Raw genomic sequence first — 279,688 nt, forward strand, 5'->3', positions numbered from 1 at the left:
CACCCTGCAGGGGAGACAAGAGTGACATTTTAGCTCACCTCAGACTCCAGGCCCTCTCACACCAGATGCTCTGGGCAGGGCAAGAGTCACCAGTTTGTGCTCCCCCTTTCTCCAGACCTGGGTGCTCAATGTAACTTTATAGTGACTTCTGAAACGTAGTTGCTGACCATTAGCAGGTAGAACACCTCTGCTGGGAGTAAAGGCCAGGGCCACCACCGCCAGTGTCTGGTTATCACAGGCCCTTAGCGACCTTTCGATTCCCAGCACAAGCAAGTCACCGAACCGCCAACCTCCCCGCCAGACCTTAGTCCTTTCCTCCTTTTATAGGTGGCAAAGTGGACAGCGTCGGAGGACAGAGCTGGGGCATACCTCTAGGAAGCGAGTGTGCAGGGCCTGCTCTGTGATGTCCAGCACCTCTGGGCTGTAGATGCTGCCATTGTCAAACACCTGCTGGATGATCAGCCCGAAGGAGAAGGGGGAGATGTTCAACATGTTCAGCAGTGTGGCTTCGCTGGCTCCCACCTTGTCTCCAGTCTTTATCAGCTGCACATCGCTCTGAGGAAGAGAAGAGCAGTTACCACCCAGACACACAGAAGGTCCAATCCCAAGGACTCTGCAATACGGAGTTACCACTGCAAGCCATGGCTACTCACCAGGATTTCAATGGTACCTCTGGAGATTTTAGTGGTGATGCCCAAAGCTTGGAAGAAAGAGGTCTTCTCGGGCCCCAGACCGGTGTTCTGAGCAGGTACTGTGACCTCACACGGGGCGATGGCACCGGCTCGGGCAGCAGCTGGCACCTAAAAACAGAACGAAGGTATTCTGTGGTAACCCCAACTCGTACACCGGAGCACAGCTACCTCCTCTCATCCGTCCTACCGCCCCTTACCTTATTGGCCAGCAGCATGTCCCTAATCTCGGTGAGGTCCTCCTTGGTGAACACAAAGCCCACGTTCCCCCGGATGTGAGGCAGCAGCTTCTCCAGAGCGGGGTTGTTCTCCAGGTGGCCCCGGATGGCCTTGCGCATCATGGTGTTCTTGCCCATCAGCACCACAGCCTTCCCGCGGAGGGACATGCGGATCTGCTGCATCTGCTTGGAGCCCACATTGTCTGCTCCCACAATGAAGCATTTTGGGTAGTCATCCAAAAGTTGCTATGAAGAAAGCCAGAAAGACACCAAGTTTGTGCGGGGAACAAAACCCAGCCAAACCAAACCGTGCAACCACTAGCCACCCACTGCTTCCAACGCTTAAGCTACATCGCTTCTCAGCAGGCACCAGCGGCCTGACCTTAACATCTGCCTTATCAGATATAACTCACCTGCTGGTTATGAATAGCACAAAATTCCCAACACAGCCAAAACTTTTAGCTGGGTGTGGTGGCACATGCCTGTAATGCCAGGTGAGGCTTAGTTGCCAATTCCAGGCCAGCTCTACGGAGAGGCTCTACCTCCAGTAATTGAGACTGGGGAACCTCACGGAGATTTTTTTTTGGTTCTTTTTCTCGGAGCTGGGGACCGAACCCAGGGCCTTGCGCTTCCTAGGCAAGCGCTCTACCACTGAGCCAAATCCCCAACCCCGAGTTTTACTTTTTTAACATAAGGGACGCCTGGCTGCCCAAAGTGACTGACCAGGGAACGAGACTCAGAGCCCAGAACTTAGGTTGTGAAATATCAAAGGCTCATGCCTGGTTAAAAGCCGCCTCAAAGGCCTCTGATAACTAAGTCTGGACACCAGTCTGGCAGGTCTCAGGTGTGCAACAAGAAGCCTAACTTAAAGATGAATCATTCCAGTCTCAGCCCCTTGCACAGACCGGAAGGGTTCCTCTGGGTGAGTGAGCTAGTTCCGAAAAGGGGAACCTGAGATGATGGAACTCCCCACAGAATGCCTAATTCTCCTAAGGAGCGTGGCAAGCGACTGCCCCACTAAGACCGGGGCGGAAGCGGAGAGTCCACGGCCCGCTCCGCACTTACGATGATCTTAAGGAAGTAGTTGGACTTCCAGGTCGCCCTGTCTTCCCTGGGCATCACGGCGGTGCGTCAGGGATTGCCACGCGGGGTTTAAAGACGATGTCACTGGGGAGAGAGGGGCAGCGTAAGCCAGGTAAGTCCGACACCAGCACCGATCCGAGGCCTAGGCCTAGCCCGCCACGCGGAGCTGGGCCCGCGGCTGCGGCCGCCAATAGCGCAAGCCGGTGAGCTGGAGAGGCCGCAGGAGGGACGAGCAGCCCGACCCCGAGCCTCCCCGAGCCCATCGGTCCCGACCCCGGCGTCCCCATGCTACTGCCGCCCTCCCGCAAACACACACACACAAACACAACGCGAACCTCTAATGAGGACGCCTGGCGAGAGAAGTGCGGTGCGGTCACCAGTGCCTTTTATAGGAGAACCAGGAGGCCTCGTAAACTAGGACGACGTCCATGCCTATTGGCTGGCGCCATCAACCGTCCCGCCTCACTAGTTAATCTACGCAGCTATTGGCTGATGCGGCTGCCACTCCGACAAGTGGGTAAAGTAAAGACCGCACCGTGTTGTAGGAGGAGCGCTTCCAGACCTGCTGCCCTCTGCTGGGTCGGAGCCGCCCTGCAGCGTCGCCAAATCAGTACAACGAAACCAACTTCTGGAAAATCTTAGCAGATGCTCTAGTCCCCTCTTGTTCTTCCTTTCAAAACCTACATCCTCACCTCCACAAAACTCATCAAAGGTTCCCGCTTTCTCTGAGTAAAAGCCTAAAACGTAGCCTATATTCAAGGTCCTACCGTTTCCACCGTCGCCATCTGGTTTCTTGCTTTCCTACTGATGTGTCTGTCTCTAACCTGATCTCTTTGCCCTCTCTCTGCCCCTTCAAGAGTATTCCTTTATTTTAGGGCTTTTTCCCCCCCAGTCCCGCTGCAAATGCTATCTACTCAAGAAGATCTGCCCTGGCTGTTGATTTCGAATTCTAAGGGCGGGGGCAAAAACCAAACTACCGGGGTTGGGGATTTAGCTCAGTGATAGAGCGCTTGCCTAGCAAGCGCAAGGCCCTGGGTTCAGTCCCCAGCTCCGAAAAAAAGAAAAGGGAAGAAGAAGGAGAAGGAGAAGGAGAAGAAGAAGAAAAGAAGAAGAAGAAGAGAAAAGAAAAGAAAAGAAAACAAAAACAAAAACAAACTACCTTCCTTCGGAGAAGAAGAAGAAGAAGAAGAAGAAGAAGAAGAAGAAGAAGAAGAAGAAGAAGAAGAAGAAGAAGAAGAAGAAGAAGAAGAAGAAGAAGGAGAAGAAGGAGAAGAGGAGAAGAGAAGAGAAAAGAAAAAAAAACAAAAACAAACTACCTTCCTTCACTCTCCTGCCTTCTCCCGCAGCACTTACACCGTCTAACTCGCTGTATAATTCACCACATTATGTTTGTCAGCCTCCCTACAAAAATGTAAGCTCCACAGAGGCAGAGTTCTGCCACTTGCTGTGTTGTCTTAAGAAGTACTTCCACTTTATTGACCACCTTTTCTCCCTTCCTGGGATACAGGAGAAAATAATCGATACATGTTAGCATATATGTATAATATAATATATATCATATATATGTTCATTTAACATTTATTTGGATAATTGTTTTACTTTGAGACAGTCTCACTCTGTAGCGTGCCCCAGCCTTGCACTCCTGCCCATCACAGTATGCTGAGACATACGTTTTAATGTCCCCTCTGATATCCCACAGCCTCACACACGTGACACACTGGGTCCTACTCCAGCAGATTCTGCCCGGACAGGGGCTGGGAACACATGTGTTTGTGAAACTTCTAAGCCCTTTACTTGGGTTTGGGGACAGTGTGAAAAGACGTCTCCTGCTCAAGAAAGCAGCAGTAAACTGGCTAGACTGGATATCAGAATCCTGAGCCCCACCCTTGCTAGCCTAGGGGAAAGGAACATTTTGACAGGTGGAATGGGACCCACAGTCATAACAAATATTTGTTGGTCACAAGTGGCCTTGGACACGCTCAACAGAGATTCTCACTTGCTCAGGTAGACTGGAGATAGGAGGAAAAACTGTCCTAGTTTTAGGAACCAGGAATGTGTGTGTTTGTGTTTTTTTAAGGGCTTGATGTGCATTTATGTGCCTGTGTGTGAGTCTGAGCAAATGCATGCCACGTGTGTGAGGCTGGGGGATGTCAGAGAAGAGTCATGTGTTTGGGAGCTTTCCGACATTGGCTGGGAACTGAACTCGGGGCCTCTGAGAGAACAGAACTCTTTCTTGCTGTCTCTCCAGACCCATAAATAAATAATTATCTCTATATAAATAAATGTGTATATATGGGGGAAGATATTGAACCTAGGGCCTTGTTCTCACTAGACAAGCAGTCTATTGTTTTAAAGCTTCCTGATGCCTTTGAAGATCGGCCCAGTCTGAGAACTGCTGGAATCAGTGACTGCTGAGGTCGCTCTTTAATGACCAGGATTCTGCATGCTCAGCACTGTGCTAAGTACTGGCACGTGTTCCTGACATTTCATTGTCTCCCTCAGTCCTGAGGTGCAACACTGTATCCACAAGAAAACTCCCAGAGAAGCTAAATCATCTGATGATTTCAGAAGGAAGGATCCAGAAACAGGTTCAGGGGCCTCGCTGTGCTACACAGTCAAATCCAAACCCTTCGTCTGTCTTTCTCTAAGTGCACTTTTCTAAGTGCATACACCTGACGATGGTGCACTTCCAAAGACATCCTGGCTCTGACGATATAAATACCATCCCTAATTGATGTTACACTGATATAACATCATGCTATGGAGCCATTAGAAATGGTGCAAATCTATACCCAGTGGCATGGGAAGGCATCCTCAAAGCATCACAGAGAAAGCCAATCACACTCATTTCTAGAAGAATGAGACATTGGGGTGGGGAAAAGAAACCAAGTCATTACCTCTGAGTGGGTGTCAAAGGTCACGGTCACTTCCAAGCTCACCGTAATAGAGTCCATCATTCAGAATACCATTTACCGTACTGCCTGGAAACCTGCTCTAAAGGACAGGGAGACTGAACCTAAGAAGAATGAAAACTTCCATCCAATTTTGGGGCCCAGGCCTGACAGGAGGAAGCCTGCATATACGGGCATGACCACAAGGGGGCAGTAGAGATTGACCAGCTGCAGGAAGTCTCTGGTATTGCATAGGGAAAGGGTTAGTTACACCAAGGTGTTCTCTGGAACTTGTGATCTCCGCTCTGTTCTTTCTCCATGATCACAGACTGGAAGGTCACCCAACAAGCCCTCAGGGAGACACCTTCGGTGAGTCCACGTGATAGCCCTAGAGCAGGACCTGCCCCTGTTGTGGGCTCAGTCAGTACTTCCGAGGCTAGACCAGTAAATCTCAGTAGGACCCACAGCCACCGCAAGCTCCCAGGATCCCACTCTCTGGCTTTCTGGAACCCCAGGAAGAAAACATCAATTGTCCGCCTTCTCTGGAGGACTCTTCTGCGTCTACAGAGATTCTGGTTTCTCTGTTGTGGCAACTAGACCAAACTCCCAAGAAATAACACCAGATCGGGTGAAAATCATGGCAAACTTTATTGGCATAAATCACAGGAGTTGAAATGGGAAAAGCCAGGTTAGAGGTTTAAGGTAAGGAAAAAAAAATCAAATGATCATATATCCATGACCCAGAGAATGGCCCTCCAGGTACCCCAGTCTCTTCTTGGAGGGGCCTGGAGCAGGTAGGTCACTGTAAACAGAGCAGTAAGGCCTGTGGGTGGAAGTGTCGGTCGGTGTCGTCTGCAGCGCCCAAGCTGACCTTGAGCTGGGCTGCTGCTAGCCCAGTCCTGACTGAGGACCCTTGTCTGGGACCCCATCACACTGGGCCTCTGCTAGGAAGCTGATGTACTGTGTAGGTCCCCAGCCTATGGAACCTTCCAGAGTGCCTTTTCCAGGAGCTTTTTTTTCCAAGCTGGCTGCTCCCATCTCATCCTTTGGAATGGGAGCTCTGGGACGGACTTCCTGTTGCTCTAACAACGGGATCGTGTCCCTTTGCCCCAAACCCTGCCAGCTTCCCTCATACCAACTTGGAACATTCTTCTCAGACGCCCGTGCCCCAGACATGCCCTACTGTGAGAGGGAACAAACAGCCTTTGCCCCGGTCACCGGAGTTTGAGGGAGAGATGCACCCAGTAGAATTGAGAATAGAGACCCTTTATGATCTTCCTAGTCAAAGTCAGACACCAGCTTTCCTGAGAAGGCAGAAGAGGGAGCCCCAGAGAAGCAATGAGGCGGGTTCTCCTTGTTGCCAAGGAGCTCACAGAGAACAGAGGCTGGCTCCCGATGGCTTACGTAGGCAGGATGTCTTTCCCCTTTGCCTGCCTTGGGAACAGGACACATGAGGTTCAAAATTCCAGGTCCAAAGGGCTGAACATTCTTGGACCAGTTCTTAATGAAAAGTGTTGGCCTGGGCAGTAAGGGAAGGGTTTGAGAATACAGCAGTTTAAAAAACAGTCCTGGGAGCTGTGAGGTTACAGAAGTCATTACAGAGCTGCTCCCAACTCATTGTGCTAAGAAATAAAATAAGATACAAACTGTTTCCCCACCCCAAGCTCAGTACAAAGCGAAGTCCACACCAAAACCAAGGCCACTGGCTGAGCCAGCGGCAGCGGGCAGACGAGAGTACAAAAGGGGCGTTCTTTAAATCTCTTCAGTCATCTTGTGGAGATACATAAAAGCAACTTAGCAGTACGAAGTTGGACCTCAGTGTAGAAATCTATCAAAGTTGGTACAGTGATGAGGGGCGGGTGACACTCCCACCTCACGCCGTCCCCAGAGATGAAGCGTGTGTCTATATAAAATGTTATTGCTGGAGAAACCTTTCTCGGAGACCCGGGGCAGTCACAGACTCTGGGAGACTGGGTGCTGGCACCCAGGGTGCCTTCAGTGGCCTGTGGGTGAGTTTATGCTGGCACTGTCTACAAGGGCCCGGTGTCCCCAATACACTAGGGTAATGAGGTTTGGAGACGGATAAAAGAGCTCCTAGCTGACCCTCTCTGCCCTCCTAGCGACCGCACTGCTAAAAGGTGACTATGAATGGCTCCAGTGTGGGGTGCTGGCTCTTGGGGACATACACGGGGACAACTGGGTTGCAGCTTCCACCTCTGGTGAAGATGAAGTGCACAGAGCCCAGGAGAGCCATGGAGGGGGAGGAGGCCCCTTTGGCTCTGGTAGGGATGAGAAACAGGCAGGACAGCCACAGTGTCCTACCCTACGCCTGCTGAGGACGAGTTCCAGTTTGTGTTGGATTGGCCCGTCACCCCTGGGTCACAGTGGCAGTGGGTGGCGCTGGCTGGGGAGGGGCGGGTGGCAGGAATGGGCCTAACAGAAGAGCTTCAGGAAGCAGCTCTGACAGTAGGGCTTGTCGTTCTGCTCCTTGAAAGTGCCCTTGTTGAGCTGCTTGAGGCAAAAGGCGCACACGAAATGCTCGGGGTGGAACTTCTTGGCCATGGCGGTGATGCAGCGGCCGGTGATGGGCTTCTGGCAGCCGGAGCACAGTGAGCCGCGACGCTCGTGGTAGTGCACCTCACAATATGGCTGCCCGTCGTGCTCGAAGAAGCTGCCATTGACGAAGGGTGTGAAGCACTCCTGCCAGCAGAAGAGAGGAGGCTCAGGAGCCGTCCTGGGCGATGCTCAAAGGACCGTGTCACCCTCGTAATGGAGGACCGTCACCCTCATAATGGAGGACTGTCACCCTTGTAATGGAGGACCGTCACCCTCGTAATGACCTGCCAAAGGACCGTCGTCACCCTCGTAATGGAGGACCGTCACCCTCGTAATGGAGGACCGTCACCCTCGTAATGACCTGCCTTTGCTCACCGTTTCCTACGAGCTAGGCTAAACCCTTCACTGTCCCCCAGAGGGAAAAGAGGCGTGTAAGTGACGTGATCCAGCCACACTCGCTGCTAAGTGCACGGCCTACAACCAGAGGTGTGAGTTCTGGATTTACACAGGTGGCCGTAAAAATGTTACCAGAAACGGACACACTTACTTCACCTTCTGGACGCCCATTTAGATTAGTGTGCACACGCAGGACGACAAGGTTCAGGCCTACAGCAAGTGTTCCAGAGGCCCTTGCTGGGGACCTGTTACCCCACAGATCAGCTTAGAAGCAATGCCCGCTCCTGGGAAGCCTCAGGATTCATTATGCGTCATTTGAGTGTCACAGCTCTGTCCAGTGTGAGCACGGAGGCTTACACACTAGAGTGCAGAACACCTCGGCCTGGCTCGTCTCAGCCCAGCTGGCCTTTTGGGACTTGAAGCATGCGGACCCCAGCCCTGCTCACTCCCTGAGAGCCCTAAACACAGGCACTACCAGAAAGACCCCTGTCCCACTGCCTGCTCCCAGGCTCTCTGGCTGAATGGAGGCACCCCTTACCCTGCACACAAAGCATTCAGGGTGCCAGAGGGTGTTGAGGGCCGAGATGTAGTTCTCCAGGATGGCACGGGCACAGCCGCCACACTTGGGCGCGAACATGTCGAAGTAATCCTTCCGACAGTAGGCTTTGCCATCTTTCTCGTGGAACCCTGATGATCGCAAGTGGGTGGTGTTCAGAGGTAGACATGAAGCCACCCCAGTCCTGCATCAGCCAGCTCCCCCCACCTCCTTCTGGGACATCCCAGGGCATGATGGGCAGGCCTTCCAACCCAGCCGTACCTTCTGGACCAAAGAAGGCTCCACACTGGGCACAGAAGAAGTGTTCCGGGTGCCACGTGCGGTCCAGCGCTGTCACCACTTTCTGTGAAAGCAGAAAAAAGACACATGGAGAAGGCTTTCCTTCCCACCGCACCCCTGCTCACAGCGAGGGAGGAGCAGAGCGCTCCAAAGGCTCTGCTAACTGCAAACATTAAGTGTTCAGAGCTGCTGAAGGGTGTGACTGACAGACACACACACCTCTGACTGACAGACACACACACACACACACACACCCCTCCAACTGACAGACAGACAGACAGACAGACAGACAGACACACAGCTCTCCAACTGACACACACACATCTCCGATTGACACACACACACACATCTCTGACTGAGACACACAAATACAACTCCAACTGACAGACAGACAGACACAGACAGACACACACACACACACACACACACACACACACCCCTTTCTGCTCAAACTTCGAGCTCAAATTCATGGGTTCACTGGTTGATTGTGACCCTACTCTCTAAATAAAGGAACAGACTCTGGAGCGCCCCCTACAGCACAGACTGTGGGAACCCACCGGGCACCCAGCCCACTGTGCACCAGGACTCCAGGGTGGGAGGTGGAGCCACCTAACAGGCACCTGGGCTGCTGGGGTCACCAGGTCAGACTCTCAGCCCTACCCTACCATCTCCTGCCTGGGTAAGCCTTGGGGTTACACTCTTCAGAAAGAGGACTGCCGACCACAGAAGATAAAAGGAGCAGACGGCCCAGAGCCCAGAGGCGCAGCCCCCCGCCCACCGCGCACGCTCACATCCAAGATGGGCCCGTTGCAGTAGTAGCAGCGTGGGGAGAAGAGGCTGTGGTAGTCCTTTTCACAGTAGGGTTGTCCGTCCCGCTCGAAGAAGTTCCGGGATCCAATCTCTTCCTGGCAGTGGGTGCACACAAAGTGCTCGGGGTGCCATGTCTTCCCCATGGCAGTCACCACCTGACAAGACAGACGCAAAGTCACTCAGGCTGAGGTCAGAAGCAAGGTCCCAGTGCCCACCTCCCCTGCTTACCTGCCCAGCAATGGGCTTCTTGCAGGCTCCACAGACCCCTTTGGCAACGGTGGCGACCCCTAGCTTGTTCAGGTCGGACTGCAGACTCCCCAACATGCTGTCAAGCTGGCTCCCAGGTTTTGAGAGGCCCCCAGGAGGCGAGCTGCTCCCGGTTTTCCCCTGGGCCATGAACTGTGGACACAGAGAGAGCAAGTCAGATTTCCAGGGCCTGGTGTGGGCAACTCAGAGCCGAACACCCATGAGGCTCTCTACCCTCAATAGACGGGCTGACAGCCCTCAACAGGGCTGACTGAGGCAAAAGGCACACTGTCCTGGGGGGGGGGGGTGGCATCAGCAGGCAGCTGGAAGTCGAGCAGGGCTGCCGGCACCCCACTGGATGACCAAGCCCACAGACAACATGCCAAGCAAGGACTCAGCCCCAGGCAAGCACTGACCCCTCCCTCGTCCTGCCCTTCAGGGCTGCTCTGCCTGCTGCTGGGGGGCCAGCCGGCTGCCCACTGCCGCTCTACATCCACTCTCTGTTCCAGGCCCTGCATCTTAGGTGGGAAAGAGAGGAGAAGACACTGTTTAACCACTAAGACTGAGAGGCCTCGTCTGGATTATTCCACACTGGCAATAGCAGAAAGGAGGGGGGAGGGGTTGGGGAGACAGAGAGAGACAGAGAGACAGAGAGAATATATATCTCGAACAAAAGAACCTGAGACAGAGGCCTAGGAGAAAGGGGGAGGCAGAAGGGGTGAGCCACACAGGTAAACGTTGAGGCCTTAACAATGGCCCAGGCCAACAAGGGCTGAGGAACCGGAGGGAATGGGTCGGGGGTGATTTGCTGAGGTGGGGCCTAGATATCAGGGTCAGGAGGACCCAGGGGCAGACTCTAAGGAAGGACTTCAGTTACTGCATGAGTACGGTGAGTAGGGTGAGGTCGGAGGACGGAGCCCTCCGTGCCTGTGTGAGTGCAGGCTTCTGTAGCTTCCTCAGAGTCGGGAGGTGGTTCGGGATGGACAGGGCACGGGTGTGAGGTGTAGGGTGAGGTTCCGGGAGGCCTGCCTGCATCGGGTGGAAGAGTGGGTCCTCATTGGTCTGGCAGCCCACAGACCTCACGGTGTGGGGCACAGAAGTGAGACCAGGAGGGCCGCGCCCACCCTCCTCCTGGGGCTTTTCCCCTGCAGTCTGGACCCCAGAAGAAGCAGAAGAACCAGCCAAGGGCCCTGGACAGGAGGGAGTGGGCAGGCTGGGCTGGAGAGGAGAGCTGCTGGCCGAAGTGTCAGGGTGATTCTGGAGCAAAGGGGCAGGAGGAGGAGGAGATACAACAGAGGTGGTTCTTCTCAGGGGGATGGGGGAGTCAGGAGGGTAGACAACCTGGGAGGGAGAGAGGGGAAAGAGACAGGAAGGTAAGAATTCAGCAGCAGTAGAGGGTGGAGGGGTGATGTCCAGCCTTGTCATAAGGCCATAAAATGCAGAAACCGGCCCACCACCCCAAAATCTTTTTCAGTCAGCATTAGGGCTGAGGGAGCCTCCAGACCCCCACTACCCGGGCTCCGGCCCACATCGGCTGGCTACCTTCTCTACCAGCTGCCCCCCGGCCTGCCTCCCTCGAGGCTGCACGGTGATAACTACGCCTTCGGTCAGCCAGTCCTGGGCAGAGGCCCCGGCCTCCTCCTCTGCCGCCAGCTGGATACCCAGCCGGCCCTGCAGCTCTGCAATGAGCTGCTCCTGGGATGGGTTCCTGCTCAGGGTGGCAGGGTCCAGCCTGCGGCGAGGGGAGGGTTCCCGGGACATGGGATGTACGTGGCCTGTCTCCCGGCTCCTCCTGATCACAGAGCGGATCTGGGGGAGGAGGACAAAGCCGTCACCATCCCATTGCAAGCTAAGGCAGAATGCTACTCAGTCCACACGAGGGGTCATGGGAGGCCAAAGCAGAACAGCACAGAGGCAAGCTGGGGTAGGTGACAGCAGGAAGCAGCCAGAGCTGAAGAGAGTCCCATCACCCAGCGTTCACTCCCAAGTCAGCCTCTAACCATGGGCAAAATACTTGTAGGATGTCAGCTGCTCTCTCCTTGACAGGAGTCAGCAGGATGTTCCTACCCGTCCCTCGCTTCTCTCCTCACAACTTAAGTAAAAGATGGAGGCTTCTCCTTTTAGCCAGTGTTGGTGTGTAGTTTATGTATTAAAGCTTACAATTTGTATGTTGGGGGAAAGGGTTTGGGAAGAAGGCATAAAGTCAGAATCCTACAAGAAACACTTAAGAGCCAGGCATGGTGGCATGCAGCTATAGTCCCAGCACTGAGGAGACTAAGGCAGGATGGACAGCCAGCGGTGGAAGGAAGGAAAATCATGCATTCGCTGAGTTTTGCCCATTTTCCAGGGATTGCCTCAGTTAGCCCTCTGCATAAGGAAAGTGTGCTATCCATGCTCCCATTTTAAAGACGGGAAAGCTGAGCCCCTGGGTGGCCCCCAAGTTCACATGGGTAGTGAGTGGTGTCAGAGCGTTGTCCCCAGATCCATGCGTCTAACCATTCTGTGCACTGCAATGCCAGGGCAGCCCCTCTAAAGGACATCTTAAGAAACAGGAGATGGGGCATCACCAGACGCAAAGCTGGTAGCCCAGGATCACTGCCAAACACATCTTCAGGGCCATCGCCCTGGCATTTTCTGCCCAGGCAGACGTTCATAAGGGCAACATGCAGTTAGCAAGGAGTGGCCCACACTCAAGCCCTGCCAGAGCCATGCCTAGTGACTGTGCGAGCTGCTGCCTGCCTGCCCAGAGGTGGAAATCCTCTCCGAGGTGCTGGGGGTCCCCAGGGCCATGGCACGAGACAGCTCCGGCTGCTCCTTCCTGGGCTCCAGAGCAGCTTCCATGGAACCTTCTGGCTTCCCTGGGTTCTCGAGGGCCTCAGTGGGTCCCCCAAGGCCTCCCTTCCAGGGACGCTTCCCACCTAGCTGCTCCTTGTGCCCCAGGGCAGGACACGAGCTTCCCAGGCCCCCTGGTTCTGACTGCACTCTCTCCTGCAGGCCACACTCCTGGGTGAGAGCCCAGGTGTCAGGGAGGACAGCCTGCCTGTCCACTGCCACAGCGGGTGGCTCAATGCCTTCCTGAAAGCTGTAAGTCACTCCATGGGGAATCTCAGGCTTGGACGCTGTCAAAGCCTGTGGCCATCTCCCAGTGGGACCCGCAGTCTCCTCTAAACACACATGGGTGGCCACTGGCCCCTGGGATGCTGTGCTCCCAGTAGGGTATGGAGTATGGCATGGGGGAGTCCCAAAGGGCGGCCCCATGGAGCCTGAGAGGAGAGGCCTGACTTGAGCCTGGCTCTTTGCATCACATGACTGCCGAGAGGCCACCACAGAAGGATGCCTTGAGTTCTGAGTGTCAGATGTCTCCTCAAGGCTACCCAACCCTAGCCATCTGGGAGCCACAGAAGGTGAAAGGACCTGACCATTTCCTTCTGTGTGGAGGACCTCTGGGGTGTGGTCTTCAGGGGAGGATTTAGTGGGAGGAGGAGGAAGGGTGAGGGGCAGAGGTGGAGTAGAGCCGGGCAGCAGCCCTTGGGAGCTCAGCACCATAGCAGAAGTGCTAGTCTGGAGGAGAAAGACAAAGGGAAAGAGAGAGAAATGGGGAGGGGTGAGCAGGGCGCAGGTGTGGACCAGTGCTCTGAGAACCACCATCTACACCAATCCTAAGGCACAGGGTCTCTGGAAAGGCTCCAACCCCAGAAATGCTTGTCTGAGCTGCTCTGGGTCTCCCTTGCACCTTAGAGGACCCAGGCATCAGAAAGCAGCCACAGGGCCATGCTCACAAAGTCACCCAGACTAACCATATAGGGGACTTACAGTGAGGTGCAAACCCAGGGGAAGCTGGCCACGGGCACCAGCTTCATGCACTGCCCACCCGGCCGTCCCTCCCAGCCCACTCCTGTGTCAGAAAGTCCTTTCTCTAGTGCTCAGCAGAAGTGTGGCTTTTCCTTGAGCGGCTCTGGACTACAAGGTCTACAACTACGGCGTTTGGGATGAGAGCCAGCACAGTCACTGGGGATCCTGACTTGCTTCCCACCACTCAGAACCATGGCAACGAGGTTTACAAGTCTGGACTGCCACAGCACCCAGTCTCCCACCTCTGAGCTCCACGCAGGAGTATGGCTGAAGAGAGGCAGGAAGCACCTTTCTGGGCCAAGAACGGACAGGCTGCCTGGCTCCGTTCTCAATTCCCTGAGCTGCGCCCCAAAGGTCTCTGGCTGACACACATGGAGCTGAAGTCAGCAACTACTGGAGAGTTCTGTCAGCATTAATCCCTACCGAGGCACTACATATTCTACATAAAATGCGTGGACTGGCGGACCTGGTGGGCCTGGGAGGGAAGGAAGGTGGGACAATGCCTGCTGATGGGCCGAGGCCTGGCAGGCTGGGTTTCCCACAGACGGGGCTCTTGGGGACTCAGGCCCCAGGAGGACAGTGGAGGGCAGAAGGAAGCTGGCAGCAAAGGCTAGTGAATCCCATCCCCACTGGCAGAAAGAGAGCGGTGTTCTGAGGACAGCTAGCGTGGGAGATCCAGTCCTGGGGCAAGTGACCTCTCAGACATGGGATGCTGATCCCACGGGCCCAGCAGGACACACCCTCCTCCAGCAAGCGCAGCTATCAACACAGGGCCCTTTGTCTGAGTGTCCATGCCTCCCGAACCCCTTGACCTGGGCGGCTGGGAACACCAGGAGAGGGAGGAATGCCCCAGCTAAAAGAGGCTCTGGTTTCTCTGCCTTCACTGGCTTCTAAGAAGCTCATGTACTACCTCGCCTCTTTCCCCGAGGGTGCTGTGAGGCCACAGGCCAGCTCTGCCCCTCCCTGCCCCCCCCCCCAGATTGGAAAATGGATGGGGACAGAGAAGACAGGGATCACCTTGAAATCTGACAATGAAGCCATGAGCTCGTCCAGCTCCCTGGTGGCAGAGGAGGCTGAGATTCTGGTCTGCTGCTGGCTGGAGGTGACTCGCTGTGGACTGCTCATCTCTCCCTGGTTCACAGTGATGGCCGGGCTGCAAGGCAAGCGCTCTGTCAGTGGGGAACCCAGGGGGCCAGACTCAAGCTCCACAGGGGATCAGGCGTCGAGCACCCAGTATCTTAGGGACCCCTATCCCTGACAGAGTACAACCAGGGAGGTGACCAGAGAAAAGGGCAGGTGGCTCAAACAGGACCCTTACAGGAAGAACCCTTGCCAGGGAGGGGCAAGCTCACCTGTTAAACACAGGGAGCACCACTAAGTCCCCTCTACAAGGCTGTACAAGGTGTGAGGTTATTACGCATGATGACATCAAAAGCACTACAGTTAAGGCAGGCAGGCAGGTGAGGTGGTTCACACTTGTAAACCCAGCATGCAGGAGGCTGAGGCACGAGGGTTAGTACCTAGTGAGTTCCAGAACAGTCTGTGAAGTGAGACCCTACCTCTGAATGAACAAGCAAGACCTAACATTAGCAGGCATGTCCCGTGAGCGCCAGAGCTGTGAGCCAGGCCTCCCGTCTCCTTATTCCTGTCTGCGTAACCTACTTTACAGTTTGCTTCCTGTTTTTAAGACAAGGGCTCGTGCAGTTTGCACTGACCTGGAACCCACTGTATAGCCTCAACTGGGCTTGAACATGAGATTCCCCGTGGCCATGGGTCCCTGATTCCCCGTGGCCATGAGTCCGTGTGCCTCACTTTCGCTTATTCCAACTAACAGAGGGAACAACAGACTTGAGAGCTGACCGCAGTAGTCAGCAGTAGTCAGTAGTCGCTGAGTCGCTGGCACAGCCAGGATGTCAGCCCTCTGGGACATTAGCAAACCTGTGCTAACAGTCTGACTGATGGCTGGCACAGCAGGGGTGGCACCCGAGTGACTCACCGTATGCCCAGGGCCTCAAGTAACAGGCACTTAAGGGGACCAGGTGACTCTAGGCTGAGTGACGGGCATGATAGCCTGGAGCCTGTCTGGGCAGGATCTCCAGGAGTGAGCGCCCAGCTCGGGGACAGCCCAGCAAATACTCACACGGGGCTGGGCACAGAGTTCTCCAGCTCATCCAAGAGGCTCTCCACACTGGGCCGCACATCCTCCAGCCCCCGGCCTCCGTTTCGCTTTGGCTTCTCCTTCATGAGCGGCCCTGCTTTGCCCCCCAGGAGATTGTTACTCTCCGGGACGCCATAAAGGGGACTCAGGGCACCGGGCAATGGGGGGCTCGATTCTGCTTCATCTTGGAAAAAAGGGGACAAAATGATTGCTCGTCCCTCCGTCCCCCAGGAACCCAAAGGCTCACGAGAGGCCTGGACTGACACCATACCTGCAGAGAAGCCGGAAGGACTACGCTGCACTGCGTTCAGCTCCAGTAACAGCCGGTCCAGCTCAGAGAGGTTGCTGCCCAGGGAGGAGCTCATCACGGTGGGTGACGGCTCTGCTGACTTCTGCTTGTTGGGGAAGCTTCAAGAAGCAGAGGAGAGAAGTGAGACCTCACCACCTTCCACTGGATGTGGCAGGCCCCAGATGCTCATGGCCCAAGAGGTGGAATGTTAAAGTCTCCTCAGCACGGAGGCGGAGGGCAGGGAAGGAATGTGGTGAGGCAAGGAGGAAGGAAGCTTTGCTTCAGTTCCTCAACTGCACAGATGCTGTGACAGCCCAGCCCGCCATGACATGGCAGAGGGAGCCGCTGACAGGCACAGGGCCTGGCAGGGGCCTCAGGGCCTCTGTAGTTAAGCCAGTGGCGCGGGGTGCTGGCTCTGTACCTGTAGACGTGTTCCTCCTCGCCTGCTCGGGAACAAAGGGAGCCGACACTGTCCTGAGGGTTGGAGGCACTGGAATTTTTGGTGCTGGAGCTGTATATGGGCGATGGGGATGGAGGCTGCGGAGGGAAGAGTGATCAGGCCCTGTCCCCACGGACAGGCAGGGACAGGAGACAGGAGCAGCCGGCCCCCAGGCAGCCCCTGCTCACAGCCGTCTCACCAGGGAATTTCCGAGGCTGGTCAGGTGATTAATACTTGGCCACTGGTCCCTCACATGGTGCATAGGAAGGACTGTGTATTACTGTGGACAGTCCATTCCCCCAGCCTCTTCTCTCCAGTGACTTGACTCATCCCTGGGAGATCAGCTCCTTTTACCCCAAGTCCCTAAGGGCTTCTCAGATACCCACCCCTTACCTGCTGGTGAGCGTATCTGGAACCACTAGGCTGCCATTGGTCTAAGGGGTCCAGGACTGTGCCATTGAGGGCCTCGCTGGATGGGGGCGGTGGGACCGGAGGTGGCACTGCAATCTCCTGGTAAGTGTGGTTTCCAGTTGGGTAGGAGTAGGGGGGCTCCTCTGACAAGAACACTGGCCGTTTGGAGATGTGGGAGGTGGTGGACTCCAAGTCTGCCAGCAGGGCGTCTGTAACGAGAAGGTGTCAGCCTGTGAGAGCTGGCCCTCCCTCAGGTTCACATCTGCTGTGCTGTCCCCGGCCCAGACTGAAAGAGCTCTGGAGGCTTTCTCGGGCTCATCCCTGGGGGTTAGGTGGTTAGCTCTGCATTCCTCCTGACAGGGCTGTGCTGAGGCTGCCGTAAGCTTCTATAAGCCTGCCTGGAACTTCTGACTCCACGGGGTGACTGGGAGAACCAGGGGGTGGGGGGAGTCCTGAATCACGGCACAGGGAGTGGCTGGGTAGACAGAGCCAGGCCAGGAGGTAGCCCTAGGGTGCACCTGTCCTCCAGTTGAGGGGGACAGAATTCCATGCTCTAAGCTCCTCCCTAGGCTACAGGCTACAGGTAAGGTATGCAAAGAGGCTGGGCACTGGCAGGAAGCCAGCTCAGCGCTCACCACCCCCTCAACAGGCCCGTTTGGGGGTGGGGGGGCAGGACTGTTCTGCTGACTGCCTCTGCCAACTGGCAAGGAGCCCGACTTAGAGGCTCCAGGGCCCCATGACTGTTTAACTGTAACACAGGGGCCCAATCGTCCCTCGAACGCAAGCTGCCATTACCCCAGCATGCGGTAGCCTACAAGGCTCAGGCTCTTGACAGGAAGAAAACGGCTAGAGAGGCAGAAGCTGGAAGTGTCGACCTTCCTGCCTTACTCCTCCTGTGTTGAAACCCTCTACAGTGCTGTGGCCTGGGTAGAGTCCAGCCCTGAACGCCACACCCTCCTTCCTGGACTGCTCACTGACCTGTTTATGCTTAGCTTCTAGTGATCTGCTACCCTGGCCCTCACAAGTGACAATCACAAGCGCAGTGGCCGTATTCCACACCTACTGGGCACCGTGTGAGGCATTTACACACGTGGTCACAGGTGACCCTTCTGGTGACCTAAAAGGATAAAACTACTCTCTTCAGAGCTGAGGAGAGTGGGCTTGGAAGCTCTGGGTCCCTGCCCCAGGTAGCAGGGCAGGAAAGGACAGGGTCACATGACTTCTTAGCCTCCCCAGGCTCCAGAGCCCAAGCCTCCAGGAGACTACTGTGCTCATACTCACACGGTGACAAGATGGTGCCAAACCTAAGGAGCTGGAGCTTGCCCGCCCAGCTGTCAGTCTGACCTTTGCTGCAGCCCTGTCCCCAGCCCCATTCCCACTCAGAGGACAGGGAAGCGAGGACTTCATCAGGCCTCTGAGACCATGCTTTCTCCCAGCAGCCCTGCTTACCAACAGCACTAGGGTGGGCACACCTACCCCTGGCTCCTGCCGTACAGTTGGACGAGAAGCTGTTCCGAGGCCCAGACCCTGGGTCCCAGCCTCCCAGGCTGGAAGAACTCAGCTCCTGTGGACCCACCCCTTCCAGCTCCCCTGGAGGAGTTCTGACTTCCTGCCTCCAACAAACCGGAACTCCAGGAGTCTCTCTGTGTCTAGGTAAGGGCATAAAAGGAACTAAGGTCCAGGCCAATCCCAGAGGCGTCTCCAGGGCCACACCTGCTGTCCATTTCCTCTGGGCCCAACCCACCGTAGGCGGAACCCCTCTTTCTCCATCTTGAGGCTACTGGGGAACCCTGTATGCTGCACAGAGAAGGCAACAACAGATGCAAACCCTGGTGGGGCTGGTGAGAGCAGCTGCCAGTCCTGAGCCACCGCTACCAGGGCCGGGAGCTTCACATACGGATGGACCCTGTCGTCCTCCCCAACAACAGAAACGTAGAAGGCTAGGCTGAGGTCCCCGTCACCAAAGTCCCCCTTTACAATTCCCCGGGCTCCAAACCCTCCGAGGTAGACAAATGCCTTCCCTGACAGACGGTGAATCAGGGATCCCACTGCCCACACATGGCCCCCTGTGCCCTGTACCGGAGCTGTGGTCCTGCATCTGGCTTTCTTGGTGTATGGGCTGGGTTTGGTTTTTTGGTTTTTTGTTTGTTTGTTTGTTTGTTTGTTTTCTATTCTATTTTCATGGCCCTAGAGATAGAACCTAGAGCCCCTCGCAGAGTCAACCCCACCACTGCCTCTAGGTGGAGCCTAACGCTTAGGCTGAGACAGGCTCTGCTTATGTAGGCCAGGTGGCTCCAGACTCAATCCTCCTGCCTCAGCCACCACACTTAGCTTCCACGAGCTCTTTCCACTTGTTTGTTTTCTTCCGTGTGTGCGCGTGTGCGCCCGAGCCTGTGTGTGTATGTGTGTGTGCGCGTGTGTGCGCGTGTGCGCCCGAGCCTGTGTGTATGTGTGCGTGCGCGTGTGTGCGCCCGAGCCTCTGTGTATGTGTGCGTGCACGTGTGTGCGCGTGTGCGCCCGAGCCTGTGTGTGTATGTGTGCGTGTGCGTGTGTGCATGTGTGCGCCCGAGCCTGTGTGGACATTGGAATCAGTGTCTGCTGTGTTCTTTATCGTGTTCCACTGTTTCTGTAGGTTGTCACTTTACATTTTTTTTAAAGATTTGTTTTATATTATATGTGTCTAAGAGTTTTTTTTTTATTTGTTTCGTTTTGTTGTTTTGTTTTTTAGAGACAGGGTTTCTCTGTGTAGCCCTGGCTGTCTCGGAACTCTCTCTGTAGATCAGGTTGGCCTGAAACTCAAGAGATACCCCTGCCGCTGCCTCCCAAGTGCTGGGACTAAGGGCGTGCACCAGCGGCCACCACCCCCACCCCGCTCCTAGGACAACCTTGTGGAGTTAGTCCTCGCCCACTTCTGTAGTGTTCTGGGTTACACTCGACTCACCATCCCAGCAGCTCAGCTTCTGTTGCTTTCAGAGTCACACGTGGTCTCTCTATGCAACCCTGGCTGTCCTACAGCTCTCTGTGTAGACCAGGCCAGCCTCCACACCTTGTCTTTTGAGGGGGAAGGTGTCACTAAACTGGCTGGCCACAGAGTCCCCGGGGTCCGCCTGTTCCCACCCCCATGGCACTGAAGGCATAGACTTGCACTGGCACACGGGGCCGTCAGTGGGAGCTGAAGACTCTGGCCCTGAGTTTGCACACCACGCCCTTTAGCCACTGATTCACACACACACACACACACACACACACACACACTACTTGTTTCCCTCCTTCTTTCCTTTCAGTTTATGAAGAAGAGTGGTTTGGGGCCAGCGAGATGGCTTAGATGCTTGCTGCTAAAACTGCTGCCTTGAGTTTTATCCCTGGAACCAACATGGTAGACGGAAAGATAACTCCTGTAAGCTGTCCTCTGACCAACACACACACACACACACACACACACACACACACACACACACTCACCCACACATACACATGCGCACACGCACATCAAACAAGATATGCTTAAAAAAAGGAGGCTGAAGAGACAGCTCGGGTTAAGAGCACAGACAGTTCATACAGAAGGCCCAAGTTTGGTTTCAAGCACCCACAGCAGGTAGCTTATATCCTGCTATAGGGGTTTCCACAGCCTTTGGCCTCCGTAGGGACCCTCACACACGCACACAAACACAGAGAGACACAGACACACCGAAAACTAAATTGTAAATACAAGAAAAAAGACTCGTCGAGTTTACAGAAGAGTTGTGTGTCACATGAATCCAGATGGACGGACCGGGCCCTGAACTCGGGCCCAGTTCAACTCCAGGACTACTGACCTCTTGTCTTTAAGGCCCAGTCTAATCAGTCAGGTGTCTGTGTTGGAGACACCTCCACAGTAAAGCCACTTGGCTACTCTTGCAGAGGACCTGGGTTCAGTTCCTAGCAGCCACGAGGTGGCTCGCAACCACCAGCAACTCTAGTGCCAGGGGAACCCCACCTCCTCTCAGACTCTGTGGGCACCACATGCATTTAATCCACTTACATAGATGCAGGCAAAGCACCCATACACATACGATTTTCAAAGTTACCTTTATTTATTGTCGATTTGTGTGCACGTGCACACGAACGTGGCCATCAGGGGAATACGTGCAAGAGCCCACCCTCCCCTTCCCATCTGTGACGGGATCTGCACTGCGCATGTGAGTTTCTGTGCTGGGGTTGCAGACTCACACCACTGTCTGGGTTCACACGGGAGCTAAGGATCTTGGGCTTGCCTAGCAAATGCTGTTACCCACTGAACTATCTCTCTGGCCCTCGCTGTGAGTAATTCTTACCCTGCAGTGTCAGTGAGCTTTACAAGGGCTGGCCCACAGTGAAATGCACCAGTTGCCAAACATCAGACCTAGTTACTCTGTGACATCTAGAAAAGGATCCTCCTTAGTCTTTCCTGAGTAAAACCGGCTTCAGCCATGAAAAGAGTCTGGACCAGAGACACAGAGGAAGAAAGGAACATTCAAAGCCATGCGTGACAGTGCATGCCTTTAATCCCAGCACTCAGGAGGCAGAGGAAGGTGGATCTGAGTTCAAGACCAGCCTGGTCTACATAGCAAGATCCAGGACAGCCAGGACTGCACATAAAAACATTGCCTCAGAAAACAAAAACAAAAAAAGAAAGGATCATTCAAAACGCTACGTATATAGGTATGCATGCGTGCACACATGCGTGTGCCAAGGAGAAAACACACCATTTCCCAATTTCCTCTAAATGTCTGCCTACTGTAGAGAGAGAAAACTTTAGCAGGTGCCTACCCAAGCACAGCCATTGACATGGCTTCCTCTTCTGTACCCTTACGTAGTCCTTGCCTGGTAGCTAGTATAGGAACTTGGAGTCCCCATGCCGCAGGGCCCCTCACTAGTTGCTAAGGTGACATAGGAGGCAGGCGAATCACTAAGGCTCTGGGTCCTGTGCTGTAGACGCACAGCATTTCCCATGGCACAAACTGTGAAAGGCTAAGTCCCCGAACACTGCCGACTCCTCCCCTGGCTTGAGTAAACACAGTCAGGGTGAGGCTTCACTCAGCAACCTCCAACCTGCCCAGATTCCTCAGTTCAGCCTTTTGCTAGCTCTACGTTTACAAGAGATGTTGGAAACTCCTTCAACTCACACCCCAACGGCCCCTTCCTTTAGTATAGGGGTCAGACACAGATCCACCACCTCTGTCCTGCTTCTAACATGCTACAGGAGTCGGTGCTGGGGCACCTCAAAGTGCTTCAGCCTCACCCAGGGAACTGTAGGGTCCGGGCCTGACACCGCTTCAACTAAAGCCGGGGCCAGAAGCTTGAACCCACTGAAGGGGAAAGCAAGGGTCACTGGGCAGGACTGTGCAGCCCTGGGTATGGATGGGCAAAGAAGGGCTGGGTGCAAAGTACCAGCTGGCCAGGGGGACAAAAATCACAGTGCTAGGTATGCACAGTAGAGTGAGCATGCAGGCCGTTCCCTGCTGACCACCAGAGGGAGCCGTTGGTCCATCACCTTCCTGCCAGCAGGGGTAACCTCGTGCAACCGCAGAATTTTCTTGCTGAGCTGGGGAAAGACTAGGGAGTCCCCGGCCATGGTGGGAAGTTTCAGTCTCAAGAGAAGCTAGAGCCTAAGGCACAGAGCTGGCACAGAAACCAGCCTGGGTGCCAAGACGCTGGGCACACAAATTGGGACATCTGGGGTGCAGTCAGGGTGGCATGAAGTTCAAGGGCTCCACAGACCAGAGGGACAAACACTTCCATTACCTCTTCTGCAAACGCAAGGCACAAGCCTGAAACAATACCAGCTTCAAGCCCGGAGCCTGCCCTGGAGCACAGCACTCTACAGAGAGTACCGGTGGGACTGGGAGAGATCTTGGTGGCAGCACAACTCTCTGGGTTTTTAGTTTTTAAATTCGCTTATTGGAGGAGGAAGAGCATGCGCGTGCCAAGGGGTGACGTGCAGGGCAGAGGCCAACGTTCAGGGAGTCAGTTCTCTCCCTGTACCATATGGAGCCCCCGCAGAAAGGAGAGCCAAGAAGAGAATCCACAAACCCTTCCCGCCCCCACTCCCATGCAGAGCTGTTTCCCAAGCTGTGCCCCCTGGGTCCTGGCTGCCCCCAGCCGTCTTAGGTATGTGATAAAATCTGTCAAAAGGCAGAGAGTCCTGGCACTGGCTGGATGCCAAGAGTGGTGAGCTACAGGTCCACCCAGGGTGGTTCAAGGTCTATGGCCGGAGCTGGGGCCCCAGCCATTCCTCGGGGGGGGGGGGGGGGGCTGGGCGTTATGGCCTGCACACAGGGATTTTGGGCACACACTGCCTGCTCACTGGGTGAACTGCCTGGACGGGGCTTGTGCCTCAACTGTCCTGCCTGCCCCACGCTTCCAGGAATTTTAAGCTTAGGATTCAAATCAAACAAGAAAACCGGGCTGGAGAGATGGCTCAGTGGTTAAGAGCACGGACTGCTCTTCCAGAGGTCCTGAGTTCAAATCCCAGCAACCACATGGTGGCTCACAACCATCTGTAAATGAGATCTGATGCCCTCTTCTGGTGTCTGAAGACAGCTACAGTGTACTTATATGCATAAAATAAATAAATAAATCTTTAAAAAAAAAAAAAAACAAGAAAACCAGCACAAAGTGCCTACTGGGCACTGGGATTGAATCATCCTCAGTCAGTAAATGGGAGGTGCTGGACAGACAGGAGTGCCCTGCTAGAGTACCCTCAACTCTGAAGACAAGGAGCGTCCTATCTAGTGCTGGGGCAGCAGTCGGAGAGAGAGCATCATTCTGCCCAAAGCAATGCCTTGGAGCAGGACCTGAGCGGCTGCAGCTCTTGGTTGTCAACTTGACTGGAATTAATAAAGCCCAGGCAGCTGGGGTCACCTGTGAGGAATGTTCGCTCAATTACATGATTTGAAGTGGAAAAACCCAGTTTTAGTCTGGATTTGTTTGTTTGTTTTTAAACTTTGAACTAGTGGGCTCTGGAAATGCTCTTGGCCAGTGAGCCATCTCTCCCGCCCCCCTCATGCCAATCTTCTGAGGTGAGAAGATCTGCTCTTAAGCTGGACCACACCATCTGTGGGCAGCCTATATAAAGGGATGGCTCGAGCTCGCTCGCTCTCTCTCTCTCTCTCTCTCTCTCTCTCTCTCTCTCTCTCTCTCTCTCTCTCCCCCCCCCCCCTGCCTCCCTCCTTCCCTCCCTGCTGGCAAGTCCATTCCTTACTGGCATTAGAGCCTACTTCTTGGGGATTGTGGTGTGTAGAGGAATGTTATGCACACAGGTTCGCCTCTTCAGGGGAAGGGATGTGTACCGGTTTCCCACCCGGAAGGCTGGAGGTGGATGTAGTTAATACCCAGCCCATACCCCAATCCCCCAGACTATCAGGCCTATCCCAGACTCTTCCTCCCCAGACCTTTATCCTGAACACTGTTTCTCAGTCAATAGAACCCATCCCTAGGGTAGGTGTCACATGGACTTTGTAATTTGAAGGCCTCTCCAATGACCTAACCGCACCAGATCCTCCCCTGGGCCCTTAAGCTGTAGCACAGTTAGCAGAGTCACTGTGCTTGCCTTGGCGCTCACAGGGACCCCCACACTGGTGTGTACCTAAGACCAGACCAGCTGAGATAGCCTACCTTGTGGACTAAACAACGTCTAAATTCTTAGACCTTTTGATGGTAGACACCATTGTCGGGCTAGTGGGAATACAGCCATAAGTCACTCTAATGTGTGTGCGCGTACATGCATGCAAGCGTGCGAGCATTGAATATGTATTCCCTGGGTAAGTTCTGTTCCTCTGGAGAACCCTGACTAACACACCTCCCCATCAGATCTCCAGTTCTGAGCCCACGGCTAGAACAGAATGCACTGGGTCACCTTTCTTGCCCTGTCCAGCTACAGGCTGCCTGCCTGGGCCCTCACCGTGCCTGGCCCACTGTCCACAGCCCCATGCTGGAGCAGAGAGCTGGTTCTCAGGGAGACCCACTTCACCATGCCTTGTATCCCTGGGGCCTGGCCAGGCACAGCACACAGCATTCTTCCCATCACCTTCCTGCATCAGATGGACGGAGCAGCCACATGCCCCCTGAGAGCCTGGGCACAGGGGCTGCCACAGCTGAGGACTTTGCCAATGGCCTGCAGTCTATGCGTCAGTGCTGTGTGAGGCCTGAATCGCAGTCAGACAGAATTAGGAGCATAAGTACCTGCTGTCCAGAGCCAGAAGACACGTAAGGAGCTTGTTACCCTGTTATGCCCCCAAAAGGGCTCAGTCTCCTGCTGATCACCTGGGTGGCCCAGGTAGTAACCTAAGGGCCCTTACATCTGCTCAGACCGAGGGACCTACGCAGTGGGTGGGCTCAGCCTTACCAAAGAAGGAACTCAGGAATGGTCCACCATCTCACCCCCTGGGTGAGACTTCTCCATTTGGAAGGAGGGAGGAGCTAACGGCAGACCTGCCCCTCCCCCTCCTGTGACTCCAGCCCAGTCCCTGTCCCCTCAAGCCACCAGAGACCAAGAGCAGTTAGAGCAGAGGTAATCTAACCCATGGCAGGGTACTTTTCTTCAGTGAGTAACTCCCCAGGAATGGAAAGCTGGTATATTTATCCTGGTAACTGTTCTATCCAGGGAAGACGGCTGTGGCCGGCATGCCAATACCGGATGAAGCCAGATCTCTGTCCTAGCCAGCCTAGGGACCTAAGGCCTCGACACTCAGTAGGAATTCAATTGTTCCCCCCTGAAGCTGAGGACTGAACCCAGGGCACCACTGAGCTAAATCCCCAACCCCGAATTCAATCTTCTAGAGGGAGTTTCCTTCACAGTTGGATTCTATGCCCTCATCAACTGTCCCCTCTCAGAGAATTAAATTCTAGAGATGGACAACCTCACTCTGTCTTGCTGGAAGAGACACTGGAAAGGATGGGAACAGCCAGCATAAAGGAGGAACTGGGCTATCCTGTCAGTCTTCCTGGCCATGGCCCTGCCTATCAAAGTGGATGTAGTTTGAGCTGCCCCCATTTCTGAGCAGGTTCTAAGGAGGGGAAAGGATGAGATGATATTTATACAGCAAGTGAGCTCATCAAGACTTTGTCTCACTCCAAGGCATCACTACTGTCTGAGCCCCAGACAGGAGCTGCTCTCCCAACCCGGGCAGGAGAGCCGGCTCCATACCATAGTGTCATCTGAATATTTAACAACCATGCCTGCAGGCTGTGAAGACTCAACCGCCAAGTTTCCCTAGCTGACTCACGCTTTGCTCAACAGGAGCTGCCCTGAAGGAAGTGTGGGCTGGGTGACAAACAGGAAACCAGGGGAAAAGGTCTACAGGTCTCCAGCCGGCAGCAGACAGGGGCTGCCTGGTACAGTTGCCTCTTCCCAGCTCCCACATGCCAAAAGCAGATTTCCAGTTTTCAACCGGGCCCTGCCTTCCGGAGGCTCACACAACTGGAGTATGCAGGCCGGTCCCCTCTCTTTATTGGATACCTGGCTTGCACCCAAGGGCACAAGGCACAGGTGAGAGGAGATATAAGAAAATAAAGGCTGGGTGCTTCTGTGAGGTCACCCTGAGCTCTAGGCAGACTTTACCAGGGCCCTTATGAAGTAGGTACTCACGTGCACACCCCAGACCACAGCTGCCGTGGTCGCCTCCAATCCATGTCTGTACGTGCCTGCAGCCAGACCCAGCCACACACCCAGGTGAGGGCGTAGCAAACTCCCACCTTAAGAACTCATCATGAGAGCCCCTCCCCCACGGTCCCAGAATGCCTAGACACACTTCCTTGGTCAGATCTTAGTGCCTCTTCAACTCACCCACAGACTCTAACCCCACCCCCCATTGTTTTTCTACTTAGCCCTGGCACTTGCTCTCACTCTAGACCAGGCTGTCCTCAACTCAGAGCCACCCAGCCGCCAGCCTCTGCCTCCCAAGTGCTGGGATTAAAGGTGCGTTGCTGACTGGAGCCCAGGGGATTCCTGTCCTGGAAATGTCCCTGGTCTGTTCCAGCATGGCTCCAGGCCCTTCCTGCAATCCAGGCTCTTCCAAGTCTACAGCCCAGCGAGCAGGGCGGCTCCTCGGCTGCTCCCCCTGCTAATCACCAACAGAGGTTAGGAGGGGCTCAGCGGTGAGTCATCTCTGGCCCCACAGAGACCTGAACAAAAAGTTCAAAAGTTTGCCTGTTTCTGGGATGAGCTGTAGTCTCTCCACAGTGTTTATGGACTTAAAGACACAGTTCTGCTCTTTCTTTACTCGTCAGATTCTGACTGGTGAACGCAGCCCCAAACAACTGAGACAGCTCCCATGCTCGTCAAGCGGCTGGTTTCTGCTCACCTGGCTACCCGCCCTCCTCTGGCTCCCACGTGCAACTGGGAGGTCCCCACTGGGCCTCTCCACATCACAGCCACTCTTTCTCATTATCATCTGAGCCAACAATACGGTCAATTGAGCATCAGAAACCAGGCTCAGTCCCTTGTCAGAGTCTCTGTCACCTCCCAGGGTTCTGCTAAGCCCACTTCCAGTAGACAAAATGGTTTGAACTTCCTGACTGCCCTCCCCACACACACACACTTTTTATTTTGAAGCTATGGTTCCTTACACAGTTCAGGTTGGCCTGAGCCTTGGCTCCGCTGGGCTCCGCTTTGCTGAGTGTTAGGATTGCACCACTCCCAACTAAAAGCCCACCTCTTCTGTGTGGGTCCCCACTTCACCCTCACCCCGCCCCAGAATCCTGTGGAGGAACTTCCTCCCACCCTTTCTGGCCTCTCAGGAGTGAATGTGTGCTGGGAAAAGCGTGGAGTCACAATACAGTCCTGGGCGTGCAAGCCCTCCATGCTCGGCCCCCTGTAGGAAATGGTGTGTAGTGTGTGCACATGGCCCAGGCACGCCTTCCTGAATATGCAATGGTTGAGTTGGCGTCGGTCTTGAGACAGTTCGCTGTATTCCTCAGGCTGCCGTCACTAGGACTCAGCGTCCTGAATAGCTGGGATTGCGAGCAGGAACCACCATGCCCAGTGGCTTATGTGCTATTTTGTTCTACATTTTTCAAGGGTTGCAGACATGGCTCGGCAGTTAAGAGCGCGCACTGCTTTTGCAGAGGACCCAGGTTCATTCAGTTCCCAGCACCCACTTGGGGCTTCACTTCCCAGGGGACCTGAGTCCCTCTTCTGGCTTCCTCAGGCACCAGGTAAGTTAGGAACCTGCTAAGCTGTCATCCTCACCCGCCACTAGATGGACTGTGTCTGTGTGGGCACACCCATGTGAGTGTGCGAGCCTGCAGAGTCCATCTCCGGGGGCAGATTCCCCTTGGGGCTGCAGTTACAGGGGTAAGAAGCTGTCAAGGGAGGTCCTGAGAACCAAACTCAGGTCCTCTGCAAGAGCAGTACACACTCTTTTTTTTTTTCCTTTTCTTTTCTTTTTTTTTTTTTTTTTTTTTCCGGAGCTGGGGACCGAACCCAGGGCAAGCGCTCTACCACTGAGCTAAATCCCCAACCCCAGCAGTACACACTCTTAACCACTAAGCCATCTCTCCAGCCCCAGATGGGATTTTAAGATATTTCTTTTCCCCATTTCCCCAGTGCAGGACTTAGGACCTCATGCAGTGTAAGAGCTACAGCACTGCGCTGTGTTTCCTGGCTCCAAATATTTCTGAACCCTCAAGTATAAGGCCACAGATGCAGAGGGCAGACACTCCCAATGCCTTCTTTGTCTTTGCCAAGGGTAAGGACAGAACCCCTGCAGTTGACACTCCCATCTTTGAGCCTCTCAGAAAGTGAAGCCAAAGGGCCCTCACTCCCTGCTTTGGCCTTGATCACAACTTCCCTCTTTAGCAGGACTGGGACTCCCACCCCGCCCTCCTGCCCCCACCCTCTTCCAGCCTGTGTGTGTGTGTGTGTGTGTGTGTGTGTACAAACAATATCAAATGCAGTCCAACCTCTCCGTCCTCCAATTGCCTGTTACCTTCATGTTCATATGTCCAGGATACAAAGGAGAGCAGGAGCCCACTAAACCTTAAGGAAAACCCAGAAGGCCCTCTGGGGACCAAGTTAACACAGAAGCAAGAAGTCGAAGTCACTGTCTTAAATCAAACTAGCAAGGCTGGGTTCTGGAGGCAATGAAACTGCAATGGGACAGACAGACAGACAGAACAGACAGACAAGCAGAGGCAGAGACAGAGACAGAGGCTTCCGAGAGTCCTTTGCACACACTTGGGGCCTTCGGTGCACAGGTTCACACAGCATCACAAGGCCCTCACTGTCCCCACATAAAGCCACGCTGTATGCGTCACAGATTGGGCTGCTCTGGTGTCACGTGGCTCCTCTGTACACCCTCCTGGTGACCACCCCACCCCACCCACCCCCGCCAGGCACTTTGCCACAGTGGAGGTAACAGCCTCCCCAAGAGAGAAGCAGGTGACGCGATCCTTGCTCACCAGCTGGTGAGCGTTTACTAGACTGTTAGGAGCTTCCGCTTACCACGCGTACCTCACAGAGCTCACTGAGTAATGGGTGAGAAGCTTGGAGAAAGTCATCATGGTGGCTGGCCTCCCACTCTAGCACAGAGGCACACGATACATAAATCTGCTTCACTGATGGTCATGTCCCCTGGAACAGCACAGGGAAGGAAGGAGCTGGAGCCAGGGATGGCAGCCAGGGATCCTGAGAGCTGTGGCAGGCCATCACTAACTTGGGCCTTCTTGCTGAGCAAACCACTGACCTCACCCGTTTATGACTGGGGTTCATTCCAAGTCCTCCTTGGAGAACATCAGCTGAGCCCAGCAGCCTCCAACTCACTCCTCAGCAGAGGCGGGACAGAGGAGACAGGGCCTTCCGTGCTCCCCACTCCTCCCCACTCCCCGTCCACTGCAACTGGGCCTGAGAGCCCTGCGACTTTGAATCTGGAGCTACCTAAGCTCCAAAGGCCCTGAGAAGTTAGGCCAGGAAGGAGCAGGGAGAGTGCAGAGTGTCACAGAGGGACCACAGACAGGGCTACACGGCAAGGCAGTTGCTCGGGAAGGGAGAAATAACCCTTCCAGCACACCTGCCTGATCTGTGGTACACCAGGTCAATCGCAGCCGCTCCTTTATCTGAGCACTGCCAAGCAAAGCAAGGACCCCCCAGGCACAGACCTGCAGCCTCACAGATGAGGCCACAGGCAGACAGAGCTTCCTATACACACCACACCAGGCAGAGAAGGATGAGACAGACAGCTGGCTCGAACACGCGCGTGCATACTGCGCACACACACACACACACACACACACACTCCAGGTCGTTCCAGGTTTGCCCTCTGTAAATGCTCTTCCCACAAGGGCACGAGCATGCCTGGGTAAGAGAGGACTCAGCCAAGAGCTAACCTTGGCCTCACCTCAGGCCTGATGTACAATCAATCAAGAGGTTGGCCAGCAGTCATCAAGTACTGACATATGTGACAATCTGCTTTTACTGTGAAAAAAAATCAACTCAAGTGGGTTCAAGATGGCACCACCAAATTTCCTACATATGTACCCAATGAGAGAGAGCTCAGAGACCTCAGAACCGCCCCCCCCTCCTCTAGTCAGAACTTGAGTTGAAACAGCCATCTTGGATAGCCAGGTGTTCTAAGAAATGAGGAAGCAGCAAACTGGCTGCCCGAAGAATTCCCTCATCAACCCTCAATGACACCTTTGCTTCCCTAGAGGAACTGACACCATCCAACCCCGGGTCCCCTCAGTCTTACAATTTTAGGAAGCCATCTGCTGAGCTCAGAGCTCCAGGAAATGCCGGGGCCCCTTGACAGCTGGTGTCACCACAGACAGTTGGCACCTCCTGAAAAAGAGCCATCCCACGCAGAGGCTCTCGGACTCTTCCCAGACTCCTGCCCACAAGCCTCACTTGCTAACAGGTGACCCGCAAACTCAGCAGGAGGCCCTGGTGGCGGTGACAGTGCCTCCCACAAAGGAAGAACAGCTCCATCCTGTCCCTGTCCTGAAAGGGTAGGGCAGGTCTCACTAGAAGGGCAGATCGTCTCCAACTCTCACAGTGGGAAATCTGCCTCTTCCTGGACAGGAAGGAAGCACGTGGGGGCTGCAGTCACACTGGGGAAACCACACAGGAGGAAACGGGAAAGCAGGCCTTCCTGAAACAAAATGCGTCTGCGACCTCTGTGCTCGCTCCGCCTGGCTGGCAGGACTCACATGCAGGTGAAGTAAGATGCAGGGAGGATGAAGCAGAGCGGGGGCAGCGTAAGGTCATGTGACCAGCCTGACCGAGGCCCACCAGCCCTGAGCTGCAGCCTCAAGCCAAGCACCAGCCCAAGCTCACTCACACCAGCCAGCGCTCACTCATACCATCGCTGGAGGAGTCTGTGACCGGCTTCAGAGGCAGAGGGATCCAAGGCCTCTGCTTGGGTTGGCTCAGCCAGCCTACCCTCCCTGCTGGCTACCCCAGGAGATCAAGGGGAGCAGGGAGTGGGGGTCAGAGCAGGGTGGGTCCTACCACATCCCCAATCTGGATTTTCCTGCAGGAGACGGTCTGGGGCTCAGGGAGCCCAACCCAGCAGAATGAGGACAGATGGTCATAACAGCGCCTGGCCGAAATGCCCAGAAATATCACACAGGAAGTCCCCAGTGTACACACAGGGAACATTCCAAACGCTTGTTTGTCTGTTGGATTTTGAACTGTAGAGACAGTCTTCTAAGGGAAGCCGCGTTCTGAAGGGAAGCTGGGCAACCGTCCAGGCAGGCTGTCGCCTCACCTGAGCCACAGGTGTGTCCTACGCACGCTGTCTAGAATGAGGTGTGGGAGACACAGCTCACCTGGGCTGGGCTGGCTGGAATTCACGTAGAGCACCTGAACTTCCTGCTTGGCCACGTATGGACACAGCTGTCTAGGAAACTGCTAAATCCCCCTACGACAAATGGGACAACTGCAAATCCCACAACTCCCTCACAACTCTGGGAGACAGGGGCCCAGCAGTTAAGCAGGCGACCTCTGTCAGAACAAAGCTGTGAGCCAGGGCAACCACTTCTCCTGCCAGTCTCGATGCCCAGACAGGAAGTGGTCACCACACAAGTCGGTGAGCTGATCTCTATCCCCTGCTCCACTAAGGAGTCGTCTGAGGTCAGCCATTTCTCCTTTACGAACCAAGGAAGTTTCTTTCCGCGTCTCCTTCATGCTGTACCCCAAACTGTGATACCCGCCTTCATGGATGCTATCCCCTCCAAGTTTTGAGATATACCTAGATGATGTCCCAGCCAGGAGAAGAGTGGTCCAATTTCTCTGACCGTAAACAAGATCTCCTGTTCCTCATGAAAACAAATTCAAACCCAGACAAAAGAACAAAGGTGACATTGACCTAGTACCCAAGTCCTCTGCCAAAAGGCACTGTGGGAAGGGGGCAAGGAGGCTCCCACGCTCCCCTGAGGATCTACAGACACTCAATGCTTGGGCTCCACTTCCACAGTGGAGCCACTGATGAAGTGGCCATGCTCCAGTAAACGACCCCTTACTGGTGCTCCTATAAGTAAGGCTAACAGAAGTCATTAGCTCCCCGAAATAACAAAGAACAGGTGACCAGTGGGAGTCGACAAAAGGGGAGTGGTGCGGGTAAACATAAGACGTTATACACATGGATAAAATGTCATCACTAAATACATAAGTCGTTATACACATGGATAAAATGTCATCGCTAGGGGCTGGGGATTTAGCTCAGTGGTAGAGCGCTTACCTACGAAGCGCAAGGCCCTGGGTTCGGTCCCCAGCTCCGAAAAAAAAGAACCAAAAAAAAAAAAGAAAAAAAAATGTCATCGCTAAACATATTGTGTATATTTGATATGTGCTAATAAAAAACAAAGACACCAGTGACTGCTAATCCTAAGAGTCAGTGTGTGGTACGCACCGGTGTGTGCGAGTGTTCGTGTGTGTGTGTGTGTGTGTGTGTGTGTGTGTGTGCACGTGTGTGCCTGGTGCACACGTGCCTACACAGCTCCGCACAAAGCTGGTGGGTAGGTGTGGGCACAGGATAGAGTGTGCATCTGTCCCTGGCACCCTGGTCTGTGACCTCAAGCAAACAGGTAAACCAGGTTCCAATACTCCCCATGAGATTGGGTCTGCCCATTTTGTGCCCAGCGACCTGTGGTAGCTTGTGGAGTGTGTACTGCTGGATATGTTCCATTCCAGGAATCCTTCACCTAAGGCTGACATGACACCAAAAGAGCTTTAGCCCAGCACCGCACTCGCCCTGACATGAAGCAGTGAGGTGTGAGCGCAGGGCCATGCTATCGTCAGCCCTGACCAGGCCGGTGCTTTCCCATCTCCTTTGCACTGTGACTATTGGGCGCTCCCTCCCCAGGGAAATGTGGTGGGGACCCACTGCAAAATGGTCTACAGATCTCCTGGAGGTCATCACCGTGTCGGTTGCTACTGTAAAAATCATATTCCTTTCTGGAGTCTGGGGGAGGGTCTCCATCCTTTCTCTGGAAGGGAAGACCAGAAAACAGTGGTCTTGCTTGAGGTCTGTCCATCCCTCCTAGGAGGCAGCCTCCGCACCTCAGCACCTCAATACTTAGTTGGTGGCCCCAATACCTTCTGACTGAGCACAGGAAGGACAAACACAGTCTGTACTGGAGAGCACTACATAGTGGGAGCCTATTATAGGATCAGCCGAGGTGGGAGTGGGGGTTTCTAGAAAGGTAGGAATAACCTGGGAAAGTGTCAGAACAGAGAATGAAGCCCAGAGTACAAGTCCCAGCGCAGCAGAGGGGAATCGAGGGCCCAGGGCCTGCAGAGTCTGGACTTACAAGGGCTTCCACAGAGGGTAGATGGCAGGGGAAGGCAGGCCCAGGCCTGCCTTTTCGATTGCTCAGTCAGGGTATGCAAACAGGATGGGAGGGAGGCCGGGCACAACCACAAGAACAAAAGTTACAAGGCTCTAAATGAAACAAGAAATCACCGAGATTGGGTGGATGTGGAGGAGGATGATCTTCCCCATGTGTCCTGTAGGGAGGACAGACAGGAACACTAGGGTCCCCCTCTCTGCCTGCTCCCATCTGTGCTGGGGGCAGTCTCAGCAGTCCACAGGCAGCTCCACAGCTCCCTTCCAGGAAGAAGGCTCAGCCCAGCACAGTATCAGGGGAGCCAGGTCCTTCCTTCTACAAGCTGACCCCAGAGGCCCTTCCAGGATATAATCTCAGGTGCCCTGCTCTCGTAGAGACCCCTCAGAACTGGCTGGTGAGTCAGGTACAGCTGAGCCTAGGGAGGTTTGACCCACATGAAGCAGCATCACACTGGAGGCTGACAAACACCGATGTCTAAGCCTCAGCTCAGCTGCTGTAACAAGGCTACCCCTAAAAGGCCACTCTATGGAGGAAGCATAAACGGGTGACTTCCTCACCCCTGTGATTCAAGCTGGTTGACTTACTTGAGATGCCCAACTAGGAGGACACAGGTACCAAGTCACAGTGAACGACCCCATCGCACGGTGAGTCCAAGCACACACAAGTACGTGAGCCTCCTCCCTCCAGGCCTCTGTGCTCCCACCCTCCTCAGACCACCCGCCCATCTTGTTTACCAGGTGAAATCTTGCCTTATCTGTTGAATCTCACACCCTGGTTTCCTCTTTGGCAACACAGGACTGAAAGAGTTCAATTTGTCTACCTAACAAAAAAGGAATGTGTTGGCCAAGGACCTCTTGTTAGAAGCTCTCAAATATTATCTCAGATCGGCCATTTCCTTAAAAGATGAAAGCCGGGGTTGGGGATTTAGCTCAGTGGTAGGGCGCTTGCCTAGCAAGCGCAAGGCCCTGGGTTCGGTCCCCAGCACCGAGGAAAAAAAAAAAAAAGATGGAAGCCTTTCGAAATGTCCATGTTTGTCTGCGGCGATGCTACCCAAGACAACCTGTCTCCTGTAAATACCCGTGTTCCAAGTAAAGTGAGCTTGGACAGCAATACAGAACCACTTCCTCCCTGGCCTGATTCTGTACTTGGTTTAAAGCCTTGCTTCTTTGCGCTCCCAAAGCTCTTTCTGGTTGAGAGCACATGTCAAAGTAGTAGGGACTGTGCGCCAATCTCCTTTAGCCCCTGAGCAGCTCAGAGAGGGCAGGGGACAGACAGCAGCACGCTCATGCTATCCCTCAGCCTAGGACAGTCAGACACTCAATGAACACCAGAAAAAATGAACCAACGACCCTGGCCAAGCCTCTGGCTGCAGCAGAGATCTGCCTCTCTACCTCAGTTCATGCTACCCCTCGACCCTCTGTGAGCACCCCACCCCGACCCTCTCCACCCTGACCCTCCATGAGCACTCAGTATATATGAAGCACAGAGAAGGCGAGTGCAGAGCAGAGCCCTGTGTCAGGAAATGCTCCATCTACTATGACCAAGTTACTACCTACTCCCCTCCAACCACATTACCCCTAACTCTGAAAAAAGAGGAAGGAAATGGAAAAAAGAAAGCAAAGGACTACTTCACAAGCCTCTGCGGCCGGAGCATAGCCCCTTGTGGGTACTTAAGGTTTCAGCTCACTGTGTGGCCCGCCTGGTTTCCTTCAAAGTGGGGGAGGGGAGCTCACTCCTCAGGAATTCGGGCACAGGCAGGGGCAGGGCCTGCCACTGGGCAGCACCTTGGCCTGGCGCTGAGCGGGGAGGGAGTCCTGAGGGGCTGATGGTCACCCCTATCCTGGTAGAGCAAAAGAAAGCAAACACGGTGAGCTGTGTTTTAGGGAACACTGCTGGAATGTGGGCTCCTGTGGGCTCTGCAGCCCAGCCTGCCCCAGGAGGTGGGTCTGAGTGAACTGAGGACTCAGCCAGGGAGGAAGACATTGTTTTTACATGAGAAACTGAACAGGAAAGTAAGGGGAAAAAAATGTTAAATTCTCTAGAACGTTTTGTTCTTTGTTTTTGGTGCTGATGACTGAACCCAGAGACCTACGGATGCCAAACACGCAGACTACAGTGATGTACAGTCCCAGCCACCCTCACACTGCCCCCCCATGCATATACACACGTATGTGTATGCACTTGTGTGTGTGCATGTGTGCGTGTGTGTGCATGCATGCATGTGTGCATGTGTGTGTGTGCATGTACGTGTGCATCTGTGTATGAGACAGAGTGGGTGGGGGGGCTTACTATCACTATGTAGCTGTCCTGGAATTCCCTCTGTAGACCAGACTGGTCTCAAACTCAGAGATCCACCTGCTGCTGCCTCCCAAGTGCTGGGATTAAGGCGTACGCTGCCGCCGCCGCCGCCGCCGCCGCCGCCGCCGCCGCCGCCGCCGCCGCCGCCGCCACCACCACCACCACCACCACCACCACCACCACCACCACCACTACTATTGCCAGGCAACTGAGAACAAATTCCAAAGGACAGACCACACTGTGTGTGTTTTATAATGTATGCAGGGGAGAATTATGACACAAAAAGCACAGAGAGGAAAACAAAAATTCACTATAATAAGAGCTTTTTATATTAATCAGGAATAGTTAAATATGGTTTGAAAGCAACTGATAGGTTAAACCTGCAAATAATTAAAATAATAAACCTATAAGTTCTAGCTAAATAAGTCTAGAGAAGAGAAAGCAGAATCCTAAAACTAACGACTCTGGAAGGCAGAACAAGAAAGGACAGAAGGTATGAACGGAGGACAAATGACAGATGAGGACTCAAGTCCCTGGCGGACAGTTAGATGTTAAAGCCCACAACGTCAAGTTAAATGTTCTCAGACCAATTAAAACACAACTTTGATTATGCTGGCTGTAAGAAACAAACTCTGAGGATAAGACAGATTCAAACACAATAGGGAAAGATGGATGGATGGATGGACGGGTGGATGGATGGATGGATGGATGGATGGATGGGTGGATGGATGGGTGGATGGATGGGTGGACGGGGCAAAACTCCCATGTTGGACAAGCCCGAGGCCAGCCCAGGTCTGTGGTGGAGGCTCTGCTCAGCAGAGGTTGGTCAGGTGCTGAATCCTGTATCCCAGGGCCTGGATGCTCTGGACGTCACAGATCCTCACGGATACCGGCTTTTACTGTGTAGACCTTGCCTACCAAGTTATCCAGGGTTGGTGAATAAAAACGCCTACCGCCAGAGCGGGGCAGAGGAGAGGTAGGCGGTGCTGAGGGATCCCAGGCTTCTGGTCTCAGGGAGAAAAGAAGGGAAGAACGGCCATGAGGGTCAGCCTGTCAGAACGTGGCAAATGATGTCTTGGGGTTATTGACAGGAAAGTAGACAAAGTAGTGTAGAGGGTGCTATCTACCCAGCTCTAGTGCTCTTAAGACTTACTATACATACATATAAAGGGTTGTGTCTTTTATTTGGGAACAAAATTATCTAATAATATTTAACAGGACACTGTTCCTCCCCACTAAAATCTGTCAGAGTGTAACTGACCTATGTGTCCACCCCTTGGCACTTGAGAGACTGATGGAGGGGGGCACTCTCCCTCAAGCCTAAGACTACAGTAAGGTCAGCCTGAGCAACGTAGGGAGACTTTGTCTTCCAAAAGAAAAAGTTAAAAGTGGCCCCCTGAGGAGGACACAGTGGCAGCTGGAGGGAGTTCCAGAATGCCCCTGCCTACTCCTGACGTGCAGTCATTCACTGTAGCCCAGGAACAAGTCATTCAGGAAGCCATGCTGCAGCCATGGCTTTGAGAGACGGCACTGAACAGGGGTGACCATTCACCCAAAGAGTGTGTCTTTATGGGCCACAATGCAAAAACAAACAAACAAACAAAACCGGAGGAGGCATGGTCCAACTTACTCAGGACTGGAAAGTCTCTCAAGTTCAAGGACCAGTTTGGAAGCCTCCCACAAGCAAGGAAAGTTCCTGTGAGAAATGCGGTAAGAGTGGGATTGTTTCCAGATGAGGATCTGCAGCCACAGCCCTGACCCGCTGTCCTACCGGGCTGTGGAACACAGTCCACACTTTATGCCCTTCTGCAGAGCCAAGTGTCCAGGCTGAGGTCACCACTGCAGGTGCGCCCAACGACTAATTCTTAAACTGAGGAGCGAGGAAGAAGGGGGACCAGGAAGAGAAAGGACAGAGAGCTTCAGAACCTTCTGTTATTCACACACAAGGTAAGACTCCATTGTAACTATGAAGGCGTATCAACCACAAGAAGTAACTATTCTACAGATGTGTTGGCCTGCAGCGGGACTCCAAGCAGAGGAAGCAAGAAGTCACAGGGCTGAAAGGGAAAAACAAAGAAAAAAGTCAGAAAAAGTAAGGGACAAGGAACAGGCAAGAAGACAGAGGACCAAGAGGCTGTTGTTAGTGTCTTCTTCACTGAGGCATGGAGGGAGGAAGACTGGGCTGGTGACAGAAAAACTCCTCCCCCAAGCACCAACCCACACACACTCCTTCTCCTCCCATGACGGCAGGCCCCTGCCTCAGTGGCAGCATGCCAGGCAAGCTCCAATCGATCCACAGATGACTTTCACACACACAAAATATACAGATGCATGCGCCCCAGAATGTCCTCCCCCAATGCCAGCCACCCCCTCATGACAAGTGGGAATCAAAGTCCAGTGTGACCAGAGGGTACACTGTGACAGCAGAGAGGGGCTGTATGGACCGGCAGTTAAAACACAATCCCCAAACTGGGTGCTGCGGCTTTAAGCCCAGCACTTGGGAGGCAGAAGCAGGAGAATTTCTGTGAGTTCAAGGGCAGTCTGGGCTACAGATTGAATTTCAAGACAGCCAGGGTTTCACAGAGAATCCCTGTAGCTGAAAAAAGGAGGAGAAGGAAGGGGGGGAGAAAAAGGAAGAAGGAAGAAGAGGAGGAGGAAGAGGAAGAGGAGGAAGAGGAGGAAGAGGAAGAGGAAGAGGAGGAGGAGGAGGAGGAGGAGGAGGAGGAGGAGGGGGAGGAAAGAATAAAAGTAACAAAAGACACCAAGGTGTATCCCAGCACCAGCTTAGTGCTGTGAGGCCTGGGTTCAACTCTCGGCACGGTGGGAACAGTCACAGCATAGGGCAGCTATGGTGCCTCAAGTCTGTAATCCCGGCACTGAGGCAGGAGGATCAGAAGTGCAGGGTCCTCCTTGGCTACATAGTAAATGATGTGAGGCCCTCCTGTGACTCTTGAGGATCCTCTCTCAATAGAAACAAAGGGAACCACCCACCAAGCCCTCTCTGAAACCCAGCACATAAGCAGGGAGAGGTCAAAGCAGGGAGAGGTTAAGCCGCTCGACTGAGGGAGGCGAAGGCTAGGGAACCACAGTTCTGGGAGCAGAGAAAGGCTGCCAGCATCCAGCACTAGAACACTCAGGGGAAATGTCCCAGGCAGACAGAGTAGGGAGAGGAGAGTGTACAAAACCAGGACGGGACAATGCCCAACAATCTGCCACCAGCTTTGTCTACCACAGCCACAGTCACAGCCACACAGCAAACGGTGCCCCTCTGAGAGAGGATGATCTCTGACACCCTGGCCCCACACTCAGCCTGAGGGCTGGGTGCGGCAGGGAACAGATAACCTGCCTCCCGGTCAGAAGTTCTACTCCACAGGCACAAACAGGATGTTTGGGAACAGATGACTACAAGTGACCACAGGAAGCTGTGACAACTACCTCCAGGTGACGCTTGCTTGTTCCCGCCTGGCCCCTTCAGCAAACCAACTTCATACTCAGACTTCTAAAGACAGAGAAGGGGCAGGAGTTCCTGAACAGCTCAGGACTCGGCAGCAAAGGCCAGCTGAGGTAGTGAGGCAGGAGAGTGGCCACCGGCTGTCTAGCAGCTGCCTCGGCCCAAACACGAAGCAAGGCTGACATTCAGGAGGGCGAAGAGACCACACAGTCACTCCTGCGGCAGAGAACTTTCCAAGACAAGCAGCAGATGACCAAAAGAGCTCAGGCCAGCCGCCAAGGAATGAGCATAGAGGCCCAGGCACTGTAGCAGCTCCTTCACAGCAGCCCCAGAGCCGCCAGAGTGAGGCTCATCTGGGATGAGAAGGTGCCCTGAGCAGCCGACGAGCCAGGAGGCCACAGGAACCGAGTGTGGACCGCCAACACTCCCACTTCTACCCGAAGAAGAGGCACATTCCTAGAAACGGACAGGCAAGCTTGCTCAGGACGCTGTGCCACTCCCAACCTGAACAGAGCCCAGGGCAGCCCCCGAAAGATTAGCTGCCCTGAGAGATGGGGATGGCCCCTGGGCCAGCTCCTGTGTCAGGCCTGTGTCCACCCACCCAGAGCCATTCCAGGTGCCCATCCTAAAAAACAACACTCTCCCTTTCCCTTTTAAAAGTTTTTTTTGGGGTTGGGGATTTAGCTCAGTGGTAGAGCACTTCCCTAGCAAGCGCAAGGGCCTGGGTTCAGTCCCCAACTCCGAAAAAAAGAAAAGAAAAGAAAAGAAAGAGGGGCTGGGGATTTAGCTCAGTGGTAGAGCGCTTGCCTAGGAAGCGCAAGGCCCTGGGTTCGGTCCCCAGCTCCGAAAAAAAAAAGAACCAAAAAAAAAGAACCAAAAAAAAAGAAAAGAAAGAAAGAAATAAAAGTTTTTTTTAATTTATTTATTTGTATGAATATTCTGCCTGTATGTATGACGCATGTATATATATATGATTATATATGTATCATGATACATGTATGATGCATGTACTATTAATGTATGTGTATGTATGATTTATGTATATATATGATGTGTGTATGATTTATGTATAATGTATGTATGTTGTGTGTATGTATGATGCATATATGTGTGATGCATGTATGTATGATGCATGTACGTATGTATATATGGGCACTACATGCATTCTTGATGCCCATGAAGGCCAGAAAAGGGCACCAGATGTCTTAGAACTGGAATTGTGGATGGCTGTGAGCCACCATGTGGGTTCTGGGAACCAAACCCCAGTCCTGTGCATGAGCAGCCAGCATGAGCAGCTGCTGAGCTGTCTCTTCTGACCCTGTTGTTTTGCTCTTTCTAATGCAAGATTTCTTTCTGCTTCCCTGGCTGGCCTGGAACCCATGACAGTGCTTCTGCCTCCGCTCCCCAAACACTAGGATCATGGGTGAACGCTCACACCCAGCTTACGTCTCCCTTGCCCTATGCTAAAGGAGCCTCAGTGCAGCATACTCTGGGAGGCCTCGTAGGTGCCACAGTGTATCCTTCCCAGCCCAGGGCTGCCCTGGATCCCAGATCAGCCAGCTACAGCAGCGCTCAGATACCAGGGTTAGCTGATGGGTTAGTATTAGCCAAGCTAAGGAACATCCTCCTCCCTACTTCTTTCCACTCTAAGCCACCAGAGAGGCTCAGGAAAACTGAAACACCACATAAGGAAACCAACCGCACACCACCAGCACTGAAGTGAGACCAGCACACCTCCAGGGCACAGCCCCATGGTGCCAGGAGGTGGCCAAGTTATGTTCTCTTAGGGAGCCACCAAGTCACATTCTGCAGGCAGCTAAAGAGCCCAGGGGGCACAGGTATACTGATGGCCATTGCCAAGGTCACAGATGTGTGGTAGAAGTTTAAAACAGGGAGGGTGACACCAAGGGCCAAACCCTGGAGTGGAGTCTAGAGGATTCCAAGAGCCAACGTTAATCATTACCACTGACCCAACACTCAAGAGAGTCTAAGCCAGGTGCTGTGGACTATCTACCCCTATAGCACCAGGACTCAGGAGGCTGAGGCAGGAGGACTACTCCGGGCTTGAGGCCATCCAGAGCTACAAAGCAAGACCCTGTCTCAAGAAACAAAAAAATGGGGGCTGGAGACATGGTTCAGCACACAGGCTGCTCTTCCAGAGGACCAGATGTCCATTCCTAGAGTCCACATGAGGGTTCACTACCGTCTGCAACTCCAGTTCCAGGGACTCCAATGCCTTCTTCTAGCCTGTGCAGGCGCGCGCGTGCGCACACACACACACACACACACACACACACACACACACCACACACACACACACACACACACACACACACAGGCGAAACATTCACACACATTTTAAAAGTTAGAAATGGCCGGAAAGATAGGCGGCACACACCTTTAACCCCAGCACTCTAAAATAAATTAGAAACACACATCTCAACAAGAAGAAAGTGTTGTTTCCGGGAAAGTTCCTGTTTCCTGGGCGTGAGGGCAGAGGCTCGGGTGAAGCGGCAGCAACGGCAGCACCAGAAATCGCAGAGACTGGGGGCCTGAACCGCCCAAACCCAGAGGAGCCCACTCCATTCCACCAGAGAAGGAAGTGGTGTGTAGACTCACAATGGGTACCTGCCGTTCTTGCCCATTTAATCATCAACCACCGTCAAATACTGATCCACTGAATACCGCAGAGAGCACAGGGCAGGCCATGGTGGCTGGCACACTTGACAGGCAACAGGCACCCTGTCCTGAGAAGCACACAGTAGGAAGACAAAAAGAAGTCCAGGGGGTTTGCTCTTTTTGTTTGTTTGGTTGGTTGGTTGGTTTGGGTTGGGTTGGGTTTTTGGTTTTTGAGACAGGGTTTCTCTGTGTAATAGTAACAGCCTTGGCTAGCCTGGAACTCTGAACTCACAGAGATCTGCTTGCCTTTGCCTCCTGAGTGCTGGTACGTGGTTTATGCCAGCTGATGGTGGCACATGCCGAAAGGCAGGCAGATCTGAGTTCAAGGCCAGCCTGATCTACAGTGAGAGTTGCTACAGAGATACATAAAGAAACCATATCTTGAAAAACAGAGAGGGGGTGGGTTATGCCATGATGGTGGATAATGGTGAAGGTTAATCCCAGCACTTGGGAGGCAGAGGAAGGGAAATTATAAAGTTAAGGTCAGCCTTGCCTGTAGAGCAAGTCTGAAACCAGCCTGAGCTTGGTGAATCCTGTCTCACCCCAACCCCCCATGGGGAGTACCCGAATGAGAGCTCAAAAGGAGAGGGTGTCCGAATACCAGAAGGTCAAGTTCCTTCCTTGTGGTCCCCACACTCTAAGTCCTGTGAGCTTTGGTTTCGCTTCCTCATTTGCAGGCTGGGATCACTGCCTCCTACCTCAAACCCTGTCCTTATCTAAACAGAGGCCAAGAAGAGAGCAGTGGGGCCATACACAGCTCCCACGACAGCTGAGGCCTCCGAGAGAGAGCGAAAAGGAAACAAGTTGGGTCTTTGCTGGCCTGCAAACCGGAAGAATCAGGACAATAGAATCCACCTCAGGGGTGGGGACAGAACTTTGGGAGTCGCCAGCACAAAAGTTCTAAAAGGGGTCATGGAAGCAGATAAACAAGAGGAAAACAACAAACCCAGGAAAATCTTCAGGGAAAACGGGGAGGCGCTCCCACTCAGGGCACCTAAGGAGGGAAGCGGAGAGGACAGGAGGTTCTGGAGAGACACGTGCAGCTGAAGGGGAGGCAGAGAAAGCACACCCATCGGCATAGGAAGTGTGTCAGCAAGTGGGCAAGGAGGTCCCAGGCTGTGTCAAAATCTGAAAAAGAGGAAACTGGATCAGGGGCCAAGACGAATAAAGACAGACTGGGACCGCAAGGCCACAGGGGACAGTGGGCCAAACTGATGCCACTGGGTGGGGTCAGGGTCACCCACGCTGGACAACCCAAGTTCAATCCCCGGGACACACATGATAGAAGGGAAAACTCGAGCAAGGTATCCTCTGACCTGCACACAGTCGCACAGGCATGCACACACTCACGCACACAGGCGTGCACACACATGATAAGTAAATGCAATTTATGAACAAATGAAAGTAAAAAAATAAGTGTAATTTTTAAAATCCAAGGCACTTCACTGAGAAGGACCTGTAGGAGGGTCGGCAGTCAAAAGCTGTTCTTCCAAAGGACACGAGTTCAATTCCCAGTAATTACATCAGGTGGATCATCTGACCGCCTCTTCTGTGTAGGCGCTTGCATAAACTTGGTGTGCATACGGACAAGTAGGCACACAAATACATACGGTAAATAAAAAACAATAATCAACCTGCCTGCGGGGCTGGCTGTGAGGATGAAGTACGCTGTGTAAACAAAGAGATTTTCCCTGAGGCCCTTCTGCTGTGTGCTCAGCATCCATCCCGTGTTCTGCCCGCACATCCTCCTTCACAGCCTGCTTCCAGCAGGGTTTCTCTGTTGCTACGTCAGGAAGACACTCTGGTACTGGGGCAGGGTAGCTCAGTGGCAGAGGGCACACTCTTTGAAGGCAAGGCCACGGGCTGGATCCCCATAACGCAGGAGACATACTGACGTCCAAGAAAGACTGGGGCGGCCTGAATGAAGCTCCCTGACCCCGCTGAGGAAGGAGCGCCCCAGTGGCTTCCGCCCACCTTGCTCCGCTCACCCGGAGTCTATGATTCAAAACAGCTGGAAATATATACCCCGAGCTCCTCAACAAGAAAACAGACCAGAACATGGCTGTCTCTGCCAAGTGAGTTCTGAATAAGCTGCATTCCATTTCATTAAAACAATTACCTGAGCTCCAGCCAAGGATCACACAGAGCTTCCTCCAGGCCCCATCCCCTCCCCCACAAAGCACACACACATCAGGCTACTTCTGAGATCGGCAGTGTAAGGCCCTGACACGCCACATCCAGACCTGGTTAGGAAGGCTCCATGATCCCTCCCAGCAGTCAAGCAGATGGACACAGACCCTGTCCTACCCCACCTCCTGCCTTGAGGCACTGACTTCCAGAGCCTGTTGATGGCTCAACGTGTTTGGAGACACGAGGGCCTCTGAGGCAAAAGGGCCACTACTGCTAGACTCTAGTCATCCATGCTACCACTGTCACCAGTCAACTTTGACTCAGCACACTACACAAGTGGGACCTGAAGAATGGAGATGCCGGAGAGCTGAGAACACTGGGAAACCGGAAGGGCCACACTAAGCTGCAAGTAAGGGCTGGGGACCCAGGCCGACAGGCTAATGACGCTGGCCAGCCACAGGCTAACAAGATGTCACCGTGCCAGGCACACGCGCACACACATACCTGTCCCCAACATCCTGGGCTCATACTGCCTGTAACCCACTGGCCCATACAACCCTTTACCTCCAGCCAGAGACCAATATCTCTCTTGTCCTGACTCCATCTGATTAATGTCGACTCTGCCCCTACAGCACGGCCTGTCCCTCTGGTCCCCTTTGCTGTTCTGTTTCCGTTTGTCTTTGGTTTTCTTTATCTGTTTGTTTTTGTTTTCTGTACAGGTCACAGCGCTGTGACCTACCTCCCAGGTGACAACATTACCTCCTATCTGGTTCTCCTCCCACCACCTACAGCGCCATACGGCCGACACCGGCAGACACCAGTCAGCACCCGGCTCTACTACAACTCAGAGCCCACCAAGGGAAGGGCGCCTGTGAACTCTTGTTCAGCACCTGCCATCGGTGCCTAAACATGCGGAGAGTGGAAACCCCAGCACAGAAGCACGCGCCTGCCTTCCACTCAGATGCAGATGTTAGCGCTCGGCCACCCCGTGCAAATGTACGGGCCGTGCTTTCCACGCACACGCCTCTCCACATCCATTCAGGTATAAATCCCTGCACAATCGGCCGCCTGCGCCCACAGTGCCACATCTGCAGATTCACCGAGAGAGGACAGGGAAATACGGAAAGCACTGCATCAGCTGACTTCACAGTCATTCTGAGCACAGAATCCTCTGTCGTCCTTCCTCCCTGAACAGCGCAGCACAGCCATCATCACAAGCGCTTACGGCAATCAGGTAATCCAGGTAATCGGGAAGTGCTGTAAGCTGGGGTGTGTTTCCATGTATGCAAATGTTCATATGTGTGAGGGTCTGCGTCCATGTGGAGACCAGAGGTTGAAAGGTGGGGTTTTCTGTCACTCCCCTTTAAAAAAAAACTGAATATTAATTTATTGGGGGGGGGGGCTGAGACACACGCCACCGCACATCTGTGGAGTTCAGGGGACAATCTGTGAGAACTGGTTCCCTCCTTGTACCATGCAGGACCTGAGATCGAATTCAGCCTGTCAGGCTTGGCAGCAAGCACCTCTACCCACTGGGCCATCTCGCCAGCCTGAAAGAGTTTTGATTCTAAAGTTTACAGGAGGAGCTCAGGGGCATAGCTCATTGACAGAATGCTTGCCTCACTGTACAAGGTTCCAGGTCTGGTCTCCCTCTGCGTAAACTGAGTGGGGTGTTCTCGTGATCCCAGGACCTGAGAGGAGGCAGCGAAGGCTTGAGGATCAGAAGCTCGAGGTCATTGTCTCACCTGCTACTTGGTAAGTCTGAAGTTAACCTGGACTACAAGAAACTGTCTTTAAAAATAAACATGGGGGGAGGGGGCTCGTGGGTTAGGAGCACTGGCAGTCCCTACAGAAGACCCAGGTTCAATTCCCAGTAGCCACATGTCAGTTCACAGCAGCCTGTAACTCATCTCTAGGGTGTCCATGATACATAGACATACGTGTGAGCAAAACACTCGTGCACATAAGGTAGGCAGATGCTAACGAGTGTGCTTCTGGAAAAGCACACGGGAAGGTCTGTTTTTAGGGACCTGCGCATGGGTGGTGGAGAAGCACTGGGCCAACCAGTCCCCTACACAGTCCAAAGGACTTTGGGGGTGGATTGGGACTTTTTCTTTATTGTATCGTTTAAAACACCCTTCTACTCCCAGCCCTCGGAGGCAGCCAGATCTCTGCTGAGTTCCAAGGCCAGCCTGGTCTACATAGTAAGTTCCAGGAAACAAACAAACAACAAACAAACAAGAAGTAAGGCTTCATGACACTCCTACTTTACCCCTCCCCCTAAGGAAGACGATCCCGTAAACCATAAAACCACAATCACATCAGAAACAAGCCTTAAAGCCCATCTTCACCAGACTATGCGGCCGCTGGGACTGTGGTAGCCTTCCCAGTGGCACATCTGCCTGCTGCTGGCCCAGTGTCCGAAGCCTCCCTAGGGAGGCCAGTGCTAAGCTCCACTGGTCAGGCACTCAGTCAGCTGGAAGCTCATAGGGAGATGGATGTATACTGAGGCCAGTGGTGAGGCAAGCGGAGAGGGGCTTTTGCTTGGAGAGGAGACAAACCTCCACTTTCCCTTTCAGTGAGTTGTTTAGTCAACATCTCTCAGCTTGGAAATTCTCCTCCCCGCCTCCCAACCCCCAACTTCTCCTATCCCTACAGACGCCCTCCCTTCTCTTCCTTTGCTTGACATTCACTATGGAGCCCCAGCTGGCCTGGAACTCCCTATGGAAACCAAGCAGGCCCGGAACTCACAGAGATCTGCCTGCCTCTGCCTCCGGAATGCTATGGCTGAAGGCCTACGCCACCACATGAAGCCTACCACGGTGGTTTTTAACAGCTTCTCCACTAGAGATGGATGTCTCAAGTGACAGAGAGTGTGTATGCCCAAATGAAGATGAGGAATGTGTCCATGCGGGCAGGGCAGGACCTACAGCACAGAGAGAAAAGCTGCTACCCTGGGGACACTGACATCTGGCAGCTGGCCTCTAAGCCCACAGCTCTGTGTCAAGGGTACAGGTGACTGAGCTGGTCAGAGCTGAATGGAACCCTGTGTCCATCAACAGACACAGCCACCCATGCCGTTCAGCTCCTCCTGACCATGAAAGGACGGAGAGAAGGGAAGTGGGGACTGAACAGATGAGGACACAAAGACTAACAGAAAAGATTTCTGGAGCCAGGCCCGGGGATACAGACCTCTAATCCCAGCTAATCCAGAAGCTGAGGCAGAAGGTTTACATGTTCAACACCAGCCTGGGCTGAAAGAATCAGTTGAAGGGCAGCTGAACAACATGATGAGAGCCTGTCTAAAATACAGAGTGAAAAGAAAGCCGGACATGGTGGCACAGGACTTTAGTCCCAGCACTGTAAGTCAGAGAAAGGTGGATCTCTGGGAGTTCCAGGCCAGCCAGGATTAGGTAGACAGACCCTACCTCAAGATAGATAGACAGACAGATGATAGATGATAGGTAGGTAGATGGGTAAGTAGTTATATACGTACGTACATACATACATAGATGGATAGATAGATGATAGATAATAGATAGATAGATAGATAGATAGATAGATAGATAGATAGATAGATCAACAATTTCTACTCTACAGTCAGTCGCCCTGGATTGGATTCTTGATCCTGCCCCTCACTAGCTGTAGAACTCAGGCGAGTGGGCTCCCCCCAAGCTTTGGTGTCCTTTCAGAAGTGGGGAGTGGTGACTACTCAGGACAAGAGAGTTTACTTCATATAAACTCTGTGGCTGGGGCTGGAGAGATGGCTCAGCGGTTAAGAGCATCTGACTGCTCTTCCAGAGGTCATGAGTTCAATTCCCAGCAACCACATGGTGGCTCACAACCATCTGTAAAGAGATCCGATGCCCTCTTCTGGTGTGTCTGAGGACAGCTACAGTATGCTTGTATATAATAAATGAATAAATCTTTAAAAAAAAAAAAAAAAAAACAACTCTGTGGCCAAAACAAGAATGGGCGAAAGATGCAAGTCTAGTACTTGCAAGTAAGGGCAAACGAGACGTCCCGGGAAAGAGTTCTGTGCGTGTGGTTTTTAAAAACAATGTTCTGAAATGCCACAGAGTTGCGCACATGGTTTTAAAGTGTTCTGCACATGAGATGGGGCTCGTTTTTTGTTGTTGTTGTTGTTGTTGTTGTTGTTTTTTGTTTTTTTTTTTTCCTTTTTCTTTTTTTCGGAGCTGGGGACCGAACCCAGGGCCTTGCACTTGCTAGGCAAGCGCTCTACCACTGAGCTAAATCCCCAACCCGGGGCTCGTTTTTAATCCCAGGACTTGGGAGGCTGAGGTGGACCTCTGCAAGTTCGAGGCCAGCCTGGTCTACATAGCAAGTTCCAGGACAGCCTGGTCTACATAGCAAGTTCCAGGACAGCCACAGTTGCATAGAGAGACCTTGACTTTAAGAAACAGTTTTTTAAAATGCGCTCTGTAAATGTTATTTTTATTCATGAAGGCCCTGAGTCCGGAACAAGCCCAGTTGAAGACTGGTTGAGACAAACGTCTCTGGCCTTGAGACAAGGTAAAGACCACAAGAAGCTCCACGAGACATGGGTGCAGAGGGAAGAGGCCACGAGGGGCCGCAGCAGCGACTCTTGGCCTCCGTCAGACCCCTCCAGTCAATGACCGGCCCAGTCTGTGCAACACAGGGCCACCCCTGAAGAAGCAGAGGAGGAACATGAACATGCAGAGTCCCTCAGAAAGCTGTCACCCTCTGTGGGATAGCCGTGTCCTGCCCAAAGCCCACAGCTTCCCATCCCTTCCACCCATGGTGTCCTTTTCAACCTAACAATCGAACACAACACGGGGTTTCAATCTAAGCCAGGCACCCTTACCAGCAGGCACCTCACAAGACATCCCTCAGGAGGGCCCTGCTGCCCCACCACCAGATGCTGCCTCTGCCACGGGTCCAGCAACTGTCCTGACCGAGGCCTAACACCCAGAGGTCCCACATACAGGCAAGCCCTAAAGCCAGATTTTCCATGGAGACTAGGCAGCTCTGTAGCCTGGAATGCCCCGGGGGCAACTCCCTTACTCCCCCTAGCATCACCCCCAAACACAATGAGGCACTGTTTTCCAAAGGGTCAAGACTGCTGAGAAGCTGGAAGGAGACAGGTCCAGATTCCAGCAGACTGGACACGGCCAACAGTTGGCTGTGTCCCCCACTATGGAAGAGAAGGCAATGCTATCACAGCCACTTCCTGGGGACCTCCACGATCAGTACCAGCTCTTGCTGCTTTACGACTGAGACAACCAGATCCAGAATTGGATCAGTCGAGGTTCAAACCCCAGCCAGCTCAAAGAATGGCCCAGCTCAGGTTTCTCCATCAGAGAGAGAGAGAGAGAGAGAGAGAGAGAACACCTCCCTCTCAACAGTGTAAAAAAAAAGAAGAAGAAGAAGAAGAAGTGCTGAGCACAGGGCCTGTCTCCAGCCGAGCGAGAGAGATCCCTGTCAGGCCACACTGTGGTCACGGCCTCCCCCAGTGCATTACCGACGTGAACATGGAGAAAGGGGAGAGCCGGGGCATAATGGAAGTGCATCTGTGTTGTGAGAACTCTGTCCAGGAAACTCCGGCCAGAACTCGAACAGAATGAGCTCTGGGCCAAACCAGCGTCTAAGCTCTAATGAGAAAAGCCACCAAGCAGCCGCCCCACAGCACAAAGCGCAGGGAATGAAGGCGCAGAGGAGGCAGGACACGCTGTGTTTACCTTTTTTTTTTTTTTTCCTGCCCGATGAGCTACAAATTTGTAACTTATTAAACAGCGCACAGCGACTCTCTCACCCACCACCATGAGGAGGGGGAGAGTCTTGCTATTTATCTTTTTTTTTCTTTTCCTTTCAAGCCAAAAACACAGTTATCAGTTATCGTGGAGGCTATGTACGTGCCCCACGGCCTTGCCACAGGGAGATCACCTAAACTAATACACACACACACACACACACACACACACACACACACACACACACACACACAGTGTTAACCGACCAGGAGGTTCACAGCTGAGATCTCTCTTGGGACACAAATAAAAACAAGAGGGCTGGCCATCGTAGCCATCCTAACTTTGGAAAACAGCTGACGGGCAGTGTGCTGAGCAGCCATCCAGACAGCTGACCGCCCGCCCGGGCCGAGAAGCAAATTCCTCTCCCCTCCTGCATATCCACTCCCCCCAACCCTGAGCTCTGATCAGCCAGGCATAACGGCCCCCGAGAACTCAGACTGAGGAAGTGGAGTAGTGTGGATCAAGCAACTGGAGGGTCTAGAGCAGGCAGCAGAAGTCACAGGTGGCAGCCACCCGCCCCCGCCTCTCCTGCGAGCGAGCGCCTGCTTGCCCCCTTCAGGAATGTAACATGGAGCTGTACAGGGACCAGGCTTCCAGGCACAGACTTATTTGTTCTTGGCTGTGCAGCCTTGGGTGAGAAAATCAGCCTCTCTTGGTCTCTTCCTTCTCTGTTTGTTAAAAAGAGGTACTGGTGGTAGCAATGGCCTCGGGGCAATGTTACAGAAAGACCTTTGTGAGGACAGGACAAACCCAGGCATGGGTAAGCACTCCATAAACAGCCCACTTCATCCCTTCAATTCCTTTCAAAGACAACTCAGTGTGCTGGCCCTAAATAGAAGACAGTCAGAAGTCTGGGATTCTGGACTTTGCAGGCACCTCAGAGACTTTCTCAGTCCTTCAAACAGCCCCGAGGGCTGTCCAGAAACAACAGGGGCCCCCAACCAGCACGGGAGGTGCTGTGACTGGGTTTCAGCTCCCTAGTTCCCATGAGGGAAAACACTGACAGTTTCGGATGCCTGCTCAAAAGCACAATGCCCCAGCCTCTCTCTAGCTTAAGTATTTTTATGTGGAGAAATAAGAATTAAAAATACCTGCCTGGAAGCTTCGCCAATCTGGAGGGAGTGCATTGGGAATATACAAGTCAAGCCTGACCCAAAGGCATAACTATGTTCAGCCCTGAGCCCACTCCAGGGAAACAAGCAGGACCCAACACCATCCCCCAGCTCTGGGATGTTTCAGGGGCTCCCTGATCACACAAGGAAACGGGCAACCCAGTGACTGAAAATGGCCGGTCTTAGTTAACTTGGTACCCTTCACTGCTTGAGGGGATTCTCAGTCTTATCTAGTGAATCTGCTCCTCAGAGCCAGGGACACGGGTGACACCAGTGGTCTGTCACACAAGCCATCCACAGTCCAGAGAGTGAAGACAAGGCTTCTACAGAGAAGGCACTTATCCCACACACACCTCCTCAGCTGAGGGGCCCTACAGGGAGGGAAAGACAGGGGCTCCTTCACTCTAGGGTTCACAGGGCATTACCTAGAACCCTTGAATCAACCCCCTCAGGTTTAAAAATCGACTTTCAGGAGAGTCATTCTTTTTTTCTCTCTGTCCTAACACCGGACCAAGTGTGGACTGAAAAGAACTGCCTCCGGGCTCCAATAACAGGAGGACAGTGAAACTCTGTTCTGGGCATTCTGTCCTCTTTACCTGTGGGGCTTCCTGCAATCCTGATGCTGGGGGTGGAGGACCTTGCCAGCCAGGACACGTTGGCTGTAGCCTGAGGCCCATTCCCCTCCTCATTCCTCTGGCATTTCACCAGGGTCTGGGAATGGTGGGTGAGAGGTGGGAGTCATAAGCCACCACCACCCCCAAACTTGCCTTTCTAAGTTTAGACTTGAAGGGGAAGGGCTTGATCTTGAAATACAGGGTGACAAGACTTGAGTCGGTGTGTGGTGTGGGGAGGGGGATGTCTGTGCTGTAGCCCGGGACACTTGTCATTAGAACGGGGGTGTGGTCCTCACAAGCTCTCCAGTAGGTGGTTATAGGACACGGGTGGGCTCTCGAAACCGGCTATAATCCCGAAGCGGGGGCCAGTGTGGGGGAAGTCTGCAAAGTGGGAGGTGGCCTGGAGCGAACAGAGGGGAGTCACAGAAGAGACAGACAGCCTCTGAGACCGAGTCCGGTAGGCAGCCGCTCTGAGGTGGGGGTGGGGAAGCGAAGTGAGGGTCCCGTAGCTGAAGAGGTCTGCCCGGGGAACGGGGCGCCTTTCCCCGAGGTGAGTCCCTGAACCCCAGTATGAGATCGGAGTCTCAGGCGCCGCAGCTTAGAGCGAGCGGCCCGCACAGCTCCGGGCCGCAGGCACCGCAACCCAGCCGGGCGCCAGGGTGGGATCCACGGCCGCCGGGCCCCGACCGCTCCGCCCTCCGCCTCCCGCACTCACCGAGGTCGTCCATGGCTGGTCCTCAGACGTCGGCCCCCGGCTCGATGTCGCCCTCGCTGCCCGTCTCCGGGCTGCTCCTCGCCGCCCCGCAACTTTTCCGCGTCCAGCCTCGGCCCGGAACGGAACCCGCTGCCGCGCCGCCTCCTCCGCCACAGCCGCCACCACCGCCGCCGCCGCCGCGCGCGCCCGCGGCAGGCTAGCCACGCCCCCGTGCGCACGCTGGCCACGCCCGCCGCCGACCCCGAGCACGCCCAATCCCGCGGTGGAGGGGGGGGATAGTGAACGCTGAGCGTGGTGGTGGCGCCCCCTGGCGGCTGAGTGTGCTAGAGGTTTCTCCGGGCCATGAACCGCTGAGTTCGGCTTGACCGACCTTCAGGCCGATTTGTCACTGGGCTACAGAGTCGGATTTATCCACCTATCCATCTATTTGAGTCCCAGTGGGACACCTCCCAGGAGGTTTAAATCGGCTTGCCTGGAGCCTCGGGACGATCCTTGGGTTGCCCTCTGTACTGATGGCAGTGCTGGTCACCCCAGAGTAGTATCCCAGAAGTGTACTTTTTTGTGAAATAGGATAAGTAAGGTCTCTTTGGACCTCCAGCCAGCCTGGAATCTAAGACCTTTCTGCCTCAGGTCTCCTGACTGCTAAGATCAGCAGTGTCTGCTCCAGCCCCAGATCCGGTACTTGGGAGATTATGAAACCTTTAATTTTACCCTTTTCCCCCTTCCCCTTTCTAGAGACTGCCAAAATTCTGCACGGGGCAGAGAGACACGCACATAACATCAAAGCAAAACTACCAGAAAGTCATTCCCGGGTCCTGGCAGAGTTGCCCTGGGGATCTGGTCCCCTACACTCAGAAACTGGATGACAAAAGCTTGGTGTAACGACTCAGGGCTATATCTCAGCTAGTTGGCAGGCTGAGGCAAGATTTCAAAGGTTAGTCTGGGCTACAGAAAAAGGAAAGACCAGCCTGGGCAGCTTATGGGGAGACACTTGTCTCAAAATTTTGAAATTTTGAAAACTTTTTCAAATAAACACACACACACACACAAACTGAGTGTGGTGGTGTGAGGTTTTGATCCTAGAACTTAGTAGATAGAGGCAAGTTGGTCAGGAGTTCAAGGTCGTCCTTGAACCACAGTCAGTTAAGTTCAAAGCCAACCAGAAAGACCCTGTCTCAAAACATACACACACACCACACACACACACACACACACACACACACACACACACGCACACACGCACGCACACACACACACACGACTTTAGTCCTAACCCTTAGGAAGTGGAAGTAGGAGAATTAAAAATTCAAGGCCATCCTTGGCTACATACTGATTATGAGGCTAGCCTCCACTATATAAGACTCTATCTAAAATAATTGAGAAATATAAAATTAAACTCTTGGTCAGGTATAGTGGCACATATATTTCATTCCTGTACCCAGGAGGTAAAGGCAGGTAGAACTCTGTGAGTTCCAGGACAGCCAGAATGACATAATAGAAAAACCCTGTCTCATAAAAACAAAATAAAATTTTTTGGTCTCAGTGACAAAGCACCTGCCCAAAATTCCTGAAGGTTTAATCTGCAATATTCCCGTACCTAATAACAGAACGAAAGGGAGCACTGTGGTGGTCTGGATGCAAATGGCCCCATATGCTCATATATTTGAATACTTGGTCCTAAGTGTGGAACTGTTTGGGAAGGATTGGGAGGTGTGGTCTTTGTTGGAGGAGGTGTGTCACTAGGAAGCAAGCTTTGAAATTTCAAAAACCCACTCCATTCCCACTCTCTGTCTTCTTCCTTTTTGAAGATCAAGACCCAAACTCTCAGTTATGGCTCCAGCACCAGGCCCGACTGCCTGCTGTCATGCTACCCACCTCGCTGATTGTGGGCACGTGCCCTTGGAAACTGTAAGCTTCAGATAAACTGCTCTATAAGCTGCCTTGCTCATGGTGTTTTGTCACAGCAATTCAAAAGTAGCAAAGACAAGTGTCTCAGTCAGGGTTTTACTGCTCTGAGCAGACACCATGACCAAGGCAACTCTTATAAGGACAACATTTAATTGGGGCTGGCTTACAGGTTCAGAGGTTCAGTCCATTATCATCAAGGTGGGAACATGGCAGCACCCAGGCAGGCATGGTGCAGGAGGAGCTGAGAGTTCTACATCTTCATCTGAAGGCTGCCAGGAGAAGACTGGCTTCCAGGCAGCTAGGATGAGGGTCTTAAAACCCACACCCACAGTGACACACCTACTCCAACAAGGCCACACCTACTCCAACAAGGGCACACTCACTCCAACAAGGCTACCCTTACTCCAATGAGGCTATACCTTCTAATTGTGCCATTCCCTGGGATAAGCATATACAAACCACCACAACAAGTGATTTTAAAAAGTAAAAATAATGAAGAGGAACTGAAGAGATGGCTGAGTGATTAAGAGCACTGACTGCTCTTCCTGAGGTCCTGAGTTCAATTCCCAGCAATCACATGGTGGCTCACGACCATCTGTAACGAGATCCGATGCTCTCTTCTGGTGTGTCTGAAGACAGCTACAGTGTGCTCATATACATAAAATAATTTTAATATACATAATCCTTTTTAAAAAATGGAGAGGAAGGGGTTGGGGATTTAGCTCAGTGGTAGAGCGCTTGCCTAGGAAGCGCAAGGCCTTGGGTTCGGTCCCCAGCTCCAAAAAAAAAAAAAAAAAAAAAAAAATGGAGAGGAAGCACCTAGCCTCACAGAATCTTGAAGTGCCAGGGTGGGGGGTATACCCAGGGAGCATTCTGTCTACTCAGAGGAGAAGGGGAGGGAGGATTTGGAAAGAATTGTGGGAGGGGTGACAGGAAGGGTCAGTGAGTAAGATGTAATATGTTAGAGAGAGAGAGATGGAGAGAGATGGAGAAATGGCTCAGTGGTTAAGAGCGGTTAAGAGCACTGTCTGCTCTTCCAGAGGTCCTGAGTTCAATTCCCAGCACCCACATGGTGGCTCACAACCATCTGTAATGGAATCCAATGCCCTCTTCTGGTGTGTCTGAGGACAGCAACAGTATACTCAGATGTAAAAAATAAATATTTTTAAAAAGAGAGAGAAAGGGGCTGGAGAGATGGCTCAGGGGTTAAGAGCACTGTCTACTCTTCCAGAGGTCCTGAGTTCAATCCCCAGCAACCACATGGTGGCTCACAACCATCTGTAATGAGATCTGGTGCCCTCTTCTGGTCTGCAGGCATACATGCAGGCAGGAAGCTGTATGATGTATACATAATAAATAATTAAAAATAAATAAATAAATAAATAAAAGAGAGAGAAAGAGAGACTATGTGAATAAAATTCCAGTCCGACTACCAATCGATCAATCAATCAATAAAATCTGTTATTTACTAAGTACAGTGCACACGTACTGTAACTATTACCTAAGTTACCAGTGAGGGTGATGGTAGCCTGTGGGTTGTATATGAAAACTCCCGCGCATACACACAAGTTCAGCTCCCCTTGTTCCTCAGGAACCGAGACACCAAGTCTTCCTTCGTCAAACCAGGTTCTCTAGGCAGACACTGAGATCATATTAGGACATGATGCTTGTGAAAGACAAGGAGGACGGAAACAGGACGGAGCAAGCAGAAACTCAGAGCCTGCAAACACAGGCCAGCCCACCAGAGAGCCTGGATACCAAAGCCAAGAGATAAGGGTAAGGGTAGCAGAAGTCCAGTCTGTGATCTGCCCGCCGCGGGAATACCAAGAGAGATGCAGTCTTTACTCAAAGTCCCTGCACCTTGAGCTCACCCTAGCGCTGGAGACAAGCAATTCCACTGAGCCACAGCCCTGATCCCCAGTGCACTGGGAACTTAGCAGCATCCACTAAACGCAGAATGTAAGCCACAGTCGGATGCTGGTACAGACCTTTAGTCCCTTTAGTCCCAGCCCTTGAGATATTGATCTCTGTGAGTTAGAGGGCAACCTGGTCTACAGAGCAAGTTCCAGGACAGCCAGGGCTACACAGAGAAACCCTGTTGGGGTTGGGAGCACTGACTAGACACAGAGAAACCCTGCCTGGTCTTTGTTTTTGCTTTTTTGTTTTTTGTTTATTTCACTGATTAGTTTGGTTTTTGATTTTTGGGTTGTTGGTTTTTTTTTTTTTTTTTTTTTTTTTTTTTTTACTTATATGAGTAGTACACTGTCAACTTCTTCAGGCACACCAGAAAAGGGCATCACATGGGAAGAGGGCATTACAACCTGTTACAGATGGCTGTGAGCCACCATGTGGTTGCTGGAAATTGAACTCAGGTCCTCTGGAAGAGCAGTCAGTGCTCTTAACCACTGAGCCATCTCACCATCCCCGGTTTTCAGTTTTTCAAGACAGTGTTTCTCTGTGTAACCCTGGCTGTCCTGGAACTCACTCTGTAGACCAGGCTGACCTTGAACTCACAGAGATCTGCCTGCCTCTGCTTCCCAAGTGCGGGAACTAAAGGTGTGCCCCACCGCTGCCTGACTGTAAAATGCCACTTTTAAAAAAATAGAGGGGCTGGGGATTTAGCTCAGTGGTAGAGCGCTTGCCTAGCAAGCGCAAGGCCCTGGGTTCTGTCCCCAGCTCCGAAAAAAAAAAAAAAAAAAAAAAAAGAATTAGAAAGCTGGAGAGATGGCTCAGCGGTTAAGAGCACTGGCTGCTCTTCCAGAGGTTCTGAGTTCAATTCCCAGCAACCACATGGTGGCTCACGGCCATCTGTAATGGGTTTCGATGCCCCCTTCTGGCCTGTCTGAAGATAGTGACAGTGCATTCATATACATAAAATAAGTAAATAAAACTTTTTTTTTTTTTTTTTTGGTTCTTTTTTTCGGAGCTGGGGACCGAACCCAGGGCCTTGCGCTTCCTAGGTAAGCGCTCTACCACTGAGCTAAATCCCCAGCCCCTAAATAAAACTTTTTTAAATATCAAAATTTAAAACGCGGGCCAAGTGGTGCTTACCCATAGTCCAGCTCAGGAGATAGAGGGAGGAGGAGCAAAGCAAACACAGTCTGCCTGATCTGTCTACGCAGTGAGTTCTGGGATAGCCAGGGCTAAAGAGTAAGCCTCTGTCTCCCAGGATATGAGTGTATGGATTGCATATTAAACAGCCATGAATCAGCAAAGTGCTAACTGACTCTGGGAAGACAGAGGGAATTAAGGGGGGCGGGGAAAGCATGGAAGAGTAAAGTCCCGGAGCTTACAGTATAGATGTGCAGTCCTTACATGTTGTAGGGAAAAGATCTCAATAACACAGAGGAGGGGGCCCCAGGTTTGAGGCTCAGCACTCACGTGGCCACTGAGATCTGTCTGCCCTCTTCTGGCCACTGTGGGTACTGCATGCAGGTGATACACAGACATACATGCAGGCGGAAACATCTGTGTACACTCAAATCTGATCCTCTTGCTAGGCTAAGAATTCGGGTGTGGGGCTGGGGATTTAGCTCAGTGGTAGAGCGCTTACCTAGGAAGCGCAAGGCCCTGGGTTCGGTCCCCAGCTCCGAAAAAAAAGAACCAAAAAAAAAAAAAAAAAAGAATTCGGGTGTGGTCCACCATGTCTGGTTCTGTGCAGTACTGAGGACTGAACCCACAGTTTCATAAACGCTGGGCAAACAAAAACTGACTGAGCTACCCCCAGCCCCAGCTCCAGTTTCTAGATCAGCAGTACTCAACCTGTGGATCGCCATGACTTTAGGGCATCAAACGTCCCTTTCACAGGGTCGCTTAAGACCATCGGGAAACAGTTATTTATGATTCATAACAGTAGCAAAATTACAGTTATAGGGTAGTATCAAAAATTATTTTATGGCTGGGGGTCACCACAGCATGAGGAACTGTCATTTCCAGCTTTAGGAAGGTTGAGAACCCCTGCCGTGGATCGTTTTTCTCGCCAGCATGCTGTTTTCAGAGTTTGTGAACTATGTTTTTTTTTTCTACTCCTTACAACGCCTTCTGCACCTCATCGAAAAGCCTCATTTCCTGAAGCGATGCAGCAGTGCTGAGTGAGTTACCTGAGCCAGCATTTACTTAACCAACGCCTTAGTTAAATGGAATTTTCTCCACGCTGTCCCCGTAATTAACGAGGCTGAGGAGACCTCCCCTGTAGCTAGATCTTGGAGCACAACCTTCCTGAAGATCATCAATTCCTGCCTCATTGGAAGTTAAACGTAAGGGGTTTGGGTGTGGCTCGATGGTGTACCTTGGTAGCTCCTGCTTGTCTAGCATGCCCAAGACCGTAAATTCAGCCGGATCCTTAAAGAGATTATGTGGCAGACTATGAGGGAAGGTGATTCGCACTCCATCCTCAGTCGCCTCCATATCAGAGCGGGGGACACACGTTTGCCAGGCACACCGCTGTCCCTGAGCCCTCCTCCTCACCTCCTGCCACTACAGAGGAGCCTCTATCGCTCCCCCATTTCTACTTCTACTTTCTGTTTTTTCTCTCTAGTGACTCTACCATCCTCCTGCCTGGACAAGTAATTAATTAACCTCCAAATTAAACTGAATGCTCCAGCAAGAAGCCAGTGCCATAACTCTTATTTATTTTGGTTTTTGGGGGGGGGGGACTGTTTCTTTGAAACAGGATTTCTCTTTGAAACCCTGGCTGTCCTGTAACTCACTCTGTAGACAAGTCTGGTCTGAACTCACAGAGATCCACCTGCCTCTACCTACTGAGTGCTGGGATTAAAAGGCCCACCATGCCCACCCCACAATGTCGTCTTTTTTTTTTTTTTTTTTTTCGGAGCTGGGGACCGAACCCAGGGCCTTGCGCTTCCTAGGCAAGCGCTCTACCACTGAGCTAAATACCCAACCTAATGTCTTTTTTTAAAGCCACTTTTCCTGAGGTATGATTTGTATCTAATGAAATGTAATTGGTGCTCTAATAATGAACAAATGCAATAAATGCACTTTACCCTGCAGACAGATCCTTGTGAATCGGAGGGCAGCCCTCAGCTATAGCGGGAGACCCTGTGTCAAAACAAACAGCAATTGTAAGTGTATGAGGCTCAGTGAGACCTATAGCTTTGTGTAACCACCGTCTCCATCAAGATCCAGAACATTCCATCTGCCCTTGCTGCTGCCTTTGCTCCTCCCGTTCTCCCGTGTCATCATTGATTTGTTTTCTGTCTTTATAGATTAGTCTGAATGTTTTGATTGTTTGTCTTGTTTTTCAGACATGTAGCCCAGGGTGGCCTCAAAACTCCCCATGTAGCCAATGATGACCCTGAACTCTTGACCCTCCTGTCTCTCCATCTCTTGAATTTACCTCCATGTCCACTTTGCATGTTCTCTCTTTTTTGGGGTACGCAGGGGAGGTCTGCCTTCTTGGGCACAGCATGTTTATGAGCTTCATCTCTATTAGGTATCAGTAATTTATTCTTTTTTACTGCTCAGTAGTACTCCGTTGTATGGATGTACCAGAACCTGTGTCTGTGCTGTGCTGTTGATGAACATGAACTTTTCCAGTCTGGTCCGCTAGGAATAAATTTGCTGTCACATTTGGAAGTCTTCGTGTGGACATATGGTTTCATTTCTCTTGGCTAGGTCCCTAAAAGTGAAACAACTAGCTTACAATGTAACGTTCAGAAGAAAAATGCAAATTAGGTCTTGTCTGCTTTACTCCAGCAGTTTGTTACATTTGGGACAAAACCCACACTGCTCACAGGGTTTTTCACCTGGAATCTGTTCTTTATCCAGTCTTCCCGGCTCATTCTGTCCGAGCCAAACGGCTGTTCATCCTGTTTGAAGGCTCGCAAACGCAGCAAGTGTTTTTTCCTTGCATCATGCCTCAAATCCCTTTCTGTGGCTTGTTTTCTTCAGTTGCGTAACAAATTGCCACACACTAAGCAGTTTACAGGCATAGGATCGGTGGCCCCAATTTCTGCAATTTGGGAGCTGGAGGCAGAGTGTGTGAACTCGGCTGAGGTGTAGGTCCTGACTGCCCACATCATCATCTGAGGGTTCCCCTCAGGAATGATCTGTTCCCAGGATCTCTTGAAGGGATCTTCACTGTGTGGCCACTTTGCTCTGTTGCTCTGGGTAGGATATGGCAGGAACCATGACGCTGCTAGAGGATGCTGTTCACCTCAGAAGGCTTCAGGCAAGAGCCAAAGCAATGTCTTCAGACTTCCCAAGGTCGGGAGTAGAAGAGAGTCTTCACTAAACATCTTTCGTTCTATTCTGATTCGTTTTGCTTGTGGACAGAGTTTGGCTGTTTCTCCCTGGCTGGTTTTAAACTCAAGACCCTCTCCCTTCTGCCTTGGGGTGCTAAGATCATAGGCCTGTGCCACCAGGCCTGCTGGGAAATGGCTTTTCAAATCTCTTAAATTTTGAGCCACACATGCTATTTCACTGGTTCCCAACATGAATCTATACTTTGAAAATAAATTGAAACTGTATCTTTTTTTTTTTAATGGCACAGCAAGGATGGTCTCAGATCACAGGCAGGAAGCATGTTTGACAAGGGTAAAGTCCCCTGTTCAATTCCCAGCATAGTGGGAAGGAAACACCATCCAGGTAGAACGGGGTATGTTAAAGTAAAGGCCACGTTTTCGAGAAACACTTGGACTCCTGCTTTTTGTGCTGGAAGAAGGGGAGGAGGGCATGAGGAATGTTCCTAAAGCCTGCCAGACTGTCTGCAAAAAGTGTGGTGAGCACCAAGCCACACATTTGCACCACCAAAGGGCACAGTGCGAAGACAAGGACCTTCTGTCTGCCCAGGGAAAGCAGGGCTGACAGGAAGCAGAGTGCTCACAGTGGACAGATGGAGGCCATTTTCCACGAAAAGCTGAGACTACGAAGAGGATTGGGCTAAGACTGGAGTTTGTGAAGCCCCACCTCAGGTCTGAGGGATGCAAGCCCTGGGGTGGAGAGATGGCTCAGTGGTTAAAAGCTCTGGGTGTTCTTACAGAGCACACAGCTCCAATCCCAGGACAGCAACAACATGGCGGCTTATAACTGCCTGTAAATCCCATTCCAGGGACTCAGGCATACTCATCTGGACTCTGCAGGCGCAGGGCACACACATGCACATGTATGCATGCAGGTAAAATGTTCACGCACATAAGTAACATGTAAGAGAGGTACGAGTGTTTTTGTCTTTTTTTTTTTTTTTTTTTTTCTTTTCCGGAGCTGAGGACCAGGACCGAACCCAGGGCCTTGCGCTTGCTAGGCAAGCGCTCTACCACTGAGCTAAATCCCCAACCTCAGTACGAGTGTTTTAAATTAGGATGGTAAGAGAAAAGGCCAAGTGACTTGCATCTAACCTGGTTCTGTTATAAAGGGAATAAAATTATAATGTTATGGAAAGAAAGAATGTGTCTTAGTCAGGGTTTCTATTCCTGCGCAGACATCGTGACCAAGAAGCAAGTTGGGGAGGAAAGGGTTTATTCAACTCACACTTCCACATTGCTGTTCATCACCAAAGGAAGTCAGGACAGGAACTCAAGCAGGTCAGGAAGCAGGAGCTGATGCAGAGGCCTCGGAGGGATGTTACTTACTGGCTTGCTTCCCCTGCCTTGCTCAGCCTGCTTTCTTATAGAACCCAGGGCCACCAGCCCAGGGATGGCTCCACCCACAATGGGCTGGCTCCACCCACAATGGGCGGGGCCCTCCCCCCTTGATCACTAGTTGAGAAAATGCCTTACAGCTGGGTTTCCTGGAGGCATTTCCACAACTGAGGTTCCTTTTCTGTGATAACTCCAGCTTGTGTCAACCTGACACACAAAACCAGCCGGTACAAAAGGAAAAAGAAGGGAGGAAGGGAGAAAGGGCGGTAGGAAAGAAAGAGGGAGGAAGAAGGGAAGAGAAGGGAAAGAAGAAAGGAACAAAGAGGGAAGGAAGGAGAAGGAAGGGCTAACTGTGACTTTGGTTTTTAGAGGAGAGGCTGTGGGAAGAACATTCCAGATTTGCCCAGCAAGTCTTGTTACATCAAGGATGAGACAGATGGATATCTGGGAGTTCAGAGATGGCCTAGTCTACATAGAGAACTCTAGGCCAGCCAGGGGTATAGAGTGAGACCCTGAATAATAATAATGATAATGGGGGTTGGGGATTTGGCTCAGTGGCAGAGCGCTTGCCTAGCAAGCGCAAGGCCCTGGGTTCGGTCCCCAGCTCCGAAAAAAAAGAACCAAAATAATAATAATAATAATAATAACAACAACAAGAAGAAGAAGAAGAAGGAAAAGTAGCAGAAAGGAAGGAAGGGAGGGACAGACAGAAAAATATATATGTTCATCCCAAGAAGGAGCCCTGTCCCTCAAAGGATGGGTCCTGGTGGAGACTGACCTCTGGAGGAATCCCCCCTAGTGTCTGGCAAACCCACGTCAGGTCAGGGTCAACTCCTGGATTCCTGGCTCTGCGCCTGCCTCTTGTGTATCGTCCCCCACGCAAGCCTCAATGTTCTCATCCACACAGTGGGAGCGCAACTCTGCAGGGCTGGGACTCAGTGGCTGTGTGGTGTGAACATTCTCCGTCTCACCTGCTTTAACTATAGAGATCGATCACCTCTATCCCAGCTAGGACATAACTCACTTGGGAGAGCAAACAGAGCCCTGGGCTTGATCCCCTAGCACAAACACAGACCAGCGCTCGGGAGGCAGAAGCTGGCTGATCTCTGAGTTCAAGGATAGCCTGGTCTACAGAGTGAGTTCCAGGACAGCCCCAGGGCTACACAGAGAAAACGCTGTCTCAAAAAACAAGCAAGCAAGCAAACACCCTACACATATGAAAAAAATCAGTCAGCCGGGGTTGGGGATTTAGCTCAGCGGTAGAGCGCTTGCCTAGCGAGCGCAAGGCCCTGGGTTCGGTCCCCAGCTCCGAAAAAAAAAAAAAAAGAAAAAAAAAAAACTGCATTCTACACCCTAAGCTTGAGCCCTGAACAGAGGAACCTACCTCCTCCCAGAGCCAAAGACTCCTGGTTCCACAGATGCTAAAACCCTGCTAGAATCCACCCTCTTTGTCCAGGCAATCCCCTCTCCTTCTTCAGTTCACCAGCTTGCCTACCCTCTCCTCCAGGCAGCCTTCCGTGACTGCCACCAGGACTTGAATTCTCGGCTCCACAACCTCATGACCGTGCCAGGCAGTACTTTGGCAAGCTCCTTCTCTAGGCTGCACACTATGCCTTGGCATCGGAGGTACATTCTCACTACCTGGGAAGTTTATTATACATATCTTATTTGCCCAGACCCAGTCCCCAGACACTCTGAGTTAATTGGTCTGGAATGTAGTCTGGGTATTTGGACTTTTTTTTCCCTCTTCCTCCTCTTCTTCTGTGTCTTGGGATAAGGGAAAAAAAAAAAAAAAAAAAAAAAAAAAAAAAAAAAAAAAAAACGCTCGGTACACAATTGGCAGACAGAGTAGAAGCTCATGGCCTCTGAGAGAGAACCATGACACCCCTTCTATAGTCATGGGCACCAGGACACAGAGGCACTAATTGTGTGGCCTAGGGTCACAGATCTAGTGAATAACGGAGCCAGATTAGAACACAGAAAGTCTGACTTCAAAGTATGACGGGGGTGTGCGTGGGTGGGGGAGGGGATCAATTGGTCTCCTCAATTCCCCTAGTGACAGAGAAGCCATGGGACTGTGAGGCAGCTCTGTTCTGAGACAGACTCAGGCCCCTCCAGCATGGGATATTTTTAACCTAGAAGCTGGTTCTTGCAAACATCCTGCAGTGACTTAAAACACTGAGCAAATTGTTTGGGGGCTGCTGGGCCCTTTCTCGGCTGAGGTAGCCCTGGAGCCGGTCTGTTCCCATTTCCTGGAGCCAGTCAGCGGGGCCCAGGCAAGCTGTGAAGACAGTGTGGGAGGTGTGTGTGTGTGTGTGTGTGTGTGTGTGATGATCGAGAGAGGGTCAGTTTGGGATGTGTCCAGATTCCTCCTCCCCTCAGAGACAAAGATTACTTCATCCAATCCAGCCTTCGTCCCTGCTCCCAGCCTAGAAAAGAGCCGGAGAACAAACAGACACGGGATCTTAATGTCACAGGCAGCAGAATGGGCACAGTTCTTTCTTTGCTCTCTCTCTAGCGGGAAGGCTCTATGGCTACAGACAGCTTCCATTTCCGATCTCCCCAGATCCATCAGAATGGTGGGGGGCTCACACCTGAGATTCCAGCCCTTGGCAGATTGAGGCAGGAGGATCAGGAGTTCAAGGCCAGCCTGGACTAGATAGCAAGACCCTGGCTTTTTAAAACACACCCAAAAGACCATATGTGTTGCACTTGTTTCTCTCTCCAGCCATGGCTTGTGGCCCAAATACATCAGCAAGCGTTCAGATGCCAGGCTGGAAGTATGCCTGCCTTAAAATGCAAAACAAAAACAAAACAAAACAAAAAAACATATAGGAATTTCCCCTCAAAATGTCCCACAAGGAAGCCAGACTCGGTGTGTGATCCCAGCACTTGGGAGATGGATGTAAGGGGATCGGGAATTTGAGGCCATCTTCAGTTACATAGAGAGCTCAAAGCTAGCCTAGGCTACATGAAACTGTCAGAGAAAGAGGGGAGGGGGAGAGGGGGAGAGAGGGACACACACACACACACACACACACACACACACACACACACACACAGACTGACTCATAGAGATGACATAGCCACAAGGACATTCATTGTAACTTGCTTACAACATTCCCACTGGACAACCAAAATGTCCGTCAACAGAATGATTAACCTTGGCAGGGTACAGCCACTGAGGAAGAAAGCCAAACTGCTTGCTGACATGGAAAATATGTCCAAGGCACATTGCTTGGTGGGAAGAGAACGGAAGTAACAACGTGTACCAGCAGCCATAGGCAGGCGTTGTGGTGCACAGGGGCCGGGAGGTAGGGTGTGGGACAAGATCTCTGTGAGTCCCAGGCCTGCCAGACCTACATAGTGAAACTGATGAAGTCTTGAAAGGATGGCCCAGGGTTTGCTTTCTCTGCCAGTTAAAGAATTAAAGGCAGGAAAAACTGAATTGCAGCCAGCAGTAGATTCAGGGAGAACTCAAGCACCCTGGACAGAATCTGTAGTTAGGACAGAAGCACACTTGTTGGCAGTGAGGAAACAGCAGAAACTGCCCCTGGCAAAGCAGAGGGGACATTCTGGAAGCCAAAAACCCCCTCTTCTTCAGGACTAGGGCTTTATTTCTCATTTTTAATATTATTTAATGCATGAGTGCTCTGCTGCATGCCAGAAGAGGGCATCAGATCCCCTTATAGGTGGTTGTGAGCCACCATGTGGGAATTGAACTCAGGACGTCTGGAAGAGCAGTTGGGGCTCTTAACCGCTGAGCCCTCTCTCCAGCCCCGCGACTGGGACTTTAAAACCCCCTGAAGAATCTTCTTACTTCAGGGTTCCTGAGCTTGGAGAAGGCAGGGATGGCTGATTGCCCCAGACTGGTGTGTGATGTGTCTTGATGTGTCCTTAAACTTGTGGAGATAGTTCCCGGGAAGCCCCCTGCTGGTGGGAGACAAAAAGCTCTCAAGCTTTTCTCTTTTCGGAGCTGGGGACCGAACCCAGGACCTCGCACTTGCTAGGCAAGCGCTCTACCACTGAGCCAAATCCCCAACCCCCATGGCTATCTTTTATTACATAGCCATGCCATGGCCCCTCTGTGGGAATCCATCTCATTCCCAGTCTCTTGTTTGAGAAACCAACCCAAAACAAACACAAAATCAAGCAGGGACCCGGAGGCAGGAGCTGCTGCAGGGGCCATGGAGGGGCGCTGCTTACTGGCTTGCTCCCCACGGCTTGCTCAGCCTGCTTTGTTGTAGAACCCAGGACCACCAGCCCAGGGATGGCTCCACCCACAATGAGCGAGGCCATCCCATCAATCACTAATTAAGGCTTATCTTCAACCTGATCTTATAGTGACATTTTTCTCAGTTGGGGTTCCCTCCACTCAGATGATTCCAGCCTGTGTCAGGTTGACATAAAATAAATCAGCACAACAGGGCAGGAAAAAAAAAAAACCTGGGTTGGGGATTTAGCTCAGTGGTAGAGCGCTTGCCTAGCAAGCGCAAGGCCCTGGGTTCGGTCCTCAGGTCAAAAAAAAAAAAAAAAAACGGGCTGGAGAGATGGCTCAGTTGTTAAGAGCACCCGACTACTCTTCCAGAGGTCCTGAGTTCAATTCCCAGCAACCATATGGTGGTTCACAGCCATCTGTAGAGATCCGATGCCCTCTTCTGGTGTATCTGAAGACAGCTACAGTGTACTTATATATAATAAGTGAATAAATCTTTTTAAAAAAAACTGAAAAAAAAGCCCACAAAACAGCAACAAGATTAAAAAGAAAAAAAAAGAAGAAAAAAGTATCTCCCCAAAATACTAGTTAATGTCCTGTACAAAATAAAATCGGGAGACAGCCACACCAGCGGTGGCAGAGACACTTACGACGTGCTTATCCACAATTTGCCCCTTCAGAATCACATTGACCTGGAAAAGTCTCTGCCCCACACAGGAGTGCGATACGTAAAGCACAGAGCCCCATCCCGTAGCACCTCCCTGACTCTGTGATGATGCACGAATCTCATGACTATGCGCATAGTCAAGCGTGCCTTTGAGATCACCCACCTGCTCACTGGTAAAAATCCCTCTGCAGGTACTGGTGAATGCCATCATCCACAGTGGCCCCCGGGGACGGTTCAACAGGCATTGGATGAGCCCGGACGGGAGGCTGCGGGCTGTGGGTGTGTCCCCGCCTGGTGATTCAGGCCATCTGGCTGCTGTGCGCAGGTGCTCCTCAGACTCTTTCCGGAACATCCAGACCACTGCGGAGTACTTGGAGGATGAGCTCATCAGGGCCGCTGAGGACTCCTCCAACGCCTACGCGTAAAGAAGCCTGAACTGGAGTGTGTGGCCAAGTCTAACCGCTCATTTCCCAGCAGCTGCCTAGTAAACTGTGTGTCCTTTGGGACAATTAAAAAAAAAAAATAGGAGGGGTTGGGGAGTTAGCTCAGTGGTAGAGCGCTTGCCTAGCAAGGCCCTGGGTTCGGTCCTCAGCTCACAAAAAAAAAAAAAAAAAAAAAAAAGCGTGCGCACATCTATGTAGTGAGACCCCATCTCAAGGGATCTTATTCTGTCCTTGCATATCTAGCTCTCGGCCACCTTGACACTCATTTTACTAAAAATATTATTTATTTGATTACCGAGTTTTTGTCACCTCTTAAATTATGTACCCCAAATAAAAACATCTCACCTGGATCCCCGCATTGATCCTTCAGTGGTGTTGCAAATTCCGCTCCAAGGTGGTTTTACTATATTCCGTGTGTGTGTGTATTTTTTTTCTTTTTTCTTTTTTTCGGAGCTAAATCCCCAACCCAGTGTGTGTGTATTTTTAAGACAGGGTCTTATTATGCAAACTCACCTGAAGGTCACGTTGTAGACTTGCACTCACAGAGATCTGCTTTTGCCAGTACTAGGATTAAAAGTGTGGGACATCAGGGACAGCCTTATGTGCATATGCTAATTATATACATATTTAGTAATAATATGCTAATGAGGATACGACCCAGGGTCTCCTGCATACGAAGCAAATGCCCCAGCCCTCTCTGTTAACATTACTAATTTTATTATTATTAGTGTGTTCAGGTGCTCACGTGTGGAAGTCAAGAGACAGTTGGCTGCGGACAGTTTCTTCTTCGATGGGTTCCAGGCATCGAATACAGGTCTCTAGGCTTGCATAGCAAGCACTTCTATCCACTGGGCTACCTCACCGGTTACCTCTGTAAATAACTTCTTTTAATTTTTTTTTTTAAAATTATCTGATATAGACAAATATTCCAATGAGTCTGACACTCGAGTGTTCCTGGAAGCCATTTGTAGCCTAAATCACCAGAATCAATGTTTGTTTTATCCTAATTGCAAAAGGTAGTGGTGTTCATGGAATTCTTTATTTCAGATAAAAAGAATTAAAGATAAAGTCGTTTCTTTTTTCTTTTTCTTTTTTTTTTTTTTTTTGGTTCTTTTTTTCGGAGCTGGGGACCGAACCCAGGGCCTTGCGCTTCCTAGGTAAGCGCTCTACCACTGAGCTAAATCCCCAGCCCCTAAAGTCGTTTCTTTAGTGTGTGTGTGTGTGTGTGTGTGTGTGTGTGTGTGTGTGTGTGTACGCCTGTAAGCGCTGTTGCGGCTCCGTCCTTATGTGGAGCTCAGAGGACAACTCCAAGACCGGTTCATTCTCTCGCCACCTTGTGGGAGTTGAGGATGGAGCTCAGCCTGACACAGACTCTTCTTACCACATGAGCTTTGAGCTTGTGACCCTCCCGCCTTCCGGCTCCTGAGCTGTAGGCCTGTGCCACCATACCAGACGGGGCTGCTCGTTTAATTTGATTAATCACTTTCTTTTTTTTTAATATTTATTTAATGTTTATGAGTACAATGTAGCTGTCTTCAGACACACCAGAAGAGGGCATTGGATCCTATTACAGATGGTTGTGAGCCACCATGTGGTTGCTGGGAATTGAACTCAGGACCTCTGGAAGAGCAGTCAGTGCTCTAACCACTGAGCCATCTCTCCAGCCTCAATTAATCACTTTCATTATGAACAACTTTCTCTTTGCGATATTTTGGCTGGTTCTGAAACACTTGCTTGTTAGAAGACCGTCTTTTGTTTGTTGCTAGTCTCGAACTTGCTATGTGTACTCCTGATTCTCCTGCATCTGTCTTCCAAGTGCTGGGACGAACAGTGTCTCACACAGGTCCCATTGGGTTGTCCAATGTGAGTTTAAAAACCTTCCTTGCGGGGTTGGGGATTTAGCTCAGTGGTAGAGCGTTTGCCTAGCAAGCACAAGGCCCTGGGTTCGGTCCCCAGCTCCGGAAAAACAAAACAAAAAAACCTTTCTTGCACGGTCCTGCTCTGCTTGAGAATCCTCAAAGAATCCTGTTTTCTCCTTGGTTTGAAAGAGGAAAGTGTGTAAGATTAATAAAGGGTGGGGGGAATCTGCCCAGCGAGGAAGCTGTGTGTGCGTGATGGAAAAAACAAGCCGGTAGTTCAATCCCTACCACCGCCAACATCTGCAGAAGCAGGGGACTGTGCACAAATACAGCCTCCCCCCCTCCCCAATAAATGCAGAGGCAGAGAGACGTGCACAAATAGAATCCCCCAAACAAATGCAGAGGTAGTGGGATGAACACAAATACAAACCCGCAAACAAATGCAGAGACAAAGGAATGCATCTGCATTAAGCAACACTACAGGAACTCTGGGGCAGATATGGAAGTTAAGACATATATATATGGGGCTGGGGATTTAGCTCAGTGGTAGAGGGCTAGGAAGCGCAAGGCCCTGGGTTCAGTCCCCAGCTCCGAAAAAAAGAACCAAAAAAAAAATATATATATGTATATACATATATATAACAGATTTTCTATTTCATCTCTTTAAGAAAAGCTAAAATTTAAAAAAAGCTAGATGTATTCCGGAGCTTAAAAGTATTGAATAAGGACCAGAAGTATAAACTAGAGAACATCTACTTTTAGACAAACAATATTCAGTCTCCGTAGAGACTGTCAAAAATTGCCAATGCCGACTATATTTCAAGTCGTCATGGCGGGGTATTGGGAAAAGTTTTCAATTAGCAATAATCGCGCCTCGGATAAACCTCATTGGCTACGATACTGCCACTGCGCAAAGCTGAAGAACGAGCGCGCTCGCTCAGCCTCCCAGGGCTGACAACCTTCATCACAGTCACGGTGAGCTCCTGTCCACGCGCGACCGTCGCGGGACGGCAACCGAACCCGGCGGCTCCATCTCAGTCACCTGCGTGGACAGGCTCCTGCCCGTGGGCTATCTAGCGCCCGAACGTCCGTGGTTTCCAGACAACGCGGCAGCCGCTTGGGATGCTGGGGACTCTTATGCAAATCGAGCCAACGTCATCGCGATGGCCCGGGTGGAGGCGCAAACGCGGCGGGAGGAGGGTAAGCCAGAAAGGGATGAAATGAGATGTGTGGTCCGCTGCGGAGGTCCGGGGGGTTGGCATTAGAGGAGCGTGTCAGTGTGACCCTGACGCTGCGTTGGCGGAGGCAGGATTGTTGCGAGTGTTGGGCCAGCCAAGGATAACAAACCTGAGTGACCGGAGACGGAAACAGGGCTAACAGACTTGTGAATACAGCCAACAAACTCGAATGGGAAAGTAACAAAACAGTGAAAAGTGTCATTGTAAGTAAGGATCGCGAGCGAGAAACGTTAGTATCAGCTAAAAGTTGTTAAAGGGGAAGAGAGAGTTTTCGAGCTAAATCGAGATACAGATAGAGAGAGTAGAAATCTTGAGTTCTAAGTAATTATTTTTTTTGGACCACAATTATTCAGTCTCCGTAGAGACTGTCAAAAATTGCCAATGCCGACTATATTGCAAGTCGTCACGGCGGGGTATTGGGAAAAGTTTTCAATTAGCAATAATCGCGCCTCGGATAAACCTCATTGGCTACGATACTGCCACTGCGCAAAGCTAGTGAGCTAGGGGCCCAGCACAGCGTTCCTAGGAGACGCGGACCCTATTACAAAAAGGGGGTTTTGAGCCGAACGGGAAAGCCCTCAATTATCGCTACGCTGGACATGAGAGCACTAAATACAACCTTATGGCACTTTATGTATGATATAAAAGAGGAGCATGCTGCTTTTATGTAAGGTTTACGTGGAGGAAATGAAGCAAAGCACTATGGGATCGAACATGCTAATTGACTCAGCTCGGAGCCTGAAAGGGATCTTCTGCCCGAGTCAAGGGGTTAGGTTGGCTCAATGTTACCGCTTTCTCAGGGGAGGCTTTCTTGTTTCTGACTTTATACACAAGAAAATATCCGTATGAAGACGAGATGGCATAAAATGTACCGTGTTTTACTATCTTAAGGCTTTAATTTCGGGGGTTGGGGATTTAGCTCAGTGGTAGAGCGCTTGCCTAGGAAGCGCAAGGCCCTGGGTTCGGTCCCCAGCTCCGAAAAAAAGAACCAAAAAAAAAAAAAAGAAAAAAAAAAAGGCTTTAATTTCGGAATTTCGGTGTCTACATTCACATTCATCTCAAGAACCTTCTGATCTTCCCAAACTAAAACTCGGTACGCATTAAACTCTGAGCTCCCTAGCAAGCTTTCTTGGCCCAGTCCGTGGGAAAACGTGCGTCATGAGAATGTCTGGTGCCCGTGGAAGTCAGAAGAGGGCATCAGATCCTCTGGAACTGGAATTAAACGTTGGTGAGTCACCATGTGGGTGCTGGGAACCCAATCCAGGTGTTCTGCAAGAGCAGTCATTAACCACTGAGCCATCTCCCTCCAGTCCCTTACTGTGACATTGTATGACTCATCCATATTGTAGTACATATTGGTATTTCATGCCCTTTATGGCTCAGTAATATTCCGTCTAGTGGGATTTTATTTACCGTTCATCCTTCAATCAGCAACAGTGGCACCTTAGGCGAACCTCATTGGCTGTGCACCCTTGTACGGTTTGAACCTTTGCTCTAATACAAACAACGCTGATAGCGATGCCCAAGTATCAGTTTGAGTTCCTGCTTTCAATGAAAATTTTTTGTTAAATTTACGTGTGTGTGGAAGTGTGCCTAGGTCAGAGAACAACCCGTGGGAGGTGGTTTTCGCCCTCCTCCATGTAGGTCCCAGGGATTGAATTCAGGGGAGGCATGGAATTACCCTTACCCACAATCCATCTCACCAGCCCTGCCCGTCTTCAATTGTTTGGGGTATCTACTAGTAGTGGAGTTGCTGGCTCATATAGGAATTCTGTTTAATTCTTTTAAAAAAAAGATTTATTTATTACATATAAGTACACTATCGCTATCTTCAGACACACCAGAAGAGGGCATCGGATCCCATTACGGATGGTTGTGAGCCACCGTGTGGTTGCTGGGAATCTCAGGACCTCTGGAAGAGCAGTCAGGGCTCTTAACCGCCAAGCCATCTCTCCAGCCCCTCTATGTTTAATTCTAAGTGAAGATTTTTTTGTTTCATTGTTTGTTTGTTTGTTGTTTTGAGACAAGGTCTCGCTGTGTAGCCCTGGCTGGCCTGGAATTTGCTATGTAGACCAGACTGTCCTCAGACTCATAGAGATCCTCCTGCCTCTGCCTTCCTAGTGCTGAAGTCCTCCAAACCAACCCCAACCCCTTTTGTGGTATATGAAAGAAAATCCAACATTTGTACATGGAGGGCTTCCTAACCCTTCTGTGAAAAGATTTTAACTTTGAGGAGAGAGGCTTTGTAACAGCAATGCCAGAGCACATGAAATGTGAAGTAAATTTCTCTGCCTTGTTTTAACTTTGGCAAGTAGAAAGCTGTCCAAACCCTGGCTCTGAACCTCTTTCCCGAGGAATATTTTTTATTTTTATTTTTTAAAAAAGCATCATGTTTCTTCTTTCTTTTTTTTTAAATATTTATTTATTTATTTTATGTATAAGTACACCATAACTGTCTTCAGACACACCAGAAGAGGGCATCAGATCTCATTACAGATGGTTGTGAGCCACCATGTGGTTGCTGGGATTTGAACTCAGGACCTCTGGAAGAGCAGTCGGTGCTCTTAACCGCTGAGCCATCTCTCCAGCCCCCCCCCTTTTTTTTAAAGATTTATTTATTTATTATATATAAGTACACTGTAGCTGTCTTCAGATACACCAGGAGAGGGCATCGGATCTCTTTACAGATGGTTGTGAGCCACCATGTGGTTGCTGGGAATTGAACTCATGACCTCTGGAAGAGCAGTCGGGTGCTCTTAACCACTGAGCCAACTCTCCAGCCCCCCCCCCTTTTTTTTAAAGATTTGTTTATTTAATGTGAGTACACTGTAGCTGTCTTCAGACAGGCCAGAAGAGAGCATCAGAACTCATCGTAGATGGTTGTGAGCCACCATGTGGGTGCTGGGACTTGAACTCGGGACTATTTGGAAGTGCAGTCAGTGCTCTTTTTTTTTTTTAAGAATATTTATTTATTTATTTATTTATTTATTTATTATGTATACATCATACAGCTTTCTGCCTGCATGTGTGCCTGCAGGCCAGAAAAGGGCACCAGACCTGATTATAGATGGTTGTGAGTCACCATGTGGTTGCTGGGATTTGAACTCAGGACCTCTGGAAGAGCAGACAGTGCTCTTAACCTCTGAGCCATCTCTCCAGCCCCAGTCAGTGCTCTTAATTGCAGAGGCATCTCTCCAGCCCCTCATTATGAGAATTTTAAAGCCCAGGGCCAGTTTCTTTTTGTTTTCTAAATGAAACGAACACCAGTGGCAGAGCCTGGCTGGGACTCAGGACATGCAAGCTTCCAGGTCCCAAAGCCCCCTGTTCTGGAGATCATAGTTTACTGCACAGGGAGGGGATGCCCCCTTTGGAGAGTGAAGGCAGCAGGGAAGACCAGCACTGCCTTCCTCCCATAGCTCCGGACAGAGTATTATGAGCCACCCAATTGGCTATTGAATAAGGGGAAAGGGTCCTTCGGCCGGTAACAAGGTCCCTGCCACTTCCCATTCTAAAAGGTACATACTCCGTGGTGTGGTGTCTGACTTTAAAGTAATGTTACAGAGTGGCAGATTTTGCTGGCTCCACTTCAGGAGTGGCCAAGATATGAGTAAACAGATCCCTAGGCCTCCCTCTCTCTAAACCAATGACCTTAGAACCCTGAGCCAGGCACGGCAGCCCGGATAGATGCAAGCCGGAAGCCAGCCTGGGCTATGGTATAGCACTGTCAGAACAAACAACCATAACAACAAAAAACAAATAATGATGATGATGATGATGATGATGATGATGATGATGATGATGATGATGATGATGATGATAACCAAAGCAAGACAACAATCTGCCCAGAGATTGGAGGCCCAGGGGAGTGTTGGGGATCCCCACATACCCCCTACTGTATTCCTTCTGAGACAGGATCTGACAGAATCTCGATAAACATGGAGCTCCAGTCCTTTCACCAGGCTGAGAGTAAGCCAGCCCCAGCCATCTGATTGCTCCCTGTCCTCCTTTGTGCTGGGAGGGCAATTTATGTGAGAGGTGGAATCCAGACCTATGTCCTCTTGCTTGGGCTGCAGTTCTGAACCTCGGGGCCATCTCTCTAGCACCCATGATCTATTGTTTTTTAGAATCAAAATAGTGTGTGTGCATGTGGGCCAAATACGAGCTGGTGCTCTCCTCCCACACTTGTGTGAGTCCCAGGGATCAGAGTTGTGCTGTCAAGCTGGTGGCAAGGGCCCCTGTCAATATTTAACCTATGGTAGGAAATTTAAGCACTGTGCAGTGGAAGGGAACATAGGTACTTAAGAGGAAATCAAGTCCAATCTGCCGACGTGGTGGCACACACTGTTAGCCCATGTTCTAGGGAGGCGGAGGTGGGAGAATCTCCATGAGTTCCAGGCCAGCCAAGGCTACGTAGTGAGAACCTGTCTCAAAAAATTAAAACAAAAACAGAAGTGGGGGGAGGGGGAGGACCAATTATTTATTATTAAAGGGGTCAGACTACACAGCGAAACCCTGTCTCAAAAAAACAAAAACAGAAAGGGTCTTTTGGGGAGCGGGTCGGGAGCTGGCTCACTGGTTAAGTGCATTGTTTGCAGAGGACTCAGATTCCGTCCCACATGGCAGTTCACAACCGGCTGCCACTCAAGTTCCAGGGGAGCTGACGCCCTCTTCTGGCCTTCTGGAGCTCCTGTATGCTTGTTGGCAAAAACATTAAAAAAAATTTTTTTTTTAAATCTATTTTAAAAAGCGTCTATGGTGGAGAAATGCCCACTAGTATGAACTCAGGCCTACCCTGGGCTAGGCTAACGTGCTACCACTGAGCTATATAGCCCCAGCCCTATTACAGTATTATTTAGAGACCGAGGTCTCACTAAATCACCCAGTCTGGTCTTGAACTCGTGATTCTTCCGCTTCAGCCTACTGAGTAGCAGAGATTGTTGTCCCCTGCTACCAGTGAAAGTTTCTTGAAGACAGCGAATTCCTAAATTAGGGCTGTTTGGATCCTATTTTGCACGCCGGGCATGGGGAATATTAACCACTTCTTTGCGGGCCATGGTGGCAGAGAAGCCTCTAATCCCAGGGTATGTGAGGTGGAGCCAGGAGGATCAGGAATTTGGAGTCGGACTAGGCTACGTGAGACCTTCTCTCCAGCAAGCAACACAACCCAGAAAAAACGAACGAACGAACGAACGAACGAACGAACGAACGAACGAACGAACGAACGAACGAACGAACGAACGAACGAACGAACGAACGAACGAACGAACGAACGAACGAACGAACGAACGAACGAACGAACACACAAAAACCTCAAAAGGCAATAACTGCCTCAGGTGTCAGCAGCACACCGGAAACCTAAACTGAGCTGAACAGGAAAGACAATCGGAAGACCGTGGTGGAGCGGCGTAGAACCTTGGCGTGGGAGACACGTAGGGTTCTGGGACTTGTAGTTTTTTCCGTTATATCGGGTTCGTGGACTACACTTCCCAAGATGCACATGTAAGAAGCTAGTCCCACTGTTGGGTGAGAAGGTAAGTGTTCAGATCCGGCTGTAGGTTTCCCGCTGAGCATTCTTACAAGGGATTCTATTTGTCCTCTTTTTTCTCGAGGGGACACGGAGGATTTGTCCCAGCAAAACCCGACGGTTTAGCCGTTCACATGTAGCTGGAGAATGTCATGGAGAAAGCAGAGTCCTGAGCTCATGGGTAGAAAAGGAAGCCAAGCCTAAAATGTGTGCCTGTCACTATATAACTCCTGCATTATATCAAAGACTGGTCAAAGGTTTGTCTTTACGACTAGAAAACCAGGAAAGTGTGTGTGCCTTGTCTTTTTCTGTATCCAAATAGCAGAATTTACAATGCAGGGTAAACAGTGATTACCTAGCGTCCCAGAGGTCCTGGTTTTGGTACCCAGCACCTTGTAGAAAAAAAAAAAAAATCAACAAACAAACCTGGAATATCAAATTCAAATATCAAATATCTCATGGAGGGAAAAAAAAATCCACCCGATTTAAACCAAGAAGAGTTATAGAACAAATAGTGCCTCGAGGAATAATATTAACAAAAATATAAATATTACTATGACATAAGTTTACATTAGTAACAGGTGAAGAACAATGGCCTATTAAAAGTTTGCTGAGGGGGTTGGGGATTTAGCTCAGTGGTAGAGCGCTTGCCTAGCAAGCGCAAGGCCCTGGGTTCGGTCCCCAGCTCCGAAAAAAAAGAAAAGAAAAGGAAAAAAAAAAAGTTTGCTGAGATGACTCAGCGGTTAAGAACACCCGCTGCTCTTCCAAATGTCCTGAGTTCAACTCTCAACAACCACACGGTGGCTCACAACCATCTACGATGAGTTCCAATGCCCTCTTCTGGGGTGCAGGTGTACATGTGGGTAGAGCATTCATATACACAAAAATAAACTTAAAAATTGTTTTGTTTTGTTTTTTAAGATTTATTCTTATTATATATAAGTACACTGTAGCTGTCTCCAGATACACCAGAAGAGGGCATCAGATCTCTTTACAGATGGCTGTGATCCACCATGTGGTTGCTGGGAATTGAACTCAGGACCTCTGGAAGAGCAGTCGGGTACTCTTAACCGCTGAGCCATCTCTCCAGCCCCCTTGTTTTTTTTTGTTTTTGTTTTTTTTTTTGTTTTGTTTTTCTTTTTTTTTTTTTCGGAGCTGGGGACCGAACCCAGGGCCTTGCGCTTCCTAGGTAAGTGCTCTACCACTGAGCTAAATCCCTAACCCCAAAAATTGTTTTAAGTATGTAATTTTTTAAAATTAAATTTTATTTTACGTGTTTGGGCATTTTACCCACACACTTACTTGGGCACCACTTTTCCTCCCGATGATTGCAGAGTCCAGAAGAGGGCCTGAAACTGGAATTAAAGATGGTCTTAAGCCACCACTGTAGGTGTTAATTGAACCCAGCACCTGGTCTTCTGGAAGAACTTTCTATTTTCCCAGTGCTACAATTCCAGGCATGGATTACCATGGCAAATTTTTCATAGTTGAATGGTACTCCTGGGAGTGGACAGGTACATTTTGTCTTTTTTTGTTTTGTTTTGTTTTTAGATTTATTTATTACATATGAGTACACTGTCACTGTCTTCAGACACACCAGAAGAGAGCATCAGATCTCATTATACATGGTTGCGAGCCACCATGTGGTTGCTGGGAATTGAACTCAGGACCTTTGGAAGAGCAGTCAGTGCTTTTAGCCGCTGGGTCATCTCTCCAGCCCTTTGTCTGTCTATCAATTGGTGGTTAACTTGATTTGTAAAACCCAGCTTCTCTCATGGATTTATTTTTCTCCAGAATGAGGGGGTTGATTTTCAGGCCGACAAGGGGCCGTTGGATCACCCAGATGAGCCAGCTGCGTTCCCATGGATCCACAGGGTTATTTGTGCCGCCCAGCCCCCCTTTGGACCATGAAAAGATCAAAGAGTTACAGCGCTTCATTAGCCTTTCCAAGAAACTGCTAGTGATGACAGGCGCGGGAATCTCCACCGAGTCCGGGATCCCAGACTACAGGTCAGAAAAGGTGGGACTCTACGCCCGCACTGACCGGAGACCCATCCAGCACATTGATTTCATCCGCAGTGCTCCGGTTCGCCAGCGCTACTGGGCCCGAAACTTTGTGGGCTGGCCTCAGTTCTCCTCTCACCAGCCCAACCCAGCACACTGGGCTCTGAGCAACTGGGAGAAACTTGGGAAGCTGCACTGGTTGGTGACCCAGAACGTGGACGCTCTGCATTCCAAGGCTGGGAATCAGCGGTTGACGGAGCTGCACGGATGCATGCACAGGTACAGAGGTCTGTGGGGTTTGGCCATAAGAAGATGTGTGGTCCCTCACGTGATCGGCCCCTGGCTGCCTTGACCAGGGTTGTCTTAGATCTAGTGCAAAGGCTTCCTTAGCAAGTTGTTGACTTTGGAGTTAGGCCCAGTGAACTGAGAGAGGAAGTAGGGACGGTAGGGAAGCAGGGGAGGGAGCAAGCTGGGAAAGGATGCTTTCCGGCTGGTTCATGCCCCCTGGTGCAGTGCTCATGTGCGCAAAGCTCTGGGCTCAGTTTCCTAGAACTAGGAAAAATAACGTGAGTGGGACTGCGCCCTGCGGGGCTGCGTCTTGCGGGGCTGCGTCCTGCGGTGACTCCCTATCTAGAATATACAGAAAGAGCCACCTTGAGGGTGGTGGCTAATGTTGTTAACCCTGAGTTTGGGTTGAAAAAGGATTATTTCACCCAAAGTAAAGAAAGCTGTCCTCGTCGTCGTCTTTTCCTCCCCCTCCTTCTCCTCCTCCCCCTCTTCCTTTCTCTCCTCTTCTTCCTCCTTCTCTTCCTCCTCTTCCTCTCCTCTTCCTCCTCCTCTTCTGTTTGGTTCTGTGACAGAGTTTCTCTATGTAACCCTGGATGTCCTGGAACTCACTCTGTAGACCAGGCTAGCCTTGACCTCAGTTATTCCTGCCTCTACCTCTTTTTTTTTTTTTTTCTTTTTCTTTTTTTCGGAGCTGGGGACCGAACCCAGGGCCTTGCGCTTGCTAGGCAAGCGCTCTACTACTGAGCTAAATCCCCAACCCCCTGCCTCTGCCTCTTAAGCGATGGGATTAAGGTGTGCGCCTCCACCATCCCGGCCCCCTTGTTTTGAGACAGTGTCTGGTATATCCCTGGCTACCTTGAAACTTGGTTCATGGCCAAGGAAGATCTCCACACTTTGTGTATATTCTGGTTTGTGAACAGGTGTGGGGATCAGAGGTGGAAATGTCTCTCTTAGTTGTCTCACCAGTTGACCAGCTGGCAAGTCCCCTGGTATCCTCCTGTCCCTGCTCCCCAGAGTTGAGGTGATAGGGTTTTCCTTTATAGGTCCTGGGGTCTGAACTAAGGTTCTCATGGGTGCCCAGCAAGCATTTTTTTTTTTCAAGTGAGCCGTTTTCTTTTAGTTCCCTAATTAAGGGAACCTTAAATTTCTGATCCTCCCGCCTCCATCTCCTGACTTCCGGGGTTACAAGTGCAGGGCACCACACCGAGTTTAGGGGATGTTGGGGATTCAACCCAGGGCTTTGTGCATACTAGGTAAGAATGCTAGCAACCTAATGGCATCCCTACCCTTCAAAAGTGTCTTTAAAGGGTTGGGGATTTAGCTCAGTGGTAGAGCACTTGCCTAGCAAGCGCAAGGCCCTGGGTTCGGTTCTCAGCTCCGGGGAAAAAAAAAGAAAAGAAAAAAAGTGTCTTTAAATGAACTGACAGTTACGGCAGTGGACCTGTCGAGACTGACGGGGCACGGGATTGTGTACTAAGGACCTGAGCGTAGAGTACGTTGGTGCAATGAGGACAAAACCTTGCAAATTGTTGTTCTAGAACCGTGGGTTTAGACCTTCTTCTTCTTCTTTTTAGGAGCTGGGGACCGAACCCAGGGCCTTGCGCTTGCTAGGCAAGCGCTCTACCACTGAGCTAAATCCCCAACCCCGGGTTTAGACCTTCTTAACACAGCAACCCTCTAATACAGTTCCTCGAGTTGTGGCGCCCCGCCTCCTGGCCGTAAAATTATTTTTGTGGCTACTTCATAACTGTGATTTTGCTAATGATATCTTGTGTTTTCTGATCGTCCCAGGGCACCAAGGGGAGGGGTCTGGCTTCACAGGTTGAGAACCACTGTTCTGGAATCTTGCAAAGGGGAGAAAGGGGGAACACTATGATGCCCTAAAATGGGACGGGGTTGGAGATGGGCACTAGGAAAAGAAAGTTGACTTTTTTTTCGGGGGGGGGGGCTGAAAATGGTCAGGTTGATCCGGCAGCTTTGCATCTCCCAAGAACTACATTCAGCAGGTTTCATACTTGTCTTTAGGGTCCTGTGCCTGAGCTGTGGGGAGCAGACTGCACGCAGGGTGCTGCAGGACCGCTTCCAAGCCCTGAACCCCAGCTGGAGTGCCGAGGCGCAGGGCGTGGCTCCCGACGGTGACGTGTTCCTCACGGAGGAGCAGGTCCGGAGCTTTCGGGTCCCGTGCTGTGATCGATGCGGCGGCCCTCTGAAACCCGACGTCGTTTTCTTTGGGGACACGGTGAACCCGGACAAGGTTGACTTTGTGCACCAGCGTGTGAAAGAAGCTGACTCGCTGCTGGTGGTGGGATCGTCCCTGCAGGTACCTGGCTCTGTCCGGGTGGCAGTTGCCCTTGCCCATCTTACAGGGTGAGAACTAGAGGTCCCCTCTTATTTGGGTTTCATTTAGCATTAGCCTTCGCGCAAGTGTGCATGCCTGCGCATGCGCGTGTGCGATCAGAGGACAACTTGGTAGTTCTTCGTTGGGGTTTGGGGGATTGAACTTGGGTTATCTGGTATGGTGGCAAAGCACCTTTACCCACGGAGCTGTCTTACCAGCCCCTCAGCTCCTTTTTCTCTTTGGTTGGTTGGTTTCTGAGGCTGCAGGTGGTTCTTTCCCTGGATCTAGAACCATCACTCTGATCTGCTGGTGCAGGTATACTCCGGTTACAGGTTCATCCTCACCGCCCGGGAGAAGAAGCTCCCAATCGCCATTCTGAACATCGGACCCACGAGGTCTGACGATTTGGCTTGCCTGAAGCTGGATTCGCGCTGTGGAGAGCTGCTGCCCTTAATAGACCCACAGTGACAGCACCCTGATGTCCAAAGGCTGGAAAGGACTTTCCTTTGGGTCCCGCTGCTAAAGGTAAAGAGAGCCCTTTCAGATAAAGGGTCTAGCCTCATGCTTCTAATCCCAGCCCTCAGAAGCTGACGAAAACGAGCCTGGAGCTCAAGGCCAGTCTGGGCTATAGTGTGTTCTAGGCTAGATCTGGCCACAGAGGTGATACCCTAACCACAAACAACAAAACAAAAGCCAGGTGATAGATTCAGCTTCCTGGTACACCTAGTAGTCAGATGCCCAACAAAAGAGACAATTCTAGACGTCTTAACACGTGGCTATATATGTTAATTAAAACGTGACGTTTCAATTAAAACGACCTTTTAAAAAAATACAGTGGATGGTTTGTTTTTTTTTTTTTTTCTTTTTTTCGGAGCTGGGGACCAGTGGATGGTTTTATTGAGGGGGTGTGTGCTGTTTCTTTCTTTCTTTCTTTCTTTCTTTCTTTCTTTCTTTCTTTCTTTCTTTCTTTTTTTTCCGGAGCTGGGGACCGAACCCAGGGCCTTGCGCTCGCTAGGCAAGCGCTCTACCGCTGAGCTAAATCCCCAACCGGAGACAGGGTTTCTTTATGTATCCTTGGTTGTCCTGGAACTCCCTCTGTGGACCGAGCTTGCCTCAAACTATCTGTCTGTCTCTGCCTCCTGAGTGCTGGGATTAAAGGCAAGAGCCACCACAGGGTTTTGCATTCTTAAAACAAAACAAAACAAAACAAAACAAAACAAAACAAAACACAACACAACACAAGGTGTCACATAGTGTGCTCTGGTCCTCTGGAGGACTAGGGTTCAGTTATCAGCACCCATTGCTAGGTGGCTTACGATTTCCAGGGGAATCTAACATCTTCTGAACTCTGAGGGCATCTTCACTCACATACACATGAGCACATGTATAATCAAAAAATAACTCTTAAGGGGGCTGGAGAGATGGCTCAGCGGTTAGGAGCACGGACTGCTCTTCCAGAGGGCCTGAGTTCAATTCCCAGCAACCACATGGTGGCTCACAACCATCTGTGATGGGATCTGGTGCCCTCTTCTGGCCTGAAGGATACATGCAGACAGAACGCTGTGTACCTAATAATGAATAAATCTTAAAAAAAAAAAAAAAAAAAAAAAAAAAAACCTCTTAAAATAAAAGTACCTTCGGGCTGGAGAGATGGCTCAGCGGTTAAGACCACTGATTGCTCTTTCAGATGGTCCTGAGTTCAATTCCCAGCAACCACATGGTGACTCACAACCATCTGTCATGGGATCTGATGCCCTCTTCTGGTGTGTCTGAAGACAGCGACAGTGTACTCATATACATGAAATAAATAAATCTTTAAAAAAATAAAAAAAATAAAAGTACCTTCAAGGGTATACTTTCAAAGTTGTATGTGGCTATTACCTAATTACAGAGTTTTCATCACTTCCGGAAGAAGTCTTTTACCAAGGACCAGCTGTTCCCACACCCCCACGGGTACCCAACCTCTGGGAACAAGTGCTTTTTTTCCGTGTGCACATCCATCTATCCAAGTATCCATGTATGTATCAGTGCGCCTCTCCCTCCGTCTATACGTACATCCATGTGTTCCTGGACATTATGGAATGTAGCCTTTTTTTTATTTGTTTTTTTTTTGGCCCAATTGGTAAGATATAATTGCCCACCTAAACATACAAAGCCCAGTACCATCCGTCCCTTAAGAACATTAATAACAGGGGTTGGGGATTTAGCTCAGTGGTAGAGCGCTTGCCTAGCTAGCACAAGGCCCTGGGTTTGGTCCCCAGCTCCGAAAAAAAGAAAAAAAAAAAAAAAGAACATTAATAACAACCTGTAAAGGTACAGCTTGGAGTCTTAACGTCACCTGCCATATTGTCCTGCCACAGCTTCTCTCCCTCTTTTTATTTGTTTTTTAAGACAGGGTCTTGATATGTAGCCCATACCAGCTTCAAACTTAAAGTCCCCCTGCCTCAGCTACGTGTATGCGGGTATTACAGGTCCACACTTCCACACCCAGCCAGGATACAGGTTTTTTAGTCTGGTTTCTCCCCTTTGTATAATATATTTAAGACTCGTATACATTGTAGCTTCTCTCTCCACTTTACTGCTTTTATGGTTCAATAGTATTCCCACTGTATTGTAATATCCAAGGTTTTTTTTGTTGTTGTTTTTTGTGCGTGTTTCCTTTTAAATCTTTTTTTGTAAGATTTATTTTAAAAAAATTTAGATCTATTTATTTATTACATACACAGTGTTCTGCATATATATGACAGACGAGGGCACCAGATCTTACTATAGATGGCTGTGAGCCACCATGTGGTTGTTGGGAATTGAACTCAGGACCTCTGGAAGAGCAGTCAGTGCTCTTACCCACTGAGTCATTTCTCCAGCCTGGCTACCTGGTTTTTTGGTTTTTGTTTGTTTGTTTGTTTGTTTGTTTTTTTAAAGATTTATTTATTTATTGTATATAAGTACACTTTAGCTGTCTTCAGACACACCAGAAGAGGGCATCAGATCTCATGACAGATGGTTGTGAGCCACTGTGTGGTTGCTGGGAATCAAACTCAGGACCTCTGGAAGAGCAGTCCGTGCTCTTAGCTGCTGAGCCATCTCTCCAGTCCGGCCACCCGGTTTTTAAAGGGAAGGTGGATGGATGTTTCTTCTACCCCATTTCCAGTTTATCTTGGGATTAACTTGTTTCATTTCTTTTCAGACCCCTAAGGATTCCCCGCCTCTCCCCTTCAACTGGTGGAAGCTTACTGTCTGCATCCTAGAGAGGCCCAAAGCCACGCCTAGGGGCCAGGCCGCCTGTGCATCGTGCTATTTACAGAGATGAGGGCTGCCCCCTAAAGAACTTTCTCAAAGAAGTAGCTGCTCTTGATGGAGTAGCTGTGCCGCCTTCGGGTTACCAGCGAGAAGGATCAGCCAGAAGTTCGTAAACCAGAACAGTCTGTGAGGGGCCACGATCGCACTCATTCAGAAGGGCATTTATAATTCATTCATAATTCCAAGTGGTCATGTGTGGCTGAAGCACTTTGATATTTCTGACGACATGAACAATAACCAACACGGATTTTTTTTATCAACCCAATAATAAATTATTTTTGTTAACATACCAAATGTGTGGACTGTGAACTTACATACGTTTTTTTGTTGTTGTTTTGGTTTTTTTTGTTTTTGTTTTTTTTTTCGGAGCTGGGGACGGAACCCAGGGCCTTGCGCTTGCTAGGCAAGCGCACTACCACTGAGATAAATCCCCAACCCCCGTTTTGTTTTTTTTTAAACCAGCTAAGAAAGCGGGATGTCTATTTGAGACGCCTACCCCGAACCTGGTTTGTAGAGGAACAGCTAATCCCCTGTGGGCTCGTCAGCTGACTGACATTTCCGTTACAGCTCTCACTGGAAAGAATCCGTGTACCCCGAGTTGGGAGGCACACGGGAGGCACACTCTACTTCAGAAGGACTCGTCACGTCTGAGTTGAGGACAAGTGACTCATGCTTACCATGCACCAGCCTTGGGAGCAATCTCGGCTCCTGAGTGCCCCAATGAAGTGTTGAGAACCATACTCTGAAAGAGTGGCAGGGCTCTTGACTGCTGAGCAATCTCTCTAGCTACCCTCCCCCGCTCCCTTATCCCTCCCCTCCCCCCAAACCCCTGAGGGGGGCTCGCTTGCAGACATGGTTTCTTTTTCTTTCTTTCTTTCTTTCTTTTCTTTTTAGTATATAAGTACTTTGTCTGTATGAAGACCAGAAGGGAGCATCAGATCCCATTGTAGATGGTGAGCTGTCATGTGGGTGCTGGGAATTGAACTCAGGACCGCTGGAAGAGCAGCCAATGAGTGCCCTCAGCCACTGAGCCATCTCTCCAGGTCCTTCATTTTCTTTTTATATGCTTTAATTAAAAACAAATCACAGCCAGGTGGTGGTGGTGTGGGCTTTAAATCCCAGTGCTCAGGAGGCAGAGGCAGGTGGATTTCTGAGTTCCAGGCCAGCCTGGTCTACAGAGTGAGTTCCAGGACAGCCAGGGCTACACAGAGAAATCTGCCTCCAAAAAAAACCCAAAAAACAAAAAACAAAAAAAAACAAAAAAAACAAAAACAAAAAAACAAAAAAAAAATCGCAAACATTAAAGAGTCAAAACAAACTGAAGACCCCTCCCTTAGGAAAATATTCAACATTTACAGCTCACTTAGGAAGCACTTTATGACCCATCTCCTCACATCCCAGCCCCCACAAGTCCATGATACATAATACAAACACTATTATTTTTTTAAACATTTTATTTATTTTATGTATATAAGTCCACTGTTGCTGTCTTCAGACACACCAGAAGAGGGCATCGGATCCTATTACAGATGGTTGTGAGCCACCATGTGGTTGCTGGGATTTGAACTCAGGACCTCTGGAAGAGCAGTCAATGCTCTTAACCACTGAGCCATCTCTCCAGCCCTATTATTTCTTTTAAAAGATGACATTACTCGAATCTTATAGATTACAACCCATCACTGAGGGAAGCCCAGAGAGGAGCTGGAAGCAGAAGCCGAGAATACCTTCTCATACAGCCCACAACCACCTACCTAGCGATGACACCGCCCACAGTGGGCTGGGCCCTCCATCTATCAAGAAAATGCCCAGCAGATACCTACAGGTCAACATGACAGGGACCAACGGTCAGAGGAGGTTTTCCCTTCCCGGGTGTGTCAAGCTGGCTCAGGAGTTAAGAGCACTTTGTGCTCTTCCAGAGGACCCGGGTTCAATTCTCAGCACCCACATAAGGGCTGGTGAACAATGTCAGCTGGCCCAACGCCCTCTCGCCTTTGTCTGTGCATTCAGCCATGCAACGCCCAAGCAGGACGGCACCTCCTTTTCCCCATTCCTCACCTCTTATCAGGATAGCAGCCATGTAGGGATACATGCCCAAGCTCCCATTACCCTTCTTCCAGATGGATTCTGAACAGCCTTTACAAGCACCGTCGGCCACCCTGGTTTGACCTTTGGGAAGGGAGGGGTGGGGCGGAGGACTGTACAGAAATTAAAGGAAAAGAGAGATCAAGAGCCACGTGACTGGAGAGCCAGAGATTAAGGTGGCTGTGCTCACGAGATCACGTGACATAAAAGATCTAGCCGTCCGCTATGCGCGTTTTGCTTGTTCCAAAAGGTTACTTAGAGTGTGGCGTGAGATAAGGCTATGTGAAGATGCAACGGCCACCACGATGTAATCCCGCCTTCAAATCATTTATGCTCGGTCCCCTTAGGTTTATTATGTCCCACAGCGTCTGGTATTTTAAGATTTACTTATTTTATATATAAATACGTAGCAGTCTTCAGACACACCAGAAGAGGACATCAGATGTCATTACAGATGGTTGTGAGCTGTAATGTGGTTGCTGGGATTTGAACTCAGGACCACTAGGAAGAGCAGACAGTGCTCTTAACCACTGAGCCACCTCTCCAGTCCACTCGAAGCTTCTGATCCTCCTGTCGCTAAAATCCCGTCTCAAAAAATATCATACAGGAAATTCCAGGCCACCCAGGCTATCTCAAAGAAGGAAAAAAGAAAAAAGTGTAGGGGTCGGGGTGGGGGGGATGGACAGTTGGAAAGAGAAGTTCCAAGACAAATGGCTATCTCTGGAACTCAGTCTGTAGACCAGGCTGGCCTCAAACTCACCGAGACCTGCCTGCCTCTACCGCCTGCGTGCCGGGATGAAAGGCGTGTGCTACCATCCCCGGGTTATCATCCACTCACAAGGTGCCCAATTCCTGGAAACGTTCCCATTCACTTTGAGCTTCCAAGGCTGGACAGAATGTTTCCCTCTGAGGATCTAGCAGTGCTAGGTGGACAGAGACTACAATCACCAAACCCAGGCTTTCTTTCTTTCTGCTGGTACTTTATTAGAGGGTGCGGTGCAGAAATAAGACAGCAAGGGGAGCGGGGACGGCATAGACAGGAAGTGGGGTGACAGCCTAACAGTGTTTCTTGGTGTCAAGGTCTTTGTATTCCTTGTTGTAGGGGACCTTGGAGAAACAGATGGCGGCCTGCCGGTCACAGTTGCAGATGAAGCTCTCACAGTCGTTGTTTTTGTCTGGAGAGAAACAAGCACAGAGAATTGAGTGGAGCCCGGGATCCCGCATGACAGTTCGTAACTGAAAGCAGCTGGTAGCTGTCCCATTGACTGCAGACGTAGGGTTGAGAGACGGAGCAAACAAAAGTACGTCTGAGTTCCCTAATTATAATAAAAATGCACGTCTTGGGGTTGGGGATTTAGCTCAGTGGTAGAGCGCTTGCCTAGGAAGCGCAAGGCCCTGGGTTCGGTCCCCAGCTCCGAAAAAAAAAAAATGCACGTCTTGTGGGGCTCAGTGGGTAAAGTGGCTACCACACAAGCAGGAGGGCCTGAGTTAGGGTCCCCCAGCCCAGGAGCCAGGTGTGGATGGGGCATCTCTAACTCTATCAGTAAGTGGGGACGCAGACCGCCAACACTTGTTGGTAAGTCGAACTAGCTACAAGTGAGTACCATGTTTAGTGAGAGGCTGGGTCTCTCAAGATACGACTGAGAGCGAGTGAAGAAGACACCTGGGTGCCAACTTATTCCTAGACATAAAATAAATGAACATTGCCAGGTGTGGTGGTGCACGCCTTTAGTCCCAGGACTTGGGACGCAGAGGTGGGCGGATCCCTGAGTTCAGGGCCAGCCTGGTTTACAGACCGAGTTCCAGGGCAGTCAGGGAATCACAGAAAAACCCTATCTTAACAAAAACAACACATGCTCATGCGCGCGCGCACACACACAAACACAAAATTAAAAGCAAACATTCTGTGATGGTGATGGTTTGTATATTCTGACCCAGGGAGTGGCACTCTTTGGAGGTGTGACCTGTTGGAGGGGTGTGGCCTTGCTGGAGGGGTGTGGCCTTGCGATGGGTGTGGCCTTGGAGGAGGTGTGGCCTTGTTGGAGGAGGTGTGTCACTGTGGGCGAGGGCTTTAAGACCCGATTCCTAGCTTCCGGGAAGTCAGTATTCTGCTGGCAGCCTTCAGACGAAGATGTAGAACTCTCAGTTCTTCCTGTACCATGCCTGCCTGAATGCTGCCATGCTCCCGCCTTGATGATAATGGACTGAACCTCTGAACCTGTAAGCCAGCCCCAATTAAATGTTGTCCTTATAAGAGTTGCTTTGGTCATGGTGTCTGTTCACAGCAGTAAAACCCTGACTAAGACACATGTGCATATAAAGCTAAAATTCAGAAAAGTACAAATATTGGCTGGGATAATGTTTTTGTGAGTGTGTGAAGATGACCCTTGTAGTATTCACCTGCTGCTCTCCCTAGTCCACCATCAATCCGGAGACCATATTGCAATGCTAATATTAAGATTCTCCTGTCTCAGGAGAGCCGGAGAGATGGCTCAGTGGTTAAGAGCATTGACTGCTCTTCCAGAGGTCCTGAGTTCAATTCCCAGCAACCACATGGTGGCTCACAACCATCTGTAATGGGATCTGGCGTCCTCTTCTGGTGTGTCTGAAAACAGCTCATATATCATAAAATAGATAAATCTTAAAACACACACACACACACACACACACACACACACACACACACACACACACTCTCCTGGCTCAAGTTTGTGTAAATTATGCTCACCATTTATTCTCTGACTTGTCAATAAAAGCTGGAAAGCCAATAGCTAGGCAACAGAGAGAACAGGGCGGGACTTGTGGGAGAAGAAAGGATTCAGAGAGGCAGGAGGATTTGGACAGGAGGCAGGAGATGTCTGACTTGAGAGTTCCACTGGACCATGAAAGGCCCTAAGTGCAAGTATTTGGGGGAGTTTTGGCTGGGAGAGAGCAAGATCAGATTAGAGAATTAGAATAGAATTTTAATGTCTAATTATTGTGCTTTTAAGTTGTAAATAAATCCTCGTCTCTGTGTTGCTATTTGGGCACTAGCTAGGTTTCAGAAGAACTGCTGCTGTGTTAATTTCCTGAATACATTTATAATATCAACTGTTACATCAACTGCCACTTATAAAATTATTTATCCTGCCTCTCCTTGCTGGGACCACACGTGTGCCCCACCATGCCAATTTATGGGTTCTAGACATGGAACTCAGGGCTCTGTGGATGCTAGACCAGCGATCTGTAACTGACTTGTGTTTTCAGCCCCCAGCGCCGAAAAAAAGAAAAGAAAAAAACAAAAACATAAAATCTTTCAAATGGGGGTGGAGAGATGGCTCAGTGGTTAAGAGCACTGACTGCTCTTCCAGAGGTCCTGAGTTCAATTCCCAGCAACCACATGGTGGCTCATAACCCTTTATAATGAGATCTGGTGCCCTCTTCTGGCCTGCAATCACATATGCAGGCAGAATGCGGTACCTAAAATAAATAAATAAATCTTAAAAAAAAAAAATCTTGGGTTGGGGATTTAGCTCAGTGGTAGAGAGCTTGCCTAGCAAGCGCAAGGCCCTGGGTTCGGTCCCCAGCTCCGAAAAAAATAAAAAGAAAAAAAAATCTTTCAAATGTTTTCAAACAGAGACTTTGGAGTGATGTGGCTCTCTCTACCTAAGGTTGTTCGGGGGGGGTCAGATGAGACCAACGGAAGGTGCACTAAACGGTGACGGTCCCCATCCCTCCCTCCCCCCTCCAGACCGGCCAAAGGCCAGGCAGAGTCCAGAGGTCCCGGAGGGTAACCCTACCGCTGCAGGTGATCACGTTCCCGGAGCACTTGTATGAGTACGTGTTGGTGTAGGGGTTGTCGATGAGGAATTTACAGCTTTCCAGCTTCTTGGCCTGATTGTAGCAGTGGTCATGAGTCTGGCAGCACCTGGCGAGAAGGAAGAGCGGAAGGAGAGGCGTGGACCACCGGAAGTCGGTTCTCACCTACGGGCTTTTTCAAACATTCGAGGCTAACTTAAACACAGTGCTCCAGAGCTAATGGCCCCGAGGCTCGAGGATCTATGATCTCTATCAGCATAGATTTATTGAAAGCAACTTTTGCCGGGTGTCGTGGTGCCTGCTTTTATTTAATTCCAGTACCTGGAAGGTAGAAGCAGGTAGATCTCCAAGTTGAGATCGGCCAGGGCTATACAGCGAGACCCTGTCTCAAAACATGTTTTTCATTGAATATTTTATGTATTTAGATTTTTTTTGAGCTACAGGAATACAGTGAAATTTTAAGGTCTGAAATTAGTTGCAATGACGTTTTTTTGAAGTTAAGGCTGACATGTAGATGGTTGGCAGTACCCGGCTCCGCCGCTAGAGGGTAGCATTGCACAGTTTACATTCACACTTTGCACGTTCTGGGACCACGAGCTAAGGGGGTCCTCTTGGATCTATTTCTTTACATGACAAGAGGTGAAAATATCCTGGGTTCGGTCCCCAGCTCCGAAAAAAAAAAAAGAAAAAAGAGATGAAAATATATGCTGGGCGCTGTGATGCACGCCTTTAATCCCAGCACTCAGGAAGCAGAAGCTGGAGGATATCTGAGTTCACAGCCAGAGTCTCAGGACAGCTAGGGCTACACAGAGAAACCCCGACTTGAAAACAAAACAAAACAAAAGTAAATAATAATAACTGAACAAAAAGAAAATACACAATGCTCAGTGACTGTGCAGGTCTCCCACTCCTGCCTCTTGAGAGATGATCGGCTTGTTCTCTGTCCCCACTCCCGTGCACACACCCTAGTCTCCCACCCGGCGGACCACTCACCTGTCTAAGTCGTCCACTGGGGTGCCTGAGCCGCCCAAGCCACAGTAGCAGCCGTAGTTGTTGTACTCCCTCAGGGGATCACTCCCGGGGATGGTGCACTTGATCATATTGCGGAACTGCCACACAGCCCGAGTGCTGATGCTGTGTGCAGTAACGCCTGCTGTAAAAGCACACAGCACATTCAAATCCGTCCAGTGCCTTCCCGGGAGTCTAATGCCTGCCGGCTCTCTGCTCTCACCTTCCCTGGGGTCCGTACACTCGGGAGGTCAGAGGAGGGCTCTAGTGAGCTAAGTCATCAGACCTGAGCAGGAAGATGTCTGCTTTTTTTTTTTTTTTTTTTGAAGATTTATTTATTCTATTTATGAGTAGGTTGCTTGGAATTGAACTCAGGAGTCAGTGCTCTTAACCGCTGATCCATGTCTCAAGCCCAGTGTGTCTACCCTTTTGAGAAAGAGTTACCCTGTTACTCCAGCTCTGTAGCAACTCTCCTGCCTCATCCTCCCCGAGTGGTAGGACTCTTTTTTTTTTTTTTTTTTGTTCTTTTTTTCGGAGCTGGGGACCGAACCCAGGACCTTGTGCTTCCTAGGTAAGCGCTCTACCACTGAGCTAAATCCCCAGCCCGAGTGGTAGGACTCTAAATGAACACCACTGCACTGGCCTGGGATACCCCTCTGACCTTAAGTTATATAAAGATTGCCTTTTGCCTTGCTTGCCTTCTTACTGTCAGAGTAGACAGCCAGCACATCGTGAGCTGCCCCGTGGTAGTCTCCATGGAAGAGGTGAGAACACACTGCTCTGGTCAACAGCCAAAGAGGAGTTTGAAAGCAGTCCTGGGGGTTGGGGATTTAGCTCAGTGGTAGAGCGCTTACCTAGGAAGCTTACCTAGGAAGCGCAAGGCCCTGGGTTCGGTCCCCAGCTCCGAAAAAAGAAAGAAAGAAAGAAAGAAAGAGAGAGAGAGAGAGAGAGAGAGAGAGAGAGAGAGAGAGAGAGAGAGAGAGCAAGCAGTCCTGTTCCTACTCAAGCCTCCGTGAAACCCTAACCCTAGCTGGCACTCAAGTTCTTCATGGCTCTAGCAGGAACCCCGAGACCCAGAAGCAGTCAGAACACACAGGCTTATTGCTCTACACTGGCCGAGTTAGAAAGGATCTGCGGTATGGGTGCACGCAGCTGATGTACAAATTTCATCATCAGATCATCCTCTGTGATGTCAGCATTTTGACATAGCGCACAGTGGGAGACTTGGCAGCCATTAAAACGAAGGAGAAGCCAGCTATGGCGGTACACGCGCTGCGATCTCAGGACTCTGGAGGCTGAGGTAAGAGGATCAGAAGTTCAAGGTTATCTTCTTACAAGGCAAGCTCAAGGCTTTCTGGGGTTCCCCGAGACCCTGTTTCAATTAAGCAAAGACAAGGGCTGGGGAGTGGTCGCATTGGTATCACGTCTGCCAACTACGCACAAAGTCCTGACTTCCATCCACGGCACTGAGTAGTGAGCCTGAGGCCAGCCTGGGCTACGTGTTGGAGGGGGAGGAGGAAGACGGGGGCAAGGATAGTCGACTGGTGTGGTGCTCAGTGCTGCCCACACTCAGGAACTGCCAAAGGAAGTGGATCAGTAGGTAAGTAGGTCTGTGCTGAGGCTGGGTCAGTGTGGGCCAACTCTGAGTTCCTCTCACTATGCCCTTAGGGCTGTGTTCATAAATGCTCGAATGTCCAGTCCAAAGGTCTGGGATTCCACTTCATCTCTTCTTTCTCTCAGCTTCCACTCCTGCCTAGGTCACCAATGGACAAGTGGCCGGAAGAACGGACAGACTTACCTCTTCTGAGTCACTCCGTGCCAGTCCTTGGGCTGAATTGTTACTATTTAATCTTTTGCTTTCCTTCCTTCCTTCCTTTCTCTTTCCTTCTCTTTTCTTCCTTCTTTTTCTTTCTTTCTTTTTTTTTTTTTGAGAGGAAGGACCAAGAATTGGTTCTTACTTTTTTTTCTTAAGATTTATTTATTTTATGTATATGAGCACACTGTCACTGTCTTCAGACACACCAGAAGAGGGCATCGGATCCCATTACAGATGGTTGTGAGCCACCATGTGGTTGCTGGGAATTGAACTCAGGACCTCTGGAAGAGCAGTCGGTGCTCTTAACCACTGAGCCATCTCTCCAGCCCCCTTTCTTTCTTTCTTTTGTGCCTTAAAACCTCAATCCTCCTGCCTCAGCCTCCTGAATGTCTAGAGTGAGCTTGGTCCCAACACTTCCCCATTAAAGACGACCTTCCGGGCTCCACATCCAAGCGGTGCCTCTGCTGTGTGTGTGGCTTCTCTCTGTGTTCTTTTGCTTCATAGTACTTCAGTTTGTAGTGGGATTCATATGTGTGTGTATACAGGTGTGCATGTGTAGGTGGAGGCCAAAGTCCAACATCTGGAATCTTTTTTTCTTTTTTCTTTTTTTCGGAGCTGGGGACTGAACCCAGGGCCTTGCGCTTGCTAGGCAAGCGCTCTACCACTGAGCTAAATCCCCAACCCCTCAACATCTGGAATCTTAATTCACTCTCTTGGTCTTGATGCCGAGCCTCTCAGTGAGCCAGGGACTTGCTGACTGGCTATGGGGGCTGAGCAGCAAGACCCAGAGATCTTCCCATGTCCCTCTCTGAAATTGTGGGATGATGGGGGTGTCGCTGCTGTGCCTGGATTTTTTCTGTGGGTGCTAGGCATCCTAGGGTCACCTGCCTGGTAGCATTTCTTTTCACCTCATCGACGGAAGTGCTCTCACCCAGTCTGTTTGCTGGATGTGCTGCCTTCCCCTCTATAGGACATGAGGTTCTCAAGAGCAGGTCTCCTGGTTTTCATACTCCTTAAAGCCTTAAAGTGTGTGTCTCTGTCGTGTGTGAGTGTGTGTGTGTGTGTGTGTGTGGTGTGTGTGCTTGTGTGTTGTGTATTTGTGCGTTGTATTGTTTATGTATGTTTTTGTGTGTGTGGTGTGTTGTTTGTATATGTTTGTATGTGGTGTGTGTTTGTTGTGTGTGATATGTGTTTGTGTGTATGTGGTGTGTCTGTGTATGTATTGTATGGTGTATGTGTGTTTGTATATGTTTGTGTTTGTATGTGTGTGTATGTTTGTGTGTGTTTATATGTGTGTGTGTTTGGGTGTATTTGTATGTATGTACATTTGTATGTGTGTTTTTGTGTGCATTTGTGTGTGTTCGTATGTGTTTGTATGTGTGTGTGTTTGTGTGTGTTTATGTGTGTTTGTGTGTGTTTATGTGTATGTTTATGTGTGTGTATGTGTGTTTGTATGTGTGTGCATGTGTGTGTGTATGTGTGTGTGTGTGCATGTGGTGAGCTGAATATAGATAAGCAGAGAATAAGCTCGCCGAGTGAAGTGCGTGCCTGGTACTAGTAGATACCCCATAATACTCTGTTGAACAAATGAGCAAACCTGGCCTGCTTGCCCCAAGCAAGCGCAGGCTTTGCACAGCAGAGTGGGGGAACAGAGCCCTTCACACACTTGCACAGAGTCCTGCTGCCTGAAGAGCACAGAGAACGAGGGACTTCTGGGGTCCTGTCTCCTCAGTCGCCAGCACTGCCTCATTGTCTCCCACCACCTTATTGTCTCATGTTGCCTTTAATCTTTCTTTTGTTCTTTTTTTTTTTTTTTTTTTTCTTTTTTTTCGGAGCTGGGGACCGAACCCAGGGCCTTGTGCTTGCTAGGCAAGTGCTCTACCACTGAGCTAAATCCCCAATCTCCTTTTGTTCTTTTTAACCTTTTGAGACAAGGTCTATGCAGTCCTGGCTGGCATGAACTCACTCTGTAGACCAGGCTGGTCTTGAACTCACAGAGATCCGCCTGCCTGTTTCCCTAGTGCTGGGATTAAACGCACCCAACACCAAGCTTGGCCTCCTTCCTTCATTCTTTCCGGGACAGGGCCTGGCATGGTAGAATAGGCTGGACTTGAATTCAGGGCAATCCTCCTGCCTCCACCTCCAGTGAGCTAGAGTTACGGACATGAGCACCACAACGTGGTCTTGCTATGTAAGCAAGGGTGGCATCAAACTAGAAATCCTCCTGCCTCAGCCTCCTGAGCACAAGGATAAGGGCATGTACCACCCTGCCCAGCTTACTCTTCTTTTTCTCCATTTTTGGGGCTCATTCTGGCTAGCCAGAATATGAGGGAACCCTGGGGACAAAGAGAGGGAGCAGCTGGCTTGCCCCGTACTGCGGGTGACCCCAGTGGTGGTGGTAAATACACTGTGTCTGAGACTCGTGCTTTGCAGAAGCTAGATACACTGTGATAGCTCACACAGTGTGTGTGTGTGTGTGTGTGTGTGTGTGTGTGTGTGTGTGCACGAACACATGTGCTTCTGGAATGTGCACACGGCTCTTTCATTTCCGAGGCTCCGTCTCCAACCTGACTCCTTGCAGGTCTGAATCATCGTTGGGTATAAATGACTTACGTGCCAAATACATTTGACTCAATGAACAATGCTAAAGTCTGCCTATGTACGCGGAGCCTGTTACGTAATGCCTGTGTGTAAATGGACCTGAAAATGCAAATGAGTCAACAAGACAAGGATTGCAGACACAGGCTGGAGAGATGGCTCAGTAGTTAAGAACACTGACTGCTCTCCCAGAGGTCCTGAGTTCAAATCCCAGCAACCACACGGTGGCTCACAACCACCATATAATGAGATCTGATGCCCTCTTCTGGTGTGTCTGAAGACAGCTATACTCACATAAATATAATAATAAATAAATCTTAAAAAAAATTCACAGATGGATGGAATCCTAACACCTGGATGGATGGATGGAATCCTAACACTTGGGAGGTCGAGAGAGGACGGTCCCAAGTCTGGGCTATCCTGTGCAGTGGAGGACATCTTGAGCCACGTAGCAAGGCTATGTAATTAATATTGACGGTGATGATACTGACGGGGAGGATAAGGATGGCTGGAGAGACGGCTCAGCAGTCGTGTGCATTCGGGCACGGTTCTTGTGTGGGACTCAGGTCTGGTTCCAGCACACGTATGGCAGGCAGATCACAACTGTTTATGACTCTAGTTCCACAGGTTCTGATCCCGCTTCGGACCTCTGTGGACACTGCTAACACAGTTCCTATCATACGTGCAGGCAAGACTCTCATACACGTAAAGTTTATGTATATATGATATATACATATTTATATATATATATATTAAGACAGGGTTTCTCTGTGTAGCCCTGACTATACCCTGACTATACTGGAACTTACTTTGTAGACAGAGCTGGCTTCTGCCTCCTGAGTGCTGGAATTAAAGATGAGTGCCCTTATGACTGCTTAGAAAAAAATAAGTTTTTTTTTTTTTTTTGGTTCTTTTTTTCGGAGCTGGGGACCGAACCCAGGGCCTTGCGCTTCCTAGGTAAGCGCTCTACCACTGAGCTAAATCCCCAGCCCCATAAGTTTTTTTTTTTTCTTTTTTTTTTTTTTTTTCGGAGCTGGGGACCGAACCCAGGGCCTTGCGCTTGCTAGGCAAGCGCTCTACCACTGAGCTAAATCCCCAACCCCGAGTTTGTTTTTTTAAAAGAAAAAGACACGTTGCTAGGGTACTGGCAAGACCAGGGAAAGTGGTGCCAGGGAGATAGACACACCAGAGGCAGGGTAGGCGAATGGGGGAGATTTTTCTAGGGGTCATCTGAGTTCAGACCTAGAGACTAAATGTGGCAGCTGACCTGAACATTGGGGTGAGGAGGGGACCCAGACCTAGAGGCTATTAGACCCCAACGGGAACCCCAAACAATTCCAGTGTGACCAGTGGGAGGGAGGCACTGGAGAAGGGAGAAACTGTGAGATACTCAGAGGGGGTGACAGGGGTCCTACCTGTGAGCAAAGCAGCCAGCAGAAGGAGTTTCATCTTGGGCGAGGGAAGAACTCAAGTGACTTTCCCTCTTTATAGCTGGGGCCCCACTCTCCCGAGATAAGGCTGTTTGCTTTGCTCTTAGCCACTCTGGGCTGGCCTTGGGTCTATCAGGGAACAATCCAGAGGGATTTGCCTGTAAGAGAGGAAGGAAAATAACATCACAGATCTGTGCCTGGAACTTCCTTCCCAAGGGAAATGGTTTCCAGATCTTGGGATCTTTTACTACTCCCTCCTCCCCCCTATTATGACAAGTCTCAGGCTGTCCTGGAATTCATGGGGTATCTGAGGAAAGCTTCCAATTCCTTTATGGCCTCGAACTTTTGTAGCTGAGGATAACCTTAAACTTCTTTCTTAGATTTTTAAAAATAATATCTATTTTTAAAAAATGTATTCATTCATGTACGAGTGCTCTGTCTGCATCATGTACACCTGTAAGCCAGAAGAGGGCATCGGATCCCCATTACAGATGGTCGTGAGCCACCATGTGGTTGCTGGGAATTGAACTCAGGACCTCTGGAAGAGCAGTCAGTGCTCCTAACCACTGAACCATCCCTCAACCCCTATTTGTTTGTTTATTATGTGTGTATGCATATTATGCTGTATATGTGGAGGTCCGAAGTTGACTTAAAGGAATTTGTTCTCTCCACTATGTAAGTTCCAGGGATTAAACTGAGGTAGTCAGACTGGGCCCAGAGCGTGTTCAGCCACTGAGCCTTCTGACCAGTCCCAATATGAAACTCTTTGGGTCACAGTTTACATAACATAACACTAGCTTCATACTTGTGTATAAGTGGCACCTACTGTGTTCACTATGTTGTGTAACCACAACCTTTAATGTGTTACGGAGCATGTTCTTACCATCTGTAACTTTAATGTTTTTCAAAACCTATTTCTAATGATGGTTCTTAAATGCTTTAACCTCCCTTGTAGCCCACCACCCACCCAAGGTAGGGGAAAAGAAGGGATATGGGGTGGGGGGAGTGGACCTGTTTAGAAAGGTTCTTTGGAGCAGCTCCCATCTTTGTTGTCAGGAAACCAGCGGTTCAGTTCACAGGTCAGCAGCGGCAGCTCGGTCCACTCACAAACCCCTCACAGTGACACCAGCAGCCCAGTTTGGTAGAGTCAGCAGAGCAAACACGAATCAGCAGTGGTGGCACGGCCTAGCAGAGACAGCCAGGCCTCAGCCTCAGCACGAGTTAGCAGGAGGGACCAGGGAGGGACGCCAGGAGAAGTCCTCAGCTGTAACTCTCTCAGGGCAGCGAAGATCAGCGAAGACGAGAGACCCACAAGCGTTGCACAGCGAGCTCTACAAGCAAGCCAAGCTTGACCTCCATCACTGTCTGCCTGGTCCTATTCTTACGGCCTCTAAACATCACATGTCTGCCAATCAGCCTGAGTCTGTGAAAGCGGCAGGAAACTGCAGCGTATCACCCCAAGTTTTTGGTGTGTTTCTCTCTATGGAGCCCTGACAAATGCAGCTCAAGTATGCAATGTAAGGTGAACCAACACATGTGTGTAGTCAGTGAAGAACACTTCACCACGGGTCCTGTCACGTGCTTGCTTTAGCAGAACATCCTCTCTCCTGTGTCTGCTTCAGCGAAACTTTCCTTAGCCTTTCACACCTGTGTCCACTTTGACAAAGGATTCCTTCATGCGTTTGCCCCAGCAAATCACCATCCGACTGATTTTCCACAGAGCCCTTAGGTTTCCACTTCAATCATCCCAAGAAGAAACCTTGTGCCCACTGATAATTATTTCTTCCCAATTCTTGGCAACTACTAATCCACTGTGTGGTGTCCCTGTGGCCTCTGTCTTCTGGATCTTTTGCATACATGTTGAATATTCTTATTCAGGTCTGCAGGCTGGAGAGATGGCTCAGGGGTTAAGAGCACTGTCTGTTCTTCCAGAGGACCCAGGTTCAAGTCCCAGCACCAACATGGCAGCTCACAATTGTCTGTAACTCCAGTTCCAGAAAAATCTAATGTCTTCTTCTGGCTTCAAAGGGAACCAGGTATGTATACACAGTGTACATACATACATACATGCACACAGAACACATAAAACTAAATATAAAGAATTTAAAAGTGAGTGGTGGTGCATGTCTTTAAACCCAGCACTTGGGAGGTAGAGACAGGCAGATCTCTTAATTCAAGGCCAGCCTGGTCTACAGAACCAGTTTCCAGGACAGCCAGGTCTACACAGAGAAACCTGTCTTTAAAACAAAACAAAACTAAACCCAGAAAGCAAAACTTCAAGCACTAACCAACCTTAGGCCTCACTCGGGAAATTCACTGCATGCACAGGTTGCAAAGAGAAAGGTTGCAAGGCTCAAGACCCTGTACCAGTTCAAATGCAGGGACCAGCAAAGTGCCAAGTCCTTCCCCTGTGGATGCTATGAGGTCAAAAGAAGATAGAGAGGTAGACATTGCTCCTGGGGTTGGTACTGAAGGATGTTAATGTTAAGGGGGACAGATGTGTGGTCCAAGGCACAAGTAGCTGGCACACACAGTAGTCCGAACTGATTGTGTTTACTAAGGGCTAACCTGACCCAGCCTTTCAGGCAGATCCAGTTAGACATTCTATTGTTTTAAAAAAATTATTTATTTTATGTATGTGAGTACACTGTCACTGTCTTCAGACACACCAGAAGAGGGCATCGGATCTCATTATAGATGGCTGTGAGCCACCATAGGGTTGCTGGGAATTGAACTCAAGACCTCTGGAAGAGCAATTGGTGCTCTTAACCACTGAGCCATCTCTCCAGCCCCAAAATTCAATTTTTAATTGGTTAGTTAATGTGTGTGTGTGACCCGAGTCACCGTATTCAGGGCAGTGAGTGCTGCAGGTTTCTCCACGGCAGCCTGGACAAATTCTCCTGGGCCACACTAAGCGCAGAGGTCATACTAAGCAACAGCTACCATCCACAGTCCCTGCTGAAGTTCCCTGTAGACCTCGCCAGGCTCTTGCAGTCCGTGCTCTGCTCTCTGCTGGCTGAGATCCACGCACAGGTGTGTGAACCACCGCCTCGCCTCTCCTTGCCTGGGGAAAAAAAAAATACAATGTCAAGTGGAAAGTACAGCCCCGATAGCTTCTTGACTCCTTCAGGTGCCGGCATACCCACACTCAGCAGGGTCAAGGTCACATCTGCTGCACCCTCAGAGGATAAGGCTCCGGTTTCCTGGAAATACTTAAAAGAGCTGCACACTGCCTCAGGTAAGCACTCCCGAAGGCTTGGCACAGAAGGTGATGAACTTTGCCCATGAAGCTCAGCAACAGGTCTCCTGACAGCATTGTGGACGTCATCTTCCCCACTTGACAGGATGAAGCAGGCTCAGGGAAGTCAGATAATCTGTTCCAAGTCACACAGCCTGAAAGTGACCGAGGTCAGGCTGTACTGCAGGCCGGAGATCCCAGCACTTGGGAGGCTGAAGCAGGGGATTCGTGAGTTCCAAGTCAACCTGGGTCTCAGAGTCAAACTGTGTCTGAAAACAAGGTGGGTGGGCAGGGGCTGGAAAGATGGCCCAGGAGTTAAAAGCACTCTCCGGCCTTCCAAAGGACCCAGGTTTGAGACCCACGTGGCCTCTTCTGATCTCTGCAGGCATCAGGCATGCACTTGGCCCACACACATCCATCCAGACAAAACACCTATTATACATAGAAGATAAAAGTAGGAAAAAATAATGAGAAGGGAGGAGAAGGCTGAGAAGACGCTTCAGAGGGAAAAATAATTCCTGCAAGCAAGAGGACCAAGGTTCAAATCCCCAGAGCTCATTCAATGCTGGAGGGCATGACAGACTTCTTGCAGCTCAGAGTGAGTTGGAGAAAGGGGATCCCCACCAACCAGGAACCTGGTTAGCTTGGCTATCCCCTATCAGAGCTCTGGGCTCACTTGAGAGACCCTTCTAAATGAATAGAGAGAGACGGAGGGAGACGGTGTGTCAGCCTCTGGCTTTCACACACAAGTACACACCCATACACACATATGTGCCCACTCACAGGAGAATACACACACACACACAGACATACACAGACATACACACACACAGAGACATATACACAGACACACACACGCACAGGCACACATAGACAGACAGACAGACACACACACACATACACTGACACACACACACACAGAGTGGCAGTGGCACACACATGTGTTCCCGGCTACTCGGCAGGCTGAGGAAAGACACAGTAAGTGTAGGAGTTAAAGTCTACAACATAGTGAGGCCCCTCTGTCTCCAAAGCAAAGCGGAAAGCTTATATATGCCATCCATCTTTAGTTTTTGTTGCGTATGCGTGAACATTCAGTGAAAAAAGCAGTATACACAAGCAGAGGTAGAGAAGACAGCGAAATAAACTCACGGAGCAACTCAGGCCCAGTTCCTGACATTTCTCCATCTTCTTTCTTGCTTTGTTTCTCTTTTTCTCTACATTGAACGTTTGTTTGTTTGCTTGTTTTTTGAGACAGGGTCTCCTTGGGTGACCTTAGACTTGACACGCAGCAGCCAAGGATGTGACCTTTGACTTCTGATCTGCGACCTTTGACTTCTGATCTTGTTTCTAACTCTCAAGTTCTAGACTAACAGGCATCCGCCACTGCACCAGACGCAGGCTGGTGGAGCACCCTTTCAGCGGGGGTCCTACCTCCAGCCATTTTGTTTTCTTTTTATTATTGGTGTGTATGTGTGAGAGAGTAAGGGGCGGGTGAGAGGGAGGGAGGGAGAAGAGGAAGGGGAGAGAGGGGTGGAGAAGAAGTGAAGTGAGTGAGGGAGGCAGGGAGGGAGGGAGGAATAGAGGAAGGGAAGGGAGAGAAGAAGAGAAGGAGGGAGGGAAGAATGAAGAGAGGGAGGGAGGGAGAGGAGGAGGTTGGGAGATGTTCAGTGTGGGTGCTGGGAGCTGAACCCGGGTCCTCTGCCAGAGGGACAATACTTCTAGCCATTGGGTTCTCTCTTCCGGCTCCTCAAGAACCTGTTTATTATGGGGGGAAAGAAAAATAATCACTTTCAGTTTGATGGTTCGATTGTATGACGTCCATTCACCTTGCTTAGGTCTCACCCTACACCTCTGAAACGCTGGACCCACTGAACGACGCCTCATGCCCCCCTAGCCACTGGCAACTATTATTGTAGTCTTGGAGGGGTTTTTGCCTTTACCTTTGCGAGCCTGGGGAAGGAGCCCCCAGGCCCCACAGGCTAGGCAAGTCCTTGTTACTGGTTTATATCACAGGACCCATGACTGCAATTTCAACAGACTTCATTAAGATCTTTCAAGTAGCGCTCTACCAAATAGGCTATGCCCGGAGCCCAGCCACACAACTATCATTCCCATCATTGCCTCATCCGAGCACCCTTCATCCCTTCCCCACTTCTTGGCCTTTTTTCTTCTGAGCTTGGCCAAGAAGCTGGAGAGAATTGGGTCAAGTGGGAGATCAAGGCCATTCCCAGGAGGAAAATAGGTCAGGACAAGAGTAGTTAAGAAATTGTGTATTGGGGGCTGGAGGGATGGCTCAGTGGTTAAGAGCACGGACTGCTCTCCTAGAGGTCCTGAGTTCAATTCCTAGCAACACAGTGTGGCTCACAACCATCTGTAATGAGATCCGATGCCCTCTTCTGGTGTGTCTGAAGACAGTGACAGTGTACTCATATACATAAAATAAGGGGAAAAAATGTGTTACCAGGGAGAACGTTTGGAGGTCAAAGGGTAACTAACCCTGTGGAGTCAGTTCTCCATCCTTGCATGGGCTCCAGGGATCTCAGGTTACCAGGCCTGTGTAACAAGCACCTCTACCCGTTGACGCATTTGAGTCATTTAATGTCAAGTTTTCGTTTGGGCAAATGAGATGGCTCAGGGAGTAAAAAGCCCTTGACCTATCAGCCGGAATACATGAGTTCAGCCGCCACAAACCACAGAAGTTCAAAACAAAACTAACCAAAGAGGGCTTTGTTTTGGAGACTGGGATCCTTGACATGTAGGCCAGGTTGGCCTTGAACTCACAGAGCTCTGACTACCTCTGTCTCCCGGGAGACAGAACCATGACCTGCCCTCAAAATGTTTTGTTTGTGGTGGGAGGTGAGTCAGGACCTGTGTAGCTCAGGCTGGTTTGGAACTCAGTGGCCCGGACCTACCATGAATTTGCAGCGAACTTCCTGTCTCAGCCCCAGCAGTGGGGCTGTGGTCACAAACCATTATGCCGGGCCTTTTCCTGTTGGTTTGAGATAGGGGTTCCCTACGGAGTCATGTCAGGGTGGGGTTTATGATTCTCTTTCTGAGATTTCACAGGCAGACAGCACACCTGGTCCTCGCGAGTCATAAACTTTCTTTTGTTGGTATTGTTTTTGTGTGTGTGTGAGCGCCTGTTCACCCACATACGCACACGAACAGAAAAGCAAGCTGTTTTCAAATAATTTATTAGGAATTTAAAACAAAATAAAACCTGGAAAAGAAGTTACAGATGCGGAGGGAAGACACCGAGGGGTGGAACTTGCTGGCTTCAAAACACCATGTAACATCTTAAAAAGAAAGTTTTTTTTTTTCTTCCTCAAACGAATGAATCAGAAATGTAAATCCAGGTCCCTGAACCCACTTAGGCCCAGTGGGGTGAGAGGGCCCAGGGATGGAGAATAAAAGAAAAAAAAAAAGAGGAAGCCAAAGTCTCCTGGGGCTCAGCTCAGATGTGTAGAAAAATTAAAAGATAAAATCCGATAAAATGCAGCTTCTCTTTTATTAGGAAATATTAAAAACAAAACAAAACAAAAAAAACCCAAAAAACCAAAAAACCCAACAACAAACAGCCGTGCGTCTCGGTGATGAAGATTATTGCTTTGAGTTCCCGGGGCTTATTGGTTGAGTGAGCGCCTCACACGGACAGTGACTCTCCAAAGGGGGCTTTGAAGGCTGGGGGCTCTGCTGGGGAAGGCGGCTTGAACCCCCCCAGCCTCGGGAGGGACAGAGAGGGGGGTGACAGCAGGTAGACTCAGCCCTGCCACGCCAGGTCTCACTTCACGTTCACACCCTGAGCCCCTGAGCGTCTCTTTCCTCTGAAAGGGGCTCCAGGGTAAGTAGGGGGTTAGCAAGGGCTCTGGTCGCGGGACTGTCCTGGTGGGAAACTTCAGTGAGAATTTGGGGGTTCCCTGAGAAGCCCTTTGCTTTCCTGGTATCTACTTGCTGAAGCGTTTCCCGATGCCTCCTCCTCCTCGTGGTGGGGGGCTCAGAGCAGAAACCATGAAGGTCCTACCCAGGCAGGGGCCAGGAGGGGCCTTTGGAGAGCTAACTCCTTCCCAGCAGTGGCTCTAGGCAGGCCCTCCTCTTCCCTGGCCCCTTGCCCCCCAACCAGGGTTTTTTGGGGAGAGTCCGCCCAAGGCCTTGAACCTGGGGAGGGCCTGAGAGTATGGACCTGCCGTGGCCAGAGCTGAGGTCTGCAAGCTTACAGTAATGGTGTCTGAGGAGGGAGGGACAGAGACAGGGAGGGAGGGGAAACCTTAGCCCTGTGGGGTCAGGCAAATGCTGTTACCCCAAGGGATCTTAGAGAAGGGTAGGGGTAGGGCTTCACCTCACAGTATTTACATATGATACAGGACGGGATGGTTCCAGGGGCTCGGCCTGGCCTACCCCGCAGCCCTGCCCTCCTCTCCCAGGCTGGAGGGAGGAGGCCAGGCACCCACACCCACATAGACACTTTCTTCTCAGCTGGTGGGGGGGCACCTGGCCCCTTGCCCCCTGCGGCCTGGGGCTTCACATTCACAAACCTAGAAATAGTTTAAAAACAGTTTCTTAAAAAAAAAAAAAAAGAATAAAGAGGGAAAAGCCAGAATAAAAACAAAAAAAACGAAACAGGTAGGGGCCTCAGTCTGGAACAGGCCCCCTCTGCCAGCCCTCCAGCTATTCAGATACAAAAGCCTTCCTGGGGGGTGTCCTAAAGGGGGCAGCAGGGAGGGAATGGGGCAGACCCGAGAGGGCAGACCTGGTGCGGGGAGGGCAACTGGCTAATCCAAAATAAATAAAAGCGAACAGGGAGAGAGGTGGGTTGGTGGGGGGAGAAGAGGCAAGGTCAGAACAGGGGAGGTTAGTAGGGGAGCCAGACGTCAGGGATGGCAGGGCGGGGACTGGGCCCAGGGGTTGGGGGGCAGGCAGTAGCGGTCCGAGTTGCAGCGAAGGGGCTGGGCTGCGGCTGAGGTGTCCCAATCCCCTTGCTGTCTCACTCTGGTCCTCAGTCAGCTGCAGGCTGGGGTGCTGAAAGACAGTAGCAAGATAGGGGGGGGGCTCCGGTCTGTCTGTCTGTCTCGGGCACGCATGCCTGCTGTCTTTCCTAATCCCTTCCTAATGAATTTTGTTCGGTTTTTACACTTCCTGTTACACGTTGGGATAGCACTGGGCACTTTGCCCTGATCTCGAATGACCGGATGTCCATCCTGTTCCCTGGGAAGCTTTATCTGAACCCCACTGGAAAAGCACCTCATAAGCTATTTGGAAGTATCTCGTTTGTTATGATCTTACTATGTGTTCACAGGCCTCATTATTATTCATTACGTGCTCAACTACGTTTGCTTGTGGGCGTGGTGGTGCACACCCGTTAGGCAGAGGCGGGCTGATCTCTGATCTGAGGTCAGCCTGCTCTCCACAGTAAGCTCCAGGTCAGCCACGACAACACAGGGTGATTCTGTCTCGAAAAATAGGATGTTCATTTGTGCATGCGTGTGCATGCGTGTACACACACACACACACACACACACACACAGAGGCACAAGTGGAGAGGAGAGAGCACTGTTGCTCTGTCGGACTACAGGAGCTTGGAGTGACCGTCCTTGAGCTACTTGATGTGAATTCAGCCCTCTGCAAGAGTCGCATATTTCTTTTTTTTTCTTTTTTTTTCCGGAGCTGGGGACCGAACCCAGGACCTTGCGCTCGCTAGGCAAGCGCTCTACCACCGAGCTAAATCTCCAACCCGTCGCATATGTTCTTAACCACTGAACCATCTCTTCTGGACCCAGGTGTTTTTACGCCTTTTAAAAGATTTAATGTGTGTGTTGTGACCTGCGCTCAAGCCTGTGGCACTCTTCCACCAGCCTCTAGGGTGCTGGGGTCACACACACAAGTCTAATTTATATCCTATTTTAGCAACTGTGTAGGGCTGGAGAGATGGCTCAGTGGTTAAGAGCACTGACTGCTTTTCCAGAGGTCCTGAGTTCAATTCCCAGCAACCATGTGGTGGCTCACAACCATTTGTAATGGGATCCCATGCCCTCTTCTGATGTGTCTGAAGACAGCTACACTTACTTATATAAATAAAAAAAAATCTTTAGTAGCGTGTAATTTCCTATAGTATGCATATATTCTATCTACCTACACTTCTTCCTCCTCCTTTTTTCTTTTTTGAGACAGGGTTTCCCTCCCTGTGTATGCCTGGATGGCTTGGAACTCGCTCTGTAGGTCAGGGTGGCCTTGAACTCAGAGAGGTCCACCTGCCTTCACCTCCTCAGTGCTGGGATGAAAGGCGTGAGCCACCATCGCCAGTCAATCTGCAGTTTTGAAAATAAATGCCTAGAAGTGGTTATTAATGCGTCGAAGGATATGAATGTTTAAAGACCTAGCCGGAGAGATGGCTCAGTGGTTAAGAGCACTTGTGCGTGGCTCACAACTGCCCCTAACTCCAGCTGCAGAGGCTCTGATGCCCCTTCTGGCCTCAGCAGGCAACACACACACACACACACACACACACACACACACTCTCACACGCACGCACACATACACACACACATGCATGCACGCATGCACACAGAGCGGGCATATATATATGTGTAGGCAAAATACTCATACAAATACGATAAATTTAAACAAAACCAAACCTGGTTAGGCCTGGGCTGTATCAGTGTAGCTCATCCAGGCAGACATAAGCCCTGCTTGGGTTCAATGCCAGCACAAATTAAAAATCTCCACACATAACACTGTCCCTTGGGAACACAGAGCCAGTTTACACACAGAGCAGTGTTGGGTGACATTAATTGTAAAAGAAAAACTTTGTCAGTCCAATAAAATACGATTAACTTGTAAGACAGGGTTTCAATCTGTAGCCCTGGCTGCCCTAGAAATCGGGGATCTTCCTGCCTCTGCCTCCTGGAGCGCTGAGATTAAGGGCGGGTACCACCAGTGCCACACACACCTCGCTGACACTGGGCTCTTAACACAGGCCTGTTAGGCACATCAGGCTGATTGGCAGCTTACGTTGTAGCTCAGTCTGGCTTTGAACCTGCCTCTGCCTCCCTTGTGCTGGGCTAATTGATAAGCGTTTTTTGTGCAGATGGCATGTGGTATATGCGTGTATGTGCGTGTGGAAGTCTGAGGTTGATGGCTACCTGTCAGTGCTGGGGTCCCAGGGACGGGTTACTGTGCTTATCTCTTTGAGGGGGTCTAGGGATCTGAACTCAGGTCCTCTTGTTCGTTCAGTAGGTACCTCCCCAACACGGACATCTCCCCACAGCTTCCCTGTGTACCCCTAGCTGGCCTAGAACTCAAAGTAATCCTCCCGCCTCAGCATCAGATTATAGATAGGTGTGTACCACCATATCTGGCTTAATTTAAATCGGACTGTGGTAGGCTAAGTATCTCTCGTGTTTGCTGGCCGCCTCTGCGAGTGTCCGGGCCCATCTCCTGCTGTGGTCTGTGAATTCTATGGAGCGGGGAAACGGGGCTAGCTTTTGAGATGACACTGCTGAGGCTTGACGGCCCAGTGTCTCCACCCCTCCTCGTCTCCTCACCTCCTGCCGCCTCCTCCCTGCTTCAGTGGTACCCATTGGTGAAGGCTGTCGCAATCAAGGGACCCTGAAAAGAAAAGAGTTAGACTCCTAGGATCCTGGGGCGAGTTCAGACAAACTGGGGGCTACTGCCCTTCCTGGAGGACCCCGTGGTGAGACACAGGTTTTTCTGGCTGGCATGGGTTGCCCTGGCATGGATCGGATGATGATATAGTTCTTTGTGTGTGCAAGGCAGGGCCTGGGAACCTGCATAGAACCGGTGTCCCAGGATGCTCCCATCCCCGGCTCTGACCATACAGAAAGGAGATGGTGTTGCATTTGTACAACATCCTGGAGCCACTGGACAGTGTCCAGGGTAAAGGACACCCTCTTGTTCTTGTGGATACTTTCTCCTGTCACCCTCCCTCAAGCCCCTCCAACCCATAAGACATACAAGGCTTCTCCCTCCCCCAGTTTCGGAGGTCTCCCAGAATGAAGGTGAGGTGGAGGCCATCGGGCCTGGCCACTCACCCCAAGACTGTGGCCAAAACCAGTGCTGGGGGCGGGGCTGGCGGCGCTGATGTAACTGCTGACCCCCGAGTCCTGGTTGGCTGCCCCATAGAGCTCAGCCATGGGGCCGGGGCTTGTGGTCCCCAGGAAGCCCCCTGTGCGGCTGGGAGTAGAACCTGGAGGGGGAGCCATCGTCCAGGGGTGAGAGCCTGGTAACCCAGAAAGAACAGAGTGATAGCCCGGGTGCCCGAGGCCTCCCCACGCACCCACTCCAGCCCTGGACCGGAGACTGCCCTCCCTGTAGATTGCTCTCGTTCATCTTCTCTGGCCCCCAACCACGCCCCGTCTGACTGCTGGACAGTCTCCTCTCCCTCTGAGCCTATTCAAGTTTTCCTCTCGGCCAAGTACATTTCCTGAGGATGACCTATGTCCCTGTCCCTTGAGACTTCATTTGCCCACTCCCTGTTCCTATGACTGACCAGTGTAAACTGCTGTCCCCTGGGCTACAACAACCCTTGTTTCTTCGTCCATCTGTCTCCCATAAGTGTCTCCTCAGCCTTCCCTGAAGCAGCAGCTGACAACTCTTCTAGTGCCCAATGTCCCCAGAGCCACAGCCATGATCTGCAGGGTCAGTTATACACGCCGACACCCCATGGTTTATATGCTCTGGGGGACACGGCCAGTGTCACTCTTGGCTGGCTTGTATGCTCAGTTCAGCCAGTACTTGGGCATTAAACAAACCCCTTTGTCAGTGGCGAGAAGGAACCCCTTTTCTTCCTTCTGGACTCCTCTGTCCCCACCCTGTGCTCCCTTCCCAGAAGGCCTCACCTGTCCCTCGGACTACAGCCGCCGCTGCCGCCGCCGCTGCCATCGGACCATAAGCAGTGAGAGGGATGGCTGGAAGACAAAGCGCGTGCACTGAGCTGGAGGAAGAGCGGATGAGGAGAAAGGACCCTACTGCCTGGTAGAGCTTCTCCCACCTAGGCCTCGAGTGGAGAGGGGGTCAAAAGCACAGGAAGCATGGGCAGCCATTCTGTACCCCAACTCAATGGTTCCCAGGGAGCAGCCCAGCCTGGGTTCCCATGTTGGACCCTAGAACCCATCTGAGTAGCCAGCATGAGGAAAACAGTCCTGACCTGCTGTGGACAAGGCATTAATTAGTACCTTCTTCACAGGGCCCTCGGCAGGACAGTGGCCATCTGGCTTAGAGGGGCCGGGTGTTAGGTCCCCTTTCTTTTCTTTTTAATTTAATTTTTTATGTATTCACTTTACGTCCTGCTCACTGCCCCCCTCCCTCGACCCTTCCCCCATCCTTCCTCCCTTTCCCCTCTGAGTGGGTGGCAGTCCCCCTGGATATCCCCCCACCCTGGCACTTCGGGTCTCTGTGAGGTTAGGCGCTTTCTCTCCCATTGAGGCCAGACAGGCAGCCCAACTAGAAGAACATATCCTACGGACAGGCAACGGGTTTTGGGATAGCCCCCTACCCTGTTCCGGTTGTTCAGGACCCACATCACCACCAAGCTGCACATCTGCTACATATGAGCGGGGAGGCTTAGGTCCAGCCCGTGTATGCTCTTGGGTTGGTGGTTCAGACTGTGAGAGCCCCAAGGGTCCTGGTCAGTTGACTCTGTTGGTCTACATTCCTTTCCAGAGCTGGTCACTGACTGGCCCATGGCACAAAATCCCGGCTTGTCGTTACAAGCAGGACGGCCTGAGGGCTGTGAGCTAAGAGCTCTCCTCGGGGTCAGGCTAATGAGGTTCCAGCTCTGCCTTGTCCTGCTGCTGTGTGTCCTACATCCTCTCACGGTCCTTGGGGCTTCCCCGACCACTAGGCTAAATGACGAGTGTCCCCTCCAAGTCCCTCAGCCCTTCTTCTGGCTTCCTGTTTTCCATCTACAGCTCATGTATACAATAGGCACTTAATAAATATCTGCACTAAAAGGCTAACAGAGACCTCTGCTTGCTTGCTTTCTTTCTCCCTCTCTCTCTTTCTTTCTGGGTCTTGTTTTTGAGACAAGGCCTTGGCTGGTCTCGAATTCACTTCTCATTCTCCTGTTTCCAACTCTCCAGGGCTGGGATACGGGCATGTCCCACCATGACTAACCGGTGCTATACAGTGAGTGCCAAAGCCAGGGATCTGTGCATGTGAGGTAAACAGACTACCAGGTAAATGAATCCCCTGAAAACATTTAGCAGAGTTGTCCTGCAGGAGACCCAAACCCATGACACGGTGGTGGCCTGAGTTCTGGATTCACCTTCCTCTAAACCCTAACCGGCTTCTCTCTGAGACTCCGCCCCCTCGCCTGCTCTAACCACTCAACTTCCCACAGAACTTCCATGTACTTAACTAATCCAGCCGCCTCTATTGGCTCCTGCAGGACAGGGAAGGGGGCGGGGAGGGGGCTTATCTGCTCGTTTATGTGTGTGTCGACCCCCACCCTCCCCCCAGATGCCTGGCCAAGCGTCGGCACAATAAATATGTACCAAACACATAAAAGAAATACTCAGACCTCTGTTCCAAGCCAAGAAAAAAAGCTCAGACGCCACACTCCAAAGGGCCGCAGAGGCTGGAGTCCCCGTGTGCTCCTCTGCCAAGACACCTTTCGGCACTGACACTTCCTGACTCAGGCCTACGGGGCGGACAATGGGCACCAGGGTCCTGGGGTTCTAGCCCTTCCTAAAGCAAACTCCTAAGTAGCCAACGTCGCTGAGCGCTTATCGCAGAGGATTATTTTTGGCATTAATAAATATTTGTTAGCCTCGCTGGCCTGTACATTTGGTTAAGAGTGGGGCCCCGGGCGGGCCTGCTTTCGTGCCCAGTAGCCTGGCGGTGCGTGCTGCACACAGAAGGTCCACACACAGAGGTCTTACCTGAGGAGAGAGGAAGCCCCGCCCCCTGCCCCCAAATGCCAGGACCCCCCCTTTTTTTTCTTTTTCGGAGCTGGGGACCGACCCTAGGGCCTTGTGCTTGCTAGGCAAGCGCTCTACCACTGAGCTAAATCCCCAACCCCTCCAGACCCCCTTTGATCCTTGCCCTGCTCCCTCTTCCCCTTCCTTCACCCTCCTTGTCTCTCTTCTCCCTCAGAAAGAAGATCTGAAGCAGCTCCCCACACACAGCCAGGGTCGGGGCAGAGTCCGCAGGTAGGGTGGAAGAGAAGCGGGTTGGACAGAGAAGCCCCTCGTGGCCCACCTCACGTGCACACCACTCGGCCTGGCCCAGCTCCACAGAGGAGGTGTTTTTCCCTCGTGGCCAAACGCTTTGGCCTTATTTTCCTAGAAGGAGCCCCCGGGCTTCCCTGGGGTCAGATGGGGCCATCAGATGCATGTCACTTGGGCCCAAGTATCTCGGTAACTTGGGGTGTGTTAACAAAACGAACAAGGACTGAAAAGTTCTCACGAGACTAAAGTTGGAGGCTCTGGCTTCTCGGGAGAAATGAGATGTGAATGCTGTATCTGCGGGCCCCCTCGAGGGTGGGCTGGCACTGGGTCCAGGCACCCCCGGTTCTGCGTATCAAGTCCCTCTTAGCCCACTGTGCTCCACGTTTGTGACCCTGGCCTGTTCACCACTGGGTACCAGAGCCTCCATGGTGCCTGGCACACAGGAGACACTAGATAAATATTTGCCAAAAAAAAATGAGTGACTCTACCCCCATCTGTCTGGCTTGGCCTCCCGTCCCACCCTCAAGGGCCATGCAGCTGAAGCAACTGGCCAGTGCCCAGGTATAGCCTGCCGCGTCCTCACAGCTGTGGGGCTGGTGGGCAGGAGGAGGTCCTGCCAGCTCTACCCCGGGAAGGGAAGGCCCCTCTCCCCTTCTCTCTCCCCACGTGGCCCTACGAGATGTACAAGATCCGAGCCACTGACCTGTAAGCTCGGGGAGGACTGGGGCGCTCGGGAGAGGGGTCCGCTCTACACGGAATTCTAAAATGAAACGTAAAACAGCTTAGGAAATCGTACGGGAGCCCCTCTGGCATGGCCGGGGGTGGGGGGGAGAAATGCACCCACAGGGACCATGGGCGAGGGGGATAGGCCATGCACAGGACTCAAGAACTGGGGGTGGAAAGTGCACAGTCCCAGTAGGTGAGGTGGGGCAGAGGGGTGACAGACAGACAGACAGACAGGGAGGAAAAAGGGAGAACTAAGGAAACTTAGAGGTGCCTCCTAATCCTGGACTCAAAGCAACGCCAGCAGTGGGATTCCCGAGGTTTGGCGCTGAGAACTGAGCCCAGGGCTTTACGCAAGGTGGAGAAACTCTGTTGCCGATCTGCACCTGGGGCCTCCACTCTGTTTTGTTTTTAAAGGTCTATTTTTTTAAAAGATTTATTTATTTATTATATATAAGTACACTGTAGCTGTCTTCAGACATACCAGAAGAGGGCATCAGGACTCTTTACAGATGGTTGTGAGCCACCATGTGGGTGCTGGGAATTGAACTTATGACCTCTGGAAGAGCAGTCAGTGCTCTTAACCGCTGAGCCATCTCTCCAGCCCTTTAAAGGTCTATTTTATTGTATGACTGTTTCCGCCAACAGGAATACATGTATACCATGCGTGTGCCTGGGGCTTTTGGAGTTCAGAGGAGTGCTTTAGGTCCCCTGTAAAAGGAGTTAAAGGCAGCTGCAAGCCACCGTGGGGGTGCTGGGAATTGAACCTTCGTTCTCTGGAACAGCCAGTACTCTTAACTGTTCGTTCCTAGTGATACCACTCTCCAGCTCAATCTTGGTAGCAATTCTCCTGTCCTCTGAGTGGCACAATAGGATCCCCGAGAGGGTTGAGCATCACGTGTACCAAGGACTTCAAGCTAAGCAGTCCAAGGGCAGGGGACGTAAATGCTTAGGGACCCCTCCAGTAAATGAGACCCAAATGGGCTGGGCTGGGTAGCTCAGTGGTAGAGCCCTGGCCTAACATTCCCGAGGCCCTGGGTTCAAGGCCTGTGACCGGTCACAGCACGGAAGGAGTACAAGGTGGACCTGAGGCCAGCCTAGGCTCTGTTTCAAAGACTGATGGCCAGTGCTCGGGATGTGGTTCTGCCAGCACGCTGGCCTAGCATGTGTGTGAGGTTCAGACCAGTCCCCGGGGGAGCTGAAAATGACTTGACACTAGGTCTGGGGTTATCTTTATGCTGGCACTTTAAGGTTCAGCGTGTAAGCTCTCGGGCTCTCTCCAGCACTCGGTATCTCGTAAAGACTCAGCACAGCACCTTTAAGTACATTTGTGAGGATGGGACTCCCAGTGGCCCTCGGGGAAACCCCCCTACGAGTCCAGTGCTGCCTTTGGAGGGAAGGGCAATTCTGGAGTTGGGCAGGGATGGAGAAAGTCAGAAGACAGGCAGAGAATGAAAGACCTGGGCGAAACTGCACCATGCAGGGCTAACACCAGGAAGCCCACGCTCTCGACGTTGGTGGAAGGGGTGGGAGGATTTTTTTCTCCTCAGACATGCTCTTCCTTCCAAGCATCCAGCCATGCACTCTAGACGCCACCACCCCGAGGGGGTCACACTGTCTGGAACTGGGGACATGCTGGTGGTGGAGAGTCACCCTCGGGGACTTACCGGGGAACTGGTAGGTGTAACCAGGGGCAAGGCCTGTGTAACTCCGGCTGGCGTAGGTCGTGGCTTGGAAACCTGGGTAACCTGATGGGACAAAGGGGCCGTGTGACATACCTTGCCCTCAGCTGGGGCACGGCCAGCTTGGATCTGAGGTTGCTCATAGCCTCCCTGTGGCTTGTCAGAGAAAATCCTCAGGTTTGCACAAGTCGTCTGCACACCAAGCCCCGAGCTAGGCACGGTGTGTACATTTTATAATCTCATTAAACCTCGCAAGCACTGTAACAGGGAGCACAGTGAGGGGCCTCAGTGTACAGACGAGGAAACTGAGGCACAGAGAGCGGACACTGGACAAGAACGATACAACCCTGTCAGCCAACTCTTCCCACTCCGGCTCCCGTCTTCCTCTGCTCCTCGACTCTCACACTCCGCTCCTTCCAGCCTCTGCACCCTGACTTGCTGCTTCCCCAGTGTGCAGAGCTTGGCCCAGGGCCTTTGTACACACTGTGATCTCTGTCTGGGGCACCCACACGAGACCACTGAGGGCTTGCTATGCTAGTGACTGACAGATCTCCCCACGCAAGGCCTTCTGCACGGAGGCTACAGTTCCTCCAGTGTGTCATCCCACGATCTGTCTGAGGGTGGATATTCTATCACCCAGAAGAGAAACCCTGTCATGGGGCTGGAGAGATGGCTCAGGGGTTAAGAGCACTGACTGCTGCTCTTCCAGAGGTCCTGAGTTCAATTCCCAGCAACCACATGGTGGCTCACAGCCATCTGTAATGGGATCTGACGCCCTCTTCTGGTGTGCCTGAAGACAGCTATAGTGTATTCATATGCAATTAAATAAATAAATCTTTTTTTGTTTGAAGACTTATTTACTTTATGTATATGCTGCACTGTCCTTGACACACCAGAAGAGGGCATCAGAGCCCATTACAGACGGTTGTGAGCCATCATGTGGGTGCTGGGAATTGAATCCACAACCTTTGGAAGGGCAGTCAGTGCTCTTTTTTTTTTTTTTTAAAGATTTATTTATTTATTATACATAAGTACACTATAGCTGTCCTCAGTCACACCAGAAGAGGGCATCAGATCTCATTACAGATGGTTGTGAGCTGTAATGCGGTTGCAGGGAATTGAACTCAGAACCTCTAAGAAGAGCAGTCAGTGCTCTTAACTGCTGAGCCATCTCTCCAGCCCGATAAACAGATCTTAAAAAAAAAAAGAAAAAGAAAAAGAAAAAGAAAACCACCAGCTTCATAAGTTCAGCATGGGCGGTGCGTGGATGGGTGTGAATGCACTCAAGGTCTCAGAAGCTCACCAGAGTGTCCTTGCCTGTCACTCTCTGCCTGATTTTATTTTGAGGCTGCGTCTCTCACTGAGCCTAGAGCTTTCTCACTGTCTACACTGGGTGGCCAGGGGACGCTCAGCACAGAGGTTCCAGACGTGTTTCCAGGATAGAGCTGGGGAGAGGAACCCACTGTGACTGCCAAGCACACGCTCTGCCCACTGGGCTGTCCATCTCCCCAGCACCGACGGACCGACCGCACTATTACTTTTCCCCTAAGTTGTTGGGAATCGAGTAAGCCCAAGACAACAGACGAAGGTGTTTCTCAAAGTGCTGGGGACAGCGACCTGCCTCATTCCAGCCCCAGCAGGTCAAGGAGGACCAGGGGCTGGGGAAGGAGCTCATTGGGTAGAGCACTTGCTAAGCAGAAATGAGGTAGTCAGAGTAGGAGGAGCCAGAGTTTGAGGTGAGTTCTAGGCTACCCTGGGCTACATGGGTCCAACTCAAAAAATGAAATAAAAGAGAGCCAGACATGGTACTGAACACCTTCAATCCCAGCCCTCTGAGGTAGAGGCAGGTGGATCACTGTAAATGTGAGGTCAGAATCGTGCAGGACAGCCAGGGCTACAAAGTCTCCAAGCAAACAAATGAAACATCATAATTTTAAAGAAAAGGCCTTCTCCTCAAACGACTCAGGAAAAACTCACACACGCTGGGCCGGAGAGATGGCTCAGAGCTTTCTTTATAAAACTTATTCTATTACTATTATTACTTAATCTTTTGAGGCAGGGTATCAGAATGTAGCCTTGGCTGTCCTGGAACTCGCTCTGTAGAGCAGGCTAGCCTCCAGCTTTCAGAGATCCACCTGCCTCTGCCCCCTGAGTGCAGGGATTAAAGGTGTGCACCACCACCACCGGCATAATTTATATTTTTATACTTATACTTATATTTTATATTTTTATATTGTAGTTTAATTAGCGTGTGTGTGGTATGACTGTGTGAGAGCCCTCAGATCTCCACAGAGGCCAAGAGGCATCAGATTCACAGGCATGAGCTGTTAGATGTAGGTGCTGGGAACCAACCTCAGGTCTTCTGAGGAAGATTGAACTCTGAGCCACAAACCCATCTCTCCAGCCTCGTCCTGGACCAAGCCGGCCACTAACTCCCCCTGGCCAGATGTTCATCTTTTCCACGTCTGTCCTTACATTTATTAATGTGTCTGTGCGCGTGTGTCTGCTCTGTGCACACTACCTGCATGGAAGTGAGGGGCTGCAGGGTCCCCCGGGACAGGAGGTGACAGCAGGTGTGAGGGCAGGGAACGAGACCCAGGATCGCTACAAAGTAGCTACTACAGAGAGCTGGGCAAGTTCTCCAGCCCCTATTTATTCTGTGTGTCTGTGTGTGTATGTATATGTGTGCATACATGTATGTGTGTCTGTATGTGTGACTGTGTCCGTGTGTACATGCATGTCTATGTGTCTGTATGAATGTCTCTGTGTGTGTATAAATGTGTGTGTATGTATGTAGGTGCGAGAGTGTCTCTGTGTTCGTATCTGTATGTATGTGTCTGTCTCTGATGTATGTATGTGTGTATGTATGCGTGTGTCTGTGTGTATATGTATGTGTATGTATGTATGTGTGTCTGTCTCTGTATGTGTGTGTGTCTCCTGTGTATATGTATGGGTATCTGTGTCTATGTGTCTGTCTGTATATCTCTGTGTGTGTCTGTGTATGTATGTATGCATGTGTGTCTGTGTATGTCTCTGTGCGCATATGTGTATGAATGAGTGTGTCTCTATGTTTATGTGTGTGCATATGTATGAGTATGTGTATGTATATGTATGTATGTATGTATGAGTATGTGTACGTGTGTGTGTATGTACGTATGTATATATGTGTGCATCATGCCCTCTCACATGTGCTCCCTAAGGGCTGGGCATACATATAACACCTCACAATCTAGGCACTTTTCTTTTTGAAATTCACTTTTTTTTTAAAGTTTTTTTTTTTAATTTAATGTATGAGTATCTGCATGTACACCTGTGTGCCAGAAGAGGGCGCCAGATCCCATTGCAGATGGTTGTGAGCTGGGATTTGAACTCAGGACCCCTGGAAGAGCAGCCAGTGCTCTTAACCACTGAACCATTTCTCCTGCCCCTCCCCCTTTTTAATTAAAAAAATACTTTTATGCAAATATGATTTCTTTTGTGTGCATGAGTGTTTTGTCTGCATGTCTGTCCATGCACCTCAAGTGCACAATGCCATGAAGGCTCGAAGGAGTCAGACCCCCTAGAAATAAAGTTACAGATGGTTGTGAGCTGCCATGTGGGTGCTGGGAATTGAACCTGGGTCCTTCGAAAGAACAGCTAGTGCTCTTAACCACTGAGCCATCGCCCCAGCCCCTTGGGTGCTTTTCAAAGTGCAGCTGACTCTTAGCTGATTTTCAAGGCTAATGGCCAGTCCCATCACCTATTCCAGGGAGCCTCCTATGGTTGTTTAGGTGGCTCCTTGATCCTCCCACGGCCTCCAGTCCCTCTATGGAGACTCTCCTGTCTTTCAGTTGGACCACAGCCCTGTGACGACAGATCCTATCACTCAAAAAACCAAACCAAACCAGACAACAACAACAACATAAAAATTAGCTGAGTGAGGCGAGGAAGCCTTCTTCAAGCCTCTGTAAATGCTACTCTTGGTGTGCGGTACCCTCTCTCTTCCTCCTGCAGCAGGCATCCACCCGACCTGCAGACTCAGCTTAACTCTTTTGTGGTTTCTGGTTCTCCAGAGTCTTGGTCCGATTCTCTATGCCCACACCCTCTTAGTAGCCTATACTTCATCCTGAGCTCAGGAAAATCATTGCTGGAATTCCTGGCGGGCATAAGGCACTTAACACCGGATGGAGACAGAAATCCTGAGTAGACAGGAGGCCAAATAATATGGAGCGGCTGCAGTACATCAGAACTACCACAAGAGGGCAGTGCTCCACATCGATCTGCCCACCTTGGGCAGGCCGGCCAGATCTGTGACACAGTTTTCTTTACTCTGACTCAGACAGAAGGGCAGACCATGGAGGAGAAGTCACACCCACACAGCCTGCCCCCCCACCCCCACCCCCCCCCCCCGTCCCCCGCAGAAGCACCAGAGGCAGGACTAGGCAGGAAGAAGCCACAGGTGTAGGCTTGGCACCTACCTAACATGCCAATACCCAGCATGAAGGCGTCCATCCCGTAGGGCATGACTCGAGACCGGCCCCGGGCTGAGCCTGTCGGGGACATCACCTCCTTTGGCTGAGCTTTCTTGCATTCCACCTGCAGTGAGAGCTGAAGGTCAGAGCTTTCCTTCCTATGCAGGCCTCTCTATCCTGATTCCAGTTACCGTTTACAGAGCTTGCTACAGAGTGCTTGCCACGTCTAAAGGGCTTTACAAACGTGGTTTTGGCCGCTTAAGGATTGCGCTGGACCTACGGTGATAACTGTTTGACTTATTCTTAGTTTTGATTAACTTTAATGATTTTATGATATGGTCTTATTGGGTAGCTCTGGCTAGCTTGCAACTTGCTATACAGACCAGGCTGGCCTTGAACTTGTAACAATCAATTCTCTTGCCCGGAAGGCTGAGATTATAGCTGTGTTCCATCACAAGGAGCTGCGATTCCCATCTCCTCTCTCCCTCCTTTCTTCCTCCCCTCCTCTTCCCCCCCCCCCCCCACCTCTCTCTCTCTGACACAGGGTCTCTCTGCATGGTTCTGGCTCTCCTGGAACTCGCTCTGTAGACCAGGCTGGAGTAAAAGGCATGCACCGCCATTGCCACCAGGCCAGGGATTCCCATATAAAAGCAGAAACCTGAGCTACCCCAAGGTACTCACTTCCTGTCTGCATCCTGAAAAGTTCAGGATGAAGGATTCTGCTGATTTCTGGGAGAGCCCCACCTCTACCTATTTACAGAACCCCAGAGCTTCCCTGACTGCCTCCTCCTGGATCAACGTTCTCCCCGAACCCCAACCTCTGAACCCCGATCCGTCCCATCTCACCATTTTGTTGTTGATTTCATGGAAGTGGATCTCACACACTTTCTCTACGATGTCCTCACTCTCGAACGTGACAAACCCGAACCCTAGAGGGTTGGACCAAGGGCGGGGCAGGGTCAGAAGCAGGGCTCATGGTCATTGCCCAGCCCCACGCCACATACACCACGGCTCATCTCTTGCGGGCAAGTGTCTGAGAGTTAATGAAAGGCTCTGCCTGTAGCCTAAGAGCATCTCAACTACTGGCTGAGTCAAGGTTTCAAGTCCCAAATTACAGATGAGCAGGCCGGAGGCTCAGAGAGGTGAACTAACATGTCCAAGGTCACACAGCAAGTTAGACAGAGGTCCCAGTGGGGCTGGAGGGACAGTGGTAGCTAAGAGCACTTGCTGCTCTTCCAGAGGCCCCAAGTTCACTTCCCCCATGCTCTCATGCATGGGACAGCTCACAACAGCCTGTAACTCTACAGAGAGAGAGAGAGAGAGAGAGAGAGAGAGAGAGAGAGAGAGAGAGAGAGAGAGAGAACACACATGCGCACGCACACGGCAACATGGCATACGTCTACGCAGACACACATACGTAAATAAAAATTTTTTGGTTTCTCGAGACAGGATTTCTCTGGGTAATCTTCACTATCCTGAAACTCGGCTCTGTAAACCAGGCTGGCCTTGAATTCAGGCCATCTGCCTTCCTACCTCTGCTGGGATTAAAGCCTTGCCCCACCACTGCCTGGACAACCTTTTTTTTTTTTTTTTTTTTTTTTTAAAGCGGCAGAGCCACCATAAAAAGAGTCATCCATTGCAATTGGAGCACTAAAGGGTCTTAGGTGCTCACCCCGACCCTCAATCTCTATCCAAGCTGTGCTCGAGTTCCTTATACAAAATGGCATGTTTGCACAGAATCCACGCACGTCCTTCTGTGAACTGTGAGCGTTTCATCCCCGCCACGAGGACTCCATACATCCTATTACACTCCGAGGTTCGGAGAACGGAAGCAAGAAAAACATCTGTACCTGCAAAGTACAGATGTAACTCGGCACTTGGGAGCTTTCTCCTTCCTTTTGTGGAAGACAGAACTAGGGTCTGGTATCTCTTACATTCTCAGCCCTTTAGATACCATTTTGGGGGTGGGGTGGGGTGGGGGTGGAGGGGGAGTCATTTCAATCCGAGATTGCCTGACCCCGAAAGAGCAAAATCCACAGAAACAGAAGGACGGCCTCAGCTAACAGCCTCTTATCCCCTCAGCTTCCCACGCACAGCCCTTCCTATAGTGTACACGGAAACACCATTTCACAGACACTCGGGGCACTCTATAGGCAATGCTTGCCCAGTCCCATGCACATTTAGCCGCCCCTGCCTCCCACCTCTTACACAGCCATAGCTCACACCACTCTGCTCCAAGAAGCTAAAAGCCACTGAGAAACCGTCCCTCTTCAGGGAGTACCCCAGGGGCTGGAACAAAACATCCAGGCAGGACACAAACAGTAGAGAGGCCCAGATGTGATCAGGTTGGGGGCCAAGGAAGGGGTCGGAGGAGGCTGGGCTTGGCTTGGTGTGGAAGCAGTGGTGAGCCAGACTGCCTCAGGCTATAGAGTGGAGCCTGACCCAGGGGCAGCCAGGCCTCAGCTCTGGTTTCTAGGGATAAGGTAGGCCCATGCGGGAGCAGGGCCTGGCCAAGGGGGGTGCGGGGCCCCGTTCGGGGGGGGGGTGTCCTCAGCTCCTCTGCAATTGGCAAGGTTTCTGATGCAGGAAAGGAGGACAAAAGCCTTCTGTAAGGCCAGACCCTGGAGAGGATGCAGATCCTCGGGGGATAGGGTGTCGGGAGGCAACATGAAAGGGCAGCTGTGACCTGCAGCCCCTGGCTGACCAGGGCCCTGGCCCAGCCTGGGAAGGAGGAGGGGCCACTCACCTCTGTGCCTGTTGGTAGTTTTGTCGAACATCAGCATGGCATCATCCACCTGAAACACAGACTTCTGCGTTGGAACCACAGACAGCAGCCCCCCGCCCTTGTCTACCCCTCCAGGAGACAATATCCTAGACTCGGAGACAACCATCAGATTCTCAGCACATCAATCTGTATTTATTAGACTCCAAAAGGTACACTCCCGCCTCTACCATCCCAGCAACCCCTGCAAAGGCTCGTTCCCACTGCATAGCTCAGAGAGGTGAAGTCGCCTGCCCAAGGCCACACAGCAAGTCCTGCATGAAGCCAGGGAGGGAAAAGGCACAGACCGAGGTGCTTGAGAGAGGGGTACGGGGAGCAAGACTATGAGGCGGGGAAACGAAAGCCTCTTCTCTTTTTGGAGAAGGCCAGCAGCCAGACTCCCTTCTGCTACAGCCCTGTTCTCTAATTGAGGTTTCCTCTGGCTAGAGGCTGTAATTAAAGCTAGTAGAGTTCACTGACTGAGCTGCCTGCCTTGCACTGGCTGGGGGAGGGGAAAGGGGAGGGAGGGGGAAGGGTCTACATTAGCCACACTCCCTTGAACCCCAGCCGTGGCTCCTAGCTACTCCCTCCTGGCATCCTCTCAGACACAGGGACAGGCAAGGGCAGCCTCACCTTCTTGGGGTACATCTGACCTCCCCCACCGCACCCCTCTCCAACCACTGGCCTGACCCCAAATGGTGGAGGGAAATCCTTAGACCAGGAGGCACAGCCTAGTCCCACAGAACTCCAGGATCCTTCCTTATCTGTCTTCTGTCTTTCAGGTCTCACCAAAGCAGACCCAGAACTAGCGTGGGTCTCCTTGGGGAGCCCGGAAGCTCTCCTTAGCGGCCAATCTAGACCAGGACACACTGAAGTAGGAGGCAGTGGGGTTCCTGGAGAATCTCAGAGAAAATAGCTTCCTTCTTCCTGGTGCAGAACGCCATCTTCCACTCTCAAGCAGACGACCACACTCTTATCCCTGACCCCAAAAAGGCAGTTAACCCCAGCTTCTGTGTTTGCTGGCTGGGTGTCCTTGGGTAAATGGCTTTAGGTTTCTATAGCTTTGATCCCCCAGTCTGTAAAATGGGTATATTACTGATTATTTCCTACAAGAGCTAAGAGTAAGGCGTACATAGGATACTCGACTCCCAGGGCTGGGGTTCAGGGTGCACTCAATACGCAGCAGCTGCTGTCTTTATTGTGCAGGGACCCGCCCACAGTGGCAACAGAGGAGGATCCCCAGGTTCCACCAGGACAGGGGCTTCAGTTCTTATCATCGCTATTCTACTGAGCATCCTGACTGTTGCTCAATTAATTACTTTTTGAATGGATAAGTGAATGAACAGAGAAACCAGCCACACCTTCCTCCTTAATCCAGCAGTTGAGTCTCTTGTCTGACCCACAAACTGATTCAGGTCAAAGCCAGTCCTTCCGGTTCCCTTCCACTCAACATCCCTGGTCCCCAACATCCTTCAAGCGGGGCTTGGCTGGACTGACCCCCATTGCCGTGGTGGGGTTGTGGCCAGAGTAGACCCCCTTCCACACGAGGAGACTGGCTAAGGGGTCCAGGGTACCCCCACCCGTGGTGTCCCCCTCCTGAGGCCGGCTGAGGGGAGGGAGGCTCCCGGCCCAGTGTCCTTAATAGGCTTGGTCTCCATGGGAACCTGGGGGCAGGGGGGCTCCGGAGGGGGGAGGGGAGGCGACCGAGGCCTGCTGACCAGTGGGAGCCGCCAAGTTCGGCGGCGGCTAAGCCTGAGTGGCAGCCATGGCGGCTGACCATTGTTCCCCCCTCGGTGGCGGCCCCTCGATCCGGGCGGGGTGGGGGGGCAGCCGCGGGGCCCTTGGCATTCCCGGCTGTCCCCCTCGCTCCCTGGCAGCCTATTCTCCAGCTCCCCCTGGCCTCCCCGGGCCGGTTTCACATGCCAACGCCGATTTAGGCCCGAACAAAAGACGCGGCCGCTGACGGCTTCTCCTGGGGCCCGGTTGCCATGGCAACGCCGGCCCCGGGGGCAGGCGGCCTCCAATCACAGCTGCTGGATCAGATTAGTGCGGGCTCTAATGCTCGGTGCTCAGACACAAAGACACCCCGCCGGAGCCGAGCTGGGCCTGCAGCTTCCCAGGAGCACCCTTCCCTCTGGGGCCCAGGCTCTGCTTGCCCTGCGTCTTGGACCCAGATCCCCAAGGAGGGGCCTGAGCCAAGGCCTCTCTGGCCTCAACACGTCAGCATCCTCTGGCCTGCAGACCCCCCACCCAGCCACCGCTCGCTGACGATCTCCCATGCCCGGTCCAGCTTGGCCTGATGGGGAATCCACGTACTACCAGGGAGAGCACGGGACCCGGACCACCTGAAACACTCCTCCTTCATCCACCCCTGCACTTCAGACAGACCCCTTAGCCATTTCCCCCTCGAGGCCCTGAGGTTTACCCTGCCTGCTTTTGTATAGATACCTTTATTGTCTGGGTGGTACCACACCCGCCTCCCTTTCACGGACTACCTCTTCCAAGGCCCAGAAATTAAACCTCGACACACCCAGGAGCCGAGAGCTAGCGACCTCTCTGGGCTGGAGCACACTTGGAGTGTTTTCTTCACTTCCCATACCTGGAGATCAGAGGCCACCCCCAGCTCCCCACCTGTTTAAGCAGGGTACCCCAATGCAATAGGAGTCTTTACTGCTCTCTTATCATTCTCCCTAGGGAGGAGAAGGGGGGGGAGGAAGGTGCAGCTGCCTGTAGCTTGGACAGGTGCAAGCTCCCAAGAGGGCAAGGGGAGGGGAGCGCTGGATTGAACTGGCTACAGAATCGCCTCCTCCCTCGGGGGAGTGAAGAGAGGCAGGAGAAAAATACAGAGGAAGGGTAGAAAGGTAATGAGAGACTATTGAAGAGGCCCAGAGTCTGAGGCCCACACACGGGTCCAGATCCCAAACTGACTTGGTCTGACCTCACCTGCAGGAGGAGCCAGGCCCTTGTCTGCCATTTACTGTAACTGGGATGATCTGACTGCCACCCCCTGCCTCCTCTGGGGCTTTCCCCAGCTTCAGCCAGGCACCCACAGTGAAAGACCTACCTTTCCGAACTGCTCAAAATAGTGCTTCACGTCCTCCACCGTGGTGTTCACAGACAGCCCCCCCACAAAGATCTTCTTAGTTCGAGTGACCATCTGTCGGGGAAGGAAGGAGAAAGTGGGCATCTGAGTCCCGTGGCCTACCGCCACCAGCAGGGGCTGTGGAGGGGGGGTTCCCCCCTGCCTGGACGGCAGCTGACAAACTCTCTGTGGCCCCAACTTCTCCAAGGCCCCCTTCCAAGCTCCCCCTTGGACTCCTGCCTCTAGGCCTGTCATAGGCAGCTGTGTGCCCCACACCCTGGCTGGCTTGAGTGTGCCTCCCTCCCTGGGGTCTGTGTATGGAAAAATGCCTTCCCTCAGGAACTGTACAAGGAAGTGGTGGTGTGGGGCGGGGGGGGGGGGGGGAAGCAGGCCAAGGGCCTAGACTCACTGCCTAGCATGAAGACTGCACAAGTTCTCCCAGGAGACACCAAAGCCACCAAGGGGTGTCACCAAACCTAGCACCAACATTTCCCTCATCAACCTTCCTCCCAAGCCAACCTCTGGCAGCCCCTGTTTTAGGAAGACCACATGGTCCTAATTACCTCAGGAGCGCATGGCTAATCCGAGGCAATTCCCAGCCCCATCCTAACACTAAGGCACCTTCTGTCACCAAACTGCTTAATGGAATTAACCCAATTCTGACCATGTGCTCCCTGGTGTGGTTTCCTTCGAATACCTGCCCCATAATTGCTTTCAGACCCTCAACTGGACCCTTTCCAAGGATGCCCCCTTTCTTGTCTCCTAAAACCTGCTCCTTTCTCTCTGCCCTCAGCAGAGACCTTGATGGAATTCAGGGCTCAGAATCTCAGAGGACCTGGGTTGCCATCAAGGGAGAAACTGAGACCTCCAGGAGAAGGAACATCCAGTCTCAGGGTGACCTCAACCAACAAACATTAGGGTCCAGACTCCTGGTACTGCAACTTGCCCTCTTCTTCCAGTCCCCATTTGCTTAAAACCTAAGATGTGGCCAGTTGCCATGGCGTCTGGGATCAAATCTAAGGTCCTTGCCCTGCATCACAAATCCTGCAGGCTGTCTGCTCAACGGCCCAGAAATCTTTTACAGAGCCACAGAGGTTCGAGTTAAAAACACAACAGGTGACCAGGGTCTGAAAGGCTCCGGCCTCCCTTCCCCCTCTGAAAGCCCAACGCACCTCAAACCAGAGACAGGAGGGTAACATGGAATGATGAGGCAAGCTCCCCCACCCAAGTCTAGGGCAAGCCCGCCCTGTGTGTGTTGTGCTCAGCACCCACAGGTCGTGAGCTACTAGGCTAGAATCACACTCAGTCCAAACTGTACTGGCTTCAAATACAGGACAACAAAGCCACCTCCCTCTGTATCTGCTGTCCATCCCGGCACACGGGTGGAAGGAGTAGTGTGTCTTAATTCTGTGCAACAGTCATCCCCTCTCCTTAGCCCTGCCCATTCGAGAAACACTCCAATACTCCAGAGCATGCTGGGAAAACCACTACCCCCCCCCCCAGCTTGCCCAGAATAAAGGAACTTTCCCAGCAACCTCCTCCCTGCCCCTTAGCCCCATCACACACCTACCTTAGGCTGTGCTCTCCGAGGAAAGGCCACCTTGGGGTCAATCTGTAAGAGAGGGGACATGTTTGGAGTCTTGGGGATCGCGTATAGCCTCGGCGGCCACACAACCTCCAGCTTCCTTCGTCTTAGGACACAGAAGTAAGAGAAACCACAACAGCTTCAGGTAGGACGACACAAGTTGTGGGGTCCTAACGCCACACACACACTACTTTCTAGCTGGGATGAGACCCTGGTTTAGTTATTCAACTCCTCAGAACTGCAGGGTCAAGTCCGCCTGCTAAAAGGACAACTAATACCTTCCCCACCCCAAAGGTCCGTCTGCAGATTACTTCAGACAGCGCTCACTGAGCATGTGACACGGTGTCTAGCCCATAGCTGAAAACCAAAACAATGTGGCCCAAGTCTTATTTCACCCAATATCGGACACACCGGAGGTCTCGACAGACTCCCTCCCACAAGGGTGCATCATTACCCACTGCCTAAGTGGCGCGTGTAATTCTGACGTCACCAACGGGACTTTTGCAAGACTATCTAGTCTTTGCCTGAAAAGGACAAGGTCAGAGCTCAGACCCACCAGGATAAGGCTTAGTACTGTCTCCCTACTACCTCCAACCGCTGACGGCCCTCCTTAGGGGCTGCAAGCAAACAGCTCCTGTTGGACATCGAGGCTTCCAGGGGAAGCAGAGAACAGGGAATGAGACTTAGAAGTCCTGGGCTACAGGCCAAGTTTGGAATCTTGGTAGCTGCATGGGCCTCTCTTAAGCCTCAGTCCACCCATCTGCAGAGTGGGGACAATCACACCCACTCCGCCGAGGGCAGCTGCGGGGGAATCAGACGAGATAAAGGGTGAAAGCGGTCCTTTGTCAACGTCCCCTTCGCTGCACAAACAAAGGTGCCATTACCAGGTTACCTTTGCCCTTGACAAAAATCAGGACGCACCTGGGTACCGATCCTAGGCGCTTCAAGCCACACTGACAGACAGTAAGGAACGGAACACGAGACGGTCTGTGACCGAGACAGAGCCTGCGAGGCCTGGTCCTGAAAATCCTTGCCGTTCACATGGACGGACATCATTTAGAAGTTACCAGCCAATCACAGGCGAGATCTATCTTTTCCCCAAAGTTCCTTCTGTTCAAAACTCAGTATTCTAGACAACTGGCCCTAGCTTCCCTCTGCCCACATGGCATGAACCAGGAAGCAGCCTTCTGCCAGCTCCCTTACTGGAATCCGCCCAGAGACGGATCTCCAAAGCCCGCACTAGGGCAATGTCCCCCCTGTAAGCAAGGCCCTGTGATCTCTAGGGAAAACCAAACCCACCCACTGCTCATCCGAAGTTGTGATTTCATACCTCCTCACCCTACTTCTTCCAGATGCAGCCTCGCTCCCCAACCACCTACCCACAAACCTCAAACAGCCCTCTGCACAGACCCTGATAGAGAGATAGTAGACAAATCATACTCCCCCAGACCCACATACAGCAAGTCCCCAACACACCACACACACACACACACACACACACACACACACACACACCACCTCCACTCTGACTCACAGCTGGCAACTTAAGTAAAGACCAACAAGTAAATAAAAGGTGAAATTCAGAACCCAAAATAGACTCTTTTCCCGCCCCCTTCCCCAGCCCAGAGATGCTAAACACAGACAAAGCCCTTGCAGTTGGCAACTTCCATATCCTAAGGGATGCCCACCTCAGCATCCTCCCCCTACCCCCTTATCAATCTTGGACTCCTCCGGCCTCCCGCCCTAGCACTCAGCTTCCTGAGAGCAGCAGAAGCCATCGGTGCATTCTGAGGACAGGGGACTGATGGTAGGAGAGCAGGCAGCAGATAATCGCCAAAAACAATAGGCCACTGTCTCTTCTTTCTCAGCCTGGGTCACTCGGGCTGAGCCAAGAAGATCCTTTTAGAACAAGCAAAGTGGAGGCCTGGCCTCCTTTGCTCATTACTGTGTGCAGGAGTGGGAGCCACTGGGCAGAGATAACAGGAGCGGGGACAGACAGTAATTTAACAAATTCTTGGGCACAACCAGCCATTGTTGCAGGTAAACAGGAGCCAGTAACTGGCCCAAGCAGGGAGGCCCAGGGCTGGGGAAGAATGGGGGAGTGTGGAGAGAGGTCACATTGTCCCGGCCCCACTGGCAGACAGACACCCCCCCCATCATCAAGTGAGCCTTCCTCTGCTTTTCTCTTTTTCCTTCTGGAACCCCAGAGCTGGCCTCCGCCAGCGCCCCCTGCAGGGTCCAAGACACTGGGAACATGGGGGAAAGAATCAAAATGTTCCAGGAGTTTGAATGACAAACAGGCAGGGTCTCCTAAGATCTGGTCGGCAGAGCACTTTTTTTTTTTTTCCTTCTATGCAGGCTAGCTCCCTGTTCACAAATCCCCTGTAAGGATAAAGAAGGTGTGTGTCCTCTACAAAATCGAGGAGCTCATTGACCAAAGTCCGGGAAGGAGGAGAGGGGAGTGCGCACGGGGGTGGGGGGTGCTCTGTGATGCTTTGCCATTGGTCTGGAATGGAAAAGGGGGTGTCACAGAGTCAAAGAGTAGTTAGATTTCAGAGAAGCCACTGTGGGTTTGTAACTGTAGCCCTGACTCACTCAAGCTGGGGTAGGAGAGGGACCCGGCCCCACCCCAAAGCCAGAAGTACCAAGATTAGCACTCACAGAGAAAGGGTAGTAGTTGCTTCGTCCCTCACCAATACTCAGGTGGCATCTTTTCCCAGGCCTGAGATTTTTTTTTTTCCTTTCCTCCCTCTGTCCCCAACTCCACTGACAAACTTTCAGGGCATGACAGCTCTCGCACTCAGAAAACTCCATCCAACTGTCCCCACGAGAGAGAGTCCAGGATCTCTCTCCTCCGGCAGCCTCCCTCTCCCAAAGGACCCCCGAAACCCCGAGGGCCACTCACTGTTTTGGAGTCGAGCTCGTGCCGAGATTGCGCCAGCACTTTATCCACCCCCGCCTGGTCCATGAAAGTGACGAAGCCGAAACCCCTGCGCCGCGTAGTGAGGGAGAGGCAGATGGTTACAAGGACAGCGAGTGGCCGCGGCGGGAGGGGCGAGCCCGGTGGCAGGAGAGGTTTCCGGGACTCACCTGGATCTTTTGGTCAGGGGGTCCCGCATCACCAGACACTCTTTCACCTCCCCGAACTGGCCGAAGTATTCGCGCAGCCCTTCTGTAACCACACACTCGCCTTCGGACCAGCCCAGGCCCGGAGCCCTTCCCCCTCCTCCACCGTCCTTTGCCCCCGGTGACCCCGGCGCGGCCCCGCCGCCCCCGCGCCGAGCTGCCCGCGCGCGCGCTCTCCGCGGCCGGCCCCCCCACCCCTGCCCTCGCCGGGGGGTTCCCGCGGAGCCTTCCTGGCGCCCACCCGGGCCTCGGCAAGGCAAGGGCCGGGGCCGGGCTGGAGTGGGGGACCGCTCCGGTTGGGTTCCCGCCGCTCCGGGAGCAGCCTCACAAAAGTTTGAGCCGCAGGTGCGAGCGGAGTTGGAGCTGCTGCCGGCGGGTCCCGGGGGCCCAGCCCGCCCCCCGATGCCCCCTGAACCTCCCCCCCACCCCCACAACTGCTCCCCAACCCGCGCCGGGCCCGTGCGCGCTCGCCGAGCGTGCTGCGCTCTCGGGGTCCCCGGGGCGGGGCGCGGAAGAGGGCACGAGGGCGCCCGGGGTCAGCGGGGCGCGGGGCCGGGCAGGGGTGTACAGGGTTGGGGCGCCGCAAGGGGTGCAGGGTGGCGGTGCGGGGGCCGGCGGGCGATCCCCGGCTGGCTCACCCTGCGTGGTCTGCCAACTGAGTCCTCCGATGAACATCTTGCTGCGGGAGGAGCAGAGACACAAAGGGCCCGCGTGAGCGCCGGGCGCCAGGGAGCAGGGGGCGCGGGCCCGGGCCCCGGGGAGGCCCCGGCCCGACCCGGATCGGCCATGTTGGCGGGGCCGGGGCGGACGCGGGCTGGGCAGGCCGGGCCGGGCCGGGCCGGACCGTACCAGGGGTCGTGCGGCGAGTCCGGGGAGGCGAGGCCGGGCTGGGGCGCGTCAGTCTCCATCGGGAGCCGCGGGCGGCGCGGGCAGCGGAGCGGCGGCGGCGGCGGCGCTCGGCGCGGGGCAGATGAGGAGCGCGGCGAAGGGGGCCGGACGGACAGGCCATGCTGCCCCCTCCCCCGACCCCGCTCGGGCGGGCGGGCGGGGACGGCCAAGGGGAGGGCCCGCCGGGGGCCGACCTGCCGGCTCCTCCCCCCGCCGCCCTGCGCGCATAAAGCCCGGCGCGCGCCCGGGCGCCCGCGGAGGCGGCGGCGGCGCCGGGACCCCCCCTCCCTCGGGGTTCCTGTGTGTCCAGGGGGCGAGCGAGGTCCCCTGATTCCTGGTACGGGGCTCGGGCCTGGGGCGCGGCCGCACCCCTCACCCACGGCGGCGCGGGGGCCCAGCCGCTGGGAACGCCCTCCCGGGATGAAGCGCTTCCCGGTGCGTTCAAGGTAGCTCGGCTTTGGATCGGGAACCCTCCCTAGTCCTTCCTCCCTGGTCCCCGCTATTCAGAAGATGTCCCTAATCATCCTGGGTCGGGTTGGAGATAGCCCAGTGCCCCCCAATCCCTACACCTTCCAACTGGTAAGAACCTCTCCTCCCAGTTCGAGCGAGAAGCCGCCCTTGGACCCCCCCCCCCAGTTTCTTCTAATTTAGAGTGCCCTGACAACGGTCTCCAGTCCATTCCTAGTTTCCCACTTCCAATTTGGGGAGCCCTCTCAGTGCCTCGCGCATCCCGAGTGGGGAGCATCTATCAGTACACTAGTAGAATCTTTCCCAGTTTTGTTTGCCCCTCCTCAGCCCTTGCTGTCCAAATTAAGTGTGCCTTGCAACTCCCTAAATCCCTTCTCTCCACACTCGGGACCCCTATGGTCTGTTGAGAGCATGCCCAGCTTTGAGCCAGGTTTCTCAGGTGGTCACCTCTCCGCCTTTCTGTGGGCAGCTCCTCCTGTCTCACTCCCGGCCCCTTTCGGACTCTCTGGAGTGGGGGGTGGGGGGGGGACCTGATTCCAGACACTCGCTGGTTGGGACCCCAATGAAGCAGAGAGAGAAGCCAGTGTCTCAGAGATTCCAGTTTGGGATCCCGGTTGACGCATTTGTGCACCTTCCCTTCCGAATGACCCTCTTCATCTGGGGTCCTAGCTCCCTTCAGCCTGATTTGGAAGAACCTGGGCTGCCTATCCACCGAGTTTAGAGTTAACTTTCCTCAGTAACTCATTTCCCTCTATGAAGCCAAACTCCTGTCTTCTTCCCTCTCACGGCTCTTTAGCATCTCCTCTGAGTACTTTAATCCCATGTCTTTTCAGTCACCCCCAAACTCCTTATCTCCAGCCTGGGAAGACCAAGAAAATCTCTTAGACATGGTGAGAGGCAGGTCTACCCTTCTGACTCAAGGCCAAGGGATACCTTCACTTCCCTGGTTGAAGCCACGTTAGAAATGGTCCAAGCAGGAGGCTAAGGTGTCTTTACAAACCCCTCCCTACCACCTTGCTTGCATCCCTGCCTCCTCTCTTCCTTACACCCTCCCAGTGTGACCTAGTAGTCACCTCTGTACCCACCCTGTACTCGTTCACCCTTGTGATAATGTGTGCCCCAGCCCCAGCCCGGCATCCCAACCTGGAGGTGCTATCCCGGTCCTCTTAGTAAACGCCCCTCCCCCACCCATCACACCGGGGAAGAGAGTGAACCCCTTTTAAGTTTCCTTTGGAGCCTTGTGAGAAAGCTCAGCAGGTACATCCTGCCGGGTACAAACAAATGTCCTTCTTCCTACTTGTCTCTTCCTACCCTCCCAGTGTCTCAGCATCCCCTGGATTGGGAGGTGGGAGGTGGGATGGGGAGCACCCTATACTTACTTACCTGAGCTGGAACTTGAGGTGTGTCACGGGAGAGAGAGAGAGAGAGAGAGAGAGAGAGAGATGAGGGTCAGCAGGTAAACCACTCCCTGTGCCCGGTGTCAGTGACCTGATTCTTCTTAGAACTTCCGGTTCCTTGTGTATAACATGTTCTGAGACGTGCCAGGAAGGGCAGATCTGTGAACACCGGTGTACTCCCGCTCTTGGCAGGTGGCTCAGAGGCCGGAGAAATAGTAGGCATTGTTTGTTCGGAGCCAGCCATGAGTGTGACGTAGCAGCTTGAGAGAGCATCCCTGGTTGGTATCTTCATTCAGTACCTTGGAGCAGAAAACCTGTATTTCCTTGTGTCAGTAGCTAGCTGGTGACTCGAGTCCACTCCCACTGCAGGATCCCTGCTAACTAACTGGTTCAGTTCACTTTGCTACCAAGGGGCAATGAATCCTTGGCAGGGTGGCCCTTCCGGGACAATGTATGACCCTTATAGTAGATTAAGGGTCTGGACAGTATTAAGGGGGAAAAAATGATCCTTCGATCACTAGGGCCCAGACTCGACTTGGGAGATTAGAAGCCATAGCCCCAGGTCCTTCTCTCCAGTGCTGCGTACACAAGCCTACTCCACAAATGAAAGAATTTGCTCTATAATGCTTTTCAATCCTCTTGAGAGAGACATCTCTCTTGGACAAGTGACATCGCACCCAGCAACCGAGATGGTGTAACCAGTATCAGATATTTACAGAACACCCACCTTCTAGCCACTACCCCAAGTATAGAGATCGCCACAAGAAAATAAAAAAAAAAAGAAAGAAAGAAAGAAAGAAAAAAAAAGAGATCGCCACAGCCACAGTTACGATGGTTGATTTGTGCCAACAGATACCAGATGAACACATAGGAGCCCTGTTAAGTGATGTGGAGAAGGAATGGGGAGGTTGGGAGGTATGGGGAGATTTACTTATTCATGTAGCCTGGCCTGCCCTGGAGTTCATGATCCTCCTGCCTCAGCCTCCTGAGTGCCAGGGTTACAGGCACGAGACACCATACTTGGTTCGATGTCCAATTTTGATTTCTTATGTCTTATTTAGTGTGTGAGCGCACACCCCGTGGCCCACAGAAGGAAGTCGGAGGATAATCCTCAAACGTTGGTTCTTTTCACCGTGTGGGTCCTAAGGACCAAACTCAAAGTCAGGTTCGGCAGCAAATGTTTTTTGGTGTCTTTGCTGGCCCTAGTTCATTTTAAGCCAGCAAATGACTCATAAGGGGATGACTACGTGAATCTACTGTGTTATCTGGAACTTTTTGGTTTGGTTGGTTTTGGAGACAGAGTTTCTCCTTGTATCCCCGGATGTCCTGGAACTCACTCTGTAGACCAGGCTGACCTCAGACTCAGAGATCCGCCTGCCTCTGCTTCCCAAGTGCTGGGATTAAAGTGTGTGTCACTACCACACAGCTCTTTCTTTCCTTCCTTCCTTCCTTCCTTCCTTCCTTCCTTCCTTCCTCCCTCCCTCCCTTCCTTCCTTTCTTTGTTTTTTCTTTTGGGCAAGAGCTCTCATGTAGTCCAGGCTGGCCCAAGGAGCAAGGATAACCATGAATTTCTGACTCCTCTCTACTTTCTTCCCAAGTGCTGGGATCATACCCAGGGCTTTGTATAAGGCAAGACAATGCCATCTACCGAGAACCATCCAGAGTGCTGCCCCCAACTTCTTTGTTGGAGACAGATTCTCACTCTTTGCCCAGATTGGTCTGAAAACCGCTGTGGAAGCCAGGCTAGCCTCAAACTCGAGGCAATGCTCCTGCCTCACGATTCAAGTGGCTGGTATTACAGACACCGTGCCTGGCCGCAGACGTCGAACGTCAGCACTTATTTTAAGGAGGTGGCCATCGGATGACGCTGATAGCTGGGGTCCACCTAAGGCAGGTTTTAGGGAGACATTACTTTAAAATAAACTAACAAACTTTTTAGAGCAATTGCCAGACTGAAGGCTAAATCACAAGGTTTGCTTTCGGTTTGTTTGGGTTTTTTTATAGGAATTAGTTTAAAATGTCTTTGATTTATTGTTGTGTCTTGTGGGAGCTTGCGGGCACACTGTGCCACACATGTGAAAACCGAAGGGCAACTTTAGGTGTCCTCTCCAGAGCTAGCCCAGGGTTAGCACCCCCCCACACACACACCTGGCATTTTTTTTCTCAACTAATGCATTTATTCACTTTCCATCCCGATCACTGGCCCCCACATCTGGCCTCTTTAAATGGTTCTTGGCTAGAACTCAGATCCTCACGATTGTGTTAGCAAGTACTTCACTGACAGAGGCGTCTTCTCACCCCCTGCCTTTCATCCTTCTGCTCTGTCTCATTTTGAGACAGGGTCTCACAGAGCCCAGGCTGGACTTGAGCTCCTGATCAGCCCACCTCTACCTCCCAAGTGCTGGTATTACATAGGACCAGTTCATTTTACAACCTCCCCTCATTTAAGAAAGTACAAGTGGGTATGATTTTTAGAGTGATTTTGGGCTCACAGCAACATTGATCAGAAGGCACAGAAGCTGGCCTATACGCCTGGGCACACAGGACAGCACCACCCATGTCAACATGGCCGCCATGGACTCTTCGTTTGTAGCAACAGGCGAATGTGTACAGACACAGTATCAGTGGAACTCAGGTCTCCCTTGGTGGTCACTGCTGGGTTGCAATTCTAGAGGTATAGAATGCACAGCTGTGTATCTGCCAGCGAAATATCAAATAAGGTAGTTTTGCTGCTCTCAAGAGTCCTCCAAGTTCTGCCTTTTACCCTTCCCTTCTCTACACCTTCGATCTCCTCACTGCTTCCACGGGAGTTTCTCCTCTAGAACGCCTAGCGCTTTCTAGAAGGCATACGGTATACATTGCCATCCTTGAAGTAGTAGCAGGCATTTGAGGTCCCTCCATATATTTTCACTTGCTGATATTCATTCATTCACTCATTCATCATCCACTTAGTTTTAGATAAGACCTCATCACGTAGTTCACCTGACAGGGATCTCTCTGTAGACCGGGCTGCCCTTGAACTCCTAGAGATCTCTGCCTCTGCCTCCCGAGAGCTTCGAGAAAAGGTGTGTGGCACCAAACCCAGCCCACTCCTTTTTGGTGCTGAGTAATATTCCATTTCCTGCTCGTTCCTGCTTATTCACTGTGGCTGCTTTCAAGTTTAGGCAGTTTATAAAGGAAGCTGCCGGAGTAGCTGTGTACAATTTGGAGGGGAGGGGTGTTGTACAGACATAGGTTTTTAATCTGCATTTTGTTGTTCTAATTTTCCTCTCCTATTTTTTCTTTTTCTCAAGTTTCTGGACCCCACCAGGAATTAATGAGCTGGGATAGTAAGAGCAGGTCACCGGGAGTCAGATGACCCCGTAAGGTTGGTCTCAGGATCCCGGCTGCCTTGGATGGGTCTAGAACTTCACGAGGAAGCCTCCTAAGCTCGGTGTCTTCCCAGGGTTGCTTTGGTGCTGAGATCGTGTCTTTGGAAGCACCCCGAATCTCTGAAGTGTGTGGGAAGAGAAGGGAGCTCTCTGTGCATTCCCTGGTCCAGTTAATCTGGTCCAGTTCCAATTCAGTTACTATCAAGACAGAAGTGGACAGCTCCCAGGAGTCCCAGCATGTACAAGTAGCCCTCTGGGTTCAATCCCCAGCACCGAGGGAAAAGAAGAGAAAGAGAAAGGGACCATGTGTAGCATTATCCTACCTCGAGATCTACAGATCAATAGGAGAGAGCTGACAATTTAGCAGTAAGCTCTTGTGGGCTGCACAGAGGGCTCATCCATTAAAGGCACTCGCTGCTCTTCCAGAGGACCTGAATTCGATTCCCAGCACGACGCACATCTAGAAGCTTATAACCACCTGTAACTTCAGCTCCAGGGATCTATCTGACTTCCCCGGTCTCTGAGGCCACCTCCACTCACATGTACGCATGACACAACACACACACACACACACACACACACACAGATTAAACACACAGATTAAAATAAATATTGTTTAAAAGGAAATAAGCCCTTGCATTTACAGTCTGTTCATATCTGACAGGGGTATCAAGATAGAGATGGTCTCATCTATAAATGATGCTGGACAACTGGGTATCTGTGCACAAAGAAATGAAGCAGTGCCTCACCCCACTGCACCCTCAGATGCTGATCCCAAATGGATCAAAAACCTAAATGTTGGAGCTAAACTATAGCAGAAAAGTAAATCAATTAAACAACATCAGAACTTAAAATTAAATACCCGTGCATCACAGCAGACACACACAAAACTGTAGGAAACTACATAGCTATGCACAAGTACATGAATTTAATTTCACTTTTTTCCCCCCTGATACAGCCCCGGCTGTTCTGGGACTCGCTCTGTAGACTGGGCTGGTCTCAAATTCAGAGATCCTCCTGCCTCTGACTCCTGAGTGCTGGGATTAGAGGCATGGGTTTTAATTTCACTCTTTAAAAGAATGTGTGTTTCAAAGAACTCCATCAATAAAATGAAAAGACAGTGGGAGGATCTAAGAAGATGGCCCAGAGGGCGGAGTGTTTGCAGCCAGCCTAAGAAGATCTGGATTTGGGTCACCAGCTCTTAGGTAAAAGCGCGGTGGAGAGGGCAGCTTGCTTCTGTAACCCCCGTGGGGGATTGGGATAGATATCAGCAACCTGAAAGTTCAAAGTTCAGAGAGAGAGACCCTGCCTCGAAATGGGAAGTGAATGACAGTCAAGGCAAAATAACACAAACCTTTAATCCCAGCACTCAAGAGGCAGAGGCGAGCATATCTCTGTTTGAGGCCAGTCTGGTTTACCTAGTGAACTTAAGGAAGACTGCCAGGGCTACTTGGAGAAACCCTGTCTCTAAATAAATACATAAATAAATAAGCAAGCAAGTAAAAAAAGAAAGAAACAAACGGAAGAAGGGAGGGAGGGAGGGAGGGAGAAAGGAAGGCGGTGACAGCCAATAGAAAACATCCCGATGTCAAACTCTCGCCTTCCTCTACCCCCACACCTGCACATACATGTGCGCTTATGCATACATACGCTACACATACACATACACACTAAATAATTGCGTAATACAGGATTCATGTCTAGAGTGAATGTACAACTCATTAACAAAAATGTAAACGGCTCAATTAAAAATAGGCAGGCCCTCTCATAGGATAGCGTCTGCGTGCCCCAGGGAGCTTGCGGGGATACCTAGTGAACTTGAGGAAGACTGCCAGGGCTACTTGGAGAAACCCTGTCTCTAAATAAATACATAAATAAATAAATATATCCCCACATGCTGTCTATCCCAGCATGCCCCGCGAAGGACAGCAGCTAAGGGCTGAGGATGGGGGCCAGCTGCTGTGAGGAAGGAGCTGGAAGTTCACAATGCCATCTCTGGGCAGTTTTATTCCAGAGATACCATCTGAGCTTGGGGGCTCATGAGGGCCGAGGTCCTGTAGGCTGAGAATTCGAACTGCCATTCTGAATGACTTACCATGGACGAGGTCTTCAATGCGCACAGACATTTCAGCATGGACCACAGACCCCACCCGTGTCACTGACAGCAGGGTCCGTAACAGGCGCCAGCCTTTGAGTTCCTTAGAGGCAGTGAGTGGTGGAAAGTGTTTCCTGAGAGGCCCTCAGGGGCCAGGCTACTGTCCAAATAGCCGAGTTCAGGGTTCGAAGCTCGGTGCTATAGCATGTGCTCGGCATGGGTGAAATCCTGGGTTTACCTCAGCATTAAAAAACAAACAGGGGGCTGGGGATTTAGCTCAGTGGTAGAGCGCTTACCTAGGAAGCGCAAGGCCCCGGGTTCGGTCCCCAGCTCCGAAAAAAAGAACCAAAAAAAAAAAAAAAAAAAAAAAAAAAAAAAAAAAAAAACAAACAGAACCCCCCATCCCCCGGGTCAGCAAGGTGGGTGAGGAGGTAAAGGTACTTGCTACCAAGCTCAGTCCCCCTAACGGTAGACAGAGAACGGAAGCCTGCAAGTTGTTCTCTCTCTCTCTCTCATTTCTCAAATATATATATATATATATATATATATATATATATATATATATATATATAAATTTTTTTCTTTCTGGCTAGCCTGAAACTCATTGGGTAGATCAAAGAGTTCTGCTTCTGCCCCTGAGTGCTGGGTTATGTGACATATCTTTTGTTTTGTTTTGTTTTTGAGACAAGGGCTCTCACCATGTAGCCTTGCTTGGCTGGCCTAGACCTCACAGACATCTACCTGCCTCCACTTCCTCAGGGCTGTTCTGTTTGTTTTTTTATCATAGTTTTTGAGACAGGATCTCGAGTAGCACAGGCTAGCCTCTTCCTTAAATTTATGTTTTATGTGTGTGTGTGTGGGCACACATGCGCCCACATGAGCTCGAGTACGTGTGCATGCATGCACATATATGTAGAGGTAACATAGGAGTCATTTCAAAACTTTTCTCCTTCTGCCTTGTGGGTTCAGAGATGAATCACAGTTCATCTTTGGCCACATCGAACTGAGCTGCGCCACTGGCCCTCCGCTGGCCTCTTACTCACTGTGTCCCTGAGAGTGACCTTGAAAATGCTGCCCTTTCTCACACCAGAGCAGGGGGATTCCAGGGACGTGCCACCACACCTGGCTTCAGCTTCCTCTCTGGAGTAACGAAAATGTTCTAAAATTGATTATGGTGGCGTTTCAAAACGCCACCGGTCTATTTTAAGAGTGGAAGTAGGTGAATTGGGTGGTACGGGAGTTACGTTGCAGTAAAGACGTTGCCAAGAAAATGTCCTTTTACCGACCCTTTCCCTAATCCAGCGCCTATCAACAGAATTAATGTGTGGCACCCTTACCACGGCGGCATGCTTTTTCCTCGTTATTATTATCTGAGCATGATTAGGACTTGCTCACCCACCAGACACGCGGTACTAAGCACCTCCCAGGATTTTCCAATTCCCTCCTCCTGGCAGTTCTATTCTCTTTTTTATTTCACTGAACAGGAAAACAAATGGTGGAAGAAGTCATATAACAAATGATAACATCTCAATGCAAGGATTACTGAGCGATCACGAGGTACCAAGGCCCGGACCGCCAGCACTTGCATTCATTCAACGCTGACAGCTACTCTGAGAGGGACTCATTTTACAGACCGAGAGACAGAAGCACGAAGGGGCAAATATACCCCTACGGCTCTGGTTGGCCAGTTGTGATGGTTTACATCTGTAATGTCAGTACTTTGGGGCAGAGACAGGAGGATCATTAATTTGAGGCCAGCCTGGGCTACATAGTGAGACCTAACACCAAACAGCAAACCTCAGAATGACAGCACGTGGGTGAGCGGAGGATGTCAGACATGTTCGTGATGCCTTTATTTCTATCATAAACCACTATACCATGTTATCCACCTCTAAAGAATACACAATAAACCTGTTAATTATAGATGGTTCTGGACTGTCTATTGTGCTAGAGCGAGAGCCACCGAGAGCGGGGACCCCGTGCCAAGCACATTTGAATCCTTCCCCCTCTCCATCTTTTGGACCAGTGTACTTAATGCAACATACTTCGTTAAGAATTAGCCCAGGGGTTGGGGATTTAGCTCAGTGGTAGAGCGCTTGCCTAGGAAGCGCAAGGCCCTGGGTTTGGTCCCCAGCTCCGAAAAAAAGAACCAAAAAAAAAAAAGAAGTTCAAGGTCATCTTGGGTACCATGGGGTGGTGAGGGAGCCCGTTACGGCCGCGCTCTCCAACAGAAGCGCAGATTTACATCTGTCCATGTGTCACTTAACAAAGGCAGAGGCAGCACATTCTGCGAAGTGAGTTGTCGAGGAGTTTGTTGTGTGGATAGCAACGTAAATCAACGGCTCCCAACCATCCTAACGCTGAGACCCTTTAACACAGCACCTCAGGCTCGGTGGTCCTGTCATTGTTACTTCATAACTGTAATTTCCCTACTGTTACAAATCATTGACCCCAAAGGGGTCAAGACCCACAGGCTGAGAACCACCGATCATAACGGTATAGCCAATCTCTTCATGAGTTTCTTTGATGTGGTCAAGAGAGTCAGGCCCCGGCGTGAGAACACAGCCAACTATTTCAAACTTTAAAAATAGTTAATATCCACATACGTGTGTAATTTCTTTCTTTCTTCTCCTTCCTCTTCCTCCTCCTCCTTTTGGTTTTTTTGAGATAGGGTTTCTCTCTGCATCCCTACGGCTGTCCTAGCATTTGCCTGTAGACTAAGCTGGCCTCGAAGTCACAGAGATCCACCTGCCTCTACCTCCCAAGTGCTGGGACTAAGGGTGTGCACCACCACCACCAGGTGTGAGTAATACCCACTTCCCATTCCTTCCCTTTCAGTTCCTCCCCTCCCGCACACCACTGTCCTTTTCCGATCTCAAGGGCTCTCTCTTAACACCTACTGGGTCCCTTAGTGCCGTGGTTCTCAACCTGTGGGTCTCCACCCCTTGTCAAACCTCTGTCAAGAAAAATATTTACATTATGAATCATAGCAGCAGCAAAAGACGGTTATGAGGTAGCAATGAAACAATTTTATGGCGGGAGTCACTGTAGCACGAGGAACTGTATTAAAGAACTGTGTTCCCGTCTTTCTGCCCCATCTTCTGAGATGATCCCTGAGCCTTAGAGGATGGAGGTGTAATACAGGTGTCCCACTTAGAGCTGAGCACTGCACATTCTCATCTTGTCTGCACGTTGGCTGGCTGTGGGTCTCTCTCTCTCTCTCTCTCTCTCTCTCTCTCTCTCTCTCTCTCCATATAAATTTAAATAGAAGTTTCCTGTATGGGTGGATACTGCTTATAATACATGAGATCCTGGATACCTTTCTATGAGTTGCCAATCAGGGGAACACCAAAGGCCTCTAAAACATACAGACTATGGCCATTGTTCTAGGTCGCCTACCAGACTAGATGGTAAGACCTTATTGCTAAAGATACGTTTGTTCACAGAACACAGAGAAATCGCACTAGAGCTGAGCTAGACACCTCCTCCCTGCTGACTAGCCTGCGTCATGCTGGAAGTGATATTCAAGCAACTGGAGAAGAGGAGTCATCTGTGGTCTTACTCAGGGGTAGACTCCGCATGCTCTGAAAGTGACCACCAGGCAAGATGCGCAAAGTGCGCTAGTGGTTCAGCTGTCTGGGGAGCAACCAGTCACTTTCCGATTGGCTTTGAGGCCTGTTCCACAGGAGGGATTTATGCCTCCTACTGTGGTTCTGATCAAGAGTCCAACGCTGGGGAGATCACAAACCTCAGAGGGAAACTATTACTGGTGTTTTACTAAATGCATGTCGTCAAACTTCCTTCAGGACATGAATGTTTCCATCCACAGATTGGTGATGCTCTTAGAGAAGTTGCTGTTTCCCCAGTCAGAAGTTAAAAATCGAGATTCCTAACTGGTCAAAGTGGTTGTTGAGTAAGTGCTTATTCTTTTTTTTTTTTTTTTTTTTTTTTTTGGTTCTTTTTTTCGGAGCTGGGGACCAAACCCAGGGCCTTGTGCTTCCTAGGTAAGCGCTCTACCACTGAGCTAAATCCCCAGCCCCATAAGTGCTTATTCTTAAATGGGACTTCTCCATCATGCATACACACAGGCACAAGCATACACATGCATACACACAGAGACACACATGCACGCACACAGACACACACATGCACATGCACACCACACACAGGCAGGCACATACAAATGGACACACACAGACACACACATGCACATGCACACCACACACAGGCAGGCACATACAAATGGACACACACAGACACACATACATGCACACATGCACACATGCACACACACAGACACACAAGAACATGCACAAATACAGACACACAGGCAGGAGTACACACAGATAGACAGGCACAATCTCTCTCACACACACACACATACACAGAGGCAGGCATAAGCATACACATGCATACACACCCTGACATATATGCACGCACATACACAGGGACAATCATACATATGCATACACACACACACACACATACACACACTGACAGGCACAAGCCCCCTCCCCACAGACTTACAGGCACACAGGAACACACACACACACACACACACACACACACACACACGGCTTGGGGAACATCTCAGAACACCCATCCCAGCACAGATGGGGGAGCCTCATGAAATCCCACCCCAAGCTGAGGGGCTATAGGCAGTGGACAGATGCTGGTGCTGGGGGGGAGAGGGGAACTGTAACTATTGATAAGTTTCCCTTGATCCATTAGATAACTCTACACCAGTGTACGAACAGATTAGATTAATCAGCAACGGGGCTGCCAAGTGTCCGTGGGTGGGAAGACCCTGAGTTCACTCTTCAGTGCCAAGAAATGAGTGAGTAAATTAACCAAGGGCAGCAAGAGGTTCAGTGCGGCACAGCGAACAGCAAGCCAGCAGCCTGTCAAGATCCTGCTTAGGAAGCATGCGTACTACACACGTGTGAGACGTAACACGTGTGCCGTGACCCTATAATGACTGGCTGTTCTGAGTAGGGTGGCGCACCCCTGTAATCTCACCGCTTGAAAGGTGCAGGCAGCAGGGCAGGATCCAAGGCCTACCTGGGTTTTACCAGACCCCGTCTCAAAGACAAAAGCAAAATAAAGCTGGCGGGGGTGGGGGTGCTTTTAATCCCAGCACTGAGGAGGCAGAGGCTGACAGATCTCTGTGTTCAAGGCCAGCCTGGTCCACAGAGTGAGTACCAGGACAGCTGAGGATATGAAGAGAAGCCCTGTCTTGAAAAATATACAAAAAGCAAAATAAAGTATAATAAATAAATAGATTAATATAGCAGAGCTTGACGGCACTTTTTTGTACAAGTCAGGTTTGCACAGGGTCTCTTTTGTGTAGCTCAGACTGATCTTAATATCCCAATCCTCCTGCCTCAGCTTTCTATGAGCGTGGAAAGAAGGGTGTTTCAACCAAATAGCTGCAACTGTACTTTTTTTTTTTTTAAAGATTTACTTATTTATTTTATGTGAGCACACTGTAGCTGTCTTCAGACACACCAGAAGAGGACATCGGATCCCATTACAGATGGTTGTGAGCCACCATGTGGTTGCTGGGATTTGAACTCAGGACCTCTGGAAGAGCATTCAGTGCTCTTAACCGCTGAGCCATCTGTCCAGCCCTGTACTTTTTTTTTTTTTTTAAATCAGGTCATTGAAAAAAATCACTGCAATGTAGTAGATTCTCTCTCTCCCCCCCTCTGTCTCTGTCTCTGTCTCTGTCTCTGTCTCTCTCTCTCTCTCTCTCTCTCTGTCTCTCTCTCTCTCCCCTTCCCTCCCTCCCTTCCTCCTTCCTCTCCTCTCTTCTGTCTGTCTTCTTGTCTTCCTTCCTTCCTTTTCTTCCTTCCTTCCTTTCTTTTTCTTTGTTTCTTTGTTTTTCTTTCTTTTTTTCTCCCATACCATTCCAATATTCAGTGGAGGCAGAGGCTTTAACGAGATTATTCAGGGAGAAGGGCTCTGCCCGCTCTTGCAGAGGACCAGCGTTCAGCTTCCAGCACCTCCATGCTGGCTTACAACCACCCGTAACTCTAGTCCCCATGAATCCGACACAGTCCTCTGGCCAACAAGGTGCCCACACGGCACACAGACCTACCTGCAGGCAAAGCACTAATACACGTAAAATAAAAACAATCTTTTGTTTGGGAGACAGAGTCTCACTATGTATCCCTAGATGATCTGGAGCTTGCTGTGTGGACCAGGCTGGTCTTGAACTCACAGAGACCCACCTGCCTCTGTCTCCTCAATGCTGGGACTAAAGGTGTGCACCACCACACCCCACCTTTGTGTGTGTGTGTGTGTGTGTGAGAGAGAGAGAGAGAGAGAGACAGAGAGAGACAGAGAGAGACAGAGAGAGAGAGAGAGAGACAGAGAATTGCCTAGGTTTTCATGCCTGTGTACATGTGTGTGTCTGTGTGCATGTGTGTGCCTGTGTGCATGTGTGTACCTGTGTGAATGTGTGTAGGCCAGAAGTTAGCACCTAGCATCTTCTTCAGCCACCCCCACCTTGTATCACTGATATGGCAAGGCTGGCTGATCTGTGAGTGTCGGGGAGCTAACTGTCTCCCATCCTGGGAGACACATGCCCAAGGTTTTCTAAGAGTGCAGATGATCTGAGCTTAGATCCTCATTGCTTCCTGGAAAACACTACCAACTGAGTTGTCACCTCTACCCTGGTGTCTCATTATGTAAGAATACTTCCCACCCATAGGTGGTACATGCCTAGCATCCCAGCTCTTGGGAAAGTGAGGGGGAAGGACTGTAAATCTCAGGCTAGCCTGGGCTACATAGTAAGATCCTGTTTCAAACTTTTCCTTTTGATGGAAGCTTCACCCTGATTTCAAGCCTATGTACCTGTTCCTTCCTCCACAAGATTAAGCAGTACTGCACCTTCTCACAGATTAGAACTGTGTTAGAACTTCACACACACACACACACACACACACGTACAATAGATACTCGTTGTGTATTTTGTGTTAGCATAAATGTGGATTTTGTTTTTCTGTAAATGTGGGTGCATCCTAGCGTCTGAGTAAACATAGTAAAAATGATTTGAACCGGGCTATGAAAGTATAAAAATTACACTTGAATTTTTTGCAAAATTTTTTTCTTTCTCTGGGGTGTGTGTGTGTGTGTGTGGAGTGTGAGTGTGTGTGAGTGTCTGTATGAGTGCATGAGTGTGTGAGTGTGTGAGAGTGTGTGCATGAGTGTGTGTGTGCATGAATGTGTGTGAGAGTGTGTGTGAGTGAGTGTGTGTATGTGTGTGAGTGTGTGTGTGAATGTGAGTGTATGTGTGTGAGTGTGTGAGAGTGTGTGAGTGTGATGTATGTGTGAGTGTGTGAGAGAGTGAGTGTGAGTGTGTCTGTATGAGTGTGTGCATGAGTGTGTGAGTGTGTATGAGTGTGAGTGTGTGAGTGTATGTGTGAGTGTGTGAGAGTGCATGAGTGTGTGTGAGTGAGTATGTGAGAGAGAGTGAGTGTGATGAGTGTGTGAGAGTGCGTGAGTGTGTGAGAGTGAGTGTGAGTGTGAGTGTGTCTGTATGAGTGTGTGCATGAGTGTGTAAGTGTGTGAGTGTGTGAGAGTGAGTGTGAGTGTGAGTGTGAGTGTGTCTGTATGAGTGTGTGCATGAGTGTGAGTGTGTGAGTGTGTGTGAGTGCGAGTGTGTGTGAGTGTATGTGTGAGTGTGTGAGAGTGCATGAGTGTGTGTGAGTATGTGAGAGAGAGTGAGTGTGATGAGTGTGTGAGAGTGTGTGAGTGTGTGAGTGTGTGTGTGAATGTGTGTGTGTCTGTTTGTCTGTTTATGTCTTCTTTTGTTTTAAGCATACTGTTTTTGAGATCTACCTGTACTGTGTGAGCCAGTCATCCGTCCTTTTCCTTCTGTGTAGTACTCCATCGCATAAGAATGTTATTCTTCACTGGTTCTGCTGATGGACGCTTGTCCTGTTTCTCATTTCTGGCCTTTATGAATACTGCTGCTGTCGAAGCTTTTAGGCAGTCTTTAAATACTCTGGTTCAATTCATTTTCACTATGCTTTTTGTTTGTTAAGACGAATCCATATTTACAGGAAAAAAATCCATATTCACGCTAAAACAAAATAAGTCCACTTTACCCTCTGCAGCCCCATGGTGATGGTTTGTCAGTCGACGTAAATCTTCCCAGGTACTTCCTTTGTGTATAGAACCATATATGAACCTTAATGAGATCGTCGCCCCTCTGGCCATTCCTCCCTTAGCAATTCCAGGGGATACTGTGGAGTTTTTTGTTCGGTTTGGTTTGGGGACTTTTTTTCTTTGTTGTTTCTTTTGAGAGGAGTGCTCGTGTAATGAGGGCTGGCCTCAAATCCACCATATAGCTAAGAGAATGACACTGACCTTCTGACCCTCCAGTCTCTATGTCCAGATTCTAGGATTACAGTAGCATGTCGCCCTGCCTCACCGCAGAAGCACGCTTGCTTGATTTGTTATTATTAGCTATTTGTGTGTGTGTGTGTGTGTGTGTGTGTGTGTGTGTGTGTGTGTACATCACAGGGCATGTCTGAGTTAGGGTTCATTGCTGTGAAGGGACACCATGATCATGGCAACTCCTACGAAGGACAACATTTCATTGGGGCTGGTTTACATCGACTGAGGTTCAGTCCATGTACATCATGGCAGGAAGGATGGCATCGCCCAGGCATGGTGCTGGAGGAGTTGAGAGTTCTCCATCTCGTTCCAAAGACAAACAGAAGACTGGCTTCTAGGCAGTTAGGAAGAGGGTCTCAAAACCCACCCAACAGTGACACACTTCATCTAACAAGGCCACACCTCCTAATAGTCCCACTTCTTATGGACCAAGCACTCAAACCACCACAGGGCACATGCTGAAGTGAGAGGACAGATTTCCTCTTTCTACCATGTATTCCAGGGATGTCAGGCTTGCGGGTCAAATGCTCTTACACTCTGTCTTGTTAGGGTCTCACTGCTGTGAGCAGACACCGTGACCAAGGCAACTCTCACAGGGACAACATTTAATTGGGGCTGGCTTACAGGTTCAGAGGTTCAGTCCATTATCATCAAGGTGGGAACATGGCAGCATCCAGGCAGGCATGGTGCAGGAGGAGCTGAGAGTTCTACATCTTCATCTGAAGGCCGCTAGTGGAAGACTGGCTTCCAGGCAACTAGGATGAAGGTTTTAAAGCCCACACTCACAGAGACAAGCCTACTCCGACAAGGCCACACCCACTCCTAGAGGGCCACACCCCATCCAACAAGGCACACCTCCAAATAGTGCCACTCCCTGGGCCAAGCATATTCAAACCATGACACCTCTGAACCATCTCACCAGCCCTAACCATGTAATTCCTCTCCCCATCCTCTCCCCAGGGGAGCTGTGTGATGGCTTTTGCCTATAATCCCAGCACTTGAGAGGCTGAGTAGGAAGATAGCAGAGAGTTTCCTGTGAGTCTGGGCTACACATAAGTTCAAGGCCAGCCTCGGCTACAGAACGAGACCCTTTCTCAAAAAGAAAGGATGGGGCATAGAGGATATATGTGTTTCATATGGGTGCTTGCTTAACATGCACGAGGCCCTAATTCCCAGCAGCAGCAGCAGCAGCAGCAGCAGCAGCAGCAGCAGCAGCAGCAACGAAAATATGCAAGCGAGCACACACATACACACACACTCAGACACACACAGACACACACACATGCACACACTCACAGACACACACAGATACACACACACTCACATACTCACACACACTCACACACACATATACTCACATGCACACTCACACAGACACACACACATGCACATACACACACACTCACAGACACACTCACAGACACACACACAGACACACACAGACACACACATATACTCACATGCACACTCACACTCACAGACACACACACATGTATACACTCACATGCACATACACACAGACACACACACAGACACACACACACACACACACACGTACACACACACACTTTTAGGCCATGGTCCGTAAATTCATGCATGTAAAACCTTTAGATACTGAGGGCTTACTGTATTAGGCACATCTTGCCCTATCCCCCAATTACCTGTATCCATGGCAGACATTGATAATCGATCATAGATTTCCATCCTCGCCCAGCTGCAGCCACTGCCAGTTAGTAGAAAAACTGAATTCAATTTCCCATCTCGAGTATAATTTGGCCACTTTCCATTTTGCCCATGAATAAACTAGGACTCTGGGAGGGGAAGAGCCTGCTTCAAGGTCAGAGACAGAGCCCCAGGCTCCGGCCTCCCTGTCAAATGCTCTTTTCACTGTATTCACTGACTCCTAAAGCTATTTTCCCTGGGACCACTGAAAACCTGGTCTCTAGGGAGAAGGCAGAGAGTAGGGGACCCTGCCCTCTGGCCAGCCCCTTCATCTCCAGGCCCTGCCTGAAGTGTAATGGGAGCCCCTGCCAACAAACAAAACATCGTGGCAGCCCCTCCCCCACAGGCACCAGCAACAGACCTGTGGTTTCTCTTCAGATTCCCAAAATAAACACTGGGAAAAAAAATTTTTTTAAATAAAGGAAGTGTGCTTTTAGCATCTTCGTGTTCAGTCCCTGAACTGTGGGATTATTAATTGACCAGACTAAATCAAATAATTACAGGCAGGAGGCAACTTCAGTGCTGAATTTCGAAAGCACTGGCGCATGTGCACACAGGCACACAGGCACACACACCCGCCCTCACCGACACATCACACTCGCTCTGGTTGTCATTGAAAGCGACGGTGAGAAAGTGGGAGAGTCAGCAGGTCTGGGCAGACTGGGTGTCCTCAGCTGGGTGAGCAGAGTCATTGAATTCCCTCACGTCAGGATGGGGCAAAAAAGTGAAGGGGGAAATTTGTGATGCTTGAGTCTGATACACGTGGGCTCTTGAGAGGGCAGGCTTCGTGACCTTACCTGGCCTGTCTCAGCCTCAGTTTCTTCACCTGTAGGATGGGCACAAGAACATACGCTGTATGTTCATATACCCATAGGTATATGTCACCATAGACCAGTGAGACAGCTCAGTGGGTAGGGGTGCCACAAAGCCTGACCAACCTGAGCTCCATCCACAAGTCCAACATGTCAGAAGGACACGAATGACTCTTGGAAACTGTCCTCTGATCTCTGCACACGCAGTGTGGTACATGTGCCGGTGGGTGGCATGCATACATGAACATAAAGATGTGTACAATTACTATGGGTCAGTTAAAGCTAAAGTCACAGAGCTAGGGGTTGTGGTCGCTGATGACGGTGTTGGTATAGTGTGCTTACCCCAGCTACTGATGGAGTTAAGGCAGGAGGCTTGCTTGAGCCAAGGAGGAGTTAAAAGCTCACCCACCCCGGAGCAATAGAGTGCGACCTCTTCCATCTCAACCAAACTTGTATGTGTGCACACAACACCTGGGTCTGTGGACTATCTCAGTGGGACAAAGAATTTCCAGTGTGTGTACTTCTATGGATTTGATACCTGCAACCAATAAAATAAGGTAAACCTAAAAAATACTTTGAGAGAGAGAGGCAGAAAGAGATAGAGGGAGGAAGGGAGGGAGAGAGAGAGAGGAAGGGAGAGAGAGAGAGAGAGAGAGAGAGAGAGAGAATAGAAACAAATTAGGGAGAGCAGAGCAGTGTGGAGGTTATGTCCACTAATGAGGTCACTCCTGCCCCCCCGGCCTTTGCACAGCTCTTCCGATGCAGGGATGGGAGATGAATCTAGGGTTCCTTAGAACTCCAGGTTCTCTCTCTTTTTTTTTTTTCTTACTTTTTTTTTTTTTTTTTTTTTGGTTCTTTTTTTTCGGAGCTGGGGACCGAACCCAGGGCCTTGCGCTTCCTAGGTAAGCGCTCTACCACTGAGCTAAATCCCCAGCCCCCCCCTTTTTTTTTTCTTTTTTTTTTCAGGTTCTCTTATTGGACCCATGGCTCTGTATCCCAAGGAAGGTTGTCTGGTCTTCAGTGTACCAGTTTCAAAATGGTTGAGCCATGGCCATGGGGGAGGCTCTGCCACTTCCCCTGACTTACAGGAGGACCCAGATGAGGAAGGGTCCAGTCCAAGGTGGCACGGCTAGCTTGTCTGGAGACCCCATTGCTGCATCTTGAGACTTTCCATTCGGGGGACCGATTTCACCTTTCCTACGCCGTGACAGCTACGTCAGCAGAGTCCCACCCCCCACTCTCACCCCGATTATCTTCCCACCAGTTCTTACGGAACTTAGCCTCCAATTAAAGAACACTTCGTATAAATTATAACAGAGGGTCCTCGGGGAACCTGAAGGCTCAGAGGAAGGAGAAAACGCTGGGAGGGAGAGGAAAGAAGGAAGGCATTTGAGCAGAATCAGAGAGGCAGATATGGAGGACAGAACACTCCTTGTGGCTTAGCGGAACTGGTGTTCTGCCCTGCTTCTCCCCCTACACACACTCTTGTCGCTAGTACCCGCCACGGTGTCATGGTGCTCTGTCTACAAAACTCAGCCAGGGTCACTGACTGGCACAGGATGTAATATATTCCAGCAGAAGATGGAGACCGTGGTCTTGGCTCTTGGGAAGTGAAGGGGGAAGCCTTGTGCGTTCAAGATCTTCCTCCACTGCATGGTGAGTCTGAGGCCCGGCTACAAGAGACTCAATCTCAAATGAACAAACAAACCTCAACAGAACAGTGCTAACTGCTGTCCTTGGGAGTTGACACTGCCAACCACCACCAATCCCATCTTTCCCTCCCCTCTTCCTGACCTGGGTAACTCTAGCAGACATTTACAGAATATCCCATGGGCCTGCTAGGCAATTTACACCAACTGGTCTGGTTAGTTATTCCTCAAAATAAAAAAATAAAAATAAAAATAAAAAGGCTCGGGGGAGGGAAGTCTGGGACTCAGAACCCTGTACACCGAGTCTGTCCTCCACTAGGGACTGACACCCTCAGCTCCTGTTACCTTCACACAGCAGAGGATAGCCAATCCCAGAGAGCAAGCAAAGAATCCCGAGGCCACACAGCGAAGCAGCAGGGAGCCTGGATATGAGCGCCCACTCTAAGTCACACTTGAATCCAATTGCTTCTGTCTGTCTGTCTATGAAGTGAATCCAGGAGCTGCCATCCATCCATGATTTTAGCCTAGTGTGGCTACAACTGGCCGGGTCCATGAATGAGCCAAAGGTGTGAGAACCTCACTTTGGTTCCCTAGCAACTAAATAAAAATCAAGGTTGGCCGTGCACGTCTTAGCACAGGGGAGGCAGGGACAGGGGGATCTCTGGAGCTCCCTCACCAGATCGTCTTCCTGAATCAGGGACCTTTGGGTTTTGTGCACAGTTTGCATCAAAAATTAAGATAGAGGGCTGCAGAGATGGCTCAGGGGTTAAGAGCACGGACTGCTCTTCCAGAGGTCCTGAGTTCAAATCCCAGCAAACACACGGTGGCTCACAATTGTCTGTAACTCATATTTTGGGGTATCCTACACCCTCACACAGATGTGTGTGTGTGGGAGTGTGTATGGGTGTGTGTGTGTAAGTGTATGTGTGTGCATATGTATATGTACACAGTTATATATAGTCAAACAGCAATGTACATAAAATAAAAATACATTTTTAAAAAATTAAGATGGCGAACGATAGAGGTGGATGCTTGAGATGGGCCTCTCAGCTGTGCACACACACAAATAGGTACACAGGCATAAACACACACACACACTCACACACTCACACACACACACACTCACACACACACAGAGATAGAGAGAAGTAGGGAGACTACTTAGTGAGATGGGACAGTAGGTGACCTTCCGGTGTCATTGTGCTGGCTAGCTGAAACCCCTCAATAGCTCCCTTACACCGTTAGAGCAAATCCCAAACACTGCCAGTAGACGACAATCCCCATGGCCCCACCCGTGCCTCATCTGCCCTGCAGCTGTTGACCCACCCCCCTTTAATCAAGTGACCTTGTAGAGCCTGGAAATCACCAGACGCATCCTTGACCCAGGGCCTCTGAACAACCCTCTCCCTGGATAGAACATCCACCCCTTCCATTTGGGGCAGACACTACTCTTCTTCTGGATTTTCTGCTGTCTGCCTAGAGCCGTGGTTCTCAACCTTCCCCAATGCTGCAAGTCTTTAACGTAGTTCCCCCGTTGTGGCGGCCCGCCAAACATAAAGTTATTTTCCTTGCTACTTCATAAGTTTGCTACTGTCTTGAATCGTGATGTAAACATCCCCGTCTCCTGATGATGGTTCTGGGAGACCCCGTGAAAGGATCGTTCAGCACCCAACGGGGTCACAGTCCACAGCTTGACAACTGCTGGCCTGGAGCACCCTTCCCCATTCAGCAGTATCCTCCTGCTGTGGACAAGCTCCCCTTAGCCACATCCCCCCTCGCCTTTCTTTCCCTAGACTGTGCCTCGCAGACTCCCTCTGCCTTTTCAGTGTCCCGGATGAATATCCCTTCCCCACAGAGACCCCTCCAGGCCTTCCCTTCTGCTCCATTTTCCTTTGCCCCTTTCGTTTCCCAGGAACCTTTGCTGCAACTCTGTGTTTCTGCACCCATGTGAGTGTAAGCGTGTCACATGATCCGTGAATGCCTGTGATTCTCTTTCCTCCTGCTCCCCTCCAGCTCCTCTACACAGTCTCGATACGTAGCCCAGGCTGGCTTAAAAACCCAATACGTAGCTGAAGATGGACTTGATCGGGATCCTTCTCTCTCTATCTCCCCACTACAGCGGCAACCAGTGGGGTGGGACGCAGGGTTCGCATTAGACAAGCGCTCTACCAGCCCAGCGACATCTCGGCCCCTTTAAATCCTTCCTGAAAGTTAGGGCTATTTTCTCCTGCTCCCCGTGGCGTGGGCTAGCTCGTTAGGCACTCTATCCATCTTGAAGGCACAGTGCGGTAGACACATCGCCCTCCTTAAGCCTTTGGACGTAATAATAATGACCGCTGTGCTTTATTGAGCCCTTGGAGCGGCCGGAGCAGTTTCTCATGCGATTTCATTGGCTCATCGGATAACTTATGATGCTGTCTTAATTACTAGTATATCCATAGGACGGATGAGTATCTGGGGCTCAGAGACATGCCACCCCTTGGCTAAAATGACAAAGCCTCTAAGAGGAGGAGCAGGGCTTCTGCCCAGGGCTCTTCCACACCTCTGCACTGGGCCTACGATTTGGTGCCACCTCACAGAGGGTGGGGCCGGCTGCTTCGGTCCTTGCCGTCCTCTCCTGCCCTCTCCTACACCCAGGGGTTTGTGCCTTGAACTCTAGAGCTGCCATCGGGGGATCAGCAAGCTTGTGAGAACAGCTCCTTAATTTAGTATTACAGCACTAAGAAAGAGCAGGCAGCAGGGTCCAGATACCTGCCCTTCTGACTGTGACCCAGAAGAGAGATGCCGGGGCCAAAAAGTAGAGACTTCCCAGGTCTTCTTTACTATAAGTGACCCAGCTGTCCCCACAGCAGTGCTGATCTTGCTGGGTCATCAGCAACAGCAGGCTCCAGAGAAGCCGGGAGCCACGCAGAACGATCCAGCAGGAAAAGCCTAGGTCGTTGATTATATATATATTAAAGTTTGTACAGTCATACTTTTTACAGGTTTCACGTTTGGTGAGAAAAAGCAAAACCAAACAAGAATATGGATATTTTGGGGGGGGGCTAGGGTGTGGATGTGCACATCTGTAATTATAGCATTTTTGGGAGGTGGAGGCAAGAAAATCAGGAGCTTCAAGGTCATCTTCAGTGAGATAGCCAGAGTGAGGCTAGCCTGGGCTACACAGCAAGACCCTACCTCAAAAACAGACAGAACTACAGGCTGGAGGAGGAGATGCCTACTGCACAGAAGTGCTTAACTGACTGTGTGAGACCAGAGTTCAAGTCCACAGATCCCACATCAAGCCTGGGAGTTTTTATAAGTCTCTGTAACCCCAGCTCCTACAGAGGTGTGAGAGGTACCAATCAGAGGCTCCTTGGAAGTTACTCAGCTGGCCTGACCCACACAGCAGGCAAACCACAGAGACCCTGTCTCAAACAAAGGGGAGGTGGGCGCTCACATCCAAGTTGTCCTCAGACAAGCAATGGCATGTGGGCGCCCATATCCACATGCATCACACACATGCACATCGTATACATACATAGAGACACACACACACACACACACACACACACACAGAGGCATGTGAAACAACTTCAGAATGCAAGAATTTGGTTTGATCCAGACAGTGTTGCTGCACACCTTTAATCCCAGCCCTTGGGAGGCAGAGGCAGGTAGATCTCTGAATTCAGTCTGGTCTACAGGGTGAGTTACAGAACAGCCAGAGCTACACAGAGAAACCCTGTCTTGAAAAACAAACAAACAAACAAACAAACAAACAAACAGAACTTAGGTTAGATTCCCCAGCACTTTAAAGTTTCTTTTTCCACTCCATCAACAGTTGCTCTGTTTTAAATTTTTCAAAGTAACTTAGCTGCCGTGGTACTGGGGATTGAGCCCGCGGCCTCACCAAACATTTTGCCGATTTGAGTTCTATGTTCCAGCATGAGAGAGGAAAAGGCAGTGTGCTGATGTTTGCTGCACATAAGCGGGGGCTACAGAGACAGCTTGACCCGGGAAATGTCCGCTTTACAAGCTAAGGATCCAAGTTAGAGCCAGGACACCTGTGTAAAGCTGGGCCTAGAGGCTCAGGCCAGTGATTGGAGTACTGTGGAGTCAGAGACAGGAGGATGCCCGGGGCTTCCTGGCCAGCACATCTGGTTGAGTCAGCAAGCTCCTTGCTAAGGGAGAGACCCTTCTCAGTGAGGCAGAGGGACTGAACAGGCAGCTCAGTGGATAAAACTCTTGCCATGCCAGTGCGAAGACAAGAGGTAAGGTCCTCAGAGCCCACGTGAAACCTGGCGTGCCTGGACAAGTCAGAATAGCCAGAATGTGTGAGTTCTTGGTTCATGTGCAGTCCCTGACTCAGAAAATAATGTAGAGAACAAGTGAGAGAGACATCTGATGTTAGCTTTAGTGTACGTGGGCATGTGCACACACACACACACGCACACGCACGCGCGCACACACACTTGCACATGCACACACACATGCACACTTGCAAATGCACACACATACACACGCACACACACAGGTAGGCATGCACACATACACATACACACATATACACACAGGCATGCACGCACACACATTCGCATACAAGCACACTAGCGCATGCATGCACACGGGCATGTACATATACACATACACACAGATGCCCATGCAAACACACATACACATACACATATACACATGTACACAGGCATGCACGCACATGTGGGTGTATACACACACAAATACACATGGGCACACACACGCACCTGCGTACACACACATGCCAACTCACACATACACACATGCACATGTGCACACACACGGGCATGCACACATACACACACATATGCATAACACAAATTTGTGTCCACACATTTGTAAACACACACATACACATACATTCACACACTACACACATACACCAAAAAGCACAAACAAAAGCAACAACAAAAAAGATAAATAAAAGCAAAACAGGGATCAATGAAGACACTCAACACGGACCCCCTAACCTACACACACTTGTTAATGCACACCTGCACACACGTGTATACACACATAAACAAAAAACCAATGCGAAGCAAGCACAGATCTGCTTAGCTAGACAGAAAGTGCCACGCACTTCCGTCTACTCGAAATACCAAAACTGGGCTGAATCTCAAGAAGCAGAAGGCAGGTCAGGAGCTGCCTGGACTCGACGGGTTGGAGAAGCAGGAGCCATAGCCATCCCTGAGGTGAAAAGAGGTAGAAGTGGAAGGAATCGGTGCTGCAGAGCACTGGGAAGAGGCCACGAGGCACACTCTGAGGTGGCTAACTAGGGGCTGAGCATGCACAGCTCCGAGGTAGAATGCTTGCCTAGCGTGTCGAAGACCCTGGTTCAAAGCCCAGTAGCAGAAAGAGGGGGAAGCAGCCCTGTTTGCCCGGTATGCTTGCAACCCTAGCAACAGAGGCTGAGGCAGCAGGAACGGGTTTGGGGAGGTGGGTTACAATAAAACGTGTACATGTGACTTCAGGTGCCCACAGATGCCAGAGGCATTGGCTGCTCTGGTGGTCCAGGCACTTGTGAACTGTGCGTGCTAGAACAGAATCTTACACAGATGGGATTACACTCTACTCACCAACCTTCCTGGTGATTAACATACCAATTAAAATCTCAGATCAATAGATTTTCCTCCCTTCCCTTTTCATTTTGGAGCTGGGGTCTCACTAAGTAGCCACGGCTGGCCTGGAACTTGCTATGTGGACCAGGCTAGCCTTGAACTCACGGAGATCCGCCTGCCTCTACCTCCTGAGTGCTGGGGTTAAAGACGACTCAAGTATCCACTTAGCCTATTCTCTCTGGCTCTTCCACAGTGGTCCTGACCGACCCACGATTTCCCTCGATTTCCCTCGAAGATGAGACTCCTTCTTGTCTGCCTCAAGGCTTAGCCATGACTGTGACCTCCTCCCTGCGGGTGACTGACCCCACAGGCTGCCTGTCTTGACTTAGTCCCCCCTGTCTTTAGGACCAGCTAACTGTCCAGACTCCCTTTCTGGCAGGGATAGGCAGCTACCTAAACTCGGTGAGCCTCAGTCTCCTCAGAAGTCTTGAGGAGGTGAACAGAGAGAGAGAGAGAGAGGCAGAGCACGCAGGGCACAGCCCAGGGCCAGATGGTGTCATCTGATCTCTCGGGGAGTAAAGGTGGGTCTGCGGCCACCTGCTTTGGGTAGGGCATTAAAGCTGAGGAGGGAAGGTGAGGCCGAGCTGGGCGGCCCTGGGAACCCGGGAGAGGCAAGGCTGGAGTGGAAACGTTTAGGAGGAGAACAAACGGCTCCTGAATGGGAGCTTTTATTCCTGCCGCAGAGGGCTTTGTTCCCCCAAACACGTGACGCACAAAAGCCTCTACTTGAATTCGGGAACCCAAATTGGTTCTCAGGTGGGGGAGGAGTGGGGTGTCCGGGATTTCGGGATTCCTTAAAGGGACAATGCCCTGGTTTGCCGGTCTCAGGGTTCAGTCCTCATTGTCTTGGGGGGGGGGAGGGGGGAGGGGAAGGGAGGGGAAAGGGGTGGGTGTGAACTGGACCTGTGGGGGCGGGGCGGCTGTTCAGAAGAGGATGAAGAGGGGAGGGGGAGCGCGGGTTGAGAAGAAGCGGGGAAGACGGAAGACAGCCCTGGCCCCCTGCCTGAGAAACAGAAGGCATTGAAAGGGAGAAGAGAAAGGAGAAGACAAGTAAAAAAAAACGTGGTTAGAAAGTTCTTAGTGCATCCACCGCCCTGCCTGGCCCAGGCTCGCCCTGTTTCCCAGCCCCGCAGCTGCCTGCCCTGTAGTTTCCTCCAAGCCCCAAGCTGGATCTTGCCTCTGGGCCGCTGCAGTTGCCCTTTCTCCCCCCACCTGACCCGCTTCCCACCCACCCACAGGATTACACTGATCCGGTAATCCCAGACGCCACCCCCTCAGAGGGAAAGGAGAAACCTGCTATGCCTAGTCCATCTTGTGCCTAGCTCTCTCCTGGAGGTCACTGCAATGCCTCTCCCAGTGGTGACACACCAAGACACCACACCGGGGCCTGCCTGCCTGGCTAAGTGGCTGACACTGCTCTAGTCCTTTCTCCGTGGAAAAACCATTGTTTTTAGAGTCAGGGGGACTTGAGCCTGTCTATAAAACTTTGTAGGTGGGTGTCTTGGGCAAGCCTCTGACTTCATTTTCCCTCCCTCCCTCCCCTTCTATGTCCCTCTCTTTCCGCCCTTGTTTTGAGACACCATCTACCTACACAGCCTAGTCAGGCCTTGCACTCCTGATCCTCCTGCCTCAGCCTCCTGAGTGTTGGGATTACAGGTATGGAGCACCCTGTCTGACTTGAGAGGTAATTTCTGAATCAGGTTTTTGTTTGCCTGTGGTGCTGGAGATCCAAATTAGGGTCTTGAGTATGCTAGGCAAGTACTCTACCACATAAGCTATACACCCAGGCCTACCCTTGCCCTGAGCACGACTTGATCAATAGTATTTACAGATGATACAATTGTCTGAGGAAGGAAGGAACACACACAGGATTTGCAGCCAGTTCCTCACCCCAAAACTTGGGTTTTGTTTCTTTGACTCCTGGACCCTCTTTGGTTCCTGAAGCTTCGAAACCCAGGAGGCAGCACATGTTGAGACCCAAGGGTCACAAGGAAGAACTGGAGGGACTTACCCCAGACCCCTGCATCAGCATCGGCCCAAAGCCTTACTATATTGTAGGTAGAGAACTGAGTTCTACACCACTGACTCTGTGGTTTGATTACCTTAAAGTTTATAACCGAGACCAAGTTTCACGGTGTACACCTTTAATCCCAGCACTTTCCAGAGGCAGAGGCAGGGAGATCTCCGAGAGTTCAAGGCCAGCCTGGTCTGTGGAGTGAGTTCCAAGACAGCTAGAGCTGTATAGTAAGGCTCTCTCTTATTCTTTCCCCTCTGGGCTGGAGAGATGGTTCAGTGGTTAAGAGCACTGACTGTTCTTCTAGAGGTCCTGAGTTCAATTCCCAGCAACCTCATAGGGGCTCACAACCATCTGTAATAGGATCTGGCTCCCTCTTCTGGTGTGTCTGAAGACAGCTATAGTGTATTCATATAAATAAAAAATTTTTTTCCATCCAGTTGCATGTACACAAATTAAAATTAAAAAGCAAAAAGGTATTTTTGAAAAGCTATACTTGAGGCTGAGGATATGGATTGCTACTTAGTATAGACAAGTCCCGAGATTAATTTACAGCACCACATAGACCCAGAGGTCCTGGGGATACATCCTTGTGTTCCTAGCATTTTGGGAGGCGGGAGGATCAGAAACTTAAAGTCGTCCTTGGCATTACTGGGAATTAGAGGCCAGCTTGCAGTTACAGGCACTGTGTCAAAAAAAAAAAAAAAAAAAAAAAAAAAGGTTTTTCAGAGTCTCTCCTGTGTTTTCTAACTGCCTAGGGAGCTGGGGCAAGAGACTCCTTTGATCCCAGAACTGAAGGTCAGCCTGGGGTCAAAGTGTGTCCAAGCCCCTACCTAACTCATACAGGGGTCTCTGTCTGGATGGTCTGATGGTTGTGCCAGAAAAGAACTAAAGGTGGTGGAAAGAGAAAACCCAGTGAACTCTGTGCTGGGGGCACATCTTCAGCCTGGGGATGAGTTTCGGGGGTACACCACACTGGACTGAAGGGGAGACGCTGGAGCGCCCCCACCCACATTGTCTGAACTGAAGGAGAGAATCCAGGGTGCACCCATACTGTTCTGTGCTGAAGGGGAGACTCTGGGGCACCCCCATACTGTCCAGGCTAAAGGGGAGACTCTGGGTGCCCCAGACTGTAAGGGATTGTTGGCAGGTCATTTTCAGCCCGGAGCTCCAGACTGGGCATTGGGCGCAGAGGCCCTCTAAGAAGGTTGTGCCCCGGTGTCTCCTCCCTAAGTAGCTCACTAAAGAAAGCTGGCTCGAAATGGGATTGTGCAGACCCAGCTTTGGGATGCAGGATCAGGTCGGGATTGGTCCGCTAATCCGCTGAGATCATCAGTTTCTGTGCCCTGTGCTCTGTGCCCTTCAGGTAGCAGGTAGCGATTCCGAGCGGCTGCCACTGGAGGAGGGCCTGGCTTCTATAGGCCTTCTATAGGCCTTGCTTCCTGCTTCCTGCTTCCTCCCCTCTTCCTACCTGTTATCCTGTAGTCCTGTCCCCCACCCCACCCCAAAAGTACGTCTAAGCTCCACCCACCTTCCAAATAGCCACTCAGCTTTGAGGTAGGTACCAGTAGGGCACAGCGGTGGGAATGCGGAAGCACACAGTTCATCTTTATACCCTGCTCTGTTCTGTAGGTAGGAGCCACATCCCTCTGGGGCCAGGCTCAGGAGACCAAACTGTGAGGTACCTTTGCCCTTTATCATGCCTTCTTAGCAAGTGACTTGGCCTCCCTCTGCCTCTGTTTGCCCATCTGTGAAATGGGAGTGTGACAGTAGTATCTACCTCAAATGACTCGATCGGATGAGGCAGCCATCCGATGTGCCTGGCTCACCAGTTCGGGATGAAGAACTTGATAGGAGGGCCTGTGAGGTGGCTCAACAAGCAAAGGTTGTGGCCACCCAGTGTGACAAACCTGAGTTTGATTCCCTAGATCCTGGTGCTGAGAGCAAAGAACCAACTCCCCCAAGCTTTCCTCTGACTGCCACACATGCACACCACAGCGCACACACGTCCCCTGTGATGAGTAAAGGAACAAATGTAAAGTAATATTGAAAACAGTCATAAAAGCCTGATAGTGACTCCCCATGCAGGCTAGCCTTGGTTCGTTTTTTTCTATTGTTCTTGATTTGAGACAGGATCTTATGTAGCCCAGGCTGGCCCGGAAATCACCGCTGCCTCATGGGGACTAAGATGGATGTCTTCGGCTTCTGGGTCTCTAGTGTGCTGGGATTACAGCAACACTGTGCCCTGCTGTGTATTTTTCCTAGTGTTATCCCATGTTGCCTCCTAACTACCTAGGGAGATAATTAACACCATCGGTGGACAAACCTAGGAGCAGAGGGTCTCTTTCGTTTGGGGTTCACTCTAAGCCATCCTGTTCTGCCTTCTCCCCACACCTGTGCTAGCCGAGACTCTGTGCATACTGGGCAAGTGCTCTGATGTTCTATCTCCAGTCTTGTTTGTTCTAGTAACTTCTAATCTCCAGTAAGGCTTAAGACGGTGGCTCTGCAGAAGAAGGCAGTCTCAGGACTCCCATAAATCCATTACAGTTTCAGGCAGAGTTCATGCGCAGGAGGAGAAATGAAAGTAGCAAGTGAAGTCTTTGAACCCGCCGTCTTTTTGCTTTGGTGAAATATATTGAAGCCGTGGCAGTGACTGGTACAGATGCAGTCATAGCCAAACTGGAAAGGGGAAAGGCCTTGTAGGGCACCTTTGATCCAGCAGGCAGAGAGGCGAGCAGATCTCTGAGCTTGAAGCCAATCTAGGTAAGCATAGTGACACCCTGTCTCGAAAAGAAAACCCTCCCGGGAAAGAGTTGTGGCTACCCATCCCTCGCCTGCAGAGTGGGAGAGCAAACTGTGACACAGGCAGGCAGCAGGAGACTCCTCAGCCAGTGACAAAGGTGGCTCCAACACGCGGCATGGAGAAAGCCTCAGCCGCTCTCGGCGCTGACGAAAACACCTGGACGCATGGTATGGACTGGACAATTCCACTCGGATGATGCCTCGAACCTTCTCGCAGAGGTCACTCGGGTGGCTGCTCCCTGGGAAGGGAGTTCCAATCAGTCCCCGGGAACCATCTAGTGCAAAGAGAACATCCTGGTGTGGATGCAGTCCTCGGCAGCCCCCATAGGTAAAACTTGGCCAGCAAATTTGTCCAAGTTTGGGACGGGAATACCAGCTCCATGGTTAAGATGGCTTGCTGCTGTTCCAGAGGACCCAAGTTCAGTTCCCAGCACCCACCCTAGATGACTCACATCTTTCTGCCTGTAGTTCTTGCTCCGGGGTATCTGATGTACTCTTCTGGCCTCTGTGAACTTATACTAGGTCCTATGGCATTTGTGTGAGCGCACGCACACACATCCACATACATGAAGAATACATCTTTAAAAAAAATCCATTCACATTAGCATAGACATATATGTTATTTATTATATGACTGTTAATATTTTCAATCTAGCCAAATGTGGTAGCATCCACCTTTAATCCTCATACTCGGGAGGCTGAGGCAGGTGGATCTCTGTGAGTTAAAGTCCAGCTGACCTACATAGTGAGACCTGGTCTCAATAACAATAAAAGTGAGGGTGATGATGATAGTTGCTTATTATTTATTATTTTTTTTATTTTATTATTATCTGTTCTATAATTCTAGCACTTGGGAAGCTAAGGCAGGATCGTAGGCTAGCCTGGGCTACATAGTGATATCCTGTCTCAAACAGCAACAATTTTTTTTTCCACTTAAAAACAGAACCTGGGGGGCTGGGGATTTTGCTCAGTGGTAGAGCGCTTACCTAGGAAGCGCAAGGCCCTGGGTTCGGTCCCCAGCTCCAAAAAAAAAAAAAAAAAAAAAAAAAAAAACCAGAACCTGGGAAATGGAAACACGAGGACCAGGAATTCAAAGGCATCCGTGGATATGACCATGTCAGTTCCGGGGGGGAGGGGGGAGGTTTGAGAGGAAGGAGGGAGAAAGAGAGCGAGGAGGAAGTAATACATGATAGTTTCTGTCTGGAGGTGTGGTTCAGCGCTAATAGAGTTCAATCCCCAGCATAATAAAAAATTTGATTTCATTTTAGTCCAGCTAGGTAGTATTCGAAAGCCTATCATCCTAGCTCTTGGGAGGCCGAGGCAGCATGTTGAATTTGAAGCCAGTCCAGGCCACGCTATAGGTACCAGGCCAGCCAGGTTTACACCGAGTGGCCTGGCTGGTGGGGGAGCGGGAGGCGGATGAGGGTGGAGTTCAGAGGGTGTGTGCAGAAGTGGCCAAAACACAAAGCAAGCTCACAAACAAAATCCCACAGGACGGTGGTAAACACCAGCCTCCCTGTCTCCTAGGACGCCAAATAAGATCCAAGATACTTGAGTGAAGTTTACATGTCAGACAACACGTGGTATAAGCATTCCCCCCCCCCCCCCACACACACACACTATTTGGGATTTTTTTCTTTTTTCTTTCTTTCTTTTTTTTTTTTTTCTTTTGCTTTTATTATCTGTTGTAAGCAAATCGGGCCTCCTCGATTTTCGCTTACTAAATCCGGCGATCGCCACCCTCCTGGGACCCCGCCCGGTCGCAAGCCCGTGCCCACCGCAGGGGGAGCGCCCCCGCGCAGCGCCACAGTCACGCCGGCCGCAGCCTGGCAACGCGGCCACAAAGGGAGCCCGGGAGGCGGAATCTTTCCACATGCCTGATCAATGGGGGCGCGGAGACGGCGGCGCAAACAGGCCCGAGACAGCCGCACAAAGAGGAGGCCCCTCGGCCGCTCCCGCCTCGCATTGATCCCTCTCCTTTGTGGCTCGGACAACGGGAGAGGCGCCTCGTGGGGACTCGGCCTATTCTCATTAGGGGCGAAGGCCCTCGAGGACCCTTGGCCCCCAGCCCTCAGCAGCATCCCTTCTATAGGCTCCGAGACGCGGGTCCAGGGGGTGGGGGTCCCGAGTCTATCTGGGGACAGGGTGGGGTGGAAAAGTGTCACTAGTGCAGCCACCCAGACTCCGCCTCCTGAGTGAGGACCCCCCAGACCGCTCTAGCAGGTCTGCTGTGTCCCCCTGGTTACTGGCAGCCCTCCTCAAATCGCCTACTTTTATTTATTGAGTAAATATTTATTGAGCGTTTGCTCCAAGCTGTTCCCATTCCCCTCCCACTCCCCAAACCACCCCCCCAAGACCACTTGAACTGGCCACAGTCCCTTCGGGAAAGTATCACCTCTCTGGGAAAGCATCTTTGGCCCATCTCCCACCTCAGGTTGGGCAGAGCGCCCCCTCCCCCTCTATGCCCTTTCTAGCTCCAGGCTCTTCAATCACAATAGGGGCAGCTAACAATTACCTAGCCCTTACTATGGCTACAGCTTCCAAGCGTTTGACATGGCTGGCTCTGGTTTTTTCTTTTTGTTTGTTTGTTTTTAAGATGGGACTTCAGTGTGTATGTAGCCTAGGCTAGGCCTGAAGCCTGTAGCCCAGGCTGGCTTCAAGTTGGTAATCCCCTTTGCTCTGCAGAAGTGTACCATACACCCTGCTCCGGGGTTCCTATAACTCATAGAACATCCCTCCAGATTTGAGCTGCTGTGACCTCCATTTTTGAGAGACAGAAATGAAGGCTGGTATGTTGGGGGAGGGGTGCGGGGGGGTTACCCAAAGCCACATAGCTAGTAAGGGGAAGATCTGTTATAATGGGCAGGGCAGCTAGTCCATCCGTCCACTTTTGTCTGTTCGTCCAACAGACCTGGTGACCTTGGCATCCAGCAAGACCAGAGTGGCCGTGTCCTAACTCTTGATCTTAACGACTTGGGTTTAAGAATCAAACTGAGGGCCAGGGCCTGAGGGTGTGGTGTGGCTCTGTGGTAGAAGTGCCTAGTATGCTCTGGCTCTGGGTCTGTCCCCAGCACTGAAAGGGGATGGTGGTGGCGGTGGTAAAATTGTTGCTGAGCCTGGAGTGGTGGCTCACACCTTTAATCCCAGCACTGGGGAGGCAGAGGGGAATCTGCCCACAAATGAGGTTGAAGTCAGACTCTCAAATAGTGTAAAATTCGTCGCAGGGATCCGGAGGAATCACAGCTATATACTTCCTTGTTGAAAAAAAAAAAAAAAAAAAAAGCAGCTTCGCTGAAGTATAATTTTCAAGCAAGGCAAGACACCCATTCTGAGTGTCCAGTTCGATGAACATTGACAAGTACATCCTCCGGAGTGGCTCAGTCAGATGAAAGACATTTCCATCTCCTTGAAACTACCCCGCGTGCCCCTGACAGCCTGTGTCCTTTCCTCCTGTTCCCAGGCAACCCTTCATCTGCTTTCTGTCACCATAGATTAGTGTGCGCGTTCTAGAACTCTGCAGACATGGAATCCTACAGGAACTCCTCCGCGTCTAGCTCGTTCTGGGGATTCGGTGCGGTGGCCGGCACTTGTTCCATCTCAGCTTCTCCATCCAGACAGCGAAGGTGGACACGTCCTGGTTTCGCTGAGAACAGGCTCACAAGAGAGCGCTAGACCTGTATACTGCAGGTGCTCAATAAATGCCCTCACTTACTGTGCCTCTTCTGTTGAAGAGTTGGAGTTGCTATAAGTGTTTGTTTTGTTCTGCCTTCATGAATCCAGATTTGGGGGAATGGGAGGGGGAGGGGAGAGGGAGAGAAACTTTCCCAAGCTGACACAGTCTGGAAAAAGTCAGAGTTAACAGAGGAACCCAGGCAGCCTAGTCCTGGAGAACGTATTCTTTGTTTCTTTTCTTTTTTCTTTTTTTTTTTTTCCGGAGCTGGGGACCGAACCCAGGGCCTTGCACTTGCTAGGCAAGCGCTCTACCACTGAGCCAAATCCCCAATGCAAACATATTCTTTCTTTTACTTGAAGACAAGGTCTCCTTGAATTTGGTCTGTAGCTGAGGATGACCTTGAACCCCTGATCCTCCTGCCTCTACCTCTCATGTTCTGAGATTACAGGCACACACCAACCATCCCTGATGTACACAGTACTGGAGATCCATCCAGGGCTTGGTGCATGCTGGGCAAACACTCTTTTATCCACATCCCCATCCTGTCCTTATACTTTTAAAAGAATTATTATTGTGGGCCCGCTGTGGTGGAAGTGGGAACCCAAAATTGAGACCAGTGTAGACCACACAGAGACACCAGAGAAGATGTCCTTAGAGCGGTATCACTCGTGAAGACCATGCCGTCTTTCATTCTTCACTTTTAAACTTATATCATCGAGATGCTGTCTCACCGGGTAGCCCTGACTGTCCTGGAATTCACTCTGTAGACCAGGCTTGCCTTGAACTCACTGAGATCCTCCTGCCTCTGCCTCCTGAGTTGCTGGGATTAAAGGCGTGCGACTCCATGCCTGAGTGAAGGCCATTTTTCTTTTTCTTTAAGAGGTCTCTGGGGATGGAACCCGGAGCCTCACACATGCCAGGACTGCACTGCTGCACTCTGGCCAAGAGACCTCACAGAGAGGCCTCGTGCTAACTGCCTCCTGTCTTCTCCAGCAACCCCTCTCATGCTGCCTTTGGTCATCTGTCTTCTCTAGGGATGTGGTACAATGTAAAGAATATATATATATATATATACATATATATATACACACACATACACATATACATATATATAATATGTGTCTACTGTTATATGCATGTGCTAACATATAACTGTACTATTGCTAATAAACATGCATGCATATGTATATGTGTGTACGCTCACCTGTGTGTACACTGTGGATGTGGAGGTCAGAGGTGGCTTTAGACAGCTTACTTTTTAGAAAACAGCTTCTCTTTTTCAACCCGGAGCAAACCTGTTTTGGCTAGACTTAGGACTTCCTCCATTCTCACTACCAACACCACACCGGTACTGGGATTATAGCGGCGGCCGGGGGGGGGGGGGCTGCCACACCCAGCCTTTAGGTGGGTGCTGGGGATCCAAACTCAGGTCCTCATGCCTCCATGGCATGTTCTTTACCCCCGTTAAGCCACCTCCGCAGAGGCTCCATACACTGCCCGTACATCAGCTCTTGCAACTCCCCAGGCAGGATGGGAAGAAGAAAGAGCTCCCATTTTACAGGTGAGGTCACTGCGAAGGAGCTGGCTTTGGCAAGCCGCGCAGATATTGCGGCCCAAGCAAGGACTTTGGCAAATCTCTGCCCTCCTGTTCCCGGGGCCCTCCCCAGAGCTCCCCCCTTGACCTGGCTTCTTTCTGGATGCATCCTCCCTGACCGCTCCTCTCCACAGGTTTGCCTCTTCCGGCCCATGGATTCTAAATTTCCTCAGTGACCCCTCCCCTCCCCGCACTTTGTCTGGGCAAAGCTACAATTTCAAACCGGGTTGAGTTCCTCCGGTAAAGGGGCAGGGACAGAGGCCCTCCCCTCGGGTCTCGTCCCATAAATACCCCCTGTGTGCAGCGCCCAAGGGCGAGGGTGGGGGGGAGACAGGCAGGCTGATCTGTAATTAGAAACTTTTCTCCCTTCCCTGTCAGGAGAAGGGAGGGCCCAGGTCTGGCCCAGTCATCTTATTTGTCATGAATTATTCAGGAGATGGGAAGTGGAGTAGCCTCGGAGGGCCCCTCTGTTTCCCAGATCCTTCTCTGGTCCTGCCCTGCACGCAGCGCAGCGTGGCTCACTCAGCCCTGTCCCTCTCACCCAGTGAATAAACAAACCCCCAGCGGGCAGGCAGGCGGCTTTGCAGACAGGGTTTGCATCAGGTCTCATGGGGCGCGGAGGATGTGGTGGGGGTGGGGATTCCCTTCTCACCTGAAAAGAGTTGGCATGGAAGGAGAGAGACAAGGCTAGGAAGAGAGAGGCTGAGCTGGATTTGAACTCAGAGCTCAGGGACTGAATGGCACTGAGGTCACGCAGTGTTACGAGAGCTGCTGGAGAGAAAGAGAAAGGCAAAAGGTACTTAGCCGCCATTTCTGCTTGCTCTTGCTAAGTCTCCCCAAGGAGGAGAAAAGGGATGGTGTAGGAAGCAAGGGAGTATTGGGGAGGGGGCTACTGGAGGACGAGTACCTATTAATTTGTTGAGACACGGACTCTCTGTACAGCTTTGGGTGGTCTGAAACTTCTTTTCTAGGCTGGCCTCGAACTTATGGTGATCTTCCTGCATCAGCCTCATAGGTACTGGGATTACAGATGTGAGTGGCCACACCTAAGAAACTCTTATTTTAAAAGAGTCAGCAGGGCTGGAGAGATGGCTCAGCGGTTAAGAGCACCCGACTGCTCTTCCAGAGGTCCTGAGTTCAATTCCCAGCAACCACATGGTGGCTCACAACCATCTGTAAGGAGACCTGATGCCCTCTTCTGGTGTGTCTGAAGACAGCTACAGTGTACTTATATATAATAAATGAATAAAAAAAAAAAAAAAAAGAGTCAGCATACACTCGCCAGGACCCCAGAGAGGGAGGAGAGAGAGAGAGAGAGAGAGAGAGAGAGAGAGAGAGAGAGAGAGAGAGAGGAAAAAAAATAAGAGATTCCTATAAACCTTAAGGAAGATGCTACTGTGCCCATTTAATAGATGTGGAAATTGACAGACACTAGGGGAGTTTATTGGAGGACAAACTGGCTAGTAGAACAGGAAGTCAGCCCGAGCACGTCCCTGCATGGCACACCCTTGGCCACCAGTCCTGTGGGCGGCAAGGTGGTGGCAAGGAATGCAGACCCTGTGTCCTCACGGTCGGTCTTGGATTGTTCTTCCCTTGATGACAAACTTTGGGTGTGCAGGTGCCACCCTAAGACAAGGGCTCTGTGGTCATCGGAATGAGGCCTGCCATCTTCACATTCCATAAAGGCTTGCAAAGTGACCTCTTAGCAGGCCCTGGGCATCTCCTTTGACATGAAGCTATCAATTCCTAGAGAGACAGAGACAGAGAGAGACAGACAAGAGGCAGAGACAGAGACAGAGAGATACAGAGAGACAGAGCTAGAGAGACAGAGACAGAAAGAGAAACAGGGACAGAAACAGAGATAGAGAGAGACAGAGACTGTGCAGTTCCCAGAGAAGCCAAGAGTTTAGATTTGGAAAATAACTACCTAAGTCCACGCCTTACTATCTACACGGACTTGGGCCAATTCCCTGAACTCTGAGTCAAGATAAGGAGAAGTAATAAACAAGGGCTGTGAAGATACAGAGGACAATGCACACAAAGTATTCGGCTTGCCGAGCACATATGAGTGCCTAGCACATAGTGGGTGCTCAAACAATGAGGCCATCCTTGTACTGTCCTCTTTATTGGTGGCTTTTCCTTAGGAGGATTCACAGGAATGAATCGGCCCCTGCTGTTGCCTCTAGGAAACCCCTCTCCCCTGGGCCAAGCCCTACCTTCGCTTTCAATGGAGCTTCTGCCTCACAGTCTCCGCATCGAGGTTGGATGGCCCAACCTAGACACGAAGTTGGTTAGAGCCCGTGTATGTGATCGATTAGAGCCAATGCGAGGGAAACTGAGATTTAGCTCCGGGGAGCTGCAATTTTCCCACTGGGAAAGGCAGGCAGATCTGGTCAGGACACTCATATCTTTGAGCTCCTGGATCCGAGTGTGGGCAAGTAAGGAATAATAATTATTACAGTGTCTCACGTAGCCCAGGCTGGCCTCAGACTTGCTACGTAGCAGAAGAGGACTTTGAATAGCTAACTCTCCTGCATCTATATCCTAGGTACCAGAACCACAACCCCGTAACGCCACACCGGGCAGAATAATTGTTACTTCATTTATTTACTTTTGAGACAAGGTCTCACTAAGTTACCCTAGCTGCCCTGGAACTCACTCTGTAGACCAGGCTGGCCTCGAACTCACAGAGAGCTGCTTCCCTCTTCCTCCAGAGAGACCAGGACTAAAGGCGTGGGCCACCACCACACAGGGCTACGCTATTGATATTTTTGTCATCGTCGTTGTTGTTGTTGGAGTTATTTTTTCTCTCTCAGCCAACCAAGAACTCTGATGAATATACCTGATCCAGCAGTCTCACAGTCTCTCAGTCTCTCCACATATATACAGCAACAGATCGATATAAATATAAAAGCCATAGAGGCATCTTTCAAATGACAGTGTGCGTTGGGCAACTCAGTCCTAACTATTACTTTTGTTCCCCACGGTTAGGTCAGTAAAGAATTCACAACGCACAGGTACAAATTAAGGGCCTTTACTCACTAACGCAGGCTGTCACTCAGGCTCAGACCTAAGAGTCACCGCTTGGCTTTCTCCACAGTCTTCCTTACTGCTTTGAGGAAAACATTTAATTCCTACTCTGGGCGTAGGCTATGCCTGCTTCCCTGTATGAGTAGATGAGTTGTTCCTGTCTGCCTTTTGTCTGTGCGCTGGTGCTGCCAGAGCCCTAGTTGTTTATAGTTTGAGACAGAACCTTGATTAGCCTTTAGTATCTCCCACTTCTCTCTAAGACTCCCCATTCCCCAGCCCTGAGGGGTTAGTCACCTCTCTCCCACAGAGAGAAATGCTTGGTCTCCCCTCCTGGTCAAATCTGGCCACCTGCAAACCCAGACTTATCCTCTAAGTGCCTGGAGAGACACTGATGGAGACAGTAGTAGAAATCTGTAGAAAGCAGGGTGGAGGACAAGTTGCCCCAACCCAGAAGCTCCTGGGTCAGACACAGGGTGGTTGTAGGGTAGTAAAGAAGACATTGCTGTGTGACTTGGGGCAAGTTACTTTACCTTACAGGGCCTCAGTTTCCTTGCCTGTAAAATGGTCAGGATAGCATCTGCTTCTTCTTTTCTTTTTAAGGTTATTTATTTTATTTATATGAGTACACACTGTTGCTATCTTCAGACAGATGGCTGCGGGCCACCATGTAGTTGCTGGGAATTGAACTCAGGACCTCTGGAAGGGCAGTCAGTGCTCTTAACCGCTGAGCCATCGCTCCAGCCCCCAGCACCTACTTTTTTTTTTTTTTTTTTCCGGAGCTGGGGACTGAACCCAGGGCCTTGCGCTTGCTAGGGAAGCGCTCTACCACTAAGCTAAATCCCCAACCCCCCAGCACCTACTTCTTAAGGCCAGCGCTTAACAAAATACTTTCCTCTAGATCAACGGCACTCAACCTGTGGGTTGTAACCCCTTTGGGGTCTACTGATCCTAAGAACACTGGGAAGCAGACGTTTACATTATAATTCGATACAGTAACAAAACTGCAGTTATGAAATGGCAAGGGAAATAGTTTTATGGTTGGGGTCACCAGGACATGAGGAAACCGTGTTCAAGGGTTAAAGCATTAGGAAGGCTGAGAAACGGTGCTGTGGAAAATCAAACTTCTCTGTGCTTCGCTCATCGGGAATGGGTACCGAAGTCTGGCGACAAACCCTTCAACGTTACGCTAAAATATCCTCCCTTACATGGAACCGCAAAAGGACTCAGTTGGCAAAGGTGCTCGCTGCCTCAAGACGTCATTCCCAGGACCCACGGGGCAGAAGCGGGGAAGGTATCTCCACAAGGAATCCACGGTGGAAGGAGAAAATCAACTCCTCAGAGTCTTTTCTCATTTTGTTTTTGTTCTTTGAGACAGTATTTCTCCGCGTAGCCTTGGCCATTCTGGAAATCACTACTTAGACCAGGCTGGTCTCGAACTCAGAGATCAGCCTGCCTCTGCCTCCCCACTGCTAGGATTAAAGGCACGCACCACCACTGCCTAGATGAAAGTTGTCTTCCAGCCTCCACGTGCAAACTGTGGCACACGTGTACTGGGATTTGCACCAACGCATGTGAGCATGCACACGCATCATATTTATACAAACACACAGTGAACGACAGGCACGCCTGGCGCTATTTCTCTTCCTTCCCCTCTTTTAAGTACTGTTCTGGGAATTGAACCCATGGTCTCACAGGCATGAGAGGAGGAATTCTACCATAATTTCTTTCTCTTAACTATAATTACACAGCCTCCACTGTGGTAGGAGACACCAGCCCCCCTTGTGGAAGGCCAGATAGAACAAAGCCTAAGGTGGTTGTCAGCTTGGGAAAATGAGTCATTCCACAGTCCGCATGATACCATTGGTCAATAGAGAGCCTGATGCTCCAAGAATCCAGATCTGACCTTCTCTAAGGAGGTGACGTAGTGGGGGCAGGGGGGGGAAGAAGGAAGAGGATGAAATGGAGGGAAGACGGGCTTGTATGCAGTCTCAGTGGAGGCTTTGAAGCTCCGATGGGTCCATGAGGGTTGACCTGAGTGGATGTGAAGGGGCTGAGCAATTAGACCTGCGCGCGCAGCATCCATGGCTGTGAGTGACAGGGAGCAGGGGGCGTGGCTTTCTCCATGGTCGGTGAGTCACAGAGATTGACCTGTGTGAGCTGTCAGTGAACCAGCATCACCTCCAGGAAATGGGAAATGCGTGGCTCCGTCTAAATGATACCTCAGGTTCTGACCCGCGACGGAGTCATTCTTTCCTCTCATCCTCAGACGCTAGTGTCCCTTAAAAAACAAAGTCAGGGAACAGGAACCCCGGCGTTCTTTGACTTGATCTTCTACCCACTCTTTGCTCCTGGCGACTTGTTCCAAGCTCAGGATCCCATTAAGCACAACTTTGATTGATAATTCACAATATTAACAAGCATTTATCCCATAGATGTGATCCAACTATAAATACTTCAAATATTTTATAAGTATATAATATTTAGATAATATAAATATTTGCAGTAACCACTGAGATGGACTTCTGTGATTACGCCTCACAGGTGAAGAAAGCTATGTGAAAAGAGGTTGAGGGATTTTAAAGCTTGTTTTGAGACAGACTCTCTGTCTCTCTGTCTCTCTATCTCTCTGCCTCGGTGCCTCTCTGCCCCACCGACCCCCTGGGGTTGCTTTGAGTCAGGGTTTCTCTGTGTAGCCCTGGCTGTCCTGGAACTCTCTCTGTAGACCAGGCTGGCCTAGAACTCACAGGCTGGCTTCTGCCTCCCTTTAATCCAGGAATAAAGATGTGCGTGCCCCACAAGTGCCTTTAAACTCTCTGATCTTAACCACACAGAGGTCCCTCCAGGCTGCAGACCCAGGATCATAATGCAGACTGGCTACAGAACTCAGTCTTGGCTGGTCCAGTGCTGTTCCTTCAGAGTCCCAGTTAGTCAGGAAGCTGAGGCAGGCAAGACCAGCTTGGGAATCCTTGAGATCCCATTTGTAAAAAGACAGACAAGAAACACCAAGTGCAATTCCAGGACTTGGGAGATGGAGCAAGGAAGATCAGGGGTAGAAGGTTATTCTCTGTGACACACAGCAAATTCGAGGGCAGTCTGGGATACACAAGACCCTGCTTTAAAAAGGAAGGAAGGAAGGAAGGGAGGGAGGAAGGAAGGAAGGAAGGAAGGAAGGAAGGTAGGTAGGGCTGGAGAGAGGGCTCAGTGGTTAAGAGCACTGGTTGTTCTTCCAAGGTCCTGAGTTCAATTCCCAGCAACCGCATGGTGGCTCACAACCATCTGTAACTGAATCCAATGCCCTTTTCTGGTGTGTCAGCAACAGGATGCTTATATACATTAAATAAATAAATATTTTCTAAAAATCCCAACATTCAAGAGGCAGAAGTGGTGGATCTTGAGAGAGAGAGAGAGAGAGAGAGAGAGAGAGAGAGAGAGAGAGAGAGAGAGAGAGACTGGTAAGATGGCCCAGTGGTTAAGAGCACTGGCTGCTCTTGCAGAAGTCTTGGGTTTGATTCCTAGCACCCACATGGCAGCTTGCAACCATCTTTGACTTCAGCTCCAGGGGATCTGATGCCTCTTCTGGCCTCCTCAGACACACATGCAGGCAAAACACTGGTACACTTAAAAAGACAAATTTAAGAAAGGAAGAAAGGAAGGAAGGAAGAAAGGAAGGCCTGGATAGTGCATGCCTATAAACTTTTTTTTTCCTTTTCTTTTTTTCGGAGCTGGGGACTGAACCCAGGGCCTTGCGCTGGCTAGGCAAGTGCTCTACCGATGAGCTAAATCCCCAACCCCGCATGCCTATAATCTTAGTGTTTGCAGGCTAATACAAGAAGCCAGCCATGTTACATAGTGTCATCCCTTCTTAAACCAGAACTAGGGGGATAAGGAGAAAGCAACAGGTGAAGGGACAGAGAGAGGAAGAGAGGAAGAACCTTTAGTAGCAGTAGTAACAGTAGTACTTTGGTTCTTTTGTTTAACAGTCTCTCCGTGTGGCCCTTGCTGTCCTGGAGCTCACTCTGTAGACCAGGCTGGCCTCCAACTCAGAGATCCACCTGCCTCTGCCTCCCAAGTGCTGGGATTAAAAGCGTGCACCACCATACCTAGCTAAGAACTTTTTAAAAAGAGAGAGATTTATTATATTTTAAATTCTGTGTATGTCAGAGGGAGTTTTTTGTGTGCGTTTTTCCTCCCAGCCCCAAGCTTATGAAAATAATGTCTCTGAGAGCCCAATATATCCACAAATACCTAGGTCAGATAGCTAGATATATTCTCCGACTGGTGTATAACTTAGTAACCCAATGATTCTATTCTAAGTTCTGCTACGTGGTTGTTTTCCTGGCCCTCCGCTACATGCGACCGGCTTCCTCTATGTCTTGGGCCAACTACAGGCTTCCACTTTTTATTAACCAGTCAGAGAATATCGGGGAGCTTTCCTTACAGTACATAGGTTAGCACAGTGCCTCAATATCAGGGTGCTATCTGGACCACGGCACAGAACTCAGCTTCTGAACACAGATTATACAAAACTAACCGCAGTATGTGTCTATGTGCGTGTGTGAGAGCGGGTGTCCTGGGGTCCAGGAGGGCATCGGAGTCCCTGGGGCTGGAGTTACAAGTGGTTGTGAGCCACCTGACATATATGCTGGGAACTGACTCTGATTCTGTGCAAAAGCGGTTAAGTGTGCGGGAACCTTGGAGCCTAGGAAAATTCTTTAATTTTTTTTGGGTGGGGGGAGCGGTGTCAGCCTACCATGGTGCATGTGTGGAGGTCAGGGGTTGGTTCTTTCCTTCTTACCCTTTCAGGTTCTGAGGATCAAACTCAAGTTGTCAGATTGATGGAGGATTACCCAGTGAGCCGTCCCTCCAGCCTAAAAGGAAGTGCGTCAAGTGTAAGTGTCTTTGTCACGGACGTTATCACAGATGGTGGATACCTACGAATCCGTGGGTGGGAGAAGCATCAGGATACACAGACGATGGGTGACTACCTAGGCGGTGAACGCCCGGCGGCGTTCCTGGATCTTTCCAACCTCCGCTTGACTGTTCATCCTTGACACAAGAGCCACTGGGTGTGTATCTATAGGGAGAGCCACTTGGTCTGTATCTGTAAGGAGGGTGGTTCAGCCCTTATAAGAAAAAGATTGAGATTTTACCTCCAGCCTAAGAGCGATGACAGGACAGAGTGACAGGACAGACAGAGCTCGGAGGCAATAGTAGAAACCCAGACTTGCCAGCTGTGTAGCCCGAGGAAGCTAAGCCTGTTCTACTGCAAAAGCTGAGCCTGTTGCTCAGGTAGCCAAGTGTAAATCAGATGTGATAAATACACCCATAATCCCAGCACTGGGGAGGTTCAGGGTATGCCCCGCTCCATGGTGACTTTGAGGCCAGCCTGGGCTATATGGAACCCTGTCTCAAAACAATTAACAACCAGGAGTAGAAACTTCCAGGTCAGATGCTCCCTCTCCAACTCTCTGGAGCAGGAGCTCCCAGCAGGCATTTAACCTTTGCCCCTATGTGCGACCAACTCTCCTCCAGTCCCCATCGTCCATGAAGTTTCTCCCTCTTCTTCATAGTTTCAGGATTCTGCCCCAAATTCTGTTCCTCGGGTCTCTCCTCTTTCTTCCTTCACCTATGGGTGTCGGATGCTCCATTCCCTATGACGGGATGGTGGCGGCTGACCATGTTTATGGCTCTGAGATTCCTGTCTGGGCATGCAGTCCTTAACTACTTGGCTTTTTTACGATGGACAGGCAGTACCCAGCCCTGGAGGGGGAATGCACAACTGGGCTGTGGTTCTGAAAGACTTTTTTGCCCCCCAGCACAGGAGCTCACGCTGTAGACCAGACTGGATTCAGAGACCCTCCTGCCTCTGCCTCCAGAGCATTGGGATTGAAGGTTTGAACCACCACTGTCCAGGCTATAAGACTCGTTTTGGAACCTGAGGGTCACACAGGAAAATCTTCTGAGGGAGCGTTTGACAGTCTACTTAGGCTGCGTTCTTTCCCTGACTTTGAGCCCTTTTCCAGGCTTCGGTATTTCAACCTGTAAAACAGGAGTCTGAACTTGCAAATTCATAAAACGAGAGCTGGATTGCCTGATTCTAATCTCCGCCGAACCACTTGCCAACCACATGACTTTGGGAAAGGAGTTTCCGTCTCTGCCTCACTTTCCCCATCTGTAAAATGGGGATGATAAGATCGCCAACTTCACAGAGTTCTTGTGGGAAGCAAATGACTTTGTACACGAAGAGTGGAAGGCATCAAGCCAGGAACCAAGGAAAGGCCCAGTAATTGGTGGTGGTTGCTACAGTGTCAGAGAAGAGGAAGCAGGCAAGTTGGCAGGAGGATGGAATCATTTAAATACTAAGTGTTCCCTCCAGCATGCCAACCTGACCTCCCTGACTCTAATTTCTTGCCATCTTGTTACATAGCCCTCACTGGACTCACCATGTAGACCAGGCTGGCCTCGAACTTTCAGCAATTCTCTGGTCTATTGCCTCTCAGCTAAGAAGCCTAATATTCTTGGTTCTTTTTTTTTTTTTTTTTTTTCGGAGCTGGGGACCAAACCCAGGGCCTTGCACTTCCTAGGCAAACGCTCTACCACTGAGCTAAATCCCCAGCCCCAAGAAGCCTAATATTCTTAAGAAATGGTTTTGCAAAGGGTCTCACCAGGCTAGTACCCCAGGCTAGCCTTGAACTTTTTTTTTTTAAAAGATTTATTATTTTATGTATGTGAGTACACTGTTGATGTCTTCAGACACATCAGAAGAGGGCATCAGATCTCACTTCAGATGGTCGTGAGCCACCATGTGGTTGCTGGGATTTGAACTTAGGACCTCAGGAAGAGCAGTCAGTGCTCTTAACCACTGAGCCATCTCTCCAGCCCTAGCCTTGAACTTAATACCTAGCCAGGGACGACTTTGAACTCCCGACCTTTCTGCTTGTAGCTTGCAAATTTTAGGATTACAGGTATCCACCACCATGCCTGGCTTCCTTGGCTTTTCTCCCTGCCGCATCTCCATTCCCCCTCCCCCACATCCCCTCCCCCTCCCCCGCTCCCACCCCATAAAGGTTGACTATGTATATATGCCAGCCTCGAGCCTGAGATTTTCCTGGCTCACCTGCCCAAATACTGGAAGACAGGCATGAATGACAACCGCTCCAAGCCGGACGATACTTTTTACGAGCCCGGAAAAAACATCGCTTGTAATTTTGACAGACGGCCTTGAGGCCAGTACGTGGAAAATGGAAGCAAGACAATCAGTAGTCCGAGGTCATTCTTGGCTACATTAGGGAGTTCAAGGCTGGGGTGAGACTTAAGACGCCCTGTCTCAAAAGAAGTAAAACCACTCTAACCCCTTTCACCCACTGTCGTCTGTGAGGGAGGACACTATTTGCCATGGAGAAAAGCTAAGTGGACTTAGACTCCTGAGTTGGCTGCAGTCACACAGCCTTAGAAGCAACTTGGTGGTTCATGAATGGGGGTACACGGAAGTAAAATGCTAACTGTTGTTGCCCTAACTTAGAGTGACTAAATTGTTTCCCCAGCTGCTCATCAAACAACTGAAAAACGTACAAACATATCAAATGACCTACAGTAGCAAGTGCAAGGCAACTAGGTCTGTATGTGGAAGGGATCGGATTGTAAAAATAGCAAAAGATTGGGCTGGAGAGATGGCTCAGTGGTTAGAGCACTGGCTGCTCTCCCAGAGGTCCTGAGTTCAATTCCCAGCAACCACATGGTGGCTCACAAACATCTGTAATGGGATCCGATGCCCTCTTCTGGTGTGTCTAAAGACAGCTACAGTGTACTTATATATAATAAATGAATAAAAAAAATAGCAAAAGAGTGAGTCTCACACAAACCCAGTGGTTAACGGTGCCCGCTGTCCTCCCGGAGAGCCTGGAGTTCCGTCTCCTGCACCACACCACACAGCTTGCAGACGCCTGGAAGACCAGTTAAGACCAGCTCCACATCATTCGAGGGCACTACACTCCCTTGCACAAAGCCACAGACACATACACACGTAATTAAAAATAAAAATAAAATCGTAAAAAAAAAAAACCCAAACCTCGGAAGAAGATTCCATTTATACACAAACATTTTAAACAGCGACGACTGGTAACGGGTGAGTCGTTGGTGGCTTTAGGTTTCTAACTTTGTATATTGGGGTTATTTATGTGCATTTTTTCCATTTGCTTTTTTTTTCTATTTTTTGGAGCTGGGGATCGAACCCAGGACCTTGCATTTGCTAGGCAAGCGCTCTACCACTGAGCCAAATCCCCAACCCTTCCATTTGCTTTTTAAAATTTTTTTGGAATGGTAATGATGTAATTTTCTCTTCTCTTTCTCCCTCTATGCCCTACCAAAAACCTACCCCTCCTAGCTCTGTTTCAAGCTCATGGCCTCTTTTTTCATTAACTGCTCATATCTACACATGATATACATCACACGCATATACATCAGGTGATACATACCCACATGTATATACATCATATGATACACACATGTATATATGATACACACTGCACATATATATCATATGACACACACCATATTATATATATGATACATACCATATGTATGTACATATGATACATACTACATGTATATACATCATGATACACATCACATGTATATACATCATAGGATACACATCACATGTATATACATCATAGGATACACATCACATGTATATACCTCATAGGATACATATCACATGTATATGCAATCTATATACATATCCCTACATGTAGAAGCAATGACAGACTAAATGGTGGACTCTTCACTAAGGAAGACTATTCTCCTGCTCTTGGTGTTAGTCACCTGTGATTCCTTGTGTGGGGTCAAGGCCTCCCAGTCCCCCATGTGCCTTCCACTTCCTCCATATCCTGTCTATTCAGGTGCTCCTTGTTCTGTTTGTGTGTAGGCAGCCATGTTGGTGAGACTTTATGGACGTAGTTTCTGACATCGCTAGGAGACGATCTCACAGAAAACTCCCTGCTCCTCTGACTCTCACCAATTTCTTATTGTCCTTTCTTATGTGATGATTCCCGAGGCTCTGAGCCTTAGGCACAGGAGTTGTATTTTGGATGTATCCATTGGGACTGGGCTCCACAATTCCGAATTTTGATTGGTTGAGGTTTTCTCTAATGGCTTGTTATGATGAAACCTTTTACTTGATGCAGTGTGAGGACTACATTTATTAGGCTAGGCCCTAGAGAAGAAGCTCTATTTTTTTTTAAAAGTTACACTCTGAGAAGTTGGTGATTTTACCATCCCCATTTTACAGATGGGGAAAGTGAGGCAGAGAGGGAAATTCCTTTCCCAAAGTCATGTAGTACAGTGGAGATTAGAAAATCAGACAATCCAACTCTCAATTTGTGAATCTTCAAGTTGAGACTCCTGTTTGACAGGTTGAAATACTGAAGTCTGGAAAAGGACTCGAAGTTAGGGAAAGAACATAGCCTAAGAGGACCTCCCCCTTATGTTCCGAAGTCTCTTGCCAAGATACAGATCTAAGGAGACTATAAAACGCTCCCTCAAAATTTTTTCCTGTGAGACCTTTGAGTTCTGAGAAGAGCCTTTCAGGCAGGTTGGTGGCACAAGCCTTCAATCCTAGCACTTGGGAGGCAGGAGCAGGCAGATCTCTGAATTTGAGGCCAGCCTGGTCTACAGAGTGAGTTCCAAGACAACCAGGACTACACAGAGAAACCTTGTCTTGAACCCCCTCCCCCAAAAAAGGAAGAATAAGAAAAACAGAGACAGAGACAGAGAGACAGAGAGACAGAGACAGAGAGAGAGAGAGTGTGTGAGTTGGGCATGGGCATGGTATACACTAATAATCCCACAACTTAGAAGTTGGAGGACGAAAGATTAGGAATTCAAGGTTCTCTTTGGCTACATACCAAGTTCAAAACCAGCCTGGGCTACATGACATGAGACCCTTCCTCAAAAAAGTGTATGTAAGGAGCTGGAGAGGTGGGTCAGTGGTAAGAGCACCACCGGATGATTTTGCAAAGGACCTGGGTTCCCAGCACCCACACGGAGGCTCACGGCATCCCAGGGGATCTGATGCGCTTTCCCGGCTTCGGTGAGCATCAAGCACACAGAACTGTCTACAGACCAAATACTCATACACATAAAATAAATATGTTAGAATTAATATGCATGTATGTGCATGCACGTGTGCACGTATAGAGGGTGGGGGCTGGAGATATAAGGGCACAGTAGCAGAGAGAGCCCTGGGTGCACAGACATACTCGACCAGAACACCAATAACCAAACAAACAAACAATAATAATAAATTTTAAAGTAAAAAACCATTAGCAATGAAAACTCCTTGCTATTAGTGAGGAGACAGAGATATCTTTATTGGGTTTTACTATTTTATTTTATTTTATTAGACAGGGTCTCACTATGTAGTCCAGGCTGGTCTGGAACTTGTTATAAGCTAGGCTGGCTTTAAACTCATAGAGATCCCCCAGTCTCTGTCTACCATGTGCTTGGATTAAAGGTGTACCCTGCCACCCAGCAAGAGATATATTAATAGAAGAATCTAGAAAGAGATCCATGTAACAAATCCATGCAAAAAATGCATTCAACTGTTTTGTCTTATTTTATTTTTTAATGTATACATTTATTGTATATAAGTACACTATTGCTGTCTTTGGACACACCAGAAGAGGGCATCAGATCCCCTTACAGATGGTTGTGAGCCACCATGTGGTTGCTGGGATTTGAACTCAGGACCTCTGGAAGAGCAGTCAGTGCTCTTAACCGCTGAGCCGTCTCTCCAACCCATTTTATTTTATTTTTAAGACGAGATTTCTCTGCAACAAACCTGGCTGTCCTGGAACTTGCTCTGCAGTCCAGGCTAGCCTCCAACTCACAGCTATCCACCTGCCTCTGCCTCTGCCTCCTAAGGGTTGGGGCTCTAGGTGTGTGTCACCACCATTCAGCTGACCAATTCCTTTTTTTTTTTTTTTTTTTTTTTTGGACAAGGAAACATTGGGCTGCAGGCAGGGTTTCGAGGTAAAACTCTAGATTTCATCCCGAACATTATGTAAATAAAAAACACCTAGTACATGTACTGATACAGGAAGAAAGGAATGATGGTGTATGACTTAACCCCAGTTCTTGAGTGTGCAGGTAGGGGACAGAGGCGGGGGTCTCTGAGTTCAAGGACAGCCTGGTCCATGTAGGGACTTCTAAGCCAACCAGTGCTATTTAGTGAGACCCTGTCTCAAAAAAGAATATCAACTAAAAGATGTGTGTCAATTACAACTTAAAGACACGGTCTATAAAGAAATCCTGAAAACACTTCAGCTGTGTCTGTCTCTTACTGAACGGCTGTGTGTCTGTCTGTGGGTCTGTCTGTGTCCTGTTGGTTCTCAATCATTCCTTAGAATCTTCATTGGTCTGCCTGGCCGTCAGTGTCTGTGTCTTTGTTTGTTCCAACTAGATTTCATTCACTTGATGAACTTCTAACTAATGTGTGAGGATGGCAGACTTCATTCAGTGTTAACCCTCCAACGAGCTGGGCACAGAGGGGCATGCCCGCGACCCCTAGCACCTAGGGGCTGGGGATGGGAAGAAAAAGAGGTCACGGCCAGTTTGAAGTATTTGAAACACGCATCTCCATACAGGATCGGTGTCCGGGATGGAGCTGCTACAGAGCATGCGCCCTGCGGCAGATTTGCAACTTTACCGAAAAGAATGGAAAAGGAAAAAGAAAGGACGTTACCTACGGCAGATGTGGTTTCTCAACATTTCACAATCTGGATTACCGGCTGGAGATTTGGTTCTCCGGTAAGGGCCAGGACCCCTATCTTGCAGAGGACTAGATTAATTCCCAGCTCAGAACCTCAACCGCCTGTAACTCCGCTTCTAGGGCATCCCCTCACCCTGTTCTGAACTCTGTGGGGCACCTGTACTCACAACACACACACACACACACACACACACACACACACACACACACACACACACACACACGAACAGCACTGTGGCTCAGTGGTGGGGGGCTGAGGCCCTGAGTTCCGTCGCCAGCACTGCAAAAAAAGAAAATCAAGAGGAAAAACGAGCTAAAAAAAATTTCAGAGGGTGCTCCTCCAGACTCACCCTGGGGTCAAGGGTGCTAACTGTGCGATGGGAATGAGTCCATGGTTTTTTTTTCCCCCTAAAACGTGTTATTTGTACTTCGGAAAAGAAACAATGAGAGGCTTTAAACAAACAAACAAAACCGTAATTAACACACGCATACACACGCCTCCTCCCCTTTCCTTGGCTCAATCGGCAACATCCATTGATACCGCCCACTCTTCCAAACTTCTTGCCCCCGAAAGAAAGCCACTTGGGAGCTCGCTCCGGGCAGCTGCGCCATGCTCGCCCGGCTTCACAGACAGCAAGGCTGGGGCGGGGGCTCGCCGCCCTGCCCAGGGGAGCGGAGCAGGGGGCTCTCGCCCGCCCCGCCGCTTTCTCTCGGAGTAATTAAGAGTGAAATCCCGCTCCTGGTGACCCCGCGCTCCAGGCCGGCCTGATTTACACATGAAAGGTCTACCCCAGGCTGCGCTTTCTCTCTTTCACGTTCACAATGAGGAGCCGGCCTATAAATAAAACCTCTGAGAAACAAGAGGCTTCAAAAATGTCTTTGTGTGTGTGTGTGTGTGTGTGTGTGTGTGTGTGTGTGTGTGTGTGTGTGTGTGTGTGAAAGAGGGGGGTGGAACGACAGACAGACAGACACAAAGACTGACTAGGAATAGTTTCAACAAACTAGAAAGAAGACTAGAGAAAGCTCGTGAGATAAACATCCAAGTGAGTGAGATAGCCCAGGCTCTGGAGAGCCTGTTCAAATCCCAGAACGCACAGGATAGTAGCAGAAATCAGAACTGACTCCTAACTTCCACACTGGGGCACACACAAACTCATGAACAAATGAAACTTTGTGTGTGTGTGTGTGTGTGTGTGTGTGTGTGTGTGTGTGTGTGTGTGTTTAAAGGGGTCAGAAACTCGGACTTGAGGGGAAGATTTCTCCAAGATAACCCACAGAATTAAGGGCTCAGACTTGGAAGCACCTTGGAAGCAAAAGTGTCCCAAATTAGCCCTTAGACGGCTTCACAAGTCACATGATTCACAGAACTGTTCTCTGACTGGAAGAACTTTACTCTTACCCTAGTTTTATTTAGGGTTCCCCCCCCCCATGATTATTTCTGCATTTTTTATCTGTTATCTGAGAATTTTATTTATTTATTTATTTATTTATTTATTTATCTTGTGTTTGTTTCCCCAGTACAGGATAGCCCTGGCTATCCTGGAATTAGACCAGGCTAGCCCCAAACCCACAGAAATCTGCCTGCCTCCGCCTCCTGAGTGCTAGGATTAAAGGTATATGTCCCTATACCTGGTCTGTTCTTTGGAGATTTTGTATGAAGTGTTTTATTTAGCTTTTTTTTTTTTTTTTTTTTTGAGATGGCGTCTCCTATAACTAGGATGGCCTTGAATTCCTGATTTTTTTTTTTTTTTTTGTCTCCTCTGTCTACATACAAAGGAGGTGGGAATGTGGGAAGGAGGGAGGGAGAGAGACTGTGTGTGTGCATCTGTACTGCTATGCTCAGCTCGCATAGCCCAGGCTAGCCTCCAATTCCCCACGTAACTAAGGATGATCTTGAACTTCTGACCCTTCTGCCTCTACCTCCTATGTGCTGGGACTACAGGGCATCACAGCATCTCCAGTTTATATGCAGCGGTTGAACCCCCTGTTAGCACAACCAACTCCCCCCAACCATGAAAACATAAGGTTCCTGCATTCACTATGTGTTGTTGTATCTGTGCGAGCATACATGCAGAGCTTTGAGCGTGGAGGCCAGAGCCAACCCAATGTCTTTCTAGCCTGTGGGTCTTGAGGATCAAACTCCGGACATCAGGCTTGGTGGCATGCACCTTTCCCAGCTGAGCCCTATTGCCAGCACAAACCTTTCAAACACAGTTACAAATAATCCCCTCGACTCCCCACAGGGCCTCACTATGTAGGTCTGGCTAGCCTGGAACTCATTATATAGACCAGGCTAGCTTCAAAGCCCCAGAGACCTGTCCACCTCCATCTCTCAAGTGCTGAGATTAAAAGATGTGTACAGGCCATGCCTGCCTTGGCATGGATTCTTGGCCATCCTGCCTAACTATTCAACCCATTTGAACAAAACAAAAATGAGGTTTCCCGGGAACCTCATTTCCTATAACAGGCAGACACCAACAATAGCATTGCTAGAGCAAAGATTCGGTGAAGCTGGCTTTGAACTCGGTATGTAGCCCAGGCTAACCTTGAAGCTCTTATTCTCTTGCTTCAGTCTCCCCAAGCTGGATTTACAGGGTAAGAGCTACCCTGGTCTCCCCAGGCTGTATTTACAGGAACAAGCTGCCCTGTCTAGGTTATAGAATGAATGGGATCAAACCCTGGGCTCTGTGTGTGCTGGGCAAGTGTTTGCCAAGTGAGCCTCAGCCCCACGAAAGGCTTTGACCCGTGACTTCTAGAGCTCCGGAAACAACCCCGCTGCTGCCATTGCCTTAGCAAAGTCCAAGCAAGGGGCAGAGACCGGCAGATTCTGAAGGGCAGATGGTTTGGAGAGAGCCCTGGGGAGCAGACAAGTCGGCCTGCATCTGCTTGAGATGGGGGCGGGGCGGGGCGCAGGGTGTGGATGGGTCCCCGCCATGCTGCTTCACAGCTGTCTGTTAGCCCCAGTGTCCATGTCTGCAAAGTGGCCGGTGACTCTACCCCGGAGCCTTCTGCTCTGGTGCACTCATTAACTGATAGAAGGGCCTCAATGGGGCTGCTCCGGACTAGTTAACTCTCCAATACCTTTTCTGCTTTCCTCTCAAACGTTTACTGCCCGAATTCAGATGCCAGTGCCGAGCTCTTAATAGCAAACAACGGCCTCCCCCACCCCCACGAGTACACACGCCCCCGAGAGCGCTACACACACACACACACACACACACACACACACACACACACGTATCTGGGTGCACCCACTCTCTGCATGGCCCGTCTTTTTCTGTTGTTCTTTTCTAGAGAAGAAATGGGTCCAGAGAGATGTTCACGCAGCCTCGAGGTGGTACATGAGTCTGGGATGTGAACTTCCGTTAACTGGAGGGCAATGCTCAGCGGGCATGTTGGGGCACACACCACCAGGCTCACACACACACACCCCTCCAAAGGGCCTGAGGAAGCAGGCCTGGGGTGGAGCCCCAAAATTGACATTTCTCACCAATTCCCAGGTCATGTTGCTGTTGCTGGCCCAAGGTATACTGAGAATTCCCTGACACCAAGATTTCCCCACTGTCATTATCCCAATTAGGCAGGCTGTATCCTGCCCAGCCGGGTAGGGAAGGCTGGACTCCTGGAACTGGAAGGTTGTTAGAATTCTTTTGGCACTCAACTTATATGATCCTGTAGCCTTAAAGTCTTTACAAAGAAAAGCAGAGAGGGAAAGAGAGAGAAAACAAGAACAAAACCAGAGCCAAAACAAAACCAACTTTCCAGGGGAAAACGAACTTTCCAAGGGAGTTGTTCTTAACCTTCCTAAGGCCCTGACCCTTTCAATAAAATTATCCCTGCCAATACTTTATTATAACTGTAATTCTGCTACTCTTGCAATCTATAATGTAAACATCTGTGCTTTCTGATGGTCTCAGGTGACCCGTATGAAAGGCTTGTTTGACTCCCAAGTGGCTGGTAACCCACAGGCTGAGAACCCCCATTCTAGGAGCTGGGACACAGCTCATTAGTAGAGTGAGACCATTCTGACGTCCAGCCCTAGCACCAAGCAAAACTCCTGCCCGCTTTAGAGGTGTTGAAGCGAAGACAGGGGAGTTGTAAGGCCAGTGTGCTGGTACTTTCCACATGTAATCCCAGCCCTCGAGATGGGGACAGGAAAGCCAGGAATCAAGGCCAACCTCAGCGACCGACATAATGAGATTGAGGTTAGCCTGGGCTTCATGAAACCCCGCCTTCAAAACAAAAACAACAAACCACAAAAATAAAAATCATTTCAAAACAGGGAAGATGGACATGACATAGAGGAGGAGCAGAAGGCGGGGTGATGGCGTGTGTGCGCTTTGTACCCCTAGGTTCTCAGAGACGAGAGGAACATTTCAGTCAGCTGATAAACTTCGTAACAAAAGGCCAGCCACACACAGGGGCTCGGTTCTGTGAGCTCAGCTACCCTGGGGGCTAAGGCAAGGGGATGGAGAGTTCAAGGCCCACCTGGGAGAGTGAGAGATACCCTACCTCACTAAGAGAAGGCTGGAGAGTACGGCTTACTGGACAGTGTTTGAATAGTATGTGCGAGGGCCGAGGTCCAATTCCTAACACTAAAAGGGAAAGAGAAGGAGTGGGAGGGGAGGAGAAAGAAAAAGAATTAGAGAGGGAAGGAGAGACAGAGGGAGGGCAGACCATTATGCTGTTCTGGTCACCCTAACTATCCACGGCAAAGGCTTTATGGTTCTAGAGTAGAAGTTTGCTAATTCGAGTAAGAAATCACCACAGGAGTTGGACATGATTTTGTATGTGTGTGTGTGTGAGAGCGTGTGTATGTTTGTGTATGTGTGTAGGTGTGAGTGTCTGTGCATGTGTGTATGTATGTGTGAGAGTGTGGATGTGTATGTATGCATGTGTGTAGGTGTATGTCAGTGTATATATGTGCATATGTGTGTAGGTATATGTGAGCATGTACATGTGTGTGCATGTGAGTGTGTATGTACGTGTGAGAATGTGAGAGTGTATGTAGTACCAGTACTTGGGAGGTAGGAGGAAACAGGACTGGGAGTTCAAGGCTAGCCTCAAATGCATAGAGTTTGTGGCTACCTCAGGCTACTGGAGACCCTGTCTCCAGAACAAAACAAGGCTGGCAAGATGGCTCAGTGCTTAAGGCAGCTGCTGCAGAGCCTGATGACCTCGGTTAAGACTGCGGGCCCCAGTGGTGGAAGAAGAGAACCAACCTCTACACGCATGTGTGCCTGCGCACGTGCGCAGGGAAATACATGTAAATGAGAAACAACAGAAGGAACTTGCTTGCTTACTACGTCAGACCATGCACCGGCTCTCGTCTGTATCCTGTGCATTTCAGGACGATGCGATGCTCACAGGGCTGACCGGTTCATCTCCAGTGTGAGCGGCTGCTGATTTCAGATGTGACTTTGTGTTTTCCAGACGCCGGCTGAATTGGGGCTGTTATCAGGTCCCCGTTATTGAATCATGGAACCGTATATGACGGATTGCTGAGACAAAATTGGGGAAAAGAAAACGAACTTTTCTGCAAATGGAGTTGGATGCTCTGTGGAGATCAGAGGACAGATGGCCCCAGGGCTTGCTGAGGAAGCAGCAGAACCTCAGTTAAGCTCCTCGGCATCCACGTAAAACCTGGGGACAGCCACATGTGCCTGCAACCCTGAGCGTGGGGGGAGGGGGCTGCGACAGGATTGCTTGCACATGTTGACCAGACAATCTCCCTGCCAACTGTCGGGGGTCCGGGTTCACTGGGACCTCGAGGAACAAAGCGGGGGCGGGGGGATCCCAACATCCTCCTCTGGCTTGCGTGTGCACACACTGAGGCTGAGGGTCTGTCCACCCTCCTCTGATCCCAGCACTTGGGAGGCAGAAGCAGGCAGACCTCTGAGTTTGAGGCCAGCCTGGTCTACAGAGCTGGTTCCAGGACAGCCAGGGCTACACAGAGAAACCTGCCGTGTGTGTGTGTGTGCGTGTGTGTGTGTGTGTGTGTGTGTGTGTGCGCGCGCGCGCGCATGTGCGTGTGTTAGGGGAGGGATCTGAGAATGGTGCCTGCAATCCCAGCGCTGAGGAAGTATTAACAGACAGTTCCCTCCCCAGGGCTCACTTTGCCCAAGTCCCAGCAAGAGCTCTTGTCTCAAAAACCAAGGTAGGGCTAGGCATGCAGCTCAGTAGGTAAGATTGCTTGCCCAGCAGAGTGCTCGCCCAGCATGAGCAAAGCCCTGGGTTCAATCCCCAACACCACATAAACCCTGTGTGGGGGTGCATGCTGGTACTCACAGCAATTTAGAGGAGAAGGCAGAGGGGTAGGAAGCTCTAGGCTATCCTTGGCTACATAGCAAATTTAAGGCAAACCTGAGTTACACGAGAACCTGTCTCAAGAAGAAGAATGAAAATAAACTCGAGGTGGGTAGTTACTGAGGAACGCCACCTGACGTGAGCTCTGGCCACACACGCACACACTTGGGAGAAACTTGGGGGTTGGAGAGATGACTCAGGGGTTAAGAGTGCTGATTGCCCTTCCAAAGGACAAGGGTTCAAATCCCACATGGCAGCTTACCATGACTTCCAGTCTCAGAGGATCTGATGCTCCTTTCTGGCCTCATGTAATGTACACACACACATACACTCACACAGATACACATACATACACACACACACATGCACACACACAGATACACACACACATACACTCACACAGATACACATACATACACGCACACACACACAGAGATACACATACATACACATAGATACACACAGACACACACACAGATACACATACATACATATATACACACACGCACACACACACAGATACACGTACATACATATATACACACACGCACACACACACAGATACACGTACATACACGCACACACACACAGAGATACACATACATACACACAGATACACACACAGACACACACACAGATACACATACATACATATATACACACGCGCACACACACACAGATACACGTACATACATATATACACACACACGCACACACACACAGATACACGTACATACACGCACACAGATACACACACAGATACACACACATACACACACATACACACATACACACACACACACACACAGTTCAGCCTGGCATGGCTGACCTTGGCTGTCCATTATCTGGAATGAACTAAAGCCTAAGCAGCCGGGCACCCCTGAGAAAAATTTTTATTTTTATTTATTTATTTGACTGGATCATCTAGGCCACATCTTACGGTGGCAGCCCATGCAAAAAGACCTGGTTGGTGGAGGCTGGGGTGGCTCACACTTTTGATTTCAGCACTGGGGAGGCAGCAGCAGGTGGGTCTCTATGAGTTCAAGGCCAGCCTGGGCTACAGAGCCAGTTCCAGGATAGCCTTGGCTACCCAAAAGCTTTTGCTCTTTGCCTGCCTGCCTTCACTCTTGTTGGCAAGCTCATCTACCTGAGCTTGATACAGAGACATCCCTTTGCTGGTCCCAGACCCTACTTCTTCAGGATCCCAACGTAAACTGAGGATCAACAGCTAGGATTTCTCTGGGCCTCCAGGAATAGATATGGACCACTCAGACATCCAGTTTCCTAGACTGAACAACTACCAGATACTTGGACTTTCTCCTGGGAGACAGTCACTGTTGGGCTCCAGGGATCACAGCCTGTAAGCCACTCCAGAGACTCTCCTTTTAGTATAGATTCATTCTAAAAGTTCTCCTGTAGAACAGTGGCTCTCGACCTTCCTATTGCAGTGACCCTTTGATACCGTTCCTCATGCTGTGGTGACCTCCAACCATAACATTTTTTTTTTTTTTTGGTTCTTTTTTTCGGAGCTGGGGACCGAACTCAGGCCCTTGCGCTTCCTAGGCAAGCGCTCTACCACTGAGCTAAATCCCCAACCCCAACATTATTTTCATTACGACTTCATAACTGTAATTTTGCTACTGTTATGAACCGTAATGTAAATATCTGATTTGATAGTCCACCCCTGTGAAAGGGTCGTCCAACCCCCAAAGGGGTCATGACCCCCAAAGGTTGAGAACTGCTGCTCTAGAGAACCCTGACTGTGACACCCATACACATAAAAAATAAAATAGCGAGTTAAAATGAAAAGACACAAAGGCTGTAACAGACCCCCAGTTGACACATGATGGATACACTATGAAGGTACCCACATTCACACTGTGTGACTATGTTGTGTTTGAGTGTGTGTGTGTTGTTTTTGAGTGTGTGTATTGTGGTTTAGTGTGTAACTATGTGCGTGGGTTGTTGTGTGTGTGTGTGTTAATGTGTGAAGTGTGTATGTTGTGTATTTGTGTGTAAGTATGTGAGTAGGTTTTGTGTGTGTGTGTGTGTGTGTGTGAGTGTGTGTGAGGGATAGCGGCTCATCACTTCACAGTTTATAAAGCACTTTGTGGTTAATGAAGCATTTTCTAGTCATTTCCTTTCATTCTCAGACAGCTCCAGGTGCAAGGACTAGAGCTTTGTGTGTGTGTGTGTGTGTGTGTGTGTGTGTGTGTGTGTGTATGTGTATGCATGCACATGCATGCATTAGTCAAACCCTTGATCACAGACCCACACTACCTGTCCCATTTCGTCACACCTTTCTTACGTGGAGAGAAATGGCGGAGGCATGCAGAATAGCACAGCCTTTAATCCCATTGCTCAGAGGCCTGGTTTATACAGTGGATTCCAAACTAACTAAGGCTTCATAGTGAATCCTCATATATAAAACAGAAAGAAACATTTCCTGCAGACAACCAGGACTGTGTCTTAGGGTTTTTAATCCCTCCGATAGATATAACACAATTAAAAGCAAGCTGGGGACAAAAGGGTTTATCCAGCTCACACTTCCACTGCTTGGCCCTCCACTGAAGGAAGTCAGGGCAGGAACTCAAACAGGGCAGGAACCTGGAGGCAGGGGCTTATGCAGAGGCCATGGAGGGGTGCTGCTTACTGGCTTGCTCCTCATGGCTTGCTCAGTCTGCTTTCTTTTTTTTTTTTCTTGGTTCTTTTTTTGGAGCTGGGGACTGAACCCAAGGCCTTGCGCTTCCTTGGCAAGCGCTCTACCACTGAGCTAAATCCCCAACCCCCTCAGTCTGCTTTCTTATAGAACCCAGGACCACCAGGCCAGGGATGGCCCCACCCACAATGGGCAGAGCCCTCCCCACATCAATCTAATTAAGAAATGTCCTACAGGCTTGCACACAGCCCAATCTTATAGAAGCGTTTTTCTCAGTAGACGTTCCCTCTTCTCTGGTGACTGTAGTTTGTGTCAAGTTGACGTAAAATGTGTCAGAACAAGTGACCCTTGCCAACATGACACACAAGCACATCACTGTTAACCCTCAATCTTTCCTTTCTTGTTCACCTTTGCACTAATACCATCGCAACGTAAAATATTCCAAGTCTTAAAACCCCCACAGACTTCACAAATTCAAGCAGTTTAAAATTCAGTCTATTTAAAACTCCAAAGCCTCTTTTAGGACCTAAAAAAAAAAATCTCTTTAATAATTCAGTCTTTCAAGGGTGGGCTCCTGTAAAATAAAAAATAAATTAAATACTTTCTTACTTCAAGAGAGCAGAACCAGGGCGCACCCCCAATCAAAGCAAAGCAAAAACAAACTCCAACTATAAATAACCCAGCATTGAAAGTCTGAATCAACTCCTGGCCTTCTGGGCTCTTCCGAAGGGCCTGGGCCGCTTCTCTGGCTCCGCCCTCTACAGCACACACAGCTGGTCTTCTGGGCTCTGACCCGCTCCCCTCCACTGCTGCTGCTGTTCTTGGTAGTCGTCCCATGGTGCTGTTTTCTCATAGAACCCAGGACCACCTGTCCAGGGATGTTCCCACCCACAGTGGACGGGGCCCTCCCTATCAATCACTGATTAAGAAAATACCCTACAGGTTTGCCTATAGCCTGCCATTATGGAGACACGGTCTTAATTGAGGCTCCCGCCTCTCTCTCACAACTCTAGCTTGGGTCGAGTTGACTTAGAACTGTCTAGCACAGGCCTCAGCTGACTACGCTGCTTCCTGCTTGTCTAGGTATTATCTCTCCATTGTCAAGAACACCTACTTCACACAGAGGCTCAGGAGTGCCTCCCACTTGAAACTCCCCTCAAGGCCACACTGAAGACTTCTAGGCCCCAGACAACCTGGATTCAAATCCCGACATAGCCATTTTCTCATGTTCTCTTTGCTTTTCATTTTATGTAGACAGTGTCTTGTTATGTAGCCCAGGCTGGACTCAGAATCCCAATTCCCCAAACTGGGGATAGTGAAGGAAATCTTCAATCCCAGCCCTCTTGAGGCAGAGGCAGGTGGACCTCTGGTGAGTTCAAGTTACTGGTCTACACCATAAGTTTAGGGCTAAGCAAGGCCGCATAGAGAAACCTTTTCTCAAAAATAAGCAAAGAAGGGGTTGGGGATTTAGCTCAGTGGTAGAGCGCTTGCCTAGCAAACGCAAGGCCCTGGGTTTGGTCTTCAGCTCCGAAAAAGGAAAAAAAGAAGCAAACCATGGTCCTGCTCTTGGGGCTGGGGGGCTTCAGGACTTCTTGCAATTCAGGGATGGATGGGATTTAGCTCAGTGGTCGGTTGCCAGGGAGGAAGGGGAGAAGGAAGAAGGGGAGGAGGGAAAGGACGAGAAGAAGGAGAAGGGGGAGAAAGGAGGGGGAAGGAGGAGGAGAAAGTAAGACCACTCTTGACTGAGAGAACGGCATGAACAAAGGCCCTGGGGTTGGAAAGGGCTCAGGAAGGTTTTAGACACACAAGGAAATTTACTGCCGAGGACAAATGAGTGTCTTGGGCAGTGATGGACAGGACTAGAGAGATTGTATGCATCAGGACTTGGAGGTCAGAGTCTATGGCTGCTGTATAGAGAACAGATGGGAAGGGGTGAGGCTCTATGGAGGGAGACGAACCTGGAAACCACTGTCGTGGTCCAGGCAGAGAGAGGAACAACAGCCAGCCAGCTGTGGCTAAGCAGAGGTGGGCTGGAAAGATCTGAGAGACACTGGGGGTAAGAAACGCGTAGGACTTGGTTGATGAGATCGGGGTGAGTGAGGAAAGAAAACACTGGTCCCCAGTTGCTGGAAGGAGAACACTGGTGCCGTTATAAAAACCATCAAACCAACGGCAAGAGAGGCCCAAGGCTAACACTCGAGGGGAGGCAGGCATAGAACACACAGCCCTGTGTTTCCCACAGCAACACGAAATGTGAGAAAAATGTCGGCCGAGGCCCTAGGAGGCTCTGGCTGAGAGTCATCGGGGTAAGGAGATTTCAGTAGATGAGGCCCTGGCAGAGACGCAGGAGACTAAGGAGCTGGGAAGGTGACTCGATACAACGTGCGCTCTCTCTCTCTCTCTCTCTCTCTCTCTCTCTCTCTCTCTCTCTCATTGTCTTATTTTACTTTTATGGGTCTTATTTTTAGATTTGCTTATCTTATATGTACATATCTTTTGCCTGCACGTATGTATGTGAACCACCTGCAGGACAGAGAGCAGTTTCAGGTCATGAGCAGCCATGCTGGGAATAACCACTGAGCCACCTCTCCAGCCCTCCTCCTCCCACTCCTCCTCTTCTCTTCCTCCTCCTCCTTCTCCTTCTTCTCCTACTCCTTTTAAAAGATTTTATTTATTTTATGCATATAAGTACACTGTAGCTGTCTTCAGACACACCAGAAGAGAGCATTGGACCCCATCACAGATGATTGTGAGCCCCCATGTGGTTGCTGGGAATTGAACTCAGGAAGAGCAATCAGTGCTCTTAACCACTGAGTCACCCCTCCAGCCCTCCTCCTATTTTTAAGGTTTTGTTTACTCGGTTTGGTCTGGACTCTGTTTTTCTGTTTTTGTTTGTGTGTTTTGAGGCAGGGTCCCATGTAACTGAGGATGGCCTCAAACTCTTTGTATCGCCAAGGATGAGCATGAACTCCTAATAGATCTACCTTCTGAACCCCAGGGCTACAGGGGTGTGCTGCATTATCCAGCTCACAGCATCTTGTAAGGAACACCTCTGAGCTCTGCAGGGTGGGCAGTGTTGCCCAGTGGATAGAGCACTTGCCTAGCATGTATGAAGACTGGGTTTGCACCCCAGCACTGGGGAGTTGGCAGCAAGAAGATTAGAAATCCAAGCTCATTCTCCGCTACAGTTGAAAGGCAAGCCTGGGCTACAGGACACTGATGGGGATGGGCTTCTGTTCTTCTGTTTGTCTGTCTCTTCTTCGTTTTAACTATACACTGTCTTATCTACAATTACTGTGCATGTGCAGGTGTACGCAGGGTGCACAAGTGTGTGGGGGTGCACAGGTGTGTGTGGTGTACAGGTGTGGGGGTACACAGGTATGTGTGTGGGGTGCAGGTACACAGGTATGTGTGTACAGGTGCACAGATGTGTGTGTGTATGTCTGTGCAGGTGCACAGATGTGTGTGTGCAGGTGTACAGGTGTGGGGGTACACAGATGTGTTTCTGTGCACAGGGTTGTGTGTGAGTGCACAGGTGTTTGTGTGCAGATGCACAGGTGTGTGAAGGTGTATGGGTGTATGGGGAGGTGCACAAGTGTGTGTGCAGGTGCAGAGGTGTGTATGTGTGGGTGCACAGATGTGTGGGAGGGATGCACAGGTGTGTATGTGTGGGTGCACAGGTGTGTGCAGGTGCACAGGTGTATGGAGGTGCACAGGTATGTGGGGGTGCACAGGTGTGAGAGGTACACAGGTGTATGGAGTTGCACAGGTGTGTGTGTGCAGGTACACAGGTGTATGGAGGTGTAGAGGTGTGTGTGGGTGCACAGGTGTGTGTGTGCAGGTGCACAGGTGCGTTTGTGCGGGTGCACACATGTGAGCACATGTGACTAGAAGCCTGAGGATAACGTGGGTGTTGTTCTTTAAAGACTGGGGATTTTTCTTTCCCAGGCCTGAATGTCACAAATCTCACCTACTAACCTAGGCTGCCCTAGGAGTCCTCTGGTCTGATTTCCCAAGTGCTGGAATTATATGTTTTCACTTCTCTTCGTTTCTTTTTTATTGTTTTATTTTATTTATTTATATTTTTTTCCACATGGGTTCTAGGAATTGAACTTGGGTCTGAATAAGGCAAGCACTTTATTCTTTTTTTTTTCTTTTCTTTTTTTCGGAGCTGGGGACTGACACTTTATTCTTTATTACCTGAGCTATTGCCCAGATCTCTGACCTATACTTATTAAAGAAGGGGGAGGGGTGAGATGGCTCATCGGCTAGAGGTGCTGAGCATCGAGCCTAAAATTCCTAGCTGGATTCCCCAAGACTGACATGGGGGAAGAGACCACCAACTCCCGCAAGCTGTCCTCTGACCTCCACCTGTGACTTTGGAATCCCTTTCTCTCACACCACAGAGATAGTGCATAAAAGTTAGAAAGAAAGAAAAAGAGAAAGAAAAGAGGAGGAGGGAGAGGAGGAGGGAGAAGAAGAGGAGGGAGAGGAGGAGGGAGAGGAGGAGGGAGAGGAGGAGGGAGAGGAAGAGGGAGAGGAGGGGGGAGAGGAGATGGGAGAGGAGGGGGGAGAGGAGAGGGGAGAGGAGGGGGGAGAGGAGGGAGAGACTCAGGAGGCTAGGGCAGAAGGATGGAATTCAGGTTAGCCTCAACTATGGAGTGAGAGAGACCCTGACTTAAAAACAAACAGGGCTCAGGCGGATCGGTGGTTTATCCTGTGTGGGGCAAAATGGAGCTCGAGGCCATGAGTAGGTATACCAGCCCAGTGAACCCGGCTGTCTTCCCTCACCTGACTGTGGTACTTCTGGCATGTTCTTTTCTGCCTAGTTCTTTGTTTACGAGGTCACCTCTACCAAGTACACGTGCCATATTTACAAAGAGCTCCTCATTTCCTTGGTGACCGCACTCTTCATGGGCTTTGGAGTTCTCTTCCTCCTGCTCTGGTTTGGCACCTACGTATGAGTCTCCAAGGTACCCACCAGGCAGCTCACCGAGCCTCTGCTTTTGTAAATGAATTTTTTACCATTGCTACATGTCTCACCTGTTGTTTATAATAAAGGCAGTTGTGGGTTGGGGATTTAGCTCAGTGGTAGAGCGCTTGCCTAGCAAGCACAAGGCCCTGGGTTCGGTCCCCAGCTCTGAAAAAAAGAAAAAGAAAAAAACAAAACAAAAACAAAAACAAAAAAACAATAAAGGCAGATGTGTGACATAACAAACAAAAACAAAAACAAAAACAAACAAACAAAAAAAACCAAACAGGGCTGGAGAGATGGCTCAGTGGTTAAGAGCCCCGACTGCCCTTCCAAAGGACCAGAGTTCAATCTCTAACACCCACATGGCAGCTCAGAACTGTCTGTAACTCCAAAGGATCCAACACCTTCACACAGCCTCACACTTAGGCAGAACACCAGTTCACATGAAATAAAAACAAGTAAGTCATTTAAAAAAACAACCAACCAACAAGCCAGAAGCTGAGAGATGGCTCGGGCCGCTGCTCTTTCAGAGAACCGGGGTTGTTTTGTTTGTTTGTTTGCCCCAGTCCCCACTTCAGACAACTTACCACTACCTGAAGCATCAAAGGGAATCCCAAGTAGGGGAGAGAACTAAACTGTCAAGTGAGTTCTGAGTTATGCAGAATTTCAAAAAAGCTTCCTTCCTTTTGCTCTGTGTCCCAGTTCCAGGAGGAGGGGAGGGGCTTTTAGTATCTACCTCCCACTCCTACGGGACATGAGGATTCCCAGATCTCTCCGACAGGCTCTCGAGTAGCCCAGGCTGGCCTTGGATTTGCTATGTAACAGTAAATGCCCTTGAGCCCCGGATTCCTCTGCCCTCACCTCCTGAATGTTGGGGTAACAGGTATTCACCACCTCGGCTGTTCGTATACAGTGCTAGGGACAGAGCGCAGGCCTTGCGCAGTTGGGCAACTCTGTGCCAGACGAGCTTCGTCCTGAGCCCTTTCATTGTTTATTTATTTGCTTGTTTGTTAATTTTTTAAAAAGACTTATTTATTTATTTCATGTATGTTGGTACACTGCCACTGTCTTCAGACACACCAGAAGAGGGAGTCAGATCTCACTTCAGATGGTGCTGAGCCACCATGTGGTTGTGGGATTTGAACTCAGGACCTCTGGAAGAGCGGTCAGTGCTCTCAACTGCTAAGCCATCTCTCCAGCCCTGTTAATTTTTTTTAAAAGATTTATTTATTTATTACATATAAGTACACTGTCGCTGTCCTCAGACACACCAGAAGAGGGCATCAGATCCCATTACAGATGGTGGTGAGCCACCATGTGGGGGCTGGGATTTGAACTCAGGACCTCAGTGCTGTTAACTGCTGAGCCATCTCTCCAGCCCCAATTGGTTAATATCTTGCACTGCCGGGGATTGAACCCAGGGCCTCCCACATGCTAGGCGGTTGCTATAACGCCGAGCTACATCCCCAACCTTCTTTATTGTTGTTTGTTTGTCTCTTGTTTTTGATACAGGTCCTTCCCAGGAGGCCCCAGCTGGCCCTGAGTTTACAGTGTTCGTTCTGCCTCTGTCTTCTGTTGCTGCGTATAAAAGCACGAACCACACCGTGTATTGCTTTTACTTGTTATTTTGAGACAGATCTTACCAAGTTGCCCACACCTGCCTGGCACTCAATCTATAGCCTAGGCTGGCCTTGAACTTGTGATCCTCTTGCTCCAGAATACAGAGTAGTTGGAATTACAGGCCTGACTAGAACAATTTAAGATTCCCATCCCTCACACATCCAGGGATTCGCTATGTAGACCAGGCTGGCCTCACACTGACAGAGATTCTCCTGTCTCTGCCTCCCCAGTTCTGGGATTAAAGGCGTGCGCCACCACAACCGTCTTCCCCTGGAATTCTTGCTTCTCCTACCTTAGCTTCCCAGGTACTGGGATAACAGGGGTGGAGGTGGGGGGAACACCACCATGCCTACCTTGAAGACTTCTTGTTCCAATGTGGGGAAGATGAGAAGCCTCAGAAGAAGGCCGGAAGAAAGAGTCCCCGAGGTTGAGCTGGCCTCTCTCTCCCTGTATTCCTTTCTCAGGTTTCACTTCCCTCCATCTCTCCTTCCAGGAACCTGAGAGGAGACCAGCCACGTTGAAGGTCGAACGCAGGACTTCCCTGGCCCCGGCTTTTGGGCGGCGCCCGCATATGAGGAGCCTGCCACCCACTGGGAGCGAGCGGTACTGCAAGCGCACATGCTCGCGGCCCGCCCCTCCCCAGTTCTTCGCCTGTTTTCACTCTGCCCAAAGGGCTCTTGTCCTCATATGACTTACAGTCTAAGGGAACTGACAACAACGACAGAAATCCTGGTAGCAGCTTAACAGCCCGTTTTTTTTTCCCCCTTTGGTGGAAGGATTTTTTTTTAAACGACACAAAGTGTATACATTCGTAGCAGAATATTTAAAAAGAGAAAGCCCAAATATAGCTTTCACTAAAGTGTGCGTGGATGCACAGTATTCCTCTTTATGTCTTACAAAACCGGAGGCATTCGTGATATCTCATAGGCAGCCTTTCTGTTTAAAAAATGTTTAAATACAATTTGGTGGGTGCTCATTCAATGTATTTCCGTAGACCATATTTTTTTTTACATCTTTTTTTTTAAATTTTTATTTTGCTTGGATATTTTATGTCTTTACATTTCAAACGTTATGCCCTTTCCCCCCTCCTCCATACCCCGACCCCTTTTACATCATTATTAATTTTATCTAGATGAGTGTTTTGCCTGCCTGTGTACCGTATGCATTCACAGTGCCCATGGGAACCAGAAGAGCACGTTGGGTTCCCTGGAACTGGAATTGTGGACACTTCTGACGCACTATGCACGTTCTGGGCCCTTCATTATCCTCTGTGAGAGCAGGAATCGGTCTCTACCATGGAGCCACACCGCAGTGCTGCAAAACAAACACATCCTCGCATGCCGTCTATTCAATTTTGTTTTCTTTTTGAGACAAGATCTCACATAGGTTAGGCTAGCCATGTAGCTCAGGATGACCTTGCATTTCTGATCATCCTGACCCTTGGAATGCTGGAGTTGCTGCACCTTGATGCCCAGCTATGGTAAGTGCTGCGGGTCAAAAATCAGTGCTTCCTGTACAGCGGGCAAGCACTCTACCAGGTGAGCCACATCCCAGGTGGGCGTGGTCTTTCACTGATTGTAACTGTCCATGGTTAGCAGTAACAGTGTGCATCTGGAGGCTCGGTCAGGAGGATGTCACAGCAAAGCCAGCCTGAATTGCATAGTTATTTTAGGCTAGCCTGGGCTACAGAATGAGATCCTGTATCCGTTGGGCAGTAGGGGCACAACGTTTAATCCGTAGCACTGGGGAGGCAGAGGCATTGCATCTCTGATTTCGAGGATAGCCTGGTCTACGTATCAAGTTCCAGGACTGCCAGAGCTACACAGTGAGACTCTCAAAAAACTAAAAACAAAACAAAACATAGAACAACAAAGAAAATAGCTGCTATCATTTACTGAGCAAGATACCAAATGCTTCACATAAACCACAGTGAGTCCTGCGAACACCAATAAGCAGGTGCTATCCCGTCTTTTGTTCCATGAAAGAATCCAGGCCCCAGATAAACGATTTATTCAACAAAAGCAGCAGAGCCAGGATCTAAATCCAACTCCATCTTCAACCCTGTGTTATACCTGCTCTGTGCCAGTTCCCGCCACCCTGCCCCCCGGGGAACTCAGGAGCTCAGGTGGACATGAGGACACAGACTCTTCCTACTAGAGACAGAGAACTTCGACATCACTGGGGCCTAGAGGGCAGGAAGTAATCCGGAGAGGCTGCCTGTAGGAGGCGGGGAGCTGGAGACTGGCTGGAAAGACCAGGCAGAGTATAGAGTATCAAGTACACGTCCAGAGCCGCTGAAGGGATTCAAGAGTGGACAAGTGTGAGGACCTGAATGGCAAAGGGGGAGGAAAAACAACTGAGCAAGACAGGGGCACACTGCGTAGCCCTGGCTGTCCCAGAACTTGATATGTAGACCAGGCTAGCCTCAAACTCTGACAGATCTACATGCCTCTGCTGCCTGAGTGTTGGATTAAAGGCACTCACTACCACACCCTGCTCACTGTATGTATGTATGTATGTATGTATGTATGTATGTATGTATTCTTTTGAGAGAAGGGGTCTTGTCGTATGGTGTGGGTTGGTCTCAGACTCACGCAAGTTTGAGCTCTTACTCGGCCAGACACTCTTCTGAGGACCCTTGAGTTACTGACGTAGTGTTTCTTTAAGGCGCTATTAAAAATCACATATTTATTTGTGGGCACACACGTGCACAGCACGCATGTGGAGACGAGGGGACAATTTTCAGGACTAGCTTCTCTCCCTTCCACCACTTGAGTCCCAGTGATCAACGTCTGTTCATCATGCTTGGCGGAAAGCACCTTCCCCCCTGAACCATTTCAGTTCGAATCTTGGGAAACAGTATTTATCTGTGTGTGTGTGTGTGTGTGTGTGTGTGTGTGTGTGTGTGTGTGTGTGTGTGTGTGTGTGTATGTGTGCTGGTGGGCAGGCAGAAGAGGGTGTCAAACCCCTTGGCTGTGCAGTTGCAGGTGCTTGTGGACACCAGGCTTCTTGGTTAAGAAGTCCAGGGGGTTGGAGAGATGGCTCAGGGCTTAAGAGCACTGACTGCGGGGTTGGGGATTTAGCTCAGTGGTAGAGTGCTTGCCTAGCAAGCGCAAGGCCCTGGGTTCGGTCCCCAGCTCCGAAAAAAAGAAAAAAGAAAAGAAAAAAAAAAGAGCACTGACTGCTCTTCCAGAGGTCCTGAGTTCAATTCCCAGCAACCACATGGTGGCTCACAACCATCTGTAATGGGATCCGATGCCCTCTTCTGGTGTGTTTGAAGATGATGACAATGTACTTATATATAATAATAATAATAAAAATATATAAAAAAAGACGTCCAGGCCTGAGATTGCACAGGTGCTCTCACTGGCTGAGCCAACATCAGCCCGTGACACAGTAAATCCTCAGCCCACAAGCGGGTTTTCCCAGGTGCCTTGGGAATGAGTAGACATGCGGCAGACCTGAGACTTGAACTTGATGTCAGTGGTCCACGTCGTCCTGTCTCCTCGCTACAGAGCTCATCACATGAGCTGTCATACCGGTTAACTTGTACTTCCTTCTAGACTGGCCACTGCTGGGTCCCCGTTGAAGGGGTATATTGAGACCGTGAGGAATCATAACCATGGGGTCCAGTTCAGTTACACAAGGACGAAGGCGGTGGTCACAACGTGCATGTTTCCCTGGGGACCTGCTGGAAAGAGGCCTCGGTACCTTCCAGGATCAGTCTCCTGGTCCGGGAATTTAAAAGTGCTCTTAGCTCTGAGAGGCTGTAGTAAAAATAACAGGCAGGATGCCCCAGATAGGATTTCCTCCTAAGTGAGGGCTGTTCTCAGCCAGGGTTATCCCAACATCCTCTTCCACCATCATGAGCTGCCCCACCACAGAGCTATTCCCCTACTGGCTCCCCATTGCAGAAAACCTTACATCAGAAAACATAGCCGGCTCCAGCACGGGTGGAAACACCACCGGCCGCTGGAGAGGATGATGTCAGACCCGAGCCTGCCTGGAAATGGCCTTGGGAGGCTCCGTACACGGAGAGGCCAGGCGGTCCCTCGGGAGGCATCGAGAGATGGCATTTGTGCAGAACTGTCACCTCAGTGCCTCGAGAAGACATTTGATGGCCCGGTCCCTTCTCAAGGGTGACCCGAAATATTTCCCGCAGAAGTCAGAACATTTTTTTATTGGATTTTTTAAATTTACATTTCAAATGTTATTTCCTTTCCCAGTTTAGCATTTTTAAATGGTTATTTTGACTGGCTTGTGTTAATGGTACCTACTGGTAGGGTTCAGTGTGATATCTCCACTTGAGTACACAGTAGGCTCTTATCCATCTCTCTTTATCCCTCCACCACCCCTGAAAACCCACATCCTTCTCTGTCTCTAGTAACTGACTTTTCTCTTAAGTTCATCCTCCTGCCTCAGCCTCCCAGTGCTGTGGCTGTAGGCTCATGCTACCAGGACCGATTTTGCTAAACCCTCCCAGTTCTGATGTGCATATCAGCTCAGCAAAAGGTTGGTTGCATGAGCTCCCGGGAGTTGACCCTGTGCTCCCTAAAGCAAACCCTGTGTGGTTCGGAGGGTAAAAGAACAGGCGGGGGCAGCTTCCCTGAGTCCGACCCTTAGCAAACACTGAGGTCTGGGGGTGATTCTCTGAGTCACGGTCTCAGGTCTCTGTCTCATTATCTGAACCTATGAGAACAGCATTTATCGATCGGGTGGGGACTAACATAACCAGTGAGGGCCTGTTATGTGACAAGCGCTGGGGATCACACCAGTAAAGAACTCCGAGTCCTGGTTCCCATGGTGTTTAATAGGAAGGCAGACACTAATTCTATAAATATTTAATGTAACAGACGGCAGCAAGTGTGACGGGGTAGGTAAGGTGCTGGAAGGCAGACGGACGGAGTGTCAGCATAAGGAGGAGTTGTTTTGCTTAAGGATGGTCAAGGAAGGCCTTCTGATAAGATGCTCGCAAGCACGGGGAAGGTGGGTAGCACACACACGTAATCCCAGCACTTGGAAGACTGAACTTTATGAATGGGAGGCTGTACAGTGAGACCCTGTCTGTCTCAAACACAAAGACAGCAACAACAGGCCCACACGATCGGCTGTTGTGGGGCCTCTGACCTGTGATCCTAGCACTTGGGAGGCTGAGGCAGGGAGACTGCCTAGAGCTCAAGATCAGCTGGAGCTGCATAGTTCCGGGTCATTCTGGCTGCCGAGGGGACTCCAAGTTAGCCTGGATTACAGAATGACACCCTGTCTAAAAAAAGCTCGAAAGCAGAATCAAAAGTGACCTGTCTAAAACAAAGCAAAGGGCAGGCGATATGGACGAGCAGTCAGGAGTGCTTGCTGCTCTTGCAGAGGATCCAGGTTCTATTCCACGCACCCTCAACCATTGAGGGTCACCGTGGCTTGTAACTCTAGCTCCAGAGTGTCTAGTGCCCTCTTCTGGCCTCTGTGAGCACTACACATACATGGTGCACATATAGATAAGCAGGCGCACACACAGAGATATACATACATACACATATATGTCTACATGTGTATATGTATATATGTACACATAAAATAATATAATTTTTTGAGACAGGGTTTCTCTGTGTAGCCCTGGCTGTCCTGGAACTCCCTCTGTAGACCAGGCTGGCCTCGAACTCACAGAGAACCACCTGCCCTCCGACTCCCAAGGGGTGGGACTAAAGGCATGGCCACCAAGCCCACCAAGTATAAATAAGTAATTTTTTAAAAAAATTTTTTAGAAGAATTGTTTATTGTATGTATATGAGTACACTGAGCTGTCTTCAGACACACCAGAAGGGGGCATCGGATCCCATTACAGATGGTTGTGAGCCACCATGTGGTTGCTGGGAAGTGAACTCAGGACCTCTGGAAGAGCCATCAGTGCTCTTAGCCACTAAGCCATCTCTCCAGCCCTAAATAAGTAATTTTTAAAAAGAATAAAATCAGGGTGGGCTTCAAAGGCGAGTCAGTGAACTAAGCATGTGGTATGTATATATAACAAGGTTTAGATCCGCTTCATCAATGGTGACGCCATTGCTCTGTGGTGAGCTCCGTAGGCTTAGATTTTTTTAATTAATTAATTTATTTTTATGTATATGGTGCTCTATCTGCATGTATACCTGCGTGCCAGAAGAGGGTATCAGAACTCATTACAAATAGTTTTTTTTAAGATTTATTTATTATTATATTTATGTGAGTACACTGTACCTGTCTTCAGACACACCAGAATATGGCATTGGATCCCATCACAGATGGTTGTGAGCCACCATGTTGGTGCTGGGAATTGAACTCAGGATCCCTGGAAGAGCAGGCAGTGCTCTTAACCATCTCTCCAGCGTCAGGCTTAGATTTTTCTAATCACACTTTATTTAGGGTTCTTGAACGCTCCGAGCTCCCTTCTAACCCACTGACTAGCGGTTGGGGAGAAAGGTTAATGGGAAAGGGGGTTGTGGACCTTTTAGTAGTAGCTCTTTGGGCGACTCAACTCTTTGTTGTCAGGATACCAGCAGTTCAGTCCAACAGCAAACACCAAAGAGGAATCGTGGGCAGCGGCTTAATCCGCAGGAATCATAAGACGCTGCTGAGTTGGCAAGAGTGGACAGAAGCGGCAAGAATTGGCCAGAATACTACAAGTTCTTTGGTGCCTTTCGCTGGCGGAGACCAAGGAAGCATTGCATGGTGTCGCGACGCAAGAGTGACCTCTCGCTGTTCATGGGTTTCCATTTATACACTTTCTTAACATCATGTGTTCTTTCCAAGCATCTGTTTCCGCAAAACATCCTCTCTCAAGACAGCTTCCTGAAAGACATCACGAGGAGACACAACTGGGTTTCCGCTTCAAGCCGTTATAACCGCAGGGCGAGGAGTCACGGGATAGAAGAGCCAGTGGCTCGATGGTCAGCTAGCTGAAACAGCAAGCGTCCGTGAGACCCCCTCTCGCTAATACGAAAGGAGAAGAGCCTTAGAGGAAACCTTGACATCCGGTCGCCATTCAGGCACCGTCCCCCAAGCCTTGAGTTTAATAGGGACCGATTAATATGACTCTCTGGGGCAGAACTCTTTTTTTTCCGGAGCTGGGGACCGAACCCAGGGCCTTGCGCTTCCTAGGCAAGCGCACTACCGCTGAGCTAAATTCCCAACCCCTGGGGCAGAACTCTTGCAGACAGAGAAATAAGTATGCACAAAGGTCCCCCGGAAGAGCATCCCCCGGAATGTCTATGGAGACATAAAGGATCTAGTGTAGCAAGAGAGAAGAGATCTGACTCCATGCACAGTGGATTCACTGATGGACTGCACAGCAAAGGCATTTATGTGCAGGGCTGACGTGAGGAGTTCAGTCCACAAATCCCACAGGGCGGCAGATCAGAGTTTAATAGACACACACACACAGACACACACACACACACACACAGACACATAAATATGTTTTTAAATATATATGTAGTGAGTGACGGAATAGCAGTGACAAGATCTAAAAATGATGGGGAGTGCGACAGGAATAGAATTGCCAGAACAGAGCAGGTAGAGTAAAAGCATCCTGTTCCAAGGCTGGCGACATAGTGAATTTGATGCTGGCTTGGTACACTTGAGATGCTGCCTGAAACAAAATAGAATTTTAAAATGTTTACTATAGGGCTGGAGAGTGGCTCAGTGGTTAGGAACATCAACTGCTCTTCCAAAGGTCCTGAGTTCAATTCCCAGCAACCACAGGGTGGTTCACAACCATCTGTGATCGGATCCCATGCCCTCTTCCGGTGTGTACTCAGTAAAATAAATATTTTAAAAAGCTGTTTACTATAGATTTAAGCACAAGAGTGAGGGCTCAAGATAATACACATTCAGTAAGTTCGATGAATCACACCTCTAATCCCAGCACTTGGGAGGCAGAGACAGTTGTATTACGGTGAGTTTGAGGCCAACCTGGTCTATGTCGTGAGTTCCAGGCCAGACAGGGCTACATAGTAAGACACACTCTCTCTCTTTTTTTCTTTTTCTTTTTTTCAGAGCTGGGGACCAAACCCAGGGCCTTGTGCTTGCTAGGCAAGCGCTCTACCACTGAGCTAAATCCCCAACCCCAGTAAGACACTCTCTTAAAACAACAACAACAGCCGGGTTGTGATGGATGCATGCCTTTAATCCCAGTGAGAGTTAGAGGCAGGTAGATCGATCTCTAAGTTCGAGGCCAGCCTGGTCTACAGAGTGAGTTCCAGGTCAGCCAGGGCTACACAGAGAAACCTTGTCTCAAAAACAAAACAAAAAACAAAAACTACTCCCCATTCTTTGTACCTACAGTCTTATTTTTCTTGACTGTCTAAGTTCAGTCATCCGAGGCTATGCATAGATTGTCTGACGGTTCCTGAACTTAAGGGCTCCTGTTCAACCTTCACACCTTCCAGGATTACAGGTGTGATCCACCATACCTAGCCTTGCCAAGAGTTCTTAATCTGAGGCATAAGGACCCAAGGGGGCCTGACATATAGTTATCTTTCTCCCTGACACTGCCTGTTAAACTATGAATGGATTTTTTTTTCTTTTCTTTTTTTCAGAGCTGGGGACTGAACCCAGGGCCTTGCGCTTGCTAGGCAAGCGCTCTACCACTGAGCTAAATCCCCAACCCCGAATGGATTTTTTTTTTTTTTGGTTCTTTTTTTTTTTTTTTTTTTTTTTTTTTTTTTTTTTTTTTTGGAGCTGGGGACCGAACCCAGGGCCTTGCGCTTCCTAGGTAAGCACTCTACCACTGAGCTAAATCCCCAGCCCCCCGAATGGATTTTTTTATAAAGCTTTTTTTAAAAATTTATTGGAGACAAGGTCTTATTGTGTAGCCCCTCCCCCTGACCTCCCCCACTAGCCAGGAACTTGCTTCATAGACCAGGCTGGCCCAGCATTTCTTTTGTAGACCAGGCTGACCTCCAGCTCAGAGAGATCTGCCTACCTCTGCCTCCTGAGTGCTGGGATTTAAGGAACGTGCCACTATACTCTGCAAGAGTTTTATTTTTTGCACACAAGTACATGCCTTTGCGCCATATATGTACATGTGCACTCAGAGACCAGAGAGAGTGCGATTCCCCTGGAGCTGGAGTTAAAGAAGGTTATAAGTCACCATGAGTATGCTGGGAGGGACTAGAACACAGGTTCTCTGGAAGAACAGCCAGTGCTCTTAACCACTGAGCTATATCTCTATGGCTCTGCTATGAATGCATTTATGTAGGTGAGGTTTAGGGGCTCGAGATGGCTAAGTTGGTAAACAGCACTTACTGCTCTTGTAATGGAGTGTAGTTTCATTCCCAGCACCCACGGGAATGAGCTCACAACTGTTTGTATCTGTTCCAGAAATTCTTTCGCCCTCTTGTGGCATCTACAGGTACTACACACACATGATGCACATTCACGAAGCTCAAACAGTAAGACACATATACATTTAGATAAGTCTTTAAAAAAAGAAAAAAACCTAGTTCAGGGGGTTGGAGAAAGGTGCTATAATTTAAGGTATTTTAAATTATTAAATACTTACAGCTGGAAAGATGGCCAGTGAAGGACCCTTGCTGCTCTTGCTGAAGACCAGTTTGGTTCCCAGCACCCACATGTGGCAACTTACATCCCTTCATAACACCAGCTCTAAGGTACCTGGCACCTTCTGCCTCTGAGGCACACACACACACACATGACCCAATACACACAAGATCCAATACATAATTAAACGTACATCTTTTTGCTGTATGTATGTGTGGGTTTTTGAGACAGGGTTTTGTTTGTTTTTTTTGTTTTGTTTTTTTGTTTTTTTTTTTAGAGCAATACGAGGTTTTAATGAATGCCCCTTGAAGAAATCTTCTTTCCTACCATTCCCGATGTACCAAGGAGGAAACCAAAGCAAGGCAAAGGGCAGGGGTTGCCCAAGATCACACAAGCAAGTGAGGGCCAAAGGTGGTGCCGGAATTCTCCACCTTTGAGACAGGGTTTTTCCGTGTAGCCCTGGCTGTCCTGGAACTCACTTTGTAAATCAGGCCGGCCTCCAACTCAGAGATCCACCTGCCTCTGCTTCCTGAGTGCTGGTATTAAAGGTGTGTGCCACCACCATCCAGCAATACACCTGTTTTTTTTTTTTAATTGTTCATATAGTTCAGTATGGCCTTGAACTCATCAAGCATGAGTCTGCTGCCTCTACCTCCTTTTGTTATTTTGAGATAGGGTCTCATACCATAGACAAGGCTAATCACAGACTCTATATGTGGTCCAGAGTGGCCTCTAATTAGAGATTCCCTCCTCGGTCTCTCAGAACTGTGCCATATACACATACATTTTAAACTTGGGGGTGTGTGGGTGGAGACAGGGTTTCACTTTACAGCCCAGGCAAGTCTCTAACTCACAACAATCCTCCTGACCCATCTCACTCTTGCTGGGATTATGAGCCACCTGCCACCATGCTTCCCGTGTTGTGTTGTTTTTGTTTCATGGAGAAGGGTCTCACTATGCAGCCCCTGGACAGCCTGGAACTCTCGGTAGAAGAAAGAGGCTATCCTGGGATCAGTCCCATCGTCTTCCTCCAAGATGCCACCACACCTGGCATTCCAGCCTTTTTAAAAAAAAAAACTTTTATCTTTAAAAAGGCGTTTAGACAAAAAGAAAGAAAAAAGAAAGCAGATATTTAAAAAGTTCTACAGACGAAATTTAACAGATGTTTGTAGAATTCGAGGGAGAGAGCAGGACCATTGGCCAATCGCTGAGGATATGGAGCTGAAACAAAGTCCAGATTTTCTGGCACCAATTCCAGGGTTCTTTCTGGGTCCAGGAGCTATTCATTGACTCATTAATTCATGGATTCATAATTCATATATTCATTAAATTGCATAAAGCACCTGCTACTTGATTTCGGGTAACTCTGGGAATGCAGCGCTGGCAAAATCTAAGCACCACGGACTTTACAGTCCATATAGGGCGTCACAGAAGAGAATAACAACGGTCTTTAAGAGTGATGACAAGGGTGTCGGGTGCCTTGGAAATCGCGGAATTAGAAGTCAGCGAGGAAAGGAGAATGGCGCTTCCGATAACGTCATTTGTTCTCGGCATTTCAGATCCTGTCCAGGGACTCCAAAGAAGGTAGCAGTTAAAAACAAAACAAAAAAATATCTCACAGAAGCTCTATTCAGCGAACATCCTCACCCAGCAGCAGAGGAGGGAGGTGGGGCACAGGTATGAAGCGCATGCGCAATCTCACTCGTGCCGCCCCGAGGGTTTGGACCAGGACCGAAAATGTGCGCAGGCGCTACAATTCCTGGCCAGTGAGAAGGCGTTGCCCAATGAAACTTCGTTTGGCGTCTCTGTCCCGCCCCCTTCGGGGACCCCCATTTCCGCTTCCGGCGCGCCGGGGTAGTTCCAAGATGGCGTCGGCGGTGCTGAGTGCGTCTCGAGTCTCTGGGCTGCTGGGCCGGGCCCTCCCACGGGTGGGGCGGCCCATGTCGAGTGGCGCCCACGGCGAGGAGGGTTCAGGTACCGGGGCTCGGGTGGGCGTGGGGGCCTCAGTGGCTGGCACGCGGCCTGGCGGGGCCGTGACCTTGGCGGGAGGCCTTGCGGGAGGGAGCGGCCGAGGCTGACATTCTGGCCCCGCTGCAGCTCGTATTTGGAAGGCCCTCACCTACTTCGTGGCGCTGCCCGGGGTGGGAGTGAGCATGCTCAACGTTTTCCTGAAGTCGCGACACGAAGAGCACGAGAGACCCGAGTTCGTCGCCTACCCCCATCTCCGCATCAGGACTAAGGTACGCGCTGCGCCTCTGCTGTCCTTCAAGCGTCCGTTATTTCTGGGTTGTCCACTCCCCAGTCCCAGCCCTTGGTGCGCTAGGATCTCGGCTGCCTGTCTATCCGCGCAGACTGAACATTTTATTTACTCTCGTTTTACATGAGGGAAGCCAGTTTGTGGGTCGCGGCTTAATTTTCTTAAAAAGCCGCACAATAAATGGTCCTGGATTTTCAACTCCCCCAATTTGTCATCTTTTGTCTTCTGGTGCACTTCAGATGCTGTTTCCTGAATGAAAGCTTGTAGTTTTGGGGTGTCCTTTTATAGAGGCAGATCCTGAAGGTGATTTACAATCCGGGCGTTAGGCTTGAGCACAGACTGCCGGTTTGTGTAGACAGTTTTAATGTCTCTCGATGAATTTTTTTTTTTTTTGGTTCTTTTTTTCCGGAGCTGGGGATCGAACCCAGGGCCTTGCACTTCCTAGGCAAGCGCTCTACCACTGAGCTAAATCCCCAACCCCTCTCGATGAATTTTTAACAAGGCTGTTTATTTGCTCCTTAAATTGTATCACCTAATTCACATAGGACTAGCCTTGCAGAAACTTAATCTAGATTTTTACATCCCACGAGGCTCGATCCCACTCGTGTACAGCCTCAGCACTTGGGAGGCCAAAGCAGGCATATCTCCTGAGCTCAAGACCAGTCTGGTCTACATAGTGAGCTCCAGGGCAGTTATGGGTGAGAAAAAGGTGCTTCACAGCATCCTTGCCTTGGCCTCTGCCCAGTAGGTGGCAGTAGTACCCCGGCCTAACTGCCTCTAGAAAATGCGCATGTCTCGCCCCTGACACTTGGGGGCTGAAAATAAGAGAATCAGTAGCTCATGGTCATTCTCTGCTTCGTTATGAAGTAGGTTATCTTGGGCCAAAGAGGTTATCACAGATAGCCAAAAATGGTTGTGAGCTATTGGCCAAGAGCAGTGCTTTTCAAACATGGTGGGAAGGAACTGGAGAGATGGCTCAGTGGTTTAGAGTGGTGCTGCTCATACGGACAGAAGAGCCAGTTTTAATTTCTAGTGCCCAGGTGGGTAGCTCACAACTTGCTTTAGCTCCATATGGGGGTGGGACTGGTGTCTTTGGCTTCTGTGGTACACTCATACTTTTGTGCATATGCCCACAAAGGAGGAGGAGGAGTACTAATGATCGTAATAAAAAATAAAGCCGGCATGGTAGCACAGGCCTTTAATCTCAGCACTTGGGAGGCAGAGGCAGGAGGATCATTGTAATTTTTAGGTCAGCCTGTCTATGTAGGATTTAAGGTTAGCTAAAGAAACCCTGCTTCAACAAAAAAAAAAAAAAAAAAAAAAAAAAAATCAGGGCTTCAAAGATGCTCAGCAGGTGAAGGAGCTAGCAAGCCCAAGACGGTGCATCAATGTCTGGGACCCACTGCAGAAGGGGAGAACCTATATAACCCACACACAAGTGGTCTCTGACAGTGGCCGTATACATGCACACTCAAAACAAAAGGTACTGAGGAAAAGGATAGAATCTTGGTTGCAGTTTTCTGGTCCTGCATTAAAAAGCATCCACGTCTGCCATCGCCCTTCTGATACAGGAAGGGCCACACCTTGATGGCACAATCCTGGCTGGAGCAGTTTCCAGGGGAAGCTAGGAACTGCTTTTCTTATATTAAAAATGTTGATTATGGATAGATACCTATGTGTGTACATATGTACCTGTGAGTGCAGGTGTCTGTGGGGTCAGAGGTGTGAGATCCCGGCAGCAGTTGTGAGACACCTGATCTGATGTCTGAGAATTTTGGAGGAGCAAGTCTGATGAACGGAGCCATCTTTCCAACATCTTATGTTTTTTAAGGTTTAATTTCTTTTAAATTACGTGTGTGCATGTGGATGCCCAAGGGAGCCAAAGAGGGCTTCAGGTTCCCTGGGGCTGGAGTAGTAGCAGTTATGAGCTGCCTGGTGTGGATGCTGGGAACCAAACTTGTTCTATTCATGGGCAGAGCAGTACATGGCCTTAGCTGCTGAGCCATCTCCTTCCCTGGAGCTTGCTTTACTACTAGCCACTTCAGAGGAGAGATGGCTCGGTGGTTAGAGCACCGGCTGCTCTTCCAGGGGTCCTGAGTTCGATTTCCAGCAACCACATGGTGGCTCACAACCATCTGTAATGGGATCTGAATCCCTCTTTTGTGTGGGTGAAGACATAGTGTTTATACATAAATAAATTAAAGTACATAAAAAATTTAACAAGAAAAACTATGGGACAGTTGAAATTATGCCAGTAAAGGACAAATTTCCGTTTGGATTTTGTTTTATCTGTTTCAAGCAGTTGGCAGGCAAGTTGTTTGTGAGCGTTTTCGGGAAACATCTAATTGCCATCTTCACTCCACAGCCCTTCCCCTGGGGAGATGGTAACCATACCCTCTTCCACAATCCTCACATGAACCCGCTTCCGACTGGCTATGAAGATGAGTAAAGAGAACCTGGCTCTTCGCCCAGGCGACAAGGGACCACAGCACTGATTTGGACCCTGACTCTTGTGTGTGGACCACGAAAGCCCATTGGATGCTCAGCTCATCTTTCCTTTATCAGATGGTGACCATTACTTTGCTCCTCCATCCCTTTGCTCGTAAGAGGAGATGGCTTAAATAAATAACTTGAACTGAGATTGTCCGTGGGCTGGATGCTGCATTTTTATTCTCAGATTAATTGCTTTGCTGCTTTGTAGATCTGGTTTAGCCCACTGAATACAGTTTATGGCTGGCTCCCTGCTGGTTTCTTGTGCTTAGGGTGGGCAAAGCCAAGTGACCAAGAACATAGAAAGGTAGAGTTACCATTGGGACTGGCTCCCTGATCAATAGATGATCAATAGAACTGCTGGTTACCAACACTGGGCTACATAGCAAGTTCTAGGTCAGTCCAGGCTGCGCAGAGCCTGAACAAAGGGCCTGAGCTTCAGTCAGCTGTCCTCTGGTCACAGCAGGCTTCTCTCGCAGTCTACAAAAGGAGCCAAGTTTAGGTGAAGAATCATTTCTCAGTCAGACAGTGATGGTGCAGGCCTTTAATCCCAGGACTCAGGAGGCAGAGGCAGGCAGAGCTCCGAGCTCCAGGCCAGCATGGCTACAAGGGAATCCCTGTCTAGGAAAAACAAACAAGACTCAGCAGTGGCAGTTTCAAAACAGTGGCATAGCCGTCAACTGCTTGTCAAAATGGAAGACCTTTAAAAGTAGCTGGAGTCAGTCTTGGAGAGGATGGCTGGAGTCAGGTAGGATGAGTGATCATTATGGTCTTTGCGGCTCTCTCGTCAGATATGCTGTAAAGGAAGCTATGAGTAGCTGCTCCTTTTAGGTGGCTGTAGCCTTCCTTCGCCATGGGGAGTAGCCGGGTTAAGGCGTGCACAATGCCATTATTTCAATGATTCTCAAGGCTATTCTGGAAGGTAAGTCTCACCTGAGCTGAAAATGACCATCACCATCCCAAAAAAGAAGACTCGGGCTGGAGAGATGGCTCAGCGGTTAAGAGCACTGACTGCTCTTCCAGAGGTCCTGAGTTCAAATCCAGCAACCACATGGTGGCTCACAACCATCTGTAACGAGATCTGATGCCCTCTTCTGGTGTGTGTCTGAAGACAGCAACAGTGTGGTTATATATAATAAATAAATCTTTTTTTTTAAAAAAAAAAGAAGACTCAAAAAGGCCATGGTGGTGCCTACTTAACGACCTTTGAGACGTCAGAAGAGTAGTCAGAGGCCTGAGGACAGCCACAGTTCCAAGCTACCACCACGAGCTAATTCTAAAACGAAGCACACACCAGGAGATGCTCAGCAGCTGGTGTGCTTGCTACCAAGCTGTCTCATACCCAGAACCTGCACACTGGAAGGAAGGAACTGACTTCACTTGCACACGTGAGTTAACTATAATTACTACCCCAGTGTGATTTGAATGGGAATGGCCTCAGCAATACACAGGTTTAAGTCCTTGGTCCCCATTTGGTAGAACTATTTGGGAAGCATTAGGAGGTATGGGTTTGTTGGAGGCAGGGAGACTCTTGGGGACAGGCAGGCTCTGAGGTTTCAAAACCCCACAGCATTCTCAGTGAGCTCTCTCTCTGCCTTGTGTCTATGGATCAGGACTAAGATCTCAACTACTCAGGTTGGGGATTTAGTTCAGTGGTAGAGCGCTTGCACGCAAGGCCCTGGGTTTGGTCCCCAGCTCCGGGGGGGGGGGGGTGCGGGGGGGGGGAGATCTCAACTACTGCCCTACCTTCCTGCCTGCCTGCTGCCATGTTCCCTGACATGATCATGGAACTGTGAGTCTCAAACTTTTATAAGTTGCCTTGGTGAGGGTGTCTTCATAGCAATAGAAAAGTAACTGAGACGCCCAGTGTGGTGACACACACCTGTTAATCCCAGTAGTTGGAGGTGGTGGCAGAGGATCAAGAGCTAGCTCCTCAGCGGGCAACTCTGAGGCCAGCCTGGCCTACATGAAACCTTGCCTTAGACAAAAGTGATCTGGGATTGTAGCTCAGATAAATGCTGGAATGCAAGAAGTCTTGGGTTTGACCTCAGCAGTACAAAATTCAGGGAAGACAGATGGCCCAAGTTACATTCCAAGGACATAAGGCTCCAAAATCTCTCCTGACATTTCGGACAATGACCCCCTAACCAGTTGAAAAATAGGGTTTTTTTTTTTTTTTTTTTGGTTCTTTTTTTCGGAGCTGGGGACCGAACCCAGGGCCTTGCGAGGGTTTTTTTTACAACCACATTTTTCTAAGAATGTTTTGAAATGGCATTAGGGTTGTCCAAATTAAAACAAAGTAATTAGTAACACAGGAAACAATGTCAACCTTTTGTACACCAGCTTTCATCTGTCTTTAGGGACATAATAAATCCTGTTGAAGGTAGGCAGGTGTGAGGACTACGTAACATTGGTTTGGAACCACACTGAATAATATTTAAAGGGGCTGTTTATATAGGTGAGTGTGATAGTGAACTCGTAATCCAGTGTGGTTTCAGCAAAGGTGGGAGGCCAGCCACAAAGTCAGATTTCTAATCTAAGTGCTGATCAGTCACCTAGGCTTAAACCAAGTTCAGAGCCAAGCTGGCTCTGCAACAAAATGAGATACACAAGACAACAGGAAATACTGTTCAATAGAGGGCAGGTTTCAGAAGTGGAGAGTAAGATGTGATTTTTAAGATTTATTTATTTCATGATTACAGACTTAGGGCATGGTAGGCAAACAAAAATCAGTAAGCACCTTTCCCCCACTTAGCTGGATGCATTTTGCCTTCTATGTGATAACGCATGTTGATGTTAATTCGTGGAGTTGAAAGTTAGCAACAGCAAACCTGTAATGCAGGTGCCTCTTGCTCAGCTGGGTGCTGGAGTTATGAGCAGCAGTGCTGTGAGCTCCAAAGTGGTGTTGATGTCATTTCCAAAGCTTCTGAATGTTAAGGTGACACCTCTGTTAAGGCAGGAGCTCAGTAAAGCTGTTTTCTACTCCCATAACCCAGGCCACCAGCAGTTGAAACTGTTACTCTAAAAATACAATCATGTTTCCAAGCAGTGATTGAAATGGAGGTTGTGTCCGCATCCCTTTTCAGAGCATTAGCTCCCTGAGAGGAAAAAGAGGCCAACCATTGTGAGCAATGCCTCCCATAGGGTACACCCAGTGTCCTCTGCAGCAAACGCTGTCAGGCAGCCTCGGTCCTGACCAGTTCACCATATTTACATCCGAGAACCAGTTAAAGATGATTCCACGCCATGTTTTGCAACCTAACCCCACCCCCCAAGAAGCTCTCCCATTGTAGCATGAGGAGTTCAGCAAGATGTCAGCAAAAGTGAAGTTGCCTCAAAGCAGGAGTGACAGCTGCTCCTTCAGAACACCAAGGTGGAGAACTCTCCTCTAAACTCTTCCAATCCCAGATTAGCTTCACAGCCTTCCCTGACAAAACCCAGAGGCCCCTCAATTTACTGACTTCTTCCAAGTGACAGGCAGGTCAAGAGGAGTTTTCTGGCTTTTCTTTGCCATGGCCCATGAACTCCAGTCCTTCAATAGGAATCTCTTTCTCCTTGATTGCTTTCTGAAGGAGGAAGAAAATGTACTATAAGTCCACGGAAGCTTGCAGTCCATGTTTTGTAACTGAAGTATAATGGTACAGAGGTAAACCAGACTGAACTGGAATGGCTTGAAACCCACAATACAAGGGGCACCCTTTATTTGAGACAAGGTTTCATTGTGTAGCCCCGGGTAGTCTAGAACTCACATCTGCCTGCCTCTGAGTCATGGGATTAAAAGTGAGTACCTCTAGCACTGGTTTACCAAGCAGCACCGACGTGCAGACTGTCATGTAAGTCCTGTGTGGTATGCACGCCTGCTCTTGGGAAGGTCAGTTCAGGTACCTATCTCTATCTTAGTGACAGTGTTTAATATGAATCTCAGTTTAAGCGGCTATGTGACCTTGAGTCACCTTCACTGTCTGAGAACTGGCTAAAGGTAGCTTCTGGAATCCAGGGGATGGTTTTAGGTTAGAAGTGCTGATTTGAGGGCTGGAGGGATGGCTCAGTGGTTAAGAGCACTGACTGCTCTTCCAGAGGTCCTGAGTTCAATTCCCAGCAACCACATGGTGGCTCACAACCATCTCTAATAGGATCCGATGTCCTCTTCTGGTGTGTCTGAAAACAGCTTCAATGTACTCATATAAATAAAAATAAATAAATCTTTAAAAAAAAAAAGTGCTGGCCTGAAATCAAACCTTATTGGTACAACAGGTGGAGGAAAAACAGAGCAACGAAGAGATCGTAACAAAACGGGACCTCTGCAATTCCTTAGCAGTCTAAAACATACGGTAAACACATCCACTCTTAACAGTGAAATGACACCACCAAAATAATCGAGGTCACCAGACTCCAGTGCCTTTGAACAATCACTTCCTATTTCTGAGTACGAGTTTTTCCATGTGTAAAGTATAGATAACAGAACGTCTTGTCACCAAGCCTGGTGTCCTGAACTTTATCCCCAGAACCCACATAAATGTGAAAGGAGAAAACTGACTCCGTTAGTTGTCTCCGACATTATCCCGGACGGGAACACATATCCCGGACGGGAACACATACATTTTTTTCCGCCCAGAGACGGAGTTTTTCCGTGTAGTCCTGGCTGTCGTGGAACTCAACTCTGTAAACCAGGGTGGCCTCTTACTCAAGAGACCCGCCTGCCTCTGCCTCCTGTGTGCTAGGATATTAAAGGTGTGCGCGATCACCGCCCCGGCCACGGCAATTTTTAAAGATACGAATAATTATGACTACTTGCAAGGTTGGAATAAGTACCAAACAAATGAGCAACAACAACAAAATACTAATGTACTATGTAAAAAGCAAAGCACCGCGAAAACATCCCAGTGTATCAAGCGGCGACACCCAAGCAATTTCGGTGGGATGGCGGAGAAGAGGGCTGCTGCAGCCCTGCGGCTGGTCCGGGCGAAGCTCACCTGGACACACTGTTGGTAGCGTTTGAAGAGGTCGGTGCACGGGTCCCCCGAGCCGTCTCCTTTGAGAAACTTCTCAGCAAACCAGCGGTTAAAGCATTGGTCGTACTCGCGCTTCATGTCAGTGCAAGCCTCCCCGACGCTGTTCATGGCGACCGCAGCTGCAGTGACGGCGACGCACTCTAATGTCGTCACGCGCGCGCACGTCGCCCCACCGTTTGTCGCTACGGAGGCCGAGAAGCAAAGATGTGGGCACAGGCGGCGAGGGTGCAATTTCGGGCTCCTCTGGACCGGGGCCGAAGTTTTGCTTCCAAAGTGGGTCCACGCGGAAAGGTCCAGGCGGCGGACCCGAAGACCCAGGCTCCACGCCTAGTCCCGGAGGGCACCGATCGCGTGTCCGCCGCGGTAGTCGAGCATCTGGAGCGGCTGGCACTGGTGAACTTCAGCAGCCGCGAGGCGGTGGACCGGCTAGAGAAAGCCGTGGCCTTTGCCGACCAGCTGCACGCCGTGGACACCGACGGGGTGGAGCCCCTGGAGTCGGTTCTGGAGGACAGGTAAGCTCCCGGCTGCGGCCTCGGCGTCTTGACTCGGGCACCTTGGAGGCTGTTTCAGATTCTTTGCATAATTGGAAATTTGTCAGGTCACCGCGAGGATGGCTTCACTCTTCCCCTAGTTCATTATAGATCCTGTCACTCCCGTTTAGAATCCTCTAGTCTTCCCAGTCTCGATGTAAATAGGAACAAAGTCCGAAAATCCCCTACTTCATAGAGCCCCTACCACCCTCTCGGGTGTACTGTTCCTTCAGGACCCGCCTCCAGCCTGTACCGGCTTACTAACCACGTTCATTCCCTCTAAGGTGTTTTCACTTGCCTACCTGAGCATCAGATTAAATAGCTGAAGAAATATATATATATATTTACACATATATACATATATATATTTATATATATATACATACATACATACATATACATATATGTATGTACGTATGTATCTTCAAATCAGTTTTATGCTAATATGGGACATCCAAATAACAAGTTATGCTTCACCTGTTTTTGGAGATAGAATCTGGCTGTTTCATCAGTGCTAATTATAAGCCTGTATTACCCACGTAGCATCAGTTTCAGGAAATCGGTGAAATGCTTTGCGAAGTTTAAATCGTGTTAGTCACCTGTTCTTCTCACCTTCCAGTCTGATTCCTTCCGGTCTTTGATCTGATGCTCAGATGCAGAGAAGTTATCACTATTTGCCTAACATTACCCCGCACCTCATTACCCAGTACTTCGCAGCGGTTGACCTGATGTCATTTCCCCATCCAAGATCTTCAGAAGATGTGGCACTGCTCCTGAAGCCAAAAAAAGTTTGCTTGAGGCCTGCAGGCTCTTGGTTGTCAGTCTCTGCCCATCTCTCCAAGCCAGCACTGTCATGCTTTCAGCTTCCAGAGTTCTCCCTCCGTTACTTTTTTCCCCACAATTTTCAGTCCTTGCTTTTACCAGCTCCTTATCCCACCTACTTTTCTCCTACTAATTCTCCTTTCTTTTTTTTTTTTTTGGTTCTTTTTTTCGGAGCTGGGGACCTAACCCAGGGCCTTGCGCTTCCTAGGTAAGCGCTCTACCACTGAGCTAAATCCCCAGCCCCGGATTTTTTTTTTAATGTCTAGCACTGCATAAATACTTGATAAATGCTCAAATAAACATTTCATTAATTTATTTGGGGAGAAAATAGAATCAGACAGGAGTCGGCAGTGGTGGTGATGGTGTGGTGGGTTCAGCGGGTGAGGGCAATTGCTACCAATCATGATGATCTTAGTTTGATCCTTAAGACCCACATGGTGGAAGAGAACTGACTTGAACAAGTTGCCTTCTGACTTCCACATACACCATAGTACACATCTCTGCGGCATACAAAATTTTAGAATTGTAATTTTCAAGAGTCAGGATTTCTTGTCTTCTAGGAGAAACTAAAGAAATGCAGTTGCGGGCTGGAGAGATGGCTCAGTGGTTAAGAGCACTGACTGTTCTTCCAGAGGTCCTGAGTTCAATTCCCAGCAACCGCATGGTGACTCAAAACCATCTGCCACAGGGATCCGATGCCCTCTTCTAGTGTTTCTGAAGACAGCTACAGTGTGCTCATATATAATGAATAAATAAATCTTTTTAAAAAAAAAAAAAAGAAATGCAGTTGCTAAAAAGGGAAAAGTAAAAAAAAAAAAAAAAAGACAAGCAATATTTGTCATGTAGTGGCTGGAATTTGAGCTTGTTGTTTTATTTTATTTTTTTTTTTGTTCTTTTTTTCGGAGCTGGGGACCGAACCCAGGGCCTTGTGCTTCCTAGGCAAGCGCTCTACCACTGAGCTAAATCCCCAACCCCGAATTTGAGCTTGTTATTGTCACTCAGTGGCCTGAATTTCTTACCATAAATTTTGTCGTTTTAGGTTAATGAGTCCCACTGGTCATTTTAATATGACATTTGTAGGACTACAAAAAAAATAGGCCTCATGAGTCCCAGCCTCTCAGGCTATAGACTTCAGTGCGCTTTTAATCTTTAACTGTATGTGCCTGAGAGTCTAGCACATGTGTGCAAGAACCCACAGAGGTCGGAAGAGGGTGCCTGTGCAAGCCCCTGGAGCTGGAGTGTCAACCTCCAGGTTGGTACAGGAACCAAACCCAGGCCCTCTGTAAGAGCTACATGCTCTTACCTCATAAGCTGTCTCTTGAGCCCCTGACTTGTTTTAAATGCTTGTCTGAACTGGACACATCCTAGTAACGATAGGAGATCAGCAGTTTTAGCACCAGCCATAATTGCAGTAAAAGCCCCAACTGGCTAGTAGACGTCTACATATTAATAATGTATTATTTGAGTTGATCTAAAAGGCCTTAATGTACCTGTGTTATAGGCTAGGAGTTTGTATGCAATATCTCAGTTATCATATATGACTTAGATGATTTGGGAAAGCAAAGAGTGCCAATTCCATACAAGAAACAGGCTCAGAATTTCACTGGAAAAGCCAGGACTTGGGACTTAGAAGCCTTAACTCTCAAATGCAGGGACCAGCTTTACTGACATCTCACTGCAGTCAACTACTTCAATACTTTATTCAAACACACACTAGGCGGCTCTGTGGATGAAAGCACCTGGGACCCGAGTTCAAACCCTGGAAACCACAGCACATAGTGGAAGGAGAAAACCAACTCCTCCAAGTTGTCCTGATCTCCATATAGGTACTGCAGCACGTAAACACACACAGAACTTTTAAAACAAGCTTTTTTTAAAAAAAAAGATTTATTTATTTTATATATGTGAATACACTGTCATTGATTTCAGACACCAGAAGAGGGCATCGGATCTCATTACAGATGGTTGTGAGCCACCATTTGGTTGCTGGGAATTGGACTCAGGACCTCTGGAAGAGCAGTCAGCGCTCTTAACCGCTGAGCCATCTCTCCAGCCTCAACAAGCTTTTTGCAAAGGAAGTATTCTACCTCTGAGTTTTGGCTGGAACAAGACAACTAAACTATCATTCTAAGTCTGTAGCAAAGTAAAGACAGAAATGGGAGGGGAAGCTTTGCAGATACAAGTTGCAAAGAGGCCATGAGTCGCAGAAGCAGTGATCCAACTGTTGGGACAGTTCAAGACCCAGCAGCACATGCAAAGTCAACCTCCTCTCTCTGCTGCCAAGAACTTCCTGCTGCTGGGGTGAATCACTTGTCTGCACTTTCTTTTTTTTCGGAGCTGGGGACCGAACCCAGGGCCTTGTGCTCGCTAGACAAGCGCTCTACCGCTGAGCTAAATCCCCAACCCCTTGTCTGCACTTTCGTGAATGGAGACAAATAGTTCCTAACCTCTTTTCAACCAGGATTCCACACTAGAACTAGGACACTGAAAGAAAGAAAACTAGAAAACACTAGTTTTCATTCCTCACAGGAAAGTGCATAGCTTGTGTTAGTCTAGATGCCAAGGAAAGATGATGGTTGGACTGGAGAGATGGCTCAATGGTTAAAAGCACTGTTCTTCCAGAGGACCCAAGTTCAATTCCCAGCAACCACATGGTGGCTCACAACCATCTGTAATGAGATCCAATGCCCTCTTCTGGTGTGTCTGAAGACAGCTACAGTGTACTCACATATATGAAATAAAATCTTTAAAAAAAGACAATGGGTTATGCCCTTAGAGCACTGAAACTCATTACAGTGTGATACGGCTGCCGCTGTCTTGAGCTGTCAGCAGGTCAAACTAAAGGAGCCTTGCCCGCCTCAGGCTCCGTGACTTTGTTTTGAAGGAGGTAGTTCACAAGGTCCTATCTGTCCCCAAGACTTACCGCCCGTTAACTGTTGCTGGGAGAGGCTTTGTTTTTCCTTTCCTGTGTTGTAACTGTCCATAAAGTTCTTCGTGCTCCCATAAGTAACCCGTTAAACCAGTTGCTTCACTAACGAGGCTTGGGTCTGTCATGGTGATTAGGTGTTTGCTGCTCTTCCTAGGAAATCCTCACTCAGCAGCTGTCTGCCCTCCACCCGTGATGCACCTGCCTGAGCCTCATGTGTGTGCCACCATACCTGCCTATGACATTTACTGGAGATGGGTGTGAGTGCATGTATGGAGGGGGGACTGCGTCTCTTCCATTTGGATCCTAAGAATCAAACCTCACTTTGCCGGAGCCCCTTTCACTGCTCCACTTTGTTTAAACAAACGTTTTGAGGCTGACTGGATGGCTCAGTGGTTTAATGTGAGAACTGTCACGCAGAGCACCCAGCACCCAAGCCAGGCAGGTGGCTCACAACTGTCTCTAACCCTGACTCCAGAGGATCTGATACCTTTGGCTTCCATGGGCACCTGTGCTCATGTGCACACACCCACATAGACACATACACACATTAATAATAAAAATATAGGGGTTGGGGATTTAGCTCAGTGGTAGGGCGCTTGCCTAGCAAGCTCAAGGCCCTGGGTTCGGTCCCCAGCTCCAAAAAAAAAAAAAGAAAAGAAAAAAAAATAAAATAAAATAAAAATACAAAATTTTAAACGATCACATTTGATGTTTATAAAGAAAACTTAAATCATAGAGGTGATAAGTACTCTGTGGTGTTAGGACTTGATTTCATTGGATCCATCCATTTGATTCAAAGATCTATGCTCTTGGCCATTCTCCAACAGAACCCAAAGTCCCATAAAGACCAGGGCCACCTCCACATGGTGCACCTACAGTTTTGATGCTTTCTCTCCCCTCTGTGTTAGGGACTGAAGTCAGGGCCTCACATACAGCAGCAGTCATTGGACCACTGGCCTGCCCCAGCTCTCTGGTCTACTTCTACCACAGCACTCCTACACAGGAACAGTGACCACAGCAAAGACTGCTCTGCCCTCCCCTCCCCAAACACCCATCTCCTCCTTAGGGGTCCTGTCCCTCTGTGCTCTAAAGCCTCAGGTCTATCAAACTAACTCAGGCCTTTGGGTGTTGCAGATGTCTCTACCTGAGATCTGACAAGGTAGCCGAAGGCGGCTGTGCAGAAGAACTACTACAGAACTCAAATCACGTTGTGGAGGAGTACTTTGTGGCCCCCCCAGGTATGTTACCCAGAGTGCTTCAGACATTCTTGCTGGAGACATACTATCTGAACGCAAAAGGACAAAGTGCACAGTGGTGGCATTGTACATGACAAATGTCCAGGAGTCACACTGAAAGAGAGGTACAGGAGTAAGGGTGTGTGCAGCGGACAGCACGTCTCTCTGCACCTGGAAGCCTATCTACAGGCACAGCCGGCCTTCCCTGGTGCTGTTCTGGGGCCGGAGTAACCGGAGCCTGTTTGCTTGGAGAATTAAGTATGTGACATCTGTCTGACACTTCAACTTTATTGCCAATCATTTCAAATAAGAAAACAGTGCCACATGAGCCAGCCAAAGCATGCCTCCTGGTGTAGCAACCTGCATTTCCAACCTCACTGTACAGAGTTTAAAACTGTTTATCTCCTGTGCATGAGTCCTCACTCAGCCTCCACATCAGACACCAACACCAGACAGTCAACAATAAAGCCTATTAGCAGAAGGATGGAAATCTAAGCTAACAGGCTGGAGAGGTGGCTCAGCGGTTAAGAGCACCGACTGCTCTTCCAGAGGTCCTGAGTTCAATTCCCAGCACCCACATGGTGGCTCACAAGCATCTATAATAGGATCCGATGCTTTCTTCTGATGTGCCTGAAGACAGCGACAGTGCACTCATAAATAAAAATTAGTAAAAAAAAAGAAAAGAAATCTAAGCTAACAAGCTTATGGGCTAAATTCTTAACTATACTGTGTTTGCCTGGTTTGGCTAATTACAACCTTGCCATCTCAGGGCCAGCAGTTGCTACTACTTCGTGACATGTCCTGGCACGGAGGTTGTCTTTCCCTCCTTTTTTTTTTTTTTTTTTTTTTCTTTTTTTTCGGAGCTGGGGACCAAACCCAGGGCCTTGCGCTTCCTAGGCAAGCGCTCTACCACTGAGCTAAATCCCCAGCCCTGTCTTTCCCTCCTAAGGCATGGATGTGGCTCCGCTCTGAACGGTCCCCAATGCTTGAGTTAGGAAAAAGGATGGCAACTTACTTCTGCTTCGCCATGAGATCCACGTGACCAGTTAGTGCAGGAGAGCCAGCTGGACAGCAGCTCACACTAATCTTCTTCTTTTCAAACAGGTAATATTCCTTTGCCAGACATGGTGGGCAAGGTCCCTTCTTCCACAGCAGAGTAGCTGTTCTGGGAGGGGTACCCTGTCAACATGGTGGACTCACATGGGTGGCCATCTGCTACTGTGAATTCTAGCATAATGGACATTTACCACTTCCCCGTAATTGATCTGAAGACAAGAGCTAGAAAACTCAGCTAACGGAAAACTACAAGCCCCCTTCGTGGATGTGGATCAAATGCTCAGGCCTGTTCTGTATGGAAAACATCTTCCTCCTTTGTCTGCCCCTAAAAACACTACCTTGTCAAAACGTATCCATGTGGACTTTTCTGTTTACATGTAAGACACAGATGACCTGTGTTGCTTTTCCACCACCCCGTGGAGAGCCAGCCCATCACCATCTGTTTCTGGGTACCCACCCACCTTATTCCTACATAGGGCTTGTTTTATGGCTAGATTTGAGTAATATCAAAGTAAACTACAGCGTGGGATCTCCTCATTCAGAATCATCTTTCTTTCTCAGAAAGCTATCCAATCCCCACTTCACACTCAGTGTCCATGAACAGAGACCCTCTCACACACTGTGTACGTGAACACCGGACACCACCCCACCCCCACCCCCATACACCATGCATATGAACACCAGCCACATAGTTCCTTTCTGAAAAGAGATCTTGTAAAACCAGCCCTGGGCCAGTTTTCATCCTTCTCTTTCCTTTATCTGCAAGGTCTGTGTCCCCCACCCCCTTGTTCAGATAGGGCCTCTGCACACATCAGGCTGGCCTTGAGCACACTATCTCCCTGCTGCAGCCTCCCAGCACAGGGATGGGAGGCATGAACCCCTCAGTGAACTAGTGCAAGCAGTTTCCTTTACAGCCTCAGTTCTGCATTGGAAGAACTCCACATCTGGATTAGAGATCCCTCAGTGACTGAGAACTTCTAACCCAGGTGTGGTGGCTCCCGTCTTTAATCCCAGCACTTGGGAGGCAGAGGCAAACAGAGCCCTGAGTTCAAGTTCAGTCTGGTTTACAAAGCCAGAATTATTCTAAGAAACCCTCTCTGGAAAAGAAAAAAGCAGAAAAACAAATAAATAAAAGCCCAGAATTTCCTGATCTTCGGTCTGAGCTGAGTCAGGCTCTGACCGCCTAGAATTCCAGCTCTGCAGAGGCTGATGCTGTCTTTCTGGTCTCTGAGGCACTAACACACATGCGGCATAAACATGTGAATAAAAACCAATCTTAAAAAGAGTCTGGGGGTTGGGGATTTAGCTCAGTGGTAGAGCGCTTGCCTAGCAAGCACAAGGCCCTGGGTTCGGTCCCCAGCTCCAAAGAAAAAGAAAAAAAAAAAAAAAAAAAAGAGTCTGCCTGGGCTGGAGGGATGGCTCAGTGGTTAAGAGCACCCGACTGCTCTTCCAGAGGTCATGAGTTCAATTCCCAGCAACCACATGGTGGCTCACAACCATCTGTAAGGAGATCTGATGCCCTCTTCTGGTGTCTGAAGACAGCTACAGTATACTCATATATAATAAATGAATAAATCTTTAAAAAAAAAGAGTCTGCCTTTGGTGTTGAATTTTAAAATCACCATCGTTACTCCAGTAAAGTGATGGTGTCTCTGCTCCTTTCACACTGGTTTGACAACTCACGGTAGTGCTCTTTGGTCAGTGCCTGTCAGATGAAACCTATGTACTCAATCAAAGACAACTACACACAATTACTAAACATTTAAAATATATTTCTAAACACAGTGGGCGACTCGGCCGTGTGGCTGCTGATGTCCAGAGCAGAGCAGCCCATAAAGATGCAGCACTGATCTCTGTCCCATAATCAGGGGTGAAAAATATACAACTTGTCCCTGAACCAAAGCCATGACTTCTATCTCTGCAGTCTAAAACATGTCCCTGCTAGCACAGTGGCTCTGGTCGAAATTACGTAGCTCCTTAAAAAAGAAAAAAAAAAGGGGGGGGGAGGAGAAATTAAGGACTTTCCTAAGACACTAAGTTATCGATCTGGAATGTAGACACTGAGCACAAAGCAGCTCAGCTCTTCAAAAAAACCTGAAGAGAGCCCTCCCGCCGCCTCCTCAGTAGGGCCTGAACGGAGAGAAGTAGTGTGGCGAGCCCCGGCTTTGGTATGGAGAGTCACGGCCCCTGGACCCCGACCGCGACCTCGAGCAGCCATAGCTGGTGCCCCTCTCAGGATACACCCGGATGTACGAAGTCTCACCCTGAAATCCAAGCAAACGGAAAAGGGAAGAATCAGTAATGAGCAAAGGCCCTGGCAGTCGCCTCACTACACTTCCAGTGTTACACACACGGTGGTACCCGTACTCCCCACCTCAAACAGAGGATGTATACAGAGCAGCCCCTCCGCTCTGTTCACTGTGGACAGGCTTCAAGGTACCATCAAGTGGAAAAGCACCACTCATGGCCACTGCTGAATCAGACTCAATAGAGGCGCCACGAACCCACCTCGTGAGAGCGGAATTTGGTGTCATCCAGTTTCCGCAGAGCATATTCCATGTCTTCTTTCCTCAAATATTCAACCATCCCCATTCCGTCCTTCTGTACGTCTGCGTAACAGACATCCCCAGCTTCGCGCATGTGATCCTTCAGGTCCTGCCAGCTGCCGGATGGAGGAAGCCCTGGGCAGAGAAAGGAGACCTCAGCCATGTTAACTGCCCTGCTAAGCGCTGGAAATACCTATGGTGGTCTACGCTCTGACAGCACATAATCCTTAAGGGGTCCCAAGTCACAAATCCTTACAAGGGCAGAGAATCAGAGAAATATACTGAAGTATACGGTAAACCACCGTGAGAAGCGGTCCACGTTAATTGTCCAGAGACCAAAGCTTCCCAACAAAGCAGACAAATCCTCCTGTCACAGGTTTACAACCTCTGAGAATTTACCACTCTGTGCTTCACAATCCGTGTAACACTCCCAAAACCCAGGTCCAGGTTTCATCCATTATAAAATTTATTAGTACAAAGTATTTCTTGCTGAACGTATGTTCCCCAGACATGAGTTTTGAAACAAGCCAAGTGTAGCTGAGGGAACAGCCCAAGAATCCATGTTTGTTTTTTTACAGTGAGAATGGCCAACAGAGCACAGAGTGCCTCGTTAAGAGATCACCAACATTCCTCACTACAGTGGGGGAGGGGACACTCAGATGCTAGAGCTAGTTGGGAGTCATACAACCCTACCTGATGTCATGAAAGGGACATGTGCTCCTGCTCTCAAAGGCTGTGTTTACCGCTCACAGCTCAGGGCCGCAGTCATTTCCTAATAGTTTTCTAAGCAGGATTTCAGAGCAGCATGGAGAGAAAAGAAGATAATGTATGACGTCGTGAAGGAGGGAACAGAGTCCTAGGGTTAACAGTTACAGAGGGACAAAGGAAGACAGATCCCACCACTCTTAGGCACTACTGTGACTGTGGGACAGTCACACTTTAAAAGGTGCCAGGCTCAATGTACTTCACTCCACTCAGGCCCCTCAACTCCCCTCTAACAGTAGAGGCCTCGGATCTTAACACGGGCTTGCTATTTTAAAGACACACCTGAAATCTGCATTTTACACAACTTCTGTTGACACCAGTTATAAAGAAAAGCACTATGTCCTCCACCACAACCCCCATGCTTCTATGTTGTCTGCATCTGCTCCTGTGATGTCTATGAAGGAACACTTCCGAGAAAACATTTGTAGAATTCTAGAGCCAATGCTCTCTCTCCCATCACCTTGCCCTCTCACCAGTAAGAAGCTCTAAGAAAACATGCTTATCAGGCCACAGTGGTGCACGCCTTAATCCCAGTGCTCAGGAGGCAGAGGCAGGGGGATCTCTGTAAGTTTGAAGTCAGTATGGTCTACAGTGTGAGTAGAGATGGTTTCAAAACAAAAGAAGAAATAGGTTTCCGTCCCACAAGGGCTCCATTACTTGTACGATTTCAGTCGTAGGACACCTGCCTCCTTGACTAATCAGGACTGAGCTTTTGAATGCCCCTGAGCACTGGCTATGAGAGGCCAGCATGTCCCACATCCTCAGCACTAGGCCAATACTCCTTGGACGCTAGACTGAAGCAGTGCGCACGCACACACCACCTTGTTGAATGCAGCGAGAACATACCTGAAACAAGAACTCGGAAATCTGATCGTCTTGTAGGAGGCCCGTTCCTCGAGGCTCGGGGCCACCCTCCCCGACCTCCGTAAGCCCTGGGGAATTCCACCCGGAGTCGACACTGGCCGTAGTCATAACCGTTTCTTCCATAGATGGCATCCTCAGCATCTCTGCAAGGAAAAGACTGAAATTAGTGCTGCCCAAGAGGCTGCGTGACTTCTCAACGGAGGGCGTGAGGAACTGAGCAAGGCGGGAACAGGAGGTTGGACACTAGACACAAGCTTGCCCTACCTCCGCTCAGGGGGGAGGGCCCTTCACACTATTCAAAAGTTTTGCAGCTGGGACAGCAAGATGGCTCAGCCACGACATGCACACACTCTCAAGTGCAAAATATACTTAGAAACTGGGAAATACAAACAAAAAGAAAACCAACTTGACAGTTAATGGAGGGGTCTGAATATGAGCAAAAGATGTGATGTGTACATGAGACGGCAGCAAACCAAACTCATCGTCCCAAAGGCACAACTACAGCTGTCAGGCGCGTGGGTCTTTCTCCAGGGATGAGAAGTGCAGATAAACAGAGTGGCTATACAGAGCTGACTCAGGAGCTGGCGCCCCTGCTGAGCTCACTGTTCTTCCAGGGACCAGGCTTCGGTTCTCAGCACCTACATAGCAGCTCTCAACGTCTGCAGCTCCGGTTCAGGGGGATCCTGTGCTCCTTCTGACCTATGACCTCCACTGTGCATATGCCATTCGTACCAGTTGACCATACACGTACGAATTAGTCTTTCAGGGAGGCTGATCCACAGGATTAAAATAATTGTTGATAGGGGCTGGGGATTTAGCTCAGTGGTAGAGCGCTTACCTAGGAAGCGCAAGGCCCTGGGTTCGGTCCCCAGCTCCGAAAAAAAGAACCAAAAAAAAAAAAAACAAAAAAAAAAAAATAATTGTTGATAGATAACTGGTTTTGCCAATGAACCGGATTTATCAAAACATGACAAGCATTTTCTCCAAAGCAGTGGTTCTCAACCTGTCGGCCCCTCTGGCAAACCTTTATCTCCGAAATATATTACTACCAACAGCAGTAGCAAATTTAGTTATGAAGTCGCAAGGGAAATACTTTTATGGCTGGAGGTCACCACCACATGGAGAACTGTTTACAGGAAGGCTGAAAACTGCATTGGCCCCTTAATAGTCTTCCCCACAAGACAAAGCTTATGGGAGAAGCCAGGTATGATGGCACACTGGGGAGGCTGAGGCAGGGAGTTGAGACCACCCTGGTCTACAAAGAAAGACCGTCTCAAAAAGTCACTACAGGGCTGGAGAGATGGCTCAGCGGTTAGGAGCACTGCTCTTCCAGAGGTCCTGAGTTCAATTCCCAGCAACCACATGGTGGCTCACAACCATCTGTAATGGGATCTGATGCCCTCTTCTGGTGTGTCTGAAGTACAGTTAGAGTGTACTCATATACATGAAATAAATAAATAATTCTTTAAAAAGTCACTGCAAACTTAAAAGACAAATGAAATGAGGGCCCGAGGATGTCCCATCAGCCAAGAGCACTTGTTGGTCCCATCACCCACATGATGGTTCTGACTTCCCTGGGCAACAGGCATGCATGTGGAGCAAACACACACAGGTAATACACACACACACACACACACACACACACACACACACACACACAAATAAATCTTAAAAAATAAAGTAAAATAAAAAGGTAAACAAGGCTGGATTCCATGACTCACGTCACCAGCAATGGGAGCCAGAGGAAAGCGGATCTCTGTGATTTCGAGTTCCGGCCAGTCAGAGCTCTAAGACCGTGTCTAAAACAGACAGCAAAGGCATCAAGGAACACGACAGTGACAGCGTTGACTGCTGGAGCGCATGTATAATGGACCCGAAGGGTCAGGCGTATTAAGGACTAAAAGCAGATTTGTATGTAAAGAATTTGAGTTAGCCGTTGAAGCTTTTTTTTATAACTCTTAATTGAGAAAAAAAAAGCCTATGTAACCGAGTTATCGAATGGACTAAGCAGGACGCTAAAAATTTTAAGCACTTCCTTTAAAACTTCCCAAGTTGAGCAGAATATAGTTCTACTAAGACGAAAGGAAAAACACAAACCATGACCATGTAACATTAATGCGCAGTAGTAACTGGGTTCAAATCCTACCTAGCTCCTCTACAAACACCTACCAACTAACTAACCTCTTGCATTAACCACAATCGCAATCTCCTCATCTGGGAAATACGGGCAGCAATCTCTGCTTCACGGGATATTGAAAATGCTAACTACGCAGCATGGCACTTGACACAGAACTTTGACTGTTCGAAATACACAATGGCACTGTTAATTAGAGCCGCGATTTCCTCACATTCGTTTGTTTAAAAAAAAAAAAAAGCTTAGGGATAAAAGTTGTGTAAGTCGGGGTTGGGGATTTAGCTCAGTGGTAGAGAGCTTGCCTAGCAAGCAAGGCCCTGGGTTCGGTCCCCAGCTCCGAAAAAAAAAACAACAACAACAACAACAAAAAAAAAAAACAAAAACAAAAACAAAAAGTTGTGTAAGTCGGGGTTGGGGATTTAGCTCAGTAGTAGAACGCTTGCATAGCAAGCGCAAGGTCCTGGGTTTGGTCCCCAGCTCCGAAAAAAAAGAAAAAAAAAAAGTTGTGTAAGTCTTCAACCATCGAAGTGCGGAGTACTTCTACCGTGAACCACATCGGGTCGGCAGGCAGAGATGAAGCTCTCCTCCCAAGGATGCTGAGAAGACAGGGAACAGGTCCTTACTGACCTTACCAGGGGCAGGGACCACGGCAGTGCGGAGCTTTTCTAACCAAAGCCTACTCTCCGGCCTCTTCGGCCCGAGGGCCAACAGCATTTTGCACAACCACAAAGACCAATCTTCGGCGCGCATTTGGGGGAACCCAGCTCTCCCACATCCCCGGTACAATTAACTTCTGGAGGGACCTCCCACATCAGACGGGGATGAAATCACAGACGGCGCCCCACCCCCCCTCCCCCTGCCGGTTCAATCCCATTCCTTCCACAGGAAACCAGGCTCAGCGGGGCGCCGAAGTGGGGGACCAGCTCCAGACACCCCTTTACAGCCGCCAAAGGCAACCAGTCCCCGCCGGTTGCGTGTTCCCCCGAAACGGCGAGGGCCCAGGACCCGGGGGGGGCGGGGTGGACGAATGTCGCCTTAGGCCGAGTCCTCTGCAGGGCGGGTACCTGGGACCCGAGGCTCCCAAGCTCTGGGCCGCTCCCCTTTCGGGGCGCTTCTCCTTAGGGCGCCTTCCCAAACCGAGGAAGGGGAAAGTGCCGGTTTTTAACCCTCGTCGAGGGAAGTCTGGCGGGTCGGGGCCCTCTAATGAAGGAAGTGACAACAGGCAAAGGCTGAGGAAAAGAAGCCGCCGCCGCCTCCTCCAGCCCGGGGCGCCGCGAGGGGTGGTCAGCGGGGCCCGGAGGGGGAGGGGAGGGAGCCAGGGGGAGGGGAGGAGGGGAGGGGGCTCGGGCCCGGCGCCGGCCCGCAGGAGGGCGAGACGCGGGGATCCTCACCGCGGGTCCTCGAAGCGCACGAAGGCGAAGGGCACGAGGCCGTGCCGGTTCTTGAGCTCAATCTCGCGGATGCGACCGTACTTGTAAAACAGATCCTCGAGGTCCTTCTCACGCACGTCGGTCGGAAGGTTGCCCACGTAGATGCGCCCGTCGCCCTCACCGCCGCGCTCGTCCGCCCAGCCCGACATCCGCACCACCCGACGCCGCGGGCCCGCCGCAGCCCACTTCCCGCAGCCGCCTCCTCAGCCCGGGTTTCTCCCCCCTTGCCGCTGCTCCCCCGCGGGCTCCGAGGCGCTCAGCCGCACTGCACTGTGGGAGCGCTGCGCGGAAGCTGCAGGGGTCGGAGGACTTTAAAGCTATCTTAAAGGGGCAGGGGCCGCGAGGTGCGCGTGCGCAAGGGCCAGTCTCCCAAGGGGTGCGAGTGGAAGGTCCGGGCGGTGCGACCCCAGCGCCGCCTCGGCTGGCAGGGCACTGAGCCCGCTTGGGCGTGCGACTGTCCTTCTGTGAGGGGGCGCCTGAGGAAAAGGATGCCAACCCCACAGAAACCCTCAGACTGCCTAGCGCTGGCCCTCAGTCCCAGGTCAGTAGTCCTTTCCTTAGACCCGAGGTGTAAGGCCGAGTGGATTGTCGCGTTTATGGAGAACCGAGCGTGGTGGTGCAAACCTTTCGTTCTAGCACTCCGAACAGAGACAGGAGGATGTCCATGAGTTCAAGGCCAACCTGGTTTATATAGGGAAATAAAAGGAACGAACACGACTGCTCCTAGGTATAGCGGAGAAGGTTTATTGTAGATACGTGGGAGAGCATACTCTGAGGGGGGCACATCTGGGAGAGTCCAGAGTGGACTTGACCAGGCTGAACCGGGCCCTGTGAGGAGAGGCGGGAGGGAGAGGGGAAACGGTGCAGCAGGCTGGAGGCCAGAAGGTACAAGAAGAGGAAGGTAATAAAAATGTCTGGATTATATAGGGAAGAGCCTCTAGGGGAAAGGCAGCCTAGCCCCTAGCCTGGAGGGCGGGGTATACGAGTCAAGCCGGGTAACAGTTAAGGACTGAAGGAAGCGGGGGGGGGGGGGGGGGGGGTGAGGGCGGACTGACCTAGAGACCAGGTCTGCTTTGATTTGTTAAACAGGCACCATAGCGGATTCTCGAGGTCTGAAGCTTAGCTGCCGGTCTCAAAGAGAGAAAAGAGAAATCTGTGGAGAATAAGCATATAATGTTTCATAATATTACCACAGCCATCATTGTAGAGTTTGCCTATTTGTGCTTTTTTTTTTTTGAGACCAACCTCAAAAAAAAAGTGGCGATGATGCATGCAGGTAATCTCACTCTCTAGAGGCTAAGGTGAGAGACTTGAAAATTCTAGGCTAACCTGGGCTACATCCTGTCTTGAAAAATTACTCAAACCTAGATGCCTGGAGGGATATAAGGCAAAGATAGCAAGATGACAGTTAGCTGTAACCCTCGGCAGTATGTGTTCACCCTGATGTTGTTTCAACTGTTCTCTGTAACATTTTGGATCCCAGCCTAGGGCTACACCATAAAACTGTATGTCCAAGAGCTGGAGAGATGGCTCCAGTGATTAAGAGCCCTGGCTGCTCTTCCAGAGGACTGGAGTTCAATACCCAGCCCTCAAACGGCAGCCTAGAGCTGTCTGTCACTCCAGTTCCAGGTGGTCGACACCCTCAAACAGGCATATGTGCAGGCAAAGACACCAATGAAGATATAATAAATACATCTTTAAAAACAAAAAGCCTCAAATTGTGTATGTTTATGTTCATCCTGTATTCTGTGCAGTTAAAGGGGGGGAGGGGCAGTTCAAAGGCAGCCCAGTCTACAGAGCTAATTTCAGGACAGCCAAGGATGCACAGAGAAAACCTGTCTCAAAAACAAACCAGAAAGAGAAATAATTTCTTAGAAAATAATAAAAGTTCTGGGCTTGAGATGGCTCAGTGGTTAAGAGCACTGACTGCTCTTCCAGAGGTCCTGAGTTCAATTCTCAACATCCATACGGTGGCTCACAACCATCCGTAATGGGATCTGATGCTGTCTTCTGGTGTGTCTGAAGACAGCTACAGTGTACTCATATAGAATAAATAAATAAGGGGTTGGGGATTTAGCTCAGTGGTAGAGCGCTTGCCTAGGAAGCACAAGGCCCTGGGTTCGGTCCCCAGCTCCGAAAAAAAGAACCAAAAAAAAAAAGAATAAATAAATAAATCTTTTTTAAAAAAATAATAAAAGTTCTGGGCTGGAGGCCTGGTTAAGCATTGAGAGCACTTATTCCTCTTGCAGAAGACCTGGGTTCTGCTCCCAGCACACACACGGTGGCTAACGGCCATCCTAACTCAGTTCAGGGAATCCAGCAACCTGTCTTGACCACCCTGCCTGGGAAGCAGGCATGAGCTCGGGACATGTGCACACATTCAGCAACACACTCATCCCACAAAATAAAGGAAGTCCTGAAAAATCTTTCCCATTAAACTCCTGGTAACACGGAGTCAACGAATCGGCACAATATCATGGACTGTTATACAGTCGTTAATTCATGTTTTTGATGTACCGACGTCATAATAATTTAGTTATAATTGAAGTATATTTGTGTTTTTGTTTAGTGCTTTGTCAAGACAGGATTTCTCTGTGTAGCCCTGGCTGTCCTGGGACTCACTCCGTAGACCAGGCTGGCGTTGAACTCACAGAAATCTGCCTGCCTCTGCCTCCTGAGCTCCGGGATTAAAGGCATGGGCCACCACCTCCCAGTTAACTGAAATAAATTTAAATGGTGTTTAGAGCTGTATCCACATATGTACTCTGAAGGTAATCTATCCTGTTGTTGATCTCTTACTAATCTGTTAAAGGAACCTGTTAACCAGTTACCTATACAAATGCAGCTTGGAGGCTTCATTCCAAATACAACGTGCTTGCCAGCTGTGCCCGAGGCTCTAGGTGCCATCTCCAGTATTGCCAGAATAAGTGAGCGATAAAGCTCAAAATATACTTGTTAAAATACTTTCTGGGGCTGGAGAGATGGCTCAGCGGTTAAGAGCACCGACTGTTCTTCCAGAGGTCCTGAGTTCAATTCCCAGCAACCACATGGTGGCTCACGACCATCTGTAATGGGATCCGATGCCCTCTTCTGGTGCGTCTGAAGACAGCTACAGAGTACTCACATACATAAAAAAAAAAAAAAAAAAATATATGTAACTAGGTATTGCTTCTAACCCCCCTCCCCCAAAAGCATAGAAACTTTTCAAAGCAATGTGAAGGTCTTTGCCCACCTGTGCTCCTGACCCTGGGGATGTGGGCGGAGAAGGTTCACCTTCAGCAGCACACGGCGGCGGCTGAGGGCAACCCAGCCTGCGTCAGCAAAACAAAACAAAAACCTAACTGAGTGCTAAAATATAAAAAGGGAGCAGGAAAATCTTCCAAATGTTCGTGGAACTACCTCTTTGCCTTTTCTCTCCTATATTTGGACAAGACATCTGCTCGTGGCAACGATCCTCTATTTCTGTACTTTTCCTGTGTTTACCGAACTGTAATTAGCCTGCACTCGGCTTATAAGTAGAATAAAACGGGATAAGTGGTCTCTCAAATCTAACTTGCGTGTCGCTGTGTCTGGAACATATATAATGCTTCTGACTGCTCTTCTCAGGGCCGGGAAGACAAGCAGGAAAGATGCCTGGCCAGAGGGGATCTTGAATCTGGGTGTGTTTTAAAGGCCTTTGACATGCATCCTTAATTTCACGCTTGGGAAGTAGAGGCAAGTGGGTTACATAGTGAGTTCAAGGCCTGATGGGTTTCTGTCATGAGTTCAAGGCCCGACAGGTCTATGTAGTGCGTTCAAGGCCAGCCAACGGTACACAGTGAAATACTGTCTCCAAAAAAAAGGCATTCAAAACCGAGATTTTTTTTTTCAGAACATGCTTAGATGTATTAATATGTTTCTCAATTTATCATTTCTAGGTAGTTATTACTTACAAATATTTTTTTGTTTGTTTGTTTGCTTTTGCTATTGGAGAAAACGGGTCAGCCTCCTCGGGAGAGAGACAAGTCAGCTGACGGGACTCCAGGCGGAGAGACTACTCAGGATTAGCTAGGTTGTTAGGAGACAGTTGCGACCCAGCGTGGAACATAAAGGCGGATTCCGTTCCCGTAAGCCAGACTCTGACTTTTAGATTCCAGCACGAGTCAGACCAAATCGAGGCTGCGTGTTCACACTCCGCTGAGGCACAGACTGTAGGCAGGGAAACGTTTATCTGTCTAGTTATTCAACATTTCTGAATTCAAACTATAATTTAGGCCTTGTTTTTATTACCAAGAGGTTGCCCTTAAGCCGTCAGTTAAAGTCCTTGTTGTAGTGGAGAACACATTGGGGTGCTGCCTAACATGTCTAAGACACCCTAGGGGGAGGGGCTGGAGAGGTGACTTCATTGGTAAAATGGTCGCCGTGCAAGCAGAGAGCCAGGTTCAATCTCTAGAGCCTAAGGGAAGAGCTACAGTGAAAGCTGCTGCTGAGGCAGAGATGGGCAGGCCGGAGGGCTCCCCGGCAGCCAGTCTTGCTAGTCAGCGAGCTCAGAGTTCACTGGGAGAGCCTGTCAGGAAAGAACAAGGTAAAGGGTCGATCTCCGGCCTCCACACACCGGTCCATACATGTACCCACATGCATGGGCACATACATAGAAATGTACACACATGTACAGTACACAGGCATAAGCTTTCGAAAAATAGATCTTAGGCTGCCAAGATGGTTCAGTGGGTGGAGGCATTCGCTGCCAACTTGAATTTATTCCCTAGGACCCCACATGGTGGTAGGAAAGAACCAGCTCCCACCAGTTTCTGGCCTGACCTACACATGTATGTTGGGGTAATCTATCACACACACACACACACACACCACACACACACACACACACACTTTTTGAATGTATTTATTCATTATATATGAGTACACTGTAGCTGTCTTCAGACACACCAGAAGAGGGGATCGGATCTCATTACAGATGGTTGTGAGCCACCATGTGGTTGCTGGGACTTGGAACTCAGGACCTCTGGAAGAGCAGTCAGTGCTCTAACCGCTGAGCCATCTCTCCAGTCCCTTCATCTGTTTGACGACAGCATCTCGTTAAATTGCTCAGGCTAGCCTTGAACCTGGGGACTTCCCATTTCAGCATCCCAGGAAGCTGGAAGGTGACCAGTGCCTTAGGGCTGGATAAGAAATCCCAGGACTTGGAAATGGACCAGGGATGAGGCCGCAGAAGAAGTGTGGGTTCCTGGCTCGGGGGATTTGTAGGGGAGAGGTGTCTGTCAGGGCAAGATAGATTGATGGCAAAAATCGAACTGATATAGAGACGCAGGAGGTAGTCTAAGGCATGGATGATGTTGTGAAAGACCACCGGGGTGGGGAAGACCCCCACTCAAATCTCGAGACGATGCAACCCCCAAGAACTCACGAGAAACTGATCTTGATGTAATAAACAAGAGGTGTATTTGAGGAACCAGAGCTCTGGGGACGACACATATCTCACACAGGAGACAGAGGAGTCGACCCCAAGCCCAATTAGGGGAAGGGATTTATAGGGAAAATTACATAGGTAGTTGGCAACAGTCACACAAAACAATTTCATTGGTTTGTAACTTGGGCTCAGTTCAACTCTAGGCCGCCCTGCTTCTGGGGCAAGCCGACCCTAATTCTCATTTTTCTCAGGACTGTTGAGTCAGGCCTTATCGAGGCCAGATGGTTTGTGGTGGCTATAGCCAGACTACATCCCCAAAATATGTTATGTTATTCTTTGCTGTGAGGTGCACTTGTCCTCACAGCAGGGTCAGTGGGGGATAGTTTAAAATCTTTATTCTTTCAGTTGGACTAAGAAACAGAGAACCTGAGGAAGGAAGGCTAAAAGTAGAAGGGCAGCAGACAACACACGCCCTTTGACGGGAAGCAGATTCACACTTACACGACTTAATGACAGTGACTAGGCATGCCTCTCACACTTGACCGCAGCGGCCCTCTATGCAGGGAGTCTAGAGAAGTATCAGGGGTGACAGCACATGCCTGTAGTCCCAGCACTTGAGAGGTAGAGGCAGGAGGATTGGGAATTCTTTTTTTTTTTTTAAAGATTTATTTATTATATATAAGTACACTGTCTCAGACACACCTGAAGAGGGCACCAGATCCCATTACAGATGGTTGTGAGCCACCATGTGGTTGCTGGGACTTGAACTCAGGACCTCTGGAAGAGCAGTCAGTGCTCTAACCGCTGAGCCATCTCTCCAGCCCCAGGATTGGGAATTCTTAACTATGTAGTGAGCAGAAGGTAGCTTGGCTTATGTAAGATCCTATCTCACAAACAAACACACAAAAATATATAATAAAATAAAATTATATATATACATATATATATATATGGAAGTTTGATACTCATTCCAATAATATAATTGTCATGATTTGAATATGCTTGGCCCAGAGAGTGGCACTATTTGGAGGTATGTTGGAATGGGTGTGGCCTTGTTGGAGTGGGCGTGTTGCTGTGGGTGTGGGCTTTAAGACCCTCCTCATCCCCGGGGTTGGGGATTTAGCTCAGTGGCAGAGCGCTTGCCTAGCATGCGCAAGGCCCTGAGTTCGGTCCCCAGCTCCGAAAAAAAGAAAAAAACAAACAAAAGAAAAAAAAAGACCCTCCTCATCCTAGCTGCCTAGAAGTCAGTTTTCCACTAGCAGCCTTCAGGCAAAGATGTAGAACTCTCAGCTCCTTCTGCACCATGCCTGCCTGGATGCTGCCATGTTCCTGCCTTGATGATAATGGACTGAACCTCTGAACCAAGCCAGTCCCCGTTAAATGTTGTCCTTATAAGAGTTGCCTTGGTCATGGTGTCTGCTCACAGCAGTAAAACCCTAACTGAGACAATACTGATATTAAGAAAGATTCCGGGTTCGGTCCCCAGCTCCAAAAAAAAAGAAAAAAAAAAGAAAAAAAAAAAAAAAAAAAAGAAAGATTCCATGAATCAAGGCACGAGCCTGTAATCCCAGCACACTGAGACAAGATGATCTCTAGTTTGAGGCCAACTTGGACAACACAGCCAGTTCCAGGCCCACTGAGACCTAGTCTGGAAACAAACAAACAAACAAACAAACAAACAAACAAAAAACCACAGAACCAAGGGGTGGGGACGTAGCTAAGTTGGCAGAGCATTTGCCCCACGTGTGATGGGGAACCCTGATTCTGTCCGAAACCCTGCAGAAACCAGCTATAGCAGCGCTCTCCTGCGATTTCAGTATGTGACAGGATCTCAAGCTCAGCTTGGGATACCTGAGATTCTGTCTCCAAACAGACGGGGCCAGGGAGATGACTCAAATCAGTAAAACTCTTGCCTCAAAAGCAGGATGACCTGAGTATATATCCCCAGCGCCTGTGTGTGTACAAGTCAGGTTTGAGATAGCCCACCGGCCCCGGTGCTGTTGGGAAATAAGAGACTCTCGGGAGCTGAGCGTGATGATTTGCCAGTCCTAGTCAGTTGGTGAGCTCTTGCCCACCCCTACCCCCACCCTGCTCCCAAAACAAACAACAACAACAACAACAAAAAAAAAAAAAAACCAAAGACCTCAGGTAGAGGGGCCAGGGAGACAGCCGAGATGGAACCCTGCAGTGCGTACCTAGCATAAACAAGGTCCTGAGTTTAAGACCCAGCACCACAGAAACCGGGTGCAATGGCTCAAACCGGCAGTCTCTGGAGATGGGGAGGGATTGCTCAGAAGTTTACAGTCATCCTTGATTATGTAGGGAACTCCAGGTCAGGCTGGAGGGAGATACACTGGTGCACACATGCACATGCACATCGCACACACACACACACACACACACACACACACACACACACACTACATTAGATATCAGTGGCTTCAGAATGAAACTCTGTTGACCTTCCAAGCCTGCTAGGAGTCATGTTCTGAGTCGGGCTTAATGTCGAATGCCTGGAATCCCAGTATTCAGGAAGCTGAGGAAGAGGAGCTTGTGTTTGAAGCCAGCCTTGAGTGCATCTGGAGACATTACCTCAGTGAACGATGAGGTACTTTCCATAAGAGAGTAGGGCAGTGTCCAGTTAAATGCATGCCAAAGGCATCATATCTTCAAAATTTTCTTTTTTCCTTCTTCTTTCCTGCCCCCTCTGGCATCTCAGTAAAATGTTTCCTTCTGTGTGAAGCTCAGTCATGAACTTCTCCCAGCAGTCAGGAGGGGGAGCGAGTGATAAGGAGACAGTTGGTGGGAAAATGAGTCACCCTGGAGTCTAGGCTAGCACCGAGAGTTGTGGGCTGGGTCACTAGAATGTGTTTTTGCTTGGGACAGCCAGAGGGCTTGCTGTCCGGTCACCTCGAGTTCCAGTGCATTTGTGAGACGAGTCTGTGACTGCAGCTCAGTACTAGAGCTCTTGCCTAGCACGAATGAAGTCCGGAGTTTGACTGAGGGGGGATGGAATCGTTGATTTCTGGAGAGCTGCATACTTATGAGCCATGAGCCACGCAGAGGAGGCTGGGAAGAACCAGCAGCGCAGCTAAATTAGGAGATTAGAGAGAGTTAGGAACGGGGAGCAGGCAGTTTGAGGAAGACAAGTGCCAAGTGTGGGAGGACGAGAAGACAGAAGGGAGAGAAAAATTCAAGAAGGTTTGCGGTCTGTTGTGAACATAATTCTCCTCTGGTGTTTTCTAAAGAGACAGCAGAAAGAAAAAAAAGATGTTTTTCAATTATTGTGCGATAAGGAAGGGCAGTTTCTTTGCATGTGGCCAGACAGGTGGGGAGAGAGCCCCGCCTCCATTTGTATGAGGTTATTTTAAGCAAGGAGCGTCCTGAATTTGTAGCAGCTGTGAGCCTTGTTTTTGCTAATTTGTTAAAGACAGGGTCTTCACTATACCTAATGTTTATTTGAGATAGGGCCTCACTATGTAGCCTGGACTGGAATTCTTTTTTTTTAAAGGATTTATTTATTTAATACATGTGAGTAAACCATCTTCAGACACATCAGATCTCATTACAGATGGTCGTGAACCACCACGTGGTTGCTGGGAATTGAACTCAGGACCTCTGGAAGAGCAGTCAGTGCTCTTAACCACTGAGCCACCTCTCCATCCCCGACTGAATTCAAGATGTAGACCAGACTAGCTTGTTGCTCACAAAGACCTACCAGCTTCTGCCTCCAGACTGCTGGGATTAAAAGTATGGGTCACCATGCCTGTCTTTTATTTGCTTATTTTGGTTTTTCACTACAAGGTTTCTCTGTGTACTCCTAGCTGTCCCGAAACTCACTCTGTAGATGAGGCTGGGCTCGAACTCGAAAAGATCCATCTACCTCTGCCTCCCAAGTGCTGTGATTAAAGGTGTCCCCCTTCCCCAAGGCATCTTTTATTTACTTTTTAGACAGAGACTCCCTGCATAACTCTGGCTGGCCTAGAACTCATTACCTAGATCAGATATGGACAATAAATAACTGTGGCCTCATTTACAGGACACATTTGCCTCCCAAGCACTGAGGTTAAAAGCCTGTGGCACCACGCCCAGCCTTTTTATTTATTTTAAATTGGTTTTATTCTTTAAACCCACATGGCAGTCGGAGGACACCATTATGCAGTTGCTTGTCTCCCTCTACCTTTATGTGGGCTCCAAGGATTGAACTTATATCCCCGTGCCCACCCAGCAGGGGCCTTCAGAGCCCTTACCCGCTGAGCCACCTCACTGATTCGGTTATGTCTGATCCTGGTCCTCTCGCAACTCAGGCTGGCCTCCAACTCCATAGATACTTGAGGTTGAATTTGAACCCCTGATCCTAGGGTCTCCACCTCCCAAGTGCTGGGATTACAGGTGTGTGCCACCACGACTGGTTAAGGGATGCTGGGTTTGAACCCAGCGCTTTGTACTGCGCGGCAAGCATCCTATTGAGTGAGCTGCCTCGCCAGCCTAGAACCTCACAGTGACTGAACTGTTCTGAGCCCCGTGTGGTTGGTCATGGGTCATCCCCACATCTAAAAGGGAGCGAACACAGAGAAATGGCTCAGCGGCCAAGCTGGCTGACCTCTCAGAATTTACATGTGGTACACTGGGCAGGGGCAGAGAAGAGGAGCCCTGGGGCTTGCCTGACAGCCAGTCCGGACCAGTGTGTGAGCTCCTGCTTCGAAAAGTAAAGTGAGGAATGACATGGAAGGTATCTAAAGTCAACTGCCGGCCTCCATAGGCACAAATGCTCACACACACACAGGCGCGTGCGCGCACACACAGAGGAAGCGTGCCTAGTGGTATCGAGAAACTGAGTTAAGAAACTTAATTGTACTTAGCTAATTTTATGTGCATAGGTGTTTGCATGTATGTGTGTGCCAGTGTGCAGGAGATCGGAGGGTGTCATGTCCCCTGGAACTAAAGTCACGGATGCTTGTGCACTGCCACTTGGGCACTGGGAATGGAACCTGGGGCCTCTGGAAGAGGGCTGAATGCTCTCCATTGCAGTCATATCTCCAGCCCTGCCTCATCTCGGGTGGGTTGTTCGTTTGTTTGAGACGGGGGTCACTCAGTAGCCCAGGCTGGCCCAGAATTCACCTTAGAGCTTCTGATCCTCCTGCCTTCATCTGTGTCGTCACCAGGGTTACAGACCTGCACCACCATACCTGTTTCATCCTGTGCCAGGGATAAAACCTGGGGCTCCCTGAGGATATGAGTGCTCTCGATCGAGCTGTGTCTCTGCTTACTCTGAAGGTTGTTTTAAAACTACACTTTTTAAAAACGAATGTATTATATGTGTTTACCATGGGCATGCAATGGCTTGAACATGGAAATCAAAGGACAACTTGTAGAAGTGGGTTCTTTCCCACTGCCATGTGGGTGCCAGGGATCAAACTCAGATGGTCAGGCTTGGTGGCACAAGGCTTTACCAACTGGGACATCTTGCTGGCCCCTCTTTTAGAATTTTGAAAGCAAAAAAAGGGGAGAGAGGGCTGGAGAGATGGCTCAGCAGTTAAGAGCACTGACTGCTCTTCCAGAGGTCCTGAGTTCAACTCCCAGTAACCACATGGAGGCTCACAACCATCTGTAATGGGGTCCAATGCCCTCTTCTGGTGTGTCTGAAGACAGCTACAGGGTACGCATAAAATAAACAAACCTTTTTTTTTTTTTTTTTTTTTTTTAAAAAGCTAACCCAAAGCCAGGCTTTTAGGAGACACACATCACACATGCAACATGGGAGCACACACAGGCACATACACGCACTCGGGTAGCGGAAAGTCAGGGACATATGAACAGTGGCTGAATTGCTGTGTGTGTGGCTAAGACTAACTGGCTGGTTCTCCTCTTCCGGAGGCACATGACATGGGTGTGCAGGGCTCTTGTGAATGTCACACTGACTAACATTCCCTGGAGTTAGGCAGCGAGAGACCTAGTTGGTTTTTCTTGTTTGCTTGTTTGTTTTTTTATTTACATTTTTATTGTTTGGCTTTTGTTTCAGCTTTCTCTCGCTATGGCAACATTCCATGAAGGTGTGGCAAATGCTCTGTAGCATGTATGATTATGGTATCTGGGATGTGAGTGGCTTCCCCATCTCTTGCCTATCCAACATATGTTCATTCACTCAACATTTATTGAGCCACACCATGGCCTGCCTGGGAGCCAAGTGCTGCGTGATGGGCTTACAACATTGGCTGAGGCCTGCTGTCTGGCCTCACCCCCTTCACAGACAACTAGAAAGTCAACTGGAGCAAATAGTCCTTACAAGAAACACTGGGTATGCAGGTCTTCAGCCTGGCTGCAGGCAGCTGTCAGGGAGGACTTCTTTGGAGGGCGTGGCTTCTAAATGGAGACCAGAACAACCAGATGGTGTCAGGCAGGAAATGAGGGGAGAGGGAAAAGCTTCCACAGAAAGAAAACAGGAACAAAGAGAGACTCAGGAGATAGCCTGATGCCCCAGGGGCTAAGCAGTCGTAGGGTGGAGGTGGGGTAATGGTTGTTACTTAGAGACAGATGTAATTTAGGGTGCAATGCCTAACATAAATGAGAAGCCAGCTGGGTTAGAATGTATGTGTAAGTCTTGAGTGTAGAAGTCAACGTGCATTGCCTTTACCATACAAATGTTTATTGTGCGTCTCTGAATGGGATGATTGTGAAGGGGCCTTGAAGCCAGCCAGGCTGGAGGTGTGGAGGTGGGAGGAGACTGAACGGAGTCTGGTCTCTGAGTCTGCAGAAGGGAGCCGTGAGTAGCAAAAGAGTATTGTTAGAGGTCAGAAGGAGAGCAAAATCGCACTGACCAAAAGTCTAGGCAGCAGGAACGCAGTGCTGTAGCCATATTAGAACCGTGAGCCACTCCAAACTGAAAGAAACCTTAATTTGATGTCCTCTTCTGGCAAGCAGGTATACATGCAGACAGAGCACTCATACATAAAATATATAGATAAATAAAAGTTAAGAAACCTTAGGACCCACTAGAGAGGGCTTGGTGTGTGCTCCTCACAAAGACCATGCACAAGTGAATACATGTTCCGTATGTTTATGTATATTTATGGAAGTCTCCTGTGCACTGTGCTGGATGCTAGGGGCAGGGCCTGCTGCCTGCTGAGGCCCATCTATCACCAGACCCTTGCCTTGGTACTCAGGAGCCTCCACAGCTTTCCCCCTTGCCTGCCCCTCCCTCCCTCTCGGCTCCCCAGGCTGTGCCGGATGCCTGTGCCTTCTGGGCCTCTGCACCAGCTGTTTTCCCTCTCTGCTCCTCTTCCTCCCACCTCCCCATCTGCCTGAGCCAGCTCTCCTTGTGAGGTTAGAGGCGAGCAGACCTGTGTGGCCCACTCCATAATTTCCCTTTCAGCCTGTGCCTCTGGAGGCTTTGTTCCTTTACTGCCCTGAGTAGTTTTGCCTGTTGGCCTCTCTAAAATGCCCTATCTTAACACAGCTCTCTGTGGCGTTTTGTTGATACTAGATTGTGTTAAACATACACAGTGGTGCGGTGGGGGGTGAGGGAGTATTCCCGCCACTTTGGAGGCTATGGCAGGACCACGGTGACTTCACGGCAAAACCTTGTCTCTAAAATAACAAAACCAAAGCAAGAAAGCTGGGGGGGGGGGTAGTGGCATAAGCTTGTAATCCCATCTCTTTGGAGGCCAGAGGACCTAGCTTCTATATCCTGGGCTCGGTAAGACCCGATCTTAGAGGTGCAGACATAGCTCGGCCAGTATGGAGGGCTTGCTTGCTCAGCGTGCCCAAAGCTACGGGTTCAACGCCTAACACTGCAAAAACAAACTAACATTCCAAATTACAGGCTGCTAGGATGGCTCAGTCGGAACCTCCCATCATCCCCTGAAGCCATGATGAGAGAGAGCCGAAGGATGAGGCTGGAGAGCTCAGTGGTTCAGAACACTGTTTTTCTAGAAGACGTGATTCACTTCCTAGCACCCATATCAGACAGCTCAGAGCTGCCTCTAAAGCCAGTGGATGCAGTGCCATACATACATACATACATACATACATACATACATACATACATGCAGGCAACACCAATACATATATAAAGTAAAAATTTAAAAAAAGAGATATCTGCTAATTTTGTATGTGTGCTTGAATGTATGTATAAGCATTACAAGAGCACAGGATCCTGCAGTGGACAGAAGGCAGCATCAGATGCCCTGGAACTGAACTTAGAGTCATGTGTCAACTATAGAATGGAACCCAAGTTCATGCTCTTAACCACTGAGCCTTCTTGCTAGCACCAGGTATGTTGGTTGTCTTGAATAGGAGATCCTGCCCACTCTTGGCGGCGTCATTCCCTGGGCCTGGGTTGTATATGAAAGTGAGCTAAGCGTTAAAGAGCGAGGTAATGTTGTTCCTCCAAGGTTTCTACTTCATGTTCCTAAATCTATAGATTCTTGCCTCGTGATCCTGACATTTGGTCTGGCCAGATGACAGTTTGAGGGTGCCAGGACATGACCGCTTCATGTACCCCCTTGCTTGCCTCTGGAGAGAACTGGGACTCTATAGACAGATGTTCAAGATGGACAAACTCCTGGGCACCATGGCATGCATTTGTAAGCACAGCACTTGGCTTGAGATGGTTTGTGACAGTGCTGTCAGGGAGATATGAGCAAACACTAGCTCACCCCATAGGGAGTCAACCACGACTGAAGGAAGACCTTCGCCAAAGCCCAACTTGGTGACCCAATGAGCTTTACTGGAGCAGAACCAACTCGGACAGCTGCACCACTGAAGCCCCTCCCAGCAGGGCTGAGACAACCCATCAGAGCTGGGAACCTGGTGCGGATGCGCGCTCTGCAGGCAGCCCGGCAAGCAGGAAGGTGGTCCTTTTTTCCCAGGTAGCCCAGTTGGTGTCAGCCTGTTATACCCAGCTGAGCTCAGCTCATCTGAGTCTCTCTCAGCAACCCTTACAGCTTTTGTTTTTATTTTCTAGTTTTTCCAGACAGGGTTTCTCTGAGTAGCCTTAGCTGTCCTGGAACTCACTCTGTGGACCAGGCTGGCCTTGAACTTGAGATGTGTCAGTTTTAAGCATTTCCCAAAGCTTTGAGTTGTTACTTGCTGAGTTTTAAGGAGTTCCCTGCAGGACAGAATGGCTCACCCTCCCTCAGAACATCCAAGGGGTAAATTGCTACCAGGATTAGGATAGCTTAGGCCTGAGAGCAAGACTGTTCACAAAAAGAAAAAAAAAATTAAGTAAACATCAGTATGAACTGAGAGAATGAGACCCTTCATGGCATAGTTGCTGCCCTCCTGGACTCTGATGGCCCAGTCTCCTCTTCTCATGGCTGTGGGTTCTCAGGACGGTTGGTAGTTCAGGATGGAGGCCACATCTCTGATCCAGGTTCGAGAGATCCCAGGGTCCCACTGAAGCCCACCCCTCTGTCTTTGCCTCTCTCAAACTGTGCCCCATGGGAGTGATTCAGCTTATTTGGCTGGCCCCCTCCTTTCCCCTTCAGGCCTTCGGATCTGCTGTTCAGTACTCAGGGCTCTCTGTCTGCCAGCCCCCTCAGCCTGGTCTGCCTTCGATTCCTTCTCAGGAGAGACTTCCTACAGCAGCCTTACCTCCCAGGGTGGGGCTTTAGTCCGGCCTCTTCTCTCCTTCACTGCCTCCCTCAAAGCTGACCACATCCGGTCACACCTACATTCAGTTGCTGGTCCCTCCCTAGGGAAGGAACTGCCCTGTCTTGTCCTTTCAGGCTCTGGATGCCGAGGTGGGTAGTTTATACCAGCCAAGTGCTTAAGAGATGCTGGAAAGAATGAATGGAGCTGGGTGTGGTGTTGCAGGCAGGTAACTGCCGCAGTGAGGAGGCAGGGAGGGAGGAAGGGAGTCAAAGGCCCTGGACTGAGAGATCACGGAGGTACTGGCTACCTGACCTGATGTCTGGAGTTCACCGCCAGCTTCCTCATGGTTAAAAAGAGAACCAAATCACTCGAGTTGTCTGACCTCTTCACGAGGGCTGTCACGCATGCATGTTGAGACAGGAGGGTGCCTGTGAGTTGGAGGCCAGCCTAGTCTACGTAGTGAGTTGAGACCAACCAGAGTTACCGTCATCCTGATACGATGGCACTTAGGCAGGGAGGGAGGAACCAGAAAAGAATGGGGTTTCTTTTGGACAGGTACCAAATGAAGTTCGGCCGTATCCCTGCACTTGCTCGTGGCTTCGCCTGAGCTAACAGGGGATACTGACTCAGCAGCATGTCCTCTGTCTACACGGACCCCTCCCTTGGCGGTGACCTCATCCAAGCCCGGGGCTTTAAATGTCACCCGTAAGCTGGTGACTCCTCAGATTACAGCTCTGGCCTGCACTCACCAGGACTCACACATCCAATTGCACACCCGACACTTACCATGGAGATCTAAGCAGTGTGTCAGACTTAGCACAGCACAACAGTTTCTTCTGCTAGCCTTCCCCATCTTGGTTCCTTATTGCTCCGGGCCTCGGGGCTGAGGCAATCTTGGGGATAGGCTTTTACTAGGGTGCCCGGGCTAGTCTCGCACTCATCAATGGGCACGAGCGAGGCCCTTGCCCTCTCCTAGCAGCCGGACGACAGGTGTGAACCGGCACGACCAGATGGAATCTTCGATGTGCTTCCATTGCATTCTGTACACACGGGAGCTTATCAGCAGCCAGCTCCACCTTCAGAGGACAGCCAGAGGATAACCACCGCTCACCCCAGTCGTCACTGCTGCCCTGCTCCAAGCCTTCGTCACCTCTGGTTTTGTTAGCTCAGGCTGGATGGCCCCAAAGCCTGTACAGTTGACCTTGAGCTCCTGCCTCTACCTCTCTCACACCCTCACTCTATTATGTACCCGTTTGGGTTGTGGGGTACCCGCATGTACGGGTGACTGCAGAGGCGACGAGAGCATCGGAGCCCCTGACGCTGGAGATGTAGGCGGTTGTGAGCCACCTGGTGTAACTGCTGGGAACCGAACTCAGATCTTCTGCAAGAGGAGTATGTGACTTTACCCACTGAGCTGTCTCTCCAGCCCTGAGCCTGTTTTGGTTTGCCTTTTAAATGTATGTGTTTTATGTAAGAGTGCTCTATCTGCAGGTATGTTTGCATGCCAGAAGAGGCCATTATTCCCCATCACAGATGGTTGTGAACCACCATGCAGGTGCTGGGAACTGAACTCCGGAAGAGCAGCCTAGCCATCTCTCTAGCTCCGAGTCTGTATGTTTTTATTGTCTATATTCTACTAAAATACGAGTTGGAGGGAAGAGTTTTTGCTTCCCAGGGCCTCAAACATGCTACAACGCACCTTATCAATCCCTTTATTTCCCCTCTGTCGTTTTTTTTTTTTTTTTTTTTTTTTTTTTTTTTTTTTTTTTTCCGGAGCTGGGGACCGAACCCAGGGCCTTGTGCTTCCTAGGTAAGCGCTCTAACACTGAGCTAAATCCCCAGCCCCCCCTCTGTCGTTTTAAGGGTCGCCTCTGTAGTCCGGGTTCACTTCAAATGTATGGATCCTCTTCCTGTCTGAGCTTCCGGGTGCTGCGGTGGAGGCACCAGCCACCATGTCCAGAGCTCTCTTGCATTTCTGCAGCACAGAGAATAGTGCAGGTACCAAGTTCTCTCTAGACACACCCCAGTCATTCCAATTGAAGGTCTTAGGAACTATTAAATTTTAGTCAGATTGTCTCTCAGTGAGTCAGAATAAAAGATGCTGGAATCAAACTCCAAGTACCTCTTCCTTTGTTTACAGTCGTGGAATAATTAGGGTGAATAAGGACCACTTTGCATATAATTACAGAGTAATACTGAGGTCACCTATTAGGTCCTCTGGGTCCCCAGGCACTTGGGGAGACAACAGGTCCTTTCCACAGTCAGTACTGGAGTTGATATGACCTGGGCATTGTCTAAGTGAGAGGACCCAGCCTACTCTGGGCAATACCATTCCCTATGCAGGGGGCTTCCGCTGAGCCCTGAGGGATCAAGCGGAAAGTTACCCAAGCAGTTGTGTACACACTTCTCTCTGCTCTGGACTGTAGATTTGATGTGACCACTTCAAGTTCTGCCTTGATTCCCTGGAACTATAAGATGAATGCTCCATTTCTGATAACTTGTATCTTCATCTCAGCAACAGAAGTTAAACTGGAGTGGCCTGCCTGCTCTGTAGCTTGTGGGGGGTGGGGCGGAGGGGGGGGGAGTGTGAGATCTCTAACGGTCAGAGACATTCAGACTCAGTCCACATCCTGCGAAGTGATTTTTGAGACAGGTTTCACATAGCTCAGACTGTCCTTGAACTCCTGATCCTTTTCTCTCCACCTTCAGTGCTAGGGTTTCTGTCATCTACCATGCCTGGCTTTAAGACTTTTTTCCTAGCCAGGCATAGAGGCACACTCTCTTACTCCCAGCACCAGGGCAGTAGAGGCAGATGGATCTTTGGAGTTCAAGGCCAACCCGGTCTACCCAGTGAGTTCCAGGACAGCCAGAGGTATAGAGTGAGATCCTGAGAAATAAAATCCTATCTGTGTGCACATGGTTTGTTTTGAGCTGAGGACCAAACCCAGGGAACCGTACTTGCTAGGCAAGTGTTCTACCTCTGAGCTAAAGCCTGGCCCTTCTCCACTTTTTCCTTTTGAGAGAAGATTTCTCACTGAACTCGTAGTTTATCGATTTTACTGGGCTACCTGGTCAACCAGCTCTAAGGATCTGCATAGCTCTGCCTCCCCAGGGCTGATTTACTTGTGTCTGAGTTTATAAAGCTGCTGGGGGATCCGAATGCAGGTCCTCACGACTCCTAAATGGGCAGTCTCCCTCCCCCAGCACGGTTCCTTTAAAGAATGTGGGGAGCAGAGAAACAGACTAGCTTGCTATAGAACTTAGTAGAGGGGTTGGGGATTTAGCTCAGTGGTAGAGCGCTTGCCTAGCAAACGCAAGGCCCTGGGTTCGGTTCCCAGCTCCGGAAAAAAAAAAAAAAAAAAAAAAGAACTTAGTAGAGGAAGCCTCGTTGGGATGTACACCCAAGGCTGTTTTCAGTCTGTCTTTTTCACATCTACTGTGGGCTGGCTGCTCTGCCCACTGACGGGACCTGAGGGGCCTATTAGTATCGCTGCATATGCCTGACTTGCCCCATGGAGAGCAGTCCATCTACTTACTCTTCCGTATAAGGCTGGGGCATACCTCGTGGCTGGTAGGGAGGCTCTTCTTCCTTGAACTGTCTTAGTCTCAGTCCTGCACTGCAGCATAGTCCTCGGCCCCAAAGCTCAGCTCCATGCCAGCCCCAGGCTGGTACCAGCCTCTACATACCAACATGCCTTTGTCACAGCCAGACCTTGCAATCTCTCCCGTGAGGCCTGTCCTTTCTGGGAAGTGATTCTGAGTCAACTCTGAACCACAAGGTCACTTTATACTTTCTTTAGGTTAGGGAGGAGTGAGCTGTTAGGTTGGTCAAGGAATTCTTGATCCAACAAAGGGCTCCAGAGCTCACAGAGCTTGAAGGGTAACTGGCTGCAGAGGGCTGGGAACAGGGCCTCTGCGGGAACAGTGGGTGGAGGGCAGGGCAGGCTGCTATCCTCTCTGGTGACTTTGAGAATAGCAACAGCTGCCAGGTATGGTGCGTGAGGAATCTGTTTGCCTCAGTGGCTCCTAGCCTGTGTGTCTCGACCCCTTTCTCAGGAGTCACATAACAGACATCCTGCATCTCAGATACTTACGTTACAGTTCTAACAGTATCAAAATCAGTTATGAAGTAGCATGAAACAATTTTATGGCCAGGATCAGCACAACACAAGGAACTGTATTAAAGAGTTGCGGCGTAGGGGTTGAGGATTTAGCTCAGCGGTAGAGTGCTTGCCTAGCAAACGCAAGGCCCTGGGTTCGGTCCCCAGCTCCGAAAAAAAGAAAAAAAAAAAGAGTTGCGGCGTTAGGAAGGGTGAGAGCCACTGCTTTACCTGATGTGGCAACCTGAAATTGCTTTCCAGGGCCCTAGGGAAGGAAGCCTGTTGGCCAAAGGTGAAAGGCCTCAGTCCAAGAAGATCAGGATAGCCAAGGACTGAGTCAAGTGCGGGAGTACTCACAGCTAAGGAGATGGTCCTGGATTCGTCAGCATGATCCACTCTGAGACCGGCATGTAGCTCAGTTCCGGCCCTAGCTTAGCCCGCACCAATTCCTGTAACCACCACCTCCCCAAAAGAGAAGACAGATCATCTTCTGGTGCCTCCGTCCAGTCATCTAGCTAATGCATATTTAGGGAGCCATTACCAGGGCTGAGGACACTTTGAATCTTTAAGGACAGATTTGTCTTCTCAAACCCGAGTCTGAATGTCTAGAAATGTGGGAAGCTCTCACCTACCATAAGGGCCACATAGATTCAAGGGTGAGGATCTGTCATTTCCTAACGTGGGACTTTAGGTGAGGGACCTCACTTCTCCGACTTCATCTTCCTCCTCTGGGTATGAGGAAACAGTTCTTACCTCAGAGCTGGTGTGGAGCGAGCAGGCTCGCGTGTCTAGGATGCTTGGCACGGGGTGACGCCTCACTGTGCAACAGCAGCAACTACCATTTATTGTACCTGGAGCAGGTCTTCAGAGACTGTAATATAATCCCTGCCACTAGATATGAGGAAGCTGTTTTCCTTCACCGAAGAATTAGAAGCTGAGCTGGCAAGATGGCTCAGTGTGGGAGGATACTTGCCCTCAAGCCTGACTGCCTGAGTTTGATGCCTGGGTATCGAATGGCGGAAGGAGAGATCCAACTTCTGCTCCTTCCCCCCCCCCCCCCCGGGCTGGGGACCGAACCCAGGGCCTTGCGCTTGCTAGGCAAGCGCTCTACCACTGAGCTAAATCCCCAACCCAGAGATCCAACTTCTGAAAGTTATCCCCTGACCTCGTGTGGTGGCACACACACACTAAATGTGACTTAAAAGATAATCTTATCCCCCCCACACACACTCCTCCCTATATAATCCAGACATTTTGGTCTCTCTGCCTTTCTCTCTCCTCTTCTTTCTCTCCTAGTGCGCCCGTCTGCTCCCCTCTCCCATGGCGACTCCCCTGGCCTCAATCCTTGGGGTCAGTAAACTTGCCTGCCTGAGAGCAGCGTCCCAATAAACCTGCCTTTATATACTTTAAGAAAAAAAAAAGATAATCTTATAACTTGGAACTCAAAGTTGACCAACTTGAAAATGGTCACAGCTTAGGTTTTCTCAGATCCGATTCCAAAGGCTGTCCTCTAGGCAATCCTGCCGTCTGCTCATTACAGACGCTGGGGTAAGACAGGACAAATAAATGTTCAGGCAAATGGAGCACTTAGAAGTCGGTGAGTTGGGGTTGGAGATTTAGCTCAGTGGTAGAGCACTTGCCTAGGAAGCGCAAGGCCCTGGGTTCGGTTCCCAGTTCCAGAAAAAAAGAGCCAAAAAAAAAAAAAAAAAAAAAAAAAAAGAAGTCGGTGAGTTACTGCACTATGTGATGGGCCTCTTTCCCAGCACTCGGCCGAATGACGCACACTCATCTGAACAGTCAGGTGCCCCAAGCAGGTAGTTTTCATCCTTGGGTTGAGCCTGTTGTGAATTGTGTAGGATCCATGGCTCGTCTCCATGGAGAAATGTATGAGTGCCATACACATTTTCATTCCCGATTTCAAGACACTTGCAAAACCTTTGAAACCCTTCTGTGCACTTCATCTAAGAATCTTCCTCTCGTTGAATACCATGCATCTGCAAGCCTAGCATTTTCAGGGTACTGGCAGGAGAGTTGCAAGTTGAAGACTAGCCTAGGCTACGAGGCTGTCTCAAGTAAAATACACTGAAAATTGAGCGTGATACTGAGAAGTGTAAACAATGAATAGACCTAGCAGAGTGCTGTCCTACGACTTAGGGATCTGCAACATGGGAGTGGCTTTAGCCCTGGAGCTTGAAACCCATTGGCAGCATAATGGCTACGTCTAAAAAAAAAAAACAAAAAAAAAAAACAAAAAAACAAAACCCAGATGTCAGGTGAGGATTTTACACACTTGTAATCCCGGCACTTGGGGGGTAGGGAAGAGAATTTTTAGCTCAAGAGCTGAACTGTCTAATGAGACCCTTCTAGAATTCCTTCCTTCCTTCCCTTTCTTCCTTGAGACAGGGTTGTTGGGTTATTTATTTATTTATTTATTTATTTATTTATTTATTTATTTAATATATGTGAGTACACTGTCAGACACACCAGAAGAGGGCATCGGATCTCAGTGCAGATGGTTGTGAGCCACCATATGGTTGCTGGGAATTGAACTCAGACCTCTGGAAGAACAGTCAGTGCTCTTAACCGCTGAGCCATCTCTCCAGCTCCAGCATATTTTTTTTTTTTTTGGTTCTTTTTTTCGGAGCTGGGGACCGAACCCAGGGCCTTGCGCTTCCTAGGTAAGCACTCTACCACTGAGCTAAATCCCCAGCCCCTCCTTTTCAGTCTTTTTTTTTTTTTTTGGTTCTTTTTTTTCGGAGCTGGGGACCGAACCCCGGGCCTTGCGCTTCCTAGGTAAGCGCTCTACCACTGAGCTAAATCCCCAGCCCCTCCTTTTCAGTCTTAATCCTACCCTGATCCCTTCCAACCCCACAACACTAGGTAGGAGAGAAAGGTTAGGGGGAAGGAGGTGTAGTCGATTAGGGGCAAGTCCAAGCTACACCAGGATATCTCCAATTTCTTCTCCTCTCTTTGCTTACAGCCACTTGAGAAATCATAGCAACACAACCAGCAGCAGCAGCAGCAGCAGCAGCAGCAGCAGCAGCAGCAGCAGCAGCAGCAGCAGCAGCAGCAGCAGCAGCAGCAGCAGCAGCAGCAGCAGCAGCAGCAGCAGCAGCAGCAGCAGCAGCAGCAGCAGCAGCAGCAGCAGCAGCAGCAGCAGCAGCAGCAGCAGCAGCAGCCGCCTTCTCAGGCCCTCTCCAGAGTCCCCAGAATTAAACTGTCTGCAGCTGGCAAAATCTCACCCCTCCTGGAGCACGAGGCAAATCACAGTCAGCAGCTGTGGAGTCTGAAGCAGCCCCGTATCCCACACCTGGGATTAAAATGGAACCATAGTCACAGAACATAACTGGGTTGTTAAATAAAACTCACTACACATGGTCTCTCCATAGCCCTACATCTCCTGGAACTCACTCTGTAGACCAAGCTGACCTTGAACTCAACAGAGATCCACCTGCCTCTGCCTCCTGGGCGCTAGGACAAACCGTGTGTGCCATCACACTGGGCTAAAGCAGAATATTCTTTCAGCTGCCAGTACTACACTTGATCTTAGCCAAACGGCCGAGAAGCGATCAGCTGCCAGTACTCTGACTTGACCGTTCTTACTGAGACGGCTCAGTGGGTAAAGGTGCCTCCACCCCTGGGCCTATACCATAAAGTGGGGGGACCCCTGAAGGCTGTCCCTGACCTCCATGGAGGCTATGACAATCACGCGCAGACAAAACTGGAATTACTAGATAGACGTGACTAAAGTAATCTGGGGTTGGGGATGTGGCTCCATTGGTAGAACAACGGAGTCCGACGTGCATGAAGCCCCGAGTTCAAGTTCGAGCACCACGAACGAGCACAGTGACAGTTATGTAATCCTGGCAAAAACTTCTTGGTCATCCTTGGCTACATACACATTTGTGTCCAGCCTGAACTACCTAAGTCCCTGACTCAGAAAAAGAAAGAAAGAAGAAGATAAAAAAAAAAAAAGGGGGAAATACAGTTACTTAAAAGAAAATTACTATCCAAGGCTACATAGCGAGATGCTTTTTAAAGAGAAAAAACTAAAGGGCATTAGTTTTATGGGGAGATCACGTAGGGATGTCAGTGAAGAACTGGGAGTCAGCTTCTACCATTTAGGGTCCAGTGATCAAACCGAAGTCCAGGCTCGGTGGCAGATATCATTCACCCGCTGAGCCAAGGCCGGGTCACACTGCTCTGGCTGGACACGTGTTAGGGACTCCTGCTGCCTTGGCCTCCCCAGTGCTGGGGTTACAGCTGTGCACCACCACGCTTGGCTGGAAAGGTTCTTCACTCATGAGTTCAGATCCGTTCCTGGCCAGGAAAGGTTGGCAGAGCCGAGCTCTCCACACCACAGTGCCTTGGCAGCAGGGAGCACAGATGCCTGTGCCCTCTGCCTTACTCTCTCTCTCTCTGCCTCCTTGTTTCCTTTTCCTTTTCCTGTTAACTGGGTTTAACCCCAGCCCATTCACATGATAGGCAAGAAGCCCACCTACATGAAGGTCGCCCCTCTTACATTCCACCTGGGTTCATCTTCTCTGGAAACACCTTCACAGACACTGAGCTGTCCTTTACTAAGGCCCTATGCCTTCCTCTGTCCAATCAGATGACAGAAGGTTAAGAATCACAAATAAGCCTGGGGAGGTTGCCTGGCAACCGGAGCACCTACTGCCTCTGCAGAGGATGTGGGTTTGGTTCACACACACACACACACACACACACACACACACACACACACACACACACGTGGCTCACAAATAAACACACATACATGTAAAAGTAAAAACTGAAAGAATCAGTGATGATAGAAGAGGCATAGAGATGGAAAATGTCATGGTAGTTAGGAAGTCTGTGTGCTTCTGTGTGGTGGGCTCTTGGGGGCTTTACTGTGACACCAGCAGCAGTTCCAGAGGATCCAGAAATGACCGATGCTTGGTCTGTCTGTCTGTCTGTCTGACAGGGGGCTCTAATTATCCCTGAACAGAAGACATCTGAGCCCCCTCTCTCCTTTTCTCTCATGGAATCCCCCTACTCTCCACAGTAAATGGAGCCCCTCTAAGTGCCAATCCAAATGGTACCAGAGCCAACATGGTGGCATAGGCATGTACTCGTAACACCTGGAGGGTGGACACAGGAGAAGCAGCAGCTCCATCCATCCTAGCTACATTAGGAAGTGTGAGGCCAGCAGTCTACCTAATAAAGGACGTCCCCACCCAAGTAGTGTGTGTGTGTGTGTGTGTGTGTGTGTGTGTGTGTGTGAGCATTGGGCAAAGTGAACATAGTGGTATGCTTGTAATTCCAGCACTGGGGGGCAGAGGCAAGAAGATCAGAAATTCAAGATGATCTTCCCTACATTAGTTAAGGCTGGCCTGGATTGAGACCCAGTCTCAGAGGAGCAGCTGGGTGGGGAGTATGGTTCATTGGTTAAGGGAGCTTGCTGCACAGATATGGGGACTGGAATGTGAATCACCACAACCACATGTCAAGCTAAGTGTGGCCCTACATGCTTGTGACCCTACATACATGTGAGCCTACATGCCTGTGACCCTTAAAATGAATACAAAAGAGACAAAAAGGACGCAGAGGCTTGAAACTGTGAGTTCCAGGTTCTGGGACAGACCCTGTCTCAAAGGAGAAAGGCAGAGAATGCATTCTTCCTTTGGCCATAGGCACACGCAAGCACACACAGGAAAATAGCTGTTTCTAAGTCACGCTTGATAGCCTTGGCCTATAATCCAGCATTCTGGAGGCAGAGGGCCAGCCCTACCTTAACTACAGAGGAGCTTCCCTAAGGAAAAAGAAACGTGGGGTGTGATGGCCCCATCTTTCAGCAGGATCTCTGTAAGTCCAAGGCCAGCATGGTCTACATACGAAGCTCCACAGTTACACCTTTGTCTCAAAAGTACAGGAAAGGCAGCATATGTCTTACCTTCCCCCTTCTGTTTTCTAAAATCATTTATTTTTGGCGTGGGGGCAGTGCTCATGAGCCTTGTCTCTCTTGTGAAGTCAGGACAACTGTGTGGGGCTGGTTCTCTCCTTCAGTCTGTATGGACTTCCTGGAGATCACCTTCTGGTTCTCCAGCTTGTACTGCAAGCACCTTTACCCTGGAACCATCTTCCTTGCCCTGTTTAAATCTCATCTTCTAAGAAGGGGCGGGGGTGTCCTAAGACCTGGAAGTCTTATACTTTCAGTCAGATTTCCTGAGTCCATTCTTTTTCCTGGGATAGGGGGAACCTAGGGCCTTTCTCTTCCTAGCCAATGGCTCTACCACTGAGCTACATCCCTAGCCCTAGACAGTGAATTGGATGCTGAAGCTGGAATAGGGAACAGGAAAGGCAGGACACACACGCAGACACTCACCAGGAAGGACAATCCCTCTGGGAAAAGCACAAGGCGAACTTCACAGAGGAAATCTACATGGTGGTGAGAGGCAAACGGGAACTCAGGGGAAGGAGCCACTTCAGCTGATACCTAATTAGATAGGGCTAATTAGATAATTAAATGGCTCAGTTGGTAGAATCTTTGCCTAGTATTCACAAGGCCCTGGCTCAATTCCTGTACCCCTTAAAACTGGGTTTGGTGGCCCATGCCTAAAATTCCAGTACTTGATGTGTGGGAGCAGGAAGATCAGGAATTCAGGGTAATCCTCAGCTGTGCAGCTCTGAGTAAATAGAGAGGGTCCCCCTGGGACTGGAAAGATAGCTCAGCCATTGTGTTCTTCTGAGGACCCAGGTTCAATTCCCATCACCCACATGGTAGTTTACAACTCTTTGAAATCCTAGACCCAGGGGATCCAATGCCCTCTCCTGGCCTCTCTGAGCACCAGGCACGGATGTGGGTGTGGCACACAGACATACAACCAAACGCCCATAAACATTTTTAAAAAGGAAGAAAACGAGGAGAGTCTCAAACACAGCTGTTGTGAGGGGTGCCCCGGCGAGCAGAGGCCAGCACCCACACACTGCTGCTGTCTCTTTTTATTTACCTTACTGGGGAGGAGGGAGTTTACACAGGATCTCATGTAGCTCAGGCTAGCCTTGGAGCCATCTATCCAAAGCTGGTCTTGAATTGCTGATCCTTCAGTTCGCATCTCCCAAGTGCTCTGACTCCCTCCCTTAGCCTGCTGGGGATCAAACAGACGGGCTCTGGCCTCGCTTATACCGAGCAGATGCTCTATTGACTGAGCAGTAGCTGCCACTGAGCTACACTCCTACTCTGTGTGCTTTAGACACACAGCCCTTTAATGTAAACATGACCAATCGAGCCTGAATCTATCAGCAGAGGAGCTCATGTCTACATTGCCTGAGTGGGAGGCCAAAGCTGGTAAAACATCGACCAGTCTCCACAATCCTGCCGTTGAAAATGGAGCTAGAATGGCTCCGTGGCCTGGCCTTTTAGTTAAGACAGAGGGGAAGCCAGAAAGCGCCTTTGACTGACTAACATATTTTAAGTGAGGAAGTCCTCATTACTCTCACTGTTTTCTCTTTGGAGTGGGATGCCTCTGGGCAGTTTAGTATAAAAGGGTTTCCCGTGTCAGCCAGTTGTGGTGGTGAACGCCTTCCATCCCTGCACTCTGGAGGCAGAGACAGGCTGCTCTCCGTGATTTGAGGCTCCAGCTACATAATAGACCCTTCTCAACAAAACGACGGTTCTAGGTTAGAATGTGGGTGATGAGAAAAATGCAGAGATGTGAGCCGAAAACTTGGGAGTTATACAACCTGGAAATTATTTAAGGGGTTTCAAAAATATACTACAGACATTTTAAGGTTTGATGGGTCAGCACTAATCATCAAGATTCATTCAGCAATGTTAAGTCACACCGTGCTGAGAATCCGCAAGCGTTCATCCATTTAAATGCTCCCACACACCTATCAAGTGGTTTCCTCCCCCCCCCCACACCCAGGGCCCACACCCCGAACCCAGGGCCTTGCGCTTCCTAGGTAAGCGCTCTACCACTGAGCTAAATCCCCAACCCCTGAGGATCACTTTCTTGTCCATCAAGATACTTCTTCCTCTCTATGAATAAATCCTTAACCTGGAACCTTTGCCAAAATGGAGAGCGTATCCAAGCAAGAAGCCTCACCTGTACACACTGGACATTCACCCACATTCCGGGCTCTCCTTCCTGGAGATGATCCCTTTCTGAATCTCTCCTTCAATCCTTAGACTATCGGTATTTATATGGTATTCTAGGTCAGTACCAGCTACATAGGGGCTACGGTATGAGATAAACATATAGTGTCACGTCATAAAATTAGGAAACTAACCTGGTGTGAGGGCGCACGGGGGGAGGGGGGGGCGAGAAAGAACTGCGAACCTCAGATCAACCTGGGTTACCTAGGGAGACCGTGCTAGGGTAGGGTGGGGAGGACACCGCAGAAAAACGAAAAAGAAAGAAAACAGGGTTCAGTGGTAGAACGTAGAACTTGCCTCTCAAGCCCAGGGCCTCCTCAGACACACACGCACGCACGCACTGACAAACTTCGGGAATGAGACAGCAGAGATTTAAAGCAAGCCCTACAATTCTGAGTGCGACTGAATCAGTGGCTCGCCCTCGCTTTGGTGAACCTCTCTAGGCTCGAGGCCACCTGTCAAAGGCCTTAAATCGTGCGAACCCCGGGTTGGGGGTGGAAGTGGGCGGCACCTGGGGCGGCGGCTCCTGGTCTTCTAGAACCTGCGATTCCAGAACACACCCAGGGCTAACCTCAGTGGGCCCTAGCGGAAGACGCCCGCCCTCACAGCCTTCTAGACTGCTGGGTGGTCCGGGAGCCAGCCACTCGACCCGGGCTCCGCCTCCAGGGTGTGTGGGCCTGCACGCGTGCCGCGCATCGCCTGGGCAACCGACGCCGTGCGCGGTGCATTGTGGTCTGCAACAAAATGCGGGAGAAAGATCCTGAGGGAACCATTGAATCCACGGACCAATAGGGAGAGGCCTGGGGCTGTGATCAGCCAATAGCGACGAGTGCCGGGGGCGGGGCCGCGGGCACAGGGCGGGGCCTAGGGATTAGGCGGCGGCGGCTGGCGTGGGGCTGCTTAGATGCGCCACGGCTTCGGTAGCGACCGGCTGTCCACTGCTGCTTGAGCGGCGCCAGCACCTTCCCTAGGAGCTCGCAGCAGCCGGCTGGCCCCTGCTCCACGGTGAGACCGGGCTCGAGTCCTCCCCGTCCCCCGGACCTGTGGTGCGGGCCTCGGGAGCTGTGCCTCAAAAGCGGGTGGGGGGGGCGTCGTCCTCAGGGGCGGGCCGGGAGGGCAGCGAGCGCGGCCCGCACCCCTACCCTTCCCTCTCCCGCGCCTCGTCCCTCAGGTAACCATGTGCGACCGGAAGGCGGTGATCAAAAATGCAGACATGTCGGAAGAGATGCAACAGGACTCGGTGGAGTGCGCTACTCAGGCGTTGGAGAAGTACAACATAGAGAAGGATATCGCGGCCCATATCAAGAAGGTGAGGACCCGGCACGGCATAGTTCCTTCTCCCCGATTCTGCGTTCCCTGGGCGCGCCTGGCAGAGTTTCCCGGCGGCCCTCAGGGCGGCTCGGTATGGATAGTTCTAGAAAGGACGCAAATGGCTTTTGCGTTCCTCTGGGGAAGACCAGACCCTCAACGCCAGAAGTTTTTTTTTTTTTTTTTTTTTTTTTTTAAACCCCCAGCTCCTTGGGGGAAAGCGCCACCTAGCAACGGTTTCCAAGATCAGGGAGCAGCGAGCAGTTCCCCCTACTGTAGGATTCCTGCGCCGAGGATCCATCTGGGTGTTCCGGAGGGGGGCGGGGGGGGCGCCTGCGTGGGTGTTTCCAGCCGGGCTAGGAGGAGATCTCTGCCAGCCTTCCAGCCGGGAGTTAGTCGACAGTTCAGAGAAAGTGGGTGGCAGTGGTGGTTGGGGGCTTGGGTGGAGGAGGCTTGGTAAATGGCAGTTTGTAGAGAGCTGGCAAGACTGCCAACTTCTCAGGCTGTGTTTGCTGGAAGGAAACTGGGAGCTGAAGCCGTGGGAGGGGTTCCAGCGGAGGACTGGAGGATGAAAGACTCACGTGGAACAGAAATGAATACCTTTTTTTTTTTTTGACAAACGCAGCAGAATGTGCATTTGGATTGTAAGAGACATTCTGCTTAACAAATGAGGTTTTCATACCGACTGCCGGATGAGAAACAAGGAGCCCTGAGGATTTTACATCATCTCTGGCCCTGGTTCCATCCAACTAGTGAAAAAATTAACACATTTATCGAGTTCTAATGCCCACTGGGGTGGGAAAGCCAGGTAGCAGATAGTCTCTAACTTGCTTATCTTTAAGACGTGGAGGAGAGCGATTTTAAAGGATACTTAACTGTTAGGTTCTGTTGCTAGCTTTTATTTTTCAGCCCAGCTTGATTTAGATGGTAATTGAGACTTGGTCCTTGGGGCGGGGGTGGGGCGCTACTGTCTTCCTGGATTTGGGGTGCATGGCAAATACAGTGGTAGGATAGTTATCAGGAACAGCCTGATAAGTGCTGACGTCATCTGCCGCCATCAAATTGCTGAAGTTCAGGTTAGCTGCAAATGATGAGGTCCTTTAACCCTCCTAGTACTAGGAAGGCAGAGGCAGGCAGATCTCTTTGATTTTTTGAGACCAAACCAGTCTATATATCGAGATCCAAGGTAGTCAGGACTACTTAGAACCCCCCCCCCCCAAAAAAAAAACCCAAATAAGAAAAACTCCCAAAATAGTCAAGAAGTGCAGTCACTGAAGCAGAACTGTCCTTGAAAATGACCTTTGATCTCCTCAGCTCCCACTCCCATTCCATCTCAGGCTACAAGCATGTTGTATTATTGCTCTAGGTAGGTGATTTAAAGCCAGGGGAACATTATTTAAGAATCTGCTGGGGTTGCGGTAGGGAGAGCGCTTGCCTCTTCTGGTGTGGAGACAGTTACAGGTGCCAGGATCGCCTTTCTGGTCCCACAGGCTCTGGCTGTCCTAGAAACTGAGTCCTCGAGGTGTACCACTAAAATCCCGTTTTCTTCCTCCCAGGAGTTTGACAAGAAGTACAACCCCACCTGGCACTGCATCGTGGGCCGGAACTTCGGTAGCTACGTGACACACGAGACCAAACACTTCATCTACTTCTACCTGGGTCAGGTGGCCATTCTCCTGTTCAAATCTGGTTAATAGCATGGACTGTGCCAAACACCCAGTGATCCATCCAAAAACAAGGACTGCATCCTAAATTCCAAATACCAGAGACTGAATCTTCAGCCTTGCTAAGGGAACACCTCGTTTGAATCTGTTGTGTTTTGTACAGGGCACCATTCTCTGTACACGTTTGTGGTTATAAAATTAGTAAAACAGCTTACATTTGTATTTATTTTCTAGTCCATACTTCTGTACCCCCATTTTTTTCTCCCTTAGGTCATTCCTTTAAAATAAATCTGTTGGAGATGTATATGTCTCTGCTAGTTTGTTTCAAGGAAGATAGGGTTGACGTAGTTTGACCAGTTGGTAAGAGCCTGAGGACTCCCATGTTTTGTAGGATTAGACAGACAGTTTAGTTCTCTGGATGGAATGTTTGGCAGGCCACACCAGTTTTTCCAGATTATTTGGGTTATTAGCCACAGGTCTGAGGCCCCATCCCTGTCAGCCTAGCGCTTGGGAGGCTAAGGAAGGAGTAGTGTAGGTTCTAGGCCAGCCTGGATTAGAGTACCTTAAGAGTTAGCCTGCTAGGCTGTTGCTTTCACTGGCTGCGCTCAGAAATCAGTTAGGTGAAGCTGTGACTCACGTTCACTAAGTAAAGCTGTGGAACCTGTAGTCACCAAGTTTCCCTGTTGTCAATTTAGAGCTACCGTAGCTTAAGGAGGAAAGCCTGCATAGGAGACTCCCCCAGGTAGGGGCTGAAGCAGCCAACCCACTTTTTTTCTTTCTTTTTTTTCGGAGCTGGGGACCGAACCCAGGGCCTTGCGAACCCAGGGCCTTGCGCTAGGCAAGCGCTCTACCACTGAGCTAAATCCCCAACCCCAGCCAACCCACTCTTACTTTGGGATTGGCAAGAGTCCCTGTAGGGTTGCCGGTTCCTATTTTCACAGGTAATGTGTTTTTACTCTAGATCTTGTTTTGAGAGTTTCTTTGTGTAGTCCTTGCTGTCATTGTGATTTTTAAGAAGCCAAAAGGCTGCTACACAGAGTGGCAGAAGATGCTTGTTACAGAGAACGTCAGGTTAGCTTTGCAAGTTTCTCTATCCACTTGAACTCGGTTAGACATTGTGTTTTGTGAGGACCAGGAGTGTGAAACTTGGCTGTTTGTGTGCATGTGTGTGGCAGTCAGAGGTTCTCTACTGTGTAGATTCTGGACTCACTCTGCAGCAAGTCTATTCATTAAGCCATCTTGCAAGCCTGTTTTCTGTGTGTGACAGTGTCTTAGGAAGTCTGGTGGTGGCCTCAAACTGTAATCTTAAACTACTGTTCCTTGGTTCACCTTCCAAGTGCTGGGGGTGCAGATGGGCACCCCTCCTGATTGTTTGACCCTTTTGTGACAGTCAACATTTGTCTCCTATCTGCAGAGATGGGGTTCTTGGATCCAGGTGACCACAGATAGGGCAATTCAGTTTATCTATTTGAACAGGTAAAAATGTTCCCATGAATTGAGTCCCTCCCCCTCCTTATGACCTGACACTTTATTTGAAACCCAACAGGATTTTGGCCCTCAAACTAATTGATTTGGTGCAAGGCCACATGGCGGGACACTGAGGAGTCTAATATAATTTGATAGGGCCCATGTTTACTGTCAAGAGCTGGTGACTTATTCTCAGGTTCAGACGTGAGAAACGTTGCTATAGAAATAAAATTGGTTTGATGGTGTATGGAATTTCTCCCAGTGCCTGCTCCTTCCTGTTAATTTAAAAGCCAGGAGGCTCCAGCTGGCTGAAAGACACACAGCGCTGTCTAAGGTTTGGCATTTTCTCTTCCCTGCAGTCCTGAGACTTCAGCAGTTAGCTCTAGGTGAGGTTTCTATAGACCCCTTAGTATACCGAACCAAACAGCAACCTGAGGCCCTTTCAAATTAACCCTGTTTGTCTCAAACGTTCGTACTGACTACTAGCCTCAGCTCGCTGAGTGCTGGGATGAGACGTGTGCACTGGCCCACCTGACTGGCTTCTGCAGTTTCTTACTGTCGGTTTAGAATACACCACAGAGGCGGGCAGTGAGGCCACTCTGCCGAGGCCATTCTTGGCCATTCTGGAGGAGATGGGCTATGTGTTCCGTGTTCTTTTTCCTTCTCAGCTTCTCGGGAGGAGCATGAGCTCAGCACACAGCCCTAGCTGGCCTGGAACTTGCTCTGCAGGCTTGGCTCAGCTTCTTGCAGCCCTCCCAGGTGCTGAGGTCACGGTTTTGTGCCATCCCAGGGCTCACACGTTTTTAGATTTTTATTTAACTTTTTATGTATATCCCTGCATGTGTGTATGCACAGTGCCCACCCACGAAGTCTAAAGGGGGCGTTGGATTCCCCAGTATGAGTTAGAGTTGTAAACCAAGTAAGTGCTGGGGACAGAGCATGGTGTCTCTGCCAAGCACTGACACAGGACGCAGACATACATTTGTGTCACCTCTTCCAAGAAAGTAACAACCACACCCAAATTGTAAACTTTACTGCTTCACAGGTTCTACTTCTGTTTACTTGTTCCTGGTGAGCACCAAGCCCAGGGCCTCAACAGGCCAAGCATGCGCTCCACTGTGCTGCGTCTACAGCCCCAGATCTCACAGGTGCTCACCACTGAGCACCTCACCGGTGGGCTGGGGCACCGACATTCTGAAGTGGACTGTGGCTTTTGGCTGAAGGGCTGGTTCAAATTCTCCTAGGGTCCCAGTGATCCATTATCCCTCTAGAAAACATCTGTCATAGAGAAGCTGCGCATAAGCTTCAAAACTGCATTCCTGCTGGTTTTACCCGACTCCCACAGTGCACAGCTAGGCCAGACAATTGTGGGAGAAGGCCTCAGCAGCCTGGGCAGCTACTAATGAGAGCTGCAAAAAAGGCAGCAATTGGTTTCTTCCTTTTTGAGCCTGGTCAATGCAGAACATGAATCGAAGGCTTTGTAGCCTTAGGGGAATGGATGCTCAGCTACTGTCTCATCAGGGAGATGATCTTCCAGCCCCGGGCTTCAGTAGAAATGCCTGGCTTCTGCTCCACAATAGCAAAGAAGCTAGAGTTTGAAGCCAGAGTGAATGGCCACAATCCCTGAAGTCAGGCTCTCGTAAGTCACCTTCTGAAAGCCTGCGTCTTCTATCATGTCCTTGAACTCTTCCTGAAACACAAGAAAAGACACATGGCATACCTGGGTTGCACCTTTGGGGACCCCGTTGGCAGTCACAAAAGCTTTGTACCTGATTTGGGAACTTGCGAATACTTTCCACAAGGTATTGATAGGACTTCCAGTCTCCTGCAATGACCTCACCGATGACAGGGATGACCTGGAAGCTGTACAGATCATAAAGCCTGAAAACGAGAAAGATTAGAGTGGGTTCTGGGCTTACTCCCCAGCTACTCCACCAGTAACAAGGAAAAGTGTGTTTGTGGGTGGGGTAGCCTGGTCTACAGATCGAGTTTCAAGACAGCCAAAGCTACACAGAGAGACCCTGTCTACACAGAGACATAGACACACACACACACACATGGAGGGAGGGAGGGACGGAGGGAGAGAGGGGACTAATGTGGTTGATTCCATCCCTTCATGGTAATCAGGACATAGTAAGGCAGGGATTAAGCAAGTGCCTGAACAAGACAAGTAGGCCAAGAGTAAGGTCGAGAGGCCCACAGCTTGGGACAAAGCTCCAGAAAACTGGAGGAGGGGCAGCCAACCTTACCTCTTGACACCTGCATGGGGGATCTGCCTATGACAGCCTGTGACATCTCATCTGTGACATCACAAGCCTGTGACATCTGGTTTTTTCAAGGATGCTGGAAATCAATTTCCTGATTTTAAGTTTTTGGTTGGCCAGTGGGTTTGAGATAGTCTAATGAGACTATACTATAGACTAGCCAGGCCTGGAACTCATTAGACAAAGCAAGTGTTGAACTGGAGGAGATCCTCCTGCCTCAGTCTCCTGAGTAGGCCTGTGGGTACAGGTTGAGGCTCTCCTGGCCTGTGCATTTCCATGTGGGACTCACTGACCTCTGAAGGGAACCCTTCCTTTGGGTCCTCTGAACTCACAGTCAGTGGCTGTGGCTCACTGACGACCTCCTCTCCACTGTGGGCTGGAGAGCCTTTTGTGGGTAAGTTTATAAAGTCCTGTCACCGGTGCTGACCTGGAGATGAGGGGGTCATTCACTTGGCTAAACTCCAGACAGAGAAACCGTCCTCCAGGCTTTAGGACTCGATGGGCTTCCTGGAGAGCCTGGGTGAAAGAGCGAGAAGAAAGCTCAGCAGACCCCTCCTTGGTTCCAGCAGGCAGAGACTCGTTAGGTTCCTAGTGCATTAACACCCATGACCTCCCTTCACATCCTAGATGTCATGGTGCAGATGTCACCCTCATCACAGGCCACTGCGGACCACAGCTAGAGAGAGTTGCTGATACAGACAGAGGCACAGTTCCATGAGGAGAAAACTGCTCGGGAGACTGAGCACAGAGGGTTGTAGGCTTACAGCCAGACTGGGTTACTGGGTGCATTTAAGGCCAGGTTAACTTAATGAGACTATTAACGAGCATGTATACAAGCCCTGAGTTTAATCTTGTGCACAGACATACACAATCACTGTTTATAGCGTGTGTGTGTGTGTGTGTGTGTGTGTGTGTGTGTCTTTAGGGTGCTGGAGACTGAACTCAGGGCCTTGCACATGCTAGACAAATATTCAACTACTTGACTGAAGCCCCAGTACGTATCTGGCCTTTTCCTCAGTATATAGTTACTTATTTTGAGATAAGATCTCACTATGCAGCCTGAGCTGGCCTAGAACTCACTGTGTAGACCAACTTAGCATCACACTCACAGAGATCTGCCTGTCTTGCCTCCTGATGAGATTTTAAAGTTAAAGTTGCACTGCCCTGGGTGTGAGGAACCACACTGTAGGCCCAGCGCTCTGCTCTGGGCGTGAGGAGCCACACTGATTAATTTGTATAGCATATTCTGTCTAAAAAAGGGTTTTTTTTTTTTTTTAAATCTTAGTAAGTCTTAATTTTTTAAGCTGGATGTGGTAGCCCATGTCTATAATTCTAGCATCTGAGAAACTAAACAGAATTGCTGCAGTTCAAAGACAGCCCTGGCTACACAGCGAGTTCCAGGCCAGCCTGGGTTAGAGACCCTGCTTCAAAAGAACAAAAAGGATGTGTTTGTTTGTTTGTGGAGACAGGATATTGTTACTTAGATCTTGCTGGTCTGGAATTCACCATGTAGAGCAGGTCTCAGACTGAACTCATGCCTTTGCAGTGTTGAGATTACAGCCATGTGCACAGCTAGCTGCCTGCAGCATACAGCTGAGCAGTGAGGGCACGCACCTGAGCCCAGCCCTGGGGAGGCAGGGGGAGGTGACTCTGAACTCAGGCCAGCCTAGTCTGTAGCAAGTCACAGATGCTAAGTCCCATGCCCTGTAGTTAGACTGCTTCCTGCTGCTTATGGTATCCAGTTCCTTGGGGCACGTCTCATCTTTGCAGTCAAGATGTCTAATTTCTTATTCTTGATTCTCCTTTGTGTACCACTACTTAATAACTCACACCAACAATCCAACCCGCCTTTGGGGAACCAGCATTTATACATCCTCTGAAAGATCCCAGAATTCCAAACATCACCCAATTGCAGAAATGATCCGCAATTGGCAAAATCACGAGGCAAATCATAGCTGCTATGAAAGATGTGAAGCAGCCCTATAGCCTACCACTGGGGTTAAGGTGAAAACATAGTCTTGTATTCTTGTATTCTGTTTTTCAAAGAAACCGAATTCTCGATACATGTAGGAGTTGGTTCCTTCCTTCTACCTTGTATGTCTTGGGGACTGATCTCAGGTTGCTAGGTTTGGTAGCCGGTGAATTTACCCTGCCTGCTCTCCCTCCATCGCTCTATCTGGTTCATTTACTTTTCCTTTTTCTTTTTTTTTTTCCGAAGCTGGGGTCAGAACCCAGGGCCTTGTGCTTGCTAGGCAAGCGCTCTACCACTGAGCTAAATCCCCAACCCCTCATTTACTTTTCTTTTTTTTTCTTTTTTTTTTTTAAAGATTTATTTATTTATTATATATAAGTACACTGTAGCTGTCTTCAGACACACCAGAAGAGGGTATCAGATCTCATTACAGATGGTTGTGAGCCACCATGTGGTTGCTGGGAATTGAACTCAGGACCTCTGGAAGAGCAGTCGGTGCTCTTAACTGCTGAGCCATCTCTCCAGCCCCTCATTTACTTTTCAAAACAGGGTTTCTCTGGGTAGCGTGGACTCCCAGAAATCTGCCTGCTCCTGCCTCCAACGTGCTGGGACTAAAGGTGTGAGCCACCACCAGCTACCCAGCTCTTTTGATCTTGGTTTCCAAGTACTACAGAGAGAGGGAAAGAGTGACTGACAGAGAGGAGGAAGTAAGGGAGAGAGAAAACCAAAACAAACAAACAGGGAGGGAGGGAGAGGGGAGGGGGAGGCCTCCACACCCCAGGAGGCATGCATACACTTAACTGATCTATGGGGTTCCCACAGGACTCCACCTAAAGGCACATAGAACCTTTCCACAGCGGCTCCCGCAGGTCTTTTGGAAAGTGCGACCCATACTCAAACCACAGCAATCGCTGCAAAGGGAAGTTGGGGAGTCACACAGTGGAGCCCACACCAAGCCAGCAGCAAACGAACTTTAAATGTTTTGAACAGAATGTTCAGGTAGAAATAAAGAGTGGAATCCTATTACGAGAAGAACATTCCCGTCTGCTGTAGAGGAGCTATGATGTTCCCTTCTGCCTTAAGGCCTTTCCTTTGTCTGATCACACCTCTGACCTGCAAACTTACACAGCTTCCCAAGAGGAAACAGGAAGTGATGCAGCAGGCCCAACCATCCAGAGAACGTAGGCGCCAACCTGAGCAACCAAGAACTGTTCTGTGATTTTGACTCAATTTCCTGACTAAAACAACTGGCAACTTAGAAAGAAGAAACCTGCTGCCAGGCAGTGGTGGCACACACCTTTAACTCCAGGACTTGGAGACAGAGGCAGCTGGATTTGAGTTCCAGGCCAGCCTGGACTACTGAAGGAGTCCAGGGCAGTCAGGGCTACACAGAGAAACCCTGTCTTGTGGGGAAAAGGAAGAAGGAGGAAGGGAGGAAGAAGAGGAGGAAGTAGAGGAGGAGGAGGAGGGAAGGACAGAAGGAAAGAAAAAGAAAAAAGAACTAACTCCTGGGTTGGAGAGATGGCTCGGTGGCTGAAAGCACCCAAGTTCAAGCCCCTGGCACCCATGTCAGATGACATTTAACTGCCTATAACTCCAGCTTCAGGGGACCCAACCCTCTGGTCTCCAAGTGCACTGTGTACTCAGGGGGCACACAGACTCACACAGGCCCAAACACATACACATCAATGAAAATTATGTATATATTTAAAAGAGAAGAGGGCTATGGAGATAGCTCAGAGCACTTGCTGTGGGGCGGGAGGACCTCAGTTCAAATCCTCAGCACGTACATAGAAGCCAGCCATGCTTCACAGGGCCAGCATGCCCACTCATACTCTCTCTCTCTCTCTCTCTCTCTCTCTCTCTCTCTCTCTCTCTCTCACACACACACACACACACACACACACACACACACACAAATATACACCCAACCTACAACACAGGGCCAGCATGCACACTCACACTCTCTCTCTCTCTCTCTCTCTCTCTCTCTCTCTCTCTCTCTCACACACACACACACACTCACACTCACTCACACACACACACACCACAAATAAATACATAGAGGAGGAGGAGGAGGAGGAGGAAGAAGAAGAGGAGGAGGAGGAGGAGAAAGAGACCTCTAAGTTTGCAGCTTTCTTTTTTTTTTTTCCCCCCCCCGGAGCTGGGGACCGAACCCAGGGCCTTGCACTTCCTAGGCAAGCGCTCTACCACTGAGCTAAATCCCCAACCCTGAGACCTCTAAGTTTAAAACAGTCCTTCCTCCTCAGAACTGGACCCCGAGAAGACCCTTCCCTATCCTCAGTTGAGGTAGGTCCACTCCAGGGACACGGTTACCCTCAAGTCACAGAGGCAGAGCATGCAGCCCTTCATACCCGGTCAATGTGCGTGACATTCCGGATCCCAAAGGCAATGGTGTAAACGTCAAATCTGTCATCATCAAAGGGCAGTTCTTCAGCGTCTCCCAGCACCCACGCAAGTCCTGGAAGACAAAAGCGACTCTGGTGTGCAGAGGGACAGGAGGAAGCAGTTTCCCATGCACCCGAGCAGTGAATCGGAGCCTTCTGTGGTACACCAAATAAAAGGCTAGTGCCCTAGGCACAGTGCGGTGGGGACGTCCAGTGACATGGAGCCCATGATGCAAGGTCTGGGCCATGTCAGAAATGAAGGGAGGAGAATTTGAGAAATGCTTGGTGTTGTGGGGACCATGGATTGCATTAGAAAGCATGACATCCCTGCCTTCACTGTATTCCGGCTGCCTTCACTGCCATCCTCCAATTCTGAGAACCTACCTTATTTGGGGACAGTCATCTAATAAATAGCATTTTCTCTCTCGGTGCTGGGGGACAAACCCTGGCACTCTGTGCTGGGCAGGTGCCGCCCCTGAGCTGAGCTACACATCTACCCTACCCTAAGCAATTTCCCCAACCAGGAACCTCATGGTTAGCACTGTGCTGAAGGGCCACGGCCTTTGGAGACCACTCTCATCTACTGTTAGGTCCTTTACTTTAGCTGGGAGCGGGCGTCAAACTCAGAGCCTTGCATACATTATGCAAGCATTCTGCACTGAGCCACACTCCCAGCCCTTGTGATATATTCAAAAATACTCTTGGTTTTGGTTTCTTATTTATCTGCGTGTCTACCACACATGTGGTTGAGTCCTAGGCCTAAAAAAGTCAGGAGGTCATTGGTTCCTCTGGAGCTGGAGTTACAAACGGCTCACATGGGTGCTGGGAACTGAGCTCAGGCCCCTGGAAGAGCGGGAGTACTCCTGATCACTGCGCTGTTACTCCAGCCTGTTTCAGTTTATGTGTAAAATGGAAATAGACCGAAGGTTTTAATGAGCGACGAGTACAGAGTTTAGCACGTTCCTATGTCTACAGCTGCTATCACATCTTCAAATCCTCTAGCCATGGATTCTATGTTGAAATATTTGAAGAGGGGCTGGGTTGAGAGATGACTCAGTTAAGAGTAGTTGTTGCTCTTACAGAGGACCTGGGTTCAATTCCCAGCACCCACCTGGTGGCCACAAACACCTGTAGCTCCAGTTCTAGGAAATCCAACACCCTTTTCTGACCTCTTTGGGCGCCAGGCATGTGTTCAGTGCACCAACATACATGCAAGAAAAGCATACATATAAACAAACCAAGTCTTTACAGAGAAAATGTGTGACTAGGTAAAGTGCTAAAGGCTCAGAGGCAGAGTGGATAGTCAGGGTCCCTAAAGCCCTGGGTTCAGGGTAGCATCAACTCCACCCCCTTCTCTCTGAGACAGTAGGACAGACCCATGCTGGGAGCAAATTTAAATGCCGCTGAGAATGACCTGGAACTTCTGATCTTCCTGGGTCATAGGCTTATGGGCATGTGCCTCTACCAACTTGCAGTAATCCTCCTGCCTCCACTTCCTGAGTGCTGGGACTGTCCATGGATGGCACTACTCCCATCTCCAGCTCTCTTTTAACTTTTCATTTCGGGATAAATTGAATGAAATTGTCCAAGGCTAACTAAGGACTCATTCACCAAGCCCAGACTGTCCTGGAGCTTTTGATTCTCTTGCCTCAGCCTCCAAAATATCTGGGATTGCAGGCCTGCATCACTGGCCTAGTTCTGAATTCGGAAAAGGATAGATCCTTGTCAGTGTGATGTTCCTGAAGGGCGTGGGACTGAGTAACTAATACCAGCAAGATGCTCGGCAGAGACGGCGTGATCGCCAAGTCTGACTCGGAGTCTGCCCTCTGGAAACACACAGTGGAAGGACAGAGCCACGTCTCACTCACTGTTCTCTGACCGCTGCCAAAACACGCTTTCACTCTTGCATGTGTGGGCGTGCTCGAGTGCGTGCGTGCGTGCGTGTGTGTGCCAGACTGAAAAGCACCATGAAGTTCTCACACTCAAGCTGCCACATGAACGCTGTGAAAGCAGGCAGAGAGAGCTGAGGGCTTGAATCTTTTTTTTTTAAAGATTTATTTATTCATTTATTATATATAAGTAAACTGTAGCTGTCTTCAGATACACCAGAAGAGGAAATCAGATCTGTTTACAGATGGTTGTGAGCCACCATGTGGTTGCTGGGAATTGAACTCAGGACCTCTGGAAGAGCAGCCAGTGCTCTTAACCGCTGAGCCATCTCTCCAGCCCCTGAGGGCTTGAATCTTACAAAAAGGAAAGGCATCACCAGAAGGGCCTGCAGCTGACCGGTCTCCACCCTTCCGGCCTCATCTGCAGTCGGCAACTCTGCAACAACCAATCAGCTCTCGATTCTCCCCTCCTCATTTTCTCTAGTCTTTACCTTTTTATAAAACCAACCTCCAGGGGCTAAAGAGATGGCTTGGTGGTTAAGAGCACTGGCTCATCTTCTAGACCTGGGTTCAATTTCCAGCACCCACATGGCCGCTCACACCTGTCTGTAGCTCCAGTTCCAGGAGATGCGGCATCTTCACAGACACTCATGCAGGCAAACACCAGTGCACATAAAATCAATAAATAAGAACATTCTTTGGCCATTGAAAGTCTAGGCTGGTCGTGAACTCACAGAGAACCACCTGCCTTGGCTCCCAAGGGCTCTGATGACACTAATGCAGCACCTTGGACCAAAAGTTGTCCATGTCAGTGTCTGTGTCTAATGCTCTACGCTGACTAATGCTAGCAAAGGACAGGTTCCAACCATTTAGCTTAGAGGCTTGGTTGAGTTTTTTCTTTAACGTGCACATGCGCAAGCTGGAGTGTGTATGTGAACCACATATGCAGAGGAGCCCACGAGCGTCAGAAGAGGGTGCTGGAGCCCCTGGAACTGGAGTTTTAGGCGGTTGTAAGCTGCCCATTTGGATGCTGGGAATCCCTTGCTAGAGGAGTATCCTCTCTCTGTCGCTCAGCCATCTCTCCCGTCCCAGTAAAAAACTGCTAAGTGGCTTTATTTTCCATTCCATAGTGAGGTGGGCAGAGGAAGGACTAATTACCAGGCGCTCCAAGCCAGACTGAGCTGCTAGGCTGGCTAATGTGACGCCGTGTCTCAAACGACAGCTTCCTGAGCAGGCCCATAGCTACACTGTGGAAGAGACGGTTCCAGAGAGAGAACATCCGTCCTTACTGCTCTCTCGCTTCTTATGGCTGACACCAGAGAGGGGCCAGACACATTTGTCAGTAGGAGTAAGACACACAGTGCTTTGTCCAGTGACTGCCTTCTGACTAGTGTGGACAGCTGACAAAGAGGCCTTCATCGTGAAGGCCAAGTGGGCTGCAGTTCGTCTAGGCAGTTCCTTCTTGGTGTGTGAGGAGGAGGAGGGCAACAATTGGCCTAAAATAACCAGACATTCCTTGGGGGTGGGGGGAATGCTGACGCTGCCCAGAGGATGTTTTGTGATACCCGTCTCTGGCTGCCTGCACTGCCTTGCTGCCAGAGTGGAAGAGTCAGTCCAGCTGCCGGACAGCTGGGCCATCCGGCAACACTGGTGGTCTTGCAAATGTTAAGGGCAAGCTTTTGTGTAACCTGTTAAAAATGGACTAGCTTGGAACACACGAGGTAGATCAGGTTAGCCTCAAAAATCACAAAGATCGACCTGGTTTTGCCGCCCAAACTCTAGGATTAAAAGTATGCACCACCACACCTGGCTAGGGAAAGCATTTTTTTTTTTTTTTTTTTTGGTTCTTTTTTTCGGAGCTGGGGACCGAACCCAGGGCCTTGCACTTCCTAGGCAAGCGCTCTACCACTGAGCTAAATCCCCAACCCCGTAGGGAAAGCATTTTGAAACATTCAATGGCCAGAGGTAAAATCAGTGGTAGCATAGTCCGCATGTGCAAGAACTTGAGCTCGCTCCCCAGCACTGGAAACATATTTAAAAAGAAAAAGAAAACTATATGACTTTAGAAGATCCTGCTGTGAGTTCAAGGCCAGCCTGGTCTACAGAGTAGGCTCCAGGCTAGCCAAGGCTATATATACAGTTAAGATCCTGTCTCAAAACCAAACCAACCAAACAAATGAAAACTTGAAAAAGAAGACTCTTAAGGGCTAGTGAGATGGCTCAGTGGGTAAAGGTGGCTGCTGCCAACCCTGACGACATGAGTTCGATACTCAGAACCTACTCCCACGAGTTGTCCTCTGACCTCCGCAGGAGTGCTAATTCTCCCCTACCTCCATTAAGTAAAAGCCATATTTTAAAGAACTGACAATAGCCGGAAAGGTGGCTTAGCGGTTCAGAGCACTGGCTGTTTTCCAGAGGACCTGAATCTGACTTCCAACATCCAGTTGGCTTCCAACCCTCTGTAGCTGCAGTTCTAGGAGACCTGATGCCCTCTTCTGGCCTCTGAGGCACCAGGCACCCTCATGCTGCAGACACACAAATGCAAGGTAAACACCTACAGGCATTTAAAAAAGTCATAATGAAGAAAGATCCCTGCGCTCTGTGGGCTTCGCAAGGCTGCTGGTGAGGCTCAGTGTTGCTCTGATTCTGGAGCACGCCTATGAGCTGCGCTAAGTACACCGCCATCTTGAGCTCTTCAGCTCTTGCCTCAGACGCATGCAGACATTCACACATGCCTGCATTTCACTGCCCGGGACTCACCAGCCGTGTGTCCCCGGGCCAAGGCTTTCTGCTTTCCGACCTTCAGCATCTCCCTGTTGATGTCGCAGACCATGACAAGCGAACCTCCCAGGGGGTCCTCTTTACTCTGGTACTTTCTGGCAATTTCTTCCCAGGATAAATTCTGCCGCGTCCTCAGCTGTCTCCTCTGTTTCCTCTCATGCTGTGTCTGAACGTAACTAAGGAACCGGAATGCAATGTCACCTGCGGGAAGCCAACAGAAGGAAAGATGCAAGTAAGACCGAGGAAACAGTCTCCAAGGATGAGAGCGGAAAGAGGCAAAGAGGGGTTCAGTCGAGGATGGGCGTTTATCCGCCTTTCAGCAGAGACAGTTCCTCACCACCACCCCAGTGAAGGATATGTCTACGCGGTCCAGGCTGGCCTTCAACTCCTGGTCCTCCTGCTGTGGTCTCCTGAGCTGATTACAGACGTATGTTCCCACTCCTGATTAAACTAAACTGACAAACCTTCCCTCCCTCCCTTTTCTCTCCCCTACTTTTCTTCCTTTTCTTTTCTCTCTCTCCTTCTCCCTTTCCCTCCCTCCCTCTCCCCCCCCCCCCCCCGGTACTGCTTCATGTAGCCCAGTTTGACCAGGCATTCACTGTGTAGCTAAGGATTTTTTTTTTTAAAGATTTATTCATTATTTTATGTATGTGAGTACACTGTAGCTGTCTTCAGACACAGCAGAGGAGGACATCAGATCTCATTACAGATGGTTGTGAGCCACCATGTGGTTGCTGGGAATTGAACTCAAGATCTCTGGAAGAGCTGTCAGTGCTCTTAACCGCTGAGCCATCTCTCCAGCCTCCGCTAAGGATGTTTTGACCTCCAGGTCCTCGTGTGATCACGGATTATATGTGTACCCCACACAACTGGTGCTTACGATAATTTTCATATTAAGGGCTGTGGGTGTTGGGAGAGGGCTTGACTAGGACACACGAACTTCAGAGCGTCGTGCCGTGCATGCCAAACACCAAGCTTGCTGCATGCCTGTGATCCCAGCTCTAGGGAGGTGGAGGAGGTGGATCAGGCCAACCTCAAATATATGACTTTGAAGTTAGCAGGAGACCCATCTCAGAAACAAAAGGAAAACAAAACAAAGCAAAAAAAAACGAGCCAGCCTGGTCTAAAAAGTGAGTCCAAGGCAACTGGGGCTTATTACGCAGAGAAACCCTGTCTCTTTTTTTTTTTTGGTTCTTTTTTTCGGAGCTGGGGACTGAACCCAGGGCCTTGCGCTTCCTAGGTAAGCGCTCTACCACTGAGCTAAATCCCCAACCCCAGAAACCCTGTCTCTTAAAAACAAAAAAAGCACGTGCCTGCAATCCCACGGATTGGGAGGCAGGTGGATCTTTAGGTCCTGCCTGATCTACATACAACGTTCCAAGCTAGCTAGCCACAGCAACACCGCAAGCCTCCAGCTCTAAGAAACAAGAAACAACCTTGTGTGAAATATAAGTAAAGGGTGGCTCTGCTGCTGCAGGTTCCACATCTGTGGGTTCAGCTATGGATCGCTGTGCAGTGAGGATCAAAGCCCCAGACTCCGTCATCACTCCTACACAACACTGCAGTGTGACAATGCGCTTGGCGTGTGAGGCTGGCTTGGTCTGTTGTTGCCCGGTTCTTGCCATCAACCAAGGGTCTGAAGAATGAACCTAGGCCAATGTCCTCTGCTGAGCACGCCTTAGCCCCAAGCATGTGCTCTATTAATGTTGCCGTTGCTGTTGCTGTTTCATGTTTGAAATGGGGGCTCACACAGCCTAGGCTGTCTTCACGTCTGTTATGTAGCAAGGGATGACAGTCTATTTCTTTGGCCCACACCTTCTGAAGATCAGGATTCTCAGTGTACTTTGGGCAGTGGTGACACATCCCTTTAACCACAGTGCTCGGAGGCAGAGGATTTGGATCTGTGATGCTAGCATGCTCTATAAAGCAAGTTCCGAGACAGCCGGGGCTACACAGTAAGGCCCTGCCCAGAGTACGCACTCTTGACCACTGAGCCACCTCCTTAGCCTCTAGATTTGGGGCTTGATCTGTAGCTCAGTCTGGCCCTACAGGTTCCACAGCTTAGCATCCAGTCTGGCTTTGAATTGGCTTGAATCCTCCTGCCTCAGCCTTCTGGGATTAAAGGCTTTCTGACACATACTTTCTTAACATTTTTCTCCCAGGTACTCAGTGTGCAACAGGGAACAAAGACCTACAGTATGATTGATACCTTACGTGGGAGTGGATTGATCAGATAAGAAGGTGGCCTAATCGGTCCCCAGATCTGGGGAAAAAAAAAAAAAAGAAGAAGGTGGCCTAAGTAGCTTATGTAATGTGAGGAAAGGCTTCTCTCCAAACAGAAGGAAAGTGGATTAAAGGCCAAACAAGACCGAGAAGGCTGGGGCAGATCTCCACCGCACAGCACTTAACTATGGTATTTGTGAAGTCCTGGGTTCACTCCCCAGCATCGAGGGGGGAAAAAACATGGGGGAAAAAAACCCAAGCTGGGTGTGGTGTCCAAGGCCTGTAGTCCCAGCACCTGGAAGGCAGAGGCAGGAGGACAGCAGGTGGCAAGGAATTGTAAGGCCATCTTGGATTGTTACACGGTGAGTTTAAGGCCAGCCAAGACCACACAGTCCTGAATGCCACAAAACAACAATGAAAACAGATGTAACTGTCATTCAGAGGATGAAGTGTCACAGAACACAGGCCTTTCACCTTGTAAGATGCTCTGTTAGAAAAGCGCCAGGCAAGGGCTGGAGAGATGGCTCAGCAGTTAAGAGCACTGGCTGCTCTTCCAGAGGTCCTGAGTTCAACTCCCAGCAACCACATGGTGGCTCACAACCATCTTGTTCCATGCAGGTATACATGGATATACAGCACCCACATACATAAAATTAATAAATCTTAAAAAAAAGAAAGAAAGAAAAGAAAAGCACCAAGCACATCAGGGGTGGTGGCACTTGGGAGGCAGGGGCAAGTGACTCTGAGTTTGAGACCAGCCAGGGCTACACAGAGAAACCCTGTCTTGAAAACCAAACAACCAGAAAAGTGCCAGGCACACAGCTGCTTTGGACTAACATGTCTGTCCTCTCTCAGAGGTTGACACACAACTGACTGACCTTCAACCTAATGGTGGGTGAGGCAGCCACTTCAGCAGCAGACAGATGTCAAATACAGCATTACCTGTGCCTCCAGCCACATCGAGCAGCTGGGTCCCGGGCAGCGGGTGCATTTTCCTGATCAGCAAATCCTTCCAGGCACGGTGGATGCCGAGGCTCATCATGTCATTCATCAGGTCGTACTTCCTGGCCACGCTCTGAAACACCTGGTAGACTGGTGCAGGACAGACACACTGTGACCAGCAGGAGTGACTCGGGGTGCAGGATAACACACTGTGACCAACAGGAGTGACTCGGGGGTGCAGGACAGACACACTGTGATCAGCAGGAGTGACTCAGGGTACAGGATGACCAAGAGGAGTGACTGACTCGGGGGTGCAGGACAGACACACTGTGACCAACAGGAGTGACTCGGGGGTGCAGGACAGACACACTGTGACCAAGAGGAGTGACTGACTCAGGGGTGCAGGACAGACACACTGTGATCCGCAGGAGTGACTCAAGGGTACAGGACAGATACACTGTGACTAGCAGGAGTGACTCAGGGTACAGGACAGACACACTGTGATCAGCAGGAGTGACTCGGGGAATCAAGTTGAGAAAATGTAAGTGAAGACGAGAAGGGGAAGCTTTCCCTGTTGAAAAGGCCTGTCTTTGCAAGGTGCCACTAAGCCAAAATTTTCGATGCCCAAGATACATCTTAACATTATGTCTCCCCCTCTCCTGATGCTGGAAATTGAATCCAGGGCCTTGCACACAGCAGGCAAGAACCCTATCAGGGAGTGACTTCCTCAGCCCTCAACACCACCTTGTATCAAAAGGCTTAAAAGTCCACATAGGAAATAAACCTCTTAACTAACAACGTCCAACGCCAGCATCCCAACCTGAGGTTGGGTTAGCCGTGAGTATGAGCACGAAATACAAGCTTCAGGAAGTTCTTCACTCCATGATTCATTATGAAAATAGGAGGACCAGGTGGTGGTACACACCTCCAATCCCAGTACTCAGGGAGGCAGAGGCAGGCAGAGCTCTCTGAGTATGAAGCCAGCCTGGACGATAGAGTGAGTTCCAGGACAGCTGAGGCTACATCGAGAAACCCTGTCTAGAAGAAAAGAAGAAGGCAGAAAGGGAAGCAGTGGTTCAGGTCCTAATCAGTGACCAGTTATGTCATGGGCTTTATACACAGTTTATGCTCAGGCTGGAGCCTAATACTTCTACTGTTTCCTTGTCTCTTGGGGACAAACCTATGTTGCATGCTTAGAGACATAAAAGAGGAAATTGAGCAACAAAAAGGGAGAGAGCAAGGGAATGAGGGTGTAGATCATGACTGAACGACGGACGCCTGGGGCTAATCCCCGGCACTGAGACAAACAAAAACCAAGGGAACAAGAGCAGCAGCAACGAGCACCATGGGAACAGAAACTGGTAGGAGGACGCCTGTCAGTGCAGTGGTATGCGGAAGAGGTGACTCGGGACGCAGCCGAGGAACCCTGTGAGTGAGGGTGAACTCTCTAACCTAGGGGAGGCTCGAGGGTTGTGTCAGTCAGGTCCAGGGTGCTCCAGAGGAAGAAGGCAGTGGGTGGAGCACTCCAAGGCTGGAGAGGTGAGTTTGAGGTCCAGGACTCACATGGCAAAGGAGAAAACTGACACCTGCATGTTGTCATGTGACTTCACAGAGCTCAGAGAGACAGACAGACAGACCTCACAGAGCTCTCAGACAGACAGACAGACCTCACAGAGCTCTCAGACAGACAGACAGACAGACAGACACACACACACACACACACACACACACACACACACAAATATAATAGGTTCTTGGAGGTGTTTCATGATGTTGAAAGCACCAGGGCCAGAAGCTGACCACGCTACCTCTCCAAATGAAAGCTTAGAAAGGGTTGAATCTGCCAACACATAGGAAGCAGGCTTAGTCGCTACGGTAGGCCCCATGATGAGGGAATAAGGTGCTCGAATCACCCCTGTTACATTTTTAAACAAAAACAAAACACTATTACTCCCCTCAAAACCATAATTTTCTTAGGATTTAAACTTTTGAGCCAACATTAAGAACGGTTAAAATGGGGGCTGGGGATTTAGCTCAGTGGTAGAGCGCTTACCTAGGAAGCGCAAGGCCCTGGGTTCAGTCCCCAGCTCCGAAAAAAAGAACCAAAAAAAAAAAAAAAAAAAAAAAAAGAACGGTTAAAATGTTATCGAAATCCCATCTGTTGGGCTTTTCAAAGGACATTAATTTTTATGTTGTGTCTGAGTTTTTGCCTGCATATATGTCTGTGAGTCACATGTGTGTCTGGTGCCCATGGAGACCAGAAGAAGCTTTCAGATCCCTTGGAAATGGTTATAATCTGTGGTTCTCAACCTCCTAATTCTGGGACCCTTTAGTATCATTCCTCAATTATAAAATTATTTCCACTGCTACTTCCTAAGTACATAACAGTAGTTTGATTAAAGGGAGGGGATAGTGCCTCTCTTTAGTGAGAAAATAAGAATGTAAATTCTGTGGTAGAACAGTAGTTCTCCCACTTACTAGCAAGTTTGTATTTCTTTCTGTAGGGTTAAACTCTCTCTGTCTGAGGCTTGGCTTCAGATCCATAGTATAGTAGAGAATTAACTTGAACTTCTAATCCACTCACATACACCTCTCAGGTGTTGAACACAAGTTTACACCATCACACACAATTTATGTATTTATGTAGCTGGGAATGGAACTGAGCTGCAGGGAGTGACAGGCAAGCACTCTACGAATTGAGCCACAGTCCCAGCTCCTGGCTACCATTTTAAATTGTGCAAGTTCTTCTTGCTTAACCTTAACTCTGTATATCCTAAGAAAAGTATTAACAACAGTCACTGGTGGAAAACTGAAGTGAAAAATGGGTGGGAAAAAATGTCTACGAGGGCACGTGTCCTTTATGACAATCTCGCAGTTGATGCGAGTTAAGGGTCGGCAAGCCGGGTTTGGTGGTGTACGCCTTTAGACACAGCACTCCAGAGGCAGAGGCAGGTGCAACTCTGTGAGTTCGAGGCTAGCCTGGCCTACATATCAAATTCCAGGGCATTCAAAGTTACTCAGAGAAATGCTGTCAAAAAGGGGACGGGGGGACGCTTCGCCAGGTCCAGCGTCTCAAATGCCTGCAAATGTTACAGAAAATGGGCCTCGAAAGGAAAGCTGGGTCTGGGAGGTGGGTACTCCTCGGAAGTCAGGACCAACAGGGCATCAAATCAACACTTGGATGAGTAAAGGAAACCATACAGAAGCCCGACAGGTCGCTCCATCCACCCTCTCGCCCTGTCACCTTTGCCTCCTTTTTCCTTTTCCGACACCGTCTCAAACCCGAAGTGAGTTTCCGCGGCTCGCTTCTCTTGGGACAAGGACCGCGCACTCAGCGTGGCCCCCAGCCAAGATCTACGAAACCCGGGGAGCCTGCAGTCTCCTGCTAATCGCGACCACCCGTGGCCGCAGTAGCTCCATAGAACACAGCTCCTGGGCGCCGCCATCTTGATATCCCGGCGACGGTGGGCGGGGAGAACGTCGGGTTGCGTCACCAGCCGAGTGACGGCTGCCGGCAGGAGACACATTAGTGGGACGCAGTCTAAAACGCCTGTTTTTTAGGGAGTCCCGCCTGGTTTAGGATTTGAAAACCTGAAAGAAAGCCTTGCCTGTGTTTCCTGACTGAATCTAGGGTTTACTAGGAATAAGAAGAGCTCAGAGAGAGGCCCTAATTCTACTTCAGCGTCCATATTTCCATCCATTAGCTAGGGCTAAAGACTATTGTGGTAAAGTCGACCATAGCGACCGGGCTGGACAGAGCTCGCAGAGATCCACCCAGGTGCTGGAGAGCTCTACAAGCTCTGCAATTTTTGTTTTCTGGTGCAGGATCTGGCTGAAATTGAGGCATGTAGTTAAAAGACCAAGATTACATGATTTGAAATTCTTTTTAGTTACACACACACACACCCACACACACACACCACGAATCTAAAGTGAAGTATGACACTTGTGTGTCTGTGCTGGAATGTGTATGTGAGCACAGGTGCCTGTGGAACCTAGACGTGTCAGATATCTTAAACTGTAGTTGTAGGCAGGTGAGCCTACTGATTTGGGTGCTGGTGACAAGAATTGTAATTGATGAGTCAGCTCTTTGGCGCCTCGTGTGAGCATATTTTTTAAAAGCTGGAACTAGTTTATGTAGTCCAGAGTGTACTTGAACTCATGATAAACTGGCTCGGTTCCCTCTGACAACACAAACAAGCTCCTCCCGCCTCTCTTAAGTGGCTTTTGGAATGGAATGCAGGTTCTTGCACATGCTTGAACAAGGCTGTGCCACTAAACCCCTACCCTAGTGTTTTAAAAATGTATTTAATTCTGTTTGTTTTGTTTGTTCGTTCGTTTTTGAGACAGGATTTCTTTGTATAGCCCTGACTGTCCTGGAACTTGCTCTGTAGACCAGGCTGGCCTGGAACTCAGAGATCTGTCTGTCTCTGCCTCCTGAGTGCTGGGATCAAAGGCATGCACCACCAAGGTTGGTAGTGTATTTTTTTTTTAAAGATTTATTTATTTATTATATATAAGTACACTGTAGCTGTCTTCAGACACACCAGAAGAGGGCATCGGATCTCATTACAGATGGTTGTGAGCCACCATGTGGTTGCTGGGAATTGAACTCATGACCTCTGGAAGAGCAG

At 50.0% G+C, this 279,688-nt stretch overlaps 11 protein-coding genes, 3 long non-coding RNA genes, 2 other non-coding genes and 2 pseudogenes across 58 annotated transcripts in view; 9 read left to right on the plus strand and 9 right to left on the minus strand.

The window, feature by feature from the left end:
• The window catches only part of Rplp0 (ribosomal protein lateral stalk subunit P0), a 3,270-nt gene extending 920 nt beyond the window's left edge, over positions 1 to 2,350 (minus strand). Inside the window, exons 1-6 of the mRNA NM_022402.2 lie at positions 2,326 to 2,350; positions 1,973 to 2,074; positions 890 to 1,153; positions 654 to 800; positions 370 to 555; positions 1 to 4 (exon numbers count right to left, since the gene is read on the minus strand). The exon at positions 1 to 4 is cut by the window's left edge and continues 137 nt beyond it. Coding sequence (NP_071797.1) covers positions 1 to 4; positions 370 to 555; positions 654 to 800; positions 890 to 1,153; positions 1,973 to 2,026 — 655 coding nt within the window. The 5' untranslated portion in view covers positions 2,027 to 2,074; positions 2,326 to 2,350. The remainder of the gene's footprint in view (positions 5 to 369; positions 556 to 653; positions 801 to 889; positions 1,154 to 1,972; positions 2,075 to 2,325) is intronic.
• Positions 2,351 to 5,505: 3,155 nt separating this feature from the next.
• Pxn (paxillin) lies at positions 5,506 to 52,666 on the minus strand. 12 transcript variants are annotated; one of them, NM_001408855.1, is made up of 15 exons: positions 52,468 to 52,657; positions 16,856 to 17,082; positions 16,445 to 16,560; positions 16,006 to 16,142; positions 15,717 to 15,918; positions 14,594 to 14,729; positions 12,464 to 13,285; positions 11,267 to 11,533; positions 10,754 to 11,065; positions 10,141 to 10,242; positions 9,707 to 9,877; positions 9,460 to 9,633; positions 8,651 to 8,732; positions 8,372 to 8,520; positions 5,506 to 7,581 (listed from the first exon to the last, which is right to left on the minus strand). In NM_001408855.1, exons 1-15 carry the CDS (start codon positions 52,478 to 52,480, stop codon positions 7,315 to 7,317), a joined length of 3,177 nt encoding a protein of 1,058 aa, NP_001395784.1. In that variant the 5' UTR covers positions 52,481 to 52,657; the 3' UTR covers positions 5,506 to 7,314. The 12 variants fall into 12 exon arrangements, with proteins under 12 accessions (NP_001395784.1, XP_038945535.1, XP_038945531.1 ...); XM_039089607.2 differs by lacking the exon at positions 52,468 to 52,657 and adding an exon at positions 30,580 to 35,083; XM_039089603.2 differs by lacking the exon at positions 52,468 to 52,657 and adding an exon at positions 18,350 to 20,990.
• Rps5-ps2 (ribosomal protein S5, pseudogene 2) lies at positions 66,917 to 67,379 on the plus strand (annotated as a pseudogene).
• Positions 69,812 to 84,139, plus strand: Sirt4 (sirtuin 4). 14 transcript variants are annotated; one of them, XR_010056389.1, is made up of 7 exons: positions 69,812 to 70,599; positions 77,255 to 77,434; positions 77,715 to 78,203; positions 80,238 to 80,532; positions 80,866 to 81,075; positions 82,442 to 82,567; positions 83,738 to 84,139. XR_010056389.1 is itself a non-coding variant. In XM_063271349.1 (5 exons), exons 2-5 carry the CDS (start codon positions 77,412 to 77,414, stop codon positions 81,016 to 81,018), a joined length of 960 nt encoding a protein of 319 aa, XP_063127419.1. In that variant the 5' UTR covers positions 70,299 to 70,358; positions 77,255 to 77,411; the 3' UTR covers positions 81,019 to 82,170. The 14 variants fall into 14 exon arrangements, 3 of the variants coding, with proteins under 3 accessions (XP_063127419.1, NP_001100617.2, XP_063127420.1); XR_010056388.1 differs by lacking the exon at positions 82,442 to 82,567; XR_010056392.1 differs by lacking the exon at positions 82,442 to 82,567 and having other exon boundaries at positions 80,883 to 81,075.
• LOC120096084 (U4 spliceosomal RNA) lies at positions 69,936 to 70,076 on the minus strand. The gene has a single exon (XR_005492121.1). It is a non-coding gene; the product is annotated as a U4 spliceosomal RNA (small nuclear RNA).
• Positions 70,750 to 70,890, minus strand: LOC120096085 (U4 spliceosomal RNA). The gene has a single exon (XR_005492122.1). It is a non-coding gene; the product is annotated as a U4 spliceosomal RNA (small nuclear RNA).
• Positions 84,140 to 86,891: 2,752 nt separating the features above from the next.
• Positions 86,892 to 98,471, minus strand: Pla2g1b (phospholipase A2 group IB). 3 transcript variants are annotated; one of them, XM_008769222.4, is made up of 5 exons: positions 97,594 to 98,471; positions 96,568 to 96,740; positions 90,724 to 90,880; positions 89,712 to 89,839; positions 86,892 to 87,107 (listed from the first exon to the last, which is right to left on the minus strand). In XM_008769222.4, exons 2-5 carry the CDS (start codon positions 96,599 to 96,601, stop codon positions 86,989 to 86,991), a joined length of 438 nt encoding a protein of 145 aa, XP_008767444.1. In that variant the 5' UTR covers positions 96,602 to 96,740; positions 97,594 to 98,471; the 3' UTR covers positions 86,892 to 86,988. The 3 variants fall into 3 exon arrangements, with proteins under 3 accessions (XP_008767444.1, XP_063127301.1, NP_113773.1); XM_063271231.1 differs by having other exon boundaries at positions 90,724 to 90,883; NM_031585.2 differs by lacking the exon at positions 97,594 to 98,471 and having other exon boundaries at positions 86,899 to 87,107; positions 90,724 to 90,883; positions 96,568 to 96,613.
• A 713-nt stretch (positions 98,472 to 99,184) lies between these two features.
• Positions 99,185 to 195,812, minus strand: Msi1 (musashi RNA-binding protein 1). 12 transcript variants are annotated; one of them, XR_010056364.1, is made up of 17 exons: positions 129,263 to 129,396; positions 129,052 to 129,092; positions 128,378 to 128,459; positions 128,193 to 128,277; positions 125,273 to 125,314; positions 123,685 to 123,777; positions 120,606 to 120,654; positions 118,706 to 118,788; positions 117,866 to 117,983; positions 113,394 to 113,474; positions 111,707 to 111,763; positions 108,673 to 108,741; positions 107,866 to 108,053; positions 107,359 to 107,422; positions 100,970 to 101,575; positions 99,725 to 100,252; positions 99,185 to 99,646 (listed from the first exon to the last, which is right to left on the minus strand). XR_010056364.1 is itself a non-coding variant. In XM_063271088.1 (15 exons), the coding sequence occupies exons 1-14, from the start codon at positions 129,319 to 129,321 to the stop codon at positions 107,381 to 107,383; spliced, it is 1,089 nt and encodes a 362-aa protein (XP_063127158.1). In that variant the 5' UTR covers positions 129,322 to 129,396; the 3' UTR covers positions 99,185 to 101,575; positions 107,359 to 107,380. The 12 variants fall into 12 exon arrangements, 10 of the variants coding, with proteins under 10 accessions (XP_063127158.1, XP_038945048.1, NP_683688.1 ...); XR_010056363.1 differs by having other exon boundaries at positions 99,725 to 101,575; XM_063271088.1 differs by having other exon boundaries at positions 99,185 to 101,575.
• On the plus strand, positions 129,596 to 135,164 carry LOC134481302 (uncharacterized). The gene is made up of 2 exons (XR_010056803.1): positions 129,596 to 129,880; positions 134,460 to 135,164. It is a non-coding gene; the product is annotated as an uncharacterized LOC134481302 (long non-coding RNA).
• On the plus strand, positions 161,394 to 163,410 carry LOC102547958 (uncharacterized). 2 transcript variants are annotated; one of them, XR_595371.4, is made up of 2 exons: positions 161,394 to 162,456; positions 163,128 to 163,410. It is a non-coding gene; the product is annotated as an uncharacterized LOC102547958 (long non-coding RNA). The 2 variants fall into 2 exon arrangements; XR_010056576.1 differs by having other exon boundaries at positions 163,159 to 163,410.
• On the plus strand, positions 193,407 to 193,663 carry Tmem258-ps2 (transmembrane protein 258, pseudogene 2; annotated as a pseudogene).
• Positions 195,813 to 206,668: 10,856 nt separating the features above from the next.
• Positions 206,669 to 209,722, plus strand: Cox6a1 (cytochrome c oxidase subunit 6A1). Its single transcript, NM_012814.1, has 3 exons — positions 206,669 to 206,799; positions 206,923 to 207,065; positions 209,448 to 209,722. The coding sequence occupies exons 1-3, from the start codon at positions 206,691 to 206,693 to the stop codon at positions 209,529 to 209,531; spliced, it is 336 nt and encodes a 111-aa protein (NP_036946.1). The 5' UTR covers positions 206,669 to 206,690; the 3' UTR covers positions 209,532 to 209,722.
• Positions 209,723 to 212,232: 2,510 nt separating this feature from the next.
• Triap1 (TP53 regulated inhibitor of apoptosis 1) lies at positions 212,233 to 214,726 on the minus strand. 2 transcript variants are annotated; one of them, XM_006249488.5, is made up of 3 exons: positions 214,546 to 214,692; positions 213,034 to 213,138; positions 212,241 to 212,670 (listed from the first exon to the last, which is right to left on the minus strand). In XM_006249488.5, exons 1-2 carry the CDS (start codon positions 214,690 to 214,692, stop codon positions 213,055 to 213,057), a joined length of 231 nt encoding a protein of 76 aa, XP_006249550.1. In that variant the 3' UTR covers positions 212,241 to 212,670; positions 213,034 to 213,054. The 2 variants fall into 2 exon arrangements, with proteins under 2 accessions (NP_001119571.1, XP_006249550.1); NM_001126099.1 differs by having other exon boundaries at positions 212,233 to 213,138; positions 214,546 to 214,726.
• A 53-nt stretch (positions 214,727 to 214,779) lies between these two features.
• On the plus strand, positions 214,780 to 222,750 carry Gatc (glutamyl-tRNA amidotransferase subunit C). The gene is made up of 3 exons (NM_001108339.1): positions 214,780 to 215,096; positions 220,000 to 220,103; positions 221,205 to 222,750. The coding sequence occupies exons 1-3, from the start codon at positions 214,789 to 214,791 to the stop codon at positions 221,258 to 221,260; spliced, it is 468 nt and encodes a 155-aa protein (NP_001101809.1). The 5' UTR covers positions 214,780 to 214,788; the 3' UTR covers positions 221,261 to 222,750.
• Positions 222,751 to 222,907: 157 nt separating this feature from the next.
• Positions 222,908 to 229,173, minus strand: Srsf9 (serine and arginine rich splicing factor 9). 2 transcript variants are annotated; one of them, NM_001009255.1, is made up of 4 exons: positions 228,857 to 229,107; positions 225,314 to 225,474; positions 223,665 to 223,837; positions 222,908 to 223,420 (listed from the first exon to the last, which is right to left on the minus strand). In NM_001009255.1, exons 1-4 carry the CDS (start codon positions 229,042 to 229,044, stop codon positions 223,277 to 223,279), a joined length of 666 nt encoding a protein of 221 aa, NP_001009255.1. In that variant the 5' UTR covers positions 229,045 to 229,107; the 3' UTR covers positions 222,908 to 223,276. The 2 variants fall into 2 exon arrangements, 1 of the variants encoding a protein (NP_001009255.1); XR_010056379.1 differs by lacking the exon at positions 222,908 to 223,420 and adding an exon at positions 224,396 to 224,485 and having other exon boundaries at positions 223,701 to 223,837; positions 228,857 to 229,173.
• Positions 229,174 to 229,250: 77 nt separating this feature from the next.
• On the plus strand, positions 229,251 to 260,827 carry Dynll1 (dynein light chain LC8-type 1). Of its 2 annotated transcripts, XM_063271606.1 has the most exons (4): positions 229,251 to 229,436; positions 250,977 to 257,141; positions 257,308 to 257,445; positions 259,001 to 259,412. In XM_063271606.1, exons 3-4 carry the CDS (start codon positions 257,314 to 257,316, stop codon positions 259,136 to 259,138), a joined length of 270 nt encoding a protein of 89 aa, XP_063127676.1. In that variant the 5' UTR covers positions 229,251 to 229,436; positions 250,977 to 257,141; positions 257,308 to 257,313; the 3' UTR covers positions 259,139 to 259,412. The 2 variants fall into 2 exon arrangements, with proteins under 2 accessions (XP_063127676.1, NP_445771.1); NM_053319.4 differs by lacking the exon at positions 229,251 to 229,436 and having other exon boundaries at positions 257,037 to 257,141; positions 259,001 to 260,827.
• Positions 260,828 to 261,591: 764 nt separating this feature from the next.
• Coq5 (coenzyme Q5, methyltransferase) lies at positions 261,592 to 278,535 on the minus strand. 2 transcript variants are annotated; one of them, NM_001039022.1, is made up of 7 exons: positions 278,299 to 278,503; positions 275,055 to 275,204; positions 271,869 to 272,090; positions 267,187 to 267,293; positions 263,267 to 263,355; positions 262,345 to 262,456; positions 261,592 to 262,265 (listed from the first exon to the last, which is right to left on the minus strand). In NM_001039022.1, exons 1-7 carry the CDS (start codon positions 278,498 to 278,500, stop codon positions 262,164 to 262,166), a joined length of 984 nt encoding a protein of 327 aa, NP_001034111.1. In that variant the 5' UTR covers positions 278,501 to 278,503; the 3' UTR covers positions 261,592 to 262,163. The 2 variants fall into 2 exon arrangements, 1 of the variants encoding a protein (NP_001034111.1); XR_005491629.2 differs by lacking the exon at positions 263,267 to 263,355 and having other exon boundaries at positions 262,229 to 262,265; positions 278,299 to 278,535.
• Positions 262,654 to 271,038, plus strand: LOC120096006 (uncharacterized). The gene is made up of 2 exons (XR_005492055.1): positions 262,654 to 263,233; positions 267,082 to 271,038. It is a non-coding gene; the product is annotated as an uncharacterized LOC120096006 (long non-coding RNA).
• Positions 278,536 to 279,688: the final 1,153 nt, after the last annotated feature.

Source organism: Rattus norvegicus, chromosome 12, assembly GCF_036323735.1.
Source record: "Rattus norvegicus strain BN/NHsdMcwi chromosome 12, GRCr8, whole genome shotgun sequence".
NCBI lineage: Eukaryota > Metazoa > Chordata > Mammalia > Rodentia > Muridae > Rattus > Rattus norvegicus.

What these genes read in the sequence shown, in the direction of transcription:
- Pxn (XM_039089602.2), bottom strand. Translation starts at nt 18,536, where the DNA reads ATGCCCTTACCTAGACACAGAGAGACTCCTGGAGTTCCGGTTTGTTGG. An exon ending in TGCCCACCCTAGTGCTGTTG is followed by an intron (nt 17,083 to 18,322) that starts GTAAGCAGGGCT and finishes TTCTCGTTACAG; the next exon opens with ACGCCCTGCTGGCAGACTTG. An exon ending in AACTCTGTGCCCAGCCCCGT is followed by an intron (nt 14,730 to 15,716) that starts GTGAGTATTTGC and finishes CTTGCCTTGCAG; the next exon opens with CCCGGCCATCACTGTGAACC.
- Sirt4 (XM_063271349.1), top strand. Translation starts at nt 77,412, where the DNA reads ATGGTACTCCTGGGAGTGGACAG. An exon ending in GTACTCCTGGGAGTGGACAG is followed by an intron (nt 77,435 to 77,714) that starts GTACATTTTGTC and finishes ATTTTTCTCCAG; the next exon opens with AATGAGGGGGTTGATTTTCA. An exon ending in CTGCACGGATGCATGCACAG is followed by an intron (nt 78,204 to 80,237) that starts GTACAGAGGTCT and finishes ACTTGTCTTTAG; the next exon opens with GGTCCTGTGCCTGAGCTGTG.
- Pla2g1b (XM_063271231.1), bottom strand. Translation starts at nt 96,601, where the DNA reads ATGAAACTCCTTCTGCTGGCTGCTTTGCTCACAG. An exon ending in CCAGTGGACGACTTAGACAG is followed by an intron (nt 89,840 to 90,723) that starts GTGAGTGGTCCG and finishes CCTTCTCGCCAG; the next exon opens with GTGCTGCCAGACTCATGACC. An exon ending in GAACGTGATCACCTGCAGCG is followed by an intron (nt 87,108 to 89,711) that starts GTAGGGTTACCC and finishes GTTTCTCTCCAG; the next exon opens with ACAAAAACAACGACTGTGAG.
- Msi1 (XM_063271088.1), bottom strand. Translation starts at nt 129,321, where the DNA reads ATGGAGACTGACGCGCCCCAGCCCGGCCTCGCCTCCCCGGACTCGCCG. An exon ending in CAGTTGGCAGACCACGCAGG is followed by an intron (nt 128,460 to 129,051) that starts GTGAGCCAGCCG and finishes GTGTGGTTACAG; the next exon opens with AAGGGCTGCGCGAATACTTC. An exon ending in ATGAAATCAACAACAAAATG is followed by an intron (nt 117,984 to 118,705) that starts GTGAGATGGGAC and finishes CTCTCACTGCAG; the next exon opens with GTGGAATGCAAGAAAGCTCA.
- Cox6a1 (NM_012814.1), top strand. Translation starts at nt 206,691, where the DNA reads ATGGCGTCGGCGGTGCTGAGTGCGTCTCGAGTCTCTGGGCTGCTGGGC. An exon ending in CCACGGCGAGGAGGGTTCAG is followed by an intron (nt 206,800 to 206,922) that starts GTACCGGGGCTC and finishes GCCCCGCTGCAG; the next exon opens with CTCGTATTTGGAAGGCCCTC. An exon ending in ATCTCCGCATCAGGACTAAG is followed by an intron (nt 207,066 to 209,447) that starts GTACGCGCTGCG and finishes TTCACTCCACAG; the next exon opens with CCCTTCCCCTGGGGAGATGG.
- Triap1 (NM_001126099.1), bottom strand. Translation starts at nt 214,692, where the DNA reads ATGAACAGCGTCGGGGAGGCTTGCACTGACATGAAGCGCGAGTACGAC. An exon ending in GCTACCAACAGTGTGTCCAG is followed by an intron (nt 213,139 to 214,545) that starts GTGAGCTTCGCC and finishes TTCCTCCTTCAG; the next exon opens with AAAGCAATCAAGGAGAAAGA.
- Gatc (NM_001108339.1), top strand. Translation starts at nt 214,789, where the DNA reads ATGTGGGCACAGGCGGCGAGGGTGCAATTTCGGGCTCCTCTGGACCGG. An exon ending in GAGTCGGTTCTGGAGGACAG is followed by an intron (nt 215,097 to 219,999) that starts GTAAGCTCCCGG and finishes TGGGTGTTGCAG; the next exon opens with ATGTCTCTACCTGAGATCTG. An exon ending in GTACTTTGTGGCCCCCCCAG is followed by an intron (nt 220,104 to 221,204) that starts GTATGTTACCCA and finishes CTTTTCAAACAG; the next exon opens with GTAATATTCCTTTGCCAGAC.
- Srsf9 (NM_001009255.1), bottom strand. Translation starts at nt 229,044, where the DNA reads ATGTCGGGCTGGGCGGACGAGCGCGGCGGTGAGGGCGACGGGCGCATC. An exon ending in TTTCCGAGTTCTTGTTTCAG is followed by an intron (nt 223,838 to 225,313) that starts GTATGTTCTCGC and finishes TTCTCTGCCCAG; the next exon opens with GGCTTCCTCCATCCGGCAGC. An exon ending in CCAAATTCCGCTCTCACGAG is followed by an intron (nt 223,421 to 223,664) that starts GTGGGTTCGTGG and finishes CTTGGATTTCAG; the next exon opens with GGTGAGACTTCGTACATCCG.
- Dynll1 (XM_063271606.1), top strand. Translation starts at nt 257,314, where the DNA reads ATGTGCGACCGGAAGGCGGTGATCAAAAATGCAGACATGTCGGAAGAG. An exon ending in TCGCGGCCCATATCAAGAAG is followed by an intron (nt 257,446 to 259,000) that starts GTGAGGACCCGG and finishes TCTTCCTCCCAG; the next exon opens with GAGTTTGACAAGAAGTACAA.
- Coq5 (NM_001039022.1), bottom strand. Translation starts at nt 278,500, where the DNA reads ATGGCGGCGCCCAGGAGCTGTGTTCTATGGAGCTACTGCGGCCACGGG. An exon ending in CGATGTGGCTGGAGGCACAG is followed by an intron (nt 272,091 to 275,054) that starts GTAATGCTGTAT and finishes GGCTTCCCGCAG; the next exon opens with GTGACATTGCATTCCGGTTC. An exon ending in TTCGCAAGTTCCCAAATCAG is followed by an intron (nt 262,266 to 262,344) that starts GTACAAAGCTTT and finishes CTTGTGTTTCAG; the next exon opens with GAAGAGTTCAAGGACATGAT.